Source organism: Felis catus, chromosome C1 (assembly GCF_018350175.1).
Source record: "Felis catus isolate Fca126 chromosome C1, F.catus_Fca126_mat1.0, whole genome shotgun sequence".
Lineage (NCBI taxonomy): Eukaryota > Metazoa > Chordata > Mammalia > Carnivora > Felidae > Felis > Felis catus.
The window spans coordinates 43,821,990-44,062,795 of record NC_058375.1 but is presented as its reverse complement, the minus strand read 5'-3'; the positions used below and the strand labels follow the sequence as shown (position 1 = coordinate 44,062,795).

General features: G+C 52.9%; 4 protein-coding genes and 1 long non-coding RNA gene across 19 annotated transcripts; 3 read left to right on the top strand and 2 right to left on the bottom strand.

Annotated features, from left to right (window-relative positions):
• Positions 1-4,066: 4,066 nt before the first annotated feature.
• SSBP3 (single stranded DNA binding protein 3) lies at positions 4,067-168,235 on the top strand. 6 transcript variants are annotated; one of them, XM_019837059.3, is made up of 18 exons: positions 4,067-4,251; positions 5,258-5,330; positions 5,555-5,616; positions 8,219-8,303; positions 121,103-121,192; positions 143,139-143,219; positions 144,137-144,196; positions 148,348-148,414; positions 148,505-148,581; positions 155,810-155,898; positions 156,664-156,712; positions 157,371-157,406; positions 157,926-157,980; positions 159,352-159,422; positions 166,562-166,640; positions 166,900-166,928; positions 167,065-167,166; positions 167,949-168,235. In XM_019837059.3, the coding sequence occupies exons 1-18, from the start codon at positions 4,196-4,198 to the stop codon at positions 167,976-167,978; spliced, it is 1,191 nt and encodes a 396-aa protein (XP_019692618.1). In that variant the 5' UTR covers positions 4,067-4,195; the 3' UTR covers positions 167,979-168,235. The 6 variants fall into 6 exon arrangements, with proteins under 6 accessions (XP_019692618.1, XP_019692619.1, XP_011283278.1 ...); XM_011284976.4 differs by having other exon boundaries at positions 4,074-4,251; positions 155,834-155,898; XM_019837060.3 differs by lacking the exon at positions 143,139-143,219 and having other exon boundaries at positions 4,069-4,251.
• Positions 168,236-173,287: 5,052 nt separating this feature from the next.
• On the bottom strand, positions 173,288-187,687 carry MRPL37 (mitochondrial ribosomal protein L37). Its single transcript, XM_003990128.5, has 7 exons — positions 187,268-187,687; positions 184,304-184,487; positions 184,093-184,208; positions 180,959-181,144; positions 178,485-178,642; positions 175,292-175,495; positions 173,288-173,510 (listed from the first exon to the last, which is right to left on the bottom strand). Exons 1-7 carry the CDS (start codon positions 187,611-187,613, stop codon positions 173,433-173,435), a joined length of 1,272 nt encoding a protein of 423 aa, XP_003990177.3. The 5' UTR covers positions 187,614-187,687; the 3' UTR covers positions 173,288-173,432.
• An 86-nt stretch (positions 187,688-187,773) lies between these two features.
• Positions 187,774-220,494, top strand: LOC101096748 (NADH-cytochrome b5 reductase-like). 10 transcript variants are annotated; one of them, XM_045035877.1, is made up of 10 exons: positions 187,774-187,877; positions 190,791-191,085; positions 191,999-192,147; positions 194,809-194,896; positions 198,349-198,453; positions 201,947-202,150; positions 205,626-205,780; positions 214,307-214,399; positions 215,643-215,734; positions 220,196-220,494. In XM_045035877.1, the coding sequence occupies exons 2-8, from the start codon at positions 190,891-190,893 to the stop codon at positions 214,308-214,310; spliced, it is 900 nt and encodes a 299-aa protein (XP_044891812.1). In that variant the 5' UTR covers positions 187,774-187,877; positions 190,791-190,890; the 3' UTR covers positions 214,311-214,399; positions 215,643-215,734; positions 220,196-220,494. The 10 variants fall into 10 exon arrangements, with proteins under 10 accessions (XP_044891812.1, XP_044891810.1, XP_044891811.1 ...); XM_045035875.1 differs by having other exon boundaries at positions 220,089-220,494; XM_045035876.1 differs by having other exon boundaries at positions 219,614-220,494.
• On the bottom strand, positions 199,035-206,497 carry LOC123379613. Its single transcript, XR_006584287.1, has 3 exons — positions 206,358-206,497; positions 204,761-204,999; positions 199,035-199,379 (listed from the first exon to the last, which is right to left on the bottom strand). It is a non-coding gene; the product is annotated as an uncharacterized LOC123379613 (long non-coding RNA).
• CDCP2 (CUB domain containing protein 2) lies at positions 220,061-238,476 on the top strand. The gene is made up of 7 exons (XM_045035883.1): positions 220,061-220,138; positions 221,479-221,615; positions 224,566-224,913; positions 227,917-228,252; positions 229,148-229,501; positions 232,402-232,580; positions 235,029-238,476. The coding sequence occupies exons 1-7, from the start codon at positions 220,089-220,091 to the stop codon at positions 235,353-235,355; spliced, it is 1,731 nt and encodes a 576-aa protein (XP_044891818.1). The 5' UTR covers positions 220,061-220,088; the 3' UTR covers positions 235,356-238,476.
• The last annotated feature ends 2,330 nt before the right edge of the window (positions 238,477-240,806 follow it).

Genomic DNA, 240,806 nt, shown 5'->3' with positions numbered 1-240,806 from the left:
TCTCCTTCTCCTCTCCCACCTCACCTGGTACTCCCCCTCATTCTGGTCACTCAGTTATTTGGGTATCCTTTTACCACAGTGGCTGGGCACTGGAGGTCCACCGGTGAATGGCCATCATTCCCCGACTAGGAGGACCTTAACGTTCCCGTGAGGAAGGTGCGCTCACATCCACACCTATGCAGTGTAGCTGACTGCAATCAGTCATAGTTTGTGGGAGGTACGGGGGCTGCCAGGGGACACCTGGCCCAGTCTGGGAGCTCAGAGAAGGTTTCCCAGGAAGGCTTCCTGGAGGAGGTGCCACCTGCCCATGCTGGATTTCAGGAAAATTAGTAGGAGTCTGTCTCAGAAAGAGGCTTTTGGATGAAGGATTTCCCAATAGCGTAAGGTCTATAGAGTGAGGATTTGTGTTTGGTTTATTACCCAGTGGCTGAAACAGTGCTTGGTACATAGTAGATGCTCAATAGACATGTACTAAAAGAAAGAAAAAAAGGAAGAGAGGGAAAGAGAGAGAGAGAGGGAGGAAGAAAGAATGAATGAGTCTAGGGTGGATGTGTGCAATGACGTGGTGCATTCTGGGAACACAAAGCACAGTAGTTCCAGGGGGCTGTAGGTAGGTGGGTGGGGCTGGGAGAGGGGCCTTATCTAATCCTATTGTTGGCGGTATCCCTTTCTTATCTCCCCCAGGGACCCAGAGCTACTTTGAGGATAAGACCATTTTTTCCTCTTGTGGTTCCCTAGCCCCTGGTGTGTACATTGAATGTCAATGTGCTCACAGGTATCAAACCTGGGTGGTGGAGACACACAGATGACTCAGTTAGTTCCTCTCCCTGCCAGGTCTGGCACAGGAGACAGACAGTAAACAACTGGCTGCAACAATAGACAGAATGAATGGAGAGCCACCATGGAGGTTGAAGCAAAATGAGACCAAGCCGAGGGATGGATGACTTTTGCTCCAGGAATGAAAAGCAAAGAGGTTTTTGGAGGAGAAGATGGCATAGGAGATGTTGGCCCTAAGGAATGGTCAAAGGGAGGTGTTGGGGTGGGAGGCATTCTAGTTAGACACACCAGGCCCAAAGATGTGGTCTGGGGCCGGAGGAGCTCAGGGATGCAGGGGGGAAAGGTAGGTTGGGGTTCTGAATGCTGTTCTTGGGTATTTGGACTGGCTTCTGATCTGACCACATCTTGGATCATTGTGCCGGCAGCTGCACACCTGGTTGGGGTTTGCTGAGTGGTTCTGCTTCCCAGGGGCTCATCAGCTTCCTTCTCTCCAGCAGGCTGGGGGGCTCTCTGCTCTGTTCAGGTCCTCCCTCCCACTGTTTCTTTTAGCTGCACCACAAACTTACTGATATGGGGCCTCATGCTGTGTCAAGCCCTAGCAAACGGCAGACCACAAGGACAGAGTATCTGGTACAGAACCTGGATGCCACTCCTCTTGCCACATGTGCTTGGGAAGAAGGTGCTAGTCCTTTTTTTCGGGGGGGGGGGGGGAGGGGGAGAAAACTACAGAAGGGAAATTAGCATCATAGAACATGAGATTTAGGATCTCAAGAAACATTAAAGATCTTCTAACCCTCCTCTCCCATTTTAAGATGAGGAAAATGATGCCCCAACAGACAGGTCTGTGCTGCAGCGCTGGGGCTGATCAGGCCTAGCCAACTTGGTAGAGACTGCCATTGTAGAGCCAGAGAAGGGTAGTGTTTTCCTTTAGCCAGGACCTGACCGATGCTCATGATACTCATAATTTGTGGGCCTTGCAGACCCGAGATGAGTCAGGCTTCTTATGAGTCAGTCTGTTGACAAGCCATCCTTGGCCGTTCCTAGCCCATCAAAAATAGAAGTCCAGGGGAAGGGTATGAGCAGGCCAATTTAATTAGTGTGGGCTCTAAGGTACCTTAAGTTAGCCCTATTAAATTAAACCGCCTAGGGGAAAAAATAACTGTAATTATTTCCTTCTCTCCTCTATCGTTGTATATCAACTCCCTCCCAACCTCCATGCTTCTCTCATTCACAAAACAACCTTTAAACTAGGGGCTAGCATGCAACCAACCATAGACTAGGGTTCAGTATTTCCCTTCTTCTGTCCCCTTCCCGGGTGATCTCTAGGTCTCTCTACACAGAGAACACAGTGCGTCCAGAAGCATCCGTAGGGCCTTGGCTGTATTCTAATTTAGGGAGGCAGTTACACTGAGTAGAACATTATTCCAAAAATGCACTGAGTCTCTTTCCTGAACCAATGCAGATCGGTTTGCTGAGGGGCATTTCTTTTAAACGCCCCTTTTCTCTTTTCAAAAGATTAAAATGAGCAAACTTTAATGGCAGGGAATTATTCTTTATTTTGTTGAAATTTAGTTCTGAGTTTTCCTACTTGAAACGTGTTTTCCCCAGGACACTGACCTATCCTTTAATTGTTTGGTGCGAGGCATGTTAGGGGGAGGGGCGTTACTTGTTTATTGGAACAGCGCAGTTAAAAAAAAAAAAAATCAACCTAGGCTAACAGTTTCAAGGCTCCCCTAAAGATGTATCCAAACAGGCAGCCAATCAGCGCTTACACAGCTTTTTCTGCTCGACTCTTTTAAAGAGACAGTGCCGACAGTGTTTTATCGCATTTAAAGAGAACGGCGCTCTAAAAGCAGTCTGAAAATGGGGGAGTCTTCCCCTATTTCGCTGGTTTCTGGTCTAATAAGGGACTCATAGTGTGTACTCGAGGTTCTCAGCGTGGCAAAGAGGAGTCAGCAGCAAATAGCTGGGTCACTCTTCCAGCCCCCCCCCCCATTTCCCATTGTACACCTGGGTCACTGACAATGGAAGCTTCCCCTCCCCCCCAAGCTCATCTCCCCCCCCCCTCCACTCCCCAATTTAGCTCCATTTATTTGAAGTTTGCAGATTTCAGTGGCGCGCATTCCACGTCGCGGGGCGCCCAGGTGATGCCCCCGTCCCCCGGAACGGTACCGTCTCCGGTGGAGAAGCCAAGGGGCTAACTAGCCAGGGCTGGCGGACCTTAGAAATTTAGGAGCACTCTCCCTTTTCTTAGCACAAGTCCCCAGTCCTCTCCCTCAGGCTCCCCAAAGCACGCCAAGGACCTTTTTCGCGCGACTCCACTTTGGGGCTTTCCAAAGTATTTTAATGATGTAGTAAAGGAGCAGCCGCGCGCCTCGGCGCCGGCTCGGGCCGCCCAGCTCTCAGCGTGGAGCCCCGGGCCCGGCGCTCTGAAGGCGGACTGGGCAAGAGGGAGGACCGGGGGCGGGGCGGCTGGGGGGCGGCCTGGAGTCTGGGGTGGGGGTCGGGGTCGGAGCCCAGGGGGAGGGTAGGCAAGGGGGAGGGGGAGATAAGGGCTGGGCCGGCGCGGGCCGGGCGGGGGGGAGGTGAGGGGCAGATAAGGGAGAGGGACGTGGCGGGAGGGAGCCGGCGGCGCTCCGCTTAGGGGTCCGCGCCCCCTCCTCTCGGACGCTGCCGCAGCGCCCCCCACCCCCCAGTGGTCCCCGCACGCGGAGTGGCCCCCGCTGGCCAAACCCCCTCATCGCCGGGACCTGGAGACCAGAGCTCCCCCGGCCCGATTCGAGTCCCCTCCCCACAGCTACAGAAAAGAGAGGCGCGCGCCCCCGGGCACCCCCGGCTCGGCCGCAGGAGCAGGGGCAGCGGCTCGGCAGAGGCGGCCGCAGCGGGGACTGCCGCGGCCGGGCGCTGACAGGGCGTCCCTCCCGGGCAGCCGGGCCCGCCCCCGCGCGCCGATTGGCCAAAGCGGCCATCAATCGCGGGACGTTGACGCCCGCCTCGCTTCCTCGCCCGGGTAGCCACGTTCGGTTGAGCTCCAAGTAGACCAGCGGCAGCGGCGGCGGCAGCGGTGCCGGAGGCGCAGAGGGCGGCGCAGGCGGAGCCGGGCGGGCGCGCGAGCGAGCCAGCGGGCGGCCGGGCCGGCGGGCAAGCGGCGGCGGCGGCGGCAGCGGCACCCCAGGCCGAGCCGGCGCGGGAGGAGTTCCAGGGCGATGGGGCCGCGGCCGGGGCTGACGCTTTGACAGCTGGAAAGAGCGCGGAGCCAGCGCCTGGGGGGGAGGGAGGGGAGCGCGGCGAGGAGAGCGCGAGCGGGCGAGCGAGCGAGGCCGGGGAGGGGGCCGGGAGCGAGGGGACAGCTCGGGAGCAGCCGGAGCGGTAGCGGCGGCGGCGGCGGCGAGGCTCGGCGCCCTCTTCTCTGCAAACCATGTTTGCCAAAGGCAAAGGCTCGGCGGTGCCCTCGGACGGGCAGGCTCGGGAAAAGTAAGCCCTATTTTCCAAGTGGCGGCCGCGCCGTCGCGGGGCTGCGGGAGGGCGGTGGGAGGCAGGTGGGCGGGCGGGGGCTGCTGCGCCCCGGGTCGGGCGCCGCCTGCCTGGCCCCTTCCCCGAGGCCGCGGCGGGCGGCGTGGGAGAGCCCATTGTTGGGAGGCGGCGGAGGCCGGGGCGTCGGGGGGCGCCGCCGGGGGAGGGGGCACCTGGTGGCCGCGGGGCGTGCCGGCCGCGGGGGCCCGCGGAGAGGGGTGGGCGAGGTCCCGAGCGCCGGCTTGGGCGCCCGCCGCGGCGGCCGCACTTTGCCCAGCGGGCGCGGGCAGGGGGCGCGTGGCTTCTGCAGCCCCGAAGGCTCCTTTTGTCCGCCCGCGGCGTGAGGAGTGCGTGCCGGGGGCTTTGTTCGGCCGGGAGCCCTCTCCCTTCCCTGCCCTCTGCCTCGCTGCCCGCCCCGCGCCCTCCCGGGCGCCGCGCTGGGCAGGGACGGCGGCGCCGGCTTGGCCCTGGGCTTGGGGGACAGTTGCTTGGGGGGGAGGTGGTGAGGGTGGCGCTTTGCTGCCCTCTCCAGAGCGCACTGAGCACCCCGGAGTCCGGGACTGAGTCTCCCCGGACCCACAGAGCTAGGGAGAGGGTGGCGGTGGCAACGAGTGGGTCGGGAAAAGGAGGGAGGCTCTGGGGTCGGAAGGCTTTCGAGTTTGAGAGACCTAGGTGGTTTTGGCTCCGATGCCAGTTGGAAGTTCAAGTTTGGGGGCTGCTTTCCAGCCCTCACGGCTCGAGGCAACGCGTCGCCTGGTACCCACCCGATAACTGTTTCCACCCGCGTACCCACCCCCCCCCCCTTCCCCCCCCAAAGGGCATGGCCGAGCTGGCTGCTCACCTCTGGTTGGGGCCACAATGGGACAGCGCAGACAGGGCTGGAAGCCGGCTGGCAAGGTCCAGAAGCGAGCGCCCCGTGTGATCTGACGTCTTCCCTCTCTTTTTGTGCCCCCTGCCCACTTTCCAGGTTAGCTTTATACGTCTACGAATATTTACTGCACGTAGGAGCACAGAAATCTGCACAGACCTTCTTGTCAGAGGTGAGTGGAACTCCCCCCAGCCATCCAATTTCTGGACACCCCCTCTTCCCCACTATTCTTAGAGCCTTTGTTTTCAGGAGCAGCCACTGTGGCCACCATTTTGAATTTTTATCACCTTTTGGCATTTATTGTTAGTTGGTCTTCACAGCCTTTTGGCTCTGGGAAGCCCCCAGCGCACCCTTCCTCTCTGCTCCTCTAAGTGGTCTCTGCTCTCTGCTTTCCAGATTCGATGGGAAAAAAACATCACGTTGGGAGAACCGCCTGGGTTTTTGCACTCGTGGTGGTGGTAAGTTTGCGTGATAGTTTTGTGTGTGTGTTTGTTTTGTTCTGAGCCCAGGATCCTAGTGAACAAAGACGGGAGGCGTGGAACAGACCCCCATGCCTTAGCCCTCAGTCTTGGCACAGAACAGGGCACCTGCGGGCGCTCAGACCGGAACTGGTGAAGGAGGAGAAGGGCAGGAGAGGCTGGTGCCTGAAGTTTTTGCCTTCTCTTTCTCCTCCTATTGAGAACCGACTAAATCGTGCCTGGTGTTCGTACAGAAACTCTTTTACTTTTCTGTCTCTCTCTGGGGTACCAAGCAGGGGCTTGAAAAAACCTTGAAGGATTTTTGTCAGTTCTGCATGCTGCTTTAATTAGAGGGAGTGGGGGAGGGGTGGGGTGGAGAGGATACCAGGTCTGTGTTACAACTGGCCTGTCCCTTCCTTTTTCTTCTGTGAGTTTGAAACCTTGAGAGAGCAAATCTACTGGGGCCTTTCCCAGGCACACTCAGAAAAAGCAAGAAGGGGCTGCCACTTCCTTTAAAGATACTGATTCAGACTGATTGGACCTTCCTCTCCTCTGTGGGCCCTACCCCCAGCATCCCTAAAGCCACAGAGTTTCGTTTTAGGGAGAACCTTAACTGGTTGGTGTTGACCTCTCAGAGTGCATGTAGTTTCCTGGCTCTCCCTTATTTGTGACCCTTTCCTGGGGCTCTTCAGGGTGGGACCTCAGCAGGTGTGATCTCCGTGTCGGTGTTGCGGCAGGCAGGAGGCGGCTTAGGGGTCAGCAGGAGTGAGTTGCTGTGAGTGTAAGACCTGGATGTTTTGCGGGACCGATTGGTGGAGTCTTTGACATCCTTTTGAAAAGGACAAGAAAGCAGAGTGGCTTTTGATATTTTGGTGGGAGTTCAGAAGGGTCCCTGTGCCATGTCTTGGGATCTTAGCGCGTTTACCTGACCACCAGTTCAGGCTACTGTTTCAAGTTTCTTTGAATCGAAATGCGGGGGGATGAAGTGTCTGTTCTAACTTGCACAGAGAAAATGAGTTTTTAATTACTTCTGCCAACCTCGGAACTGCCGTGCTGTGGCGTAAGGGTTCTTTCTACCTGTAGGAGTGGGTGATGGGTTCTCTGTGGTGGTTTTTGGAGAGGACTGTGTGAGCGGGGTTGGTGTGTCTGATCATCGTGAATTTTGCAGAAACTTGGGCTCATAGGTAGAAGTTACTGAGAAGGAGCTGTGGAGTTTTTAGTGTTGGAAGTCTTTGGTGTGTGGGGGAGTTGAACGTGTGCAGTTTCAGGGGACAGAGAGGAATGTTTTTGAGCCTCCTTCTGCAGCTACTAGAAGCCCCCGATTTAATTGTTCCATCCGTAATCCCTCACGCAATCTTCTCCGGCCTTGTCTCAGCCCCAGGAACGTGGAGAGCAGTGGTGGCTCTGAGTGGCTGTGGTCTGGTTAGTTAGAAGTTGCCTTGCGCTACTTGACAAATGAGCCGAGGCTCTCTAGGTGGGAGGAAGCAGTGGCCCTGATTCTAAGAGGGTCAGGCCACGGGATTCACACCCCTTGAATGGTATGGCTCCTCCGATGACACTGGCAGAGCTGGCTGTTTGTGATGGGGACAGGAGCACCAGACCAGGAGTCAGACTTAGGCTCTGGGGCCCGTTTCCTTCAAGTGGGTGCCCAGCCCTGGGCCTTGGGCTCCTAACCCAGAGGCCCTTACTAATACCAAATACTGGGGTTTGTATAAGGTTTTACTGGCTGACAGGTGATTTGTCTATTCTCAGGTGATACAGAGTGTTAGAATGACCATACAAAATCTTGGAGGGGGATGAGGCAGGGAGGTCTAGGCTTCCCCCCTGACCCCACTCCCCTCTTGCTGGATGGGTAGACTGAGGCCTCTCTGAGGAGGGCTATTTCAACATGAAAGGACAAGATACTTGGTTGTCTATAACATACTCTTCTTTGCCTAATTGATATGCATTCTTTAAGTGGGGGAATGGTTCTTGCATAAGAATTCCTTGGGGGAGGGCCTGGATGGGAGTAGGGGTGAGATGGGAGGGGCGGGGGTGTGGGCTCTTGGCTCTGGGATTAAGAACCTGTAGGTTCCCTTTCTTGCCAGTCACCCAGATTGCTACACGTATGAATCATAGTCCTGACTTTGACAGTTTAACCTTTTTATGAAACGTAGCCGTTTAAGTTGGGGAGGGGGTTGGTGAGAGGAATACAGCTGAAAGGGGAGGCGTGGATTCTTATCTACATTCCTACGTGTCCTATCTGGGCACCCCCGTGGACGGCTCGTACTAATCTGTCCAAACTTCAGTTGCCCCGTGTATAAAGTAGGGGTAAAGTCACCCACCTTGTAACACCGTGGTAGTTACGGGTAGTGTCGTGGGTGAGAGGCATCCGGCACATGGTAGGCACCCGATAGAACTGGCCCTCTTACTGCAGATGTCTGGCTTACCAGAAGAAGTCGGTCCATTTTGTTTTCAAGCCCGAGTTTGCTCAATAAAGGCTGGGGGTGTGGGATTGAGCCTCTGGGAGACCTGGTGCTGTTAGCACCGCACGTTGTGCACTTGTCGTTGGGACACAAGTGATAATTAGTAACCTGATCTTATTTTATGTTTCGATTTGCAGCGTATTTTGGGACCTTTACTGTGCAGCTCCTGAAAGGCGAGACACTTGTGAACATTCGAGTGAAGCAAAAGCCTTTCATGATTACGTGAGTAACAAATTTTTAATCCTGGCAATAATTACAGGGTTGGAGAGCTCTAACTTCTCTAGTACCAGAAGCAAATACACAGCCAATTGGCAGTGGTCTTTGTTTTCTCCTTGCCTTTCTTTTTGTTCTGCTCCCCTCCCTGCTGCCCTTGCCCCATTCTAACTTGGTGAACGGTATTTCATAATGTTGTGATTATGCAAAAGAGTGTAGATACCTATCTGGAGAATTAAATGGTGTTGATCAGGGCTCAGCCATGTGAGGGTTATGTTCAGAGTGGACAGTTAGCTGGGAAGAGACCGAGCCTCCTTGGTATTGGTTTAATTCAAAAATGTACCACCACCACAACAGAAAAGCAACTATGAAACTTGTGCTTGGGTGTTTGAGTGAGCATTGGTGAAATGGACTCTTGCATTACTTTCCAGGGAGCAGTCTTTTCAATTACGTTTTGGGTTGTGTGTGGGGTGTGTGTGTGTGTGTATGTATGTGTGTGTGTTGGGGGGGCTCATGCTGTGTCCACTAAGACCATGTATGCTTTCAGGTCCTTGGCTGCTCCATAATCTCGTGTTCAGAACGTTCTTGTGAAGGTAGTTAATTTCATCATATCATAGTGCTTGCTTCGCTATCATTCATCCCCTACCTGGATGAGTTTCTTAAGATTTATGAAACGCTTATAAGAGCGATGTCTACCGCATATCCATCTCCCATGGCAGTGCCCCTCAAAAAAAAATATTGGATTCCAAACATGGGTTGGAGTCAGAATTTATGATCAGATGAAACACGATCTTGGGGAGATGGGAGATGGAAGGGGAAGTGTCTGCAATTCTTCCCAGCCTCTTTCCAGTCTTTGCTTCCCATTGGCCTGGTAGATGGTGTGTGTGTGTGTGTGTGTGTGTGTGTGTGTGTGTGTGTGCGCGCGCGTGCGCCCGCGAACGCATGGCCACGCACACGCAGGCAGAGAAGAGGTGGTTCATTTGATCTTGTACTTTTTTCATGAGGTGGGTAGGAATGGTCTCCAAGCTCTCGAGTATTGAAGTTGGTTTCTTTTAACGTCCTTAAGGCCCACCCACTTGGCCAGGCCATGTGTGTCCCCTGCGTGCAGAGGTTGAAACTGACTTAGGACACCGGAACCTAAGTTGCATTTCACAAGTGGTCAAATCCCATTTCCATGAATATCTTTACAGTGAAGATTTCCCCTGAAATACAGGGAGTTAGAGACTCAGCTGGAGGCTCACTGGTTTTAAGAATATTCAACGTGATGCAATTTTGTTATGACTAAAAAGTTAATGCCCTTGGAACAGAATGCTGAGGAAATTGACCAGTTCATGTACCCTCTCCAGGGTTGCAAAAGAGAAGCTGGTGAATGGTACTTATGGCCTGGTAAACTTTTAGTAGTGCAAGGTGAGGTGACTGGTTCTTTTATGGTGTGGTTCTTATGGGAAAATCTGTGGTGATGATCATAGGGTTTCCTGAGCTGGAGGTTGGCTGAGGAGGCCAGAAGGTACATTAGCCATATAAAAAATAGTGAATTTGACCTTTCTACTTAGGAAAAGTCTTGCTTTTTCTCTGTTTTTTTTGTTTTTTTTTTTTTTTTTGATTTTTTTTGTTTTTTTTTTGAACCTATGGAGAGCTGATTCCTGTGTGGCCAATCTTTGCTGTGCAAATGGTTTCATTTTTAAGAGTTGGGGAGAGAGGTGGACGTGCCTATGTCAAATAAATCTCTTGATATAGGGTGTCTATGCTATCTTTTGCAAGCTGTGAGAAAAGTTAATTTTTTAAAAATATATTTATTTATTTTTGAGAGCGAGTGTGCCAGCCGGCAGTGGGGCGGGTGGGGGTGGGGGGTGGGTGCACGGGGTGTGTGTGCAGAGAACAGAGGATCCGAAGCAGGCTCTGCCTTAACAGCAGTGAGCCTGTTGCAGGGCTCAAACTGGAACCTTGAGATCATGACCTGAGCGGAAGTCTGATGCTCAACTGACTGAGCCACCCAGGCACCCCAGAAGTTAATAATTTCTAACAAAGTTTTGTGCTCTGGTAAAGGGTGGGAGGTTCTGGCCATTTGTGGTTTGGTCTGCCATCTTGAAGCAATATGGATGGCAGCGAAAGCTTGCGTGGGTTTGCTTTCAATAATTTGTTAAGGAATAGTGTCAGAATTATGCTGTGAAGTTGGCATAGACTTGATTGAAGTCACGCTGATCAAGGACCAGAGTTCGCGGATTTTGGGGTCAAAACTCTTTTTCCTAGGTTGGAATCCACTTGGTTTCATTGGTCTGAGAGGCAGGTTGTGATGAATGAGGACGGGGAGGGAACATCTGTATTGTGAAGGCATTAAGGGGTGGTTTGGGGTTGCAGGGGTGACAGAGCAGCAACTGGAAAATTAAGAGAAATTTGAGAAAATTAAGAAAAGGAACTCTCTTTTCTCACTGTCCTTCTCCAATCTTCATGTGTTCTATTTTCATGGCTACCGTCTAGTTAGCCCTCATTCCTGCTTGCTAGAATTATTGCTGTTGTCTCTTTCCAGACTCTTCCTCTAGTTTGGAATGCATGCCTCTCCTATCCATTCAAATCCTGGCCATTTTTTTAAACTTTTTTGTAGACTTTTATGATAACTTTTATGATCGTTTTCTGCACACTTTGATCACTCCATCTCGCTGCCCATGGAAACCATCTATACAGAGCCTTGTTGGCAGCTTTCCATGGGCTGGGGCCTTGTGCTTGCTGAATGCTTTGGTTCAGTCTCATTTCAAGCCGCCAGGGGCCAGGTGAGAGAAGGAATTGTTACCTCCGTTTGCAGAGGAGGAAACTGAGGCACAGCGAGGTTAATTCACAGCCGGTATCTGGTAGAACGAGGGTCCAAACACGGGCCGTAACTGACTCCCGAATCGGTGCTCCTAACGCTGGCTCAGTGCTGCAGGACCATGGCAAGTGCCCTGTTGGCTCCTGTTCCGATTGACTTCTCATTCAGATTTGTCTTTCCAACCACAGCTTATTCATTTTTTCCATGCCAGAGACCTTTCATGTATATACAGAGCTCTTCATCTGTGTAACTCTCCCATAATGCCTTGCACATAGTAGGCATGGGTGCTAATTGAATGAAGGGGTTAAGGAACTATGGGTGACAAAAATAGGTAATTTGGGGTCACTGAGGAACCTGGCCTGGAATAGCCAATGGCACATTGGAAGATGTTCTTTTGGTGACTTCACTTTTGCGGGGTGATCTTGAGCCTGGTGCCTCTAATGTGCATGAGCTAGTTACCTGGCATCTTGTAAAAGAGTGGGCAGCAACTGACTTTCCTTTTTCAATTAAGATGATTCACAGATCACCATAGTTTGTGGGGGAGCCTGTCAGCCCAGGTACCTGCTCAAGCCTTGGTGAGGGGCAGGGTTGAGGAGGGAGTGCCCGACTGCTGCTGGGCTAGAAGGGACCTCGACTGGGAAGATCCTGGTCTCCGCTCGCTTAGGGAAATGACTTTGTGTTCCTGGCAAATTGTCTCCCCTTCTTGGCAACGGGCCCAGGGGTCTTAAAGGCTCCTCTCAACGTCAAGGCCGGACCCTAGGAGCTGGAATGAACCAGGTGATTCGGGGGAGGGGGTTTAAATTTTCTTTGAATTGGTGAGTTTTTATTTGAGTCACAGTCTGTTTCCCCACTGACACACCGGGCACGTTATCTGTAAGCATGAGCCCCTGATGTTGACCGCACGTAACGTGGAGCATTAGGACATTTGGTGCGCGAGTGGACTTTTCTGAGAAATTGGTTTGCCTTAAGTCAGAACAGCCGTGAGGCCCCGGGAGGAGGCTCACGGGGACTCTACTGTGGTTTCCTCTCCCGGCTAGAGCGTTGGGTCTCAGAGTATTGATGAACGCCCTTGGGTGCCATTGGGTCCTCTTAGACGCTGTTGTCTGGGTCCTGGCCTCCTTTTGTGGAGCGGACACTCCGAGTGCTACCTGTGTGTCTTACTTTGGGCCCAGTGGTGTCCTGGCTGCCTTCTCCACTTGGCTCTCCTCCAGGGTCGGTGGGGGTGCTAGAAACAGGTGTCTGTGGTGCCTTCTTGGCTACCAGCAGTCCTTTCCCTCCTTAAGGTAGCTGACTGTATGTTTCTTCTTGGCAGCAAGGAATGAGTGGAGTAGACAGGGCCCGGGGTTGGCTTCAGTGCCGAAGGTGCCAGAGAGCAGTGGTGGCTCCTTGCGCTGCTCACGTGACCGTAGTTCTTAGAACGCTTTTTCAGCACATGCTTGTGGTTTGGCCTCACAGGGGCCTTACTGGCCAGGTTTTATTCTTAGATTTCATCCCCATTTCACAGATAAGAACACTGAGGCCTGGAGTTTAGATAGTTTGTCCAAGGGCATGTAGCCAGGGGGCAGAGCTGGGACTAGATGTTAGCCTTTGACGGCGCTTATTTGATACAGAATTCCTGCTAAACGGAGGGAACGTTTGTGCATTTGACCCCAAGTGTGCCCCTATACAGTCACTGCAGAAACGCATTCAGCAGAGAATTAGACTGAAGCCCCTGAGAGGTAAATTGCAGAGTCACTGGCAGAGGTGGGACTGGAGCTCGGGAAGGGAGTTTGTTATGGTACAGTGGCTCTTTTGGCAGGGAAAATGTGATAAAAGCTATGGCCTTTCCTTCCAGAAAATACATGCGTCCCCACAAAGGAGACTTTGTGCCTGCTTTTGGGAGGTGCACGGATTGCTGCCTCTAACCCCAGCCCCTCTGTGATTCCCGGGGAAGAACTCGGGGAGTGTACTAGACATGGAATCCCATGACCTTGGCTAGTGTTGAGCCTCAGTTTCTCTGCTCTGAAGACCTGAGGTCCCTTTCTGCTCTGCCATTGGGAGCCCCCGACTCAGCAGGGCTGGCTCCCTTACCCCTGTGCCTCTGCAACAGGACTCTGCTGACCCCCTAGCCCCCAGCTGTGAACCTGTCTCCAGGCAGTGGGGGGCAGGTGGGGGGATTAGGAAAGTGCCCCAGAGGCCTAGGCGTGGACGAGAGCTGAGGTATTTGTGGCTCTGTGGCAGGGGTCCAGCGTCCTTGGTGGGTTCGAAATAGCAAAGTGATATTTGAGAGGGCTCTCCTTGGATGTGCTGAGCTGGGGTTCCTGCCAGGCGGGGAGTGTCCACGCCTGCCAGAACCCTTTGGGGGCAGGGGCATGAGAGGACGGCAGTGCGGGCAGAATGGGAGGGGAAGGGCTGAGGCCCGGCCCGAGGAGCTGGGGAGTGCTCTCCCCAGAGATAAGCCAGCCTAGCCATCTGCCCAGAGGTCCTGGCAAGTTCATAGCAGTTGCCTTTGGCTCTGACCCTTGGCGCCCTTGTGTGGCAGATTAAAAAAACAAAACATAACACAGTTATTTTTCCCCACCCCCACCCCCCTTGGAGCTTAGACTTTGTGTTGCATCCTTTCTTGGGGCTCCCACCCCGTTTGCTGCAATTCCTCTAACCCCAGAGGCTGCCAGACTCCTCCATCGGTAGCTAATTAAACACTAAATGAGTAACTGGAATTGCATTTTGCCAGAACCCAGGCTGTGCGGCCACCTTAATGGGTTTCAAGTGGCGGCAAGACCCCAAATTGCAAATCCTTGCCCTTTATTTCAAGGCAGGAGGTGGGGCTGGGGCAGGGGTGGGGGTAGAGTGGCAGGGACCCAAACACAGTTTTTGGCAGTGGTCACTTCATTTGAACTCCAAGACCAGCCGTGTGCACGTCTTTGCATAATGCCATCTTTGTTAGCTAAGCATTTGCAAACTTGGACCAAGAGTTAGTTCTGTGCCAGCCACTGCTCTGAAGGAGCCAGAGACACCCAGCCCTCCTCGAAGTGTCCCTTAGGCTGTCTTAATTTTCCGAGGGAAGCAGGTTCTCTAGTGGAGACCTCAGGCCAGGGCTGCCTTGCCCTCTTCCCTCGACCTTCCTGCCTGTGTGTGTGAGTGTGTGTGTGTTTTAAGCCTTAAGAGGGAGACATGGAAGGGAGGTGTGTGTGCTTGAGGGCCTGTCAGCCAAGATAACAGAAATGTTACACTAGCTGTAGCCTTTATAATAGCGTCTAGGGTTTAGAGTATTTAGAAAAATTAATCTTTTTTAGCTTGGTAATAATTCTGACCACGGCACAAGTGCATTAGATGATTCACATAAACTTCTTTAATACATGTTGCTAGGAGCTTACAGCAAATAGACAATAACGATTGTTTGTTTTTGATTCGCCAGGGTAATGGGGTTTTCTGTAGCCTCGGCGAGATGAGTTTTAGAAATGTTTCTCTCCCGTGTTACGCTTTTCTCTACCCGGGTCTTGAATCCTCTGGGTTTTGAAGGGTTTGGGCTCAGACTGATGACTGGGATGCACACCTAAGTTCCATTCCTCACTGTCATTTCCTGGCAGGGTGGAGTTTCAGATCTCAGTTTCCCAGTCTGTAGAGTGGGCGAGTGGTGGTCCCTTCGCGTGGTGGTTTTGAGAGTTTTGTACCATCATGTATGCGGGATGGTTGTCTCTCTGTGGCTTGTGCTTGGTGAGTTTATCTCCTTTCTCTTTCGCAGCCCTAAGGTTTTTTCCCCCAAAACTTTTATTTATTTTATTTTACTTATTTAATAAAAAAAAATTTTTTTTCAACATTTATTTATTTTTGGGACAGAGAGAGACAGAGCATGAACGGGGGAGGGGCAGAGAGAGAGGGAGACACAGAATCAGGAACAGGCTCCAGGCTCTGAGCCATCAGCCCAGAGCCCGACACGGGGCTCGAACTCACGGACCGCGAGATCGTGACCTGGCTGAAGTCGGACGCTTAACCGACTGCGCCACCCAGGCGCCTCCCAAATTTTTTTTTTTTTAACATTTATTTATTTTTGAGACAGAGAGCATGAACAGGGGCGGGTCAGAGAAAGAGGGAGACACAGAATCTGAAACAGGCTCCAGGCTCTGAGCTGTCAGCACAGAGCCTGACGCGGGGCTCGAACCCACGGACTGTGAGATCATGACCCGAGCCGAAGTCGGACGCTTAACCGACTGAGCCACCCAGGCGCCCCTCCCCCCAAACTTTTAATATGATAGAGACAACAGCATCCTTTTCTGGGAGAGCAAGCTGACTGAGGGACCTGGACACTTGAATTTCCCAGTGATGCTCTCCAGTGCCTGGGCTCCCCGAATGTATCATGGAGTCTTTCCCTCCATACCAGCTGTCTTGTCTCACCCCCACACCGCTGCAAGGGGCAGAGTAGGCAGTACTACCGCAAGCTGGCGCTGATAAATGCTCCCCTAAGATGTCGGCACCCCTTATCTGTGTTGGACAGAGGCGTCCTGTCCCACATAGTGAAATGGTAAGACCCAGAGGGGCTTGCGACTTGGCATCAGCAGAAATCTGGATTCAAATTTTGGCCCACACCCCTTGTTACCCGGGGGAACCTTCACTCCTCAGGGTCCCTTCTCGACTGTGAAGTAGGCACAAGGGTCATCCTTGCTCAGCCCCACCATGGAGTGGTTGAGAGAAAGGCATGGAAACCCGTCTAGCGAGGTCAGTGGTGCTGTGATGTGCTGTGTAGATGCTTATAGGGATGAACGGGATTGAAAGCGCCAAGTTGGGATCTTGTCATCGCCTTTGGTACGTATCCCACCCTTGCCTGCCTCAGGTCTCACTTGACTTTTTGATTGAGCAAGGAGTCCCAGAAGGGAGCCTTAGGACGTGAGCTTGGGAGGGGATGTGTCTCCATGGCAGGTCCTTGGGAAGCCAGTGCTGGTACATTGGCTGCTTTCTCCTCTGACTTCCTGCGGAGCTTGAGTGAGACATTGGTCATTTGGCTCCCGGGCCAGGAGCAGAAGACACTGCTGAGTTTCGCGGGGTTGATCCAGCTGAATTACTGAGTGCTTGCTCTGCTCACTGTCTCGTTGAAGAGACAGATGCAGCCCAGGATGTGATAAGTACTTAGAAAGCCTTGTGCGGAGAGATCTTGGTCTTTCGAGAGATCAGGATGCAGTCAGGACAGATGGTGGGAGAAGGGAAGCGGTCCCACTCTCGGTGGTGGCCAGGAAACGTATTTAATGTATATGTACATGGCGGGATCGCAAGTGATGGAACTGGAGGTCACCTAGGCATCTTACAGATAGGTAAACTGAGGTCCAGAGAGGAAAGATGCCCCACCTGAGGTGACCGGTAGGTCTCAAACCTACCAAGCCAATCAGGATCCGGGACATTTATGTTTGCTTCGTGCTGCCTTGCTGCACCTGTAAGCTGTGCAGACTCGGGCGCTTTAATTAGCCTCTCTGTTTCTCAGTTTCCTCAGGTAGAAAATGGGGTTGATAGAGTATACCCACCTCATAAGGCCGTCGTGGGGATTAAATGAGCTTATGTGCTTGCACACATCCCGTATGTAATAGGGCCTGGCACAGAATAAGCACCATGTCAGCGTGCTAGCATGACCTCACTCACCCTGGGCCCTGTGTGGATCCTGGCTTTCTCATGGCCAAAAGGGAGGCAGCAGCAGAATGGTCTTGGTGTGAGAGGTGTGTGTGTGTGGACATGAACCATCATAGGCTGCCTCACCTGTTGATTAGCGCTCTGGATCTGTGGCTCTGAATCCACCTTCTTCAAGTACCCTTGGACATTTGGAGGGTGAGGGTCGCACCTGCAACCTCCAGACCGGCCCCAGCACTGTGAGGATGTAATGAGATGACATTCATGGGCATTCTGGGCTGGCAGCAGGACTGTGTTGTTCGGTCAGCGTCCGTTTTTCTCCTCTGCTGGCCACTTCTCTTGATCTAGGAGTCTGGAACTTTCCCCTGCCCCCTCTGACCCTTCCTGTGGTCCCTGCTTGGTACCACCGGAGATGGGGTGTTTGCTCCCCTGCCCGCTGGCCCTCTGTAGAGCAGATGCCAGCCTGGAATGTGGCTGTCTCCCCACCAGACCTGCCAGGACCACCCCCACTGGGGACACCCCCTCCTTTTCTTCCTTCTTTTTTTTCTCTCCCCGGGAACTCTTGTGTCCTTATTTGCTACTTGCTGCCCGGCAGGAGGATGATTTGAGTCAAGGTTGTATCTCTTCCCTTCCCAACTGGTAGATTAAAAGCTCTTGAGGGCAGGGGCTCTTACCTTCACCCTGTTTGTGCTACCCCCACTCCCGGGACCTATTGCAGAGTCTTGAATAAATCCCGAGATTGGTGAGCTAGACTCCGGGCCTTGAGAAGTGAGAAAGGTCTGATCCCTGCCCTGGGATCAAGCGTGTTAAATACACGTTTTAATGGAGATGGACAAGTGGCACATGGTAACACATTGTTTTGCAAACTGTGAGTTGTGACCCATTAGTGCCTTGGGAAATCAACTTAGTGGGTCACGACTGGCAATTACAAAAAATGAAACAACTGTATCACACAGAGGAAGCGTAAGTATTGTTTGGGGGAACTTCTATTTTCAGTGATTTATGCGTGCCCGTAAATAAACGTCACGTCCTGGGTTTGCGAGGTAAAATTTGCCTCCTTGTGGGTCTCAGTCCAAACTTTGAAAGCCGCTAGCTCAGAGGGGGCTGAGATGGAATCTTGCGACCCACGGGTGACGTCAGCCAAGCGACAGACGGTTGCTGACCTCAGTTTCCGGATCTGTAATAAGGAGGGAATTATTCCCACCTCTGAGGGTTCTTGGGAGAACTGTTTCCCCACCATGTCTTTCACTTCCAGACTGGTGCCTCAGGGCTCACTTGGTGGTTGCCAGTGCTGTTTGCTGCCCTGTTCTTTGTGCAGAGAACATGAGCAAAGTGCCCGGCAGGTGCTTGCCAAGTGCTGAATGAGCAGTAGCTCCCACCTAAAGTCTGCAGCTTGTCCCTGCCGGCTGGCCACAGGGCAGCTCCCCGTGCCTCCCCTCCTCCGGGTCCTGGCCTTCCATGGAGGGTGCTGTCGGAACACCTGCAGGGCTCAGGCTACAGCAAGGGTCTTGAGAATAGGTCTCCAGGCATCCTGTCTGACCCAGGTTGGCCCAGCTTCCCAAATTCTCTGTCCCCTCCCGGTGACAGCTGTTTGCACAGCTCCCGAGGCAGGCTTTGTGTCTCCCGTTCTTTGTGTGTTTGGGTGAAGCGCCTGACATTTCACTTCTGTTTCACAGTCCTCTGACCTTAAGAAGCACGGCTGCTCCCTGGGGCCCCTGTCTGAGGCTTTCCTCTGATCCTTCCTTCCCCGTCACAAAAGGCTGTTTGAGAGAGCAGGCTCTGGGGTGGCAGACCTCCCCTATGCCCGGGATGCTGGCTGCAGCTTTGAGAGCTCTTGGGATAGACAGAGCGTGGCTTTGCAGACTGGACCGGGAAGGCGGTGGATGGCGGGCAGTTGCTCCCAGGTGTCCACTGCATGCCTGGCTCTGTGCTGGCGGTGGGGATGAGGGCAGGGTCACGGACGGTGCCCGGGATTTGCACTTGGATGACCAGAGTTCAAGTTCTGATTCTTTCAGATAGCCGTGGGTAAGTCCTCTGGCCTCCCTGAGCCTTGGTTCATCTGATCCGAAATGATGTGAGACGAGGCCTGGATTTTTTTTTCTGCCTCTCCAGCATTTTAGAAGTCGGGTGAGAGCGCGTGAAGGTGGTTTTTGTTAGTGGTGGTCGCCTGTTGAGAAGGCTTTTTGGAATGTGAACAGACCATCCGATCACGGACTGTGTATTAAGAAGCTATGTCTCAGTTAACAGATGGGGGACACCGAGGCCCGGAGTAGGACGTTAACACAGCAAGTCTGCGGCTGGACAGATACCCGATTCCCGCGGCAGCCGCCGAGCGTAGAAAACCTTTCCTTCCGAGGCTGGCGCCTGTGTCTGTGCCGCCCGTTAGGAATTTCGCAGCTTTCTTTGGGAGATGCCGTGGGCTTCCTGTGGCTTTGGCCATCCGTGGCCTGTGCCGAGGGGGGCAGACGGCCCGGCGGGCAGGCCTGGTGTCGGGCGTGTGCACGCTGCTGTTCTTTTCTCGCTGTCTTTTAGAAGGCTTCCAGTAGCAAATGTTATCCTCCCTCTGGAGGCCCTTCCTCTTGGCAGCGCCGGCCTCCCGCCGCCCGCCAGCTCCCGCTCGTCGAGCCCACTTGTGTTACACGAGGCCGCCCTGGCCCACGGCTCTGCTCGCGGGTGTCGCTGCGGATCTCCGGGCTGGCGAGCCGCTTCGGAAGGGGATTTTACAGCATGACAGGGAATTTCAGCCACCACGTTATCTCCGAATTGGCCAATTGATGGTTTCAGCAGAGCATTTCAGCATCGGGGAAGCCAATACAATTTGAGTTAGTTGTGATGGCTGCCACTTTAAATACCGCGGTGAATTTCTGTCAGCGAGCTAATGCGTGGAATAGGGAATTGCAGAAAACTTGATCACCAGAGTGCATCAGTCGATTCTGACCCCAAGCTATAGAAAATGAACTGAAATCTAGTTGACTGTCGCCACATACTTTCTTTGGCATTATTTAGCTAGCAGCATCTTTGTCAAAGGGAACTTGAAGAGAAGAGATGAGGTAAAAATCACGGTGTTGGACTCTGGCCGCCGCGATTTTAGGGAGCAGCGATCTTCCATGGGAGGCTGAGCCGTCGGGTTGGGGTGGCGGTTTCTTGCCGAGGGATAAGTAACTAAACTACCTAAACCACGGCGCTGTGGCTTAATAATAATTCCTTATTTGTTTAATGAAGGAAACTGGTATTTATTGAGCACTTACTGTGTGCCAAGACCTTGAGAAAAGTATTCTTATTCAATCCTTGTCCATTGGGGGCAACACAGGGGACAGGATATTTATTCTTCGCATTTCAGGAAGTAAGAACTGTTGAGAACAACGAACAAGTTTGAGTGCTAATTGTGTGTCAGGCACCGTTCTGAGCCCTTTAGGTTTTTTGTTTTTTAAATGTTTATTTTGAGAGAGAGAGAGAGAGAGAGAGAGAGAGAGAGAGAGAGAGAGAGAGAATCCTAAGCAGGCTCCGTGCTGTCTGCGCAGAGCCCGACGCGGCACTCAGTCCCATGAACCGTGATACCATGACCTGAGCTGAGATCAAGAGTTGGACGCCTAGCCGCCTGAGCCACCTAGGTGCCCCTGAGCCCTTTAGGTTTTATCTCTTCTTGTACTCCAAACGGTCCAACGCATTAAGTTTGGTTTTCCTTCCTATTTTGTAGAAGAGGAAACGGAGCAGTAGAGGGATTCAGTAATGTTGAAGGTGGACATAAAATGAAAGTGGTCTTCATTACCATACCATGCTGCCTCCCCGAGAATCAGTACCAGATTCGACATCTTTGTGGCCTGATTAACTGATGACCCATCGCCCAGCCCAGGGTAGTTTGATACTGGCACTGGGAGGAGTAGCTGGAGGGGGTCTTCCGGGAGATGGGCAAGCTGAAGCCTTGCATGTGGGGTCGGGTGGTGCCTTACCCAGCTGGTTTTCAGTGACCTCAACCAGGAGGAAGATCTCTTGCTTTGGGCTTGCCTACCCTAACGAAGAGTTTCCCCTTCTCTTCACGTACACCTGCTTCCATGCCTGAAAATATTTCATTTGCAAATAGATTGCATGCATCGAGTCACCATTTTAATGAAGAAGTAGGAAAGACAAGAACTATAGAGTTGCTGATTAGAGCTTCCTGTCAGCTCAGGGGACCCAGTGTGAGCATACCAGGTTGGTAGAATTCTAGTCAACGCAACACGTTGGGAATTTCGGTTCCATTTCGGTTGAGGTAGACTTGATTTTTGTGGAGCCTAAAAAAATGCCAGCCATGCTTCAGAGTCTGCAGTGGAGTTTTCAAGAGACCGTGACCCTCTGCACTTCCTCCACTCACCTAGCAATGTAAGAGGCTCCTTCTAGGCTTATTCTGGGATGGCCAGGGTTGGGCTTTGTGGAGGGAGGTGCCTCATTTTTTCCCCCTAGGGAGTCAGGAAGGGTCATGATGCCGAGTTTGCTCTGGGTCATTCTTCGAAGTGCAGGCTGCTCAGAGCTTCCCTGTGAGGAGAACCCACCTGCGGGAATGGGTGGCACAAGGAGCGCACGGAGCCTTCTGTGTAGAAGGCTCCCATCGCCAGCAGGTGCTCCCGAGACTCCCCTCCCTCCCAAATAAGAACCGTGCTCCCTACCGTTCTGAGCTGACATCCATTGGTGGCGGGGAGGGGAGATGGATCACTGGACAGAAATCCTCTTGCACAACCAAACCGCCCCCCTTACTAGCCGCGTAACCTTCGATCAACCATTGTCTTCTCTCTGGGCCTCAGTGTCGTAATCCGTAGCATGGGGACAGTGAGGGACACAAAAGTGATTTCTGAAACCGTGGTGACCAGCATTTGTCACACGTTTACCCTGGGCCAGGCACCGTACGTGGGCGTGACGTTTAATCCCTGTAACTCTCTATAAGGCAATGGCTATCTTTATAGCCTTTGGACAGGGAAACTGAGGCTTAACTGGTGATGAAGTCATTAAATAAAGGAATCAGGATTTGAACCCAGGGCCTCCTCCCTCCTTTTGAGCCATGCTGCCAGTTTCACAAACTTTTGGATGACGTTAGGAGTTGGGGACCGTGGGGTAAAAAATGCACTTTGAAAGAAGTGAGGATCATTTCAGTAGAAACCTGTAACCGTACGTCTTTAAACAACCACAGAAAAAAGATGTCAGTGACGGTTTGCTTCCCAGGGAGGTGAACGCAGACAAACCTATTTTGACTGTTAACTTATTTTGTTGCTTAAAAGCCAGTGACATGCAGCGTTGGATTTATTTTTCTTCACAGCGTTTAAGTGTTTGCCACTTCGTGAGTGACGTGTGTGAATGGGGGGATTGCCTGTACTTTGGGGATGCATTTCAGGCTTTTGCCTTAAGAGGGACCTGGGAGAAGGTGTGTGAGGTGCCCCTGGAGCCAGAGCCGAGCAGTGGCTCGAGGGCCTTGTGCGGACCTGTGTCTCAGGGTGTTGCTGGAGCCAGAGCTCGCTCTGGAGTTGGGGTCACGGTGGAGAACCGATCGCAGGAGTCTTTGTGACTGGAAGCCTAAATATTTATTCTGTTCTGTCCCTAATGAAAACAAATTGTCAACAGTTGTTCAGTAACTGACTAAATTAAAATCTGTAATTAGTCAATTAGATTAAAGAGTTGGCACAACCTGATTGTATCATGCTGGTTAGGTTATTAAGAGAAAGGGTGTGATTTTTAATTACTGAATGCTAATTTTGACAGTTTCAAATAGAAACAGACGTGTTTTTCCCCCCTTTCCCTAATTCTGAATGGTTTGGAAAGTAAAGACACTCCATGTGTAAATTATAGTTTTTTGTTTTTGTTGTTGTTGTTTTTTTTTTTTTTTGAAGGAAAATAATCCAAGAAGGCCCTGCCATGGAGTAGGGGGATTTTAGTTAAGGGGCCACATTGGATTTCATTGATCGGGTTAGCTGGAAATCCTTACCGTCTTGAGGGATGGATGGCCTGGCGTTCGGCAGCTCTGTTTTTGCTTTAAATGAGAAGTTGAATTTCAGCTTCAAGCAGTCAAGTCATTGGGTTAGAGTTCTTTTTAGGGTCCCCCCCATGTCTCTCCTCTCAAGGGGCTTTTTTGACCAGCACCCCAGAAGCGACGGGCAGCAGGAGACCGATCCAGTGAGGAAGCAGCTCTGTGTGTGAAGTGTGGTGGGACTCCACGGGACTCAGACACCGGCAGACATGGATAACCGTATCTGACTTTATTTTATAGAGTACTTTCCCGCATACAGGGCAGCCCGGTGAGAGCGACAGCCGGGATGAAAGTTCTTAGTGCTTCTGCTTTATGGCTGAGGAGAGCTGAAGGCCGAGGAAGGAGGAAGCCAGGGGTGGCTGTGCAGGCAGGATGGACAGGTGGGTGGGGACAGGGTTGTGCGCAGGCGGCCAGGAGTTCTGGTAGGGCAGAGAGGAGAGGGGCTTCTTGCTTGGCAGGAAGATGGGATCAGGAGGGAGGGCCGGCTGGTGGATTTAGAGGTGTAGAAAGCCAGCGGAGAGTTTAGGTTGAATGGAGTCCGCTGACTTGAAAATGGAGCAAGTCCTTCTGTTTTGTTTCTCTGGGGGATGCTGTCTCTCTGCCTTCCCTGCAAACACTAGAATACGGAGTGGGGGCAGTCTTGGAACTGGGGATGAGATCTGAGCTGCTTCCAGACCCCGACACAGCCTGGATCCCCTCAACTGCTAGAAGGGCCTTCCTGTCTCCCCGCCCTCCTCCTCAGCTCCTGGGAGGTCACATGTGGTTGGCCCTGGAGGCATAAGGAACATGGTATCTGGAGAGCCTCAAGCCTTAGAAGAGGTCCAGGGGCCACTGCAGGAAGGCCACCCAGCCCTAACCTCTCCTTGCCCCAGTCCTGTGCTTAGTGACTATGGGTTGAGACTCTAAACCCGCGTCCCCAGCCGAGGGGCTGCTGTCTCCTTATGGCCCACTGGGCATCCTCCCTGTCTTGGAAAAACTATCCCAAACCCTGTGCCTCCAGGAACCACACTGGATGCTGGTGTTGATACGGTGCATAAGCTCTACTTTTTGCTGTCTTAAGTTTTCCATGATCCGTTTGGGAAGCACTGGTTAAAATGGTCTTTGGTTTTCAAGATTTAATATTAAAGCTGTTGATGAGCCGGGATGAGTCTTTTTTTAAAAGGCAGCAGTTTAGTTGTTTGCATTTGATAGATGTATGGGATGCTTGGGAACCACAGTGCAGAGAAGAAGGTGAAGCAGTCTGGGCTCTAATCCCATTAGGGCTTTTGCTTGTAGCGTGACCTGTGCTACTTGCTTAACTGAGCCTCAGTGTCCTCATCTGTAAAACCGGTTGCACTCAGCTTGCATTACTGTTTTGAGGCGAGGATGCTGGGCACCTTAGAGGATGCCCAGTAGGTATTTCTGGAATGAAAGAACGGGAGGCTGAAAAGTAGCCAGTGCTCTTGGGAAAGTATCCCTGCTTAGGGAGCTGCACCAGGTATGTTTAGACCCACAAGTAAGTGAGAGGAGCCGAATTAAAAGCAGGAAGTATTTACAAGTGTGTGTTCTGGTGTGATTGGTGTGTGTTCTGAATTTGGAATTGCTCTTTCAGACCCAGGATCCACAGCCAAGGTTAAAGAGGCGGTGTGTGTGTGTGTGTGTGTGTGTGTGTGTGTGTGTGTGTGTGTAGTGGCAAATAGAAGAAAGGAAGTGACATTGCTAGGAGAGAGTTTATTTTAAAGCTTCCCCACTGATAGATTTGTAGTCCTGGGTAAATAGGGAAGCTTGTAAAACTTGATTCATTTTCTTCCTGAAGTCTGTTTTTGCTGGGGAGTGGGGGTGCGAACAGAGCCTCCAAGAGAACCACATGCTTTTAGGTTAGAAGTGTTTGTGTGTCCCCAGCACACCGTGGACAAGGCCAGAGCCGTGATCTTACCTCCATCCTCTGCCCCCAAATCATCTTTCCCTTCCCAGGACAGAGTGCCTGTTGCTGGGCTTTGCTCTGGTCTCATCTAGGGATGAGTGAGGACTTCCTGCACTCGGGATGACTTCCTACTTCCTTCCTGGCCTGTGCTGCCCAGAGCAGATTGGGCTTGCTCTTTTCTTTCGGTTAGGAAACATATTCTCCCTCGTCCCTGCCCAGGCCTGTTCTGGATACATGGACCGGCAGCCTGGGCGACCACTGGCCAGCTAGGAAGCTAGGGTGTGTCCTAAACTGAAGGCCCATGTGAGCTGTTCAGGAATTAGAAGTTACTGCTCCCGGGAAACCAGTGCAGAAATGGAAAGATGGTCAGCAGGGAGAGGTGAGAAGGTGGTTGACCTCGTATGTTCGGGGGAAAAAAAAAATTGAGGGAATTTTGGAAATGTTGACTGTGTATTTTTGTTGTTAGGGTGGAGTGTGAACCTTGAGACTTAGATACCAAACGTTGCCAGGCTGTAGTTAAGGAAGGGCTGGGCTCCCTACCTCAGGGCCTTTGCACAGGCTTTTCCTCCTTGCTTGAAGCACTTTCCTCCATTCTTTTCTCCCTTGGGGATCTCTATTCATTTTTCATATCTCAGTTCGGATGTCTCCGAATTCTAAAGAACGCCTCATGATCATCTTTGAGCCATTGGGCAGGGCCCATAAACTTGGGGGCTTTTGACACCTGATGGATATTCCAGTTCATATTTGTGGACTGAAAGTGATCAGGAAGTACCAGGAGGCTACCCACCTCCCAGGGCCCTGTCTGTGCATTTAAATGGCTTCCTGAAGCCTTAATGTCCTCAGCACATGTCCCAAGTTTTGTTGCCCTGGCCTTGCTGTGCGCCTTTCTTTTCTGAAATAGATCTTGGATGTATTAATGGAGCTTCTAATATGAAATGTCCTCAGAGATGTGTGGAAAAATGCTCAGTGTTCAGTTAGCCCAACCTTTGGCCAACCGTTGAGGCCTCTGAGGCTGAAAGGCCTGTGACTCTTCTGCCTGGGTTTTGCATTTTGTATAGAGGCTTGGGGGGAGGGTGGGCAGGGACCCGGCCTGGAATCCTGAACACCGTCCCTCGGCTGGTGCCTTAGTGTGGTGTTAACCTAGGATCATGGGCAATAGCCTGGTTTTGATTCTTCTAACTCTCCTGCTTATCTGGGCAGGAATATTTCCTGATTTGACCCCCTGTAACTCAGAGTTGGTGACGATTTTATCCGGCCACACAAGCCTACAGTTGGCCTTTGCATTATCTGAGAAGACGGTTTGCTTAGCCCGGAGGACAAACAGGATTTGGGGATGAGGGGTGGTCAGGACTTGGGCCACAGGACTTTGAGCAGTGGAGCTCTTAATCTGCGTGGAGGGCCAGCCACACCCTAGGGAGGGGCTGCTGAGTTCTAAGCCTTCTAAGCCAGCGGTTCAAGCTCTTCCGAAGGCTTGAAATCACTTCCCTTTAAACACCACCTTCTGTTAAGACCGTCCTGATGGTGCCAGTTCGTGAGGACATCTTATCCCAAATCCACTGAGGGGTCAGAGCAGATACTTGTTTTTCTTGGATCCGTACAGTTTAGTCTTTTACTCCTCAGAGAGTTGGTGCCTCTGAGGTGTGGTGACAGACGGGACAGCAGCCAATCATTTACCCTCACAGAACTCACAGACTATTCTTCCCCTTTCTGTGGGGTTTTTGTGTGTTAAGGTGCTAATTGCACGGCTGTGAATGGCAGTTACAACTTGCAGGTTCAGGTGAGCTTGCCCCCCCCCCCCCCCTTCCCCAGGAGAGCACCAGAGAGCCTTCCTGGCCTCCCATGATGGGAAGAGCATTGAGGTCATTTGTGCCCCAGCCCGCCCTAGCCCTCTGGCCCGCCCCAGACTTCTGGACTGGCTCCTTGGAGTTAACTGACTGCTCACTTCTTTCTCTCTGAAGTTTTGGTAAGCGATACCTCCCTGGTCCCAGGCTCGGTCTGCAGCTCTACACAGCTGAGCCCCTTGGGGGCCTTGTCAAGGTAGGGTGAAGAGTTTGGAGAAAGTGATGATTGTGCCTTGGACACAGAAGAGGCGGAACAAAAATGTCCTTGCATGACTGTTACTCTAGAAGTTTTCTTTAAAAATTGGTTATTGGAAACACAAATCCGCAAGAACATAAACTGCGAAAGAAGGAGAGATACGCTGACATAAGGACGCTTTCAGGGGCCTCCGTTCTCTTAGACCTGAGTTAAGTTTTCTAGGCTTTATCAGAAACACAAATCCCCCTCCTCGTGGTTGGGGCGTGGACATTGCAGCCAGGCCCGGGCTACCTCCAAGGCACAGGTGCCTGCCACAGTACCCCCCTTTTCCAGCGAGTCAGTGAGTTTGTTGTGGACTGTCTCGCCCTGGGGAGGGCCGGGGTCATGGGCCAAGGCCACTCTGGGCTGCTGCTTCTCAGGAAGCCAGTGCCTGCCCCATCCAGAGCTGCCTTGACACTTGAGATACACATAGCTTCTTTCTCCCTCCCTTTTTTCTTTATGAAAATGTTTACGAGGAGCGTGTGTTCCCTCCGCATTCTTTTCACGAGGACAGAAGCTGTCACTGACAGCCGAGAGACTAGTTTTGATCCACAGCTGATTGTGGCCCAGTCCTTGACGTAATTATTTGGTGGGCCTATGGGGTCCTGTCCAGAGCATAATCAGGACTCAAGCATTGGGCCTGGAAGGGAGGAGGATCCATGGGATGGGAAGCGATGGAGGTGTGTGTGATCCAGGCCATGGAAGGGGTCACTCCCCATCGCAGTGGCAGCATCGGCTGCTCCAAGGGAGGGTCCACTGCTGACCTGATGCAGGAGGTGTGGCTACAACCAGCTTGGCCGACAGGCTCAGACCACACGGAGGAGGGGCCTGGAGGAGCTCTCCCAACCTCTCTGCGGTTCAGTGGGTCCAGTTCCATTTTCCCTTCTCTGAGTACAGGCTCCTTACCACTCTTGAAGCCCCCGTTGTCCCCACTGCAGGACTAAGAGTGCCCTTTCCCGGGCCCCAACAAATGAATGAGCCCCCAGTGCCTAGCACACAATTGGTGCTCATTAAAAGTCTTGCATTTCTTTTTTTTTTTTTAATTTTTTTTTTTGACGTTTATTTATTTTTGAGACAGAGAGAGGCAGAGCATGAATGGGGGAGGGTCAGAGAGAGGGAGACACAGAGCCCGCCGCGGGGCTCGAACTCACGGACCGCGAGATCATGACCTGAGCCGAAGTCAGCCGCTCAACCGACTGAGCCACCCAGGCGCCCCAAAAGTCTTGCATTTCTTTAAAAAAAATTTTTTTTTTTACATTTATTCATTTTTGAAAGACAGAGAGCACAAGTGGGGGAGGGGCAGAGAGAGAGGGAGACACAGAATCTGAAGCAGGCTCCAGGCTCCGAGCTGTCAGCACAGAGCCCGACGCGGGGCTCGAACTCACAAACTGCAAGATCATGACCTGAGCCAAAGTCGTACCTTTAACTGACTGAGCTACCCAGGCACCACCCCCCCCTTTCTTTAAAAAATTTTTTAATGTTTATTTTTTAAGAGAGAGAGCGCACGCCCGAGCACAAGTGGTAGGGGAGGGGCAGAGAGAGAGGGAGACACAGACTCTGGAGCAGGCTCTGGGCTCTGAGCTGTCAGCACAGAGCCTGATGCAAGAGTTCGAACCCACAAACAAACGGTGAGATCATGACCTGATCAGATGCTCCCTGACTGAGCCACCCATGTAACCCAAAAGTCTTGAGTTTTAAAGCAGTGGGTGGGAGTGGAGGACTTGATGCATCATGCTTGATGCTCTTGTCAGGAGGCCAGGGACCGTACTACCTGTGTTTTGCCTGGCACGTTGGAGGTGCTCAACTGTTTGGGTGAGTGAAGTGGTATCCAGGGGGAGCAGGACTCTGGCCTGGCAAGGGCATGGGTGGCAGCAGGGAGGGGGGGAAGGAGTCTGTTGAAGGGGATACCAGCGGCTCCTGCCTTTCTCGTGCTCTCTGCGGGTGGTGACAGCCGGCCTCCTGGCCTCTCCCCAAAACCGCCCCTTTGTTGTCTTGGGCCTACGGGTGGATGCCAGATTTGCTTCGTTCATGTTAAATGTGATGGCGTCATGTCTCTCCCCTACCCCAAATCAAATCAAAATGGAACAAATCGGGAGCCTCACAGAAGATAGCCCAGAGGTTTCCCTGGCTGTAGGGTAGAGGCTCCAGACGATGAGCTAGACATCCAAGGTCTTTCTGGTCTGACCTCGCCCACATGTCAGATTTTGCCATTTTTATTACAGACCTCATTCTAGCGCTGGACACTCTCTTCTTCGACATAGATTAATTATCACAACCTCCTGGTGAGGTAGGCAGTGGTCTTGAGGGGAAAAAAACCCAAAGGGCCAAGCAGGTAGGATTTGAGAGTGTCTGAAGGTACAGAGGGGTGGCTGGTGTGTGTGTTGCTGGTGAAAGCCCCCCACAGACTAGAAAACCCGGCGCCTCGCTCCTGTCTCCTCGTTCCTGTATAGAAAGTATCATGTCTGTCACTGGCTGACACTTTGAGGGTTTTTCTTTTCTCCAAATAAATAATTCTTTGTCTCTCTTCAGGGTGGCGGATGGGGCTGGAGAGAGGCAGCTGATCAAAGGCAGCCTCCCTGACTTTGAACAAGTGGGCTGAGGAGGGGGCTTGGACAAGCAAGGGGGGTGGGCAAGGAGAACCACCACTGTGTAGCTGGGGCGGGAGGGGTGTCTGTGTCACCTGAAGCCACCTCCCCAAACGTGTCCTTGTGCGCTCCTGGCCTGGGGAGGTATGAGTGAAATATTAGGCTAAATGGAGAGTTCCTTCCTCAGAGGAGAAAGCGGGCTCCCTTTTCCTGTCCCTTTGTCTCTTGTCCCCTTTGTCCCAGCCCTCTAGCTCTGCGGCCTCCCCTCCCCCAGCGGTTCCTTCCTTTGTGCCCCCGCCACTCACTCACCAGCGAAACTTAACTGGAGCCTCCAGTGGCCGCCCAGGCCCCTGCCTTTTCTGCTCCCCCTGAAACAAAAGTAGCTGCTGGGGCCTGGCCTGGCTGTCTGCACAAGGACTAGAAGGAACCAGACAGGGGCCCCAGTCCCTGCAAAGGTGGTGGTTAGTTTTGAAGTTTGGTGTTGGTTGTTGGTAGCCCCTCCAGAAGGAGCAGCATTGTTGGGGGGGGGGGGGCTGCTTCCTCAGAGGGATCTGGGGCTGTAGTGTGGCCGGGGGACCCCCTTCCTTGGACCCCCTTCTCTGGACCCCCTTCCAGGACCCCAGGAAGGGCCCTGGGGCCTCCATCAAAGCTCCTCTTTCTCCTGCCCTGAGTGTTTCTAAAACGGGGCCCTTTTCGTCTCAAATCCTGTGTGTGACACCTAGAAAGAAGGGCGGGCTAATCCCCCTAAAAGAGCCAAACCCACACTTCTGGCTCCCAGAGGCCCACCCTCGTTACAGGATAGTCTTCATTATCTTTAAAACAAGTGTGAGAGCGGTCACTTGGGAGGTAAGCATACATTGGGGGAGGATAACTTGAACGTGGGGGAAAAATCTAGTCATAACCTTGATTTGCTGAGCATATGGAAACGACGGGCTTGATTGAGTTTTTCATGGTGAAAGTAGGAGCTCCAGTGCCTGGTTTCGAACCTGGTTTCTAACCAGGGGTGTGAGGATGTGTGCTTCCTGAGGGCATGGGGCTGGGCGCCTCACATTGGACTTGAGAGACCGGGGCCTGTGGAGGTCAGGTGGGAGCGGGTGTGTGGATTTGCTGAGGCAGAGCAGAACTGGGGCCGGTTGGTGTGGCCTCATTGTCGCCAGAAGTAATTTTCCCTACTTAAAATATTTCAAGTTATTAATTTAACCATATACGTTTAAACGCACGTTAGAAGAGATAACGTGTAAATTTAGAAGTGCTCTACTCTGCTCTCAACTTACATAAAAAAATCGACTCCAGTTCTCCACGTGCATTTTTGGCATCAGTGTCTTAAATGCTGTCACCAAAGCCACTTTTTGTCTTAACCCACTTTTCTAGCACGTTTCACCAGTACTCCCATTTGAGTTGTTTGATACATGTTATTTTTCAGATTTACATACGATTCTGTCTCTAGGAATTTTATCAAAAGCCACAGGGATCCATTAGAACATTAAAACTATTGGATTTGTAAAATTTGTCTCATTGGTATGTATTGCTAAGAAGCAGATTTGAGACCCCCGTTTTGATGCTGGAAAGTGGGGGGAGGCATTGCCCGTTCTGAGTCCCCTGTAACCCTGGTATTTCTCGGAGGCTGTTTCTTTCTCTGTAAAGAACAGATGACAATAGTGCCTAAGGCCCACTTCTCAGGATTAAGTATGTGAAGAATGCAAGGCAGTGCCCTGTATGCAGTAAGCACTCAGCAAATGCACTGTTGGAGGTTGGACTGGTTGGAGCACTCTGGCCCTTCTCCTTTGCAGAGTGACTTTGAGGGTTTACGAGGGGAAGCTGGGAGACAGTCCTTGTAGGGAAAGCCAGGACCACGTTGGGTTTTGGAGTGGGGGGCCATTCCGGGGAAGGGGGTCGCACTTTCAGCTGATGAGAACTCAGTAATAGGAGCGAGATGAGGCCTGAGGCCTCTGGCCCCGGGACCATTTACTCATTGTCCTCTTTAAAAGTAGTCCCTGTGCTTGGGCTCAGGTCATGATCTCACGGTTTGTGGGATCGAGCCCCTCGAGCCCCCACCCCCCCCTCGCTATTGGTGTGGAGCCTACTTGGGATTCTCACACTCACCTCTCTCTCTGACCCTCGCCCACTTGCACTTTTACTCTCTCTCTCAAAATAAATAAACTTAAAAAAAGCAGTCCCTGTGGCCTGCCCTCCGGCGTTCCTAGAGTGTGGCATGTTTTCTCTTCTCTTGGTTTGGAGCCTTGTTGCCCAGGAGGTGAGAAGGCTTGACCAGTGTGTAGATAGGACTCCTAGCGAACATTCAGGCTCTGTTTTTCAACTGTCTTCATTTCAAAGCCAGCAGAAGCTCAACTCGATATAACGATATAACGGGCGCCAGGTCCTGCGCGTGCCCGTAGATCTCTGTCGTCATTGCCATGGTCATTTGCCATCTCAGGATTGGGGGTGACGTGCCGCCCGTGCCCCTGGTGCTTGGTTGGGGTGGAAGTTCCGGGGATGGACAGTAGCCGAGGTGTGTGTTACTTGTGTCCAGCCTCATGGGGCAGATTTGCATCGCCGTTTGTAAATAAGGGCTGCTTTGAATACCCACCTCTGATGCACCTGTGGTATCGGCTCTGCGATTCCCAATTTAGATGGCTGATGGTAATTTGAAACTGAAACCATCAGAAGTATGTATCTCATAAAAAAAGAAGGGCAGGGGAGATAAGAGCCCCCCCCCCCACCGGAAGTTGTCACCTAGCTGGGACCTTCCATGTGGATGGCAAGGGTCCACACCGACCACATGTGGAGGGCCCCGCCTCGCACCAGTTTGTCCCTCAGATACTGTATTTCATTGAGAGAATTAGCAACTCGAAGCGGAGAAGGGTGGTGTGTTCAAGTTACTCTGTGTAGCTTTAAGCCACGCGTCGCTCCTTCCAGCTGTGAACTGTTTCCCTGGATTAGCTTTTTGTGGCCCCAGAACGAGGAAGGATTATGGCAGTGGTAAAATCAGGGTAAAATGAATTCCAAAGACTGAAGACTTTAGATATGTAGGGTTGGGGTGGGGGGCAGGTTTCTTTTCTGAATGGGCAAGGCCTAAGGGCCCCTGCCCCTCGGGTGTGTAGGGGAGGCAGATGGCGCAAAGGAGACACCCAGAGAGGACTGAGACACCCTGAGGGAGTGGGAGGGGGCCCCAGGGGTGGTGGTGGCTCTGGCTTGGGGGAGGGGTCGCTATTTGCATAACTGATCGTTGCTCCCGGGGATTGCTGTGGGGGAAGGGAGGCCAGTACAAAGGCTCCTTCCTCTCCTTCCCAGCCCCTCCTCTCTCCTTCCCTCCTTTGCCCACCCCCTTCCTCCCCTCCAGCGCCAGCTGTTGAGCCTGGTCGGCACCACCTATGCCCCTTGGATGGCTCAGGGTTGGCCTTGCCCCGCTGCCCAGTGGACTGGGTTTTGCTGCCCAGGCTCCAGTAGCAGGGGGAGCTACCGCAGCCGCCTGGGGAGTCAAGATAAAGTCCAAAGGAAGGCCTCTGGCTGCGCGTCTCTCTTTAAAAAGTGGTTCTTTTTAAGACGGTTTTTTGCGTGAGCTCTGGAGTGCTTGCCTTGACCACCTTTGCTACCTAAACGCCTTGGGGGAGACCTTGGCCTGTGTCCCCTTTCATAAGGTGGTTTACCAGGGCCTATGTCTCGTGGCCCACAACCTGACGCTTGGAGATTCACTGGAGTCAAGGGTGGCTGGTGGCGGGGGTGGCCAGTAGCAGCATCAACCATGTCTCAGAATGGGAGTCCCATGGAGGTGCGCTAGAGATGATCTTGCACTGACGCGGGTGCACAACTTAGTATTTTGCTCACCACTGCGTATCCTAGGCAGTAATACCTGCTGGGTCCACCACACATCTTTGTGAAACCAGTAAGTAAAAGGATGCATGCGGGTGGCGTGACCCCCAAACAGGAATGAATACGACCTAGCGGTTTGTCATCCACTCTGTTGGCCACATTTATTGAGTGCCCTTGGGGAGGCCGCTTCCCTGCCCGAGCCTCAGTTTCCCCATCAGTACAATGACGATGACGTTCTTTGATCAGGCTGCCCTGAGACTCCAGGGAGATGTGCTGTGGATCATTGCCATGATGCTGAGCTCGTTGGGCCCTGCAGGCTCTGACCGGAGGGTCCTGCCCAACATCTGGGGAACTGAGGACAGAAGCAGGCCCTAGACTCTTCTGCCCACGAACGGAGAACCACATGGCAGAAAGCTGGCGGGCTGTGTAGGAAGCTGACCTGAAGGGTGGGCTATGTCAGTGTCCTCACGGCCTGCTGGGTGGTCTCTCCTCTCTGCGGCCTTGTTTGTTTTGCCACAGGACAAAGTTAGTTTGCTGTTGGCAGGTGAGACTCCTACCAGTTCACCCAGGGGGTGGGGGTGCCATGCTGCTGTTTACATCTCCCCAGGAGGCCCTTCCCCTTCTCCCTCCCCCACACCAGAGTTCCATCATCGTGCTGAAGCCTAGGCTATTGTCCTTTTAACAAAGTGAGGACGGAAGGCATTTCAAAGCAAATCCATGCCCTAGTGGCCAGTGAGTTCCCCTGACACCCCCGGTTTGGGGTTGGGGGGTGTCGGTATTATAGACAGCGACTGCACCTCCCCCTCAACTCTTGGGGGCCGGGGCTGGGTGCTTAGTATTGTAGGGGATGGGGGTTTGCTTTGGGAAAGGAGGCAGAGAGCCGGCGAAAGCTTGTGCCCCGTGAACGGCTTCGTTGACTGCTTCTTTATCTGACCCACAACTTCTTCAGCTATGAGGCGGGGAGAGCATAAGGCTCCAACCAGAGGATAGTTGAGAGTGGTCTGTGAATCAGTTTCTCTCTGGATAATGTTAGGGATTTGGTACTGATAATCCTGGAAAGGCTTGGACAAGTCAGGAACTTGCACCGGGAGGGGCAGGGCCATGGCTCCTGAAGGGAGTGATGACTGCCCTTTTGTGGCTTGCTGAGGGGGTTCATAACAAGGGTCACGGGGACTGAGACCACTTTCCCAGGGTGTTTGCTCAGAGGGGCTGTATTCCCGGAGCCCGCGCCCACCTTGTGGGTAGCTGTAGGAGTTAGGACTCAGGGCTCCCAGCCACCGGGCCACCCTGGCCACCCCCAGACAGCCTGTGTCTCTTTCCTGTGAACTTCCTGGGTGCCAACTCTAAACATCAAGAATAGCTGGTCTTTCCTGTCCAAGCAGGTTTATAGTCTAGTAGGGATTATGGGATGAAATAATGGTAGCTCTAGCTCCGGTGGTCCCAGATCACACATAGCCTGGAACAGGCTCATCCTGTGGCACTCAGCTCAGACGCTGCTCTTGGGTGTAAATATGTGTGTGTGTGGGGTGGGGGGGGGGGGGTCTGCCGAGCTAGGGTGCTGAGAGGCATTCCTGTGTTTTAAAAACAACACTTGCTGACCCATCCAAATCCAACCAGCACCCCCCCCCCCGCCCCCTGCCCCACAGTCAGAGGCCCAGTTGGCTGGATTCCCATAACTCTTCTCAGTTCTACAACTAGAATCAGGGAAGGTGGCGCCTGCTTTTTATAGAAGAGGAAACTGAGGCCCAGGCAGGGAAGAGGCCGGCTTGATTGATGGAAAGAGGCCCCAGAGGCTCTTGAAAATTTCCCTCCAGCCCTCGGCAGCAGGCTGCTAGGTCTCACCTTGCTCCCAAGGCCGTTGCTATTAGCAACCAACTTCCCCTGTTGGTTCTGGGGGCCCTCGAGGGGAAGAGGGAAGAAGGTGGAAGCCAGGCTGTCAGTCAGTCAGGTGGCATTTGAGTGTCTGTGTCAGTGGGTTAGTGCAGGTGACACTGGGGGGAGGGCCTGGGTGCCTCAGAGCTATCCAGTGAGGAGGCCCGTTGGTTTGCTATTAATTGTTCCCAGTAACGGGGAAATTATATGCAGGGACACCTCACTTTGTGCAAAAAGATGCCACATCGCTGTTAGACCATATACACAAAAGAACAGAAGAGGAAGAAAAGCAAAGACAAAGTAGAGGATGACTAGGCAGTAAGGTCTGCTAGAGTCTATAGACTTTGCTCTTGTCTGGCCCAGCTCGTCTCCAGCTGTGTGGCCTTAACTTAATCACATGGCCCCACTGAGCCTCAGTTTACCCATCCAGAAAACGGGTCAAGGTACAGGTGGACATTAGCAGTGCAGATGTGTGATGCTTAGCACCTTCTCTGACACTCCTGGCCCCTCTGTAAAAGATGACTGGTGTGAGAACTGGAAACCTGTGGAGGGTGGCTTGCCAGTCACTTGGTTACATTTATCGAGTGTCATCTGGGTCCTGCCAAGAGCATGGTGCTCAAGGGGGTACAAAACTGGGTGAGGATCAAGTTGATCTTTGTCCAGAGGGGTGGGCAGACTGATTGACAGTCGAGTAGGTAGGTCCTAGTCCGTGCTGGGAAGGGGATCCAGGCAGAATCTGAAAGGAACCCAGACAGGGGAGTCTCCGGCCGCCTCAGGGGCTTCCGGAGGGGGTATTGCCGCTAGGCTGCAAAGGAGACAGAGGAAGAGAAAGTGGAGGGGAAGCACTTCCCCGGCAGGTGCAGATCTTTGTTTTGGAGGCCTGTGGACAGTGAACATCGACAGCGGTTGACATTTGGGCTCCGAGTCTGTGCCAGGCTCTGGTCTTGTGTGTGCAAAGTGACAGTTCCCATAACCCACCCTGTGAGGTAAGTTTTGTTTTTTTTTTAATGTTTGTTTATTTTTGAGAGAGAGAGAGACAGAGCGTGAGCGAGGGAGGGGCAGAGAGAGAGGAAGACAAAGCATCCGGACCAGGCTCCAGGCTCCAAACTGTCAGCACAGAGCCCGACGTGGGGCTCGAACTCACGGACTGTGAGATCATGACCTGAGCCGAAGTCGGAGGCTTAACTGACTGAGCCGCCCAGGCGCCCCATCTGAAGCAAGTATTATCCCATTTTGGAGTTGAAGACCTGGGCCACGGAGAAATTAAGGGGCTTTTCCAAGCTCACACAGCATGGAAGATCCTGCATTCACACCCCGAGAGCCAAGCTCCAGAGACACATCCCCACCACGGCCACTTCTGAGTTACTGCTTTGCCTGACAGGATCGGATCTATTGCCGAGAGGGAGATGCTCATTAACTAGCGGTACGACCCACTAGTTGGGCGAGCTGGGGAGTCCTCCCCGCCTCAGTTTCTTTATCTGTAAAATGAGAATAACCCGTGTCTCTGAAGTGAGGTTCTCGGATGGAGTCTGCTCTGTGGGGTATGTCCAGAGAGTGCTTTGTGGGCAGGGAGCTGTGGCCCCCCCAGCAACTTCAGGAGGGGTGGTTGCAAGGGAGAAAATATCCAACCATAAGGCAGTCTCTCCCCTCCCCCACAGTCCTTGATTGAGAGGCCAGGAGCCTGTGGGACTTGGGCAGGATTAGATAAAACGTGGGCAGAGTGCCCGGCCCAGCACTGGCACACGCACGGCCCTGGTAAACAGTAGTCATTTTCATTATTGTGTCTTATCTCTCGATATTAGTGATTATTATTGATGGTCCTCTCATCAGTCCTGTGGGGTGATTTTGGCCTCGCTTTATAGAAAAGGAAACAGCTTGGAGGGTGGATAATGCATCCAAAGTCACAATAATTGGCAAGACGCGCTGAGATTCTGAGTCGGGCGTGTCTCCTCCTGTCCCTGCCCTCTTGCGTTACATCACGGGAAGGCTCTGCCGGGCCCTCCTGTGTGTCGTAAGGCAAGGCTTACAGTTTTACCAGGGCTTTCTCAGAGACCGCCTTCCAAACATGCTGGTTGTGTAAGGTGAAGCTTTCTCGTGGACATGTGGTCTCTTGGTCTGTGCCAGACTCTGGTCTTGGATGCGTGAAGTGACTTAATTCCCATAACCAACCCTGTAAGGCAGGCAATATCCCATTTTGCAGTTGAAACCTGGGCCGCAGAGAATTTAAGGGTGTTTTCCAGGCTCTCTCAGCGTGGGAGACCCAGCGTTCAAACCCTGAGAGCCAGACTCCCCCACTTAGATGCTTGAGCTTGTGATGGTGTCTCTACTCCACAGCGATGCAGTTGCCCCTTGTGCTGGTGTATGAACCGCCCCCCCCCCCCGACCAAATCCAGACCCGAACACCTCCGTCCTACAAGAACGTGCGGCCCCTGTGTGGACAGTCCAGCGTCTGCCAGCATGGTGACCCAGTACAGTTATAAAAATAATGCAGTGGAACAAGCGTCCGTAGCTTTGGGGTTGCCTGGAGCCTTTCACCATGGCCCTTTACAAGACCTCCAGACCCCCTTTGAGTGGTCTCCGGGCAGCGGTATCATTCGTTACTTCTCTCCCGCCTCACCCCTGCTGGGATGAGGTAGTTGTCCCTGTCGACTTGCAAACCGGCCCCTGTGGTTCTGAGCCTTTGGGTCTGCAGGCCGTGTGTGGCCACAGCACAGTGCCAGGCAACATCGGGAAGAATCCGTGAGGACGCAGGGATCCCGGGTCTCCTTGTCCTGTGTGACGGCGGCAGAGAACCGTTCCCAACTTCAGAAGTGAGCCGTGCCTCATCAGGACTGCCACCCTCCCAGCCACTGCGCTTGTGCTAATTCTTTGTTGATTTAGAAGCCTCTTCAGGATCGTGTAGTGCCTCAGGGCCACTCTTGTGGAGAGGAACTGTAATCCCTTAAATATAATAATCCCCCGCACTGGATACTTTATAGCACGGTCTCCCGTACGCGAGCTTGTTGGCACCCTCCAGCAGTCCTGGTGGAGTGACGGACAAGGCTTATTATCCTGTTTTGTGGAGGAAAAGGCAGGTAGGTGGCTTTTGTGACTTTCCCAAGTCACACGTCCAGTATACGGTGAAGCTGGGAGTAAAATCCAGTCTAGTCGTGGTACACAGGACAGATGGCAAATGCTTGGTGCACACACCGACACTCTTCCCTTGCTCGCGTCAGACATTGCAAGTTGATCACCGTGACTCTTTCCCTTGCGCCCTGGGTTCCCAATTACTTTTAGTAGCGCATTCTAGCCGGCCGTTGTCAGCTGAACAACATCGGCATGCAAGGGGAGTTCCTTGTCGTTGGTGTCACACACGAGCTGGAAGTGGGCCAGTGACGTTGCCTGCGTTTCCTGGTTGTTTGGATTTCTAGATAAGTGAAAGCCGGATGCGCACTGTAACTGGATTCCAGTTGGAAGCCGTGCACCTTTCTGACAGAGCCAACTACCGGCTTCCAGGAAGGCCCTGGAGAGTGTCAGTGAGATGCGTAGTGGTTGACGGAGGGAGGGCTGCTCGAATTGGAGTGCCAGATGGTGATCCAGAAGGGGATGGAAGGTGGGACAAGCTAATTGCCGAAACGTGATTGAACCCTCCTAGTTGGAGAAAGCATGGAGGAGGCAGCACAAACGCCTTTCTCTTCCAGATACCCCCGAGTTCCACTCCGTGTTTTGCTTTCTCATGGGTCGTCCCAAGGATGACCTTCCACTCCACACAAAGACCCTCACGGGATGTGGGGATCCTGCGTGTTGGAGGGGTGATGACGTCGAGGGGTGTATGTGCCCAGGAGGTCGTTGGGGGTGCCATCCTTGAGAATCCTCTGTTTCGGCCAAAAGACCAGGGTCATGTTCTCAGACTGGTTGGCAAGTCTGAATATCCAGGCCTGTTCTGGGCATCATCAGATACCAGGTTTGAGGTGGAGGTTGAGTTTGAAGTTCTCATTCAAGTTGAACCTTGAATTCTGCATCTGACCTTGGATAGCCAGACCATGAGCACTTCTTCACCTCAGCCTTTCCTCCATGCTGAGCCACAGAAACCGTCCGCCACGGTCACCTAACTAGTGGCTCTCTTGTTTTGATCGCGTAACTCTTCAAACATCAGCCGATTTCTTGCTGTCAGCCTCCACGTGGATATTCTTGACCTTGGTTTCCAAGGTGCCTTTTCATCCGTCCACTTAGTTGCACAGACCCTCTCATCTCCCCCAGCAGTGTCACCCCGCTCCCCGCCTTCCTGCCCACGGGCAGGCTCCCTGGTTCATCCCCAACCCTAAACCCGCGGAGCCTCTTTTGGAGTAAGTTCAGCTCAAACCCTCACCTTTTCCAGAAAGACTGGCCCGGCCCCTCCATTTGAGAGGACTCTCCCACATGAAATACAAATTTAAAGAAAGCCAACTGTAATGGTTAGAAGGTACCTTACAGGGCATAGGCTTCGGTAGTTTTTTTAACTTACTTTTTTTTCTTGGTGGCAAGAGAGCCCTTTCTTTAAATGAAGGCTTCTGTGGAAGACCAAATAATAAAACAGAAAACGGAACTGTCCACTAGTTGAAGGGACGTGGGGTGCTGAGTCCTGCCTGCTGAACCTCCCACCTGTACACCCCCCCTCCTGGCCCCCGTGACCCTCTGATTTAGTTCAGTTCCCAGGCGGAGTGGTTGTGCCCAGGGAAAAGAGATGACTTAGCTGAAGATTCCCTAGTAAGTGAGAGGGATCCCCATGCCTCCCAGCCACATCTGGGGTACTTTCTAGTTTGTCAGCATTCCCCAGCTCTTCAGTGAGATGTTCAAACAGGTTTCAGTGAAGGGTCTGCAGCCAGCTTCTTGTGCAAAACGCAGGGGTAAGCAGTTTCTTTAACTAGGGCTTCTCGAGTTTTTAGTGCATTGGGATGTATTGCAGATCTCAGAAGTCGGGTACGGTAAGGTAGTGGGGTGTGGACAGATAGTATAAAATAACAATGATTCTCAAACGTGTTTGGCCACAGGACCTTATCTGGTTGAGGAATCCTAAAACGGTTTCAGAAATACTACAGGTGGGAAAGTGACTGGGTTGTAGTTGGTGATGAATATATATATATCTATATTTTTTTAACGTTTATTTTATTTTTGAGAGAGAGAGAGAGACCGAACGTGAGTGGGGGAGGGGCAGAGTGAGAGGCACACACACAGAATCCAAAGGAGGCTCCAGGCTCCAAGCTGTCAGCACAAAACCCGACGTGGGGCTTGAACCCACAAACCATGAGATCATTACCTGAGCTGAAGTTGGACACTTAACTGACTGAGCCACCCAGGTGTCCCGGTGATCAGTATTTTCAAATGTTTATTTATATTTTGAGAGAGAGAGAGAGAAAGTGAGAGCACATGTGCATGTAGGGGAGAGAGGCAGAGAAAGATTCCCAAGCAGGCTCTGTGCTGTCAGTGCAGAGCCCAATGTGGGGCTTGAACTCAAGAACTGTGAGATTATGACCTGAGCCGAAATCAAGCAGAGTTGGATGCTTAACCAACTAAGCCACCCAGGGGCCCCTGATTCCCACACCCTCTCCCCCCCGCACCACCACCCCCTCCCCAGGACAGCTGCGGTCTGGTTGTCAGTCCAAGAGCAAGTCCTTTTTCCTGGGCTACGATGTAGTATCTCCATCCTAACAGCTGTCTGTTTCATCACAAAACCTCTGATTTGGTGTCTCGTGAAGGGCTCCCATAAGCCTCTGCCCCCCCATGTCTTTAAACACTTTGTCTTTTCCAGTGATCACCAGGTAATTCACTGGTCCCTCATGATGGAACATTAAGATCGTTGCCGGTTTTCTCGTGTTGTAAACGGCACTGTGATGAACGTCCTCGTGGCTATTTGTGCACGTAGATGGGATGGTATTCTTAGATGCAGAATGGTTGGGTCACATGGTATCCACAGCACGCTTTATAACCACAAGCGCATCAGAATTGCCACCACATCGCTTCATAGCCCCCGAGGTTCACTTCCCAGCGTCGTTCTTGGCAAAGGTACCAGCGGAGTCGGAAGACGCCGGCTGCACAGGCAGCCTTGGCCTAGGTAACCAGCACCTGGGAAGTCAGAGGAGGGCCTCATGTTGTTGGCCATGCTGTCTTATCTGGCCGGTCTGGTACTGGAGGGCCCCTTGCTCTTTCTCCTCTCACCCTGCTGAAGCTCCGCTCCAGCGGCCGGGATTTCATACATATTAACTGACTTAGATTGAGAGGTTTTTCCCCGTGTAAGAGCTTGGTAGTGGAGACCCATTTATATGAATGCTTTTTATGTCCCTGAAACCTTGTGCAAGAGGCACAGATTGGACTACAGAGACAATGGGGTATCAGGGGCCTCGTTTACAAGAAGGTTTCTGTCGCCACTTTTATTGCCTGGATCCTGCCTGGCTCCTCAAGGGTGGTTGGTGTTCTGAGAGGGGGGGTGGGCGAGGGGCAGAGAAAGAGGGAGGGAGAGGATCTTTAAGCAGCCTCCACACCCAGTGCGGAGCCCCTGCGGGGCTCCATATCATGACCCTAAGGTCATGACGTGAACTGAAATCAAGAGTTGGACACTTAGCCAACTGAGCTGCCCGGGAGCACCAGGGGTGGAGGTTTATGGGCAGCAGTGGTTGGTGGCATTCTTTTTTCCCCTCTTCCTTTTGGCTCAAGTAGATCATTTTGGAGGAGGACTGACTCCTGGATATGGACTAGAATGAACCCTTCCAATGAGGGGGAGGCAGCCACACTCTGGCCTTCTGTGTGCAGATGGTGCATCAGAACTTTGTTTGCTGCTTCAGATGAGTCCCGTGAGATCACGTGGTCCCTTTCCTGCTCGAGGGACCTAAGGCGCTGAGAATTTGGGTACCGTGAACAGTGTCACTCAGCTATAAGAGGGACAGTATTGGGACTGGCAGCCTGGTTTGTCTGACTACAAAGCTGGATCGTGCCATGCCTTTTGTCCAGGAATCTCTAACCTTTATTCGAATTAAGTCTGAGTGGTTACAGGTCTTGTAGGAGATGAATATAACTTGATTCTTAATTTTTAATTATGTGGATAGCACCTTTTTTTTAATGTTTATTTTTGAGAGGGAGAGGGAGAGAGAGAGAGAGAGAGACAGAGAGAGAGAGACAGAGAGAGAGAGACAGAGCACGAGCAGGGGAGGGGCATAGAGAGAGAGAGACACAGAATCTGAAGCAGGCTCCAGGCTCTGAGCTGTCAGCACAAAGCCCAGCGCGGAGCTTGAACTCATGAGCTGTGAGGTCATGACCTGAGCCAAAGTCAGATGCCACCCAGGTACCCCGGTACCCAAGTACTTCTTGTGTTAAATACTGCTAAAATGCAGAGGTGTATAAAATAAAAAGTAAAGAGCACCTCCTTGCACCTTGCTGCCCTCTTTCTTCTGACAACCAGACTTAACCTTCTGGTCCCTTTCTTTGCATTTACATGTATTAATATCTGCTCTGGTTCAGCCCTGAAAGCCATTTCAGTTCTGACAGGAGGCCTTAGTGCGTGCCCACTCTATTTCTTTAATTTCAGCAAACCCAAATTAAATAGCAGCATGATAACTCACTGTAACTTTGGGTAAGTCACCCATTCATGAGAGATAAAACATCAAATCTCTCGTCCATATACTTGGGGTAAGAGTCTGGAGCGTCACAGGATTTTTGAGAGAATTATGAGCCAACAATGTAATGGTCTGGTATAAGGCACAAATGAAGGTTCGAGAAAGTTACCTGAGATTGTGCCCCCGCGTTGCAAGATATAGGAATGGACGTAGTTAGTTACTCTGCCTAACTCAGAGTCATGTGGACAACAATTATATAAATAGCCATGCATACAACATAAGCTATAAGTAAGCTATAAATGTCACCAGAGAGGTGTTAGCAGCAGTTGGAGCCCCGGGCTCCAGTGGGGGAGCAGTTAAACCACAGAGGGTATTAGGGAAGGCTTTCTGAAGGCAGTGCTCTCCAAGAAGGAGGGGTGGGGGGGCCTTAATAATGCTAACTTATTCAGCCTTGACTTTGTGTCGGTCAGTGTTCACCACATTTTATGTAACCTAACTCATCTTACCCACACGAATAACCATGAGGCGAGAACTGTAGTTTTATAGGCGAGGAAACAGACACAGAGAGGTTAAGCGGGCTGCCCTAGGTCACACAGTAAGGGTTTGAGCGTAGGCATTCATTGCTCTCACTGGCTGTGCTGCACAGCCCACTGGATTTCAGGGAGAGTCAGTCTGGAGGGGTGTAGCAACCAGCATGAGCAAGGCTGGGGGGTGAGGCCGCTGCTGGCAGAGCTGGGGATGGCCAGGGTGTGCGGGCTGGTGGGAGTGGCAGTTCATGACATGGCTGGATAGGGTGATTGCAAGCACGTCACGGAGCACCTAGAGCCATTAATATCTGTGATAGTTGGGCCTCCTCCCCTCCCTGCTCTGTCACTTGAGTGGGGGAGTAGCTGCCCTTCCTGGCATCTGCCTTGCGAGTGACAACTCCCAACCTGCCTGCCCTGCTCTCGTGCCACTCGGTGGCTCATAGGCAAGCTGCCTGCTGTTCCTCGGTTTGTGTTTGCCCTTCCCTTCAGCTTTTCGAAGAGTAGAGTCGTGTCAGGTTGCTGGTCATTGCTTGTTTTTGAAATTCATTTAAGAAAATCTACTTCCAGGTTTGTCTTATACTAGCCATTACACACACACACACACACACACACACACACACACACACACACACAGGCACGCATACCTTCCTTGAGGGAACCATATTGGTGACACGACAGAGCATGTCCTCACCTCTCGTACCTGTGGCTGCCAAGGGCCTTTCGACATTGTGTGTGATGCCCTTGCACTTTGATTGCTTCACCGTGCGGCACAATGGAGCCTCTGTCAACATGCCAGCTAATTAATTTTCACTTTGTAATATTGCTTCACCCCTATGCACTGTTCACGGTGTCCAGGGTTTTCCCTGGTGCTGGTTTGAGGAAGGCTCTGGAAAGGGAGGATGTGGATGTGAACCCTCCCTCCTGCCCCTTCTGCGGAGGCCTGGGTCTTTCCCATCTGCATTTCCCTCTCAGCCCGATTTCCAGTAGCTGTTTTGGGGGAAGTGCTGGGCGCTCCTTTTGGGAGAGGTCTTAATTATTAGAGTGTTAAAATGAGCACAGACCTCTCTAATTTGGTCTCCTCAAGGGCAGAGTTGTGTGAGAACCAAGAGAAGCTGAAATTGCAGACAACTGGTAAAGACGGGCTGTTTGGGTTCAGCACTGCCAAATTCACTACCACAGTGGCGAGGAGGGGTGGGCCTCTGCCTGGGCAGGGAGAGGGCGGGATTTGTAATTAGCACATGCGCTTTGGGTATGTGGAAGGGGTATTTCTAAAGGGCTTAAAATAGTGTGTCTTTTTGGATATTAATTTGCATAGGCCATTCTATGTCGCCTTCCCCTCCCCAGTTTTTACATTGCTGATGTTAAACTTGGGCCAGGCATTCACGTTTGCAGAATTGAATTTTCTGTTTATATTTTTTCCCCGTCGCTGGTGTTTTATTATGAGAAGCCTCACCTATTGTGTTGTGTTAAAAGGAGTGCTGGGTGGGAAGGCAGGAGGGACCTCTCAGTCTTTCTTGCAGCCTGACCTTGGCAGGTCACCTCCTCCTCTTCGTGCCTCAGTTTCTCCATCTCTGAAGTGGAGGTGCCGAACCACCTATCCTCATTCTTTGAAACCCATCTATTATTACACCCTTTGTAGTGGGTTATGTTTGACTCCAGAGTAAGGTTCAGCAAGCTTTTTCCGTGCAGGGCCACGTAATAAATATTTTAGGCTTTGTGGGTTGCGCGGTCTCTGTCGCAACTACTCAGCCCTGCGTCGTAGCGCAAAAGCAGCCGTATATAATACAGAAATGAAGGGGTGTGTCTGTTCCGGTAAAACTTTATTAACATTTGGCTTGTGGACTTTAGTCTGCCAGCCCTAGCTCTAGAGTGTTCTCTTTGTTTTTGTTTTTTAATGTTTATTGTTAATTTTTGAGAGAGAGCGAGCGAGCGAGTGTGAGCGGGTAAGGGCAGAGAGAGAGCGAGACATAGAATCCCGAAGCAGGATCCAGGCTCTGAGCTGTCAGCACAGAGCCCAGTGCAGGTCTCGAGCCCAGAAACTGTGAGATCAGGACCTGAGCTAAAGTCAGACATTTCAGCTGAAGAATTTCTTCAGGGAAGAATGTCTTACTTGAGTTAGGGACCAACCTGAGCTCTCCTGAGGCCCAACCTTGCCGCGAATCTGGTCTGCCCCCTAGGTTTCCACTCTGGTAACTGGGAGGTAGTCTGTCCAGACTCTTGGAGAGCAGGAGTGTCTAGCTCTATGCAAATTACCCTGTTCGGAAGAGTTGTAAGATTTGGCAAATCCCAGCTTAAGTCTGATTAAGGAAACTCTACCACAAAACAGCATACTTTTTCCCTGTATCCTTTCCTTCTATATTTTCCCTGTGATACATCTTGACAGGGAGAGGAAAAAAAAAAAAACAAACACAAAAAACAAACCCTGCTTGCTTTTTGTCAGCGTATGGCTTTCTTAGGCTTTTATTTCAACATTAAAAAGAACGGTGGTACCTGGGGTTGTTTCAGGGACAGCACTGTTCTCCTTGCTCATACACAACTTCTTGTTTCTTTAAGAAACTACTTTGAGAGGCTCCTTCTTTGAGGGCCTGAGGACACTGTGGTTAGTGGGGGTAAAGGAGTGTAAATAAAGGTTACCCCTCTTCTTTGTAACTGTCAGTGTGGTATCAGATGGCTGATGTGGTAGCAAGATCGTCCCTCATTTCTTTGAATAGTGCTAAATAATGCTTTTCTTCCAGGTGAAGAAATGCTCAGGATTCACATTATTGCTGAGGGCTGTCACGTGTCCTCTGTTGGTCCTTCTCTTGGGAGTTGAGGAGAAGGGAACATTTGTACCCATTTCCCAGACTGGCAAAACAAGGCAGGGTGCCACTGAAGAGCTTTGCAGTCTGGATTGGAAATCTCACGTGGCTACGACAAGCCAATGTCTTTATCGTTTTCCTGTGGAACTGAGATGTGACTCAGCAGACAGTATCTGGGGGTTCAGGGGTGCTGTGCTAGAGTGGGCTTCCTAAGGCCTGGTGCCTCCCTTTACCAAGAATGCCCTCCAGAAAGTGGAGCATCCTTACGGTGGAGGCTGGGAGGGTTATGCCCCTCCCACTCTCCCAGACTCCCCATGGAAGTGTGCAGTCAGAGTGACACAAGAGTGCTGTGCAAACGCACTTTGAGACCCGTCACTCTAGCCCACCACCCCCATCCAGTCAGATTAGTGACTCCCGGGAAGCGCACAGCTCTTATAAATGTGAGGCTCTGCTGTTATCGGGTGGAGTGGGGAGAGAAAGGGGGAAAAAAATCCACCACTAAAAGCAGAACTAACCCCCAGGGCAGCCTAGCATGTGGCTGAGATACTCTGGCAAATGTTTGGACAGCTTAAGAAGATAAACTAGGACTTAAATAAATAAAACCAACTACCTGGTCTATGGAAAAAAAAAAAAAAAAAACAAGGTAGATTTGGGGGCCTGCTATTTCCTGAAGCTTTCAAGGCCGGGAGCACGTGGGGTGGGAAATGTACCATTGGGTGACCCTTCCTGGTGGAATAACTTCCTTCTCCGGGTCGCAGGAGCCCGTGCCTGTGTAGGGCCCTCCTGGAGGAGCCTGGGGTGGGCTGGAGGTTTCAACCTGGTGGAGTCCTCACTCGCCGCCCCCTGTGGCCCTGAGGAGGGCCTCAGCCCAGATGCCCCTCCTCCACTCATTAGCTAATTGGTCTTTCCACAGAGCAAAGCAATCCCTGGTGTCCCCCAACCTCCTTCCTTTGCCAGGCCTATTTTGGGGGACGAGAGGACTGTCAGTGGAGAGCCTGCTCTGTGGACTGACACCACTCAGTGGACATGAGGAGAGTTTTTTTTGTTTTTTGTTTTTTTTTAATTTATTTACTTTGAAAGCGCGACAGAACAGGTTCCGTACTGCCGGCACGGATCCCGATGCGGGGCTTGAACTCAACGAATGGTGAGATCACGACCTGAGCTGAAATCCAAAGTCTGACGTTTCACCGACTGGGCTACTAAAGTAATCGGTACACCCAAGGTGGGGCTCGAATCCATAACCTCGAGATCAGGCGTCGCATGCTCTCCCGACTGAGCCGTCCAGGCGCCCCCTGAGGAAGTTTGCTCTTACTTGAGCAGCTACTTGTGCCGGGGATTGTCCGGGGGTACAGTGTTGGCAGCAGCCCCCAGCATGCTCTTGGGGAGCTCATGGTCCAGAGTGAGGAAGTGAATGACTGGTGAGGAAAGTGGAGTTCTTCCCCTTGCTAGGGTACTTGTGTGGATGTGTTGGTCTGTGGTCTCCTCTGCTTGTCCTAACCGTGGAAATCAAAACCTGGGTGAAGATAATCAAATGCGATGTCAGACTGGGAATGAGAAAAGGGGTACATTCTAAATATTTCCTGAAGCTACCCAACAAATACTTGCTAGGCTGTGAACCCTTCTTTGCTGAGCTCTTTTAATTTTTTTTTTTTTTCAACGTTTATTTATTTTTTGGGACAGAGACAGAGCATGAACGGGGGAGGGGCAGAGAGAGAGGGAGACACAGAATGGGAAACAGGCTCCAGGCTCTGAGCCATCAGCCCAGAGCCCGACGCGGGGCTCGAACTCACGGACCGCGAGATCGTGACCTGGCTGAAGTCGGACACCCAACCGACTGCGCCACCCAGGCGCCCCATGCTGAGCTCTTTTAAATATGTCCCCGGTCTTTTCCCAGGAGAACTTCTGGTTGCCTCCTAATTTTAGCGAGGAGGGAGAGGTGACCCTGGGGTGGGAGGGCAGGAGGCTGGCCACGCCTACCTGTCAGGGAGAGTTAAAAATGAGGTCTTTTACCTTTTAATGATAACGCACATTGCCCGGCAGTATCCTAGTGGTGTGGAGGGCCTGAGTGTGTCCCGTGTGTCCAGTAAGGTCGCTTGTCTTGATTTTGGCTGTCACTTGTGCTGCTCACAGGTATTGTGTTGATACACACCACGGATTACGGCCTTGCTTGTTTTACTGTGGGGAGGAGGGTAAGCAGGCTCCCTACCTCCTGTCTGAGGTCTGGGAGGGCTTGCTCTATTGGGGGCAGCATTTCTCTGCTTATTCCACTCCAGCCATCAGTGTGGGTTGAATCGCAGCTTCAGAAAGGCTTGTCTTCCTTTTAGGGGTGTTCAGTTTTCCAAATATTTCCCCTCTCTCTTCTTCAAACCTTCGTCTGCTCAGTCTTCTGAGAAGGGAGCAAAGAGCTTGAATGAACGGCATAAGATTAAACATTTACATCTTTGTAGTCAGGACAGGCCAAGTTATAGATCGTGAATCTTCAAATAACATTATTTTGGGAATTGGTCTTGACTATACTTTGGTCCCGAATTGGCATCTCCCATTGAGGATAGAAGTTCATTGTAAAGTGTAGAACCTGAAGTGTCAGAGGTCCTTCTGTGAGTGAGGGTTTGTGGAACCTCACTCTGGGCTAACCTTAACCCTTGCAAGGTGCTTTAACGGACGTTATCATATAATCCCGACTGCCATCTGAAGAGGTAGCTTGGTGTGGTTCTCCATCTTGCACATGGGGAAGTTGAGGCTCTAGGAGGTTCAGTGACATCCCTTGAGTCTTGTGTCCTGAGCTTGAGCTGGGATTTAAGTATTTGGGTTCTAAAGCCTGTGCTCTGTCTATGGCACCACACTGCCTCCTAGCTTCCTCCTTTGTGGCAGCTCCTGGGGGGACCCGGACAGGCTTCTGATTAAAGCCATTTGTGTGGCCAGCTCACCTGGATCACAGATGTGGGAACCCGTAAAAACTGGCTGAGGACCCCTGAGCCCCTCTGGCATTATTATTTTATAGCTGAGAAAAGATGCCCCATAGAGAGAAGTGACTTGCCAAGATAGTACAGTGAATGTGTTTGCTGATGCTCTTTAGATGTTCGTTGAGTGCATTCCTGGTGTCAGTGTTGTTATACCACATCGTTGGGGAGGAAGCAGTGAACAAAACGGACCAAAATTCCTACCCTTGTGGAGCTCAAACTGAGGGTTCCATATTCCCATGCCATAACTTCCTACCCTCAGCTTCTAGACCGCTCCTTTATCCCACCATAGATGCGGGGAATGCAAAAATAATTTTCGTGTAATATTTTGAGCCTGAACACAAGGAGAGAGGTGAATCAGCGGGAGAAAAGAAGTTATGCAATTGACTCTAAAACTAAGGGAAAAGATACTTGGTCTGCTCATTTCTTTTAAATACCCATTCTTTCTACAAGTCAGTCTGTCCTTCCTTCCTTCCTTCCTTCCTTCCTTCCTTCCTTCCTTCCTTCCTTCCTTCCTTCCTTCCAAGGAACTTTTAAAAAATGTTTATTTATTTTTGAGAGGGGTGGCCCAAGCAGGGGAGGGGCCCAGAGAGACAGGGAGACACAGAATCTGAAGCAGGCTCCAGGCTCTGAGCTGTCAGCACAGAGCCCGATGTGGGGCTCGAACCTACGAACCACGAGATCATGATCTGAGCCAAAGTCAGGTGCTTAACTGACTGAGCCACCCAGGCGCCCCTCTACGAGTATTTCTTGAGCACATGTTATGTGCTGGGCACTGTTCTAGGTCCTCTGTATTCGGCAAGTGAACAAGGCCCTGAAGGAGTAGCAGTTACGATACACTTAGTTCTCACTGACGCCCAGCAGTGGCAGGAGGTCGAGCTCTGGCTTCATGGTGATTACCGATTTGTGACCTGAACATTTTCCCAGCATGGGTGGTGAATGTTGATCTCTGTGGCCGCCCTCTACCCTCAGCGTGCCAGATTGGGCAATGTTGGTGATCGATTCCAGCATGGCACCCCCCCCCCCCCCAAAACAGAGAATACCTACCTGCCTTGTTTCTTACACGGGGTCTGTTCCCCAACTCATTTTCTGATCGTCTGCTCCACAGAGGCATCCTAAGCATTTGAGTTTTTACATAATGGAGTTTTCCTTACTTACCCAACTTCTCAGTCACCACCTGCAGCTTTGGCCACAAAAACAGTGACCTCTGCAGCGGGGAAGAATTTGACCAAGGATGTCTGGGGAGACTTTCTATTTATAAAACACCCTCTGCAGGTTAGTGAGGGGCAGGAAGAACATGTTCATGTCCCCTTAGGAGTCCTACCCACCCCACCCCCCTTTTTAAGGAAAAGCTATTTTATTATTTCTTTTATTTTTAAGGATATTTTATTTTTTAATGTTTGTTTAATTTTGAGATGGAGAGAGAGAGCATGCTCACACAAGTGGGGAGGGACAGAGAGAGGGAGACACAGAATCTGAAACAGGCTCCAGGCTCTGAGCTGTTAGCACAGAGCCTGACGCGGGGCTCAAACCCACGAACCGTGAGACCATGACCTGAGCCGAAGTCGGACGCCCAACCAACTGAGCCACCCAGGCGCCCCAAGGATATTTTATTTTTTAATGTTTGTTTAATTTTGAGACAGAGAGAGAGAGAGAAAGAGCGATCACACAAGTGGGGAGGGACAGAGAGAGAGGGAGACACAGAATGTGAAGCAGGCTCTGTGCTGTCAGCTCAGAGCCCCACATGGGGCTCAAACCCACGAACCGTGAAATCATGACCTGAATCGAAGTTAGATGTTTAACAGACTGAGCCACCCAGACACCCCTAAAGGGTATTTTATTGAGAGAGACAGACAGAGGAAGAGCGTGAGCAGGGGACGGGCAGAGGCAGAGGGGGTGGGGGGAGAGAGAGAGAATCTCAGGCAGGCTCTATGCCCAGCACAAAGCCCAACTTGGGGCTTGATCCCATGACCTGAGCTAAAATTAAGAGTTGGATGCCCAAGTGACTGAGCCGCCTTGGTGCCCCAGGAAAAGCCATTTTAAAACATGCACAGCCTGAATGCTCCCTTTTGCATTTTCTTCCCATCAGCACCTTACCATTTGATAACCTCTAAAGTCCCTTCTGAACTTGAGACTCGCTGGCCCAAGTTTTCTTTCCAGTGTCTGCTTCCCCTTCAGTGACGGGGAACTCACTACCTGACAGGGCAGCACATTTCAGTTTTAGACAATTAGAATTAGTGTCTGTTCTTGGTATTACCACCACTAAGTAGAAAGACTCCCTCTTCCTTATGACAGCTTTCTTGGGGGGGGGGTAATTATAGCAACTCATTCATGTTCTCTGTTCTTCCCATAAAACTCCCCCACCTGCACCAGTGGGTTTCCATTTAAAATAGCTCCTGTTCTGTTTTGGAAGGCTTCTCTCCTGGCTTCTGGTTTGCCAATGTTCTTCTGAAAATGTGGCTCCCAAAACTGACCTCCAGCCCCACTCTTTGGCCCGGCACCCTCGAAGTGTCTGGAGTTGGCAAGAGGGAGAAGTGTGGCAGGGGCGAAGATGCTCTTGAGTCAGGAGCTGGCCGCGATCCGCTTTGCTCTGTGGTAGGTATTAAGTGCGTTCCCAGGCCTGTTTCCTGCTTCCAAATGCCAACATCCCTGCCTCTTATGTGAGGTTTAGCTTAATCCCCAACCTTACCTAAATGTTACTTCTATTATTATTCAGAGCTGTGGGTAGAATTTCCCTGTGTTGTTGAGAGCGTGGGTGGGGACTCCGTAGCGGGAGGCCCACTCTGCCTGGAATCCTCGCTGGGTTCTTTGTTCAAAACCCCTGTCCAGCCAGGATGGTGCTGCTCTTCTAACGTTGCTTATTCGAATGTCTTCAGAGATTAGACGGGACAACTCCCTTGGTTCGCCAGCAGGGGATACTGGGGTCCAGAGGGTAGAAGTCCGCTTGTCCCCATTCTCCTGTCACACGGCAAGTGAAGTTAGCCTTTGTAGCTGGAAGGCTTCTTGCATCTTTTCTTGGTACTCTCTCCCACCCTGGAGTGAGTCTGGAGCTGCAGCTCCTGAGAAAGGGTCTTTCGTTTGCCGGTTGTAGAATTGAATTGTCTGTGAGGGTTCTGGCTGCTCAGCCCTGGCCAACAGGTACTGGGATTTGCACAGAAACCCTCATACCCTGCCCTTGCTTTCCTCTGTCCCACCTGAGCTGGTGGGCTGGCCAAGCGTTAGGGGCACACCTAATGAGAATCCAAGGATCCGGTGTAGCCATCAGATACCGAGGGCCTGCTGAGCACAAGGCGGGTGGAAAGCCAGCAGAGTACAGGCGATAGTTGCCATGGAAGAGGTGCTCCTTGAGGGGCAGTAGTTTTCACGGTTGTATATGTGGCGCCTGGTGCCTGGCACATAGAAAGTGCTCGACATGGATTTGTTGAGGGAACCAAAGGATTTGGATAGATGAGACCAAATAATGGATAAGCTTGGTGGCAGCCTACCCATCTCGTGGGCTAAAATGGAAAAAAGCCGATCCCTTTTTATCTTCCAAGTGTTCTTGGAGCTCCTGCCCCATCCTGGACCCTGCAGAGGGATATAAAGGTGTGGTCACAGCCCTGCCCTCGAGTAGGTTAGGGAAGGAGACCCCAATATAAGGACCCCATGTCTAGATGGTAGGGGAAGTTAGCACTGGTTGCCCAACTGCCTTGGCTTTGGAGCATCCTCCTTTGAAGGGCCCCTCCCGGCTGCTCCTGGAAGTGTCCCCCAGGTGTCACGGTGGCCAGTGCTTGCTGCCCAGTGATAAAACTCTAGCCGAAGCTAGAGTGCCCTCCCTTCCTCTTCCCGGGGATGTGGCCCACCCTTAGCCGCCCCCACCCCACGGCCGCTCTTCTGCTCCTCTTTAACCTGACTGACCAGCTGCTGTGCGTGCAGAAGGCCTGGGTGACGGGTGAGCATGATAATAAAAATCCTCACTCCTCTCTGGGCGCCGTGCCGTTTGTGGTACGTTTCGTTAATCACTTGGCAAAGAGAACATTAGTGCTTTAATTCACTGGACTGGATTTCCTCCCAGGTGTCCCCCGGCGGGGGTGAGAGGTGGAGGTGGCCAGGCTGGCTGGGCAGTGCTTGAGGCGGGGGTGAGGTGACAGGGTGGGCAGGGTTGCATTTTCTCCTTTTTCTGTCCCGATAGAGCCAGTACAGTGCCTGGGAACCCCCTCCCTGCCCTCCAGAACACACTACTGAAGCACTGCCCACCCCCATGTTGCACATCCTGCCCCCTCCTGCCAGTTCCCCTGCCCAACTTTCTAAGTGAATCCAAAGCCTTCTGTCAGGAGAGGGGCTGTGGTGTGTGCCCAGCACAGTGGCCTCAATTTCCCCTTGCCTGCTTTGGCGGGGTGGCGGGGGTGTTGCGTTAGACACTCTGGGGAGACGTGGGCAGTGCCTCCCACCCCCTGCTGCTGCCCAGCCTGTCCTTTGGGTCCTGGGTACCTGGCTTTCTTCCCTTCCTCTCCTCCCTCCTACCCCCTTCGCTTCTGTCTTTGCTCTCTCGAGGAATCAGCCCCCCTTCCTTGCGTCCTTCTGTCCAGGGACCCCTTCTCAGTCCTCGGGGAAACCACACAGGCCTCCTGTGCTCCCATCGGTGGGCCCTTTTCCCTTTCTCCTCCAAGTCTCCCCCCACGGAAGGTATGGCGTGAGGCGAGGGGGCCTCACCCCCAGTGCCGAAGCCCAGCCCGAGTTTTTCTGCCCCTGCGTGGTTTTATGAAGTTTCTCCTGTCAAATCCAAGAGGCTGAGGAAAGTCATCTTAAAGATTTATTCCTCAGGGACCCCCTGAACTCTGGTCGTTGAGCACAAAGAGGGTTCAGTGTCTGGGGGTGGGTGGGAGACTCTCCCTCTGGAAGGAGGGAGGGAGCGGCGGGCTGGGCGGTTGCGGGAGTGGAGGCCCCTGCCTGTGCATCTCCGATGAGTTGCAGATGTGGGGGGTCAGGGGCGGGAAGAGCCAGCCCCCTGAGCTCTGCCTCCCCTTGGAGCATATGCACCGCAGTTTCCGGGAGCTGTGTGTGTATGGTGGGGGGGGGGGCGGTGCGCCGCGGGGAGGTGGGAGCTTGTTTGGCAGCAGGCGCCCATCAGACAACTGGAAAGTGCCAGTGCTTGCCTGGCCATCTGTCCCCCTCCGCCTGGCTCCTGTCCGCCTTCTGCTTACCACAGAAGGGCCCGGCAATAGTCTGCAGCGCGAGGGCACGGAGCCTGGCCGGGAGGGGCAGGCACGGTCCCATCTTGCCTTTGTTTATTCCCATCTTGTCCCCGGCTCCTGTGCTCCGTGCGAGTTGCCAGGTGCCTGAAAAGTTTGCTGTGCTGCCGCTCGTCGCGGTGGTTTTGTGGCAGGACGGTGGGAAGGGAAGGTGGATGTGTGCTGTTTTGTCTGTTTGCTTAAGTGAGACCTTCGCCCTTCCCCCCGTCCGCTGTTTGCCTCCGTCCTTGCTTTAATTTGTAAAAGCGCCGCCAGAGCCAGAGCCAGAGCCAGAGCCAGAGCCGGCCAACTCTCCGCGGTTTGGGCTCATCTGCACACCACCCTCCTCGAGCTAGTTAAAGGGTTAAAAATTATGGGGAAGTTCAGCCGGCACTTGCAAGATATGGTTGCCGTAGCAACAGGCCTTCTAATCTGGTAGGTGACCTGAGAGACTGGAGAAGATGTAGGGGTTGGTTTGGCATTTCATTATTTCATGAGGCTGCCTCTCCAGCTGGTTTCTCTGCTGAGCTTAAAGCTTGCTGTTCCTGCCACTAGAATTACTGGCACATTCCAAAACAACAGTGTTGATGGCACTAGCAGTGCGTTAATGGGGGTCTGGCCAGGCAGGGTGGGCGGAGGAGAGGGAGCTGGGTTCCAGGAACCCTAGCGTGGGACTTGTCCCCTCGCACAAAGGGGGGGGGGGTGTGTGGATAGAAGGGTGTGCGCTCAGGTTCGCTTTCCTGCATACAATAGCTGCCTTCTTAAAACACCACCGTGTAAACGGAATCCTGTTTTTTAGTGCCCTGAGAGGGACTGGCTTTTTAGAAGGGTTTTCAGGGAACTTGTTCAGTTGGACAAAAATCCTCTTTAAATTTTGGGGCCCCTGTGTAAGGTGGGGGGAGACCCCCCCCCCCCCGGGCAATAGCTACACTTGGTTTTCCCTCCTCTTTTACTTACCTCCGGATGGATGTGGTCCAGAAATTCGGTTCAGTTCAACACGTTCATTGCGCGTCTCCTGTGCTCCCAGCCCCGTGCCCAGAGCAGAGGGAAGCAGGACAGAATACCTAGTTCACGCCACAGTCCTGGCCGGAGAGGCTCCCGGTCTCCCAGTCTGCGAGGGGCCTTCCTTTTAGAGTGACCTTGTATTGAGGACACCTTTCTCAGAGGGGTCTGCTCTGTTTCTCTTTTCGCCTTGGCTGTGATTGCCCAGAAATCCAGGGGCCTGGTAATTGGTATGTGTAGATGCTGTGCTTTTCTAAGCACCGTGTCCTGCGTAGAGTTCTCTGTTAGCTCGGGCCCCGGTTCACAGGGAGTTCCAGTGGGTTGACTTCGTGGGTTTCTTGCTGTCCTCAGTTTCTTCCTTCTAGAGAGGTTGAGCATGCCTGAGATTCGTGAGGGAATTTTAGGTGGTGTCGTCCCTCTCTTTGAAAGAGCGAGGTCTGTGTGTTAAAGGCCTGGCGGGTGGCTGTGGAGGTTCACTGTTCCCATTTCATAGATGGAGAAGCTGAGGACCAGAGACAAGGGCATATCCACTCTTGGGGCTTCTGGATCCCAGACGAGGACTTGCCCCCACTGTGCCAGGTCCTTGATGGCCTGTCCATCCACTGTGTGTATGGCCCGTGTGTGAGAAGGTTGGGCCGGAATGTGTGGTTCTTGGTGGGTGGGAATTTGGGAGATTGGGAAGTGCACTGTAGATGTCAGAGGGACAGGCACCCTTACATGATCAGGAGAGTCCATGGATGGTAGGGTGCACTGGGCACAGGCTTCGGTTTTCTGGTTCAGAGGATCGGGTTGGGCCAGTGGAATGAGAGACTCACCCGTTGCTGGCCAGCATGGCCCGTGTTGGGATGTGGGAGTGTTGTGGGGAGGGCATAGAAGTGCCACCTGCAGCCTGTGTGTGACCAGCTCAACTTCTGGTCCCCGCGTGCTTTGGGTGGTCGGTCCCCTCTGCACCACAGTCTCCCATCTCTAAAACACCGGAATTGACTTCATCATATTCCACCCGTCAGGTCCCTCGGTCCACGTCCGGGGGTAGAAGCAGCATCTTGGCAAAGTTCCCTCTGTACTTCCGGGCCTCAGGTTGGTTTTTCAATAACGTAGAAGGTGGCTTGAGGGTTTTGCCTAGTTTTTATCGGGCTTGGGTGTAATTTTGCCCAATTCAGTGCATTTTAATGCATTTTAAGCCCTTGTCCTTGGGCTGCTGTGTGGGGGAGGCAGGGGTCAGGCCACATCTTGGGCCTCGGAACCCTGCCCACCTCGGTCTGACCTCCACGGACTCTGGAGATGGTAATGAGAATTGGGTTCTGATTCTGCCTGTGGTTCACTTGGATACCCAAGCTCTACTTTTCCTACACAGAGAGATCTTGGCTTGGGGTAGTGGGGGAATTTAGCACGTCCGCAGGGCCTTTGTAAGTGAAGCATCTCAGAACCACCAAAGGAAAAGATCTGCAAGGCTGAAGCAGCTGGGGTTGGGCTGTGTGTCTGTGTAGCTAGATGTGTGTGTGTGTGTGTGTGTGTGTGTGTGTGTGTGTGTGTGTGTGTGTGTATAAGTGGGTAAGTCACTGGGTGGAGTGGGGGCGTGCGGGTTCAGGTGAAGATTTCTGGGACCTCTGGGATATAAAAGTAGAGGTGATTTTGCTCTTTCCCACTTTGGCTTAGATTTTGGCCCAAAGTTCTTTCTCTCACAGTGGGCCTGCCTGATTTCCATGGAAAGAATAGATGTGCCCTGTTCTAATTAGAGAGCCGAAGTCTCACATGCAAAATAAATAAAACTCGGTATTCACTCCAGAGTTGGCCTAGGCCCTCAGAGACCTGCCTTCCCCATGGCAGGGGTATGTGGGGAGCCTTAGTGGTTTCCTTACAGATGAGGGAACCAAGGGCCACACAGGGGATGGAATGACTGCCTGAGGACACATGACCGTCGGGTTCCAGCACTGAAACCCACGGCTCCTGAGGCCCGGCTCCTCCCTCTGACCCACTGCCCCCAGTTTCTCCCGTGTTCTTGGGGTTGCTATTCAGGAGACATGCCCCTCAGAATCTGCTTACGTTCTGCAGGGTTGGGTAGGTTTTGTGCTTGTTATGGGGGATCTTAGTTGAGCCTCATGGATCTTGTTGTGGTTCTTCTATCATTCACCATCCTCTGTTTTACAGTAGGATAAAATAACAAAGAATTTACCCCCATATTGAAATTAAAAAAATTTTTTTAAATGTTTATTTATTTATTTATTTATTTTTTAATGTTTATTTATTTTTGAGACAGAGAGAGAGACAGAGCATGAATGGGGGAGGGTCAGAGAGAGAGGGAGACACAGAATCGGAAGCAGGCTCCAGGCTCTGAGCTGTCAGCACAGCCCGATGCGGGGCTTGTACTCACGGACCGTGAGATCATGACCTGAGCCGAAGTCGGACGCTTAACCGACTGAGCCACCCAGGCGCCCCTTAATGTTTATTTTTGAGTTTATTTTGAGAGAGAGAGAGAAAGCGTGAGCTGGGGAAGAGCAGAGAGAGAGGGAGACACGGAATCTGAAGCAGGCTTCAGCCTCTGAGCTGTCAGCACAGAGCCCAATGCAGGGCTCGAACTCACGAGCTTCGAGATCATGACCTGAGCCGAAGCTAGACGTTTAACTGACTGAGCCACCCAGGTGCTCCAATGTTTCTTTATTTTTGAGAGACAGAGCACAAGCTGGGGAAGGGCAGAGAGAGAGAGGGAGACACAGAATCCGAAGCAGGCTCCAGGCTCCGAGCTGTCAGCACAGAGCCTGAAGCGGGACTTGAACCCACGAACACTGAGATCATCACCGGAGTCGAAGTTGGATGCTCAACCGACTGAGCCACCCAGGTGTCCCCCTCTCCCCCCACTGTCATATTGAAATTTTAAAGCAGTTGCTTGAGTTCTCCAGTTTTGCGTTGTGTATGCATTTCTGTTAAGAGTAATAGTAGTGAGTACAGGGCCAGTCATGGTAGGTCCTTGATGGTCAAAAAGATGACTGAAATGCAGCGGCTTCCTGCTGCAGGGCCTAGCCAGGTGAGACTCCCAGGATAGCCGCCCACATCTTACATTTTCCTTGTTGTGTTAATGTTGCCATAATAAGACACAAAATGGATCACTTCCTTCTCTGGAGGGTGGGAGTGGGAGGTGAGGGGAAGGCAGGTGGGGGTTTGGAGATGAAGCCTCACGGGAAGTGGAGGGGGGTTTCTGACAAAGCTTCCCTCAGGATATCTTGTGGAAAAGTTTGACTCCTTTTCATGATGTCACTTGAGGAAGCCTCAGTACCTGCCAGCCCAAGAAGTTTGGATCCATTTGGCTTCTCTGGAGAATGCCACTTCCTGGAGTAACAAGTTAGTCCTTCCTAGGTGAAGTAGGACTTGAATCCACTTCCTTCAAGCTTCCTAAAGTGTCCCGTGCTAGTTCTGAACTTGTGCGTCTTGATGAGGAAACTAAGGCCTTTGGTCCTTTTATGTACCTTGAGCCCCGTCTGGCCCAAAGCTGTGCAGACTGAGGGTGCTTGATACGTTTTATCTTTCATAATAAGGAGGCCTGTTAGTTTGCCCAGAGTTCCCACTGCTTCTTGGGAGTTCCTTATGGAGAATGAACTTAGAGCCGTTTGGATGGGTGGATGGGTAGGTGGCTGGCTGTCTGCTTGAGTGGGTTGAGAGTGCTGATCCAGCCTCGGGTGAGTCAGGAGTCTTCCCAGAATGCCACGTTACGTTCGAGAACTTCTCTCCAGCTCGGGGTACAGGCAGCAGGCGGGCCCTGAATCTCATGAGGGCCCAGCGAAGTTTCTCACCGTTCCCTTATGGTATCTGCTGGAAGTTCCTCCCTGTTCGGTTGATCTGTTGGGGAACCTTGTCTTAAATGAATATCCCACATGCCAGAGGAATATGGAACAATGAAGGAAGATTGTTTTTAAAGCTTAATTTATATTTGAATTCTCACAGCCTTACCCTTGAGATCTGTGAATTTTTAGCCTTTGTGGCTTCAACGGTTCGCATGTGACAGGAGTCATTTATAACCTCCCTGAGTGTAACTTTGATTTTTGGCCTGAGAGGCGGGTTGGCCTCCTAGTCGCTGAGCGGGTGGGTAAGCCTGGCCCACAGCTCTTGGGCACTGCTGTCCAGTGCCCACCCTGTCCGGTGCCCACAGCTCCTGGGCACTGCTTATTCATACATAATGTAATTTCATCCTTACGGTAACTGGGAATTGGGTGTAATTGCTGTAGCTTTACACCTGAGAAAACCGAAGGAATTATATGTCCTGTACGTGCTCATTTTGAAAAGTAGAAGGAAGAAAAAGTCACCCCATCATTCCACCACCAAAACGAACTTTGTGCTCACTTCTTTTGGTGGTGGTGGTGGTGGTTGGGTGGGGGTGGGGGGAGTATTTCCTTTCAGGCTCCTTTTTTTTTTTTTTTTTTTCCACTTAGCATTTTTGCATTATCACGTTCTAGTCACAAAATCCTCATTACGAAAAATAACAGTTAAGAAGCTGCGTAGGCTCTGTTTCTGTTTCCGTGTAGGTATGGTTTCTGGAGGGCCTCCGTGTGGGACTTCTCTTCACAGTCCCTGGGCAGAGCTAGCCCAGGAGCGGGAGTGGTCCATTCAGCCAGCATCCCTGGCTCAGGCTTTCAGACCCAAGCAGGGCCCTTTGTGTCTAAAGTAGTAGTTGATTGGAGTGCTAATGAATCAATTAGAAAATTACTTGCTGCTGAGATCCTCAGCCAAACGAGGATGTGCAGTCTTAGAAAACCATCCGAAGGCCATACGCCTATAAATCTCTCTTGGCTGTGGCCCTTGTAAATCGTGCCGCAGCCTTTCTTGGACCTGTTAATCACTTGAGAAAAACGGGACCTCTTCTGCCCTGCGAGGGCTGCCTTGCGCTTGGCCCGCTTTTCGAGCGTGTACTCTGGTCCATTCTTCAGTGGTGAGAAAGGGAAGACCAGAGTACCTAGTGACAGCATTTGTAGCTCCCTCTGAAAGAGAACCAACCATTCGGCAGCATGCCCTTGTTCTTTCTTTTAGCCCTCCCCACAGCCCAGTTGGGAGGTACTGTTATTACCGTGTGCCAGTTTCTGCGGATGGCAGAACTGGAGCTTGGGGAACAGAAACAGCGTGCCCCTCCGGTCACACAGGAACGCAGTGGTTTGGCCTCCGGGTCCCCGCGTCTTCCAACTGTCCCTCTGCTGTCCTACCTTTCCACACGGGTGCCCCGAGTCCTAGATCTTAGTGGGTCTTAATAGTCCTAGGTTGGGAGTGGCAGGTAAGGCTCGGCCCTTAGAGGTTAAATGGTAAAGGCGTCCAGGTCAGTACCCTGGGTTTTGGGTTCGGTGAGGTGTCATCTGGGGCAGGAGAGTTGGAGTGACGGCCAACAGTCATGGCTGGAGGGACCCCGGGTGGGTGATGGACCCCGGGTGGGTGATGGACCAGCAACTTGGGTTGTGAGTTTCAGGACAGTTGCCAGGGTGCTTGAACCTGAAGTGGAAATGGGTAGAAGGGAGGGAGGTTAAAAAAAAAAGGGGACAGTGTTGTAAGTCCTGACCAAAGTGGGAGCCATCTCTTGAAAAAGACAACCGCAAAAACAATGATTGTGATATGTGTTTCTGGCCCTTCCACACCTGTTTCCTCATTGGCTACCCATCTCCTCTGATGACACCCCCCCCAGCCCTCAGTGACAACTAAGGTGTCACTAATCCTTTACCCGTTTGCTCCCAGACAAGCCAGCTTGCTTCTCTGAGGCTGAAACCACAGGCGGCTCCCTGCTGGCTTCCTCTTTTAATTTGGTTTCATTTGCCGGGAGCCTGTGGCCCTTTCATTGCCTGGTGGAGGGGCAGGGGAGGGGGCGGGGGGGGGGGGGCAGGATTGTTTATAACCTCAGATTCTGTCCTTTCGTTTAGTGTGTCAGGACCATTTTGATAGCCCTGCATCCAACATTGGGTGCCTTAGGATGCCTGGCAGTTATTTTGTTCATATGACATTTGAGTGCTAACCGTGTGCCCAGCACACGTGTGCTGAGGTGCTAACCGTGTGCCCAGGTGCTGGGAGGGAATAAATAGCACAGATGATAACTGTGCCTGTCCTTTAACGCTGACATACTATGGGATGGCATTGCTGTAGACCTTGGGTCTCAAGCTCTGATTTGGAAAATAGGACCCTAATAAATAAGAACTCTGATCTCTTCTTTCACCGTGGCTCTTTTTAATATGCCCAACACTGTGCCAGGCATTCTATATTTGTCGTCATGCTCTGTCCTCAGAAGAGCTTCATTAAGGCAGGTATTGTCACTCTAAATTTGCAAGTGAGGCCACTGAGAGCACATAGCAGGTGCTCAGTAAATCTTTTTGGCTGGATGTGTGGCATACAGCTTGCAGGCAGGGGAGCTGGGTCTCTAGCCCAGCCGAGGTTCTCAACAAGATAATGTCTCAGGCTGCTTGTCCAGAGCCGTACCTGTCACTTGAGGCCGGCTTCCTTCTGTGGATTTGCTTCAAGTGTGAGCACCAGAGCTTAGGAAGATTATGTTACAAGGTCCTGGTGTGGTCTGTAACCAGCTAGATGTGTATCACCATCATCACTGCCCCTGCCGGAGGATTCCTTTGTTTCTGGTGGTTTCATAGAGGTGCAAGTGAGATTGAGCGGCTACTCAACTTTCCCGGCTACCTCTGTCCGTCCCCTGGCTTGCTGCTTGAGGCGCATTGGTGCTGCCATCTGAGCTGTGACTGTAGGAGGGGAGTGAGACTGGGATCCACCTGCCCTTATGCCCCAGGACTCTAGGTGATCCTGCTCCTTAAAGTTAGCAAAGGTGAGGCAACATGTGCAACCTTTAACCCCATTTGGTCTGCCTGGCCAGCATTTGGCCATCCTATGTTGACTTGGCCACACCAAGTTCTAGGTATTGAAAATCCCAAACAAATAAAGCCCAGCCCCTGGATGGGAGTGGGCTGGCTTTCTCTTTGCAGAAGCTCAAAGTGCAACAGCTGTGTGGGTAGTCAGCAATCTGGGTGTTAACCTGCTTGGCAGGCGGTTGAAGTAAAGTTCCAGGCAGGCGTCAAGTTGGTGGAGGAGGGAGTTACAAGCACGTGGCTGGCCATGGCAGGCAGGGCAGATGAGGTCTACTTTCTTTGCCTCTTGTTTGTGCCCTGGACCTTCAGAATCCTTTTTGAACTTTCTCCTTTTCTCTACCTCTCTCGGCCAACTCTCTTAATTTCCAGCCACCTTCCACCTGCTTCCCTACATCTCTGTATTTCCCAACACCTTGTGCATTGCCTCAGACTCTACTTGGCTGTGCTCAGTTGGCAGGCCAAGGGGTACAGTCCACCACCCAGTAGAGATGACCTTGTGTCACTGTGACCCAGCTGGGGATGGGGACTCTGACCTGTGCCAGAGGATGGTAGAAAGTCAAGAGTGCTTGCACGGATGTCAAGGTGGGTCACGCGACACTGCATGGGCAACGGTGCAGAGGAGGAGGAATGGGGTGGGTGAGAGTGTAGTTGGTGACTGGAGGGTTGGAAAGATTCAGGATGGATTAGTTTCCCGGACTGCAGTGATAGACTACCACAAGCGGGTTGCCTTTAAACAACAGAAATTTATTATTTCTCAGTTCTGGAGACTTGAAGTTTGAAATCAAGGTGTCGGCAGGGCCGTGTTCCCCCTGAAGGCCCCAGAAGAGGATCTGTTCTGTCTGTGCCTTTCTCTTACCTTCTGGCATTGCTGGCAGCCCTTGGCATTCCTTGGCTTGAATGAGGCTCTGCCTCTGTCGTCACATGGCAGTCTCCCTGTGTGTCCTTTGTGCTGAAATTGCTCTTATTTTATGACGCCAGTCGTAGGTTAGGTCCCACCCGAATCCACCATGACCTCATCTTACCTTTATTGCATCTTCAAAAGACCTGTTTCCAGATAAGGTCACGTTTACAGGTACTGGAGTTAGGACTTGTAGAGGGACACCGTTCAACCCACAACACAGGGTGACGGTGCTGACCCTAAATGCAGAGTGTGTTCAACTTCTTGTTTTAAGGGGCCTCAAAGATCCTAATCAGTTCTGTAATTTCAGTCAGGTACATTTATGTTAGGAATCTTGTGTGTGCTGTGTTCTGGGCTTGCCCCCCCTTGCACAGGGGTGAGACACTGCCTGGCCTTTACAGTGAGAAGCTTCTATGGAGACCAGGGTTTTTAAAAGAAACTTGGAGGAAAGGTACTTGCAAGTACTTCAGTGATGACCTTAGAAATACAGACGGGCTTTTTCTTCCTGCCCTATTAATTTTGAGGCCACCTGGATCGAGCCAGAATTTACTCTCCCTGCCCTCTGGATGAAGGTGATGGGGAAGGTGGTTGGGAACCTCTGGATATGGAGGTTCTTTAAGTGCCTTAGTTTCTTCCTTGCAAGTGAGAAATGTGCTTCTTGGTGTCTGTTCCAGGCAGGCTTGGTAGCTAGGAGCTGTGTTACTGGAAGGGCAAACACTGTAATGTCATTAGAGATTTTTTTTAAAAAATAGGGGCTTCTGTATTCTGTTGTGGATAAACATGAAGCCAGGTGGGTAGTGTCTAATGGATTGGGCCAGCCCCTTTTCATCCTTCCCAGAAGTTTCCTGTAGGAGCAGAGAGACCTGAGATCAGTCTGCTCGCCACGCATGAGAATTCTTCCCACGACTTTACAGTCTCCCTGTCTGAGAAGGATTTCCACACAGATGACAAGAGTGGAGCAAAAAGCATTTGTAGCTATTGTGTTGGTGAAAACCAATGTAATGTAAATAGGAAGTCAGGATTATATGTATCCTCAAAATGCTGCGACTGAAAACCACACACGCCAGATGAAATTTACAACCACGCGCCTGTAGGCTTCAGAGCGCTGTCTGCAGGCGGCAAGGGCTTACGCAGCGGGCGGACTTTGTTCTCTCTGCCATCCCTCCTCTCTGTCGCCCCCCCCCCCAAAAAAAAGAAAAGAAAATTAATTAGGCATTTCCTCCAATGATTTCACCTCTTACAAGGCCTTCACCCCTCTGAAGATACAGAACATGTTGAGTCCAGAAGATTCACCACCCTTTCTGTCAGTCGTTACAGAGAGGACAGTGGTACATCCCTAAATGACCAAACCACAAGGGAATCCAAGGAAGTATTGTGGACATACTTTAATCTCCTCACTCTGTCTCCAGAATGATAGCTTTCCTGGGAGTGGCTTGGATCACCCATTCCCAGAGGGGGCCTTCAAGAGTCTACTTCTGCAGAAGTACAAATATTCATTATGCTGAGACTGATCATGTGCTTTACACAGGTAGCTTTGTGAGTAGATTAGTTTCATGTCTTATTTCCAAGCAGTGTCGTGGATGAGAGAGACAGAACTCTGGCACTTCCGCTATCCAAAAAATTAATATTGTTAATACCCTGATTTCTATTTTGTTGGTATGACGTAGTTTCTAAACATGTCCCTTGCCCATAGGAGGTCAAGGGCAGTGGGATAATAGCAGTCCACATTGCTGATTGAGCCCAGCCATCCAGCCGTAGGCGCCTCCTGGCTACCGCACCCTCCTCACCTGTGCTTCCCCAGCTGCCTGGTGCCTGGCTCTGTGCTGCCGTCTCCCTTCTTCCCCTCTGGTTTTCTCAGAGCCTTTGGGAACCCAGACCACCTGCCTCGGTGTGCCAAGTTGCACGTCCTCTTAGATTCTAGAACCCGTGTAGCGTGTGGTTTCCCTTCCAGGAGGCTTGCCCACACAGTTAACTGCCTGTGGCGCTCCTTCCTCCAGCGAGAGCTCTTTGAAACTGATGTTCCCAAGAACCCATTTCTTCTTGGGGAGAGGGGAATGGGGCATGATCCTTGCTCCAAATCCTACTGGTGTCCAGAACTGCTCTGCCAGGGAGAACCTTGTGTATGTCCAGTATGGAGCACGGCTTTAACCTTCACGGGCCCACAGATCCCCGCGAGGCTGAGGAGATCGCTGTCCTATCCAGACACTGCACATTCACACGTACAAATAACTATGCGTAATAAGTCCAGGGGTTTGTAGGCCCTTTGTGTAGCCCTTCAGAGAGAGACCTGCCCCTCTGCCACTGAGTGTCCCCAGTGGCCTTGTGGTATCCATTTTGTCTCCTGTAGGGTGGGAGCAGTGATAGCTACCTGATGGTCCTGCTGTGGTGATGGTGACTTCAGTTGTCACCCACTCCTCACCATGACCCAGTGAGGGCAGCGTGCTGCCAGCTGCATTCACAGATGAGAAAACTTAAGCTCAGACAGGTGAAATGATGAGCCCAGGGTCATGGAGTTTAGGAAGGGTCAGGATTGCAACCCAGGCAGTGTGGCTTTAGAGCCCCTGCCAAACACCTGATCTGCAGCAAAGGAATGCAGTAGGTGCTCAATAAACGGTAATAACAATATTAAAAGCCACAGGGGGGTAGGGCACAGCTAACCTGTTGGTTGTGGGGCTTCCCCTCCCCTACAGGTCTCCACCTGTCCTAAGTATCTCCTTGTGCAGGAGCGGGGCTCCAGACCTTGCGGGTGGGTGGAGGCGAGCACAGATCCGCCACTCCTGGGAAATGTGTAAAATCCTGTTCCTGAAAACCGGCCGGGTTCTCAAAGTGTCCCGGCTGGCGTGTTTTGCTAGTCACGAAACATGATCCATACGCTGTATTTTAGGACTTCCCATCTGTCGGCAGGCAGGCATCATCGGGAGGGTTTTCACTTGAGGGAGCTCCAAGCAGCTCACCAGTGGGGGAGGGGAGGTGGGCTAGGACGGTCTGTGACAGCAGGGAGGCACAGCCTGCCTGCTTGGGGGACCTGAGAGACAGGATGGGGGGGTCCTTGGAGTGTCCTGCTCAGCCGCATCCCGCATCCCTTTCCCCATTACTTCCCTCAGTTTTTAGGTGGATTCCCACGTTTTAGTTCAGCAAAACGGAGAGAGAAGAAGGTGAAGTCGCCAGGATTTCAAGGCAGCGCTGACATTGGAACTTAGAAGTCTTTATAGACTGTTGTCCTCTCCCTTCCTTGAGTCTCTGTTTCCTGGGTCGTAGCTGTGCGGGTGGTGCAGGAGCAGGGTGTGGGAGACCTGGCTTGGAAGCTGGAGGAGTGAGGGCAGGGAGGGGAGGCCTGGCGCCCCCACCCTGCCGGTGGAGGCGGAGCGCGGAGAGGGCTGAGAGGGCTATCGATCCACCCATCTCCTCTGAGGGAGGGCCGCAGCACATTCGAGGCTTTCTTTTTAAAAATGCATTAACTTGACCGTAAGCAGGCCCCAGTTTCAAAATAAATAAATAAAAATAAGGCAAGCAAAACAAGTGGGAGTGGGAGGCAGGGAACCTTAGAAAAACTAAAAGTGTGCTTGAGGAGGGTCCTTCTTGACGGAGGTGTGCCGGCTACAGGCCAGGATGCGGGGCCTGGATTCTGAACCAACATTGTCCTGCTGTACTGTGCCCAGGTTATCTGCATTTCCCTGGCTCAGCTGTGCAGGGAAACTTTACCTAAAACCAGAGGTTCCAGAAAACCCCTCTGGGGGTGGGGGAGGGTGGAGGGGACCTCACATGGAGTGTGGTGGTAATCCATATATGAAAACCTGCCTTGCCAGCCCCAGTTTGGGGCAGCTTGGTCTCTTTTTTTCCTCCCTCAAGCCGCACTGGTTTTCTCTTCGTTTCCCCCCAAGTGCCTTTGCACAGGCCCTTCTCTGCCTAGAAGGTGTGTCCCTCCCTTGCTTTAACCCCCCCCCCCCTTCTCCAGGTTAGCACCTGCCCCAAGGGCACTTCCTGATTCTCTGTGGGTCAGGCCTCCTGGTATAGACCCCCAAGGCTCTCAGTACTTCTCTTTTGTAGTTCTGACCACAAGCATAATAAAAGAATTAACTTTTACAGCATTTAGCAATTAAGCTTGGGGAAGGCGGGGACTGGTCTGTCCTGTTTGCTAAATATTCATTGTCCAGCACAGCACTCTAAAAGGAGTAGTAAATCCTTGGGGAATGGATAGAGGGTAGCTCAGGGTCTATTCTGTTCGGCCCATGGATGCATTTTGGGTGAGGGTGGAGGGAATAAACATTTGAGATCAGAATTCACTGCGAGTTCCTAATGTTTCTAGAGGCATGGGCCCACTTTGAGGTCAGGATATGGTTTCAGAGTGGAGCTCCTAACACTTGAAACAGGGAGGCTTCTGCCTGCAGCCCTGTAGGCCAAGGTACACAGCATCCAGATCTGGCCTGTTTGGAAGGTTGTCCCAGTGAACCCGTTTCCTTAGTGGGTGGAAAGACACGGAGCCCAGAGAACAGAAAGGACTTGGCCAAGACCACAGGGCAGAGCCTTTGAACACCTTAGTTTAATAGTTAAAACACAGTTAATCAGGTGCCAAGTGCCTAGTGTGCAGGCATTGTTTCCTTTGCTCCCTGTAGTGGCTCTGTTGGGGAGGCACCACGTGTGGAGGAGGAAGTGGAGACTCCGTGAACCTGGTTGCTTGTTTCAGAACACAGCAGAGGTGGCACCAGAACTCTGGTCTTTCTGATTGCGCATCCCCTTGCCTCCCAGCAAGGGGAGGGGGACTGGTGACGGCCCAGTTCTCAGATTGGCTCCGGTGCAGACCCTGCCTGCTGCCATAGCCAGTGGAGGCTTAGCGACTTACAGGAGCCTCCATTGCTTCCAGCCATCTGTGCTGGGGGGACTGGTGGCTCACAGGGACCACCTTTCTCCCCCACCGGGTGTCACCTGTGTCTGTGTTCTCCCTCTCCACCTCTGCAAGAGCTGCAGAAATTTCTCTCCCCCGGGCCTCCCGGAGAGAGGGACGGAGGGTGATGAGGCAGAATTTGCACCATTCTGGGAGTAACTTTCCATCATTTGTGGCTAAAAATAAAACGTGCGCTTGCTCCTCTCTGCCTGTGGGCTTTCTTTTGGGGTTTCAGTGGGAGCCGCTTGCCCCTCTGTTTCCCCCTCCTAGCTGCCCCTCAGCAGGCGTGGGGCCGCCCACAGTTTTGGGGACGGGTGGGGAGGATGGGTGAGGGGGACTTGAGGCTGCTCACCCTCCCTGAGAACAGAGCCCACAGGGCCTCTGTGAGGAAGTGCCTCTGCTTCTCTGCAGCAGCAAACAGCCCTGCTGGTGGGCTGGTGCCCCGGCATGCATGGGGACGCCAACTCCCTTTGCAAATATTACTGCAGCTGAAAAGAGACAAGCCCCTTTAGAGGGCTTTCTTTGTGCAGCCTGCTTCTTTCCGATAATCTGGAATGCACAGAGGCAGGAGAAGAGATAAATTAATTTGTTCAATTAATTTTGTAAATATTGACTGAGCAGAAGTTTTACACCAGTCACATGTTAGGGACCCGAGGGCTAACCAAAACACAACAGGACACAGTTCCTTCCGTGAAGGTGCTTATCCTCTAGGTAGGGGGAGAAAGAGGGAAGCCTTAAGATAGACCTGGAGCAGGTGAGCCATGGGGGTCCTGCTGCGCACAGCACCCTCCCTTCCAGAATTCAGTTGCAGTGTCTGCCTGAACCGGGAGCTAAATGCCAAACCGGACATTTTGCCTTTCCCTCTTTTTAAGGCACTTTAATTCCTCTCTCCCCCAGCAACACGTACGTACGTACATACGAACATACATAAAATCGAGTACTTACTATGTGCTAGGGCTGGGCACTCTGCTAAGTACCTTACTTGGCATTTATGTCCCTGGACTCATAGTGACCCTGGGAAGTGATTTTTGCTCTCATCCTTATTTTGCAGTTGATGAAATGGAGGCCCAGAAAGGTTAATTAACTTTCCCGAGATCCCACAGCGAAAATGTTGCAAAGCTTGGATTCAGCTGTGGGCAGATTAATTCCAGAGCTCACTCTCTGCACTGCTAGCTGTATAGACATGTCTACACTGGGCATGTGGCTGTTAAGCACCCACTATTGGCCCAGCATGAATTATCCTAACGGTGCTTTCTCTTTAAAAAAAATCTCCACTGTGCTTTCCATTTGATCTTTAATGTTCTTGTAGCAACCCTGTGGGAGAAGAATCGCACCCCCAGTCCCCAATTCCCCTTTAAAAAAACCCAAAAAACAACAAGGTCTCCGTAGAGGGTACCATACTTTAGAGACTGGTATTAAACCCTCTAGAGCCTGTGGGAGAGTGAAAGTCTCTGGAAGCATTCTGCAAACTGTAAAGTGCCCCATGAAATGAAGGGCATGGGAGAAAAGGTGCCTCCACGCAGAAGACTCACTGGTACCCCAGACCTTACGCATCACAATAGGGGAGTTCTCGCACTGTTGTCACGGTGTGGTTTCAGGTACCTGTGAAAAATTATGGTAATTAAAATGTAATTTGGAATCCCCTATTGGCTCACAGCAGCTGGTCCAGATGTAGGAGGCTGGGGCTGTCCGTGCTGGAACAAGCTAAGGCTTGTTAGGGGTGTCACTTTGTCCTGCCCTTTGTGTTGCTGAGGAGAAGGGTGGGGGCAAGAGATACAGCAGCTATTTTTATATCGTTCACGTCATGTTCAGCATTACTGGATGTTTGTGGTTGGGTCCCTGTTTAGCCTCAGCCGGGAAGAGAGAACTCCCTTTGCTGCCTTGGTCTATATGGAAATTCAAGCTCATACCCCTTGGGTTTATATATTTGTCTAAAGCAGAGGGACCTAAAGTGACCGTGCAGTTCCCCTGGATAGGTCAGAGTTGTCTTATTATCAGGGCTTAGATTTTCCAGGGCTCTTCAGACGCAAGGGTCCACGTCCCCATCCACTCCCTCATCCACTCCCTTATTGTATTCAACAGATGGGTTTTCAGTTTGAGATACATGCCAGATCTTTTCCCAGGTGCTTGCAAAGTGACGTTGACCCTTGAGCAGCGCAGGGGTTAAAGGCGCAGGGCAGCCCCTACCCAATGGAAAATCCATGGGTAACTTTTGACTCCCCCCAAACTTAACTACTCATAGCTTACTGTTGACTGGAAGCCTAATAGGTAGCATGAACAGTTGATTAATGTGTGTTTTGTATGTTATGTGTATATACTGTACTTTATAATAAAGTGAGCTAAGAAAAGGAAATGTTACTAAGAAAAACCATAAGGAAGAGAAAATATATTTATGGTCTTGTGCTGTAAGAAATCTATGTAATAAGTGGACCTGTGCAGTTCAAACCCGTGCTGTTGAAGGGTCAGCTGTATTACCCCTCAAGGATTTCATGGTCTAGTTGGGGAAATGGAAAGGAAACCCTGAATTTGGCCTATGCAAGCCACACATATATGTTGGGCTTTATTGTAGGTACTGCACTGTCTTAGAAGGGGCCCAGGTGTGGGAACATGGAAGAGGGGCACTGGGATCAGGGGATGTTGGAGGCAGCTTCCTGGAGGATGCATTTGAGTTGTAGGAGTTGACTTAATGAATCGGGGGACAAGAGGTTCCAAGTATGTATTTTGGTTTTATTTGCCACAGGGCTTCATTTGTATACCTACATGATATTATGAGTAGTTATAGTCGTTGTATCTTATTTTATTACCCAGTTGAGGTCCTGGGATTTTATTCTTATACCCAAAGGGCGCGCGGTCTTTGAAAAGTTTGAGAAAAAAATGCCGTGTGTCAGCCAAGCCCTTGTTGCTTCAGAGGTCAGAGATGGGAGGTCAGCCACACAAAGCCTGCCCTTGAAGTCTCTGCCTCTCCGGGCCTCTTGGCACTTCCGGCACCTCTTCCTGCTAAAAGGGCAGACCAGAGTGGGTTATTGCATAGAAGGGGTTAAAACAAACGGTTCCCCAAAGCCTGTGCCCTGGCGTGTGCACCAAGCCCGAGCGTGTGTCATGGGACCGGGCATCTGGTCTACCTGCGTATCCTGCTGATTGAGGCACATGGCCTGGGGGTGACAAGGCTGCTGGTGATCCCTCCGTGAAGACCGACTGTGGGATCTGTTGGAGAATGGAAGTATACAGAGCAGAGCACTTAGCTGGAGGCAGCCCGGCATGTCAGGGCTACTTCAGAGCAGGGGCTCACATCTAGACCTTGCAAGAGTACTGGTTCCTTGTCCTTTCCGCTTCCACTGTTTATATGCGTTCAAGTATGTGACGTAGTTTCTGCCAACCGAGCATCCAGCAGAGCCTCTCTCTACCACCACGCCCTGGGAGGGGTGTTGAGGAGGCCAGTGAATACAGTACAGTCCTGCCCCTGGGGTAGCTGACAGTTCTGCGTGGTCCTCCTGCAGATGGCCAAGGGGCCTGACACGACATGTGCCTTCTGGGGACCCTCTGCAGATAGCTGGAGTGTCTCGGAGTGTCCCCACCATCCTTGCGAACCACATGCTGACACTGCAGCATGCCAGCCCTGTCCTTGGTGTGGGATTATTTGCAGTTAGTATTCCAAATGTCAAGTTCCCCTTGACTTGATCTGAGCAGACGAAACAAAATGGCAGACAGATTAGAAGGGGCTTGAGAAGCCTTTTCGGATTTGAAAACCTTCCTTTGTTGACTTTGAGAAGCTGCTGAACCAGGCCAGTCTGCAGAGGCAGGGACATCTGCCAGGTGCCCATGGGCTCTCTCGGCTTGGGAGGCTCTGGCTGGTGCTGGCTTTTTTCCTCCAGGTGCCTGGCAGCTGGGGTGCCCACTGAGCTTGGGCAGGAGTTGAATCCAGTTCCTTCTTGTTAGTGCCCCCAGAGCAGGAGGGCAGGTGAGGAGCTGGGGCCTCTGAGGGCTTTAGGGCAGGTTTGGGTGGGTCCCCGAAGACAGGGGGCCATGTCAGGCAATATCTGTTTAATCTAGACTTGTATTTGCCTGCCTGCTGCGAAGACCCAGTAGGTAAAAGGGAACTCGATGGCTTACTGTATTGCAGTTCCTCTGAATGTCTGGGGAAAGGTTTAAATAGTGCTCACCAAAGACGCGGACGTTCCTGGCTAGAACCCGGGTATCATTGCTAGAAGAACCTTAGGGATGGTCCCCTTCATTCCCTCCCTTCTGCAGTTGTGGTAGCTGAAGCTCAGAAAGGTTGAGTAATCTGCACAAAGCCACACAGGAAGCAGTGGGGCTGGAATTTGAGTAGTCTGTCCGGCTCTAGCGCTCGTACTTGTCCCATGATGTCACATTGGCTCTTGCTCCCAGTCCTCCCTTCTCTGAGACTCATTTGTCCTGCCCTTCCCCCAACTGCTTCCTTTTCCTGCCTGCATTCCCCAGGAATCCCTCTGCGGGTGCTGCTTCATCCAGCTTGGGAGAAGTACGAAGAACCGGAGGGCTGAGGGAGAACCCAGCCCCCAGCTGCTTCCCTACCACCTTCCAGGGTACAGAGTGCTTGTCCTACAGGATTGTGCGTGTATTCTTGTCTGCTGAGGACAGGCCAGGATGAGTTTCCCTCCTCGTTGGGCCATTCAGCGTACCAGAAAGGGTTTGTGGAATTGCTATGTCTGACCTCAGGGGAGATAGACTTTAAATGGCGCGAGGCTCTGCAGACTGTGGCCGGGCAAGTTTTAAGTCTGGCCGGACACCTGATCTTAAACCCTATCCTTAAATCTGCCTCAGTGCCCTGCAGCCACTGCAGGACAGATTGCATAAAGTTTCTCTTGCCTAAAGGCTTTTGACAATGGCCTGCAGTCTCTGGACCCAGAGACCGAGAGGTAGTTTTCGCTTTTCTCTCCTTTTCTTTGCACACTTACGCACAAATGCCTTTTGTCCCCAGGAAATGCAGCTTTCTCAATCCCCATCCTGGAAATATCAGCGGAATGTAATAAATCTGATTTGTGTTTATGTTGAAGAAATGAAACACATTTCTGGGGAGGAATGCGGTGGAGGCCTTGAGAAGGGGCTGTGTGAAAGCGTGGTACTCCCCCTCCTTCCTGATAAGACTCTGGTAATAAGAGCTGTCTCCTGTGTTCTGCTGTTGGGCAAACAGAAGGCAGAGCTGGCCAGGGCCCCTCACAGCTGCGGCTGTCACCTTCTCAGTTCCGAGAGTCCGGCTTCTCTGGACCCTGTACCTTCTCGGGGATTGCAGTTCTTCTGGGGACAGCGCCCCCGTGCTGGTTGAGTCAGAGCTGATTAGCGAATCCTCCCCGTTCTCATTCCAGGTTGAAAACAACAGGATGAAATTTAATAGGCATAAATGTAAAGTCCTGTATGTGGGTTCAAAAAAAAAAAAAAATCAACTTCACAGGCACAGGACAGGGAAGCTTCATGTGAACAAGCGAGCGAGAAAGTGACCCTCGGCTGTACCTGACAGTTGGTTCTGCGGGCCAGTGGTTGGCCGTCGATGAAAGAGAGTAACGCAGGCTCGCTGAACAAGGATCACGTCCAAAAGGAGGATGATGATGTTGTTGTTAATGATTTGTAATAGTAGCTAATGCTTCACATGCATTATCATTGCACCCTTAAAGTCATCCTTTGAGGTAGGGCAGAGGATCCCCTGTTTTGGGAAGAGGCAACCCAGGCTTGGGAGATAAAGTTACTTGCCCAGCGTCACACTGCAAGGAGGTGGAACCCAGAGCCTGTGCTACCTGGAGCGAACTAGAGGGTCAGCAGATGGCAGAGATTCTGAATGAAGAAATGCCGAAGGAGGGGCGCCTCGGTGGCTTAGTCGGTTGTGTGTCAGACCTCAGCTCAGGTCATGATGTCATGGTTTGTGAGTTCAAGCCTCGCATCTGTGCTGACAGCACAGAGCCCGCTTTGGATCCTCTGTCTCTCTCCCTCTCTGCCCCGCACCCACTAGTTCTCTCCCCACCCCCCCACCCCCAAAAGTAAAGGGTAATAAAAAATATATATGTTATATATATTATATACGTTATATGTTTTATACATTACATATGTTATATATTACATATATATTTTATATATATATATGTTATATACATATGAGAAAGAAATACCAAAGGAAATACTAGTGGTTAGCTTGAAGGCAGTTTTAATGATGCTTGACTTTTGTTCAGTCCCCACTGTGTGCCAGGCACCGCGCTAAAGAATTTATATGTATCAACTCCGTTACTGCTCTGTTTTATAGATCAGGAAACTGAGGCACGGAGAGGTTAAGTAAGTTGCCCAAAATGACGTAGCTTGTGAGTGGCAGATACAGAATTCAAACCCTGATGATCTGGCTTGGAGGTGTTGCTGTCTAGGCCTCGCAGCCTTGGAGAGAACCAGACTGGCCAGCGTGGGGGCGGTGGGTGGGGAAGGAGCCGGCTGTGCTCTTTGTTCTTTGAGGCAGCCTGTCTGCAGGACGCCCTTGTGTTTGGATCCAGGGCAGAACCACAGCCTGCGGGTGGATGTATAAATAGGCGAGGCTTCTGCTCTCCTGAATCTGGACACCAGGTGGTCACGGAATAGGCCCCTTGAGGGAGGTAGTGAGCTCCCCACTGCCGGGTGACTGCCCACCCCTCAGGGATGCCCAAAGAGGCGGGAGGGCTGAGGGGACCACCTGTGCGGGCCACGAGAGTTCCCCGGGGCCCCTCCGTGTAGCTGGCTGGCTCCCAGTCCTTTGTTGAGGACAAGCCCAGCTTTCCTGGCACATCCCCCACCCCCAGGCAGTGGCATGTCCCCGTGGACCAGTAGAGGGGAAGTGACCGGGTGTCCGCCGGGTCCAGCCTGCCCTATTAGGAAGCCCGGGCTGTCAAGCCGGGCAGAACTGCTGACGGAGGCACTGGGAACAATGCTGCGTGGGAGGAGGCGTGTGCGTGTGTTTGCTCGCCTCCTGACCCGAGTGCCAGCAGTGACACATTTTATTTGTCCCCTCTGGTCCCCTGTGGGCATTCAGCCTGACTCTCTGATAGATCTGACTCCCACTTGGGCCCCCTGTCCTGCTGTAGCTTTGGCTATAGGGCAGGGGAGCCAGTCAGCAGGCTCTGGTCCCTCCTGATGCCAGGGCTTACCTGGCCTCCTCAGAGTTCTTACCAAGGAACCCCGGGAGCCCGTCACCTCCTTGTCTCAGGCACGGAGAGGCGAAGTGACTTATTGGAGGCCATGTAACCAGCACGCGTGGCAGAAGGCACAGTCAGGCCCTGGAAACTGGAAATGGGGGTGAAGGGGCCTTCGAGATCGTCTTGTCCAGCCCTTTCATTTTACGAATGAGGAAACGGCCCACAGCTGCACCTTGACCTGGCCGAGGCACGGCTGGTTGTCAGTGGCAGAGCCGGGACTAGAACCCAGGTCTCCTGGCTCCAAATTCTCGGTCCTCTCCCTTCTGCAGCCCCCTCCTCCACTTTGGGTTTCCTCACATCTCAGTTCTGCTGCTGCTTCCCCTGCAGGGCTGACTGATGCAGTGGTTGTGGCTCCCACCCAGGCTTCCCTTCCCATACTGCCGCTGTCGCCTTCCTTGGCCGCCAGTGTCTGATTATCCCCGTTGTCACTTCCTTTGCCTCCCAGGACTGGTAGCAGCAGCTGGTTTACAAGAACTTAGCTGAGTGGAAGGAGCGCGGGCTTAGCTAGGCAGCTTTGGGATCCAGTCACAGCTCTTCTTCCACTTGTGAGATGTGTGACCTTGGGCAAGTTGCTTAACCTTTCTGAGCCCTGGTTTCTCATCTGGGAGATCAGATGATTTGGACCTTCCAGCCCTGCAGGTCTGTGAAAAATGATTTCCAAGAGAGTGAGTGAGACCCACGTGGACCTGTGGTTGGAGGCTCTTGGGAAGGGCAAGGTGGCGTGGGCTGGTGGGAAAGGCCTGTGTTGGGGGGTATAGGGCATGCATGTGTTTAGAGTTCTGGCTTCATCAGAGGTCTGGTGCCCTGGTTGGGTGCTGGTGGGCACTTGGGGCAAGGGACCCCACCGTCCTTGGCCCCTTCTCTGCCAGTTCTTCCTCTTTCTTTGCACCCATGCTGTGGGTGACACTGCTTGTCCTTGGTGGCGGCTGCCCAGGGTAGAGAGGTTCCTGGTGGAGGGTTGGCCAGCTGATTGGCATGGCCTTGGGGCAGGCATGACAGCCAGGCACAGGTAGGAGCCAGATCTTGTGACCTCTCCCCTGCATTGGATGCCACCGGATTTTGTCGTGGGAGGAATGCCAGCCCTCTTATTAGGCCCGAGGGACCCTCTACTCCATGTGAGACCACATGTGTGAGATGGAGGGAGGGGAGTTAGAGTTAAACCAGGAGCCCCTGGCCTCTTCTGACTGCTCAGTCCTATAGTCCTGTCAGCTGTTTACATGATTTTCGTTTTTCGGCTTTTGCCTTGGCTGTGAAATTGCACTGTTTTCTGAACTAATCCTGTTTCGTGTAACCCAAATCCAAGTATCTGGATGTGAAGGGCAAGCTTTTTTCCCCCTCCTCCTTAACAAAGGCTGTCCTAGGCGGTAGCATCTGGAAATGATTCAGCATCTGGTCTAAGTATTGTGTACATGCATGGACACACTTCCATGGTATAGTGTGCCCTCACCCAGATAATATGCCTTTGTCTGTCCAGCCAGGCACATACCTGTGCTTCTTTCTATACAGGTGACTTTACGTACAGAGGTCATCTTATTGGGACGTGTGCTTAGGTGCGAACACACGTATGAAGGTTTATTTCTACTTAGAATGAGGAAATATTCAAAGGCTTGATGTATAGAAAAGCATTTGCACTGATGGATGTTGATGTATTTTTCTTCGCAAAGTTTAATAAACCATTTAACAGTGCCTTCAGTGACTGTAATTAGCTGATTCTTCATTGTTCCCAAGCTCTGCCTTAGCAGGCATCCCAGGACCCCGTCCCCACTGCTAGTATGGCGATTCCCCACACAGAGTTGGGTGCTCTGGAGAGGCGGCACAGTTCAAGGTGAGGTGCGTTGGCCCTCTGTTAATGGTGTGCCTTTGCCCTCTCGTATTGCTATGGGTGGGAGCCTGTCCTGGGGGATTTCTGAGCTGGTTGTGTCCTTCACATTTAGGCTTGGGGGGTGGAATGCTTTGATGGCACAAGGTTGGGGCCTTCGGTTATGTTGACATCTGATCTGTGTCAGCAGATAGAACTTGTATCCTCACCATGGGCGTGACGGGCAGAGGGCATTGAGTACCTCTGTTCACTCTAGTGGACGATGACCAGGGAGCGGTGAGATGACCTGTAATGGTGGAGAGGATGTTCCTTGGGAAAAAGGAAGGGGTCAGCCTTGCTCTCCCTCTTCACCTCAAGAGACTGCTGGTAGGCTGATGGCTGGTAACATCTTAGACTCAATTCTGGGAAGAATTGGGTAACCACCAGGGTCAATGACACAGGGACAGATGGGTGGTCTGGGAGGAGGCATGTGGAGAGCTGTGCTGGATGACCCCCCCGGGGGGGTGCATTATTAACTCCCCTTTGAACTGCAGGGGAAGGTGGGGCTGTAAAGTAAGGTGGGGTTGGTAACCTCTCCCTCGCGGTCACCACCAATCCTCACTCGCCTGGCACCATTGCTTGGGGCAACCCTCCCTCCGTGGTGGCCGCAGTTTATTGATTGTTGTTCTTTTCCGTTGACAGTGGAGTTTGGCCCAGGTCTCCCTCTGGCTCAGGTGTGATGGAGAGCCCACCAATGACAACCCTTGAGAGCAGTTTCCTGTAGGTCGTCACGTCTGCCCTCTTTACTTTGGGGGCTGCCTGCAGCGAGGGATTGATGCAGGTCTCTTTTCTCCTTTGGTTCAGAGTTCTGGTATGTGTGCATTAGGGACCATATGATATCTGAACTGGGATACTTTTATAACCAGGCCGTGCTGTGTCTGCATCAGTGTGCTGGCAGCGGGTGTAAACCCGGTCGTTTGGGAAGTTCCTTAGTGTATGTTGAAGGCTCTCCCCTAGCTTATGCGACATTTGACCAAAATCCACCCAAAAAGTAATGCAGGCGTCCTCTCCCTTGCCTGCCCAGCCCTACAGCCTCATGTGAACGGTGGGGTGAGGAGGACAGCCACCAAGGCCATCGCCTTCCCTGGTCCTGAGGGAGGTGAAGCTGGGGCAGCTGTTTGGTGTAGCACATTGCTGCCATGGCATCCAGATTCCTAAGAAGCAGGGTCGGGGCGGTGGGGATGAGGGGCTCCCTGCTTGGGACTGTGCCTTGGAACAGTTGACGGGGAGCTGGATCATTGAATTCAGTCTGGAAAAATGTTTCTGGTGAGCCCTCGCAGTGCCTGTGGCCTGCTGGAGGTGAGTTCGGCTCCCCTGCATGGGGCCTGGGCTAAGCCCGGGGGCCCGGGTCGGAGGCAGGGGCTCTGACAATGGACCGAGCGTGGTTGTGAGCTCCAGCCTGGCCGGCTGTCTGGCTGCCTCCGAAACATAACTCAATATCGATTGTGCAGGAGGCCCAGCCTCTGTCACATGCAGTCATCCTTGCTCCACAGCAGGCATGCTCCTTGAAGGGAGAAAGGAAGCGGTTTTGTCCCTGGTACAACACGTCTTTAAAAATGCACCTTGATTTAAGATTCTGCTTTCTATAGCATATTTTAAAATGTCAGAAAGATAAATATGCAGCCTTTTTAATGTGTCTGCCTTGAACCGAATCATTCACTCTCGGGGTCACAGGCACATTCAGACTCCCCGCCACCCTCCTGCCTTCGATGGTGTGTCCATCTCTCTTCCAAGAGCAGAGTTTTGGTGGGGCCTGAGGACTAGGCTCTCGAAGTCCCTTTCTTCCGGAAGTCCGGGAGATACATTTGTTTCCCCAGCTTTGAGTCTGCTAAAGCTGTACAGAGAGTTTCCAGAATATTTTTTGGAACTTTACTGTTGGACTTGTGAAACAGGCACTGGCTTCTAGCTGCTTCCATATGGGGACCCTTCTCACTTCCCGTGAAAACCCACCAGCCAGAGGATCTAGGGAGGGAAAATGTACGTTCCAGCCCTGGGCTTCCAAGACAGGCAAACACTGGCTCCCTGTTCCAGTAGAACTTGGAGGAAGTTAGGCCTGGTGGGGTCAGGGGAGCCCCCCATTCTTGTGGTGGTACGGGGCATCGCAATTCCAAGGTTGGGTAATGGCACCTTCGAAGCTCAGTGAAGATTCTGGAGGGGGATTGAACTATAGGTGAGGGAGATGCCATCAGCTCAGTCTGTGGGGTTTATATCCTTTTGTCATTGTGTGTGGCTTTTTATAAAGATACCTTGGCAATCCAGCGGTTGGTTTTCTCCCTCTCAGAAGGAGCTGGAGGAACCCAAGGGGTTTTCAAGATGGTGAGTGAGGACGTCAAGACATTGATTGTTACATTGGTTGAAGAACTTAGAAACCCCAGGGGGCAAAGCTGCCTTCTGCCTGAGGGAGAGCTTCGGGGGGGGGGGGATGGGGGCTATTGGTTTGACAGGTAGTCATGCTCAGTGTGGCCTGAAATGAACCTGGAGGATGCTGTCTACACCAGCCTCCACCATGTATAGAGATGAGGTGCTGTGACTTGGCCAGGGCCATACAGAAGATCAGCAGCTGAGCCAGAAGCTTTTAGTCACCTTGCTCTATGGTCTCAGGTGGGCCTGGCCTGCGACTCAGCCGGTGCTGGTCGTAGCATGTGAACAGAGCTCTGGCAGACACCTGGCTCTTGGCGGGCCCCTGCCCTCTTCTGTCTCGGTGGGTTACATCCCCGAGGACTGTCCCTTTGGCATCGTGGACCTCGCGTGTGCCGATCACCCCCTTGCTGGGCCCCAGTGTGTTGCTCACAGAGCACAGGAGAGAGGAGGGGAGGGCAGGGCCGACCGCCTGGACAGAAGTCCGGATGACCGGACAGCAGAAGGGGAGGCTCCAGGGGAAGAGCTTCCGTTCTCCCGCCCAGTCCCCGAGTCGCTCTTCCTCTTCCCCTACAAACCATTTTGAGGATCATAACATTTATCATGAGCTTTATTATGGGAGACTCTTCTTCATGTTTAAAAATAAACGCTGGCTTACGGAACTATATTTGGTACATGGAAGCCGTTTGCATGTAAATGTGCTTAAAGGACACTGCTTTCTTTAAGATGTAGAGTGAGCCCCAGCTAGAGGGGCGCGCCGGGGTGGGCTGCGGGAGGGACCCCGGGGTCTGCCTCACTCAGGACAGTTGGCTTGTAGCCCTCAGTCCCATTGAATCTGTCCTTCCTTCCCCAGGGACAATTGCAAAACAGGATAACTGGTGCTTAAAAATTCATAGAAAATGTTTCTTATCACAACGTCATAATTGTTATGACTCAGAAAAGTAGAATTGCCATTCCACTCTGCCTGTCTGCCCTCACTTTTGTTGCCTACCGAGTCCCCAGCAGCAGCTGCAGAATCATAAAAGAGAGAGAGAGAGCGAGAGAGAGAGAAAGAAAGAAATCCAGGGCAATGCTTTATTTATGTTAACGGCTACATTTGACTTGAAAATTCCGTCCCCTGAGCCTTGGGGTCAGCACATTACAGGGTGATTGATGGCTGTCAGGAGCCGGCAGGGCGGCAGATTGCAAAGGGGGAAGCGGACATCATCGGACAGATGATGCCGTGGCTTTCGGGGGCTTAGCAGAACCCAGACCTTGAAAGGAATGCAATGGAAAACAAAAGCAGTTGGAGAACTCTGCTTTGGGCCCGGCCTTTTCCTCTTCTCTTTCTTTTCCTTTTCCCTGTCTTTTCTGCTGAACACTAGGAACAGGGCGGGGGCACCCCACCATACCAACACACCCCAGAATGTATCGCTGTTGGGGTGATGCTGTGATAAGACCCTAGAGAGGCCAGGCCCAAGATGGTGTGCCCTCACCTCCACGTGTCTGAGTCGTGTTTACAAACCAGGGGCTCTTCCCCCAGGTCACCTCTTGGTGAGAGCCCCATAGACATCTTCTTGTCCCCCACCTTCCCCTTGGCCCCATTTCCGAGGTCCAAAAACCAAACACAGGAGGACCACCTCTTCTGGCAAGTTGTTCCCACCCTACGATCCAGGCTACTTCGGATTATGTTTCCAGAGGGCTTTCTGGCTAATCCTTGTGTATTTTCGCCAGTGGAAACAAATGGTATTGGACCCACAGGCCTGTTTACAGATGGGGAGACACGGGAATGATGGAGGAGCTTTGAATTTTAAACATTAGCTAATGAAATTGCAGACGGGGGCACTGGGTGGAACAGCCTGGGTATTCCCATGAAACAGTTTGTAGTCAGTTGTGAGGAAGAGAAGCAGGCCGGCCTGCTCGCTCGCTCGCTCGCTCACTCGCTCCACGGATATTTCTGGAGCCCCTACTGGGTGCCAGGAGCCACATACAGAAAGAGCTCTGCGTGCTGCCCTGGGGTGTCCCAGCCCGAGTAAATAGAGAGTGTGCACGAAACTTTGCAGGGAAGAGGGTGGAGGAGGGCGAGTCTGATACTTCCCTGAGTAGGAGGGTTAGGAACCCGGCCCTGCTGGAAAAGGGAAGGCACTTGGGGAGGGCCCTCTGGGCAGATGCTGGTGGGATGGGCGTGCGGAGGAGATGGAGGTGAGGCTGGGGCAGCGTGTGGCTGCTTTAGAATTGGACCGCCTGTCCCCAGGCGCGGGCAGGATGGCGGGTGGCTGCAGTTCGTCATTTCCCCTGCCTCTGCCTCCCCCGCCTTGCTGCTCTTGTGCAGTTGTGTTGGAGACAGAACTGGCTGTTCATTCATCCGCTAATTGTTTTGATAAGAGGCTCTAATTATCCACTGCGATCATCAGATTACCGTGAGCTCCAGGAGGGAGATTGGAGAGTTTGAGCCCACTGCTGCAGCCACAGCAGCACCCTCTCCCAGAAAGGGACCCAGCGTCTGTGCCCTCTGTGCCCCTAGCCCTCTGTGCCCAGTTCCCAGTCAGTGCCCGCCGAGCCATCGCGTGGAGGTGTCCCGGATGGCTGGGGTAGGCCCTGGAAATCCACTGGAAAGCACAGCCCTGATGTCAAGCAGGACTTTCCCTTGGATTATCTTTGCCACTGTGTTAAGTCCACAGATAAGGGTTTGGTTCTAGGGATTTCAGAGTAAGGTGAGGAGTGTGGAGAAAATCAGAGGAGAAGCAGTAATGCCTGTAATGAATTGACATCAGCGGTAGAGACATTCAAACACCTTTTTGGACCGTTTGATTAAGTTCTATTACGTGTGATTTTGGTATAAAGAGAGCAATAGGCAAAAAACAACCAGGAAGTCAGATTATAAATTAATCCAGTAATCGAATCCCCCAGCAAAGGTAATGGGGAATGATGGTGTTGTAATTGATCTGATACGGACTTTCACATTAGTGGGAGCTACAGAGTGAGGGAGCATCTCGCCTTGGGACGATGATCACGGTCGTGCTCGGGTATGTCCTACGGAGAGATCTGGCGTGGCCCCAAGGGATTGTTGGAGAGGAGGAGGGTTCCACTGTCAGTGACTCTGTCTGCCTTCATTCAGGCAATGTCTGTAGCTCCCAAATGAGCCAGAGAAGCATGATGCCATCCTGTCTTCTCCCTGTGAGACCAGAGGCGTTTTGAGAAAAGGGCAGGCCTGGGCTGTGGGGATCTGGCTGGGGTTTGGAGGGGTGGGCAGGGATGGTTGCCCACATAGAGTCACATCCTGGTTCAAGACACTGGGCTGCCTTGTATGCCAGTATCTGAGGCTCTGTCTTCCCATTGATAAGACGGTGCCACAGCAGGTGATGTCTGAGTTCCCTCTCGCCTCTACTCTCTGTAGTCCTTTTGTTCTCGAACCCCCAACTCTCCCTGCCCTGACCAGGAAGCCAGAGAAGTTAAGTTCAGCTTTCCTTAGTTCCCCAGCATCGGCTGCTCCCATTTTTTCCCACCTCCTAGAAGAGGGGGGCCGACTCTGTGCCCGGGCTCTCCCGTTGTCTTCACATTTGGGGCTCAGCTAGCTGGGAAGTTTGGCAACACGTCAGGCCATATATCTTGTAAACCGCCCTCCAGAAACGACCTCGTTTAGCAGATTTACAGATGTAGTGGGCCTGCCTGTTCTCGGGGGCTGCCATACTAAATCACGGCAGGTCCACTGGACTTGGACGCCTCAACACAGAACTTTTCAAAAAATTTCAGGCAGGATATATCACTGCCCCATTAACTCCTTGCCATTAATCTACCTCTCCTAAAAACCTGGAGTTTTCCCCAAAGCACTGGGACTTGGTGAAAAACGGGCCTATTTGGTAAATTCTATAAATCAGGCCGGTTTTCTCCTCGGCTCGCTCCCCAGCGGGCCTGCCTCGATTGCCTCGGGGATGGAATGCCAGGTGGGCGAGTGAAGCTGCAGCCTGGCAGGGTTTTTAGGGAGTGTCCTGGGGACGGACACTGGCCTTGAGGGTTGGGGCTGCTGCTCTTTCTCCGTCTGACCCGCGAGATCCCGGAGTGAGCACTGTTCCTAGGGCAGGGACTAGGGCTGTCATCAGTGGGGGTTGCCAGAAACCGCAGCGGCCCCTGTGGTGGCACAGAGGCTGGCAAGGGAATGGGGCCCTGCCAGGGGACTGTCTGGAAGGGGCAGACCCCTTCCCTCATCCTTCCCTGATTGCCGAAGACAGGTTTTGTTCAGACGGGGCTCTGTCCACGGCTTGAAGACTGTTGAGAGTCTGTCCCCATGTCTGGGCTCCGTGAGCTGGCTGGGGCTTTGGAGCCGTAGACCTGAGCGTGAATGCTAGCTTTCTTGGTCACTAACCACAGGAATTCAGGGGTATTTGAAAAGAAAAGCTGTGACTTGGAAGAGTGGGACCTAGGATGAGTAAAAGGAAGAACAAGAAGGGACAGCTGTGATCTCCAAGAAACAAGTTCCGGTATCCCACCTCCCCCCTTCCTTATCCCAGCTCCTCATTGTGGGGAGAGCACATTCGGCAAGCATGCTTGAGGATTAAATGAGATGGTTCTTGTAAAACGCTTAGCATGATACCTTTCAATAAGCGATAGTAAGTCTTATGGGGGAGCACAGAGGCATACCTGCCGCACCCCACGTGTTTATCCTGCTGAGGTGGGCCCATGCTAGCCTGAAGGGGGGTGACTCGTTTTTGCCAGTTCCCTCCCCTCAGTCTTTGCAGCCTTCTTATGGGTAGAACTAGGGTTAGACGGTTTCTGTAGGCCTTGCAGGGTCAGTACATTTCACCTCTAGAACTGGATGAATTCACTTCAAGGCTCAGCTGTCACTGGAATCCAGGCTTCTGGAATCCAAGATGGAGCCTCTCCCCCAACCACCCACCGCCTCTGCAGGCCTTCTCCCTGCCCTCAGCTTGCCTGAAGGCAGGTAGTACAGCAGGTGAGGCCAGGATCAGTCCTCTCCTGCCTGTTGGGACAGGGTCTGGCAAGCAGGCTGGGACAGGAGGCTGGAGCACCACCTTATCCAGGGAAGATGGGGAACCTCATTCCAACAGGATGCCTTGGCATCCTGCCCTGCTGGAGGAACTGGTTTCCAGGGCCTGGCTCCCAGCCCCACCTGCTGGAGGGGTCCTGGAGGCTGGGGACATGGATCTTGTCTGTTTCTCCTTTTTTGGCAAAAGTACCTGTTATCTGTGCATCTCTTGACCTTTTACAGAGCTAATTAAGCCCTAGAGGCAGAGTTTTGGGGGCCTATTTTTTTTTTTCCTTTGTCAACTAAAGGGTAATTTTAGATCCTCTGGGAGCTTAATTGACTTGCTCCAGGGCTGACCATTGGTTCCCTGTGCTGGGATGGGGTGGGGGAGGTTTAAGGACCCTGGACCTCTCTTCTCTGCCCTCCCTGTTATTTTATTCTAATAATTCAGATGCCTTGCCTTTTCCTTGTCCTGGAAGCCTGGAGTCTCCGCCTGAGTCCCTTGAAAATCGTAGGCTAGGGTTCAGTGAACAGACCTGTGGAGTGTAAGTCATTATTTATCAGTATTATCCCAGAAGGCAGGGAATCTGTCTGTTTTTATTCCCAGCCCCCTGGAAGGTGCCGGGTGTAATTTTGGAGGAAACCAGTGATTGTATGGGGTGTTTGCCTATGACACACGCTGTGTTGGTCTTTGAAAGCCACGGGGTGATGCTGGTTGACTTAACACTTGAGGCAAAGTGGGTTGTTGTTTTTTTCTGAATCTGGCTTAATTGATTGGGTAGGGTAGACAGACGACTTATTTCTTGGAGACCACAGCTGTTCCTTCTTGTTCTTTCCTTTGCCCATCCTAGGAAAAAGGGTCTTGCCTTCTACATCTCTTTAGTACACACCCTGTGTTCCCGCTTGATTGGGCCTAGCCATTATCTTTTGGTATTTGGCAGGTGCCATCTAGAATTTATGTCCCAAATACATTAGTAGGTGGTATTGATAAGAACGAACCGTGTTGTGGGTCCTTGAGGGACTGGCCTGCTGGCCCAGATCCAAGAAGGCTGGCCATTGTCATTGCTGGTGGCTACTGGCCATGGCTGCTCATGTGCATATGCCTCAACCCACCGAAGCCTTCCAGTTCCCCCAGCCACAAAACTTTACTGGTTGTGCAGTAGCACACCTCCTAAGACCCCAAGTCCATACGGTTCTTCAGTCCACATTAACACTGTCCATGACCCCCTTACTGCCCGAGACTGTGTATTACTCTCTTGCACCTGGCCTGCCTGTCCCCAGCCAGCCACAGGAGAGATAGCAGATCCTTGTGACCAGACCAGAACCTTCCTGAACAGTGATCTCATAAACTGTGCCTTGGGAAGGCTGGAACCAGGGCCGAAGCTGTGTCCCATCTCCAGGCACGGATGTCAGGTAGACCTAATTTGTCAGTCCCAGAGCTTTGGAGGGTAGAGCAGTTTGCATTCCATTTTCCCAACCCCTTTCCCGACCGGCTTTCTGGTTTTATCTCCAGGCAGCCGAACACTGCATAAAACATCATGGCTTTAATCTCTTCCTTGCTTACCCAACCCCTTCCCTTTGTAGGCCAAAGGCCTCAGACCCCGTCACTGTCCACTGTGGGGAACACTCTGTCCATTTTTGTCGTGGTGGTCTTCAGCTCCCTCTCCTTCATTCTGCTCTTTCTAAGCAGAGCGGCACATTGTAGACACTCCAGTATGTTTGAATGAGTGAATAATAACTAGTCTGCCATCCTTGGAGGGCTTACGGGCCGCGGGTAGCGCGCCAAAGTTATACACATCTTCATTTGATTTGCGCAGCAGCTGTCTGGGTTTAGCATCCATTCCCCCATCTTTCACAGGAGGAAGAAGCTGGGGCTCAGGCAGGTGAAGGCCCTCCCAGGCCCCAGAGCTGCACCATTGTTTGTGCAGATCCATCCAGAAGAGCCTCCGCCGCATCTGGGGAGTATTTAGGTAACGGAATGAGAGCTCTCAGGACAGGAGCAGGGTGTGATGAAAGGGGCTGTGGGATAGAAGCCAGGGATGGACATCATGCAGCCACTGGACCTCAGGCAAGTGTGGAACCTACTTAAGTCCTCAGTTTCTTCACCTGGAAACTGGAAGCACTGGGATGTGAATCAAAACTGCTGCCGGAGTTCTTGTTCTGAAATGTGAGTTGGCCCTCCTGCACCAGTGCCTGGACATCCCTGCTCTCTCCTCGGCTTCAGGATGCAGCTCATGCTCCCCAGCTGGGCCCAGGGCCCTGTGGGCTTAGCGCCTTTGCGCATGGCACCCCTTTTCCCTCAAGCATGACCAGAGGAGCTTCCCAGAGTTCCCTGGATATGCCATGTTCCCTTGCATCATTGTGCCTTTGCACACGCAGCGTCTTCCACCCAGGGTGCCCGACGCTCCTTTGCTTGCTCGGAGGGCAAGTTTCCCTTTATGACTGGGCTCTGGGTTCTTTTCCCAGCACATCTTTTCTGCCTTCTCAAGGCCCTGCCATTCTTCATTCATCCACAAATTCCTTGGTTGCATGTCTCCCTTTGCCAGGCGCTGTACTAGTTGCTGGGCTGAGACAGCCTCTAGAGCTCTGCTCTGTGGATTGAAGTTCGGTGTGATTCCGCCTAGTTTCCTTGAAGTTAGGGCCTGTCTCTGTGGCTCTGCCCCAGGTTCTTAGCACCTGGGTGATGCTCGGGATCCTGCCTGCCCGGTAACTGGGTGTCTTCGGTGGCTTTGAAGCCAGGCCTCTCCTCTCCTTGGTCCTTTTTTCTTTTTCTTTTTTTGAGAATGGGGCCAGAGCCCAGAGCTAGCATTTCTCATCTTAGTAATTGGCTTTCCTTCTACATAATTTTTATTTGCTGCTATTCCCCACCCCCCCAGCCCCCCCGGAAGTCACTAGTGATGGTGGTGAATGTCTCTCCCACTGGACTGGAAGCCTCTGGAGGCCAGGGCCACATCTGATTCACCTCCGCTTTGCCTGGTGTGAAGCAGGTACCCAAGTGTCTGTGACGGTGGGAAGGGCAGCAGGCAGCCTCTGGTTGTTGTATTTCGGGTGGGGGGGTGGTGGGGGTCTGTGAGCTGAGAGAGCCCCCCCTCTCCTGTCAAAACCTGAGAAATTGTGAAAAGTGTGTCCAGACAGTGGGTTTGAAACCAGTCTCCTGAGCACTAGTCTTTGTGGTTGGCTCATTCCTTAGGCTTTTCCTGTACCACCTGCCTCCTTGAAAGAGAAGGGGCCAACCAAAGGACAATAAAAGTACCGGAAACACCATGTCTTGGCTGCCCTTTTTTTTTTTTTTTTTTTCTTCACAACCCTTGTTTACAACCTAATCAATTGATACAGGACCTGCTTTTGGCCATTTTTCCTGGGGGTGGTCATTGTCCCTTGGGAAGGCTGACGCCTGCCTGGAGGGTTGATCATTAACAGATTCAGAGAGGGTCTGGGTGGTAAAGCAGTAGGTAACAGAGGGGTTTGCACTGGGAGTGGGGGCTAGTAAGCCCCTTAGTAAGGATCTTCCTAATTGTTGGGCTAAAGGTGGGTTCAGTGGGTTATGAGGTCCAGCAAGAAGCCGCTGAACTGTGAGGCAGCACACTCCTCCCAGGAGAAGCCCTGTTCCATGCTGCTACGGTTTCTTCTGTGTTTGGAAATTTCCTCCATTAGACGTAAATCCTCAGGACTTTCCGTTACCCCGGTTTATGCCTTCCTTGTCGCCAGCAAAAGCACAGGTCCTGAGTACCTACACACTGCTACGTGTAGACCTGTAGCCACACAGATGGGTTACAGTCTGGTTCCTGGAGGAACTTTGGACTGTTGAACAGTTGCCGTGGGGGCGGGAGGGGAGACGGGCCTTAGTTCTGTGACCTGGGCTCAAGTCCAACTCATCACGTAGGTGAGAAGAAAGTCAGCTCCCCTCTGAACCCCACTTTTCTCATCTGGAGCCTGGGGGTGAGAATATAGTTCCTTTTCTCCAGGTTGTTGTAAGGATTATAGAGAATATATGTGGGAGCATCAGGCACATACTCAGTGCTCAGTAGTGGTTGGTTCCCTCGTGGTCCTCAACAGCCAGTGTGGTGCAGAAAGCCCAGAACAAGAAGGATTCAGCCACAGACTTGCAGCATCTCCAAGATTCAGTTTGCTCATTTATAAAACCGAGTGGCCCCTGGTCAGGTTGCTGAGGGGAGATCACGGAAAAAGGTGCCTGGTATATCCTGGGACACACAGCAGCCTTCTCCCTCCTGTCACTCTCTAAATAAGTTTTAAGGCTATGCTAAGTGGTGGAGGTCAGGCTGGTGCAAGCAGTGTTCTAGTCTAGAAGATCTTTGCAGCTGCAGAGCAGAGGAGGGGAAGACCCGAAGAAGCTGGGGGTCCGAGAGGCCCCTGGGAGGCAGTGCCACCTCCTTCCTCTAAAGGGACCCTGGAGGGGGTGGGCAGGAGGCTGGGGATGTGGCCCTTTCCCAGCATCCTGTTCCTTTAAGCCTGAGCTTCCAGCTTCCCCACCGGGAGGGGAGGGAGGGGAGACGCCAGAGAGCTGCTTGGAAAGCTTGATCCTCCCCTCCCCCAAGCGCTGGGGGTGTGAAGATGAACTGGTGTAACTACAGCTTGGTGTTTTGGTGTCTGTGAGAAAAGCAGAATTGGCTCAAGCTGCTTTCTCAGTTAAGGGGATTTAAGAAAGGAAAAAAAGAATTAATCCAACCCTGGTGATCAATCTGACACCTTCCCTTTGAGCCCCAGATGGCTGATTGGGGCAGAAAGTTGGCCACCGCGGCTGTTGGGGAATGGAGCGGTGTATATTGAGAACTGTGGCTCTCTCTGTGCGCACGCACGCTGTATGTAAAGCCTGCCTGCCTGCTTTGGTTTTTTTATTTTTTATTTTTTCATTTTTTGAGGGTATTTGAATATTCCCAGAAGGTTCCTTTTGGTTAAATGTCCTTCTCAGAGGTGTCATGTTAACAGAGCTTGCAACCAGGTTCGGCTGCCATGGTTCAGAGTCTTCCTGCCACGTCCTGTCCCCTTGCTGAAGTCCCAGGCCCGGGCATGAGGTGGATGGGTTGGAGGATGCGTGGCTCTTCCCGCGCCTTGAGTAGGGTGCCCTGTCTTTAGAGTCAACTTCAGGGACGGTTTGGAAAGTGAAAGGAAAACATTCACGCTACCATTATCTTATCACAACTTCTAGACTTGGACAGAATGCTGTCCGGGTCTGTACATGGGTTTGTGGTCTGCTTTCCCTTTTGATAAGCCTGTTTCTAATTATTCCTAATTATCCTTTAATGGCTGCATCGGTTTTATTTAACTCTTCCTCTCTTACTGGATATTCCTTCCTGTCCTCCCCCTTCCTCCCCACCATTGTACATAACACTGCAGTGAACATCTTAGCCTTTCATTTTGGATGATTTCCTTGGAATAAATTCCCAGAAGTGAAATTACTGGGTCAGAAAGTATGGGCCTCTCCTTTCAAGATCCTTGAGTCTTTTTGCCAAATTATTTTCAAAAGGATTGTCTTGATTTATACTGATGCTAGAATAGATAAATGGGTATTCTAACTGCATTTTTGCTTGCACTGGGGATTATAAAACACGTTTTTTAAGGAAGCTCTTTTTTTTTTTCGCTCTAGATGAAAAATGTTATAACCCTGACTTTCCTACTTTTTGTACCAACCACCACGTCCGACTGCTGTGTGCTTCTTATAGTGCAAGTGGAGTGTGGTGAGTCCTCTCTGTTCCCAGACTGCCAGGGACTCACAGCTGCCCAAGAGAGAGGAGAGGGCGGCTGGTGGGAACAAAGGTAGACCAGGTGTGATCTCGTGCTATATGAGCCACATGTGCTCTCCACGGTAAGGGGAGAGGAAGTTGCAGGCTTAGGGAGCCTTAGCCTTGAGGAATGGGCGTGGTCAGCGCTCCCTGCTTAGGAGCAGGCTCTTGGTGGTGCCCCGGCTCATCATTTTGTTCGACAATGTTTAAGGGGCCTCCTGGGCACCACGCTCAGTGGGGATAGGGAGATGGATAGGAGCCAGCAGTCTTTCCAGGCAGACAGAATCACACACAGGGAATTTCTATATGATGTGACAGATGGCTGGAGAGGGTGCCATGGATGATCAGGGCCAGAGTGACAAGCTCTGCCGTTCTTTTGTTCTTAGATTTTCAACTCCCTTCTCCCTTCCCTGTTCGTCAGGGGCTCCCCTTACCAGTAATGAAGGCTGAGCAAATCAACAAGTATTCCTCCTTGTCCAGTATTCATACCCAGGTGGCTTTTGACTTCATGGAATTTCCATGCTGGGAAGGGACGTTGGAAGCCAGCGCCCCAGTCCCTGTTGGGTGTAGTCAGTGACCGGGTGCTTACTGCCTAACTAGTCTGCTCACTCCGCACGCTCTTCCTCCAGCACCCTCTCAGGTCCTTTCTAAGAAGAATCTAAGGAAATATTTAAGGCCGTAGCATATTTGTCCTGGGAAGCAGTATTAGAGGTGTCAGGCCCAACTTTCCATCCATTTAACAGTATGTAACAAATCAGTTTTGCTTCGTGAGGGCTTCCCGTATGTGCCAGGCAGGGAGTCACTGTTGCCCCGCCGACGTTGGTGAGACTTCATAAGCCATGTCTGGGCACAACTTAGATGCCACAGCTCTCGGTCACATTGTGTCATATAGAGGGGTTCTCATGCCTGTCTTCTTGTGGGCCTGAGAGCTCTGTGAAGTAGCGGGGGGTGGGGGGGGGGGCGGCGGGCTCTTTATTCTTTCTGCTTCTCCACGGAGTTTGTGCCTGCATGCTTCAAATCTGCTTTTTGGGGTGTGTCCCACAGGCTTGGTTGGTGTGGTTTGTCACTGTGTGGTCACACCCCGCCGCTTCCCCCGCCCCCCCCCCCCCCCCCCACCAGGCAGAGAACCAAGTAATTCTGTCTCCCTTTGGGAACTGGGTCTAGGGTTACATGTTGGGGGCCAGTGCCATTTGGGCGCATCGCAAGAGCCTTGGATAGGAAGGGAAGTCTGGTGCTGGTCCCAACTCTTGGCTAGGCCCTGCCAGGCCCCCATTCTCATCTCAACCACCCGATACCTTCTAGGTCGGCAAAGTAAAAATCCCAGGGTTCCTGTTTCTTAGCTGCCCTGAGGTGTGGGAAAGCTTATTTTGGGGAAAGCTTGGCCATCTTGACCCTAAGTAGCATCAGCCTGGGACCTCTGCACGGAGGTGATGGACGGCCTTCAGCCATCCGGCAGGGAAGGTACTCCACTCTCCAGCACCTTTGTGTGAGACCCTGGGCACTGACCCCAGCGGACTCGGCTGTTGGTTTCAGAAAACACAGGCACACAGTTGGCTTTGGTATGGTCATCTCCCCTTCCCCTCAAGCTCCTGGTTGGGGAGCAGGAAAGCCCCGAAGCAGAAGAGAACACAGAACCCCCAGATTGTGCCGGGGAGGGGTGGCTCACAGGACTGGCTCCCAGCTGCCTTCCATTGTCTGCTGTGGCAGTGGCCTTAGCCCCCTCCCCCAGGTCCTCCTTTTGAGAATAAACATATCAACAGGATTGATTACCCGATTGGTCCCCAGGCAGCTGGCTCTGGCCTGCATCTGGAGCTGATTTCTCCGCTGTCACACACCCATTGTCTTGGATTATTCACTTCCACAAATCAGAGGTTGGCTTCACCGCCCTAACCCTACCACGACCCCCAGATGCTTGTTTGTCAGTCGAATGAACACTTCCTGCTTGGGGGGGGGCGGGGGGGGGGGAGAAACAACCCTGAAGCACACGTGGGCAGCCTTTGAGCCCCACCCCCCTGCCCTGATGCAGACAGGATGTTCCCATCCCAGCTCCTCCCCAGCCTCCACCGGGCCTGCCTTTCTGAAGTGGATTCAAAGTGGAAGAGACATTTCCAGGAAGCTGGATCAATCCCCCCATCTGGAGGGAGAACTTGGTGGGGAAGAGACACCCAGGGGCTTCTTGGGCGCTGTCCTGTGGTCTCTGCCTCCCAAGTGGGGGCAGTGGATCTTGAGCCTTGGCAGCTCCTGGCATGAGGGTTGGTCTGGTCTGCCCACTGGACTCAGGAGCTGTGACAAGATGGGACAGCCTTAAAGGCACTGAACAGGTCATGGCTTTGCTTTGAACCCAGAGTGGAGGCTGTAAAGGAGTAAACGGGAGCATATTCTCTGGTCCTCTGTGAAATGCTGCCTGTTCTTCAAGGCTTGTCGTGAGCTACACCCTCCTTGTGAAAGGAAGCTCTCTTTGACCACTTGCCCCAAACAATCCCTTTCCTTTGAAATACTACAAAGCTCAGAGTTGGTGCTGTGGGCTGGAGCCCTTTTCCTGCGGGCTGCTGCTTTGTTGCACAAGAATGAGAGAAGGGCAAATAGACCGGTGAATGCTAGGGAGAGGCAGTTGGGTGTAGTCTGAGACGGCTGTGTAGGGGAGCGTCCACTAGCTGTATGCTGCGCTGGGCAGGTGTGCCATTGGGACCTCAGCACCATGGACCTGGGGACACAACACAGAGCTCATTTGGGGTGGAATAATTCAAGGACTTTTTCTACGTGCTGCCTTCTTGCTTTTGAATGGTGATAATAATTTGGCTGGTTCTCTAGCTGAAGACCTTAGAAATCGGATCCTCTGCTACACACAGGGCTTGAGGTGGAGGGGGCCGGTGGGGCCAGAAGGCTGCTTGCTCAGTGTAGTTGGGCTGTTTTCCTGAACCTGCTGGCTTGCAGCTCCCTCCCTGCATGACAGCGGCGATGGCCATGGTCACAGGGCCACCCTTTGGGGGTGCATGTCCTTGCTTATTTGCTCCAGATGAGGCCGACTTGATTTGGAGGCCTTGCTGGTGTGGTCCTTTGTAGTTCTCCAAGCCCTGCACCTCCAGTGCCCTCTGTGAGCCCTGCAAGCAGTCTCTTGAATTAGTGGGGTTGCTTGTCTTCTCTTCGCCCCAGAAGCCCCGCAGGGCCTCGTGATCTGGTAGGGGTTGGAACCAGCTTTGACGTCCAGGTTGTCCACACTGCCTCTCTGTCTTCTGGCTTTTGTTCCAAAGCACGGAGTGCTTGTGGCTCAGCCCTTCCCGTGGGTGTTTTCAGCCTGTGAGGACCATCCTCCTCACTCCCAGGCCGTTGGTGGGTTTCTACCTGGAGCCCAGGCTGCCCAAGGCCAGACCGTAACTCTGCTGCCCCCTTCTGGGGTGGCCCGTTCTCTCCCTGTGCCCACCTCGCTTTCCTATCTAAGACGAGGAAGTCTGTCGCTGGTTGGTGTCAGTGAAGCGTGTGTGGCTTTAAAGACCTCAAACTGCAGAGTCCTTCTTGCTCAAGTCTCCGGGGAGATGAGGGTGGGGACCTGTGTTCCTTCCAGGGCCGTTAGCTCCCGGTGCAGAGAGCACTAGATCGGGCCCCGCCTGGACCCAGACTCCCAGGCACGCAGGCTCGCCGTCACCTTCCGTTCGCTTTGTCCTGTGCCAGTGGGGTTGTTGTCCTGTGCACACCTGGTGCAGGCATTTCAGTTGTTGGCAGACCAGCCAGTGAAAAGACTTTACAGGGGAACTCTTCTCTTCCCAGGAGCAGAAGAGGTGGAGTGGGAACGCTTGGCCTCCCCATGCCCATCCCGGGCTTCTGTCCACCCCAGCCCTGCTTTTCCACTTAGCTCTTGCTCTCCCCATGGTCTCGGACTAGTACTTTGCAGATTGCATCAGGGAACCACTTACCCCAATTAAAACAGCCAGGGTGGGGGCAGGAGGAAATGGGCTGAGGTGTTGGGAATGTTTCAGCTAATGCGGGGAGTGCTTTTTAAAAGGCAGGTAGAAAACTTTTTTCTCTTAGTAGATCAATTAAAGACCTTTCTGAAAATTAACCCCTGGGAGGTATGTCGGTGGGCTCTGTTTTCCTATGTATACCCAACTCTGTGCAACCCGCCCCCCCCTCCCCAGTCCTGCCTAAACATACTCTCCATGCCTTTAGAAATTTCTGTGAAAGGTGACCAAGTGTTTTTCAAAAGAGCTCCCCTTCTGTGATAAATGCCAGGTAGTGACTGAGCCTGCAGCCCCTGGGGAGAGAGAAGAAAGCCTGGCTGAGCATTGAAGAACCATTTCTGAGAGGGTGGGAGCCTGGCTGTGCCTCCCTGAGGTCTACACGGCCTGCTGGCAGCAGCAGGCACGAAGACGGGCATCTTGTCAGAGCCAGGCAGATGGCGTTCACCTGCTCGGGACACGCTCCCTGGTGCTGGGGCCCTTGGAGTTGCCGGGATAATAACAGACAGCTGCCATCTCCGGGCCGGAGATCTGCGGGCATTCAAACACTTGGGAAGTGTGCAGGGGAGAAGGAGCCGGCTCCAGGCCTCCTGTCCCCGGCACGGCCTGTCTTTTGTTTTGAGATTTGTGGCGCGCCCCCCCCCCCCCCCCCCATCAACATCCGAGCAACAAGAGTGTTTTAATAGAGGACAGTTCTGTTTTGGAAACGACAAGAAAGCGCCTTGTCGAGTGTGACCTGGCCTGTCCTTTGTCCAGCCTTCTCCTGCTTTGTGTATGCTTGCAATGGGTTTTGTTCTAAGGGGCAAAGGAGTTGGACATGGATTTGGTGTGTTCCTGGGGTTTTCTTTCTCCCCCCCCCCCTTTTTTTTTTGGCAGCGACAAAGGCTTTTGGTTATTTCTGAGTACAGGGCAATCGGGGAGTTAGGGATTTTCGGGACCACTCCAGCGCCTTTGAGTTTTACCGGGTGGTGTCAGGAGTGGTTGAGAAGCCAACTTTCTGACCGCCTGGTGTTTTCTCGGCCCATTGAATACATGTGTCAGGGACAAATTGTGTCTCACCGTGCCGTCAGCCTCAACTCCTAATAGGGACGTTTCCCCAAATATCAGTAGGACGCAAGGCTGACTGTTTTGAGACCCAGCTTTGTTTTCCTTCTCTTGCTCTGCGGAGGAGGGATGCTGATGCCTCCCTTCATTATCCGCTTCCTGTATCGTGGCTGGAGCTCAAGTCTGGGTTGACTTGATCTGGCTTGTTGTGGAAACTTCGGCTCTCGGTAGGCTACTTGCAAAATTATGCATTGTTTGGAGGTAGCTCAGTTTGATGGGGTCTGATAGAGATTTTATAACCACCCTCAAGGCAGAGCTCATGCCTCACTCCTTCAGGCCAAGACGGGAAGACAGGTTTGCCAAGCAAACGAGTGGTGTCCTAAGATGCAGGAAGATTACAAAACCCGCTCGATAATCTACACTGCTCGAAATCAGCGTGCTCTGTTTGCTTACACGCTCTGGTTGCGCCGTTGACAAATGGGCCCTGCTCAGTCGCTAAAGCCATATTCTGTGTATGCCTCACTCAGGTGCATTATAACTTCTTACAGTGGTAGGTCACACCAGCTTTGCGTCTTCTATCCCTAATTATTCCAAGTCGGTGAGATTGTTCCTGTATAAGACAGTGGCAGAGATTACCTTTTAGTTAGGTACTCTTCATTTTCAGAACTGGCCTAGGAATGAATCCCTGCCCCTCTGGATTGGTGCCCTATCCTAATCTTCTTGGTTATTTCCATACTGCTCTGTTGAGAGGCTTAGGAGTTGTTTGTTTGACAGGGGAGGTATGCTTTAAAACATTAATTTATTCTACAGCGCCAGGGATTCAAAGATAAGATGGGATCTTTGCCCTCTGGGAACCCACCATCAAGTAAAGTCAGACAAAGCGTTGAACACAGGACACTGTGTAGTTCTGTGCAGGGCCCGGGCCAGGGTAAGCTGGGTATAGAAGAGAGAGAACGGGGTGGTTCTCCGGGGCCAGGGGAAATGTGGGGTGGGTATAAAGATCGGGGCGCCTGGGTGGCTCAGGTGGACAGGTGGCCAACTGCGGCTCAGGTCATGATCTCGTGGTTCGTGAGTTCGAGCCCCGCACCAGACGCCCTGCTGTCAGCACAGAGCCCGCTTCAGATCCTCTGTCCTCTCCGCCCCCCTCTGCCCCTCCTCTTCCTGTTCTCTCTCTCTCTCTCAAAAATAAACTTAAAAAAAAAAAATAAGATTGGTAAAGAAGGTGGTGCTCGAGGGGCGCCTGGGGGAACAGCTGGAACCCTGTTTCACCGTTAGTATCTCAAGGTTGAGTGAGCGTCAAGGTAAGTAATGGCGCTGGGCCCCCGTGGGAAAGGCTGCCGTGGTCATTGAAGGATCCCGCTGTCAGGTAGGTGCCAACTCTGCCAGCTACAACTGTGTGGCCTCAGTAATCTAATCCTCAGTTGCCTGCTCTGTGGAATGGATCTGATAAAGTATTTACGTCTTGAGGTTGGCGTGAAGGTGGATAAAGGGAAGTGAGCGGAGTAAGCACTCCACACCAGATAAACACGTACCGTTATTATCATCTTTATAGTGACGTTACCCGGAACGGCTCCTAAGACATGTCAGATGTCAGGGTGCTGGTCCCCCTCCACCCAGCCACCATCTTTCCCATTCTTGCCAGGGATAAGCCAGGTAAGGGGCGGACGTGGCGTCTGGTGAGGCTGTGCTGTGGCCGTGCCTGTTTACCTCTGTGACGCGGCCTGGTTTCGGATAACTTGATGTTTGCTGATAATGCGCCTGGTGTCCTGGCCTGAAACTCTACGCCTGTTTGGACTTGTAGCATTTCCCCTGTCCTCCGGTGGATGCGCTCTGTGACACATGGCTGACACCGGCCTGAGGCTTATCGCCCCAAGGTGTGCGTTATCGTAGCCCTCCCACTCTTTCCCCTGGCAAGCGTGTGATCTCTACTCAGAAGGCCCCGTGGATTCTGTGCGGGTTCCCTCCTGGGGGTGCTTCTAGTCTAGGAGGAGGGGTAAGAAAGGAGCCCAGGAGCTGCCAGCCTGGATAGAAGGGTGCCAGGAGTTGGGGACAGAGTGGGAGCAGGGGTGGGGGTAGGGGGTACCCGGTCAGGTAGGGGGGTTCTGGGAAGGGCTACTGAGGAAGGAGGCCCTGGGGCCTCAAAGATTTTGCACAAAGGACGACGAGTGGGAGTGTATCTTGGTGGAAGAGGGGGAGAGGTGGAGGAATAGCTAGCAGGTCAGGGTGCCCAGGCTTGGGACAAAACTGGGAGGGGGCAGAAAAGTCTGCCAGAGAGAGAGGCAAATAGTAGTGACTCTTCCAGCCCCATGCCCAGCTGAGAGCTTCCTTCTGTTTATGGTGCATCATTCACAAGAAGATCCAGACTGGGGTGCCTGGGTGGCTCAGTCGGTTAAGTGTCTGACTTCAGCTCAGGTCATGATCTCACGGTTTGTGAGTTCGAGCCCCATGTCAGACTCTGTGCTTATAGCCCAGAGCCTGGAGCCTGCTTCAAATTCTGGGTTTCCCTCTCTCTCTGCTCCTTCCCCACTCATGCTCTCTCTTGCTCTCTCTCAAAAATAAATAAACATTAAAAAAAAAAAAAAAAAAGAAGATCCAGACTTGAGTATCTTGGGGCTTTGCCATGGCTCTGAATTACCGAGCCTGGCAAAGGAAGGCAGTGACCTCCAGCTTGAAGCTTTCTTCCATTTTTAAAAACGTTCCCTGGCCCTGTGATTGCTTGCTGAGGTAACTTTCTGCTCTCCTAACTGGATCTAATTTGCTGTTCCTCAGCTGTGACATCTGATAATAGAAAATGTAGTATTTATTGAACCCCTATCATGTGCTGCCCACTGTGCTAGGCAGGTACTGTGTACTCATGGACCATGGAATGAGGGTATTTGGGGACCGGTGACAGTGGGAAGGGAAGGGAAGGGCCGGGGTCTGTGCTGGGTAATTCACATCTATTGAATCTCTTGGTTTCTCACAAGGACCCTGGGGAATAAGACAGTGGTTCCCCTCTTACTCAGTTAACAAGCGGCTGGAGGCTCTCAGCGTGCAGATGTCCGAGCTAGGATTTGTTACCCCTAGCCATACTCTTCATGGGATCCCTCAGAGGGATCGAGAAGGAGAGGGGGGGCATTAACAGAGATGGAAATATGTTTGTTATTTAACGTTTGTAGGCATTGGAATCGTCACCCTTTATTTTTTAATTTTTTTACATTTATTTTATTTTTGAGAGGCAGAGAGACACTCCCTCCAGATGCACTCTGCGCTGGTCTCTGCCTGGCTTTCCTCCCGTCACGGTAAATGTCAGCCGCGTGTGTTGGAGCGACAGTGCTCCAGTAAGGGAGGCATTGGTCCCCTGCATCCTCGCCCCTCGGTGGTGGTGGTGGTGGTGGTGGTGGCGATGGGGGATGTTACCGGGTTTTTCTGGGATCGCCTTCTCAGCACCTGCCAAGGTGCACCACAGGTCATCTCAGCAAAAGAGAGCTAAGAGTATCTGCTGATATTCCTTATCAGCAGAAGATCCTGGGATCTAGCTCCAGCGCCCCCTCTCGATTATGCTCTTCTGCTTCTGCCTCTGGCTGCCCCCTGTGCGTACGGCTTTTGCACGCACCGGACCTTCTTCCTAGAATGACCTGTTCTTCCAGCATTCCACCTGCTGTGTCCTTTGCCTGCCCCTACTTCCCAAACCCCCATTCAGCCTTACTTCCCCGAGCAGCTCCTCATCCCCTGAAAGGCCTCCTCAGTGCCCCCATGTGAGACTAACCCTGTGCCCACAGTTCACTGGGTGCCAAGTTGGCACGGGTGTTTCCTGGCTCGGGGCGGGGCGGGGGCGGGGGGGGGGGGCGGCGGGGACCCATCCCAGTGCTCTGTAATGCAGGAAATTGAGGACTTGGCTGCTGTGTTCTGCAAGGCACCTGGGTAGGTGACTGGTTCTAGGCCACTAGTCCCACTTAGTCATTGTACCCACTCTCTTCTCTGCATGGTAAATAGCTTGGCCACCTGTGTTTACCAAAACCCCCAGGTCAGAGTCCTGGCCTGCTCCCCATGCCTTCTGTCATTTGGGGCCAGTGTACCTGACCAAGCCCTCCCCTAGTTCTAGGCAGACCTCACCCCATCCATCCTGTCTGCAGGGCTCAGGGCTACTGCACCCCCTACTCCCTGGCCCCATGCTTGTTCTCACCTGAAATGTCGCCTGGGCCGTTCTCCCATCCTCTTGTCCGCGTCCTGCTCATCGTTCATTCACATACGTCACGGAGGCAGTGCTGGCCTCTGCGGACAGAATGTTAGACACACCTGTCCTCCTACGGTCTCACACAGTCACATAAAAAAAGTGAAATGGATGAAATTCATTTCATTAGTCTCTTCTATTTCCTCGTAAATGAATATGCCCCAAACACTATCCTTTTCAGATGTAATCAGTGTAGAAATGATGGACGAGTTATTTTACATACTCTTCATACCAAGTCTTTGGGATCTGGTCTGCATTTTAACATCTCAGTTTGAACTGCCCACATCTCGAAGGACTCAGTAGCCCCCTTGGAGCTGGGGTTTCTGTGCTGGACCGCGTGGGTGTGGAGATTAGGAGCATGAGATTTGTCTGTCGAGCAGTGGACCCGTCTTAGGTTGTCTCTTGACTCTGCCATTTATTGGCACTGTGGCCCAGGAGGGTGACTTCCCCTCACTGAGCTTATGATCTGCAGAAGCACATGCGCCCTTACCTCACTGCATTGTTGGAAGGCTTGAACGAGCTGATGTTCGCAGAGGCTCAGGTCAGTCCCGAGCACGTAGTACTGGTGACGGTGCATGTTGAAATCACGAACGCTGACTGATGACCAGGGGCTGGCTCGGTGCCAGGACCTGCCCCCTGCCCCCTAGGCTGACCATCCAGGTGATCGATAGCAGACCGCTTGAACGAGGGCCGTGAGTGACAGAGGGATCGGCTGGCTCAGGGCAGGAGCTAGCAAGAGCACTGAGGAGGGAGTGGTCATCTGGAGAGGCTTCCTGGCGGAGGCGCCCCACCCCAAACTCACCTTGGGTTCCTTGGTCTCCAGAGTCCTCTGTGACAACTCCAGCGCCCTGGTGGCTCCGTTTGCTCACTCTTTGTCCTGTGTAATTAGTGCCGTGTGCTTCACTCTTGTCTCTAATTGTGTCGTACAGCGTGTACTTTATTATATCCGGGTATAATACCGTCAGGCTGGCGGTTATCTTGTTCACTAATTGTTTCACGTGTCTATCTTGTCTGCCCCGCCAGATCACCCGCTTCTTCAGAGCAGCAGGCACATCCTCGGTGCCTTTTGTCCTCTCCTGCCATGGCAGGCGGGGCCTCAGGACCCAGATTCGAGTCCTGCATCTGGCACACTGGCCACAAACAAGGCACTCCCTCTCCTTTTACAAATGAGCAGGGTGACACCAATGATATTTAAACTCCCTCCATCGGTGGGTCTTCAGTGTTCTCAAAGTGATGAATGGTCATTCCTTTGCATAGGAAGTATTTGTATATTTTTTCAATGTTTATTTTTTGAGAGAGAGAGAATGCACGCACATGCGTGCGTGAGTGGGGAAGGGGCAGAGAGAGAGAGGGAGACAGAGGATCCAAAGCGGGCTGCACGCTGACAGCAGAGAACCCGATGCCAGGCTCGAACTCACAAACCGTGAGATCATGACCTGAGCCAAAGTTGGAAGCTTGGCCGACTGAGCCACCCAGGTGCCCCAACACAACAAGTATGTATTTATTGAGCACCCCCCGAAGTGCCAGTCATTGGGGAGGTAATGAACAAGACAGGATTTCTGCCCTCAGAGTGCTGCAGGTTTAGAGAAAGGGACAACTATAAAGGAATAAAAATATCTGTAGAATTAATTGGAGTTGTGATTTACGTTCATTCAGCAAATTTTTTTTTTTAATTTAAAAAAATTTTTATTTTTGAGAGAGGCAGAGATAGAGCGTGAGTGGGGGAGGGGCAGGGAGAGAGGGAGACACGGAATCCGACGTGGGTGCCGTCAGCACAGAGCCCAATGCGGGGCTTGAGCTCACAAACCGTGAGATCATGACCTGAGCCGAAGTTGGACGTTTAACCGCCCGAACCACCCAGGTGCCCCCATTCGGCAAATCTTTGAATATGTCTTGCACAGCTTTGCCCTGTGTTAAGCAGTGGGGGTGTTACAGTGAGCGACACCGGTCGTTTCTGACCTCTTGTTTACTGGGTGGAAGGGAACACACGAAGGACGATGTCGTTGTGCACATGGGTAGGTGCTCAGCGAGAGTGGGGGACACTGGGCTGGGAAGAAGGGGGGTGGGAGCCCTTCTGAGGGTGTTTTGCCCCTCCCGCCCAGAGTGCAGAGAGGGGACTGGGTGAAGTCGGCACCTTCCTCCTTCCCCTGGAAGCGTGTCCCAAGGCTGGCACGTTTGTGCTCCTGCCCTTGCACATATGATTTGGGGGAGGCTCAGGAAGGGCTCTAAACACAAACCAGATGAAGGCGGTGCCCGCGGGTGCCTGGGAGCAGGGGCGGCCCCGAGAGCATGTGGCTGGGTCACCCTTTATAATTATAACACTGTGGTGAAGGCCCCGGAACCCAGGGTGGCGGCGGGCGGGGGAATGCCGGCTTCCCATCTGCTCAGCCTCTTTGGGCTCTGAATGGATTAGTTCTGTTTGGGTTGCAGCTTACTGTTGTGTGTGTTTTTCATCCCCTCCCGTTTGTTCTCTCTCCCTGGCCTGAACGCCTGCTCACAGGAGCAGCGAGGGTCCTGGTGTGGGAGGGAGAATTGTGAAGTGGCCATTATCCAAACAAGAAAGGGAATCATTGGAGTTTGCATTCTTCTGGGCCTCTATGGAAACTCGGATGTGGCTGGGGGTAGGGTGGGGTGTCGAGGCCTCGGGAAAGTGAGAAGATGGGGTGCAGCTGTAGAAACCGGGGTGTGGTGTGGTCTGTGTGAGTGACCCCACACGGAACAGTTGTGCCCCTTCGGTAGGTTAATTGGTGCTGGAAGACCAAAGTTGGTGTGCTGGTGGTGGTGTTTCTTGCAGGCGGGAGGTCTGGACCGGCACTAACTCATTCCTTCCAAACGGCTTTGGTGATGCCTCTGTTGCAGGAAACTGTTGGCAGCAAAGTAATATTACGGGCAGTGTGATGTGGTCAAAGACCCACGTGAGCCTGCACTGACCTGGCCCCATGACCTGTCTACAAGCCTCAGTTTTCCCAGTGTGTCAAGTGAGGGTATTGATTCCTATCTCGCAGGGTTGTTGAGAGGGGGAAGCAGGTGAGGTGTGGAAGAGACTCGGTGCCACCCGTTGGACCCAGGACATGTTCAGCAGAGCCTGAGTGCCCATCTCTTAATGCCACACCAGAGGCACAGGGCATTTGGGATGTTGGGAGTGCCCTGGGCACTGCTGGCTTTCTTCATGGGCTTCAGGGAGCTTCTGCAGGTAAAGCAGACTTGTGGGAAGCCAGCATTACTTTTACCTCCTCTTTGGAATAGAAGGGCGTGGCCTTTCACTCCTGTTGGCATTCCTCAGTGTCTACGAGGAGCCCCACTGTCGAATGGATGCTTTGGAGAGAAGGGTTGGGGAAGGCAGGGAGAGCAGCCACAGCCTCAGCCTCTTAAGAGGCCACATTCTAGCTTAGAATCAAAATTTCACACATGTGGAACAATTAGAGAAAAATAACAGATGGCGTCTGATCAGATGTCACTGCTCTGTGAAGCTGTCCCAGACTGCCCCACCCTCTGGCAGAAAATAATCCTTCCTTTCTTTGAGATCCTGGAGCCCCGTGCAGGCCTGTGCGATGCTGTGCATTGCATTGGTTTATAATTGGTCGTTTGTGCCGTTAATTGTGCAACAGCAAATGTTTGTTGAGTGCGTCCACGTGCCAGGTCCCGTCCTTGGTCCTTCCTCCTGTCCTTGTCGAGCACCTGCTCAGGATAGTTCTAGCCGATAATCTCCACTTGGGGTTTCCAGGTTGGCATGTGTATTTCCTTATGCTGGGCTCCTGAGCCCCCAAGGCAGCACCTCCGGGGCTGCCTCTAGACCTTTCGAATGCCCCTCTTTCTTGGATGTTCGGTCCCAATGGCACTCTCTTGAGTTGGGTCTTCCTGTGAGCCTTTTGGCTGATCTGGAGGAGTCTGTGAAGACGCGGGCTAGCCACCAGTTTGGCGCTGCTAATGAGCTACGTGATACTAACACTCTCATCCTCCCTGGGCCTTTGTTTTTTTTTTTTTTTTTTTTTTTTTTTAAAAACAAAAACAATAACAGCAACTGGGATTGGATTGAACGATGTCTCTGGTATTGGTTCTGAGACTTGAAACTTCTTTTGCAAATTATGTGGGCCTGGAAATGCCTTTGGTGCGCTGGACCCTTAGCTGAGCTGGGCCAGGTGTCTTCTGGGAGTTTGCCTTCTGGGATCTCACAGTTTAATGGGAAAGAGGGACATAGGCATAAGCAGATGCTTCCGATGCTGCAAGGGACCCAACCCCGTTGCTGGGTCCCAAGAGAGGGCTCTACCCAGAGGGCTTCCTGGATGCAGTGACATTTTCTGTGGATCCCACAATGAAAAAAGGCGTAGAAATTGGTGACTGAAAGGGAAGTGTGAAGAGAGCATTGCAGGGAAAAGAAGAGTCTGTAAGCCCTTGGAAGCGTATGTGGGTGGAGCTGGAACTGAGAAGGGCCTGCCCAGCCAAGCTGGTGTGCAGCCGGTAGCCACCAGGCCACTGAGCTTGTCAGTGGCTGGTTAGGTCGGTTTGGGGAGAGGAGTAGGGACAAGAGGAGGGCTAGAGCAAGTGCTTCAGGCCCTTGGACCGAGTCTAGATGGAGAGTGGGGTGGATGGGACTGGGGCATTGTATGGCAGCTGAGAAGTCGGCCTGGCCCATGAGAGCCGGCATGATTGGAGGGTTGCCCACACGCCCTTGACCGTCAGACATTTTCCTAATAATATGCTGCCTTCGTGCCCTGGAGGGTGGGTTTAGGGGTGATTGTAAGCAGCTTAGATTTGCTGAGGGCATTTAAAAAAAAAAAGCCACCTCTATCCAGATTATCCAAAGAATGAAAGCGCGGTGGAATAAGAGGCACCCTGGCCAGGTTCTGGGCATGTCTGTCTCCTACTGTGGGCCTTTGTTCCCCCTTTGGTGAAAAGGCAGGGGGCGGGGGAGACACCGGACCAATGCCTGAGGTGCGCTAGCCCACCCCCGTGACTGCCGCCTTTGTTTCCAGGGGGTTGAGGATCACACGGGGCAGGGTGGCTTCATTCTTGGCAGGTGGAGTGGAAAATGCCAGTGTCTTAAAGCGAGTCCCAAAGGGGGTGGGGATGGGTGTGTATTTGTACTTGGCTGGGCGTGTCCCCAAACATCTCCCTTGGACAGGGTATCTGTTCTAGCCTGGCTTGGAACCTGCACAGAGTCCCTTCCCTTCTAAAATGTTATCTTCCCTATTAAATATTAATAATCAACCGCTTTCAGTGGGATTAAACCCCCAGCATATTCTGGGTGGTTGTTGCCGGTGTGCGTGTCTCCATGCCTGTCCTTGACCCAGCGTGGCACCTTGAGCAGAGCAGAGAAGGAGAGCGGGAGGGAGAGTTTGTTTTTGCTACTTTGGAGCCATGGCAGAATTTCTTATACTGCCAAGTTATTTTCTTGGTGTGTATTTAGATAGAGGAGATGATCCAGAAGTGGATGACGTATATTTGCACAGGGATGTTTGTACACGTTGACCATGGCGTTGTCGGGGCCAATGTCCAGGAGCTGGCTACTGCCTCAGCCCTCCTCACACACTTGTCAAGGAAGGACTTTCGGTACCTTCTCTCAAAGGGCTGGGGGAAAGGGTGGGTGGCAGGACAGATCTTCTCTTCCAAAGGCACAGAGCATAGCTGCTTGGACCCCAAACCAGCCCCCTCTTCCCATTGTGAATGGGAGGGGAGGCAGCTGTGAGTCCTGCACTCTGCACTCTGTCCGTCTCGGGCCAGGGGCCTTGGTCCGGAGTGGTCCTCTCGGGTCTCCCCAGACCTAATCAGCTTACCGTGGGCAGGGCAGTGCTCTTCTGTTATTAAATGCAGAGCTGTGGTCTGCATGATGTGGGCAGCTTTAATGAGATTAGAAAGCTTAACCGAGAGGCCAATTACATCTGGGCCTGTACCTGTTTGGGCGGCTGTCTAAGCCCCGACCTGCATCCGGAAGCTTCCTGCAGGCCTCCTGGGAGCCTGGCTGGGGAGGGTGAGGGGCAGAAGAGGCCTGCCCATCTGTCTAGTCATCGCTGGACCTGGGGTCTATTTACCCTGGTCAGGGCAGAGGCAGAGCCCGGGAGGAATCTGCTGGAACATCTGATCCAGGAGCTCCTGAAAGCTGGATGCCTGCTGCCTGGAGGGAGGGTGGGCAGCTGGGTGGTTGCAGAGCCCCCAGAGGCTTTTGATGTGCAGCCAGGTTTGGGGACCAGGAGTGGAATTTGTCCCCTTTGTTTTTATAGGTGAGGGGAAGGGACTCGGAGCCGGGGCCTGACTCCTGGTACAGGCCCTTTGTTACTGTAGCTTCCTCCTTTCTTCCCACCGCTTTGATTGTCTGGGAGCAGGGGTGCTGTTGCCTTTCTGGTCACACCAGGTTTTGCGTTTGTTTCTTCATTTGTGCTTCACATTTTGCGTGAGGTAGGCCAGGCTGGCAGTGGCAACTTCTCGGCGTATAGATGGTCAAGTTAAGGTCGAAGAGACCCACCTCACGCAGGTGCCAGAACCTGAGGGGCTGGTTGCAGGGTTAGTGTCTTTTCTTGCCATGACTGAGGTCTTCTGTCTGGTTCCCACTGGGGCGCGCTCGGGTGGGGAGTGTAGGTCTGTGATGACTGGACCCAGCCAGGAAGAATTGTGACCTTGTGAAGACACTTCACCATCGTGATCTTCACTGGCAAAAGGGTCAGGTGTGAAGCACAGGAGTGGGGTTAGCATCTCCAGGTTGTTGGGAGGATTGGCCTTCCCCATGCCTACCTCCAATGGTGGCTTGTTCCCTTTGCTGGGACACACAGGCTGGCAAGTGTCAGTTCCCTTTCCTGGGACACTTGGGTCGGCAGGTGTCAGGGGATGGGATTGGGACCGCTCTGAGGCTGTACAGGTGAGGACTGCCGGCTGGTCCCTCTGGGCGAGGCCTTCCTCCGTGGAGAGTGGAGAAAAGGCAGAGCGGAGGGTTTAGGAGTATCCATTCAACAGTTACGTACTTCGTAGCTGAAAGATACAGGCCAGGTGGAGTTCTAGGGGAGGCAGCGGAAACTTCACTTTCGCAGACTCTGTGAAGCAAGGCTTATTATCCTACTTTTCCACATGAGACTGCCAAGGTACAGCCATCTTGGGAGACCCAGGTCCCAGACCGATTCCTGCCCTTGACCAAGGTCTGTGAGCTGGAGGCCGCATCTACAACAGAGGGACCGCAGGATCCCCTCCTCTTCTGAGGTTCTAGATTCAAAGTTTCTGAAGCCCTGTGGATTACCCAAATCTAATTAAAAACTTCTATCTTCAGTGGAGAAGACCCAGGCCAGGGACTTAAATGAAATTAGACAAAATAGAAGAAAAACAGACAGCTTTAGACACATTTGCAGCAGAGAAGGGTGCTTGGTCATCCATCGAAGATAGTTTTGCCATGTCTCTGTGACTCACGAGTTTCAAGGTAGGATAGAACCAAGATTCAAATTCAAGCCTTCTTCAAGGTTTCCATGTTTCTCTCCTGCAGTGATTGCTTGAGGAGAAAAACAGAGAAACACTGGAAGATAAGGCCCCTCTTTGTCCTTTTTGATACTTGGGTTTATGAAAGTTTGTTCTGTTCTTTAAAGTTTCATCTTTATAAAGGAGAAAAATAAGAAAGAAATTACCCAGAAGAGCCAAGGCCTAGCTTTGTCCAAAAAGCTCTTTCATAGTCCTCAGTCGTGCAATAGTTATTGATTATTAATCATAGTAAATATGTGGATTCTGTTCTTTGGAACCAACAGTCCTGAAGGGAGATAGCTTTTGTCCTTACGATAAGGCCATGTAGAAGATACTGGAAGAGTCACAGGTAGAGTTTCACATGGGCTTGGAAGACAGGAAAAATCCTGCCCAGTGCCCAGGGTGGCCCAAGGGGCAGGTGGAGGGAGTGACATGGTGGCAGGGAGTTGTGGGCATTCTGGGTGGAGGGGATGGTCTGTGCAAAGGCTGGGGACCAGAGAGGCTGAAGCTTGGGCACAAGAAAAGAGGGAGGTTGGAGTGGGGGGAAGAGAGGGGGACTAACATGAGATCATGGCCCTTTATTATCTCCTTATTTGCTGTAAGTCTCATGCCAACCCCAGCAGACGTATTGTCTTGTATTGGGGGAACTTCTTGAGTCAGGGGGGAAGTGCCTGCCGCTCTGAGTGAGCCGGGGAGCTGGGGAGCTGGAGCCCTCATGCCACTGCTCTCTGTACTTTACCACAGCAGTCCTTGGTTAGGAGTTCATTGTCATTGAACCTTCCATTGGATGCCTTGCGAGACAGTTGCAGGTGGAAACTGGTATCTTCCAATACTGAGTTCTAGCTCATGAACCTACTCTACCTATAGGTAGATAAATGGAAGGTGATAGGGAGCTTGTCTGGGAGAGAAAGCGTCTCTAGGAGTGGAGGACCTGAGATCTGGTTGGTAAGCGGCTGGAGCCATTCCCAGGGCATGGTAAGCACAGGGAGGGAGCAGAACAAGGGTACAACCAGAGGTCCCTGTGGGCTCAGAGAGCCTGGCGTCTGCCCTCGTTCTCCTCTCTGCCCTTCTCAAGTTCTCATTTCATGTTAAGTGAGGGACTGAATCAGGGAGGAGGAGGACGCATTCCTCCTGAGTGAGCTCAGGGCTTGCTCTGTGGCTCGTCTCTGATGGCGGGAACCGTGTCTTTTAGAAACCTGTGGTTTGGAGGGTTCGGCTGCGACGGGCATCCTCAGATTGGCAGGGGATTCCTGTCTGTGGGACACGGAGAACGATGTCTCAGGTTGGGACCTCTGCCTTGCTGTCCTCCTTAGTCTCCGGACTAGGCCCAGGAGGGGCTCTTCCCACCTTTGCTGTCCCTACGCTCCAAAGGCAGGTTCTCTCAACCCTGTCAAGAAGCCTGTGGAAAAAGTGGCTTCTTGGTCAGTGGCGCAGACATCTGTCTTCAGTGAGGTGGAGGACCAGGGCATCCAGCCTATCTGAGAATAACCAATAGGCTTTGCTTTGGAGGTGCAAGGGAGGCTGGGCTGAGAGGGCTGATAGAAGCAGCCAGATCTTAGCAACTCATTAAGACTACTCGAATCCACTCGCTGCACCCAGCCTACTGGGCCCAGTCTCCACTTCTTCCAAATTAGGAACGCAATGGGAATTTAGCTCCCTGAGGCAACCCTGCTCTCTGTCATTGCCCCACAACTACCAGTGCTTTGCCCAGATGTTAGCTTTAGCTAATTCATAGCTGTCTTGGGAGGGAGAGGTATAAAGACGATTCCATTTTACTGACCTGACCAGTACCTCTATGAGAAGTGGCCTGCCCGAGTCGTTTGCCAGCAAGGACCAAGCAACACCAGCACCCAGGTTTTCTGAATACGCAAAGCTTGGGTTTTACAGCCAGAGGGAACAGTGTGTCCTAAAACTAGCCTGGGTGTGGTGGTGGTGGTGGTGGTGGTGGTGGTGGTGGTGTATGTGTTGTTACGTTGTTGTTTAGAGGGGACAGAATAGTTGTATGGATGTAGCCAAATGGTAAGTACGTGACTGAGTTAGCTAGTCCTAGAATTTTACTTGTAGACATGGTGACTATTCTTGAAAAGCAGGATTTCTACAAGGACTTTATCCATCCAAAAAATATTTACTGAGCCAGCACCTTCTCTGTGCTATGTACACCCTTCCTGCCCCTGTCCCTGGGAAGACAGCTGGCTCCTTGAATAAGGAATTAACAGTCCAATGTGACAAGTGCTGCGATGAAGAACACATAGAGGGCGAAGAGGTATCACCCACGGAGAGAGCGCGGAGGAGTGTTCCAGAGGGGTGGACCGGCCTGTGTAGAGGATGCTTGGGCATGTTCATCAAGTAAACATGGGTGAAAGGAAGGCTTTTGTTAGCTGGAGTACTAAATATGTGCATGTAATAATAGGTTATTCTTTCTCCATGGGACTAAAAGCATCTCATTTGTTGGACCCGGATGAACGTCTCTATAAAGACCTTCCTTTGTGCTTCAATGCCGTATGGAGTAGGGGATGGACCACCTCTATGGGAAATCCTGGGTCTGTTTCAGAAGCCACGTTTGGGTCAGAGTTCTCAGTAGATAAACTCTCCCTATCCCCCAGAAGCCTTTGACCAGTTAGGTCATCACTGGTCCTTCCAGGCCAGGCTCCTGGCCCCACCCCATTAGTAGGTTTCCCCACTAGGATCCCAAAGGATACGTGTTCTGGGATGCTCTGGGTGGGGCGATACTAGCAAGAAAGCCCTGTCTTGTACCCCTGCTAGACACCCAAGAAATATCTGTAGATGTCTTTGTGGGGGAGCTCCGAAGAGGCCGCCCTGCCTTGCGCCATAACACTCCCTGGTCCTCGGCAGGCCACAGACCTAGGTGTGGGGGCTGGGGCTGTGTCAGGGACTGAAGCAGGTCAGCTCTTGGTATACACCTGATCTAGCTCTTCGGCCCCTCTGCATCACTCTTGAAGCAAAGTAAACAGTCCCCCCTGGGGGCCTCTGAAGGCTTGCTGGGGCGGGCTCTGTCTCGCAGTGCCACTGAGCAGGGTGGGGGTGTGATGTGGCTTTGAGGGGCTGATTCCTGTAATCACAGAGCTCGAGTCAACCAGACTGGCTGTGTTTGGTTCCTTGGGGACACAGGATATCAGAGCTATTACCTTTCCTGCTTTAGGGACAGAGACACACACACAGAATCTGTGAACCGGTGACCCTATAAACCCTCCTGTTGGAAGTGTTAACATTTCTGTAAAATGACCATTCTAGTTTCCTCACCTCAACACCGCTGTCTCATGTTTGCTCACAACCCCAGGAATTGGGAGCAAGGCAGGATGAGAGTTCCTTCTCTCTGGGCTGATCTAGTGCAGCAACATTCATTGCATACCACTGGATACCTGGCCTGGTCCTAGGAAGCCTTCCTGGGCCTGCTGCATTTAGGCCGGGGCTTGAGGGGCAGGTGGGGTGGCAGGGGAAGCCAGGGGACAGCTGGCTCCCAGCATGAGGACCGTTCTACAGCAGAAAGGGGGCGCTGGGCCGTGTGGCCTCTGTTGCCAGCGTGGCCGAGCCATCAGCATCTCACAGGCTGGCACCGCCGGGGCGGTAGAAGGACCTGAGTCCTGCAGTTTCCCTCTCCTCTTTGGGTCCTCCGGACTCTCCCACCTTAACTTTGTCGGTTTATAAATGAGACACCTGGGGCTCCGAGACAGGGCTGCCCTGCCTCTTGTTCACCCAGCTAGTTTTTGTCGAGGTCATTGTTGAGGTTGAGCTGTATCAGCCAAAGAGTGTGGTAGAGGGGAGGAAAGGTGGACTTTGAAGTCAGGTGGACCTGGGTTCGAATCCCAGGACTCGAACTGCTCCCTGGCCTGCTGTGTAAGTACAGCAGGTCAGCTCTCTGAACTTGTTTTCTCCTCCAGCACAGGGACAGTAATGCCACCTACCTCCTAGAACTGTCGAGAGGGTCAGAGATAATCCTGAAGGGCCAGGCATCGGGAGGCACCTGTTACCGTCAGCTGTTGCTGTTCCCTCAGTCTTGTGGGCACTGCAGGGAGGGAGGAAATGTGGCTGGAGCATGTCACCTCCAGAGGAGTAGAGCCCTGGCTTCCCCTGTGCCCTGGAGGGCTGAGACGTAGGCCCAGCCGTTGCCAGCCAGCACCCACTGGTTAGGGGCCAGTGTAGGATTCTCTCCCCCTTGTACTCAGTTGCCGGTGATCGTGCCTGGCAGGCTTCTGGGAGCCAGCTGCCAGGGGCCTCTGGACAAGGTTCTCGGCCTTCTACGTCTTTGGCATCACCGGCGCCTGAGCAGGAGGCAGCCTGGCACCTGGATTTCAGGCAGGAGAGCCAGCTGTGCTGTCCCCCCTCCGACAGCTGTGTGTGGAGGGGTGCCCGAGTGGACAGTGGCAGACTCTCTAAGTGCCCAGCTTCTCGTGGTGGTGTTTGGTCCAATTTCCTTTGAGTTGTGACCTACATCATTCTTTATTTGCTAAACCCTCTGAGCAGGCAGCAGTAATAAATCAATTAATGACTCCGATGAATCGTTTAATGGCTGACAAAATAACACTAAAGCCAACAGCTTGCATCTCTCCAGCAGCAGCAGAGGATGCTGGTTGACTGGGGTGGGGGACGGGACAGAGACTGTTAGCTAAATTAGCGCAATTAGTGCATGCTTTAAAGGCTTAGGTGGCATCTGCTCAGCTCTGAGCCCGTGCGCCAGCCGTGCAAACCACAGTGGTGGGCTACTCAGTGGCTTCCCTCCTGGCCCCTTCCTGTATACACCCTTCCCAGCCAAGTGTCAGCTTCTCTGGACTTGATACAGGGGACCCCGGTGAACTTTGCAGATTGCACAGTCCTCCTGTCACAGCAGAGGAGGAGCCGAGGGCAAGTGACTCTGTCCCCACTAAATTCGGTGCCAGCCGAACAAAGTGTGGGCTCCGGTTTCCGAGAGGTGTGTTCTGAGGGTCATGCCTTTAATGGTTTCTTTTAAACCTAAAAGTTTCTAGAAGCAGGCGATTTTTTTTTTTTTTGTTCCCTGCACACCTCAGTCCTGGCAGGATTAAGTTGTCATTGGAACTGAGCGTGTGTGTGGGTCCACGCCAGGGAATTTTCCGCTTTGCAGAGGCAACTGCCAGTGTTCTTGTTAAGGAGCTGTCACTGGCCTACTATGACATGTTTGCGGTTGTAAGTAGCTCCTTTAAGACTGTGTGTGTGGAGGGGGGGGAGGGGGTGGGGCACGGCTAATGGTGTAAACTGGGGCCGCGAAGCTCATCTCTCTTTAAGAAGAAAATCGGCGCTGTGCAAATAGCGTGCTGTTGATCCACTCTGTGCTGTTCATTTGCGGGGGCACCTCTAGCCCTTAATCTCCCTTGTCTTGCGTGTACACGCCTAGGCACCCGTGCCCTGTGCCGTGCGGCCCAGCCGGGGAGGTGTTTGCACATGGAGGAGGGTGCCCTGGCTGGTCTCCACGGTGTAACCAGGTATTAATTATGTGGGGCTCCACCTCATACACAAACGGTACCCTTTGATCCAATTCCCAGAAGAAGCTGGGTGCTCCCTGGGATGCATGGGCAAGGCCCAGTGGGATGGTGGCCGTGGCCTTCTCAGCACAGGGAAGGAAGCCAGTTCTCCTTTTGGAAACGTTCTGACTGGCGTGCCTTTGTTTCGTTCTTAAAAAATGAAATCGGATTTTTCTAACGTGGGGTAGGGCGAGGCCACTCTCCAGAAGAGTGGCTTCTGTTGAGTGGCAGACGTTGTCTCCCGACACTCCTGACTCCCTTTCCTTCCGTGTGCTCTGCGTTCATGGACTCATGGAAACTAAACATGTCTGTTGTCTGCCTGGTGCTGTGTCTCCGGCTCAGGGGCTTCTGTTTGCGGAGCACCTGTCTCAGGCTGAACCCGCTGCCTGAGAGTCGTGTTTAAAGTTCCCCACACCTCTGCAGAGGATGGAGGGCTCCTTCCTTTACAGATGACTGGGCTCTGAAAGGTAAAGCAGGGTGCCCAGTACCTCGACTCCTGGAGAGTGGAAGGGCTGGGCCTCGAACCCGGACCTCTCTGTTCCCGGGGGGGCCGTCTTGAAGCATCCGCTGTGACGTGGCTGAGAACAGGCCCTGGTTTTAGCACATCTGGCTTGACTTCCAGTTCTGCCCATCCGAGCTGTGTGACCCTGGTCAGATCCCTTGACGTCCTCATCTGGAGTCCCTACTGGGTTGTTGGGGGCCCCCGGGGGAGAAACTGGTAAGCTGTGCCCAGCGTAGCCCGGTGAGCTCAGCCAGCAGGTGAGCTCAGCCAGCAGGTGAGCTCAGCCAGCAGCCGCAGCCTTCTCAGCCCTGGTGGGCGGCTGACTTCCCTCCTGCGGAAGAGCCCCCTGTTGAGGAGGGGAAGTGAGTAAGCCCCAGGCCCCCCTCCCCCCCACCCCACCCCAGAAACCAGGCTGGCGTGGAGCTCTGAGAAGGTGGAGGCCTGGCAGGCTCTGCACTCTGAAGGAGAGGCTGTCAGAGGCCTGCCTCCCCGGGAGGCTTGAGATGACAGCACTAATCTCTCACCCCGTATCACCACCCGCATCTTCGAGTCCTGCCGTCCTTTAAGGCCCTGGCTTGAGTGCCACCTCTTCCATAAAGCCTCCCTGATCCCCCTAATCCCTGCCTCGCAGCGCCCGCCCGGAGCACCTTCCCACACCCCTCAGTTCTCTGTCACCGCGGCTCATTTCATCCTCCAGACCTTGAGGGCAGGGCCGCGCGCTGTCATCTGCCGCCCTGGCGGGCACGGCGCGTCCCAACGGCCCCAGGAGCCAGTGTTTGCTGAGTGCGTCTGACGTGTGTAAAGCACTCGTAACCTGTTTAAGCTCCCACCTACCTTGTTTCTCCTTCTCTTCTCAGGGTAATTTGCCAGTCACATCCAGCAGAGTCTTCAGCGAGTTCGTGCAATCCTGCACAGACACACACACACGTACCACCACCACACCCCTTGCTGCTGAAGGCCAGGCTAGTCACCTGTTCGCTGGAAGGAGCAGGGTTAAGTCCGTTTGCTTAGGGAGAAGAGCAGAACATATGGATGATCCCAAACGCAGAGAACTGCACTGTGCTGCCCTCACGTTTGTGATGATCTGTCTCTTGTTTCTTTCCACAAGCGTCAAAGAGCACACAGAACTCTCCCTGGGAATTGCAGGGTTGGTGGGGAGACCCAGTTTCTGGGTTTCTGGACCCAAGACTGGAGAGTGGAGGGACAGAGAGACTAAAGTTAGAGCCACTCATGATAATGTGCTTCTCTGCGCCTCCGTTTCCTTACTGGTAAACAGAAACGACCTCTTCCGCAGGGATGTGAGGAGTCAGGCCCACCCCTCCCCTCTCCTGATCTCTGGGGTCAGGATGAAAGGCAACTGCTTCTTTCCATACCCCCCTCTCTGCATCCCTGCATTTGCTCCCTCCCCCAGGGGACTTGGGAAGAAGCGCTGGCCTCAAGACGGCCCTCACTTGGGCCCGATGGCCTGGCTGTGGCAAGTTGGGGCTTTTTCTGCCTACACATGACCTTGTTTTTCAGTTTGCTCTGCTGAGAGCTCGGTGTGATGCCCACCGTATCGTTGAAACCACAGGACCTCAGCCGCCTCATTTGGAGCTGAGCAGAGAGAGGCCAGGGGCAGGAAGGCTTGCCCAAGGCATACAGCAGGTGATTTGCAGCCAGAGCGGGAACGCTGGTCCCGAGACGCTCACCCCAGGGCTCTTCTGTCATAATAATGCCCAGGACACACCGGGCAGTGGTAGTTAATAGGGTTCTTCCCTTTCACAGAGGGGAAACTGAGGTTGAGACCATCAGCATGGCTCTGAGTTGGCAGAGCAGAGATCGAGCCCACATATTTGGATCCGTGGTGCACTCTTGCTGTGTCCCAACTGTGAGCCACCCCAAGTTAACAGAGGCCACCACTTCCTGAGACAGCTCACTCTGATGCTCGGATCTGGAGAAGCTTTTTGTAGCTCAGAGCATCTACTGCTGGGCCCAGAGCCATCCCGCGGCACCAAGAGAGCACGTCCACTCCTGCTTCCACGTGACAGCCCACTGGCTATTTGGAGGCAGGGATCCTGTGTCACTCACTCCCGTGTGTCATCTGAACCTATTTTTAATGCCAGCTGCTTCTGTCTCTTCACGTAGCAACAGCTCTGCGTTTCCTCCAAGCTGCAGACTTCAAGCCCCTGTCCTCCAGGACGGATTCTTTTCTCTGGTCTGTGCATAAGGCGAAGAGGCCCTCTTCCTGGACTTCTCCCTCTTTTGACCCCACTTCTCGCTGTCTCGGCCTTTCTGCCTGGGTTATGACACTGTCTCTACTCCCTCATCTACATCTTCGGTTTCTGTCCTGCTAAGATGAACATCCCCTGGAGGAAACTCAGCCCAGAGGGACCCAGGTCGCTCCAGTATGTTGTGCAGATTGCTGAAGCCTCTGTCTTGATGGTACCCGCTCAGGCATCCCTCCCTCTCCTGGACACAAGCATCCCACAGAGACCTCCGTTTCTCACTTGCCCTTCTCACGTAGGCAGCGCATGGGTGCCTTCACTCCTCTGAGTGAGCTCTGTTTCCCGGCCGCGTTCACACAGCCGCATGCCACACACCCTGTGGCATCCTGGGTGCTTGGCCACATGGCCTGTGTTGAGTTTCAGTGGAGAAGGGCTGTGCTCGGTGGTTTCGCATGTGGGCCCTGTGCTGCTACACGCCTGAGTATTGGGGTGGGGCGAGGAGGGAGGGCATTTGCAGAACAAAGTTCCGTTTTGCAGCCCTGTAAATCGGGAGGCGTGGCCACGCTGGCAGGAGTCCCGTGGTTCATTCCGAGCATTTGTTTTTATCCAGTTTTCCAGGAGCTTCATGTGTAGAAGATCATTTTTAAAAAAGAGTGAACAATGGCTGGGGGTCGAGATGGTCCTAGGCTAGTTTGTGGAGTGAGGATAACTAGGGTTCTCGGGGTGCGGTCGGAAGATAATACCTAGTAGGGAACACCCCTGCCCAGACCCACGCTTCTGGAAAGGAAGCATGAGTGCTTGTCACCTACCACAAGATGCTTTGAGCTAAGAGGTGGCAGGCTCCTGGGAGCTTGTCCCTCGGTTCCTCTGCAATGACCCTGCTGTTCCTGGAGCCACAGGGGACTTCTTGCAACAGAGCGAGGAAAGGGCCTAGCACCACATCTGGGACTTGCCACGTCTGTTTGTACTCCAGGGTTGTTGAGTGGGTTAGTTGAAGGTGCACTGGGGATGCCCAGCACTGGCAAAGGTGGTCACTATTGGAAACCAGATTTGACAGTGAGGGATGCCTGTAGTCAGAATGGCATGTGTGAGACCAGCTGGCGTGCGTCTGGAGCACATGGGCGGGCTGAGACGCTGCAGTGAACCCCCGAGCGAGCCCTGGCGGCTGTGTAACCACCACGGGATCATAAAGAAACCCTATTCTTCAGGGGAGAGGGCTGTGGGATCAGTCCTCCCTGGAAAACTCCCAGGCCGTGAGCAAAAGTACGCTACTTTGCAGGGGAGCTGCAGGGGCCTCGGTCACTTGTCCGAAGGCACCTTGAGCTTTCCAAGTTGACTCTACCCCTGAGCCTCAGAGGAGGCAGCTGGCTGGAGTGGGCCACGGCACCCAGCGCAAGGCCTGTTTTCTATTTAGAAAAGAATTTTAAGTTAGTTTTATAAAAAATGCATGAGTTACCAAACTGCATGCCTGATTTGATTCTGCTTTTTTTAGTCCATGTATGTATGCATATATGGATAAATGTTGGTGAGGAGGGCCTGGCGGGGGGAGCTCAAATGTCATCGGCTGTTATCTGCAGGCTCTGATAACAAAGAGGTTTCTGGGTGGTTTTTAATCTTTGATCTCTTAAGTGTTCTGTAGTGAACAGAGAGGAGTTAAAATTCGCAGTCTCTGGAAAGAGAACTGTCCCCCTGCAGCAGGAGCTGCTGTTTCCAGTCCCTGCCCTCTGGGTGTGTGGACCAGGCTGGGAAGAACAGCCTGGAAGAAGGGCCTCGGAGATCGTCGTGTCTAGCCCTTCCATTGGACACGTGGGGAAACTGAGGCTCCTGGCAAGGAGCCGAGCCCGCCGGGAGGTCTCTGGCTCCAGAATGCAGTGCTCTTTACTCTCCTGCTCCGGTGGGAGGGCTCCATCCCCTGTACCCACCACAGCCCTGGCAGCTGTAGGCCTCCGTGAATGTCAGGGGCTTTCGGTTTGGGTTCTGTGTTTTTAGAGAAAACTCACATGAGACGCTTTGCTGAGTGCCTTAATGGAGCTCTAACTCAAAGCTGGAAACCACAGGGAGAGGCCGATTCCTAGCAATCCGGAAAGGCCTGGCTCCAGATGGCCAGGTTTGAGCAGGTCTTTGAATAATAAAAGTCATAATCATTTATTGAACACCTGCTGTATGCCTCACATCTTCGAGATGGGTAAAACAGCCCCTGCTGCCAGGTGTGGGGGTGGGAGGAAGGGTCCACTGGGGTTGGTTGTGTGAGTAGCCGTTACTTCTTAACCCCCTGGTCGCCCTCCAACACAGGTTGCTGCTTTTCATTCGCTGCTTCGTGCTTTTCTGCCCTTTTGGAGGTTTTCCGTTAGGAGCACGTGTTTGTGTCATAATCAAAGGATAGCAATAGCTGTCATAATTCAGGTTAATTATTTTGTTTAGTTTTGCTGCTGAACGAGGCTTTGAATGATAAAAGTTGTCTCCTCAGCGTCCTGCCACCTTAATCATTGTTCACATGGCCTTCCTTTCATTGGAGGAGAGCAAAAAATCTGTCTTCCCCCCAGATGTCAGAGAATTGCACCATCCACGTTCTGGAACCATGGTTATCCCAGCCCTGACATTCAAAGGACCACGGACCACCCACCCCCCAGTTCCTAGAACCATTGACTCACTTCTGATTTTTGTAGGGAAATGAGATCTCCCAGTGAGGGAACCTTTGGAAGTCGTGCTCCCAGGTTCAAATTTTCATTTTAAAAAGTTGTGTGTTTTTTTTTTTAAATTATAAAATATCCTTATATCTTTAAAAAAAAAAAAGAGCTCTTCTGTATCATTAAGGAAAAACCTAATACACAGAAAGCAAAGAAGGTGAACATTTTACCATAAAAGTAGATCTACAGACCATTTCAAAAGATAGTGATCCAAAAAAATAAGGCAGAATACCAGGGATCCCGTTTTGTAACTACCAAGGTAGCAAACCCCAGTGTAATGCTTGTTAATTAAATTGGTTAAATGATGATGCCTCTATATAACATTAGACTCGTTAAAAACTTGTGCTTTCTTTGGCTGTGTAATGAGAGCGGGAAGTGCTCTTGACATTCTTCCGCAAAAAAACGGTGGCTAATTTTCTTTTTCCTTGGCCGTGTGCTATAATAAGCAAGTGTTGGGTACTAAATGATAAATGCTAATTTAAAGAAATCAAGTTGGTGAGGCTTTCCAGATCTTTCTGTAAAAGCGAAACCTTGTTCTGGGCTGACAGCTGGAGAAGAGTAGGTCTGGACCGAGAAGGACGGATGGGAGAGGGTTGTCCCGAGCCTGCTTTCTTTCCATGCAGATATTTGTGTCTCCGGGGTGCTTGTGTCTACCTCAGAGGCCACCTGGGGGTTCAGGGAGAGACGGGGAGGGGGGGGAAGCACCCAGCCGGTCTCTAGCATCGGGCCCAATGGCTCCTGCCATGCGCACCACCAAGCACTTGCCAGTTAGGAACTCTGTTATTCCTGTCCTCATCCTACAAACAAGACAGTGCCACATTTGTTGAATCAAACGTTTAGTTGGCTTTAGCAAGGCAGGGTTTTGGTTTTTCCCAGTGTGTCACCTACTCCCACCTGCCTGCTGATTATTGTCATTGTGCACCCCACCCCCCTCTGCCCCCACCTGGTTAACTGCTGGACTTGTACCAAGATGCGAGTAATTGGAGAAAGACCGTGTCCTGGGAGGGTGCCTCTGAGGAACAGGTCATTTCTTCAGATTTGTACGTGTATATATACGTGTAGATTTGTGTATTTGTGTGCATGTGTACATATATGAACTTTTTTTTTTAAGTGTTTTATTTTTCAGAGGGGGAGAGAGAGCAGGAGAGGGGCTAGGAGAGAGGGAGACAGAGGATCTGAAGTGGGCTCTGTGCTGACAGCAGAGAGCCTGATGCGGGGCTCGAACTCACGAACTGCGAGATCATGACCTGAGTTGAAGTTGCTACCCAGGCACCCCATATGAACTTTTTTGGTTTGGTAGGAGGGTGACTTTTATAAATGATCTGTGTTTGGAGGGATAGCTAGGTGAAAATAAGCCAGAAAACTTACGTTGAAGAATTGAAGGACAAAGTAAAATACACCCTGAAACTCCCAGCTATTACAATGAAGTGTTAAAGATGTAGGACAGAATTGGGGCGCCTGGGTGGCTCAGTTGGTTGAGCATCCGATTTCAGCTCAGGTCATGATCCCGTTGTTCGTGGGTTCGAGCCCCGTGTCGGGCTCTGTCTCTGCTGACAGCTCAGAACCTGGAGCGTGCTTCGGATTCTGTCTCCCTCTCTTTCTGCCCCCGCCCCTCTCTTTCTCTAAAAATAAAAATAAACAAAAAATATTTTTAAAAAAGATGTAGGACAGAATTAAAATGCAGAAACAGACCCAAGCCTTTGTAAGAATTTTGCCTCCTGATTTCGAATGAGTGGGGTGAAATTGTACCGAGGCAGCTGCCTGAGGAGTAAAATCTATATTCTGTATCAAAATAAGTTCCTGAAGGAGTAAAGAGTTAAATGTAAAGCTGGTCTCTGAAAGAACCTGAAGCAAACGTAGGTGCCTGTTTACCTTGTTTCAGGGTTTTTTTTTTTTTTTTCCCCTGTTTTGAACTTTTCTGCTCCTGCTTCCGAGGAATGATTGTTGGCTGTAAATCTTGAAAAGTTGCATTTTCACAGAACCACCAACCACAAACAAACAGTGCAGCTAATGGATAGCCTGGCATACTCCCCCAGGTGGCCCTCACCCAGATAATACTGGGGTGGGGGCTAGGCAGAGGCAGCCTGGTCTCTCCTCTGTCTGAGTGGGGCTCACACCTGGAAAGTGGGAAGACCAAATGTGTGATGTTGGGGGCTGCTTGGAACACACGACAGGATGGTTGGCAGAACCTGTAATTATGGAGAGGGTTGCTTTTCGGTGGGCAGAATGATTTTGAAATGTTGGGCCGGGACAGCCAGCCCATCCGTTACCCCCCAGTCTCTTTACCCCGGTCTGTTAAGACACCCAGTGAATGCCCATACTCAGCCCTCCTTGCTTCCAGATTACCAGGCTTTCCCGGTTTACAGAACACGGCCCGTCCTGTCACATAATCCTCCACGCCCGCGATGAGCAGGCAGGACAACAGTGATCCCCACTTTTTTTTTTTTTTTTAACGTTTATTTATTTTTGAGACAGAGAGAGACACAGCATGAACGGGGGAGGGGCAGAGAGAGAGGGAGACACAGAATCGGAAGCAGGCTCCAGGCTCTGAGCCATCAGCCCAGAGCCCGACGCGGGGCTCGAACTCAGACCGTGAGATCGTGACCTGGCTGAAGTCGGACGCTTAACTGACTGTGCCACCCAGGCGCCCCAATCCCCACTTTTTATAGGAAACTAGTGCGGGAAGGCCAAGTGACTTGGCCACGGCCATCCGTTGCTTGTAGAGGTAACAGCGCTCCGACCCACACGTTCTCAGGGGTGTCTGTTCATCTTGCTGCCATGTAGTGTGTTCATGGGATTCGCACGTTACCTCATTTCCTTCTATCATCCTTGGAAGTTAGGCGCTCTGGTTCCTGTTTCCTGGCTGAGGAAAGGCAAGAAGTGAATTCTGCATTTGTAGGAGAGAAAGAGGTGGTCCGTTTCCTGACCCCAGGGGCTCACTCTTGTCCCAGAGAACCAGTCAGACCTCTGGGAGACAGTCAGTGATTCAGTCTCGAATTCTCAGTCCCGGGCAGGGAGGGTGGGGTGTGGCAACACTGAGGTAGGAGGTGGGCATCCTGTGGGGGTGGGGGGAAGTGCCTGGGAGGTTTAGAGTCGGTCAGGGCGGGGGCCGGTGGGGGAGTATGCAGGGCACCAGCCCAGGTGGGGTGCTAGGCCCGTGACTTGCCCTGGGCGCGTGCGGGCCCAGGCTCAGACATGCTGACCACGTGGCAGGTGGGACACAGATTGTCTGGAAGGAGGCCAGGCTGGGGAGAACGACGTCTGTTCACCCCCAGGAGGCATTTGTTGAGGCAGATGTACCAGGTAAATGCCCGAATAGCAGCATTTAAGAAGAAAAGTGCCTCCAGTCCCTGCATTGGGCGGACCCACCTCCTCTCCGGTGGCACCCAGGACCCTGACCAGGCCCAAAACACCCCTGCCCTCCTTCGACCTTTCGAGGGACATTTCCCAGCAGGGATTTGTGTTTATGCATTAAGTTGTTGGTCTACTCTGTACAGCATGCAGCCTCTTGGAGAGGGCACAAACATTTGTAAAGCACCTCAGCCGCCCTGTGGGAGCTTCGTAAAACCGCCGAGTGGGTGAGGCAGGGCACCCCTCCATTCACAACGGCTGCTGTATGTTGGCCACCCACTACTGTTCTGCAGTGCATGCACGAAGCGGGAGACCTTGTTCTCCCATTTTAGAGATGAGGAAACAGAGGCTCGGAGAGTTCGTCACTTGCCCAGTAAGACGTGCCTGGGAAGGTGGTATTTGAGGAGGGTCTGTGGAGGACGTGGGCAGACCGGGAGAACCCGGTGGGACAAGGCTCAGAGCTCCAGGTCTCTTGCGGTGGGTACAGCCTCCTAACTCTCCACCTCCTTGTCTCCGCAGAGCGCAGCAGCCGCCCCGAGCCCCGTGCTTGGCAACATTCCCCCCAACGACGGGATGCCGGGAGGCCCCATCCCGCCAGGTTTCTTTCAGGTACGTGCTGGGCCCCCTCGGCCCTGTGCTCCTTCCACTCCTGGCCAGGCCCCGGGCGGGCGGGCGGGAGGGAGAGAGAAGTAAGTAGTAGCTCAGTTTGCCATGGTCTAAATACAGTTGCTGTGTGCTGGTTCAGACCCTTCCCATCCCTTTCTCCACCCCCTGCAAACCCTGAGGAGGGGAGAAAAGAGATGAAGAGCCGACCCCCTCTGCACGCGCTGTGTCACTTCTGCTCCAGCTTGTTTTCTTCACAACGGCTTCGCAGTCACGACACAGCCCGCCCCTGGTCGGGGAGGCGGGGGTGGGCCCCCCCCCCTTCCAAGTCCTCAGAGAGCTGTCTTTTATAACAAAAGCCTTTTTTTAAAAAAAAACAACAACAAGTAAACTGTTCTTTGTTTCTGTTTTGTTGCTGCTGTCATTGTCATTGTTTACTTTGCCTGTCCAAACTACAAACCTTAGGCATAATCTAAAAAAAAACAAAAAACCCACCATCCTGGCAGGTCTCGGAATCCTTTCCCTCTGGTTAACCACTTGATTTTTTCCGAGTGCGATCACAGGCGGCATCCCACGAGCATCTGGGCCCGCACTCCGCCCGCCAGAGGCAGGGGCAGGTCCCACGTGGAGTGAGAGCCAGGCCTTCCCCCGAATACACCTTGTGGGCCTCTGGGGGCTCCATCTTCTGTTGGGGCTGAGTGTGGCTGCCGTCCCCTCTCTGCCTCCTCCTCCTTCTATCTCTGCAGGCCTCTAGGAAGTGGGGGGTTGGTGGGAGACTCATCCCATTTTAACCAGGCTGAGGCTGGGGAATGCTGATTTGGAGAGGTACTGGCGTGCAGGGCTGGAAGGAACTGCTTTAAGCTCTTTTTTTGTTTGTTCATTTATTTATTTTGAGAGAGAGCAAATGGGGGAGGGGCAGAGAGAGAATCCCAAGCAGGCGTCGCACTGCCAGCGCAGACCCCAGTGCTGGGCTCGAACCCACCAACCGTGAGATCGTGACCTGAGAGCTAAAACCAAGCGTCGGACGCTTAACCGACTGAGCCACCCAGGCGCCCCTTTGATGAAGCTCTTGAGTGGAACATTTCATTCTTTGAAACCTGTCTGTGGCTGGATTTGAGAATCTGCCTTTGTCCCCCACCCCTTTGAAAGGCTAGCGCTTTCAGAGAAGAATATGGAAGGAGCTGTCATATAGAAAAGAAGGCCGAGATCTCTCCGTGAAGCCCAAGAATTCAAAGCTGGGAGCCCTGAGGCAAAGTCCAAGGAGACTTTTGCTTGGTGTAAGCCAGAATCTCACACCTTGTGCATCTAGCGATGAGACGCAGGCTGCTCCAAGTGGAGCCTCCTGCTATGAAGGCATCTGAGCAAAAGGGGGGACAAACCCCTCTTAGAGATGTTAAGGGGACTTTCTCCCTGGGTGGGAGACGACCTGGACAAACCACTTCTGCTTTGTAAGATTTCACATTTCGGTTGCTCTTGACCCCCGGGAGAGAAGAAGGGTTTGGACGCACTGCTCACCAGCCAGGACGGGAATCAGTGAATTTGGGTGTTGCCCATAAAACGGCAAGAGTGGGTTGTCCACCAAGATGGCGGTGAGGGAGGTGCGAGGGATGTCGGGATGGCGGTTGAGGGCTTTGGATGGTCACACATGCATCTATATACATTCCTAGCATGTTGCCCAAACTGGAGCCTTGCCCTGGGGTGGAAATGGGTACAGCCTCAGAAATGGGTGTGCAGACTCCAGGTTAGCCCAGACCAGGCATCGCCTGGGGCTTGGCTGGGGGTAAGGCATCAGGAAGAGGGGCCAGACTTTGGAATGAGACGTTCAAATGCTTAGAAACCTGCGGACCCAAGAAAGAAAGAAGCCAGGTGGGCTGCTGCCCTTTCTCCAGAGGGGAAACCCAAGGGACTACTGTCTGGGACAGTCATCCATGCCAAAGGACAGTCCTCTTCCTGGTCACTGCAGGCAGATGTTCTCTTCCTAGTTGGAGGTCTTTCTTACAGGTGTTCTGTTCTGCTTAGGGACCTCTTTTCCCAGGCTTACACATCCTCCCACATGATACCCTTGATACAGTGCACTTGTGACTTTCCTGTCTGGTGGACGGAGCCCCAGGCGCCAGGCTCCACCTGTGTGCATGCCTGTTGAGGCTGCCTGCTGGCATCTGAGTGCCCAGTGCAGGCCACTGTGGTGGGAAGAAGTGGACAATAGCCAGCTGTAGTTTTTAAATAGGCCATTGGCTTCTATTTTGGCCTGAGTCTGGGGCAAGGCAAAGTTTGCCTGATATGTGGGCAGCTCTTAACTTCCTGCTTTGGTATAATTGTCCATGGTTAAAGCCTAATTCCAGACATACTTCTTGGGCCCTCCCCTGTGACGTTCAGGGGTGTGTGGTCAGAAAGTCCAGACTGATTCCTGTCCTTATTTGGCCACTTCCAGGCACCATCAAACAGAGGTCGCTTTTGGATCCTCTCGACCGGAGGTCTTTTCTGATCCCTAATCAGGATGAGTTGGCAAGGGCTGAGGCGGGTGGGGGGACAGCATTGAGCAGGGACCCGTGTGCCCCGGACTGTCTGCTTCTGGGGTGGCTCTGGCCGGCTTTGTTCTCCCCGCCCTCAGGTGAGGGCATCATGTTTAATCGGGCAGAGGAAGATGAAGCAGACGGGCGCTTCCTGGTTGTGATGCTGAAGTACTCAGGCTAGGTCACTGCTGAGGGGAAAGGGTATCTCTCTGGAAGGCGGTGGTGACTGCCCATTTCCGGAGTAGGCCAGGACGCAATGCGAATATTAGCTATTGATTGCTGGCCCTGCCCCCTTGCTCATCTTGCAGGCAGCCACTCTGATATTAGAAGGGAAATCGAGATGGTATCGGGTTTTATCTGCTGCCAACAATTTGCACTTCTTCCCCTGCTTTGCCCACAGTCTGGGCAGGCAGCTCTGATGCAGGGGGGCTTTGTCCCAAGGAGCCAGCCTGGGTTGGCTGATCCAGCTTTGACCAGATCCTGTCCCAAGGTGGCCAGCCCAGTTTTCAGATCAGGACTCTGCCCCTAGTTGATGCTAAATATAGAAGCCCGTGGGGCCTCCCGGTAGGTGGGAGGGAGCAGCTGTCCACCCCTGTCCCAGCCCCTCCGAACACAGGGGGGCTTTCTTAGGTTGCCAGGCTGCAAGGCTACTCCAGGGGTCAGAAGGCTTGGCCATCCGCATACTAGGTTCCATCTGTTTGCTTTTTCTTATTTGGTGTTGAGGTTTCTCAGGTGGACGGTGCGCTGGTCCTGTGGCATGAGATGTCTATGGTAGCAAGTTCAGGGCTGGCAGAGAGGTGGTCTGGGACCCAGCCTGACCATACCTCACAGTATTGGGGACTGTTTTGGTTTTCTTCGGGTTATGGAAGAACTTACCAAGGGTGTTCTGGTTCTGTGCTTTCCTTGTAAAAAGACGGCCTTGATCTTGGTATCGCGAGCGTCTGGCATGCGCTAGGGACCCGGGAGATGTTTGAACTGAGTTTATTTCTGTTGCTCATGTTACCAGCAGTGGAGCCCAGCCAGCCCTAAAGGTCTAGATCCTCATTCTGACCAGGCTTGGAGTGTCCAGAGGTGGTATTCTGCAGTGGGGAAGGATACAAAGGACTGTTGTCTCAGGACACCTGTTCTGGTCCCCCACTTGTCCACATACTTGCTGAGTGACGTTGGGCGAGGTGCTCCCCGTCTCTGGGCCCCAGTTTCCTCACTAGTAGATGAAGCTGGGTGGACCAGATGGTCTCTGAGGGCCTTTCCAACTTGGATTTTCTGCTTTGGATCCAGATGGATTTTACATAATCAAGCAGTGGCATTTTTTTTTTTTTTTTTTTTTTCCATGCAGCTTAAGTCAGTTGGTCTTCACATCTGGCAGACTCGGCTTGGTTTGGCCAGGCCTGCTGGTCTGGGTGGGCCCCCAGCTCCTTGGCCCTAAGGTGGTTCTAAGGGAGGTACCATCCAATGAGGATTTCTAGGTCCAGAGCTGGGGAGTTGCAGGAGGGCAGGGGTCATGAAGACGGGAGCATTGAGTACAGGCTGTTTTTGTTCTTGTTTTGTTTTAAATTCCAGTGATTGTTTTCAGTTATGTAGTGTTTTTAGACATCCAGCTTACTTTCATTTTGATCGTAGCCTTTCTGCAGAGGGGGCAGGGCTAATTGGGAAAGTGAGACTCGGAAAGGTGAATGACTTCCCCAGAGTTCTCAGCTGTGGGCTACAATCAGGGTCTAAACCTGGGCTTGCTGCTTCCAGATCCTGGTGTTCTTCCACGGCAGTCAGATACATGTCTGATTGCCTACAGGAAGAAGAGACAATAGAGACCAAGGAAAAGGAGGGAAATGATGGAGGGAGAAAGAGAAACTCTAGCCATCTTGTCTCAAAAGCAGGCAATGTTTCTATTCAGACAGCAGCTCTGACTGGTTAGTGGTGTCTTGCTAGAACACGGTGCTGGGAATGATGCAGAAGCCACGTCCAGGCTCAGCAGATACCGACTGGCAATGTCTGCCATGAACATGGGGATGTAAGTGGTAGTACATGACCCGTGTATTTGCCATCCGTGATCTAGTCCAGGCTTCACTTCATAGATACAGGATGGAGGCTCAGAGGCAGGCGGGACTGTGGTTAGCGATAGTGGTCAGCCACCTCTGAGGGCAGGGGGCTGGACTCTAGGCCAGAACTGACCAGTCATAGTCTGCCCCCAGAAGCACCCAACCTACCAGAGAGACTGACAGGTAAACCCATGCCCTATAGCAAGAAATGGAGAGACCAGCCTGCTCAAGAGCTTCCTGGAGGCAGTACGGTCTGGGACGGTGTGTAGAGTGAGGTGGATGATAGGTAGGTCCTCACTAGGAGAGGGGGACTGGAGAGTTTTCTGGCAGTGTTTGATGGACCTTTTTAGGGACTGTGGGCTCCATCTGGGGGTAGTGGGAGCCACTGGAGCAACCCTGGTCTGGATAATACCTTGGCCAGGTCTGTGTTCTAGAACAGTTAACTCTGTACTGCTCTGTCAGCTCTGTAGGGGCAGGAACTTGGGGGTTGACCACATTAATGATGGAGACTGGTATTGCAGAGACCCAACAGAGGTCAAAGGGCTAAAGACCGAGCCTTCTCTGGACAAGGCAGTCCTGGGGGAGCCAGTTCCCTTTGCCAAAAGCACAGCCTGTTCTGTTCTGAGCATCCCCAGATACTTGCCATTGTAGTGGGGGCACAGTAGGGGTTGACATGTCCCCCCCCCCCCCCCCCCCCGCCCATTCTAAGGAGTTCTTAATTCCTGCCAGCCAGCTGAGTCCACTCACCTCTGAGGTCTACCTCCAGAGAACCCTCCCCATCAGTTGTGGGTGGGGGTAGGGGAGGAGAAGGAGCATATCATGTGTATAGCTCAGAAGCCTAAGAAATGATCCAAAAATAAGAGGAAGAAACAGATACACGTGACCTTGGACCTTTCCTGTTGAGACTATAGGAGCGCTTCTCTCCTCATTTCCTGCAGAAGTAGCTGGGGTTTCTCTGGGAGAGAAGCAGCCTCAGGAGGGCTCTGGCAAGTGACTCCAAGTATCTGAAGTTTAGCCATATAGAAGATTCTCAGACCTGGGGCACCTGGCTGGCTCAGTTGGAAGAGCATGCAACTCTTGATCTCGAGGTTGTGAGTTCGAGTCCCACATTGGATGTAGAGATTACTTAAATGAGTAAATCTTAGAACAAGAAGAAGATGCTCAGATCTGCCTCTGCCACGCTTCAGCCCTTAGATCTCAGGTCCTTCAGAGGAAAGAAGAGGGAGGCCAATTTGAATCTTTGTGTGGAAGATCGTTCTACCACCTGCCAATTTAACAAAGTAGTGAGCTCCTTGGCACTGGTGGTAACCAAGTGGAGACTCAGTGCTCAGTAGAGAGCCCTGGGGACTGAACGCCTTGGGCTGGGCTGGTGTGTTTCCAGGGAGGATCAAAGCCCAGTAAATGAGAGCAGGCTGGCAGCAGGAGCTCAGGCAGTTCCCAAGAGCTGGGCCGAGTGCTGTCCATTTCCTGCCTTCCTCTCCGGCGGGAAGCAGGCAGCAGCACAGTGAGCTGACACTCCTTGCCAGAAAGCTGCAGCAGCAGGAAAGACCTCTCTGCTGACTAGGGCCAGGGCGGGACTAGGGGAGGCTTGGAAAGAAAGAAACCACCCTGTTTGTGTGGTTTTCAAAGCTTGCTGCACAGGAGGGCTCGATGAGTGGGGGGTTTAGATCGCCATTTGATGGATGGTGAATCTGAGGCCGGGACCTAACCCATGCAAGTCTTGGCAGACTTGCTGATCATCCTTTAGCCCATTGGCCAGACGTGGTCTCTAAGGGCACAGTGACCTCGCAGTCACCCACCCTTGGTGAGCATTGCGGACGAGGGAGGCAGCCGTGGACCTGCCCTCAAGGGGCTCGCAGTCTGGTGGAGGCAGGGAGTGATTACACTGAGGCTTCAGTGCCACGAGGGCAGGTGAAGGAGCAGCTGGCCTAGCCTGGGGTCCACCTGGGAAATTTCCCCTGAGGGGCTGACATAGGAGGCCTGAGCAGGAGGCAGTTGCCAGTGAGGGGGTGGGGCAGTGTGCCAGGACATGAGTATGAAAGGGCAAGTTTGGAAAGGCAGGAGACCTGGATAGACGCTCAAAGGACTGTTAACTTAAAGACAGAGGAGCCATGGAAGATTCCTAAGAAGGGGAGTGGCCCGGTTCCAGGAAGACCCCTCAGTGGCCTGGAGGGGCTGTGCTTGTGGCAAGCTGGCCATTGTGGAAGTGTGGAGTCCAGGCAGTGGTCCCCTGGGGGTTGGCCAGGGCCTGGGCCGGAGTGGTGACTGAGTGCAGTGCCGAGCACCTCCCTGGCCTGAACCAACAGCCCCTTGGATATGGGTGTGGGGAGGAAGCAGAGCTGGGAGGATGCCGCAGGTCCTGGCCTACCTTGGCCAGAGGTAGCTAGAGGCTGTCAGCCAGCCGCCTCCTATCAGACCCTTCACTTTAGAAGGCAGGGGCCCCACACATGGTCCTGTGGCTGCCCCTTTGCCCCTTGAGGCTCCCAGCCAGTGTTTTCAGGTCCTAAAATGGAACTATCTTGACCCCCTCTTGTAGTTGTCGGTAGAAGCTCTCTAGATGAGAAAAGTGGTCCCCTTATGTGATTCCATTTGACCCTTTGAGGTAGGCCTGACAGCTAACAGCATTCCCACTCTGGATGAAGAAACCAAGGCTCACGTTGGCCAGAGTTGCTCAGGGAAGACAGGCCTGGACCAGGTGGTAGGCTCTATAGAGTTTTGAATGAGCACTCCGTCCACTGGGGGGCAAATCCCCTCCCTTTCTGGACCCCATTCTCTGGCCTCGGCCCTTGCCACGTCTGCATTGCTGTGGGCCAGAGGGGGTCTGATAGATGCGCTGGTCTGTGGGAGAGGAGGACAGAGATGCTGTGTCAGGGGTGAGTGAACCAGTTCCTGCCGGGGACAGAAGCACCCCCTCCGCCCCGCCCCTCACCCTGTTGTCTGCCTCCAGACTGACAGAAGGCAGGGTCACTCCCGCTGAGAAGGATTAGAGAGGAGGCGGGGCACCCCAACTGCTGGGCCCTGAGCTGCTCCCACCCCAGCCCCACCTGTTCCAAGCCAACTTGGTGCGCTATGCAGCAAGAGCACCACTCCTCTGACTCCTGTGAAGAAGCTAGAAGCTAGCTTTAAGCCTGAAGACCCCTGCCCTGGCTGTTGGACGTCCTGATTTGAGTCCGACCGTGTTGCCAAACGGCTGTGTGGCCTTGGGGAACCATGCTCCCCTCTCTGGGCCATACGTGCTTTAGAGGACTTCATAAACCCCTGGCCCTCAGAAACTCTGTCACCTGGGCTGTCCCCCTTTCCCCACCGTGGACCCACACACAGGCCTCCCTGCATAATTGCCTGGCCTGGGTGGAAAGGCCAGGGCAGGAGAGGAGGAAAAAAACCTTTTCTTGCCAACACCACCTCCACAAAGGTCAGGCTGTGCTCCCGCCCCGCCCGGCAGCCAGCTTGGTGCCTAACGTCTGCCCGGCGGCAGATGACCGCGCCGGGGCTCCTAGCAACCGCGGACAAAAGGTTACTCCTGACGTGCCAGGCTGCCGGCCCCCTCGCCCTCCCTTCGGAAAGGGAAAACAAAGTTGCGGCCTTGACTGGCGCGTGTGCCTCTGTGCACGCGGGCGGGCATGTTTGTGTCTGCACACTCGAGCCGCCTCTCCGCCCCTCCGAAAAACGTGAACTCCGCATGTCGCGCCGTAACTCTCGCTGATGAAATGGAAAGTTGAACATAAATCAATGTCTGCCGCCCTGTTAGCTATGCATCAGCAGTCAGTGCCTGGGAGATTTGCTCAGTAACAAAGCACCCAGCCGCTCCGCAGGCCTCGACCGCCCCCTAACGCGGAGCCGGCCCCACGCCGCCGCCGGGGAGCTCAGCTGCTGGCCGCCTCTGCCTCCCCACCAGGGACCGCCCCCAGCCCCAGGTCTCTGCTCCCTTTCTGGGGAGAGGAGGGGGCGCGTCTTCCGGAAGGACCCTTGGACCTAGGAGACCCGGGCTAGTTCTTGCTGCTGCTCCTTACGCTTCCCCCAGGAGACCCCAGCGTGTCCCCTCCCTCTGGGCCTCTCCTGAGTTGTAAGCCTACTCGCATCTCTGACTTTTGTGGATTCCCATCCTCAAGGATTGGTGTTCCAGTAGCCTCCTTCACCTCTCGTGTATTAAAAAGCTTGGGCTGGTTTATCCTTTTTTGCCTTTCTGCCTGGGTTTTTACTTTGGGTTTCTTTTAGAACTGGCTTTCTCCCTCCTGGGTTTGAGAGCTGCCGTGCCATGTTGTCCCCTGTCCCAGCACCAGGGTCGCGTCTGTTCCCTCCCTCCCCCTGTCACCCCTGCCAAGATCCTCCCGCCTGTCATGGGGGTGGAGGAGCCCCCTGTGTTTCTGTTTTGTTTCTTCATAGTTGGCTGAGGGGGTAGACCCTCCCGTGTTTCTGCTTCCACCTTCCTCCTGTGCAAATCGTGCTGAGGTTTTTTCCCTTAAAAAAAAAAAAAGGTCAAATTCCTCAGCCCTTGTAGCAGAAAAGGTTGGAGGAAGAGAATTCCAGTGGAATCCAAGGAATAACACGCCTTGGCATTATGTGGCTCAGGATAGACCCCCCCCCCCCCCCCCGAATGAGATCATACCACTCTGAAAGGAAACTGCCCAATGGGGAGTCTGGGCTGGGCCAGCGGGCTGGACTGGAGTCTGAGGACTTTCTCGCATCTCCCTGAGTGTTCCAAGAGCCGGGATATAGCAGGAGATCCACAGTGTGGGTTTTGAGTTCATGTCCTGTTTTCTGCGTAAATGAACTCCGCAGCCGACCTCTCGCAGACAAGTGCCCTCCCCCAGATGAAGGCCTTGGGATAAACAAAACCCCTGGGCCAGGCCCACCTGTCATTCAGCAAGCCCCCTATCTCTTGCTGATACCAAAATGGTGGCGTCACACCTGGTAAGAGTATGGTTAGGAAGCTGCAGCTTTTCCATGAAGTGTCAGCGTCACAGTGTGCAGTGGCTGTGACCAGGGGCTTTGGAACAAGACAGCCCCCTGTCACTTCCTGACCACGTCTTCTGGGGAGCTTACCTGACCTCTCCGGGCACTGGTGTCCTCAGCTGTGCTGAGGAGCAGTCATTCAGCAAATCACAAGGCCTCCTTTTTGGAGCTCTGGTAAGGATTGGCTATACGGAGAAATGTGTCCGTGCTCAGTGATGGTTTCCCACTGCCATTGAAACATTACCCATTGGCATTAGGATCTGGCTTGACCAGTAGTCAGAAGCCTAGCACCTGGGCCCCTGGAAGCTCATCTGTCATCCCTCCCTCACCCTCTCTGAAGGTGTTCCATCCTTCCTGGAGGCCCTGAGGTCACGCAGCCTGGGTTGCCTTGAGAAAGTCCACTAACCTGTCTGAACCTCATTGCTTCGTCTGCCAGTTGGGGGTGAAGATAGCCCCAGACTCTCGGGCACTTGTGAGCATGGCGTGAAATGAACCTGTGGAGCCCTGCCTGGTGCCTGGTGTGGGTAAATACTCAGGAATCTTCCTTGTGGATATGCGTAGGTCTGTCCTGGGGCTGTTCTTTTCTCAGAGGTAAGGGTCAGGGTAGGGCTAGGGCCACCGTGAGTGTTCTTCCAAGAAGGGAGTGTTAGGGGCTCAGCACGGCCTTGGGGGCAATGATGTGTGGGAGAGGCTCTGGGTGTTTTCGAGATTGATTGGCTTTTTAGTACTTAACCCTTCAGTTAGACTGATGTACCTGTTACCTACTAAGCACCAGGCCCTGCTTGGCCCTTTAATGTGCTACCTTACTTAGTTCTGCCCACCTGGCCTAACTCCTTGTTCCCTGGTCTACCCGCTGGGAGTTTACAGGGGAGGTAGAGGCAAGGAAGCAGGTTGTATGTTCAGGAGCTTCTGATTCTGTTCCTGCTAGGCTCAGCAATATGAACTCCTTTTACCGTGAGTTAATGTCAGCTCTCCCGCCCGGGAGGCTGGGTCTTTGCCGGTTATCCTGAGTTCTGTTACTAGTGGACCTCACCTGGGTAAATTTGAGTTTCCGCTCCCCGCCGATAAAACAGGAACAGCTTCCACCCGCTTTACCAGCTATGCGTTTGGAAATGTGGCCGGAATGAAAGGCAGATCAGAAATCCGCACAAGGCCTCCTTCCTAGGGGCTGGCATTCAATCATCTGTTCCTTCAGTACACATTGAGTGACAGGTTTCTGCCTGGCCCTGCAGAACCTGACTGCAGATGTTCATAGTATGGGGCCGACCCCAGCCTGGGCTAACTGCAGGCCAGTGGGCGGCTCTCCTTCAGCAAGTGCACTTCCTGTCTATGGTGTCCTTACATTGAGGAAATCAAGTCCAGGTTCTGGGTATGCCATTCACAGGTCTTTGTGATCTGACCCCTGCTACCTTCACACCATTATTAGACCAGCTGTTGATCCCCAGGGCAAGGGCCAGAGCTCTTGCTCTCACACACGACTTTGTCCCTCCAGCATGTCTCTGTGGCCTCTTCTACAGACTGCAGAATCCTCCCCTCCCCTTGTTGCATGAAGGCTCTTCAATTTTGGGTCATTTCATTCAAGAAGACTTTGACAGAGTCTTGCCCTGTCCTTGTCCCAAGGTCAAAAAAGATATGCCCAAAATGTGGATCTGATTAAGTGCCTCTTCCTCAGAATAATTATAGCGTCTGGTCCCAGGAAACTTACTCTGAAGTTGTGGAAAAGGCGCCAAGTGTTTGGAGACTTGCAGTTTGTTCTGGGGCAATGGCTTTACCTTTCTCGGTCTCCATCTGCCCACCTGTGATACGCACCAATGTTAGAAGGGGCGGACGTGGGAGGTGTGGTGGAAAGCAGAAGAAATAAGGGACCACTTCAAGGGCCACACGACTTCTGCAGAGTATGCTGAAGAGCTCTCAACATCAGGCAGAGGGAGTGCATGAGGGTCATGCCTCTAGCCTGAAACTGTTAGAACACAAGGGGGCCGCTCCCTGGGTTTGGGGTAATAGGAAAGCTTAGTCAAAGAAAGAGGGGAGCTCCTGAAGCATTCCTGGAGGTGGGGAAGATCCTGACAGCTTTTTGTTACCAGCGGCCTCCCTTTGGTGAGGGCCAGTTCCTGGCACCAGACTAAGTACTTGACTCTCAGTATCTCAGTCCTGCAGCTCTCTGGGAGGAGGTGGGGTGTCCCATTTTACAGGTGAGGTTACGCAAGTAGTCGGGTGGGGGAGACTGCAGACGGTGCTCCTGGCCCATGAACCTGGGGTTCTTCCAACAGCGCTTAGCCCCCTCCCTCCCCAGCTGCCCCTGTGCTTTTGCTGAGGTGAGCCAGTTGCATAACCCACTGCCCGGGTGACCGCGGGCAGGCTTCCTAAACCCATTTCTCCCCAGAGTCCTGGTTCTTCCCCTGCCCCATCTGTTGCTTCTCCTTGGCTGAGGAAGGAAGATGAAATCTTGGGCCATTCCCCAAGCTGTTCCCTTCCCTCCCAGTCATCCAGGGAGCTGCAAACCAAAGGGAGAACCTTGGCCAACTTCTTTTTCCTCTTGTGGTCAGTGGACAATAGGGGTTGAATTCTGGCATTCTGGATTTGTGCCTTCCAGAGCCCTGTGCCTCCTCTTCCTAGTTGGATATGATGAAATCTTTACTTTTTGGATTGTCTGTCAGGGCGTGAAGGGGTAGGAGAGGAAGGCTGTATCCATGCATGTGTCTGGAGAGCTTAAAGTAGAGCAGGAATTCTCCGGGTGGATGAGGCAGTGCCTTTTTAATATGCACCTCGCCTTCAGTGTGCCGTTGTGATTAACAGCGGAGCCTGAGCGCTGGTGAGAGGCGGTGTGGAGGCTGGCGGGCAGGAGTAGGATGTGTCTCTGCAGCACTATCCATTCTCAGAGCAAAAGGCAATCTTTTGATGGGGTGGGGGGGGGGGGGATTTTGTTCTCTTGGCAAGGTAGGTGTTCCTAGGGATTGGTGTGGTTCTGGATCCTGAGTCAGTCTCTTACCCATTTACGCAGAGAGTCGGTCTCTACGGCAGTGAGTATATGTCAGGGAGGGAGAGGTTTGCTGTCTGGATCCTGACCAGAAACCCACATGGCTGGGACTGGGTATTGGAAGCCTTCCCCTGGGCCCTAGCTCCTTTTGCCAGCACTAAAGAGGGCTAGCTGTTCAGGACTGGAGTATGGCTTAGTGGGAGAGCAGGTGCATACTCCATGTGTGGTCAGAGAGAGATGGGAATCAGCACCCCAGACAGCTATGGACTTGGTGTCCCGAGAAGTCTTAATTTCTAAGTTGAGAGACACCATAGAAACATCTCTGGAAAGGAAAGGAAAGGAAAGGGTGTATAATTTCCAACACTTAGGCACGAGCTGCTAAAGGTTAATGACCCCACTTCTCAGCCTGGAGCACCCAGCCCCAGGTCTCCCCATCTTGTGCATAAGGCCCTCTAGCACCGTGCCCACACGACCTGTAGAGCACAGGTGCCAGTCTCTCAGCCCAGAAGCCCCTCTGTGCCTTTTCTGCCAGAGGACACCTGATCATCTTTCCAGGTCTTGCCTAAATGTGATTATTTCTGTAATTGCTGCCCTCTTGCTCTCTAGCGTGCCTGGTACCTTGTCTCTGTTGGGGTGCTGCTGTGATAATAGTTAAACTCTGGTCTCTCCAACAGCCTGGGACTCTTTTGGGGAGGCCTGAAGTACTATTCAAGCGTCTCTGGTGCTTAGTGCCTCCTTGGCCCAGGGTGCTGGAACCCAGTGGCTGGATCATTGCCAAGGTGGACTGGGTTTTGCACATACGTTCTGGGCATCATTGCTTTTCCCTGTGTCCCTATAAAGGGTGCCTGGTTATATGGACACAGGCACGTACAAAGAATCTCTAGCAGGGAGACCGCAAACGTTTAGCAGCCGGAGGCAAAGTCACCTCTCTTAAACCTACCCCATCCCAACCATAGCCATTCAAGGTAGAGCCCTTCCTCGAGATGACCCTAGAGAACTTCACGGCCCAGGAGAGAGTCAAACAGTGCGGACCTGCTGAAAGAAGTCAGGGCTGGAATGGAGCCCCCAGGATGGTCTGTGCTGGCATTCGAGGGATGAATTTGTTCCCCAGCATTGTGGCGAGAAGGAAACTGGGGAGATGATCAGCAAGGAGGTACTCTAGGACCAGCCAGCTGGATGTGAATGCTGGTTAATTGTGTTACAATGATGAAAGATCAAGAAAACCAGGGCTCAGAGATTGGCCACGTGGCATTTTGATGGGAGAACCAGAACTCGGGTTCACTGACCCGTGGTCTAGTGCTCATTCTGTTCATCCTCAGTGGGAAAAACTGTGGCTGTGATAAATAATACTGTAATGTCATTGGACTTCACTTTCCTTACTGTAAATGGGGTTGACTTTTGCTTCACTTATTTTCTTAGAGAAATATAAGGTTAAAAAATTAGAAAGTAGATACAGTACTATTTTATTTCACCTTGAGAATTTCAAAAAGACCCCAGTTTTTTCCCTCTTCAGCCTTGAAAACCATTACCTATCGCAGGGGTCAGCAAGCATTTTCTCTAAAGGACCAGACAGTACATCTTTTAGGCTCTGTGGGCCATCTGGTCTCTGTCACAACTCTGCCATCGAAACATGACAGCAGCTCTGGACAGTAGACAAGTGGGCATGGCTGTGTTCCGATAAAACTTTATTTACACAAACAGGCAGCAGGCCCTATTTGGCCCCGAGCCATAGTTTGCCAGCGCCTACTCTAGCTGAACATGGCGGCCGTGCTCTTGGGGTCCTGGCACTCCAGCCTCCGCTTTGGGCATGCAGCGTGGTGCAGGGCACCCAGCCTGGACCTGGGACCAGTGAGATGGGGCTCAGTCTTCCTGTCTATGCATAGGGCTGGGGGAAGAGCCTGGTGGGGGGCCGTATGTGCCGGAACTCTGCGTTAGGTCGTGGACCCGCCTCTACTTTCATTTGCCACGTTTCCTCCTTTTGTTTTGAAAACCGTCGCCTGCTGATTCTGCGTCTCTGTCTCTGTGAGGCAAGCGTGTGTGCCTCATGCCTCTTGAGAAGAACATACGCTGAGCACCTCCTGTGAGCGTCTTGGCACCAGATTCACAAGTGTGTGGACCTCTCGCCCTTGCCGTCTGCCCAGCACTGTCTCGGTTCCTCGGAAAGAGGGGGGAGAAGGGGAGGTCAGCTGGGGCCTTTGCTCAGACAGAAATCAATGAGTCTTCCGCTGATCTCTGCACAGAATGGACCTCGGTGGCCGTGTAGATTGCTGATGGTATGCAGAGGTGACCCCAAGGGGGAAACAACGCTGTGTACTGTCTTGCTCCTTCTGACTGGTAACTTCCCCACCATCCTGGGAAGATGGGCTGTTGTCACTCGACCTCTCTGGCAAAACCCATTCTCCTTGTCAGGTGCCCATGGAGAGTCACGACTGTTGCAGGCTTATCTCCTAGGTGGCCGTGGCCAGCAGCCCCTGACTTGGAGCTCTCCTGGGGTCATGCCATTGGGTATGGCCCAGCTCAGCTCCCGGAGGACCTGCTGTGTGTGTCCCAGGCTTGCGTCCCAGGCTCGTGTTGGGTGGGCGTACGGATGGCCCAGGCTTCCTCCGCCCTCGGAGAGTTGGTAATTTCAGCTCCAACTCTGGCCTATACCTCCCACATACACACACATAGAGAAGCCCTGGAGAGGACAGATAGAAGCAAGGATAGGAAAGCCACTGTGTGAGCCATTGCCAACTTTGTTCCCATGGGTCAAGATAAAGAAATAACTTTTCCTCCAAGGAGGCGCATGTTAAAGGGGGGGGGGGGGGGCGCGGTGGTGGTTAAAGCTCTCCCTCCTTCACCTAGCCAGGTGGTCAACTTCGCGCTCCAGGGACCAGGCAGACCACGTTGACGGATGTCGGGTGTCAGTGGCACTCGGGCACACCTTGGCCCTCTCCCCAGAATGGGCTAACAGCGTTTTCCGTCAGCATTTGTGTCCAAGGAGCAAATTGGATTGTCTGCCGCATGCCTTTTACCATGTGTATAATTAATGTAATTTTATATTCACTCAATTAAAGTGACACACCCAACAGGCAGATTACACAGGCCCCTAGTAATGCCGGTCGTCTGTCTCTGCTGCCAGTAGATGAAAGCCATCCCCTCAGCCTTGCCAACCCAGGGGCCAGTGGCCCCATGAGTCAGGGAAGGTGTGCAGTGTTTTGTCTCTGAGCCACCTAAAACGTCAAGTCCCCTTCCCCAAAGGCCTTCTGTTGAGACAGAGAGCAAATTTAGCCAGTGGTAACCACGTAGCATTATTCTGCAGCTTGCAGGGTACTTGTATGGCTTCGGTATGAGGAACGTGTCACCTGAAACCCTCCCCCTTACAGATGAGCAGCCCAGGGCTCAGGGATACGAGGCACGGCTCCAGCCCGAGTGCCCTGGGCTCTGGGGGCCGACACTCTGGCCACTGGCCACAGCCCGGCTTCATTCGCGCTCTCTCCCAGGCTCCCCTCTGCACCCAGAAAGCCTGGGGCTAAGTCTCAGCTCTGTTTCTCAGCAGGTCCATGATTGCTAGACAGGGAAAGGCAGCTTTGCAGAGTGTGAGGTGGCACTGGGTGAAGGAGCGGTGAGTTTTGGAAACATTAAAGTTAGCACATGGTTTTTATTACTTTGTTCCTTTAAAGACATCAGTGCAGTGTTTGTTTGCTTATTTGCCTTTTAATTTTAAAGAGCTATCCTCTCTTACCTGCAAGAGTCTTTAGCTCAGAGGGCCAGCTTGGTCACCCTCTTGGTACTAACTTTTCCTCCTGGTTCCTTGAACTCAAAGGTGTTAGTTATACCCCCCGCCCCCCCCCCCCCGGGGGCTGGCTGCCTGTGGCTGTGGGGTCCGCCTGCTGGCCCAGCCTCGCTGCCCCGTTTGGGCCTTGCCCAGGATGTCCACGTGGGGTGGCTTGAGCAGCCTACGCAGCGTCTGCAGAAAAGACAGGGTCTGAAGAGGATGGAGCCGTGTTTCGGGGGTGCACCTTGACAGGGCTGAGGAGGGTGCTCCCGGCAGAGAGGGTCTAGCTTGCACTTTCCCCGGACACGGGCAGCGAGTGGCCACCGGAGCATGTGGTGCGGGACCACAGAAGACTGAGGACCTTGTGCCTGCCTGGTGCTGTCCGCTGCACCACCCCACTGCAATTCCCCTTGTCGTCCTCGTGAGGAAACTGGACTCACAGCGTGCCCTGCGGGGGCTGGGATCAGATGCCAGGTCCATGCAACCTGAAGCTTTCCTCCATCGTGCGACAAGCCCTTCGATCTCTCGTGGATGACTTCAGGTGAAGTCCAGGGACTCCACCCGGAAGTGACCGGGAGGCATAGGTGGCTCCTGCTGATGCTTCTGAAATGCCTTTCTGCAGAGACCTTGGGTCGGCTGTGCTGTGGGAATGTTCTGCTCCCCACGACGTCCGTGATGGCAAAGGCTCTTCCACGGAACTGACGGCATCCAGAGTTTAAGTGAAATGGCCCAGCGTTTGCTTCGATCACACCTGCGGCAGAGCCTCCCCACGCCCTCCCCGCAGTGGCTCTTAGAGGCTGCTGTGCGTGCCACCACCCAACGCTGGCATTGCAGGAAGAATGGAAAGGAAGTGCAAGAGTTCTGTGTCTCCGGTCAGAGATCCCGGGAACGTCTGAGACACAGTGGCAAGTCCATTAATAGGGTCTGGGGCAGGATGAAGGCCCAGGCAGGAAGTGGGTACGTTTGCCGCTTCCTTTTCCCAGATTCAGTTGCAGGGTTTCCCGAGTTGGGGTCTCTCCCAGGTGCAGACCTCCTTGCTGTCCCCCCATGGTAGGGGCAGAGCACTGCAGTGGAAAGAGCTCTGACCAGTCAGGGGGCCCCAGTTCTCATACCAGCTGCCTGTTGGCCCACGTTCTACGGCCACTCTGGGCCTCAGTTTACTTGCCCCCTTCTCTTGGAGCCCAAGGCATTTTAACTGACACTCGAGCCCATTTGTCACTATGTCCTCATAACTTCTTGCCAGCTAGCGTGGGAGCTTCTAGGGCCAGATGAGTCTGATGCATCTCCGTGACCCACCCCCAGGAAATGGGGCTGGCCAGACGCCTGAGGTCAGCATCCAGAATACGTGTGTGTGGGTGAACGTGACTGCATGCGCCGACACATCCTTCAGCCTCGAGGATTTGTTCTTCCCTGGTGGTTTTTTTTTTTTTTTTTTGCTCCACGTGTGACACGGAGGCACCACTTCCGAGCTCCTTAGGATGGTGGGCAAGCTCAGACCCCCTGGAGCTCTGGAATCAGCCTCTGCTGCTGGTTCCACCGCTGAACAGCTTTGCAAGTGGCTTCACCCTTTTGAGGTGTAAGTGGAGCCACTGATGGCCTTTCCTGTGAGGGGTCCAGGGTTACCTGAGCTAATACAGGTGAAGGCCAGCTCCCCCACGTGGCCTTGTGTGGCTTCGATTATTCCCATTTCACCGATGAGAGAAGTGCAGTCAGTGGCAGAGTCATGATTTGAACCGGGTTCTTTCAAACCCTGTTTGTTTACCTCCAGCGGACAGGAACATGATCACCGTGAAGAGAGCCCTGGGCTGGGGTTAGATGTGGTTTAGCCACCAGCGTGGTCTTGGGCAGGTCCTGCGTCTGTGCTGGACCTCTCTTTTCTCCCCTGTAAATGTAGGACGTTGGAAGAAGTGTTGATCTGTTAGGGCCACCCAACAAACAAGTGACTGCCAGCAAGTGCGGTTCTCGCCAAGTTTCCAGTGGGACCCCCCCCCCCAACTCCAGTTTAGCCCAGTACTTTGTGCACCTCAGATGTCTGCTCCTACCCACCGGCTCTGTGGCATGCTGGGCAAGGGGGTTAGGCACTTCCCGAGACAGAAAGCCTCCAAGGCCTAAGTAGAGCTGCACTCGGAGGCTCTTTCTGGCTAAACAGGCTTCCAAACACCCCTGTTTTCGGTTCTTCTAAAGCTTTCAGCAAGTAGAGGCCAGGAAGGCCCCTGGAGCTGTCCTATATGGGAAAACTCATCAGTATAATCAGCGTTAGGACTCCCTCCCACCTTGATCCTTTCCACCTGCCTGCCAGATCTGTTCAGAATTTGGGGAAGAGAAAAGCCAACATCTCAACAAAGATCAAGATCCTTTTTTTGGTCTGCCTTCTCTGTAGCCTTTTGACCAAGTGAGTAATGAGCTGAAAAGACCATAAGGTCCATTTTCTCTATACCTATCTGTTAGTCTCTTTTTGAGCATGCAGGATGCGAGAGAAACACCTTTTATTGGCCCACTAAACCAAAAGGCAGCAAATTCCGTACCTCCTTGTGGAGATGGGAACACGTCTGTCGTCCTCTTAACAGAAGCAAACATTTCAAACGCAGGACCTGTTCTCTGCTCCTAAGAACGTGCCAAGTGTGCGGGGTCCCTCCCTGTGCCGTTACATGCCGTCTTGAGGACAGAGTCCAGACGCAGATGTAGTGGCAGACAGCTGCAGGCCGAGTGGAGGTAGCAGAGACACAGAGGATGGAGCTTTGGGTAGACATAGCGGACCACTGGGAATTGGTAGACTTCTGGCTCCATGGAAGAAAAGCTTTCTGGCTCGTAGAGCTCCCAGTAGTGCTGGGGGCCATGCAGTGCTGGGAAATACACAAGCAGAGCCTGGTCAACACCCCCCCTGGGGTGGGAGAGGAGCTCCGTGCCCTGGGGACGTGAACGCTGAGCATCTGTGTCCGTCTTGAGATCATGGTGGGGTTTTCTGTTTGGGTAACTGGCTGGCCTGGGTGAGGGTTCTCTTGTCCTCGGTATTCCAGAGCCTGGCTCCAGGTCACAGGGGAGACTTCTGAGATGCTGCTCCCTCCCTAGCTTAACAGCCTACTACTCCCCGCCTCTCCCCGCTGGCCAGAGAAGTTGCTGGGGCCTCACTGACCAGCCACATTCCCAGCTCTTAATACTCACTGGCCGTTTGTCTTGAGGCACCTGCTTTGAGGCAAACCTATGCCACATCCGCTCATTCAGGGACCAGTCACCAGAGTCCATCCAGAAGCTTCTGAGGGAGGTAGGGAGGTGAAGCACACATACCAGCCTGCCCTGTGAACCTCCGGGGGCCCGAGCAGCCATAATCCATGGCCAAGAGATGGCTTAGAATGGCCCTCCAAGAGCCAGTTTCAAGAATTGGCCCTCAGCAAGGACTGCCATCGATTGAGGCCCCCTGTGGGTGTCACACACTCTTCGGTGCTTTGCATACATTTTCGGCAACCTGTCATCGAGTCAGCCTGCTTGCCTCCCCTGGCTAACGGGGGCACAGGTGTGGGGGACCTGCCCAGAGACACACTGCTCTCTCTGAAGGACTGTATGTTACCCGTGAGGGCCATGAGGGTTGGAGGGAGGAGGCGCTCCCTTCTTGCCAAGAGCTGGGAACTGACAGAAGGCCTTTTGCCCCCTCTTGGCAACTGGACCTCACCCTTGAACCCTTCTCTTCCGTTCTTTTTATTTTTCTTTTTTTGGGGGGTTGGCTTTGAATTATCTTATTTTGTTTACATTGCACCCAAGTTTCATGGTACAAAAGACTTGCAGGTGCAAATATGTCCCGCCTTCATTAACTTCCCCTCCCTTTTTAATTTATGTGATTTCAATTTTCCTTCCCTGTACTGTTAATTAGGGGACCCTCTAATCAGTGCCATTATCACAGTGGTATTCATGTTTAGGAAAGCCGCTAAACAAATGCTTGCAAAATTGCTAAATGGCTAATTAATGTCTGTTAATTAAGAAAATTGCTCATGGTAACAAACCATGCCGTTGCTGGCAGCCGCTAGAAAGACACACACTTGTTGAAATTAGTAGCGTGGCAGGTAGGGGAACATCTGCTCCGCGGAGCTCTCCGGAAGTGAGCAGCCCCTCGCTTGGCCAGGAAACTCCAGGCCTGTCCTCGGTGGCGCCCCCGGGTTCCTGTATGCCTCCTGCAGTCTTTTTCTGCACACCTCTTCTCTGCGGCCCCTGGCCCTGCTGGCTGGTACCAGCCCCTCCACCCCTCCCCAGCCCCAGCCTGGTTTCCTGAGCGGGTGGGAGGCTGGGCAGCCTGGCTTTGAGGGAAGAGACTGTTGAAGAAAATCCTACCTGCATCTCAGAGATTCTCTCTCCCTCTCTTCTTTAATGTAACCCCCCCCCCATTCCCCCTGCCGGTGTTGAATTTTTCTCAAAATATTCCGAGAGTATTGGGTGGAGAAGAGACAAGTAGGGTATGCTTCTCATCACCAGCACCAGAGTCCAGCTCTGAATGTTCTGAGCAGGCAGGAAGGAGCCTCCAAGATGAGTTTTTTGTACTTTGTGACGGACCCGCAGGAGGAGATACATTGGACATTTATACACACACGTGTGTATAAATGTAAAAAGCAGTTCGTGAAAAATACTTGACTTTGTATACACAGAGTTGTTCGATATTTTCTATTATTTTATTCTGTTCTAGATATTTAGGAAACAATGGTTGTAACCCACTAAATTGATTTCACCACTCACCTAATGGGTTGCAGCCCACAGTTTGACCAACCCCGTGGTTTAAGTGAACTCATCTCCTCATCTCTTCTGGGGGGAGTCGAGGTCAGCATAGCCCAAGGCTTCCGGGGTCAGCTTGGAACCATAGGTGGCTCACTGGCCTCTAGGCCGGAAAGCCCAGCCCCTCCACCCATCCGGGACCTCCAGCCCCATCCCGCTGCTCCTCTGCCCATGTCTGCTTCAGCTCAGGGCTGCAGTGGTCAGGGTGAGCCTTGGGCCCATCAGGCTTCACATCCTGGCTCTGCTACCTACCAGTTGTGTGGCTGTGGCCAAATCCCTTCGTCCCTTGAGACCCAGTTTTCTCGTTGGTAAAAAGAAGAATGAAAGCCCCGACCTCATGGGGCCATTTCCAAGTGAAGGTGAATCAACAGTGCCCTGGTCCGTCCTGTCGTTCCCTCGTCTGTTCGGGCTCTGACTTCTCTATCTATTCTCGTGCATCCATCAGGCCCCCTTCCCTCTGTAGACTGGCCTAGGAACCTACACTCTGTCTCTGTGCCCCCCTTCCCCCCGGACCGGGAGCTCCCCCAGGGCAGGGCCTCACCGGTTCGTCCCCACTCCCTTGCACGCTTTGCAGAGGGGTCTGCTCGCTGCGCATCACTGCGCTCTCTGAGCCCGTCACAACCAGCGTATTTAACATGGCAAACTCCGCTCCATCCGTAGCCTGCGTCCGGGCCCCTGCTCCTGCGTGCTTTGACAAAGGAGCTGGGTTTTATCTTCCACCCCTGGAACCCCCCCCCTCCCCCACCGTGAGTGTGTTCATCGGCTTCTCTCCCTCCCGCTCGCCGCGTACACCGTGGGGCCTGCGACCTAAGCAGCCGCTCGCACCTCCCCGCCAACCAGAGCCCGCCGCCCGCACGCCCGCCGCCTGCCCTTCGTTTTGGTTTAATTTTTGTTCTTTTAAGCTTCTGCGCTTCTCCATGTGCTGTGATCTATAACCTGCCTCTGCTGTCTGGCCTCACAGGGTCCTCCGGGGTCACAGCCCTCGCCGCACGCACAGCCTCCACCTCACAATCCCAGCAGCATGATGGGACCCCACAGTCAGGTAAAAGCGCTGTGGCTCGCCCGCCCGCCGGGGGGCGCGGGGCACAAGGAGGACAGAGCCAGCAGAGGAAAAACAAAAATCAAAATGTGCTCTAGCCATTGCTTTCGAGTCTTGACTGACGAACGAAATTTTAAAAACAATAATAATAAAAAAATAAAAATCTCCCCCCCCCCAAAAGATAGTCTTCGTTCCTTGGACATCACACCCAGCTTGGATATGAAACCAAAAGAAAATCTATTTCTGTGACCTTGTCAGCGGCCTTTGCGTTTTTGTTTTTTCCTCTCTCACTTTTGATTTGGTTTTTGAGTTTGGTTAACCATTTGTTTGTAACCGAAGCTGCATCCCTAGCCTTTTCTGTGTGCACTCTCGCTGCTGAGAAAGCTTTCCTGCCCATTGCCCTGCACAAGTTAGGGAGCCCGCTGTCCCCTGACCGTTCTCATTGTGTCCCCCCGCCTGAAATCCTCGCTCCCCTTCCCCACCCCCTTTGTCAGTGGTTTCTGTGTGTGTGTGTGTGTGTGCGCGTGTGTGTCCAGCTTTGTCTGCACACCCTGGGAATTTTGCGTATAAGTCCCTTTCTGATTTCATTTGCCCTTACCGAGAGCGGCGGTTTCCTCCTTTGCCCCGCACTGATGTACCTGCTCTTCCGCGTCCTGTGCAAAGCCCCAGCCACGCTATCCTGCCACCCAGAGTAGATCTCTGTGAGAGGATGCGGAGTCAGGAGGCCCCTATGCCATGCACGTCGTTTGTTCCCTCTGCCCAAAGGAAGTTTTGCCCAGAGGGAAGAGGCCACCGGGGAGAAAGAGAGTTTAAAAGATCACTAGTTGTAACAAAACTGGACTTTGTGGAGTGGAGCGCATTTGTGTTTGGCCCTGTGCGGTAGTGCAGGCTGTCATTGAACTAATTCCCTGTAATTGCAGCCTTTTATGTCACCGCGATACGCAGGCGGCCCCAGGCCCCCGATCAGAATGGGAAACCAGGTACTGTATCTTTTCATGTTCTCTCTCCCCTCACTCAGCCACCCTTGACCTCAGTTGGACTTTGACCCAAATCAGAATTTGGGGGAAGGGTCGGGAGATGGAGGGACAAGTTTCAATGCAGGAGGTAGCTTCCAAGCAGGTCCCCAGAGAGGGCCCTGTGTCCACTTTGTGTCCGTGGTACAGCTCCCCACTCGCAGCATTTCATTTGCCTCTCCTGGTGGGCTTTGGGCAGCCGGTTCTGGAGCTCAGGGGGCAGCCCCAGAAGCAGCCATGTTTGGGAATGCAGGGTGTCAGCTATTCTAGAGAAGGTGGTAATGCCCCTGCCCCTCCCTTCCAGCCCCTTCTTGGAAAAGGGTCTTCCTCCTTAATGAAGTTAATTGACAACGTGCATTTTTTCCTGGAAGCTTTTGAGAATTGCCAAGGCTGGTAAATATAATCCTGCTATTAAGGGGAGAAATGGCCCGTAGGAATGCTTAGATCAGGAGCCTGGATGCAGCGGAGCAGGACATTTGTGAGGTTTTAAGCAATGTCTGCCTGTTTCCCAGACCCAACTCAAAACAAGAAAGGATTTGTTCGTGTAATTAGAAAAGTGGTCTGCTTATGGGAGGGCTTCTCAGCCTGGGGTTGTGTGCCTTATGCTGGGCCATTAGGGTTGTTAGTTCTAGGTGGTCTGGAGAAATCGGCCCCCGTGCCACCCTCCCTAGTTCAGCTCATCCAGGGGTGGGAGGGGAGCTGGAGAGGTAGAGATAAAATACCTTTTGAGGACTGACAGATTTAAAAGAAACATCAGTGGGATTTCTTTTCATGCCGAAATATTTTTACGTATGACTCTTAGAGTGCCCTTACAAATGCCCTTCAAAAGATTTGACCACATCACCAGCACATCCAGCCCCTACAGCCTTTGGAACTTGGGAGTTCAGTTACCCACTGGAGGGGCGCTATTTTTACTGTTACTCAAGGCTCTGCAAGAAAGCCCCTGAGTGCGGTGGTGGAGGCTGAGGAGAGATGCTTGTAATCAGGGGCCTCCAGTTTTAGGGCTGAATTGCTTCTCAGGTTTCCAATTATTTTTTTCCCCTCCAAACATCTTTTGTTTCCTCTTTCTCTGACATGAAGGGGAGATGTAGACAGGAATTAGAGACCCAACTTTTTGAGCAAGGTGGGACACTTGGGTGTATCTCAGATGAGGAAACAGGTCAGAGTGAAGAAGTGACTTCCCAGAGTCTTCCAGTAAGCTGGGATTAAGTTGGTCTGCAGCTCCTTCCTAGCCCAGTGCTGTTTCCTCTGCACCTCGCCCAATTCATTTAGCTTTCAGGGGTGTAAAAGTGCTGCCCCGGTCACCAAGTGGGCCTCTTCTGCCATCATGTGCGTGGGCCCGAGCAGCACCATACCGCCTCATCCCCACCCCCACCCCAGCACATCCAGAGGAGGCTCTCCTTGGCCAGAACTGGCCTCCGCCCCATGGAGAGAACAGATGCTTCCTTATCATAATTGTGGCCTTTCCTCCAGCAATTAAGGGACACGAGAGGAAACATGTATGTTTCTATTTATCAATTAAGCATGAGCAAGTACCCAAGAGAGCAAATGGAGGATAAATCCGTCATCTGCACCTCGCATTACAAACCAATTGTCCCAACCTTCCCGCCACCCCCATCGGAAATCTACCCTGATTTTCCGGTTTCCTGTGGGCTCAAGAAGGGTTTGCCCTCCGAGGAGGGACGTGCCCCTGTCACAGGTGTTGCACCTGGGTTTCGTGGAGAGTGCCTCGCTTGGGGCTGCAGGTTGAACAGGAGCCTCTGTGCCACCCCAGTGAGCCCTCCCCTGTGGCAGGTGGAGGAAGCAGAGGCAGCGGGGCTTGGTCAGGTACATGTGACCTCCTATGTTAGGGCAATGAGAAGGGCACGCAAGGGGACAAGAAGCCAAGGATTGATGACCTGTCCTTACAAGCCCACTCTCCTAGCTGCCTTCCTGGCTACAGGTTCGGGGTTGTGTATAGAGAGAGCACTGGTGTTTTTCAAGCGAGAGTGGGTGGGTGGGTGGTGGTCATTGGGGTTCAGCTGGGCTTAGGAAGACTGAGATCGGATGTGTCAGGCAGCCCTCCCATACATGTCCCAGAGGAGTCCCCGCTGGCCCAGTGGCCGACTGGAGCAGGCCAGCTGAGTGACCGTGCACACGCTGCTGGGATTTGTGTATTCCCCGGGCAGACACTTGCTTCCTGTCCCTGCCCCGCGGTGCTCTACGAGAGGCACTGGCCTACTTCTAGGAGCCCGGATGACAGCCCCGGAGCGGCACTTTCCCTAGCAGGCTCCGAGAGTGTGTGCTCAGCATGTGCTTACAGTCCCATATATGAGCTGTTACTTTTCTTCCTTCTTACGTTTGAAGGCTTCGGCCTTCTTGTGTGAGACCCTTTTATTTCAGTCATTGCACATCACCCTTCTCTTGGAGAGGAGGCTAGACTGCCCTGTCTTCAGTTCAGGGTCCACCCCAGTGAGAGGAGGAGGAGGGAAATGACGCCCAGGCTCCCGTCGAGCCTCAGGGGAGCCCAAGGAGAAACTTCCTTTGAGAATTGCTGGTGTTGACACTGGGCTACCTGGTGAGGGAGCGATTGCCCAGCCCCCATGGCTGCTCCATCAAGGTTAGGTGGGGACCTGGAGGGTGCCCCGTCTACCTCAGCATCCTGGGGTCCCCCAAACCAGACAGCCTCAGAGGCAAGCAGGTCTCTGTCCTCTCAGAGTCCTGTAACTGGGGTCTAGAAATAGCCCAAACCCCAAAGTGGGGCAGACACAAAACCAGTCAAATGATTGCGAGCTTGGGAACCGGGGGAAAGGAAGTAGGGCTGGGAGAGAATGAGAGGTCGGAAGAGCTGAAATCCCAGGGGTAGAGAGACAGGCAGTGGAGACAGCAGGCAATCCCAGGTTTGTATGGCCTCCCGCAAGCACCCCCACCCACTAGACAGACAGACACACACACACACACACACACACACACACACACACACACACCCCTTTCTGAAGCTTGGGAAAACACCGAGAGCTTGCCCCTTTGTTTACCACCACCTCACCCACAACTGGTTTAGAGCTTGTTCTTGGGCCAAAGGCACCCAGTTCCCCACTCAGACATCCCCTGGCAGTGGTGAGGGCTGAGGCTGGAGGGGACAGGTGTCCCTATCCCAGATGCTAACCCAGAGAAGCATTGGCACGTGCAGATGGGAAAAGGTGGTCAGCGTTCACAGAGGCTTTCCTCTCAAAGGCAAGGGCCTGCGTTTAGTCCTGAGGCAGAGGCTTCTAGAAGCAGACTTTTCCTTCCAGCTCTGCTTCCCTTTTTATTTTTTTCCCAATTGCAGCTGAAATAACTCCGGTCCCAAGTAAATCACTTGTAACAGGTTTTCACAGCAAGCATGCCAAGCATTCGCTTGGGAAACCCGTGGCACCCTGTCCTCACCTTCTTAACAGTAATCACACCGGCACCTGCCACTTGCACCAGGCTTTGGGGAGCAGGCTCTCATTCAGCATCCTGCTCGCCCCTCTCTGGGAGGCCTCCTCTAGCCCCCCTGGGGTCGGAAGGGGACATTTCACGTGCTGGGTAAAGACAGGGAGTTGGGAGCCTGAGTGCTCCTGCTGGCTCTGCCAGTTGATGACTGGGGGCAGTTGGGCCTGTGGACCTCAGTTTCCCCTTCCAAATCTCAAAGGCTGCCTCTGCCTTTGCTCCCTTCTTAGTGTTAGGATTTTTAGCTGGTGGCTCTCTCAGTCCCCACACTTTGGGGGAGGGGGTGGGTGAGTTACATCTCCATGGGGTGAAAGAAAGACAGGGTTTGGCTTAAACCATGGTGGCTGGGGTTCGGGAGGTGAGGACGGGAGGCATGTGGCCGTGGAGGGGTGTATGGCAGGCGGTGCGGCCAGGGTGAGGCTGAGCTCCGGCAGGAACACAGACACGTGGAGACAGCAGGGTGTGATGGTTCCTGTCCCACCCACGCTGCACCTTCTACTGACGCCAGCTCCAGCCACCTGCTGCTCCTGGAGATCCCCCCGCCCAGCCCCAGCCAGCAGGTCAAGGAGGCCGTGGGTAGCCCCAGACGGGCAGTGGAGAACTGGGGCAGGCTGGCACATCTCCCTCCATCCCCCAGCCGCTCAGCACGGGCCTCACATCTCTTTCAGCCTCCAGGAGGAGTTCCTGGGACCCAGCCACTGCTGCCCAATTCCATGGATCCCACCCGACAACAAGGTAGAGAGAGCCGGGCGGGGCGGCCCACGGCCTGGGGAATCTGTGCTGTCTGCCCTTGCCACCTCACGGTTTATCTCCTCTCTCGTGCAGGGCACCCCAACATGGGAGGATCAATGCAGAGAATGAACCCTCCCCGAGGCATGGGACCCATGGGGCCCGGCCCACAGGTAACCACCTGTCTGTCTGTCCATCTCCCTGGCCATCTGTGTGCACCCGCCTACTCTCCTCTTTCCACAGTCTGTCAGTCCTTCCACGTCCCTCAGCTCACAGGGGTGAGGGGAGAGGACATGGCCAGGTTCCCAGCTGCCCTCTCTGTCCACGGCTGGGCTGGCCCCACACGCAGACAGGAGCAACCCCTCCTTGGCAGGCGGCAGGCCGAGTTGAGGGGCCCCCAGGGAGCTGCGGGAGAGGGGCACCCGGGAGCCTTCTGGTTGGCAGATCCTCCCTTAGGGGAGGGAGTTGAGGAATTTGGAAGGTGGAGGGTCTGGTCCCTGAGCAGCGGTGTGGGTCCTCCGGGAATCCCAAAGCCTCCTACCCTGGGTAGGTGAACTTGAGCTAGCTCAGGGTCATGGTTGGTTATGACCCAGAAGTGGGACAAACGAGTGGCAGTCTTAGCTCTGCCTGCAACTCACCATTTGTCCATGGGTGAATCATGGACCTCGGTGGGCCCCGGCAGGCCTCAGTTCCCGACCGGTGCAGTACGAGAGGAGGAATGTATCTATACCCATGGCTCTCAGCGATGCTATCCCAGCTGAGAGGAGGCCAGGCCGGCCAGGGCCCCTAAGACCCACTTCAACCCAGAGCTTCTACTGGTTTCATGGACTAGGCTCATAGGTAAGATTTCTTCTGACCAGAGGGGTTCCATTGTCATGAAGGACACCTCAGAAACCTCTGGAAGAACTTCTGTCAAGTGCCCGGTCTACTTTACAATTACAGCCCAGTGGTCTCTCCTTGTGACCCAGTTCCCTGTTCCCCAGGACCATCGGGCAGAGGTCTGACAGGCCATTCCTGGTCTAGAACCTCATCACAGTTGGTTCCCATTCTTCTGACCATTTGAATGTGGCTCTGTCCCCTGTAGTAGCTGTGGCAGAGAGTGTGCTGATCTGTCTCAAAGAAGCTGGGAGTCTGAATAAGAAGGGAGTTTGATTTAGTGAGGTGGGGACGGTTTTGTCGTAGGGCGTTGCTTCCCTTTTCTGCCCGGCCTAGAAGCCCGCTTGTCTCTTCCCTGCTCCCTGCCTGCAGATGTTTGCATTTTCTGGGCCCCTCCCAGGTTTCCGGTTCCCTGGAGGAGGAGGAGGAGGAGGAGGAGGAGGAGGAGGAGGAGGAGGAGGAGTGCTCCCGCTCACAGACACGTGCCCCGCTTTTGTAGCGAGAGGTGCCTGCCCACACCCACAGTCCTCCGCTCCGTCTGGAGTTGTATTTACAGCACACCCAGCCCACTGCTTTCTTCTCGGGGATGGCTGCAACCTCTGTGGTGCTGAAAAATGTTAGGGAGGTCCTTGGCTTCTCTTGGCCCCACAAGCTCACACCAGTTGCGCCTCTGGTTTTCTCGTTTGTTTGTTTGTTTGTTTTTTCTTTCCTCAAATCCTTCAAAGCTTGTGTTTTCCCCAGTTCCTCTTAAGCCCCCAGAGAGTGGCCCCTTCCTGCCATGTGGCTGTCTCCAGCTGACCTCTGCAGGGCGGGTGGGAGGGGCAGCAGGGTCTGAAAGCAGAGCGTTCCATCCCCGGAGTCAGGAACCTTTGGGTCCTTCTGCGGCACATGAGAGTTACTCTTGGGGTAGATAAGCAGTGACCTTGGACTTCCAGAACATCCTGGGGGACCTGGGGACACAAGAGGATGGAGTGGGAGGCAGGAAAACTCCATTCCTATGCCCCCACGCGCCCCTCTGGGTCCTTGGAGGCTTAGCCGCTGCGTCCATCAAATGGGAAAGAGACCAGTATCTGCCGTACAGAACTGTTCAAATGGGGAGGCTCGGGTTCTCAGTGTGATGCTTGGCATGAGGTACTCTTAATAAGAAGTGTGTGTTTTCCAACTTAGGGGCTTAAAATCAGTGTTTAGGATTCTAATTGTGCGGGTTTGATGACTGCTTTGAGCTGTTTGTGTTTTGTTTAATTTTTTTTCTGGCCAAGGCCATTAGCAGTTTGTTAAGCCTGTAGTAATATTGAGATTCTGGAAGCTGGGAATGGATGTCAGCAGACTGAGAACAGAATATTCTGTAAGTTTAGGACTTCCTCCTGGCTTAGCGGGCGTCTCGTCATGTCAGAGTCTCTGACCAGCAGTCTGGCTTACTGTTGTGGCATGCTTTAAAGAGGTGAGAGTGCTAAAGACTGGGGTCTTACCAGAAAAGGCCTCTCGGGTCCATTGTGGCTCTCCTGGCTTCACCAAAGGGTGTGCAAGGGCAGAGCCCTCCCATAGGCCCTGACAGGCACGCCCACAGCCGAGGGAGACACTAGCCCAGGGCAGCTGACCCACCCCCCTCCCCACCAACCACAGGGACTCTGGAAATGTCTCTCTTGTTCTTTATTTGACTTTATTGTATCAATAGAGAGACCCCCAAAGTGCTTTGCCCAAGTCTCCTGTACCCCTCTGGGTAGAGTGCAGTCTGAAATTCCAGAGCCAGAGCTCCCTTAGAGCAACCCAGAACGTCTGCACCAGATGGAGGTAGAAGGGCTGGCCTGGTGTGGGACAGGTTTGGGGGTCATCCAGGGAGCAGGCACTGCAGAGCCTAGAAGCTTTGGACCCCAAGGCTGAGGGCAGGACCGCTATACCTCCTGACCCCAGCCCTTTCTGTGTGTCCCCTGAGGGTCCTGTCTTGTCCACTCCCAATGGACAGGAGAGACATGAACTCAGAACCTAGTGCTGGAAAACACGGTTCCAGCCACAGCTCAGCCTGGTTGGGCCTCTAGTCCCTCATCTGCAAAATGGACAGCCTGGTGATCACCTCGTGAGGTCCACTGTAGGTTTGGTAGAAACAGCATGAGGTACCTGCAGGGTGTCTCTTCCTAGAACAGGGGCTCAGGGAGGGGGTCCTGCTTCTGCCACAGCCTGGGATCTTAGAAAACAAGGCCAGCCCCTCAGGCAGCCTTTAGTAAGTACCACTGCATGCACAGTGCCGTACTGAGACCAAACACAGAGGTGGGAAACCATCAGCCTGTTATTCCAAGTGGAGAATAAGAGTGCTAATAGCCAGTGACCACTCCAGAACTTTCTGAACAAAGAATAGGTACAGTGTAGTCTTGGGGCTACTTTATAGATTTCAAAGCTGGACGGAGTGACATTTGTTCTTTTTGAGCCTGTGTTACATTTTAGCCTGAACGTCACAAAGGAACCAGCACACCAGGCATCGGCCTGCCCTGTTCCCTGAGCGTGTCAGACAGATTTTACTCTGATTTTGTGAAAGGGCCAGTGCCGAAAAGGAGGTAATATATCCGCTTAGTTATAGTCTTTCTTTAAAGAACTGTGTCAGTATCAGATGGGAACGTTCTGGCTAAGTTCTTCAGGAGTGACTTCTGTTGATGTGAGGCTAAATCTGCAAGGGCTGCCGGCCGGGCTCCCGTGGACAGAACGCAAGGCCCCCTCAGAGGTGCTGTGGCTCATACACCCCGTGGGTACCAATTACCTTCGTTGCTGGTATTCAGGCTGGGGGGTGGAGCCAGCACAGGCTAGCATCAGATCGCCGTCCTAGCTTGTCTGCATTTGAGAAGGTTCAGATGAAGGATAGCCCATGATCTCAGGGACAGTTCTGTGCCACCCAGAAGAAACCGCATCTCCCTGCCGATCCAGGATAGCCCGGCTCTTTGTGGCTACTGCCTGGGGCCCCGGCAAGAGGTGGAAGGATCATAAACCAGGCTAGAGGTTTGAGGGACTGCGTGAGGAGAAAGTGGGGCCACTCGACACTTCCCAGCGGGGGGCCCGTACAGGCCCCTGCTGCCCAGGAAACTACCCCATCAACCTGTCCTAAAGACTGGAATGTTCTTCCCCTACTTTAAGGTGAAGGTGGCGCTGGGCGGGCTACGGGCAGCACCGAGGAAGAGCCCCTCTGGGAGTTGCAGGAAGAAGGAGCAGGTCCCAGCTCTGCCAGCTGCCCCGTGCTTTCCTGTGTCCAGAGCTTGATGCCTGACCCAAGGTCCCCAGCAGGGAGGCCCTTCCTTGTTCCTGCAGGGCCTTCTGCCCAGCATCCAAGGTTCCTGAGTGGGGATGAGAGTGAGGGTACAGGAGGAAGGGGACCACCCCCGTGGATGTAGCCAGCCCCATGCTGCCCCGAGGATCCCTCCCAGGCCTCCAGCTGTCCCTGCAGAGCCATGCGGATGGCAGAGAGGGAGGGAGCATCTGGCTGGTGGTCACACTTTGCAGTCCAGTGCTGTGGGCAGGCGGACATTGAGGGAAGAGAACCATTTCTGTGGAGTGTCTGAAACCATGCTTCCAAGCCCTCTGTGAAAAGGCTGATGTTTTCCCCAAAGTTGACAGTCAGCCCTGCTTTCACCCCTGAGTTACTGTGCACCTTTGAGCAAGTCTTTGGCCACTCTGGGCCTCTAGCTTGTCATCTTTGAAATGGGAAGGTGTAAGTGGCCCTCCAGGGTCTGGGCCTGTAGGAGGGAGGATCTGGTGGGCAACCCTCCCTTCTCGGGAAGCGCCGGGCTGGCTATTGGGGAGGCTCTGGAAGGTGGGGTAGACGGAGGAACAGCAGCTGGCACACCAGCGCCTCCCCCGAGGGGCCACACGCCGCATGTGCGGGCGTGTTTTGGGAGTGAGCGCCTGGCTTGTCCTCTCCCCTCGCCCACTCTGTGCCGCAGCGTCCCAGGCTCCTCCAGCACCCAGGCCAGCCTCTACTGGCCCTGCAGCACCAACCGCTCTCCTGGGTGGGATGCCTCAGGATGCAGTGGTAGCCCCTGGAAAGGATCTCTGGCTGGAAGTTGGCCAGGCCGTATACCATGGGAGCGTGGACTGCCTGGGGAGGGGGCAGGCTTCCTGCAGCGGTGGAGGCGAGGCCGAGACTCGTGTAGGGGCTTAGGAAGGGCCCTTTAAGACCTGAGGTTCCGTGACGCTTAAGGCGGCATTAAGGGCTTTGGTGTTCGTTCTGCCGCTGAGATCCCAAATCAGCACACGCCTCCGAGAGCCGACAGAGAGCGCTTCAAAGCCGCCATTTCATTTGATCCTCCCAGACCTGTAAGGTTGGGAGCCCTCTGTCCCCGTGGTACAGGCGAGGGAGCACAGCGGAGGGTGGCAGCCGTGAAGCTGGGGCCAGGCCACGGGCCTTCAGCCACAGGGTTGCCTTGCACGTAGCCGCGCGAGGGGCCGTCACTTTGCTTGTGCACCGCAGTGTTTTAATCTTTAAAGCGGACTCGTGATGGGGCCGTTGTCATGACTGAGCCCACTGTGCGGCCTGGCCCGGAGTGAGCACTGGGGTCACTTGTGTGGTTTGCCCAAAGTCACACACGTGTGCCCAGCCTGGGGCTGGCTCTCCTGTGCTCTGACCTCAGATCTGGCTCCACCTGCCAGCCTGTGCCATTGTCTTTAAAGAGAGCCTGGCTCCTGCACGTTTCCGGAGCTGACTCTGGGGATGCGGGACTGCCTGAGGACCCCTCTGTGGCCACCCTTGTCTCCCTCCTCGATTCTCTGCCACTTGGCCTGGTGCCGCCCCTGTCACCGTCTACACCCCATCTGCGTATTCTCTTAGACTGCAATCCCCTGTCAGGGTGACCAGGCAGAGGAGATGGCCCCACAGCTGGTCCTTGGCTGGAGGACCTGCCACCAGCATGATGTTGGCTCTGAGTTTGTCAGCTCTGGCTCTTGGGCCTCCTGTGCCGTTCCTCTCCCCACCCGCCTTTCACCAGACGTGTGGGGAGAGTGTGGACCTAGAGGGTTTTTTTTGGCTTTTTGTAAATGTTTATTTATTTTTGAGAGAGACAGAGCACAAGCGGGAGAGGGGCAGAGAGAGAGGGAGACACAGAATCTGAGGCAGGCTCCAGGCTCCGAGTTGTCAGCATGGAGCCCAATGCGGGGATCGAACTCACAAACTGTGAGAGCATGACCTGAGCCAAAGTCGGACGCTTAACCGACTGAGCCACCCAGGTGCCCTTGTAGATCCAGGTTTAAACCCCAGCTGGGTCATTGGCTTCCTGACTTTGGGTGGATCTTTCTCCCCTCAGACCTTCAGTCTCCTGTAAAGTGGGAATAACGCTAGTTTCGTGGCAGTGTTAAAAGGACAAGCCAGAGACTGTATGTAAAATGTGTTATGTGCTCAGGTAACACTGGCTGTCCCTTTGCCGTCAAATTTTCACCGACCTTACTTCTTTCAGATTCTACAAAGGCAGAGTTTAACCAGCCCAACCAGCCCACTTTTACTTCCTGTTCATTTACTCGTTCACTCCTTCATTGATTCAGCACCCAGTCTGTGGCGGCTGGTACGTGGAGTGATGCATGCACGAAAATCATTGAGATATGGTCCCCACCTTCCAAAGGTACTCGCAGCCTAGTGGGAGAGATGGACACGTGGCCACGATCATAGCCCAGTGTGGTACGGGCTGTGGCAGGAGTAGGAGGATTACAAGGCATTTGGGTAGTGGCAATTAACCCTAAGAGGTGGGCAGGGAAGGCTTCGCAGAGGAGGTGCTCTTTGAGCTGGGTTTGGAGGATGTGTAGGCGCCCAAGTGGAGAAGGGAGGCAAGGTATCTTATTTCTTCTGCAAGGAAAATAACACTCAAAGAGGGGTCAGGCGTAGCCCCCGTAGGAGGTTCCTGATCCAGGCATTCCTGTGACTCACCGCACTCTGCCTTGGGGGGTTGTACTGAGCCGAGGTGGGACTCTTCCCTCAGAATTGGTGATTCCCCCTGAGTTTTCTTCCTGCTTCTCCAGCACTGTGCTTGGTGAGGGCCCCACATGCTGACACCTGAGTCAGGTGACCTGGGTTGGGGGACAACCCAGGCGTGGGGCAAGGTAGGGGATCTGTACATGCTGGGCCTTGGGGACAGCCACCAGCCAGGCCTTTGCGGGTCCTCTCCCCTTCCACGTTCAGACCCAGCCCCAGCCCCCAGGCTGCTGGCAGTTTCTTCTCCCTCGGAGTTCCTAAAGTGGGCAGGTGTTCGCCAGTCGGACCTGTTACGAGTCCGCTCTTTTCCACCCACCTGAAACCCAAGATGAGAGGGCTTACTGGACCTCCACATGCTTTTGAGAGAAACCATCCCGAGGCCCCTGAAGATGTGTTTCAAGTTGTGACTGTCCCTCTGTGCTGGCTTGTCATTGTGGCCCCATCCCTCGGCTCCCACCCCCCTCACCTTTTTTAACGAACGTGTTTTTTTTCTCATCGAATCCTTTCCACAGACTAATCCTCTTGCTTCTATTCTGTTTGTCTTTCTTCCCCCCTTCCCTCTCCGGTGCCCCTTCTCCTTCTCATAGACTGACCCTTGGTTATCGTTGCAGAATTACGGCAGCGGCATGAGACCACCACCCAACTCCCTCGGCCCCGCCATGCCCGGGATTAACATGTAAGGCAAAAAGGACCTTGCTGGCAGCTCAGAGCCCGTGGCTCCCCGACCCTCTGCTGGTCCCCCCAAAGACTCGTGAACAGAGTCATTCTTGGCACCTCTCTGGACCTCAGGCCTCTCATCAGTGGAGCCGGGGATGCTGGCGATAGATACTTGGATAAGAGCTCATATGGTCCCGTATGGGGCTCATCCGTCCTGGGTGTGTTTCTGAGCCTGCTGTGTGGATTAGCCCACCTGCTCCTCATAGCCTGGTGAGGTGGTTATTGCCCCCCATTTACAGATGAGGTAACTGAGGCACAGAGAGGTGAAGTAACTTGCCCCTGTTCACAGGGCTCTTAAGTGACAGGGCCAGGATTTGAACCCCGGTACAACTGGCTGCTGTTGTAGTGCTTGAGTGGTTCTTAACCCCCTTTCGGGGATAGATCCCCATGAGGATCTGTGGGTTCCCTTCCTGGGAAGATGCACATGCAGAGGCAGTTTTATATACTTGACACTTTTTTCACGTACTTTAGAGGAGCTTGTAGATTTCTAGCCGTGGAGCTGCCCATTACTGCCCGAGAACCAGGTGTGTAAGGCCCTAGGGCCGCATGAAGGATTTCCTGTTAGTGATGTCAGCCCTCTCGTTCTGGCGCTTCCGGCACCGCCCCCTTGGGGTCAACGACACCTTTTTCATTGTTGCCATCTCTCTCCTCTCTCTCTCTGTCTCTCTCTGTCTCTCTCTCTCTCCCCCCCCCCCCCCCCCGTCTCTCTCCCTCCCTCTCCCAGGGGCCCGGGAGCTGGCAGACCCTGGCCAAATCCTAACAGTGCTAACTCAGTGAGTACCCACATCGAGTGGGAGGGGTTTCTAGGCTATGGGGTGGTCCTGTCCCCAGGTTGGGGGTATCATGAGAGGCAGGGATGCAGCAAGAGTCCACCTGACGCTTGCCAGCGGGAGCCCCACCTGTAAGTGGAGGCTTGGGAGTAACATTCCCGGGGCCTTCAGGGTTTGGGCCCCGGCCCAGCCCGCTGATGGGCAGAAAGCCTGTGTGAGCTGAGCTGAGAGCTTGCTCAGAGAGCCTTGTCCACACAGAAGCGTCTGGCGATCCACCCCCCTCCCCGCGCCCCCCCCCCCCCCCCCCCCCCCCCCCCCGGCAGGGCTGGGTTCTGGTGCTCAGGGGAAGGAGCTGGAAAGGGGCTCAGCACAGACAGTCTGGGGAAGAAGGCCAGAGGGGTGGGGAGAAGCTATCGCTCTCCTGTCCTCTCACACTGGAGGGTCTCCCCTGCCCATGCCCCCTCAGAGCTCCCTGCCAAGGCTCTCGGGATCAGTTCAGTGTAGGCACTGGGCTTTGCTCACACCCCTGGCCCCCTCCTGGGGTGTCCCACAGCCTTTCCTAGCAAGAGGGGGTGGGTCCCCAAGTGGATTTGGAAGCCCAAGGGTACTGAGTATCAGAGGAAGGGATTCTGACACGTGGCTGCCCACCTCTTGTTTTTAGATTCCATACTCCTCCTCATCACCTGGTACCTACGTGGTAAGTGTGTGTGGGTTCGGGGCATTGGGTGTCCAGCCACATGTGACTGAATGTGCAAGAGAACTTCTCCAGGGTCCCTGTCTCTTTCCCTTTCAAAACACACTCCGAGCACAAGTTCTAAACTCTGCTAGAACCTGCTGTCATTGTTCAGGTACCTTCTGGGGGCCCGGAAGTCCCCAAACAAGACCTAGACTTGGGTCCCATCTTGGGGGCTGACCAGTGGCCTAGCTGGTTTCCCCCACAGGCCTCTGGTTCCACCAGTCGGCGTGTGAACACATACACGCACACCCACAGCTGCCTCTGGGTTTGAAGAAAGGCATGGGGGGTGGGGGGGAATCCAAGTCCAGCTCCCTTGGGGCTTAAACACTTGGGCTCTGCTTGAGCTTTAACGAGAGCGGGATGTCAGTCAGGCTGGGCCCTGGAGGAACACTTGACTTTGGTGTGGCCGGAGCTCGGGGGTTTCTCCCGACCTGGGTCACGGCCATGGGTTCCTCACGTCAGTTTTTATCTCGTCTCCAGGGACCTCCTGGCGGTGGTGGCCCCCCAGGAACACCCATCATGCCTAGTCCTGCAGGTAAGAAGCCTTGGGGAGAGGGTGCCATCGAGAGAGTTAGGGGGTCCTGGAGGGGTCCCAGTGCAGGGCCAAAACTTACCAACCACCCTTCCTGAGCAGCGTGTCCCCCACCAGGCATGTCAGCATCAGGTGTTTAGGAGGAAGGAGGTCCTCGGTGCCCCTGACCTTCCCTGTGGCCTTAGCAAGGTCACTCCTCCTCTCTGGTTAGAGGGAGAGGCAGGGCGGAGAGCTCCAGGAACGAGGGGGTCTCACTGTCCTCAGCTCGCACTGGTTGGCAAGCACCCTTTCCCGGCTGTGGATTTCTCTAGATGACTGAAAAGGGGCTTTGGGCTTCTGGCATCCTGGAACCAGGACTCTTAACACCATGTCTCTTGAGTTCCCAGAGCTCTTGGCTTCTGGTCCTCTATACGGGAGATGTCTTCTCCCTCTTTCTCTGATCAGAAGAGGGCGTGCGTGCACACATGTGGGCATGTGCACACATGCACACACACACACACACACACAGCTTCACAGTTGCGTTTCTTTCCCAGCTGAGAATAACACACCACCATCTAGAAGGAATCCCACGGACAATCTACCCACCCAGAAAATAAAAAGTGAGACGTGGTTGGATTTCTGCCCTAGAAAGAAGATGCCTGCTCCTGATAGAAACATGTTAGCTGGTTTTCTTAGGAGACTTTCCTAGCTAATTGGGGAGACGGAGGGGTCCCTCTCTCCCCAGACTCCTCGGCTCCCAGTGGCAGGGAAGCTGCTTACCCATAGTCTGGAGCTAGCGGCGGCTGTGATGTTCCGGCCCCCACTCCCGCTCCCTCTTTCTGCTGCTGCATTTTTATGAGCCGCATGACCTACATTCAGACTGGGTCACATTAAACCACTGCATATGTTAATGTGTCTCCAGCCCCATGCTTCCCTCTCCCTCCTGCCCCATCAGCTTGGCAAGGTGGCCCCTGGGTAATTTGTGGCGTTTCTCGTTCCCCAATTTGATTAAAACCCCTGGGTGGGATTGGGGGAGAGTGCAGCTAGCTGGTGGTCTGGCCGTCCCTGCGTGGTCCCTGGCAGGGTCTGGGGACCAGGTTGTTTTCGGGTAGGGAGATGAGAATTTGAACCTGCCACCCCTGCTTTGCCACGTCCACACTGCTGTCCACACACCCTGGACTTCTTTGTTCCAGGGTTGAGCAGTTTTCACAGTTGAATTTTCTGTGATTAAAAACTTTGTGAATCTTCATTAAATACAAATTAGCCAGAAAATGGTGGTACTTAGAGGAGATTTTAGGTGATAAAATACAAAAGAATGAGTTCAAGTGCCACGAGTTTGTTTTAATTAAGAAATGAATTAATCACCCCGACTTGTGGGTTTCCACTGTTCTACAGATTCAACAAATTCCAGTGACAACATCTACACAATGATTAATCCGGTGCCGCCTGGAGGCAGCCGGTCCAACGTAAGTCCGCTTTCTAATAATTTACATATCAGATACCATAACAAATCATAATTAACTTCATCAGCTGAGGGGAAAGCAAGTTTAATTGATTTCAGCCATTTGTTACCAAAGACGAATAAAATAAACCGTCAGAAAAGCGATTAACTCTTGGGCAAATCGGTTCCCATTCCGCAGCTGGCCGGGGGTGGAGAGGTGCCCTCCCCTCTGGCCAGAGCGGCGCACCCAGCCTCACTGTGGGGATCCCTGCCACCCTGAGTGGGGTGTCAGGGAGGGAGAGCACTAGGCTGCGGGTGGACCCGGGTCACTCCCCGCTCCGCCGACCGGCTGTGCCCCCCCAGGCAGTCAATCACCCTCTCAGGTCTGGAGCTGTGGGTCCCTGAAGCCCATCTGGGGACCTGCCTGCCCTGTGCCTCCAGCCCCTTTGGGAGCCCTGTGACTGCAGCTTCCTGGTCTCTCTTTGGGTCATTGCCTGCCTCCCACCCCCTCCCTTCTTGGCTTCTCCAAGTTCCAGCCCCTCGTCATGTAGGAGCTCCAGTTCACCTTGTCTGACCCCTGCCCATCCACTCCCTCCCATGGCCTGTGTCCCCTGCTGGATGGCACTTGACTGTGCAGCCATAGCCCGTCCCCTTCTCCCAGCTGGGAGCTCCCCGAGGAGAGGGCCGGTCAGACTCACCTCTGGAGACAGCCCTTCTGCACCAGCTGGGGAGGGGACTCGGACTGGCCTTGCGCTTGGGGAGCCCAGTGTCTGGAAGGGAGGCTGCTATGTGACCAAATCAACAGTCTGGACTGCAGAGCCAGGGGCTCTGGGTGTTGGGGCCCCAGTGGTGTTCTGGCCTTTTGGGGTGCTTCGTTTGGTTCTATTAGTTTGGTTCCTGATGTGACCCCTGAACCACCCACTGTGCTAAATGCTGATTGGGAGCTGCCCCATGTTGGACCCTGCACATATTTAATCCTCTGGCAGCCTCTGAAGGGGGGAGGGTCTTTGGATCCTCCTGGGTTAGGGAGAGGGACCTAGAGAGGGGTCCCCTAGAGAGGTGTCACGTGACTGAGAAGCGTGGGAACCGCACTCCTTAACCATTGCTCCGCTGTCCCTGTCCCTCTCCTGGGCAGCCAGCACCCCTCCCACCCCAGCCCCATCACCCCTGCTACCCGTTAGGGTGACTGGCCATCAGGTTTTAGCATTAAAAGCTCTGTGTCTCAGGAGACGACTTCCCAGGACACACTGTCCTTGGTTTGGGCAGTGGATGCCAAAGGGTGGGTGGAAAAGTGTAAGGCTCTTCCAGCAGCCCAAAAGCCAGGGACTGAGCTCACTGTGTTCAGTGTCCACTGGAAAGGGCATAGGTGACCTTCCTGCCACGGCCGCCGCCGCCACCTCTCCCAACCGTGGACGCCAGCGGTCCCGGCCTGTGGCTCCCAATGAACCATCCACGTCACGGCTCCAAGGGCCGGGCTCCAGTGCGCTGGGGTCAGGGGCCCTGATGGGTCCGCCTGGGCTCTGTCCGCAGATGAACCGCTGTGTTCTGTGTTGAGGTTGCGAGGGTCTCCTCTTCCACATTGTGAGTCGGGGGCCGTGTGTTCTGGGAGTTGAGAGGATGACAGGTCTGCCACGAGCATGGCCCAGACAGAAGAGAAGGGGAGGGGCGGGGAGGCGGAGAAGGGGAGAGCACACAGGGGGCCCCGTTGCACGGGGCTGGGGTGAGACAGCACAGCCTTCTAACCCAGCCCCGGCCGCCTCTGCCACCGCGTCATTCCCTGTCTGGCTCCGTGAACGGAGGACAGTACGTTTTCTGAGGCTGCACCCAAGTCCTGAGCGGCAACACAAGGGGATTTGAAGCTGCAGAAAGCAAATGAAAGATGGTTGTTCTCTTGTCCAAATACAAGTTAGACTTTGCTCATCTCTGCCTGTTTGGCAGTCAGCACCCAGTTGATTTGGCAGATTTCATTTGGGGTGTGAACTTCTTACCTGCTGAATGTCCCACACACCTTGTGCCCGGCACTGCTACGAAAGGGGACAGGGTGCTTACTTAGGATGCCAGGCTTTCATAACGAAAGATTCTGGTCACTCCCCAGTCAGATCTCCTCAGAACACGCAGATGCGCTTAACGAGACCTTGGACTCTGTAGAAGCAGAGAGAGGCTCAGGTGCACGCCCGCACGGTGGCTGGCATCACTGCTGGCCGGAGAAAAGATGGTACGAGGTCGGCCCGCTGTGACGTCTTCTCTCGTTGGAGATCCGTTGAGCTGAGCACGCAGAGCAGGAATTACAGTAAGAGAGAAGCGTATGTGCTGTTTCTCTAGAACTGCTCAGGGATCTTTCAGGGGGCCGCCAGGAGCCTAGAAGAGAATGAGCAGACCTCACCTGGGTCGCTTGGGGTGGTTGGGGGGGTTGCGACAAAACCTCATCGGCCAAAGTAGCGACTTTTGTTCTGGAAATGAGATGGCCTGAGAGCATGTCACCGGCAAAGGGCAGCCGCGTCATATAGGACTTTCTCAACTTCTTTATTGAAAGTGTAACTTACTTGGAGTCCAGCTTGGACCTCACAGGTTCATCTCACCTCTGTGCTTTAAAACCATTTTCCCCGAGCGAGGACTCCGTGATGACGACGTCCAGTGTGCTTGGGAATGCTTAGAAATCACAGACTTCAGAGACGGGACAGCCCACCTGATGAACTTCCGGATGCAGAGGACCCGACTGGCAAGCGCTGGTCTCCCTAAACCAGCCTGTCGATACAAAGGGGATGGACGTGTTTGGAGAGCTGGAAGGGAATTCCTACAGGTCCAGAAACGTACGCAAGTCCGCGAAGTCCTAAGTACTCCACGCGCAGACGTTGTCGTGGAGAGCGTATGTGGGTGTTGCCGTGTTGGACCGACACCAGGGCTTGATGGGAGCACGGCAGCAAGTCAGAGTGAATCGTACGTTTGCCCCTGTGTTCCTTTAGCACTACATAAAAAAACAAAAAGGCTGGCCTGGAGGCTGCAGGGAAATCAGAGAGGGATTAGAGGAAAAGCAAGCACCTTTTACCCCATTGCAGGCTCGAGGGCAAGATGGGTCGCCAGCAGCTCCACGGCCCGGGTTTGCTGCCCTGCTGTGTCTTCTCAATCTGGCGGGGCCCACCCAGGAACGTGTTCCCAAAGGGATGCTCAGGGTATAGGCTTCGTCAGGTCGGACTGATGACCTCGCTTGAATGGATTATCTGAGACATCTACCTGACAAACCATGCTGGCTACCTCTTTGTACAAAACTTTTTTCTAATCTTAAAAAAAAAAAAATGCAGGGGCGCCTGGGTGGCGCAGTCGGTTAAGCGTCCGACTTCAGCCAGGTCACGATCTCGCGGTCCATGAGTTCGAGCCCCGCGTCAGGCTCTGTCTGGGCTGATGGCTCGGAGCCTGGAGCCTGCTTCCGATTCTGTGTCTCCCTCTCTCTCTGCCCCTCCCCCGTTCATGCTCTGTCTCTCTCTGTCCCAAAAATAAATAAAAAACGTTGAAAAAAAAATTAAAAAAAAAAAAATCCAAACTCTTAAAAAAAAAAAAACGCAGAGCAAAAATACCCTATTATAATACAGGACGGAAAGAAACATGATTTTTAAATTGCTTTTTAGTGTTTTATTTATTTTTGAGAGAGAGACAAAGAGCGTGAGCAGGGGAGGGGCAGAGAGAGAGGGAGACACAGAATCGGAAGCAGGCTCCAGGCTCTGAGCTGTCAGCACAGAGCCTGATGTGCAGTTCGAACTCATGAACTGTGATATCATGACCTGAGCTGAAGTCCGATGCTTAACCTACTGAGCCACCCAGGCGCCCCAAGAACATTTTTAAATCAAATATAAGTAATAGGTGTTTAGTCAGTCCATTGCATTTAGTTTTTAAAAAAAAAATTAAATTTGTGTGTGTGTGTGTATATTAATGTTTTATTTATTCTTGAGACGATGAGCATGAGCTCATGCATGAGCGAGGGAAGGGCAGAGAGAGAGCGGGACATAGAATCCGAAGCAGGCTCCAGGCTCCGAGCTGTCAGCACAGAGCCCAACGCAGGGCCCAAACCCAACAACAGGGAGATCATGACCTGAGCTGAAGTCGGACACTCAACAGGCGCCCCAAATTTGTATATTTTAAGAATACATAGTAATATAGCCTGGAAAATTGAAGTAATCCAATAAAGAGTCCAGATAAATTGTTGTTTTTCTCACACAAACCGTTTATTTAACTAGTCCTCTACCAACTGCTGCTGTTAACTAGCCTGACTGTGGTTTTATTGAAATAATAGCACTTACGTAACAAAATAACGAACACAGAATAAACAGGTGGTGTAGAGACAGCTGTATGTCCCCTGGCAAGTGCATGAAGTTGGACCGCTGCTCCACAGTCAAACCCAGAATCTCTCCAGAGCACTCAACCCTCGACATGCACATCCGCGCTGAAACGATAAAACGTTCCGAAGAAAATATAGGCATAAATCTTTGTGGCCCAGGTAAAAGCAAAGCCTTCCCAATGACACCAAAAGCACGGGTGACAAAAGAAAAAAGTAGATAAATTGGACTTCATCAAGATTTAAAACTTGCATGCTTCGAAGGAGCGCCATCAAGGAGGTGAAAAACACAGCCCGCGGAGCGGAGAAGATATTTGCAAATCACGAATCTGATACCGGACTTGAATCCAAAATACGCAAAGACCTCTTCGAACTCAGGCACGAAAAACCAGCCCAATTTAAAAAGTGGGCCGACGATCCAAAAGAGACATTCCTGCCAACATGTACCCGTAGCCAGTAAGCACACAAAGGTGCTCCGCTTCGTGGCCATCAGAGGGATGCACGTGGAAAGCACGAGACAGTGCTGCACACTCACTGGGCTGGCTGTCACCAAGAAACCGTGCCGGCGCGGGCGAGGCCGGGAAGACCCTGGAGCCCTCACACGTGGCTGCGGGGAACGTGAAATGACGCGGCTGCTTTGGAAAACAGCGTGGCGGTTCCTCGAAAGCTTAAACAGAATGACCACGGGACCCTGCGATTCCACTGTGGGGTAGGTATCTACCCAAGAGAAATAAAAACCTGTGTCCACATAGTAATCGTCCACCAGCATTCACAGCGGTGTTATTCATAATAGCTAAAAAGTGGGAGCGACGCGTCCGCCGACTGAACGGGTAAATAGAACGCAGCCTCTCCGTGTAATGGAACATGATTTGGCCGGAAGAAGGAAAGAAGTACTAACTGATGCCCCAACCCGGACGAACCTCGAAGACCTGCTGAGCGAAGGAAGCCAGCCGCAGAAGAAGGTCATATGTGTCCGGAATAGGCAAATCCATAGACAACAGAGAACAAATTAATGGTTGTCTGGGGCTGGGGGTTGGAGGGGGATGGGGAGTGACCGAACGGGTACAAGGTTTCTTTACGGGGTGATGAGAGAGTTCTAAAGTCGATCGTGGTGGTGACGGCCGCACACCTGCAGACATGCTAAAAACCACCGAACTGTGTGCTGGCACTGGGCCAGTTGTACGGTGTGCGAATTCCAGCCCGGTCAAGCGGTTAGAAATAATAATACACGAGAAAACACAAAGTTTTAAAAAGATGCTTATGTTGAAGGCAGAACATGCCGTTGTTTATGACATTAATCGCGTTTGGGGGGGCTGTTTTGTCTGATACGACTGTGTCCTGAGTTGGCTCCTTAAAAAGTCCATCACCTCCTCTCGCTTGGATGAGTAAGTGTGAAATTTGTTGCCAGGTGTCAAAACTGTGCCTCGGTGCCTGTGAGTGGCCCTGGGGAGGCGAGAGGCGGGAGGCAAGGGGGCCGCCTCTGTGGTACATGTGAGTGGGCGGTGGGCGCGAGGGAGCGGCTGGTACGCTAGCCACACCCCTGCAATGCGGGCTCCGGCACCCTGTGCTGCCCCCTGCCTCTCTGCTCACGCAGGACCCCTACCTAGAATGACTTCTGTGGCCTGTCTCCCCCTGCCCAAATTCTGTCCTCTGCCTCCTCCTCCATGCAGGGGTTCAGATTTCTCTGCCCTTTCCCCAGTGCCTCTTCCTGAAGCCTTGGCCATGCCTTGTCTGCAGCTCCCTTTGGAACTCAGCACCTCTGCCCTGTGGGGTGGTTGGGTGTCCATAACCGTGGACTCCCCTTCCGGGCTGAGGCTCGGCTGTGACTCAACTCTGTGTCCCTCGCCCCTGGCATAGGCCAGATGCCAAACAGTCCTCCTTTCTGCCGTGTCCACCCCTGTGCATCCTGACGTCTGGTCTGCATCACAGGGCCTAGGCTCACCAGACTGGGCTCAGCCATCCCTTCTCAACCATGGGATATGATCTCTGGCCTTTGGTTGCTACTTTTCTGAGATCGTTCATTCTACCGCCCCCTCCAGGTCCAAGGCTAGGGGTAGAGCAGATTCCGCCTCCGGCCTCTTGAGCCGCCTGCCCTGCCACCACTTCTGCCTGGGGGACTCATCAGTGGCCTTCCTCTACATTGTCCCCAGGAGAGAACTCTAGTCCCCCGCCCAGCTTCTCCCCTGACCCCCCAGTCACTCAGTAGACCCGATCTCCTCACCTCGCCCATGAAACTCCATTTCTGAGGAATCGCTCAGAGGAGGCTGGTGGGACTCAGGCTCAGGCTGCCCGCGCCCCAGTCCCCGCTCCTCCCGTCTCCCGGGGGGGGGGGGGGGGAACCTCTGGCAAAGAATTTCCCACTCTCTGTGCTTCACATTCCTTACCTGTAAAATGGGGATGAGAGACATTAATACCTTTGGCCCCTGGCTGCGCACAGTCACCCATTTGTGTGTCTGTGTGAGGTTCTGACTGGTGAGTCACACGCTCCGTCCCAGGGATAGAGCCTTATTACGGGGTCCGTGACACTTGGTTAGAGAGCTGTCCCAGAACCACACTGTGTAGCCTTGGGCCGGTGTCTTTCCCTCTCTGGGCTTGTTTCTTCATTTGGAGCGTAGGGAGGACACCCCTGCCCTGCCCAATTCCGAGAGCCAAGGGGAGGAACCAGCTCCGGCCTCCTGGCGGCATCAGATAGCCACGCGGTGTGCCCGACGGAGGAGCCCAACCAGATGGAAGCTCCCTGAGGGCACAGCTCCTTTGTAGCTGGGTGTGGGAGCCCGTGAGGGGGTGCCGAGGGCCTGGGGCCCACTCAGCCACCACGCCCTGTGCTTCTCCCCCAGTTCCCGATGGGTCCAGGCTCGGACGGCCCGATGGGAGGCATGGGCGGCATGGAACCACACCACATGAACGGATCGTTAGGTAAGCGGGCGCCAGCCCCGTGGTCATGCTGCACCCCACGTGCCCCTGCCCGAGCAGCCTTCTTTGGCTCAGCCGGGCCTGGTCTACCCCACTGACCTTGGCTGGGCACGTAGGAAGATCCCCAGAGATACAGCCAGGACAGAAGATCGTCTGCACAGAAATAGTGTGGGATTTGGGTGGCTTTGGAGACCTAGCCACGGAAGAACAAACAAGAAACTGAATCCAGATTTTCCTTCCTTCCTTCCTTCCTTCCTTCCAGGGTCAGGTGACATAGATGGACTTCCAAAAGTGAGTGTGTGTTCTGTGTGTTCCTCCCTGATCACATCCACCTTGCCCCAGCCCTGAGGCCCCAGAAAGCTTTTCTCCCCATTGGGTGGGCAGGGCTCTGGGGCTCTGGGGCTCACCTCGTCTCTCCTCTCCCCAGAATTCTCCTAACAACATAAGTGGCATTAGCAATCCTCCAGGCACCCCTCGAGACGATGGTGAGCTAGGAGGGAACTTCCTCCACTCCTTCCAGAATGACAATGTAAGTGCTGCATGTATCCCTCCCCCCAGTTTCGTCCCTGGATCATCGTCTTACCTCTGGGGCCGGGGACTAAATTACTTAAGTTGTGGTGCCTGCTGGCCAGGACCAGCCTGGCAGGCTGGTGTCCCAACAGCTGTGCCTCTGGCTTTCACCTTGGTCCTTTTTCTGTACAAAGTGCAGGGCCCTCTCTTCCCCGCCGCATGGCCTCCAACCGCTGCCACCCCGACCACTGGCAGGACCTTCTGGAAGCCTCTACAGGGAGGCACATCACCTCCCAACACTGATAAAGCTGACCGGGCTGGGAAAGCCCTGGGTTGGGACTCAGGAGGCCTGGGCTCTGGCCCGCTGGGCCTCTGAGGGGGTCCACTTCTGTCTGTCCCGGGGAGGAAGGTTCGTACCACCAGAGATTTCCTGGGATCCCCACACAGAGGGCCTGGCTTCTATTTACATTCTCGTATGAAGAAACAACGTCATGATTCTGAGAACCCCAGACTAGCTCCCCCCAGGACACCCTGGGCGAGCTGCAGGAAAGCAGCTGTGTGGGGAGGGCAGTGTCGGCTGCTTCCTCGGCTGGGAAGAGGGGATTTGAGAAGGGAGAGGTGTGGGATGGGGGGGCGAGTTGTGATAGCAGCCCCCAGAGCTCCCACGATGCGGGGGTGGGCACAGTCTAGTGCTGAGCGGGCAGAGCCCTCGCAGGCTTCCCCACCCAGGCACGCTCCCAGACTGGCCCAATCTAGCCCACACTGGCCCTCATGGCCCTGTCTCTGCTTCTCCCCTTCCAGTATTCTCCAAGCATGACGATGAGCGTGTGATCCCCTCCTCTTCTCCGAGACGCTGAGAGAGCCGGCATTGCAGGCGGGAAGATGCCAGAAATTATGCAAGAAGAAGTGAGGTGTCATTACCCACGAGCTGGGGGAGGGGCGTCTCCCTGCTCCCCCTCAGCCCCCACCCTCCTCCTCCAGTCCCCCCCACCTGTCCCAATTTTAGTTTCATGCAATAAAAAGGCCGAACTTTTTATTCCATAAAACATGAAGGACAAAACTCAAAATAAAAATATATTTCAAGTCAATGACCAGAAAAATCCCACCCCTTGCCCTTTCCCAAAAGGACCTTTTATGTACATGACACTTTTTTGTTGTTTTTTTTGTTTGTTTGTTTGGGGTTTTACCGTTACTGGGATTTTTTAATTTGTTTTCAGGGGGGTTTTTTTGGGGGAAAAATTTTTAAAAATGGAAGCTTCTAGCAAGTCCCCCACCCACCCCACCCCAATCAACCTCTTTGCTTTCTTCTTTAAAAAAAAAAAGAAAAAATAGAAAAAAAGAAAAAAGGACCAAAAAAAAAAAAAAAAAAAAAAAGCCCTGCTGTCTGTCTGTACCCAAGCCCTTCCACCAGGAAAGCTAGTCTAGGTGTGAGATCTCACGCTGTCTTTGTAGCCATCTAAAAATAATAATAATAATAATAAACTGGGCAGTTTACAATCGGTGGTTTCTTTCAAAAGGCCTTTTTTGGAAAGAGACAAGAAAGTCCCCTTTCTCCACTTGGGGTTTTCGGTTTGTGCGGATGGGCAAGCAAGGGGTGGGAACCTGTTTTGTTTTCACTTGGTTTCTCCCGGCGAGGTGGCCTCAGCAGCTGCACAACTGGGACCCCAGAACCATCCCCTCCCGTATGTGGCCCGAGGGGCCAGACCACCTGACCGCTTTCAGGACTCCGCCACAGCGGAGACTCGCTGTGACCCGGTGGCATGCACTGTGTTCCCAGGACTGCTTCCTCCTCTCTCTCTTCTGGACCTTCCCCTGCCCGGCCTCCCTGCCGCTCCAGCCCTCTCCTCAGCCCCCACCCCAGTCTTCCCAGCGAGAATCCTGCCAGCTGGGTGGTGGCCTGGACGGAGCGCAGTGGGGGAGGCCGCCCCCAACAGGATGGCTATGACCTGGGACATGGCAACCGTGACCCCCGCGTTCTCGCCCCGTGGCCCTGGCTCGCATCGTCCTCGTCGTGTGTGCTCGTGTGTGCGGGCACTGTAGGGCTGGAGTTTGGGTTTCCTTTTGGGTTTTTTTTTTTTTTTTTCTCTTGATTCTTGCTTCTTTTTCAAAGATGGGAATTGACCAGAATTGCTCTGTATACGCTTGGAACTGGATGGAAAGACTTTGGAATAGCTGTTGGGGGGGCGGGGGACACCAACAACCAAACAGACGTGCTGTTTCCGGTCCTGTTTTTATTTTCAAAAACCGACAAATGCGACAGTGGAGCCTGTCCCCTCCCAGGAGGGGTGACTCATGGCCTCCCTCACCTCACTACCCCCATTGAACCTCTGTGTCTTGCCCTGAAGACACCCGAATTCTTTGTACATTTACAGCCCCTCCTCCCTGCTCCCCTGTAGCTGCTGTTTGTTTTCCTCCCTCCCCTTCCTGATCCATGTATATCATACTATGTGAGATACCATCTGCCTGAAAAAAGACCTTGTGCGGATTATTGGGAACATTGTAGCTGTTTCTGTGTTTTTTCTTACCTTGTAGTCTGGTTCTGAATTAAGAGAGGAAAAAAAAAGTAATTATGATACATTGTAGTTTGTGTACGATATATGTTGATAACGTTTTATTAAAGGGACATCTTTTTTCCGCAGCCCTTCCTGACATGTTTGGGGGCAAACGTGGGTGGGAGTTTATTATACTGATTACAAAATGCGAGGTGGACAGCTTGGGCACAGTTTCTGTTCCTGGTGCATGACAAGATTTTGTTTTGTGTTCAGGTTGTCCTCCCTGTTTTCCTGGGCATGTGAATTCTGCATTTTCTGTGCAGAGTTGCAGTGGCCTTTGGGGAAGGTGGGTTGGGAAGGGAGACATCAGTGTCACGTCAAATATTTGGGGGCACTGCCAGAATGTATTTTTCAGGGAGTAGAAAAGTTTCCCGGTGTTTTCCAAGGAGAATCAGCACTGGCCAGTGCCAGTTGTGGCCCTGAGGGTGGCAGGCAGCCACACCTGGCTTTCCCACTCAGGTGGAGTGATTCACTGGTCCTAGGCTGGGGGCCCCACGGAGCTTCAGTCTTGTGTTTTTGTTGTTTTCCCTCCAAGGCAAGGGGGAGCCCTTGGAGGATTTTCACAAATGCTTTCCCAAATGCTGCATCCTGGAAGGTAGTTGGGTGGGGCAAGGTAAGCAGCGGGACAGGGACATTTGAACATTTAGAAAGTAGGACTTTCTGCTTCCCTTGAGCTCTGGGGACCTTGCTCCAGGCCCGCAGAAGGGGAGGGAAAGTGTCGTAGGCTCAGTACATCTCTACATGGTCTGACCCTTCCAGACACACATTGCCAATTTCCGATCCTGTCTTTACTGCTACTTACTGTGACCGTGGGCGAGTTAGTTTCTACCTGTGCCCTGCTTACCTCATTTATAAACGGGGATAATGGTTTACCTACCTCATGGGGTTGTTGGGAGGATGAGGTGGCTCTTGTGAAGGGTTTAGACCATGCCTGGCACGTAGTACGAACAGCAGTGTTAGCTATTAGTGGTACTGTTCCTCCTATGGGGCAGGTGCCGAGTCCAAATGGGTGTGATGGGAGATCTAGAAGCTTGCATTTTGCCCTTCCCTCAGCTTGGAATCAGGTTTCTAGGCTCTTCCTCAGCACAGACACCTTTGAACAACTGGGCAGCCCTCACCGTTGGAAGAGGATACTCAGGCTGGGACTGACCTGCACTCAGAGCTCTGAAGAAGTTTCTGTTCCACCAGCAGGGAGCCTCTGCCACGTGCCAACCCAGTGCTGGGCAAAGGAGGTGGTGATGAGCAAGCAGCCACCCGTTACCCTTGCCGCCACCTGGGATTCCCAGGCAGGACTCGGGCAGGTGGGAGCCACGGTATGGGGGTGCCAAGCTGGAAGCGAACCCAGGTCATGGGTGCCCCGGTAGGGAGGAAAGGGCCCAGCCTGCAGTGGGATCCTGCTTTGCACCTCCCTGCACACCCCTGCTTATAGGGTAAGAACACCAAGCACCTTCCCACGCCACCCCTCAGCCTGTGGCCCCCAGCAGCTAGGCTCCTCAAAGCTGGAGCCGACATCCAAGTGTTCCGTGTCCCCAGAATCGCCAAGCAGGCACTGTTTCTCATGGAGTAACCGGATGTTTGTTGAGTAGTCACCCCTGCACCTTCCCCTGCATGCTGTCTGTCACCTATGGGCCCAGGTGGGTGGCCTTCACAACTTCCTGTTTCTGTGGATCCAGAGGCCAACTGCTGTCAGTGTCTGCCAGCAAACTGGGAGCTCCCGGAGAACAGAGACCAGGGCTCATTCTGTGTCTCTGGTTCCCAGCACGAGGCCAGGCACACAGCAGGTATTTATAAAATGGGCTGGATTGCCCCCGGAAGAGGTCTGTAGTGGGGAACCTTAGGGCTCAGTCTCCAGTCCTGACCTGGTCTTCCATGGTGGCCCAGCTGGGGATGAGGAAACCCATGGACGCACACGTGTGTTTCGGGGGGAGGGTGACAGCTAGAAGGGGCTGCGCTGCTGTTGACAGGCTGGCTCTTAACTCTGGGCAGCAAGCCCACCCTGGATGCAGGTGGTGAGGCCGAGGGAAGCAGGCATTTGAGGTTTGGAGAAGTGGATACATCTCTGTGGAAAGGACAGCTGTCCTCACATAGGAGCTTTCTAGCTCCTCACACTGTACATACTCTGAGCCTCAGTTTCCCCATTTGTAGAGGGAGGATAAAACCCACCAAGTCCCGCCTGCCTTACCTTGCACATGAGGTGCGTGGGACTTGAGAGCGCAGTGGGCGCCCAGGGCTTAGCTCTGAGCTCCACGGGGGACACACCAAGGCCAGCCGCTAGGACTGCTCACTCAAGGTGGGTTGTGAGGAGGGCCCGCCACCCAGCCCAGCCTGCAGCACCGGCTTCTCCCAGGGCAGTCCTTGAGCTGCAAGGTCATCTACTGGCGGCCTCGCCTCTGCTGACTCACAGCCTCCTTCCCACGCCCGAGTTGGCTGGCTTTGCCCCCACCCCCGCCTCCCACCGGACTCCAGGGGCTTCGGCCCACCCAGCCTGGCTTCAAAGCAGTCGCCACCATCCCACCAAGCCGAGGAGGCAAGTTGCGAAGCGGACAGAGTACGAGCCTGAGGGCCAGACACACAGGGCTGGCGTCCCGCTTTGCCATTTACCAGCTCTGGTGGCGGTGACGCTGCTCCAGCTCGCTCCCCAGAGGCCCTCTGGCAGGCAGCAGGGAAGGCCCACCTGCTTCCGTGGCGAACGGCTCTCAGCCCAGTCCCTCTGGGAACTGCACTCTGCCCAAGGAGGCTACCCAACCCGTCTCTCCCACGCAGGGGGGCGGTGTATAGCCAGCCAATGATGGTGACAGACTGGTGGCATCTGAAGAAAGGCTCACCTCCTTGCCACCCACGGAACTGGGAGCCGGCCGAGACCTCAGGTGCAGTCACCGGGCTCAGACCCCTCTGCACGGCGATGCCGCCACCACTCCCCAAAGGTGCTAGTCCTTGAGGCCCTCCCCAAACTCACCTGCAGATTGTCTCGAGTTTCCCGGTGACCTACACCACCAGCTGTGTGACCTAGGTGACCTTATGCTATCTGAGGTCCCTTATTTTGAGGGCCCAGAACACTGCCCAGCACACGGTAGGCACCCAGCATCTTTCGTGAATACAGAAACACTGACCTTGCAAGAGCTGTGTGAGGAGTAAATAGGATGCGGTGTGTAAGGTGCCGGGCCCAGAGCAGGACCTGGAGGCTATGTGAATGGAGGCCAGCTGAACCACAGATGTATTCCATTAACCCGGATGCTAAGGAGAAACCTACAATGAATACTCTCTTCAGATTTCCCGCAGTCATTACGGAATGAGCCCACAATTCAAGGAGTCCCGTAAGATCGCCCAAGTGTCAGAGAGCCCCTATTACGTGGCAGATGCTAGGTGCACACCATCTACAGTCTTCAGAACAAGGAGGTCACGTTATCCTCAAGTTTCAGGTGAAGAAGGTGAAACTCAAAGAGACAAAGGCTCTTCTCTAAAGTCAAAATGGACCACGGCAGAGCTGAGCTTAAGGTCAGGCAGTCAGGCTGCCAGGACAGCACCTGCTCAGGACGCCACCTACACGCAGCCACAGGCGACCCTTCTGACAGCACCCCACACCGGGCACAGGCTCCAGTGCCTCTCAAGGGCTCTTTATTGGCATCCAGACCAGGGGACAAGGGAGCACTCAGGCTCCGGGCAGTCACCGCCCTGGATGCAGGATCTTCCACGGGAGGGGCAAGGGGGCTTCAGACTCAGAGCGGTCCTCGGCTCACACGGCACCATGCAAATACAGAGCTAAAAACTTCCTGAATGTCTCTGGCTGGAAACCAGTCGGCCCAACAGGTTCCTGGAAAAAACACAGCCCATTAGGATCCTGCTACTAGGTTTAATGAAAACAAAGGTCGGTTTTACGTAAACCCTCAGACCTGGATAATCCCAGTCTCTTCCTCTCGTGGACCAAGAAGCGGCACCAGGGAGCTGGTACAAAGAGAGGACGGAGGGGCTGGGTTGGTGGACGTGATGCGCTCATAGTGCTTTCAGCCAGTTCGTCAGTGGGCACCGCCCTCACGCCTCATCCCTCTCACCTCAACCACGGTGAACAAATGGTCTGCTGACCCTTTCCGTTCCAGGGGATGATAATCCCTCACTAATCCACACACACAGATCAGGCCCCTTCTCCTGTACTGGGCCTATGCCCAGTGTTAGAAACCCAACGGAGGCTTGAATCTGGCTCTGCCCTCAAGGAGCTTGCAGCTGGGTGTTCGAACAGGGACAATAAACGGTGACAGGCCTCACAGCAGTAGGGAAATGATGCTCAGAAGCAGGGGAGATGACTCACTGACTCCCATACATGGAAGAGACCAGGTATGAATGAGTATTACAGGGCAAGGAGAGTGGGCCAGAAAGGCAGAACAAAAGGCAGGCGGCTTCACAGAGAGTACATGTGCCAGTGCAGAGGAGGGAAGAGAAGGGTGAGGCTGGAGCCCAGGGTCTGTGCTAGGGGGCGGGGTTGGGTTAGGAGCTGAGCTAGACAGGCACCGAGGAGCCATCTGAGCAACCAGGATGTGTCTGGCACTAAGTCAGTGTTCTAGAAGGGAGGACCCAGAGACGAGAAGGAGAGCAGGGTTAAGGGCAGAGAGTGCAGGGGTAGCGGGTGTGGCTGCAGGTGACAGATAACGGTGTCTGGGGCCAAAGAGAAGGGCCCAGACGGGGGAGGGGTTTACAGGGCAGAAGCTGCACCGACAGGTACAAGAGACATAACTATGCGGCTGCCGCACCGATGCTATTCGAGGGGCCGATACCAGCTCCGCACAGCACGTCTGCTCAGGCCCATGCGGGACCCCCAGCCGCAGACCCAGCAGCACCCCTACTCTGCTCTCTCGCAGCCCCCGATGTGCTCTTGTCTCTTCAGAGTGCTTATCACTGCCTGACATTGCAGCATTAATTTTAGACTCCGCCGCCGCCCACTGCACAGGAAGCAGGCCTACACTCTGCCAGTGGAGCACTGAGGTGAGGTAGTGATGAGCCACCGGAAGAATCCCGTGTCCTTGGAATGAAATGAAGGAATGAATGCCTCGTCCACAGGCCCTGCCTCCGAAGAGCTTAGAGCTCAGTTTGATGGAGGAGAAAAACCTACAACAGCTGACTGCAGAACAGCAGCAGGACTGTGCTATGATGGGGGAAACACGGGGGCTATGGGACCCACCCGAGACACTTAAGTGAGGCTGGCAGTGGGGTGCTGGGTCCTTATGCTAAACCTGGAAGGACAAGGAGGGGATGGCCAGATTAAAGAAATGGGGGCGGGGGGAGAAGCCTCCTTTACAAAAGCAGCAGCTCCTACTAAGACCCCAGGCTAGCAGCTGGGCACACAGGGTGCCGTGAGGAGCCGGGTGTGGAGGGGGGCAGGGGGAAGCGGGAGGGGAGAGCCAGGGAGGGCCCAGGGTGGAAGGTGCCATTTTAGGTGACAGGCAGGGCTAAAGTAGCCCTCCAGGTAGAGATCCTGGGCAGGAAGTTCCTAAAGCCAGGGTCCCACTCGCAAGCATCCCTTCAACTCTACCCCTGGCTCACTCTGGGGAAACTGAGTCACAGCCCCGATCCAATCACAAGACTGGAGATGGCTGGACTTACCACCACCACCTTCTTTTTGATCACTGGGCGACACCAAAAATGCTGATAGAGGAGCTGGTCTGAGTCCACCCAGACCAGATTCTTGACGCCCTCGTTAGAGGCCAGGTCTGTGGTGTTCAGCTGTAACACCAGGAACTGGAAGACACGTCCATCGGTGCCCACGCTCTGCACAACTACCGGCTGCTCCAAAACTTTAGTGTCACTCTGAGAGGAAAAGGGGACAAGTAAATCAAACCAGAAACGCTGGGGTGTGAAGAACAGCACAGAACAGGCGGCTTCTAGTTCCGGCCTTTACAACAAACGTCTGCTCCCATTTAAGGGTTCCACCACGGGGCCATGAAAACAGAGTAAGTTGAGGGCACCATCCAGAACGAGGCCAGCCCTCCCTCCCCCAGACTGGCTCTGCTGACGTGGCATCTCATGGTTAAGCACACGGAATAATCCCTGCCGCTGGGAGGTGATGACCGGGCAAGCGGCAAGAGTACAGGAAGGTGAGCTGGGAAGTTAACAAGAAATCCCTCAAACCCATGGTGTTACGTGATGGTAACGGCAGTGACATCAGTTCCATCGAACGTTAACCTGGAGGGTCAGTGAACATATATAACCTCACTCAGTTCTCACTCTACTTGACAGATGAGGAAACCGAGACTCAGCAAGGCAAGTGACTTATCTGAAGTCACACAAACGTGTGGCGCCGAACGGACTGGCCCACGCTCTGGCATGCTCAGTTTCCACTTCTGCCTTGCTCCTGAGGGCCTGGCACCCTGGAATGCTCTAAGCCTGCATTTAGTTGCCTTATTTGGGCTTCGTGCTCCCGACGCAACTCCAGAACGTGTCAGATTCCTGGAGTGTCCACAGCACTGTGTCAGCACCAGGTTTTCCCCAGTCAACACATTTGCTAATGCTCCTCAATTAGTGCCCCTTGGTAATAATAAGAACAGCAGCAACCAGTTACTGAAAGCCTCTCGTGTGCCTGGCATTATATCAGTTTTACATAGAGTCACCTGTAATCTCATGATTCTAGCAGTCTATTCCCACTTCACAGATGAGGGTCAGAGAGGTGGTATAATCTGTTCCAGGTTGCCCACGAGACGTGAGCCAGGATCAGACCCCAAGCTACGAAATCACTTACAACCCCATCGTGACTGACACCTAGCGCCCCGCTGTATCTGACACTAGTACCTCTCTGCACCCCTGGTAGTGTCCCAGCATGGATGACAAATTCTATGTTCACACCACTGAGACTTTGCGCAGAGTCCAGTTTGGTGACGACTACCCACGGGACAGAGATCCAACGGGCAAGCCCCATGAAGCAGAGCATCCTGGATTCAAAAATGCTGCCTACGTTCACCCCTCCGGGCTGAATGCGACATTAGGAATAGCTAATGTCAGACCTCAGTGTGGGCCACACCGGGACTGCTGGCCTTAGAAATACCTGTTCTTAGCTGCACGAGAAATAAATAAAAAGAAAAGTACCTCTAAGTGTTAGCTGAGAATTCTGTATTGACTCTTATCTCCCTCTACAGATCAATAAAACTGCAGGTAGTACATAAATTTCTCAGCAATTTTACCCTTTACATGGAGGCTCTTCCCATAATTGCTCAACTTCACATCCCCAGGAATAATTTGTACCTGGAGGGGGTGGGGAGGTCCCCTCTCCTACCCAACTGGGTGGCAATTAGCGTCAGCCTTGCTACCCGGGCTCTGCTGGCAACAGCTGGCACAGACGCTATGACGAGCTTGCAGACCTGGTACCTGGCATGTGACTGTCTGCTTCCTTCCCCGGCCCCAGAGTCGAGAGGCAGCATGTCCTCTGAAGCTGGAGGGATCAGGGCTCCAATGCCAGCTTCCTCACTCGACAGCTGTGGGATCTTGGGCAAGTCACCTAACCGTCCAGAGCCTTCATGAGTATGCAGTCAGAGAATGGGAATAAAGACAACAACCCTCAAGGATTGGAAAGTCACATGAAGATGTGACAGTGGCTAATCTCTTAGCTGTGTGACACTGGCAAAGTTACCTAGCCTCCCTGAGCTTCAGTTTCTTCATCTGTAACATGAAGCTGACGGTATCTGCCCAGGGGGTTGCTACAGGGATCTGACAATGCAGTGGTTTTCAACCTTGAGTTTAAACCAGCATCACCCAGAGAGCTTCTCACAGCACTGGTTACTTGGGTTCCATCCCCAGTTTCTGATGCAGTTTTGCATTTCCACCAAGTTCCCAGATGATGCTCATGCAGCTAATCCACGACCACACTTTGAGAAACACTGACACAAAGAATCCTAACTAAACATCTGGCACGTGGCAAATGTTCAATCTAGGCAAGGTCCATTCCACTCCCTATCTCATTTGGCTAACCACACCTCCACAAACCCACCTAGTTCCTAGACCAAGAAGGATGGGAAACAGAACACTGTGAGTTTCACTCCTCCGGGGGGGCCTCGGACCTGGGAGCTGGCAGCAACTCTCAGCACTCCTCCTAATACACACCCATCCCACCCCCTCCCCGACTCCCCAGGATCCAGTGTCCTGGGCCTGCTCAGGGAATCCCCTACTGCCATTCCCTACTCCCTCCCGGGAGGCCTTTGGTCCCAGCCAGGCTCTCACCAATGTGGGGGCTAGCTCTGTGGGACAACTACTCAGCCTGCACGCTACACCATCCAGGTCTGAGACACTCTCTCAGAATCAAGGGGCTATCACCAAATGGCATCTGGGTCCCCAGAACCCGCCCTCACTTGGCAGGCAGGTCTGCACCACCTCTACTGCTCTCCTTCCTCCTGCCCAAAGGAGCCTTGTGCTCCAGGTCTGGTATCAGAGAACCAAGGCGGCGTCCCAGAGCACAAGTAACTGAAGCTGTAGGCGCTGGGTGCACCTAGTTCCGGTCCTCTCTCCCCCACTCACTGTGTGTAATGCTGGACAAGCTGTATTTGGTGGCATCACTTGGGAAACGGGGATGACGAAGAAACCTTGTGGGCTATTTTGATCAACAAATGAGGTATCTTATGTAAAAACACAGGCACACCGTAGGCCCCCGACAGATGTCAGTTTACCCCTGTGGGGTGAGTGGAAGTGCCTCTCCCTGAAACTCCTCAGTCAAGCAAGGAATCCCCCCTGTGCCTCCCTTCTTTCCGTGAGCAGCGTAAGCAGGAGGCCAACAACACGTCAAGTACCTTGGAGGTCTTCTCCACATACATACCCCATAGAGGCGCCGGGCCTGAGCCAGGGCATTGCCAAAGGCAAACAGGATCATCTTGGCCCGCAGGTGATCTGGTTGAAGGCGGTGTGGTCGTAAACTGGCTGTCTCCAGGAAATATAAGGTGTGGGGATAGGGGTAAGGATAGCCCTCCTGGAATCCTGCAAGGTACATAATCATGTGGAAGGGTGGAAAGGATGATCAGCCTGTCCCAAAGCCTGAGGAATGTCACCCGACCTTAGCTCCATGCCAGGCACTACAGACTCAGTAAAGGCAGATGTTATCCCTACAGCTCGGGGGATGACAAACTACAGCCTGCCAGCCACATCTGCCCCCCCCCCCATTTGTGAAAATAAAGTTTATACTGGGACGTAGCCATGTCCACTCATTTACACAGTGTCTACGGAGTAGCTGTCACAGAGACCATCTGTGGCCTGCTAAACCTGAACTATTTACTATCTCTTTACTGAAAATGTTGCCAACCTGTGCCAGGTGATTCCTGCATGCTAGCTCTAACGACACCCCTTTCTCGCTCATTCAAGCACATAGGTGACAATGATGTCAGTAGAAGGAAACCTGAAATCTACACTAATTATATTTTTAAAAGCAAATCGTTTACGAAATTCCACACTTTATCATTAGCAATAAATAACTCACTTCACACCTCACAAGTGAGCTGCAAACACTGGCACTGAGAATCAAGGCTTAGCCCTTGTTATCCCAGCCACACAACCCTGCCAGGCCATCATTCTCATCCCCTGCACTGCTAGGAGTAAACCCTGGGTAGGCTGGCAGCTTCCAGAACAAGTAATCTGGCTCAGTGAAAGCAGGTATGAAAAGGAGGAAGAAAGAGGCCAGGAAGACACTGGCTATGAAAATCCCAGAGGTGGGTGCCTGGGTGGCTCAGTAGGTTAAGCATCTTACTTGGGCTCATAGGTCATGATCTCAGGGTTCATAAGTTCGAGTCCTGCATCAGGTGAGCACAAGTCCTGCTTCGGGTGAGCCCTACTTCTCTCTCTCACCGCCCCCTCTTGCTCTCTGCCCCTCCTGGGATTCTCTCTCTGCCCCTTGCTCCCTTGTGCCCTCTCTGAAAAGAAAAGAGAAGAGAAGAGAAAAGAAAAGAAAAGAAAAGAAAAGAAAAGAAAAGAAAAGAAAAGAAAAGAAAAGAAAAGAAAAGAAAAGAAAAGAAAGAAAAAAGAAAACCCCAGAGGCAAGCGCTGCTTCAGACAGACAAGACTTCCCGTGGGCACTTCGGTGGGCCCTCCCCGTGCGCCCAGCCTGAGACATGCACCAGGAACAGCAGCCAAGTGCAGCCTGCCACTACTTTTGAGAGGCTCAGTCTAGAGGGGAAGCAGACGGAAAAAGTGGCCATCTCCACACGGAGGACATGTGAAGATATGGGGTGAGCCAGGGGTGGGGGGAGGACAGATGAAAGGCCTCTGACGATGCTGGAAGACCTCACAGCATTTCTGGGAAGAAGAGATCCCGAAGATGAACTGTGACAGATGAACTACTGAGGTGAAGGCAAAAAGAGGTGGACGGTCACAAATCCCAGGGAGAGGACGTGCCGGAGCCTCTGGTGAGAAGGGCTCCACGTGTTACACGTAGCTGGAATAACGGAGGGTCTGCGGGGTACGGGGGAGACAAAAGTAAGGTTTGTGGCTGGAGAGAGGGGCCGAGGCCGGGCCTGGAGGCCCTCATGTGATAAGCTGAGGAGTTCCAACTTTACCCAACAGGCAACGGGGAGGTGGGCATGGAGGGAAGGATGGAATCTGCTTCAGAAGGGTGCCTCTGGAACCGGGAACCAGAGGGACTGACAGAAAACAGCCTAGGTCAGACCGGCCAGCTGGGAGGCTGTGGCAACAGGCTGGCCGAGAGTGGGTGGGGCTGCTGGAGGTTGTCACTGTGGAGATGACGGGAGGCTGGGAGGAAGACACTACACCTCACAGGGACGGACTGGATGGCACGAACAGCGGGCCTGCCCAGCCTGACACCCTCATTTCTGTCTTGGCTGCCTAGGGAGATGGTGGTGCCTTATTCGACGGAGCTTAGATGAACAGCCCCATTTGAGGCCTGTGGGGCTTCCTCAGTCCTAGCAGAATGTTGGCCAGAGTTTACAGGGTGCATGGAGAGAAGGGTGTCTCTCAAGGAACGTGTGAATAAAGGAAACACCTGGTGCCTGGCCAAAAGGCCCCCCAAAGATACCCATTCCAACTCTGATGCAACAGTTACCTCTCAGAGGTCAAAAGCAAAGTCAGCCTTTGAACCGAACCCCTTAACCTCCCTGAGTCTCGTTTCCTTGCCTACAAAATGGGGACAACAGTACCTGGCACAAAGGCTGCTACATGGCTCTTAGGAGAAAACGCGCACGAGGCACCCAGCGCAGACTTAGTAAGCATTCAATATATCCCTTCCCTTCAGAAAAAGCACGACCCTCATCTCCATGCTTCCTGGAAATGCAAGGCTTTGACATTTACCTGTGTTGTCTTTCACATCATAAACATTGCATTCCTGAAGATCAATAGTGGGTGATATGGGATAGAAAGTCTCAAGAACATGATTCTTAGTAGCTTCAACCTCCTCCTTGGAGGCGATGGCGGGCAGCGGATCCTTGGTATTCAGTCGGGCTCCGCTAGAACCACGGACCTGAAGGAGAAAAGACTCTAAAAGGGGAGAAAGACAATTAGTCTACCCTGGTCTAAAGCCTTACCTCAGCTCAGCCAAGTCTAGAGCCTTCACCCTGCCATGCTCAAGTCTTACCGCTGTCCTAGCTGATCAGCCTAATTGCAGAAAACAAAACTTTGGTTAAATGTTAACCCGGGGATTCTTGAGAAGGGGATCGATCGATGCACTCTTCTTCCTGTGTTCCCTGGCCAACGAGCCCTGAGGCCCGGCAGGCTCTCTAGGTTAGGGCTGCCCCACACAGATGTTCCCAAGCACCTGCTCTACACTGGAGACCCAGAAATGAATGACAGTTACCCTCTGCTCTCGAGAAGCTCACCAGGTAAGGTGCATACAAAAGTATGAGCCATATTCAGAGACAGTAGAGGTGGGGAAAGCCGGCCTCCTCTCAGAGGTCTGAGAATCCTTCTGAAAGTGGCGTGCCTTCAAACTAGCTTCCGACGGATGGATAAGAGCAGAACTTCTCAACTGTGGCACTATTCTCATTTTGGACCAGATAATTCTTGGGTGAGGGAAACTGTCCTGTGCAGCATCCCTCACCCTTACCCCCTAGATGCCAGCAGACCTCCCCGCTCTTCAAGTCATGACAATCAAAAATGTCTCCAGACCTTGCCACGTCTCCCTTAGAGGGCAAAACTGCCCTTGGTTAGTTAACAGTTGGCCCAGGCAAAGAAAGGGAAGGAAAAACATTTTGGTTAAGGAAGAATAACCTGTGCAAAGGCACAGAAGTGTGCTCCTCCACGGCAGAGTTTAAGGAGACAAATCCAGGTGACTAGAGCGTGCTGTGGCAGGGAGGGTGGGAGGGAGGGAGGGAGAGGGACTGATACCAGAGGCTGAGGAGAAAGGCTTTATTAAACTCCGGAAAAGGGCCAAGTTGTCTTCAACAGCTGACAGTGAAAAAACTGTGCCAGTCAGAAAGCCTCACCTAGGTCGGATCAGCGTATTTGCTACATGGAGACACAAGTTTATGAGGAAACAAACTCGCATCGGACTAATCAGCAAACCTGCCACCGTGAACATGTGCGGATGCCCTTCACGGAGGTCCCCACGGGAAGCTGCGTTGCCACCAGGCAAAATGTGCCTGAATGCCTCCCTGAGAATGGCCTCCTGAAGATTCTCCACGGAGGCAAATCTTCCTCTGCTTTGGGTTTTTAGAAACAGTCAAATCATAATGTGATGGTAACAGATCAAGGGTAATGATCTTCTATGTCTAAAAGCTGGTTTGGCCAAGAGCGCTGTCATATAATTAGCGTGTGGTCTCCCTCACTGGGTATGTAAAATAGGGATACTACATCTGTGGATGGATAAACTCTGATCTGCTTGTTAAAGTACATCATACCCACACCTCAAGAAGAGTTTCCTAAAGTATTTCCTGTTTCCTCACATATAATCTGCAAGGAAGATAAATGTGCCCGGACCTCTCCTAACCTTGGGTTTTAGATTCTCCCCACAGACCACTCTAGTGTGGTTTCCAATTCAATTCCCTCCGCATCCCTCCTCCAGTGACAGCTCCAAATGGGGCAGTTTAATTAGAGGTAATACTTGATGATGGGCCAACAAGTACTCCTCTATTAATGAGGATCACTAATTTCCTTAGTGGTGCCATTACCTCTGCAAAGCTGACTCTGTGCCAGAAAGTCCAGACTCAAAGGGGCAAGCTGGAGAAACCAGACCAAGTAGATGTCCTGAAAATCCCAAAATCATTCTAGAGCTAGTTTCCCTGCTCCAGAATTCCACCAATCACCAAACACTGGTGTGCTTTGAACATCCCTGAAACCCCTCAGCGTGGTAATCATTTGCCCATCCCTTCAGTCAGCACCTATCATGTGCCATGAACTGTTAAGACACAGCAGACAAAAATGAATAAGGCAAGGTCCCTGCCATCAGAAGTTCAGTCTAGTGGGGCAGATATTAGATATTAGAGAATTCCAATACAGTGTAATACATGCTCTAATAAAAATAGGCATGACTGGCATAAGAAGCACAGAAGAGAACTAGCTAATCTCTGCATTCACATAGGAAGGGGGCTGGGGCCTTGCAGACAAGTAGAATTTAACCAAAGGAGGAAAGTAGAAAAGAACATTCCACACAGAATGTACAGCACAGTGCAAAAGCTGTCAAAGTTTCATGCCAAAAAGCTCCAGGTGGCTGAAGTGTAAATTTGGCCCGGGGATAGGGGCGCCTGGGTGGCTCAGTCGGTTAAGCGGCTGACTTCGGCTCAGGTCACGATCTCGCGGTCCGTGAGTTCGAGCCCCACGTCGGGCTCTGTGCTGACAGCTCAGAGCCTGAGGCCTGTTTCAGATTCTGTGTCTCCCTCTCTCTGACCCTCCCCTGTTCATGCTCTGTCTCTCTGTCTCAAAAATAAATAAAAAACGTTAAAAAAAAAAATTTTAAAAAAAATTTGGCCCGGGGATGGGGCTGAAGGTGGGGGTAGCAGAGAAGGAGGTAAGACTAGAAAGACTAGGTGGTGGCCACATCACAGCGGCTCTGGATCCTATGATAAATGGTTCAAGCTCCTGGGAGACACTTAAGGATCTGAAACAGGGGAGGGAAGTGCGCTTTAGAAAGATCACTCAGGCAGCTACGTGGAAAATGGATTTGGAAAAGGAAGAAAGCATGAATGGGGTAAGAAGGCTCTTGCAATCCAGTATGAGCTTTGTGAAGGCAGAGATGGACTGTGCTTCATCACTTCTTATCTTCAACATTTAGGCACTCATGGGCACTCAATAGATAGATATGGTTGAATTAAGTCTTGGGAAAAAGTGACTAAAACCAAAAAGACTGGCCTGTGGCTAACGATAGGAGGAGGTGTCTGAGCCTACAAATTGGTCTGTGAAGGACGGAAATGAGCACAGGTATGGAGGCGGTGGTGGTGAGCTGGTAGTCAGGCTAAAAGTAGAAAGATAAAATACAGACCAAGATGACTAACCTCGATTCCAGGTGGTGGATAACGTGTAGTTTTTGGCACAGATCCGCCTGGCCAGAGAGGGATGCTTGAGAATCTGGGATTTACACAGCTGTATCAGACTGTCCACAATGACTGGGCTTGGAGGAAAGAAGAAACATTTGGAGATGTAAAGCAACAGGTTGACTCCCAAGATCCATTGACTGGAAATCTTATTGACTTGGGGGAAACTCACCAGTAGGTCTCTCTCTTGGGGGTGTCTTCAGTGGAGTGCCAAAGACGGGCGTGAAAGATCACATTCAGAATGCGTTCATCTTGGTTCTCTATGTGGTTCTTTGGATCATCAACAAGGCTGAGCACTTTCTTGGGAAGGCCTTCTATTAATTTGGCCTTGGTTAGCCACAGGGCCTGCTTTACACCTTTGGGGTAATCAGTTACAAAAACCAAAAAAACAAAAAAGGTGATTCAATAAGAATTGCTTAAGTCTGCCAATAGCATCTTAGGGAAACGTCTGTCTTGAGAGAGACAGGATTTGTACTGTGACATCTGAGGAGTCAGAACTAAAATAAGAGTGAACGCCAGGACCACCAAATTTCAACTCAACTTCAGGAATGACTGCCTACCTAAGGATGGTCAACAGTTGACTGAGGCAGTCGATGCCTGCACAGGAGGAATTCAAACAGCAGCTAAGATGGCTGGGGTCGTAAGGCTAAATCTTGCAGGAAAGTGTCTGTCTGTTGCCTGCAAGATTCAGACTCTAGACTCTGGGACTAGATCGACGGATGCCAACATTTCAAATCCTAGATCCCTTCTATTAACCCACACCAAAATCCCTGATTGGAAAAGCCCTGACAGTGGGCTGGTGACTGCTTTGGGTAGCAGGCTACTCATCCCAGATGGGAAAACACCACTGTTTCAGAGATAGATCTTCATTTAAAAGCTATGTCTGGGATTAAATGGAGCCTAGGGTACTTTGGGGGAGACACCTTCAGGCAATTTCCTTTGTGCTAATAAATGAAATGCTATAAGGGCAATGGGACTTTTCACTTTCAGCCTTGCAGGCCTTGAGAAATACAAACATTTAAAAATGTAACTTCTGGATTTTGTGGTGCACCAGAAAAAGCCCTGAGTGGGAGTCAGGTAACCTGAATTTTAGTTCTGATACTGACACTGTTTCTTAAACTTGAAAAAATTAAAAAAAAAGATTTTTTTTTTTAATTAAAAAAATTGAGATTTGGGGGCACCTGGGTGGCTCAGTTGATTGAACATCCAACTCTTGTCAGGTCATGATCTTAAGCTCATGATATCAAGTCCCAGGATGGGCTCGCTGCACTCTCCAGTGGGCATGGAGGCTGCTTAAGATTCTCTCTCCTCTCTGCCTCTGTCCCTCCCCAACTCGCTCTCTCTCTCAAAAAAAAAAATAAAAAATAAAATTGAAATTTTTATGGTTCACTAGAATACGAACAATATGTAATAATTACAGATGCCATTTACTGAGCATCACCGTTTACCTGTGCCAGGTACTTTATCTACAAGTTGGATGTGATTTGATGGAATGGAGGAGATCCATCTGGAATCCATTATAGGATGGATTTTATGAAACTCAGAGACTAAGGAATTTACTTCAAGTTACACACCCCGAAAGTGATGGTGGGGAGGACAACGTGAGTCTGTCTACCCTAAAGCCTGGTAATGTTCCCGGGGTCCCTCAAGGGTACCAAGTCTTGTGAGGTCCATCATAACACCTTGGTAGGGCAATGGAAGTGTTTAGATGCTGTAAAGTCAGTTTTCAGGAATGGGTCTGATGGGCTTAAGAGACTGGCTGGTTGACTTAAGTTTTTGTCAAATCAAGGATTTATTCTCTGGCTTAGTCCAAAAATCCTGCCAGGTCTTTGTTTTTTAACTACTCCTTGGAAAATACTGCTCCCACTGAACCTGACCATTCTGTGTTTTTAGAACCAGAATCTGCACAGTAATTTGGGGACTAAGGACGAACAGGCAAGAATACAGAAAGGGGGGACACCTGGGTGGCTCAGTCAGTTAAGCATCCAACTCTTGATATCAGCTCAGGTCGTGATCTCCCAGTTCGTGAATTCAAGCCTTGAGTCTGGCTCTACGCGGACAGTGAGAAGACTGGTTGGGATATTCTCTCTCTCTCTCTCTCTCTCTCTCTCTCTCTCGATCTCTCTGCTGCCCACCCCCCTGCCCACTGCTTCTCCACCTCCCCCCACCACGCGCTGGCACTCTGTCTCAAAATAAACTAAAAAAAAAAAAAAAAAAAAATATATATATATATATATATATACACACACACGTATATATATATATATATACACACACACACACATATATATATATACACACACGTACGTGTGTGTATATATATATATATGTGTGTGTGTGTGCATATATATATATGGAAAGTGACTCAATAAAAGAAGCCCTCCCACCCCCCACGGACCCTGTAAAATAATTTCTGGTACTGCTCTAGACACACAGACTGGTTTCATTCAGCTCAGTCATTCTGACCTGCTCTTAGTGAGAATGAGGTGGGGAGGTGCGGGAAATAGGCTAGATGGCTTTTAGGTCCAAATCCCTTCCTTGAGAACACCTCAGCTCTGACCTTTGACAAAGGACACTGATCTAGGAAACCAGATACGTAGCCCTGGCTTCACTATTAACCCACAGGGCATCTCTGGGCAAATCACATCCCTCTCTGTTACATTCACCAAGCCTGGGAAATGAGGCCATAGGCCAGGCGATTAAGCACGCTTTCAGCTACGACTTTCCACTATAAACTCCCTCCACCTATTTCTTCAATGTAGTTATGTGTCCAGGGTGTTAAGAGCTGCAAGGGTCAATGTGGTCCAACTAGTCAAAACCACTCAGTTCACAGAAAAGAGAGGCTCTGGAAGGTTCAGCCACTTGCCCCAAATGACTGAGATTTAGATAGAGGCACGGCTAGGGCAGAAACCAGGTCTTTTCACCTCGCCACTCAACCTAATATTCGCTCACACAAGCACAGCACTTCACATCCCACTTAACCCTGAAACCCTCAGAAAACGTAATCACTACCGGCCCCATTTCGCAAAAGAAACCGAGCCCCGCAAAGTTTCAAGGTCTTGACTAAGGCCACAGAGGGTCGGGGTCGGTGCTGGGCGGAGGAACAAGGTCCCTCCTGCTGGTCCTAGGGTCTCACCCTCGAGGAGGCGGCAACGGTGGTGGAAGACGTAGCAGGCCCGATCCTTGTACAGCGGCTGCTCGTGAACCGGGGTTGGGCGGCGGAACTTTGGGTGCGTCCAACCAGGGTCCCAGGGTGGGAAGACCGGCCGCGCCAGCCCGGGCATGAAGTGCATCTTCCCAGCGTAGGTGATGGGCTCCAGTCCAGGGATCTCGTACACCCTGTCCAGGGGAGGAGGCTCGGGCTTCCGCGTGGAGCGCACGCCCCACTCGTACGCCCCGCGTGTCGGGGTCCCGCAGCCCCCAAGACCGAGCGGCCCAGGGCGAGCCAGTGCACGCCTCGCGGGCCCCGACGCCAACGCCATCCCGACTTGGTTTCCTCAAGACCTCCACCTGGACGCCGCCATATTCCCGCGCGCAAAGCCTGCTGGAAGCGAAAGGGGCGGGATGCCAAGGCTCGTTTTATGATTGGCATCCACTTCAACCAATAATGTTCAAGATGTCCCTGCCTTGCCCCACCCCTCAGACCACTTTTATTTTCTCATAGGTGAGACCCGCTAGGCACTTCCCGCCTCCCGGGAGAGGGCGGAACCTGGAGTAACCTCTCGAGGAGGGGCGCGGGTGTGTAGGTGAGTGGTTTTGGTAGAGGCTGGCATAGGACTAGGGGTAGAACACCAGCACTTCAAACCTGAATTTAAGGTAACCTTGACCGCTTACGGGCAGCTGACGCTTGGCAGGGCACTTTCCTCTGAGCCCCAATGTCCCTTACTGTAAAAATAGGGATCGAAATGCCTAAGGGCGCCCGCACAGCTCCCGCCCCTAGTGGGTGCGCTGGAAGTTTCCTTGCCTCACCACCCACTTCTCACAGCTGCTGCGCCTTCACCGGGGCCACCCGCTGAGCCTGAGAGTGGCCCTGTCCACTACACCAGCGCCGCATCCGACTGCACGCCCCTTCCCCGGCGTCAAGAGGGAGTTAGTTTCCTCCCATTTCCTTGGGGTTTCCCCATCTGCCTCCTAGAAGCTAGCCCAGAGCTATGGAGATGTTCTTTGCTCCTTGCACCGACACCAATTTATCAAATGCTTGCGGTGTTGGTCAAGCACTGTGGTGAGCGTTGGGTTTGCGTTGGTGAATAAAACAGCTATGGAATGAAGAGTTTATGGGCAGAAAGCAAGTAAAGTAAATAAGCGATTGCAACACGCATGTATATTTCCTATATCTTTTCCCCCGTTATTTTTCTTTTTAGCATTTAACACTAAATACTGTGTTTTCCATTTGGGTCTTGTCTGGTGACCTTCTCTTCCACTAGAATGTAAACTCCATGAGTGCAGCGGGTTTTGTTTCCTCGCTGCTCTATCCCGTGCACCTAGAACAGCAGTAAATATGTGGTAAATGAATCAATACATAGTAGCAACAAATAGGGTATGTGACAGGCATGAGAAAGGGGAGGTTCAGGATGGGCCTCTGAGAGGAGGTGACCTTTAAGGAAGACCCAAAGGTCATCTCGCCAGAGGCAACAACAGGTGTCAAGGCCTGGCTTAAAGTTAATGCTTCTTAGACTGGAAAGGTAGAGGCTAGGAGCAGGCAGGAACCAGATCTTTAAAGTTCACAGTGGACTTGGCCAACTTCTCTGCCGATTTCCAAAACATCAAAGAAGGTAGGGTAATTAAGACGCAGAGAAGGTAAGTTTAAGGCAAATACTGATAGGAATAACCCTCATGCTGTATTGCAGTTTACAGTTAACAGAGCTTTTACTTATCTCAGTTATCTTGCAAAAACTTCGGGAGTTAAAAAAAAAAAAAAAAGCATAAAGAGGGCGCCAGACTTCATTCACTCACAATACCAACCTGGTCCATAGCACAAAATAAAAATGAGTTGAATTGACGTAACACCTTGCTAGACTGCAAGCTTTATCTCTTTATGTAGAGAGCCCATGTCCTATTTATATCTGTTGTATCTCAGCACCTAGCACTGTGCCTGGCTCCCAGACCTTATTTATAAACTGAATGAGCACTCACCATTCACTGGAGCCTTGCATATGCCAGGCTTGTGCTTGGTGGCAGAATACAGGAAGAATAAGACACCATCCTTGCCCTCAAGGGGGTTGCAGCCTGCTCAACCCTCCTGAAATCATAGAGCTCACGAACAGTAGAATCAAATTTTCTGAAACCCAAATCTCAGAGAAATTAGGGGAAAGATGTATTGCACACAGAGGGACTGCCCTTCTAAAACCAAGCGGTAAGAGAATGTGGACAAGTTCTGATCAGAAGAAGCATGGAGCACCAGGCAAGAAGATTGGATTCGAGCCAGTAGGCAATGGGGAGCCATTAAAGCTCGCTTAAGTGGGAGACTGGTGTGATAAGAGCTAGTGGCAGGTGTGAGGATGGGTGGTGTAGGGAGAGGCTGGAAGCACATCCTCTGGGACCATGGGAAGCCCCTGTGTAAATGGACATGGGAAGCAGGAAAAGTAGAAAAGGTTTTAAAGGTTAGGAATTGTGGGAGGTGATTGGTAACCAAGAAACGGGACATCCCTGTCTTTTAGGAGCTATGTGACCTTGGTAAGTTATTAAACAAAACCCGCCCCCCACCTCGCCTCCAGTTTTTCCGCCTATAAAATGACATCTCTAGTACTAGCCTCATTATAAAGATGAAATGAAACGCAGCAATTTGGTGGATGACTTGCCTGAGTGAAGACAGAAACTGAGTGAAGACAGAAAAGAATATGTTGGTATAATTCCGTTTACGTAAAGGTAAAAACCGGGCAAAGCTGAACTGCAGTGGTTAAGTTTGCACACAAAAGTGGCAAAACTACTTTTGAAAAGCAAGGGAATGATTATGCCAAAAGTCAGGATGATGGTTACCTTGTGGGGGATGGGAGGTCACCAGGAAGGGACACATGATTGGCTTCTGGGTTGCTAGCAAGGCTCTTTGTACTTGAACATGTTGTAGTTACATAGGTGTTCTTTTCTAAACATTTTAATTTCCTTTTTAATAATTTCTATAATTACTAAATTATACATAAGTACTGTGTTTTATCATTGAATATCATTTACTTATTTAATGTTTATTTTTGAGAGAGAGAGAGAGAGAGAGAGAGAGAGAGGGAGACAGAGTGGGAGTGGGGAGGGGCAAAGAGAGAGAGGGAGACACAGAATTCAAAGCAGGCTCCAGGCTCGGAGCTGTCACCACAGAGCCTGATGCGGGGCTTCAACCCACAAACCATGAAATCATGACCTGAGCTGAAGTCAGAAGGTTAACCGACTGAGCCACCCAGACACCCTATCACTTAAAATATTTTTTAAATTCAATGAGGTTTTCTGTGAAAAGTGCTTAATCCAGCACTGAAAGCACAGGAAAAGTCAGGAAACCTTGGTTGCCAGTTCTGATTGTTGTGTCCCGTCTGCCTCCCCTGCCAGGCAGCAGATCTCAGGGTTGACTCATCCCTGTCCCGATGCTCACACAGAGTTTGGCACTTGCAGGCCTCAGGGAGAATAGGAGGAATAGAGATGACCAGAGTATAACCCATATGTTTTCCCTCTCTCAGGCTGACGGAGGAGCAGGGCCTGGGCCTTTGGCCTCACAGAGTCAAACCTGCTCTGGGAAGAGCACCCAGTTGTCCCTCCCAGGCCACCCAAGCCCCACGGATGATGGACGAGACAGGGGAGGAGGAGGAGGAGGAAGCCTGGCTGCAGCTTCGGCCCGTGGAGCCCTTGCCCTCCCAGTGCTGTGGCAGTGGCTGCTCACCTTGTGTGTTTGATCTCTATCACCGAGAGCTGGCGAGGTGGGAGGCAGCGAGAGCCAGCAAAGACAGGAGCCTGCTGAGTGGAGAGGAGTCACAGGTGAGGGAGGGCTGCTCCTCAGATAAGAGGGCCAGAGTGGCAGCGTCTGCCTGGCCTCTGCCCTGCACGGTGGACCTGTGTGGAGATGCTTTCCCTGACTCTGCACAGCAGAGAGAAAAGAGTGTGCTCACTGGAAGCAGACAGATCCAAGTTCAAAGCCTGACCCTGAGCTGGGGCATGGGGTAGTCCCAGGAGTGAATGGGGCTTGGGCATTTTACAGGCGAGAGATCTGTGAGTCATGACATTCATAGAAAGCTTCTGAGAGGAGGTACAGGTAGATGGAGTGTTAAAGGCAGGGAACTGAAACGTAAGACGTGAATTTGAATTCCTGCTCAGGGTGTGACCTTGGACAAGTAAGCCACTACCATTCGGGCCTCAGTTTCCCCACATGGATAATAACCATATTGGATTGAATCATCTTAAGATCCCATCAGTTTCTAAATTCTGCAAACCTGAATTTTAGCAGGTTTGAAGGATGAATAGGTATTTCATACGTTGGAGATGAGTGTTCTGGATAAAGGGCACAGCTTGAGCAAATGAAGACTCCTAGATAGGAAGCAGCAGGGTATTCTTGGGAGAATAGAGAAAGGTTTGCCATTTGATGCAGGGGAGAGAAAATGAGGCTTGACGTTCATCCACAGGGCCCTGGAGTGCCCAGCTGAGGAGGCTGCGCTTTATATCCTGGGGCTGAAGGAGCCATGGAAGGCTTCAGAGCAGGGTGAGCTCAGTGTGAAATGTTCGGGCCTTCTTAGATCAGAGCATGAAAGGGCAGTGAGGTGGGACTACTCTCTATTGTACAGAAAACTTACCGGCAGAAATAGCCTGTCCTTGCGGAGAGTGAGGAGGGTGCTTGTGGATGCTTGTGTGTCTGTTGAGTCCCAGGTCCTAGCTGTTGTATATTTTCCTGTTGCAGAGCTGCCCTTCCAAGCTGAACCCAGAGACCTTCCTGGCCTTCCGCATCAGTGCCGTGGACAGACTCACCAAGGACACTTACCGTGTTCGGTTTGCACTACCCAGGAACAGCCAGCTCGGCCTGCGGCCTGGACAGCACCTCATCCTACGGTACACTCAGATGGTGGGAGGGCCAAAGCTTTGAGGCCCTGCTTTGCCATTTGCTAGCTGTGTGGCCTAGAGCAACTTGCTTAACCTCCCTCATGCCTCCATTTATCCCTTTTAAAATAAACATAGTGGTACCTGACTCAAAGGGTTCTGGGATTGTGTTTTCATATTAACTAGTAGCAACAACAGCAACAGTGAACACCTTCATAGTATTTACTCTCCAAGGCGCAATTCTGTGTGCTCATACCTAGGGAACTCATTTAATCTTCACAAAACCCTGTGCAGTAGGTACCATTGTCATTCTCAGGAGGAAACTGAAGTCAGAGAGGTTCAGTAACTTGCCCAAGGTCACACAGTTAGGAAGTGTTGGGGCCAGGATTTTGAAGGCGAGCAGTCTGGCTCTAGAACCTGTGGTATTAACCTAACATTAGTGCCAGTTGATAGAAAGGACACTTGTCCTTGAGAATAAGGGATTTACCCAGGATCACACAGCTGGGATTCAAATCCAGACAGCCTGGCTCCCCAGCTACACTCTACCACTCCTCTGAAGTTCCTTCCTCCTCCCAGCCTACTTCTGCCCTCTCCCCCCGTCTTGATCCCCACCCCATGCTCCACCTGACCTGACCTGCCCAGGGACAAGGCCCTTTTGGGACCTCCAGGTGGAGGCATTTGCTAGACAGTTGACTATATGGGTCTGAGGCTCAGCAGAGAGATCTGAGCTATGGATGTGGGTGTGGAAATCATCGGCCTGCACCTGGATGACACTTGGGAGTGTGTGTGACATGGAAAGACAGAAGGACAGAGGACCAAACCCTGGCAATTCCAGCACCCGTGGTATTGGCAGGAGGGGAAGGAGCCGGCAAAGCAGACAGAAGGTATAGCCAGGAAACGAGGAGAGCATGTCTTACTGCTGGTCACACTCCAGCCACTTGCCTCATGCTGACCCCTGGTGTTTGTGTCCAGTGCATCTGGCCTGTGCCCTGGCTGCCTGTGGTTAAAGCTCACTGTCCCAGTGGTTCTGGGGCAAGTCGCAGCCCCATGCAGCCCTCCATCCATAAATAGGGATGCCCAGAACTCCTGCCCCTAGCTTGGCCCCTCTCCTCCACTCTCTCTGCCGCTCCAGTGACATTCCTAACACGTGTAGCTGACCTTGTCGCTCCCATTCAGATACCTGCTGGGTTCCAGGGAAGCTCCCTGAAGCTTCAGCTTCTTTCCCCACCAAGTTCTCCCCACTCCTCCATCACACTTGTGCCTTGCCCCAGCCTCATGATCCACTCACCACTTCCTGGCTTGCTCTGCATTTCCTACCTCTGAGCTTTTGCCCAGGCTATTCCTTCTGCCTGGAATTACTTCCTTCCTATTCCCACTTTCACCTATCAGTGGCCTGTTCCTCTTTCATACCCAGGAGGGTATCAAAAGCTCCAGGAGGCCTCCTGAGTTCCCCGGATGAGAGTGGTCCCTTCATCTGTAGCATGTCAGTGTGTACCTCTGTGGTAGCAGATGTCACAGTGCTCTCTGTGTCCATGCCACGCCGTATGTTCTGTTTATTATTTCCTTGTTTGTTCCCTAAGCACTTATTGAATATTTCTATCTATCTTCCTGCTTTTGATGCAGTTCAATGGGGCCTTTTTAATCCATGCATATCTCTGAGAAGAGAGTTTTGCACGCAGTAGGACTCAAAAGAGGAGTGCTTGGGTGCTTCTGGAAAGCTCTGAGTTATCATGTGAGGAACCCAGCTCTGGAGTCAGGCAGAGCTAAGGATGAATTCTAGCTGTGTGACCTCAGGCAAGTGACATCCTTAGCCATGGTTTCCTCCTGTGGGTTATTGTTTGTTAAATGAGATAATGCATACTATATGGCTGGTGCACAGTTGGCATTTAATGCAGTATGGCTGCTATTATTACTCATGATATCATCCCAGCACCCTTTTTGATAACGTCATAGGTCGGGCCTTGGACTAGGGCACCTTCGAGCATCCTTCTGATTCTGATGCTCCTGGTACATAGTAGTAAGCATTCCATAAGTGTTAGCCTTTATCTTTCTCATTCTATGGTCAAGAAGAGGTCAGGAAGGGGTGCCTGGGTGGCTCAGTCAGTTAAGCGTCCAACTCTTGATTTTGGCCCAGGTCATGATCTCCTGGGTTGTGAGTTCAAGCGCCATGTGAGGCTCTGCGCTGACAGTGTGGAGCCTGTTTGGCATTCTCTGTCTCCCTCTCTCTCTCTCTCTCTCTCTCTCTTTGCCCCTCCCCCACTCGCTTTCTCTCTCATAGATAAATAAATAAACATTAAATTAATTTAATTTAATTAAAAAAGAAGAGGTCAGGAAAAAGCACAGTAATGTCCTCAAAGCAGTTCACATCATTAGTGGACTATTTGAAGACTTTCCCATCTGTAACCCTGGTAGAACCACACAACAGGGACACAAATGGTTGTCTCCACCTTACGGAAGGGACCACTAAGGGATCAGGGACCTGATTCTGGCTGGGTCTCACAGCCAGCATGTGGCAGCAGGGGAGCCCAGTGTTCCTTTTTTCTGCTCCACCTTCAGTGAGGACCACTGGGGATGACTGGACCCTGGCTTTCACCAGCTGGACACAGAGTAGGTACCTACAAGGGTTTGTTGAATGACGGTCTGACTGCCTGACCATATACTTCCCTTTCTCAGAGGGAAAGTGGATGACTTAGAAATTCAGAGAGCCTATACGCCCATCAGCCCTGCCAACGCGGAAGGATACTTTGAAGTTTTAATCAAGGTGAGTTGACCCACACAGATGTTCTTAAGATGGTATGGACTGGATCTCCATTTGTCAGCTTGGTTGAGATGGGGCAGATCCAACCCATGTGGGAAAAGCCAGTGTTCACATGGGAGGAGGCTGGCTTGAGGAAAGGGCAGGGACAGTGAAGGAAGCCTTCTCCTATCTTCTTTTCTGGAGAAGAGGGGCTGCTGGACCACCAACAGAGACAGATTTTATGAAAAGGACATTCAGACTGAGAAAGGGAACACTGTTCCTTCTCACCTACTCACGGAGAATGAGCCCTGAACCCAGGGGAAGGGGGAACCAAGCCATTTGGTACTGACTGTGTGCTTGTAGCTGGGATCCAAAGATGAGTCAGACACTATGCCCACCTTTGACAAGGGGCCAGGACACTACGATATGATAGATGGCATGACAGAAGGCCCCAATCCAATTCAGGGCAGCTGGGGCTGCAGGGAAGGGAGCTGGGCTTCCTAGCAGAAGCTGTGAGTTTGAGCTGTGTGTTGAAGTTAAGGAGGGGAGGACTGAGAGGGATATGTGGAAAGGAAACTCAGTGCTGGGAACAACACATACAGTGGCAAAGGAGGCACAGTTTGGGGAACTGTCAGTCACTTGTCCTGGAATTGCAGGAGGCAAGCAGGAGAAGGTGGGACATGGAGCACCTTGTGAACTGAACTAACTGAGACCACCTCTCAGGGAGGTAGACAGGGGCTGGGGCATTTGAGTTGGGCCTTGAAGACCAAATACATTTTGGCGGTGGTAGGGAGTGGCATTCCAGGCTGAGGGGACAGCTAACCGAAGGCAGGGAGGTGTGAAACAGAGCATGGTCTAGTGGGAACTGTACCCAGTCTGATTGGCAGGAGGAGGGGTGCTCGTGGGAGCAGCCAAGGTGGGTGGGGCACTTGGCAGAGATGAGCTGAACAAAATGGGCTGGGTACAAATCCCCCCTTCCCCGCAAGACCCAAGGCCTGAGTGCCAGATGTATATAAGAGGGCTTGAAGGTCCAATTATGTGGAAAAAATAATTAGGTTGAACTGTGTGAAATTGCTGATACTCTAACATTTTTGATTTAACAGAAGTGGTAGTTTTATACAAGTCAACCTGATCATCTACATGGTCATTTCCCAAACAGAGTCCCAGGGAACACTGATATTTAAGAATTGCTTTCACGTCCTTTATCTCCCTGGTAGGACGGGAATTATTATTTCCCTTTCATTGACAAGCACGCTGAGACCCCAGGGGGACCCAAGCCTCCACAGGTAGTAAGCAGTGTGGCTGGTGAGTGAGCCTCCTGACTTCAGGACCCCAGCACTGTCTTGGCTCCTGTCTTCCCTGACTTCAGTCAAAGCCCGAGTGTTTATTCCCTCACACATAAGCTTGGATGGGATCCCTTCTCCACGCAACTGTTTGTCTGGGAGATTCCACAAATCCTCTCCAAATGGCCTGCTTCCCCAAGCTGCTTGTCTGGGTGTGTTTCTGTTGAAAGGATAAGCCTGGAGACCGTTCTTCAGGGCAGCTGGATCTGTCCCAGCTGTAAGGCTGATTTTCTCCTTCGTTTACCGGAAAGCCTCTCTTTAGAGAGATGCTTAATTATCCCTAAGCCGCTGGCTGGGAAGAGCTGAAAATGTCTTTGCAAATTGGGAAGGCAGGCGGGTTTTTTAGGTTTACCTCCCATGTGGATGGGAAGGAGGAACTCTCATTTCTCAGGCACCTTCTGGGCACCAGGCACTGCTTCTAGCTCTTTATATTCCTCATCTCCTTTCAACCTCATAACCATCCTGCAGAGCAGATCTTATTATCCCACTTTGCGGATAAAGAAACGGATGCTCAGAGTGATGATGTCACTGTCCCAAGGCCCCTTGGGTAATAGGATCCCAAGTGGAAGAACAGAAGTTCGGTGTCAGTTCTGTTTAACAGGTATGTGTCGAGCAGGCTTTGGGTGGGTGCTGGAGACACAGAAGAATCCTTCCTTTCTCCTTGAGTGCTGTCTGTGCGGTAGGGCTGTGAAAGCCCCAGCTGGGGCCGTGCCTCCGCCAAGACCGGGGCCAGAAAACAGGTGTGCTGGAGACAGGTCTCCAGCAAGTTAGGTGGAGAACTGTAGCCTCCCTCCCAGGCCTCTTGCAGGAGAGCTGAAGACTTTGCTTGCTTTATGCGTATGGTGCCCGAGGAAGTCAGGGATGCTCCCACGGGTAGTTGTGGGCCCTTCAAAGCGTGTCTGGTGACCAAGCTTCCATCTCCTTCCAGCTTGGTTATAATCTCACTCGAGACACCCTTTCAGTCCTGTCTACCAGAGCTTCCCCCTCCTCCTCACACTTGTGTCTTGGACTGTCCTTCCCTTGACCACACCACACCTGGTGCCCAGAATCCTCTCTGCCTTCCTGCTTCTATCCCCAGGGAATGCAGTCTTGCCTAGCCTGCAAGCTTCAGCTCAAATGCCTCCTCCTCCAGGAAGCCATTCCTGATCCTACTCCATTGGAAGTGACTGCACCTCCTCAGGGCTCTCTCAGCACTCTGTCCTTTTCATGGAGTTTTAGGTAGTCTCTATCTTGTGTATGTGTGAGACTTCGGTCCCTCCTAGTTTGTGAGCTCCTTAAGGGGTGGGCCCGGATCTGGATTGATTAATTCATTCATTGAGATATTTATTAAGTCTTTCCCATGGTTCAGACTCTGGCTGCCTTCATGGAACTTACGGTCTAGCTGCCTTCCCTGCAGCCCCAGCGTGGTGCCAGACCCAGAGTGGGCATGCCCCCAGGAAATGTGGGCTGCCCACCCCCGTGAAGGAGTCCCCTCTACAACCTTCACTTTTCTCGTCCAGCCAGGACACAGTAACAGGCAATGAAGAGGTTGCAAATGAGCGGCCTACAAACTGGCATATAATTATCTTTGGTTTGGGCCTGCACAGTGTTTAAAAAATTAGAATTGATTTCTGACATTTCAAAACAAGGTGATTTTACATAAAAATTTGTATCTCCTGCCCCTCTTGGAAAATCAGAACATGTGACAAACTGTATCCTGGAGTCTGCAAAGTATCTTCCTCCTTTAGAAGGAGCATTCATTCACTCACCAGTTTACTACAGTCCCCACCTCCCTGTGTTGTCTCCCTGATACTGAGAGTGAGTGTCAGTCGCCATTAATCATCTCATACCTAGTTCTTTACTCAGTGATGCTATGTATACGGTCCCTGTAGTCGTGTGGGTTTGAGACCTCTGAAGGTAAGGCTGTTGGTCCTGTGGTTCTTATCCCAGCCTCACCATTTCCCTTCTGGATAAGCTTCTGGGCCTCATCTGAAAATACGGAATGACTACCAACCCTGGGGTGACTAGGAGGATTAAGTGAGATAACACACATACGGCACTTGGCCTGCTGGAAGGGCGCACATTAGTGGCTGATGTGGTTTATATTGGGTGTATGTGCCTGTCTCAGTGAGGTCTCCATGTGTTTGCTCCCAGTGCTACCAGACTGGGCTGATGTCCCGGTACGTCGAGTCCTGGAGCGCAGGAGACACCGCTTTCTGGCGAGGTCCATTTGGAGACTTCTTCTATAAACCAAACCAGGTTGGTGCCAGCACACTGAATCTTCAGGAGACCCCTCCTGGCTTAGCCCCAGGACCACGGTTTTCCTGTTTCAGGCTGCAGAATTGCACTGTGCCATTCTTCCTGAGCCCAAATTCAACTCCAAGAGTATCTTTGGGGTTGGACATGGGAGGAGATGGAATAGGCACTAAGAAACAAAATTGCCTGCATATGCTCTAGAACTGTCCATGGCTGCCCATTGCTTGGAAAATCCACACTCACGTACTTGGTACTCAGGACTCCTAACCGTCAGATCTTCAGGTATCTTTCCACTCTCACATTCCAGCTACAAAACTATGGAGACTACTCCTTTTACACCCCATGGCTCTCCACTTGGGAGCCCATTGCTTCCCAGCCTGAAGGCTCTTCCCCTCATCTTCCTGGCATATTTATATCCTTCCCTGATGTGCCCAGGACGAATTAATAATTTCTCATCAGTTGGTGTATATCTGGAAAGCAGCTGGGCAGTGTGTACCACATCTTAAGAATCTTCAAATCCTTAGACCCAGCAATTCCACTTCTGGAAGCCTGTCCTATGGAAAGAATCCAAACGTTGTCTGTTGTGCACATGTACACGGAAGCTTTATTACAGCACGAAACTGGAGGAAACAGAATATCCAACAACGGGGCAACTGTTAGGTACACTGGGTTACAGGAACTTGATAAACTATTATCCTGGATTTTTAAATTATGTTTATAAATGATGGTCTGTGCTTACGCTGTAAGATCTGGTGACAAACACTGTGTATAAAACCAAATGTACAACAGGTTGGGCAACTAAGTTTAAATGCACAGAAAAAATATAAAAAAATGCAATGAAATGTTAGTGGCTCTGGGTGGTAGAATTATGGGTGATTTTTGTTTTCTTCATTATACCTTCCAAGTTATCCACGGTGAGCATCTATTACCTTTATGATCAGGAAACAAAGCAAAACAAAAACAAGTGAAAAGAACGAATCCTTTCTTTCTCTCCATTATTTTTGTTTAATATAAAAATAGTTTTTTATTGTGTATTAGAAATATGGTCCTTGTACATTACCAAAAACCAACCAACCAACCAACCAACCAACCATTTAGCAAAGCAAAAAGAAGAAAGAACCCCTGGAGGCCATCTACCGAGACACACCAGCCTTACTATCTTGGCAGATGACCTTCTAATTCCTTTTCCACACACAGGTGTGTACACAAGTGCACATGCACACACGTATTGGTGTATAATGATACTGTGAAACACCTGTGTGGCACTGCGTGTGTGTCAGGCTCCGATTTTAGCCCTTGCCGTGCTAAAATTTTACTTTATCCTCACAACAGCTCTTAGGTACTGCTACCCCTACTTTATGGATGCATGGTGTATATGTGGTAATGCTGTTGTGTAGTGCACTTCTAGTACAAACCATGCTCAGCCTTTCATTTTAGCTGAGGGTGTCTCTGTGTCCCCCAAGGTCTTGAGAGCAGAAACAAGGATTGTCCCTGTTTCCTCCTGACCTCGAGGGGACCCCTGATGAACATTGTCTTTTTTTGTTTAAGTTTCTTTAGGGGCTCCTGGGTGGCTCAGTTGCTTAAGCATCTGACTTCAGCTCAGGTCATGATCTCATGGTTCATGGCTTTGAGCCCCGCGTCGGTCTCCATGCTGACAGTGCGGAGTCTGCTTGGGATTCTCTAGAGAGAAAGCATGTGTGCATGCAAATCGGGGAAGGGTAGAGAGAGAGGGAGAAAAAGAGAATCCCAGGCAGGCTCCGCACTGTCAGCACAGAGCCTAATGCGGTGCTCAAACCCACAAATTGTGAGATCATGACCTGAGCAGAAATCAACAACTGGACGCTTAACCAACTGAGCCACCCAGGTGCCCCGCAATGAACATTGTCTTGCCCACCATTTCTGGGTGGAGCCTCTCAGGCACCCCTGCAAAGCCCCTGCACTTCCTGTCCAGGGAGGTTGTAGAGCCAGGCAGTGAGGAAGACGAGTTGTCATCTCACACAAACGTTTCGCTGCTGAAACTGGCTAAGGCTTGGTTCTGCTCCCCTGGGGGACGTGGGGCTGTTCTGGCCCTCCTCCTGGCCCTGCTGTGCTGCTCTGCAGGGGTCTTCATGGTAGACGGCGACCACAGCAGCCGTGACACTGGTACGTGAGCATCTGCCTGTGTGTTCCTTGCAGACGTTTGCAGGTCTCCACCCTGGGCCACAGGTGGGTCAGGCAAGGCCCTGTCTTCCAGAAGCTCACAGTGTGATGGGGGGGCAGACACACACAAATGGTGACAATACGGTGTGACCAGTGTCATGAGGAGGGTGCACAGAGAGCTGTGGGGATGCAAAGAAAGGATCCCTCATACGCTACTGGCTTGGGGAAAGCTTTCCAGAAGAGACCCTGAGCAGTGATGGGAGAAAGAGGGGGAACACGGCAGGCCCAGGACCGGGGGGCTGAACAGGGTGGGGCAGCCGGCAGCAGGGCTCAGTGAGCGACAGGATGGAACTGTGTTGAGTGCCAGGGTCCACACCAGGCACCTGATGACATCTTGTCTAATCCTCACAACCATCCTGAGACACGTGCTACTGTGGGGAGGTGCTGTTATTTTATTTACTTATTCATTCATTCATTCATTCATTCATTTATTTCACTGGTGAAGAAACCAGGGCCCAGAGAACTGAAAGCATTTGTCCAGATCATATGGCTGGAGATTTATACCCAGGTCTGCATGACTGATACTCGAGGAAGTGTGATAATGCATTGGCTGTCGATAAAGCTAGTGAAAACCTGGACTGCATTCTCAGAGGCCTGATCTCTAGAATGAAGGAGACAAACCACCTTGCTGTATAGGTCAGGCACTAACCTTTAAAGCCCTGATCTTAAAGAAGATCACCCTTACTTTAGAAATCTAGAGCCAGGAGATGGAGTCAGTGATTGGGTCAATGAAACTGGGGCCTCTTGGAGAAGAAACTCACATGTTGCGTGGGACTTCTGTGCCAGCACTATGCTGGGTGCTTATGTATAGTCAGTATCTCAGTCTAGAGAAGAGGAGGCATCCATGCCGGGGCCCTCAGATCTCTACAGGGTTGCCCTGGGGCCGGGAAGGCAGCCCAGAGAGCAGAGCTGGGATAGGGGTGGTAGACAAGGCTTTGGTGGGAGCAGGTTTCTGTTCAGGGTGAGGCGGAAAGACCTCACCAGCAAGGGGAGTCACCCGATAATAGAACAGACTGCTTTGGGAGGTAGTGGGCTACCTGTCAAGAGAAATGTGCAAACAAAGTCCTGTGGAGTTGGCTTAGGAAAGCAACAAAGCCACTTAGAGCCTCCCGATTGCATGATTTCTCTTCCACAGACCTCGCAAGCAAGGATGGCTTCTTGGAGGATGTTGAGAGGGGAGCTCAGATGGGTGGGACCCCCAGGAAGGGCAGGGCTGTGCAGTTGAAGCAAGCCCAAGAAAAGTCCCTAGAGCAGGTGGGTGGGCTGACATCTGTCATATACCCATTCTGTCCCCCAGTACGGTGAGCTCCTCATGCTGGCTTCGGGCACTGGCCTGGCCCCCATGGTGCCTGTCCTGCAGAGCATAACAGACAATGCAGAGGATGAGACCTTTGTCACCCTGGTCGGCTGCTTCAAGACCTTTGAGGGCATCTACCTGAAAACCTTCCTCCAGGAGCAAGCTCGTTTCTGGAATGTCCGTACCTTCTTTGTACTCAGCCAGGTGAGCCCAGCGTGGTGACTTCCTTCCCTGATGGACACTGTGGTTTCCCCTTGCAGCTGTCCTGAGGATCCCCTGGGGCCTCCCTGCCCCCTGCCACCAGTGGGAATCCCCACCTGCCTGGCAAGGAAGGTTATGTTTGTTGAGTAGATGAGGAAACTGACGCTCAGAGATGTGAAGGTGCTAGTGCATCCATGCTGCTGGATGGGCGAAGTCAGGGCTGAGCTCCAGCCCTCCCCGCCATGCTTTGCTGCCTACCGTCTGCCCTCTGGCATCACCAGGTTTATGTGCTGAGGGCCTGATTATGGAGTCAGTGGGCCAGACCACAGATGTCCCCTAGGCGGTGATAAGCTCCTTTGGGTAAGGCTCATGTGTCTGGATCACCGTGCTCTCCTCGGTGCCTAGCAGAGTGCCAGGCACGCACTCCATCAACAGTTGGTGGAGTGAGTTGGATCTGGGTTTACCGCATTTATTAGGGCCCCTACCACACCACTTTGCCCTGCATGGCAGGAAGGCTGCTTCCAAACTCTCCAAGCTTCAGATACTTGAACTGGAAGCAACTCTGCCTCCTGACCTCTTCTTCTCTGATTCCTTCTCCCCTCCATGGCCACCCTGCCCGGGCCCTCCCCGGGCCCTCCCCTCTGGCCCATTGTGGGAGGGGGCCATCTTGTTCCTTATTCCAAGCCAGGCCCTGAGTTGTTCTGGTCTTCTGCCTTTGGTCATCTGCCTTCCCCTGGGTCTATAGCTTTATTTCTCTTTCTCACCCCAGGGTTGGGGTTCCCTGCTGGGGCCTCCCCTCTGTTCTGTGTTGCTCAGGGTCAGCCTTACTGCCCAGTAGTTTGGAGCACCCTTCCCATCAGTTTCCTACTTGAGGCAGTTTTGGAGCGTTCCTAAAGACTGAGCCAATCTTCAGCATCATGATTGAGTGGCGGGGGTGGTGTCAGGAAATTGGGTTTCCCTTCCCAATACCAGGAGTCCTGGGATCCTCAGTGGCCAGGCTCTGTGGGCCTGTCCATGGGACAGAATGCTCAGTGGCATGAACATCAAGAGTGTGGTACTTGGTGAACGTTAGCAGCCGCAGGAGGTGCTGGAGGCAGGAGAATGAAGCAAAGGCTGGCGTGCAACCCTGCTCAAGTGCCAGGTCAAGGAAGCGGGCAGGAGCGGCAGGAAGGCAGGCACCTGGCAGAGTCACTGGCTGTTGCCCAGCCTTCCGTTCCCCCGACCACAGAATTTAGAAATGAAGACAGCCTGCCCCCTGCCCTCCAGGCGCTGACCTGTATATGGGGAGATAGCCACAGGGATAGCTTCACTGAGTGTTTTCTCTGTGCCTGACACTGTGCTAAGCTCTCTATGTGTGTTACGTCATTTAATCCCAGCATAATCTTGGGGGGCTTGCACTGCTATTGTGCCCATTTTATAGATGTGGAAACTAAGGCACAGAGATTAAGAACCTTGATCAAAGTAACACAGTGAATTGATGGAGAATTAAGTGTGAGCTGGCAGCAAGCAGGGAGGGCTTCACAGAGGAGCTGGCATTGAGCCTGGGCTTGAGGGCAGAGTTAAAGTTGACCAGCAATAAAGGGTCTTCAGCCCTGGGCCAGGGCTTTGATGATACCACTGGCCTGGGGCTGGGCAGGCGAGGGGGCTGGCTGTCAATGACAGGGACTGGTGAGGGGCAGTGGAGTGGGAGGTGCCGCCTGCCCTTCCATGCCTCCTTGACCTAGGCTGCTCCCTGTCCTGCCCAGGCTGCAGCCACAGCTTTCTCAACAGTCTCCCTCTCCAGCCATGCCCTGCCAGTGTGTCCTTCATCGTGCAGCCAGGAGGGGGGCACAGACCACACCACCACCATGCTTTCAGCCCTTCTGTGGCTCCCCACTGCTCCCCGGATGACAGCCAAGCCCACGTGGTTGCACCAGCCTCCGTGGCCTCGTTTCCTGGCTCACCTGCCCTGTGTGTCCTGGCGTCACTGGTCTGCACGTGGCTGTGAGCGCACCGTGCTTTTCTGGCTGCCAGGTCTGCCTTTGCTGGCGCTGTTCCCCCTTCCAGGAGCACTTTTCCCTTCTTCCTTGCCTAACGCCTACTCCCCGCTCACATCTCCCTGCTGCGGTGTGACTCCATCCCGGAAGCCTTTCTAGAGTCCCAAGACTGGCGTGGGCGTTTCTGCTATCATAGCCTGGGCTCTCTTCCTTGATGGTACCTACCCTGCTCACCATCATTGATTACAGGCCCCGCAGCCCACCTGAGCAACACCAGACCCACCACATCTTTGGGTGTGCGGTTGGAGGAAGGATGCTGTGCCAAACCTAACTAGCTGGGGGGGGATTGGGCAGTGGCAGGGAGGTGTGAGGCCGGTGGGCCCTGTGGCCCCGTGAGCCCGTGAGGATCACCCCGTGAGCACCACAGTGCTGTCCTAGGAAAGGCCCATGGGGTCAGGTGAGCTCTGTGGCGCCGGGCTCCAGGGCCCTGTGAGTACCTCTGAGAGCAGAGGCCTGTGCTCATCATGGTAGCTCACAGAGGTCATAGTCATTCTGCTAGAACATGGTGGCAGAGCTTGGACTCCAACCCCCTCTCTCCATGCTGTCTCTTTGCTTTCCCCAGAAACTAGAAGCTCACCTTAATAGGGTCTGCAGAGGTGATGGTCCTGTTCTGGTTTTGGGTGTTTCGCTTCTGGTTACATGGTTTCTTCCCTCTGTTAGAGTTCTTCAGACTACGTACACTTACTGATTTGTGCGCTTTTCTGTAGGTATGGTGTATCTCGACAAAATGTTCATTTAGAAAAGAGAAGTTCCTCCACATAAGCTGAGGGTGGAGCTTTTCTTTCGTGATCCTGAGGATGTAAGCCACAGGTGGAGCTAGAGGGGCAGAAAGAGCAGCCTGGGTCACTCGGGCACACTACGCCCTGGAATACTCCTTCTGGCCTTTCTGTGTGAGAAGTAGCCCCCTCTGGGTTAAGGCCCTGCTGCCTCGGATCCCTCATTCACACAACCAGAGTGAGGCCAGGAAGCTTGTCTGTTTAGAGCAGCTGCCACATCCCAGGCCCTACCACAGTGCCAGGCGCAGAGTGACCGCCCAGTTAAGTGTTTGCTCGCTCAGTAAGATCACTGAAACTTCATGAGACAGGTGAACACGTGTTGTACTCCCTGGGTGACGGTGGCAGACAACCTTAAAAAGACCCACAATCTTGGGGAGAAGACGTCCCCCTGGAGTGACAGGTGCAGTGGCCCCTGGGAAGCAGTGAGAATTGGTGGGGCCTGCCTCGTGTGCCCTGGGTGTGCCTCCTCCCTGTATCTCACCTGTGGGGAGAGGATAACCGTCCCCCCCCCACGCTTGTTATGAGGGTGATCAGAGTGCCAGTGCCAGGAAGTGCCTGGCCTGTGATAGGGCCTCTGCCTCAGTTGCCTGGTTTGGTAGGCCATACTGGCTGCGTGAACTCTGAAGACCTCCCAGTAGTCGCCTGCACTATTTCTCATTGTCTCAGGAGAACTCTCCGGAGCAGCTTCCCTGGAGTTACCGGGAGAAGACCCGCTTTGGCCGCCTGGCCCAGGACCTGATTGAAGAGCTGGTTGGCTCCTGTCGGAGAAAGCCGTTTGCATTGGTCTGTGGCTCAGCGGAGTTTACCAAGGACATGGCCAGGTACCTGCTGTGCGCAGGCCTGGCCGAGGACTCCTGCTTCCTCTTCTAGCCCTCGCCAGGGTCCTGCCACTGGGACACTGGAGGAAGCACGGCCTTGAGTCAGAAAACATGAAGAGCAGGCCTGGCCCTGCCACTAACTGGCCAGGTGACCTAGGTGAAGGTCTTTGCCTCTGCGCACCTCCGCCTCCCATCTACCCCACGGGGTGGCCAACTCCCTCGGGCAGACATATTGCTGTGTAGAAGGAGGATGGGGCCGCAGGAGCTCTTCGGAGGAGAGCCACCAGCCTGGGAGTCAAGGGCTCCCTGGAGAAAGTCAGGTCCATGCTAAGCCGTGGGATGGATAGGAGTTGGCAGGAGAAGGTGCAGGAGGAGCTTCCCAGGTTCCTTAGATTAGGGGGCTTGGGGACCCCCATCTGCCCCTGCCCTGTAAAAGTCTGTTCAAAAGTCTGCTCTCCCTGGAAGATGTGTCTCCCTGCTGTGGCCTCAGGGCTGGCTCGGATATGTTGCTTGCAAATGCCTAGGGAATGAGCGTAGGGATAGCTAAGAGCTCTTTGGAGGAGGAACCTGCCTTATGTACCTCCAGTGCCTCAAGCCTGACACAGCGGTCTCAGCTTCTGTGACCTGATCACATTCTCCGAGCAAGGTGGGCCCTGGATTACTTTTATTTCGTATCGGGCCCAGGCCTTTCCTGCTGCAAACGGCTTCACTCTCTGTCTCCCTTCCCCTGTCTCAAGAACAAGAGTCCTTTCCTGAGCAAAAGAGATACGGAAACAAACACCCCTCCCTCCCGCAGGCAGCCAGCTCAGCCCGCCTTCAGCTCCTCCGGAGTCCTGGTGACGGTTGCTATGGAGATCTAAAGATAGAGCAGGAGTCAGGAGACCTGGGTCCTTCTCTCTGCTCTGCCCACTGAGCAGCTGCTGATTCCGCTCCACCCCCGCTGCCCTCCCCACCCCGCCCCCCTCCCCACCCCACCCTTCCATCTTGCATGGGGCAAGCCCTCCCCAGGGACCCGGCACTCCCGGGCAGCGCCCTGCAGGTCATGAATTCTGGTTTCCACAGCCTGGACCCCACTGTGCCGAAGCAGCCCTGGCTGGCTGGGGGCACTTCCAGAATCGGAATATTAAGCCATGAAATCTCAGAATCTGAGAAGCGTGGAATCATAGAATTAGAACTTTATAGTCACAGAATCACAGTCCTCCTCACACCAGAGATTAAAGTTCAGGACTCCAGAAAGCATCCCGTCCGATAGACTCATTGTGTAAATGGGGAAACCAAGGCCCAGTGAGGCTAAGAGATTTGCCCAGGGTAAAACAGTTCATGGCAGAGATGGCACTAGAAGCCAGGTCTCCCGACGTCACCTGTACTGAGAACTGTGTAACCAGTGATTTTCAAACTGGGCTCTGAAGGACCCTAGGGTTCTTGGCATGGCAGCAGAGAAGGGACAGCCAGGTGGGATCTCCAGGCTCCGTTCAACCTTCAACCCGAGCAGTTCTGTTTTCGTCCCATTTATATATTGGGGTTTGCAGTTATTTCCATTTGTGAGATCGGGTTTTCTTGCGCTGCCCAAAAAGTTGCAGCAAATCTCCGTGCTGTGCCATGTTCACTAAACAACCATGGCGAGCAGATGGGGGATGGTGCCAAAGGTCTCAAACTACATTTCCCAGGCACAATTCCTGGGTCACTTAGATGCGGGAACACTGCCTGTGACCTTCGCCAAGACTCCCATGCACATTAGCATATCAAAGGCTCTGAAAAGTCCAATGGCAAAGAAAAATTTTTTTTCATTTTGTTTAACTCAGTTTGCCACGCTTATTTAACTACAGAACAGTTTGATCCACTAGAATCTTTTGAGACCAGCATTCCATGGACTGTCTTTGGGGCATGCCAGTCTGTTGTGCAGCCTCTTTTCAGCTCGGTGTAGTGAGTGGGAAGGCCTGCACTGAGCCTCAGAGGTCCCGAGTGGGAGCCTTGACCTCTTACCGCCTCTCCTGTGACCTGGGCACGACACTTCTTCTGTCTCCAGGCCTCTGAAATCTGAGTGTCTTCCATCCGCTTCCCCTCCCCCAGTGCATCCTGTTGACGCTACTCACAGATAGTCCTGGAGGGCCTGTTTTGAGTCAGACTGTGTGCTCGCACTAGGGAAACTACAGTGAACAAGGCAGATGCGGTTCTGGTCGCTCTGTCCCAGAGCTTAGAGCCCAACAAGGAGTACGAAAACTAAACTTGTAAATCTAAAAGGGAGGAGTGTGCTAGAAAGGGAAGGACTGATGCTAGGAGAGCGGATGGCAAGGGCTTTTAGCCTAGCTCTTGGGCAACCGAGGACAATGCCACTGCCCGGAGGGTAGAGGCTTCCAAGGCAGTACTGTCATTCAGAGTTAGGGTTGGTAGGGAGTCCCCCCCTTAAGAGATAGTGGTCTGGGGCAGTTCTTTTGTGTCTTTGTCCCATTTTATATACTACATGTTTAAATGTTAGACACGGCCATGCAGTGTTAACCAGCGGCCCCTCTTGTCCTCCCCTTCCCGTCACCCCACGTGGCATCCATGCCGTCTGGATACTGGCCCCCATCATGGGACAATGGTGAGGACCCTTGGCCATGCCTTTGGTACTGAGATGCCAAAAGGGCTTCTGTCATCCAGAGACTCGAGAGCTCGTGCCTTGCAAGATGATAAGTGACCCCAAGAAGGGGACTGGTTGGGGTGTATGAGGACACGCTGTTTGAATTGGAGGTGAGGCTCTGTCAGCTGGCCCGTCCTATCTGTCCCTCCTGATGAAGCCCCCTGCTGCGTGTCGTCAGTGGAGGGGGGGCACACAGTTGGGGTGATGGCCTCAGAAGGACCACTGCCTGCGTTCACCGGCACCGTGTCTCACCTGCACGGCTTCCCAGGGCCCCCTCACTGGTCTCCCAGCCCCTCCCCTCATGCCCTCCATGCTACAGCCAGACCTGGTCTTTCAGTTGTGGTAAGAACACTTAACATGAGAGCTACCCCCCTAACAAATTTTGGTGCACGGTACACTATTGTTGACTGAAGGTATGGTGTTGAATGGCAGATCTCCAGAGCTTATTCAGACCGCTTTTTTTTTTTTTAACATGCAGATCTGAGCCTGTCACTCCCTTGCTTCAAATCCTTCAGCTGCTCCCTGTTGACCTAGGATGCGGCATCTCAGCTCTGCCTGCCTCTCCAGACTCTGTCCTGGCCTCACCCCTCGCCCCAACATCGTAGGTTGTGCGCGGATACACTTGCTCTCGCGCCAGCGCGTCCCTTCACGTTTGCTGCTCTCTGTGTCTGGGCCATCCTTCCACCCTTCCCACTTCCACTTGCCTTTGTCTCCTGGTCCCTTGAGGACTTAGCTCGGTACCCCTCCCTCTCTGAAGCTGTGCCTGCTCCCACCACTCCGGGCTCCGTTAACGAGCAGGTTCTATGTGTCCTGCTCCTGCTGCACCTCTCAGACCGTCCGGTCTGCACGTGAGCACACCATGGGCCTGTGCACGGTATCCCAGCGTGGAGGGCGTGCAGTACATCCTGAGTGCCAAATATCTGCATAACAAACCACAGATATTCATGGGTACCTTACGGGTTGCAAAATGCATCTCATCTCTGCCAAAGCACCTAATGGTCACCAAAATGCATACTATTTTATTACCCCAATCTACTGATGAGGAAAACCAAGCTTCCACGACATTAAGCAATTCTACAAGGTCACGTAGGGGTGCATAAATTCCAACACGCTGCAGTTGTTATAAAGGTTATATGTGACACATGAGTACACCAGGAGATGTGTGTAAAGGGTTTCATTGCTGCACTGTATGAAACAGCAAAGAATCAAAACTACCCATGTGTCCATCAGTAAGAGACTAGACAAATAAACTTCTATATCACACAGTAAAATAACATATAGCAGCTAAAATGAATGAACTAGACCTACATGTGTCAGCATAGACTCAAAAAATAAAAACCCATAATAACGGAGTGGAAGTCAAGTTGTAGAAGGAAGGGTACAGTGAGATACCAACACTCTGAAAGTTAAAAAATGCAAAACAATGCCAAATGCTCAGGAAGGGGGTAACCAACTTTAAGGATGGTGGTGACCTCTAGGGATAGCGTGGGGTGAGGGCTTTTCTTTTGATGTCTGCATCACTTCAATATAAAACCATTTGAACTGAGTATGGCAAAATATGAACATCCGGTGAATCTGGGTGATGGGGTCACTGATGTCTGCTTTTTCTGTGTTTGAAATGGTTCCATAATTAAAGCTTTAACAAGGAAGACTAAATATGCCTGGTCAGTGTGCTTCAGAAACTAGAGGCTTAAAGACATTCATTCCCACCCCCCTCAGGATTGGCTGTGCCCTTTTACGCCTCCAGGCCTGTCTTTCATTTGAAACTGTTAGGAGCACCTGCTGTGTGCCCTGGTCCGGGGCCACCACTTAGATAGGAAGAGCAGCATTGGCAGTCCTTGCTGTCCTGCTTCTCCTTCCTTTTTTCCTTCCTCTTTCTTGTTTTTGGCTTTTGGGTTTTGTTTTGTTTTCCTTTTTAAATGAGGCAGATCTTGTTTCAATATAACTTGGCAGAGCAAATAACTTGGCCTCTCGGAGCCTCAGTTTACTCATCTACAACATGGGGGGCAGTTGTGCTGTTTCCAGGGTTGTGTAAAGATGAAGGAAGCGTGGGTGGTGCCCAAGCACAGCACCGAGCACAGAGCCGTGTGAGAACCCGGTCCCTTCCTTCTTTCCCGTGTCTCCCTGGTGGCCCCGGCCGTGCCTGCCTCATGGCTGGCCTCTGAGAACAGCACTCGTTCTGAAACTTTTGCTATCAGGAACTCCCCTTTTTATTATTTTCCCCATGCTTTGGAAGATTTTGATCCCAAATTGCATGTATTAAGTCATTATTAATTTATCTCCCATTTTTTATTAATCAAAGACATAGATAGCTGCCCCTCAGAGCTTCTGATCTGTACAGCCAGCTGGGAGCTGCATGTGGCTGATATAACTCCAGCCAGAGGCACAGGAACGCAACAGCATGTGTGGTCTGGGTGGCCTGAGGAGGGGTAGTGTAGACCCGTCCTATTCATTTTCTTGTTTTCGTGGACGGTGGGTTGTGGGGACTGCTGCCTCGCCTGGGTGGGTACTGTTTGCACAGGTCACTGACTGGTGAGCTAAGGGCAGAGTTTTCCATGCCAGGATCCAGCACAGGGCCCCACACGGGTTCGGGACCCCTCATGCCACACTAAACAGATGGCGTAGGCCAGTGCCACACAGAAGAGCGTGGGATTCACATAGTGTTACGTGGCAAAGCTGTCTCCATGTGGATCCCACAGTCATCCTGCCCCTTGCTCCGGATGCTTGACGGAGCATGCTAGCTTGTGACGGGGCGGGGCGGCAGCCTTAACCAGGTCCTGGGTTTCAGCACTCAGCTCGGCAGCCAGCCAGGCACACGGGGCTGGGCGGTAGGCCATCCCAGCCAGCTGCAGGGGCAAGTGAGCCTGCATCAGGAACTCTACCCGGACGCGGGGAAACTTCGCCCCTGGCCTGGCCGACCACAGAGGCACCTGGGAGGAAGTGGGGAGTGAGGTGTTGGGTGCTTGCAACAAGAACATGGAATTTGGGCTGGCTTGAAGCCGATTATGTTGAACATAGAACCCCACGTTGGAGCATATACTTTGGAACAGTGGAATGAAAACTAGAACGTAGAATCAGGGACACAGAAAATGACTTTATAACTGGAAGGTGCAGATTCACCGGGCTTCTAAGTGGCTCAGCCTACAGTGAATGCCCCGGGGCCCATGACCCCTACCCTCCTCCCTGTCCTTGCGCCCCACTGGCCCACACCTGCTCCTGGATGATGCTGATGGGCCAGAGGTGGTTGGGCTGGAGCCACGACCGTGTTCTCGAAGACGTCTGATTCTGTAAAAGTGAAAATGAGCGTGGAGGCAAACAGCATTTGCTGAACATCTACTGGATGCCAGGTTTTAGTCATCTGTTCCAGGCTGGCCGTGCCCCAGAGCAGGCTCTGAGCAAGGATTTGAGTGCAAGTTTACTGTGGAGGTGATTCGAGGGAGTGGGGGAGGAAAGCCAGTAAAGAGTGTGTTGATGGGCAGGTGACCCTGGGGGGCAGCTGGAGCTCGTCCACTAGGGTCCACCCATAAGACTGTAGAGTGCACCTCAGAACTGTCACAGCAGGGCGACACCCGTTGTCCAACAGGAAAGGGAGGGGTGAGGCTTGCTCCGCCTCCCAGGGCTGGGCTCAGTGTCTGGCAGCCTGAGGAGCCTTCAGGCAGAGAGACACAGGAGCCCGGTGCTTGTAGGGACTTTCTGCAGGTTCCTCCAGCTGGGAGGGTGCTACAGGTGGCACATGAACAGTGTCCCCGAAGGCATCTCACTTAATTCTCACAGTCGTTAGAGAGAAGTAGCTTCCCTATTTTGTAGGCAAAGAACCAGACAGATGCTCAAGAGGTAAAGCACCTGGTGGAGAGTGTGGTGTTCTCGCATGAGGGCAGGAGCCCATAGCTTGCCTGCTCCCTCCCCAACCACCCCGTCTAGCACTATGTGCAGTGAATGTTGATGCGGCATCTGTTGAATGAATAAATGAGCTGGTGGGAGTCGCATGACCGCGGGTTGGGGTTGAGGCTGTGTAAGAAAAGTGCTCGGCGCTGTGCCTGACCCACCCTGGGGTCTCAGTGAGCAGTGATTCTCCTTCTCTGCACCCTGTAAGGGCAGCAGGGCTCTCTGCCAAGAAGTGAACCTCCATGCCCGGCTCAATGACCACCTTCAGAAAACTGCCCCCCGAACCTGCAGATAGAGAGCCCCAGGGAGTCTCCAGCACGTCTCTACTGGCCCCATCCAGTGAGCCCTGAAGCCTGTCCAGGTTTCCCCCATGTTAACTCAACAAAGGAGAGCAATAGCTTGCCTGACTCCCTGTTACTCCAGAGCAGAGTGCCCTCTCTCAGTCTCTCTATCTCCCTGCACTCTCTCTCTCCCCCATATTTTCATCCCCTCCTTGAAGGACTGCCTGCAACTTGCACGGCTTCCTTTCTCACCTCCCTTCACTCCTCAACCCGCTGCCATCTGGTGCCCACCCCACATGTGTCCCTGGTGTCCAGAGATCATTTTCCAGCGGCATGTGATGCTGTTGTCAGTTCCCTCCTTTCTGAGCATGTTTCCGCAATGGCATAATAATTCCCACCTCACCAGATTATTCTGGGGACTAAATAAATCCTCCTCCGTGCATGTATTCAGCAAACATTTCTGAACACCTGCTGGTATGCAGGCTTTCTGCTGCGTTCATGAAGACCCTGACTTTGGAGGGCTCTGCAATCTCCCAGGGTCACAGAAGTGATTATAATAAATATGAAAGAGCCTGGCACTCTGCCTGTACATGGTGGGCACTTGTGAAGGTGGGCTCTGTCTTATCTTTCTGCCTTCCCTGGGCCTCAGTTTCCACAGCCAGAAAATAGGTTGGAAGAGGGGGTTGGACTTGCTCTCCGAAGTCTCCTTCCCCCACAGAAGGCCCAAGGCCCTGGCCGATCCTCCTCAGGCTGCCCCACCCCTCCTCCACTCTGCCTCTTCCCTCTCACCTTGAGCTCCTGGGTAAGGCTCTGAGCAGTGATGAGGCCCCCTGGAGGCTGTGTGTGGCAACTTCTGCATTTGGAATTTCTGAAGCTTTGGCTGGCCTCCCTTCTTGATGGGGGACCTAATGAGGGAGTGCTGCTTCCCGAACCAGGATGGCCAGTGTGGCCTGAGGGGAAAGCCAGGTGGTCAGGTTGGAGACAGGAGGGACCAGGGCTCTCAATGAAAAAGGATAGAGGGGTCTTGGCCCCCATCTGTACCACTCCAGGCATCTACAGCCCTGTGCTCCAAGTCTACACCCCAGCTCAGACCTTGTCTTGCCTCCATGTGGGTAGAATTGCTGTCATGGTAAGAACATGAGCTTTCGAGCTGGTCATACTTAGGTTCAAGTCCCAACTCTGCCACTGATCATTTGTGTGATCTTGGGCAAATCACTTCATTTCTCTGAACTTCACTTTGCTCATCTATAAAGTAGGGATACTTTTCTTCCATCTCTTAACAGGTATTTATTGAGCACTTACTCTGTGCCATGACAAAATACAGTTCTCTGCCCTCCCTGTGATCAGGTGCTGGGTGCAGACAGGAAGCAGCCAGGAGTCTCGACCAGGGTGGTCCTGCCTCCCAGGGGGTGTTTGGACACCTTGGGGGATACTAACACCTCCTCACAGAGCTGTGAGGGCTAAGTGGGATCAAGTGCCCAAAATATTGAGCATTGGCCTGGCACACAGTAGGTGCTCAATAAATGCTTGTTGAATAGATGAACTAATAAAAGCAGTCCTGCCTGAGCTCTGATTGCCAAACTATAAAATGGAGCTCGGCAATCCTTGCCTTGCAAAGTTCTGTTAAGATTTTTAAATGTATTTAAATTAATGAGTTTACATTAATAAATAGAATGTGCTATGTGCCAGGTACTCTTCTTCTAAACCCTTTGCAAATATTAACTCCTTCTTCTCATTTCACAGATAAGGAAGCTGAGGCACAGAAGGGGAAGTTAAGGAACCTGCCCAAGGTGGCATAGCTTGGTTGTGGCTGGATATGCTTGTGCCTGGCAAACAGTGAGTTCAACAGTTGCTTTCCATTGGGGCAGGAAGGTTTTAGGCTTGGTATCCGGTGCAAGGCAGGAGGCTCTGGAAGGCTCCCATGTGCCCGAGCTCTGGGCAAGGAGGGGCAGCTGAGGGAGCTGGTAAGAGGTGGACTGTGGTGTGAGAGTGAGAAGGGGAAAGGACAGGAGGGCCCAGAGGAGCAAGAGGAGGCAGTCAGACACTCCGGACACCTCTCTGGAGGCTGTAATCCTGGGACAGCCATTCCAGCAGCCTCTCCTGAGGCAGGGAAGCTCACCAGGGCAGTTTCCCCTTATGTAAGTAACCATGAACTTCCTGGACCGTGCCTTGGTGTGTTAAAGGTCCTGCCCACCAAAGCAGCAGGACTAATTGGCTATCAAAGGGAGGTGACAGGAGAAGCTGGGCCAGCAGGAGGCTCCCTTCCAGAGCCTCCCCGACCCCTCTGCTCCAGGCCCTGCCTCTTCAAGGACCCCCAGTGGTCAGACTTCCCTGGAACCTACCCAGTACTCAGCACCAGCCCTGCAGCTCTGCAGTCCTGGGCTAGAATCCCAGTCCTGCCATTTACGGAAGACAGTGATCCTGGGTATTTATTGTGCCCCGGCCTGTGCACTGGGCGATGGTGGGGCCTCCTCGGAGGGGACGTGTGGATTACAGGGGGCGACCTACACAAAGGGCTTAGCACAACGCCCAGCTCACTATAGTGGTTACTCCAGTTGTTGCTGTAGCCCCCTCCAGACACCAACCGTGCACAGCTCTTCATGGTTCGCAAAGCCCTTTTGCTCTCAGATCTTGCATTTGGTCCTCACGGCAGCCCAGGGAGCCCAGATAGAGAGCTGCATTAGTAACCCCCTTCACACATGAGGAAACTGAGGCTCCGGGGCAAGTGAGTGACTTGCCCGAAGTTACACAGCCTGTCAGATGGGGAAGACGGGTCCAAACCCAGGAAGATTTGAACCCAGACCCGTCACCCTTTCCACTAAACTGTGGGCTACTGGCAGTGCCCTCACATAGCTGATGGTGAGCAGGTCCCATGAGGGGCCCATTCTCTGCTGGCCCCTGGTTCTCGCTCTGCCCCGGGACCAAGTGCACCCACCCTGGCTGTGCTATAGGGGCGGTAGCCTCCCCTTGCATGGTTGGAAGGTTCGGTGAGATCCGATGTGGAAGGACCCCGAGCCGGGCAGGCCCCACAAATGGTGGCGATCCTGGCCCCCTCCTCACTTTCTTCTCATTGGCCCAGGAGCCGGAGGCTGTGAAGGTCACGCCCTTGTCCAGGGCCTCTCAGGGAAACCTGGTCCTTGGCCCATCTGTTCTTCTGGGACATCATTCCAGGTATGTGGCCTTTGCAATGTAGCCTTGGGAAAGGACAGGGTAGGGCGACTGAGAGAAAAACAAGAGACTTAGAGAGAGGAGAGACAGGGGAGGGAGGCCTCCTCTCCACAGAGTTCCAGCCCTGGAGCCAGGTTGTGGCTCCTAGAGCTGTGAGGGACAGCCCCCTCCTCCTGTCCCCTGGGACTCTACCCCAACCCACCAACAGCCTTGTCTTGGTCAGGACCTGCCTCCCCTGCTTTTGGCTTTCCCCCTTGCTCTTTGACCCTTCCCTTCACTGGCTTTCCTGGTTGCTGGCTGTCTGTATTCCCTCCATCACACACTCGCCCACTCACCCTGTGCCACCCCGTGGCTTTCTATCAGGCCCTGGCAGAGAAAGTCTGGGATATGACGTGCCCATCTCGCACCCTGCTGATATTAAGTGGGTGTTCCCCGGGTGCTCCTGGCCTCTGCCACTGGGCCCATACTCATGGGAAGCCCCCCTAAGTCCCCAGGGCCCTGGTTAATGGAGAGATGTGGCTCCCTGGGGCACAGCCAAGGAATCCCCTGGGTTGGCATGGCATCCCTGCTCCCAGCCCTCTGTCACACCCCCTTTTGTCAGCTCAGACCTCTGTGGGAAAGGGACGCTTTAGGCAGCACCCTTGCTGTCCCATGGGCACCAAACCCTGTCCCCAGGTGGAGTGACAGAATGCAGATAGGAAAAGAAGGGGAGAGGGGCCCCAGGCACAGATGTATATCCACAGAGGTGATACAGCTGTGCACCCGTGGAAATAGACATGAGCTTATAAAGATAAATGTATGTGTGGAGAGGTGCATAGCCCCTGACACGGTCATGCATGCACACAGCTTGACATTTGCACTCAGACACAGATACACAGCCGGGGAGGGACATTCCCTCAGAAATGTTTGTACAGATCCAGAGAGAAAGCTGGGCACATGCAGTCGTAGCTGCATATCCGTGTAGGTAGAGACACGTGGATACACAGAGGCAGAAGTAGGTGTGGTCCATGTGCATGCACAGAGATGGGCGTGTGTGCAAAGAAAAGGATATGAATGCAGTGTTGGGTGCAGCAGCAAAGGGCATATTCACACTCAGAAGTGGACAGTCACCCACAGAGAGATTAATGTACCTGGCGCCTGATGCACAGACACTAAGATGGGCTCGTGTGCCCGGGGAAACGGCATGACCAGATGATGACGCAGGGGCACCCAGAGACGGACAGTCTGTATGGTGTCTGTACAGTGGCTGAAACAGACAGGTACGGCAGCAGGCCCTCCACCCCGGACATACTCACAGTGCCTCTCAGAGACAGCTCTTGTGTCCGCTAGGCGTCTGAGATGCAGCAGAGCCAGTCATGGAGAGGGGAGGCATCTCTGTGCCAAGACACCCTCTAGAAGTTTGAAAGTGTGTCCTCAGGGCTCGGCTGTGGGAGTCTGCACAGCCAGGCTCTGGCAGGGCCCCAGGAGCCCGGGGTTGCCTGTCCCGTGGGCGGCTCAGGCACTAATGACCCTCCTGGGCAGGCAGCGGGCAGCCTTTGTTCCTTCTCCACCACCCCCCCGGGGACCGGGAGAGAGGCCGAAGCCAGGCTGCTGATTGGAGGGAGGGCAGCCGGGCAGGGGAGGCCCCACCCACTGGAGACTTCCAGGAGAGTTGAAAAGTACTAGCAGACCTGAGGTCTGTGTAGCCTTTGGGGTCCGCGCAAACGGAAGGCAGGATAAGGGAGAGCATGTACCCGAGCTTAGTGGGACTGGCACTCTTCCTCACACTCCACATGCCTTAGCCATCTAGCTCTCACAATGCCTGACAGGTAGCCACTCTCATCTCACAGCTGAGGAAACGGAGGCCTGGAGAGGCGAAGTGACTTGCCCAAGATCACACAGCTAGTAGCTGCCAGAGTTGCAATCTGAACCCACATGGTCTTGGTTCTGGGAGTTGCCAGGCAAAACCACACCAGACCCTTGCCATTCCCCCTGGGGCAGAGGGGGGATTTAAAAGGACACGCTTTGGGCACGGATGAACATGGGCTCAAATTGATAGGGATGCTTCCTAGCTGTGTGTTCCTGAGCAGTTCAATCTGTCAATGGCTGCTGAGCACTTAGGATGTGCTAGGGGCAGGGGTGCAGTGGGGACGGAGACAATGAGATGATGTGCCCTGGGCCAAGCCCCGTGGGAGGCACTGGAGCGAAAAGCCCAAAAAGACAGAGGATGTTCGTAGAAGAGTCAGGTGGCCCTCGCTGTGCTAGGGGAGCACCCAGAGAGGGAGCACTCTCCCAGCTTGGGGTGGGGACAGGGCAACTCCCTGGAGGAGATGACAACATCCATCAAGGGACGATGGAGCAGAAAGAGGGGCAGTTCAGGCTCAAGGAACAGAGCATGAAGAGTGAGAGAGATGCCGGTGGCTGGGGTGTGGAACTCAAGACGGGAAGAAAGTCTGACATGTCCTGAAGAAGCATGAATGCCAAGCAGAGGACTTGGGATTTTATCCTGAGCAGAGGGGTGATGCAGTCAGACCTGCGTTTTGGAGAGATCGGGGCAGAGAGCAGTTTGGAGGGGAAGAGAGCAGACAAGAGCAGGGGCACGCAGGCCAGGGAGGAGTTTGCCGTCGTCAGGCAGGGGCGAGGTGGTAAGCGTGGCCAGCGGTGGCTTCAGAAGTTGCCTCAGAGCCTAAAGTGGTCACGAAGCTCGAGCACGGACCGTGTACGTGGGGATGAGGGGCAGGGAAGCCGAGGCAGCCGCTACATTTCTGGCTCGTGGGTTGGTGGTGCCACCACCTTGAATAGGGAATCCCAGGGGAGAAGCAAGTTTGGGGGCAGCAGGGGTGGAGGGTGACAATGAGTCCACTGTGGATTCTGAGGGGCACTCTGGTGGTTACTGCCGGTTGCCAGCACAACAGCCTTCTGTGCCTTGCCCTTTGCTAACCAAATCCTGGTTTTGTTGTGGTAGCACTATGCCGGCAGCCCTGTAGACCCTAGAGGAGGGAGGGGAGGGGAGAAAGTGAAGATAAGAAGTGTAGACATTGCTCTCAAGAAGCCTGGCTCTGACAGCCAGCAGATGGGTAGGGTGGGAGCTGGAGGGAAACACAGGTTTGTGAAAGTGTTTGTATCCCCCCCCACCCCCATGATGGGGAGGCATCCGTGTGCCTAAATGTGGATGACAGAAGGAAAGCCAGGCAGGAGAGGCTGGGGACCCAGAGAGAGGGGAGCTAATGGAGGGTTAGGTCCCAGAGTCAGTGAGAGGGGTAGGTGCTGGGCATAGGAGGTGGAATTGGCCTCGGACAGGATGTGGAACCATCCTGCAGCTGGAGGGAAGGGACAGATGAGCACTTGGAGACAGGGTGGGAGATGACGGGGTGTCTGCTTTCCATCTCTTTGTTTCTGCTGGAGGGGCTGGGGTTGTCTGCAAGGGGAGACTAGTGACCATCTGGGATGATGTCCGTGGAGGGTCAGAGAGAGAGCCACCTAGGGAAACACGGAGAGGCTTAGGGTGGAACTGAGACCCGAGAAGAGGCTGGAGACGCTGACCAGGCACAAGTGCTGACCGCTCGGTGACGGAGCGCTGCCCAGCAGTGCTCGGGGGTCCACGGCAGGTGAGAATACAGCCAGCTGGGCTTGTCCCGCAGATGTCACACCCTGGAATCTAAGCCCAAGATGAGGCAAAGGGTATGCCAGGTGTGGGACAAGCACAGGGAAAAGAGACTAGAGGTTGCATGGAGTGTGGAAAGAGACGGCTGTTTCAAAGGTAGGATGAACATTTCAGAGGTGAGTGATCCAAGGGATAGCAGGTCGAGGGTGTAGTCGTGATGACGGTGACAGTCTTCCATTCTGCGTGGCTCAGCCGATGCCATCACAGCCCTGCCTGCATCTTGGTGTTCACCGTTCCAGGCATGCAGACAGCTTCTGCCTGCAACCCCTGTGCTTTGGAGCCATTCCTTGCCCCTCACTGGTACAACTTGAGGCCATAGTCTACACCATCTGCCGGAAGTGTGCATGCGGGTTGCCCACCATGGTAGCTGCTCATCAACATACCCTCAACTGGCTTCTTCTCAACCCTGTCTCACTTCCCCACGCCCCTGCCTGTGCTTCCTGGATCACCTCCCAAATAAGCTGCTTGCCCTTAAACCCTTGTCACAGAGACCTCCTGCAGAGCAACTCAACCCAAGACAGCAGGCTCAAACCCTCTGGGTATTAGTTACCTCCTCTGTAAGACAGGGAGTCTAATGTGTGCCTGTGAAATTAGAAGGGCGCAAGCACACGGACGTGAGGCTTCTGGCACCAGGCCCAGCACCCAGCAGGCACTAGGTCAGCGCTCTCTCTCATACACACAGTGGGTGTTTAATAAAAGCTCCTGTCCCCTCAGATGGCCCAGGACGGCGGAACCTTTCTGTCGCTGCCAATCAAGTCCCACAGGTAAGCCAGTCTCTCAGGCCTGACCAATCCCGATGCTCTCTGCTGAACACCTTCCAGGTGGCTTCTCATGCTGCCAGCAAAGGGCTCCCCGGGGACCTCCTGACACAAGGATGGGCCAGAGGCAACATGTGGTCTGGCAGATGGCCGTCTGAGTTCCTCTGAGGTAAATAAAAATCGTGCTTCCTCCCATGCGCGGAGCCAGGCGCCAGCTAAGACTTCCCGTGCACCATCTCATTGTATCCTCTCAGCGAGTGACAAGCTACTGTCTTTTCCTCTTCACGCTCTGGAGGCTGGGCCTCAGAGAGATTGGGCGACTTTTCCAGGCTGCTCCCACCCTGCAGGAGAGGCAGAGTCAGGATTCAGATCTCGTCAGCAGAGCCCAGCCTCCTCATTGGGAGGCGGGAACATGCCGTGTTACCCTCAGATGCCCTGTCCTGGTGTATGCTCTGCACAGAGAAGGAGCTTCGCGAACGAGCCCTGGGCTGAACTGAACCAAAAGGGGCTCCTAGAGGAAGTAGAAAGATCCTGTTTCCTGTCGGACGCAGAGCCCTTGAGGGCATTTCTGCAGCCTGACTCCTAGCACACAGCCTGACGCAGAGTGATGTTCAGGCAGGGTTTGTGGATCAGATGAGGGAATATCTAAGATTCTTGGCCAGAATTTCCACCGTGGCCAGATCTGTGATCGCGTTAGGAGGTGCGCACTACTATCTTCCCATTCTGTTTTTCCAGCTGCCTTCTTCCGTGAAAAAGACTTTTCCCTCATCAGCTGTCCACTACCACCTCCTTCACTCTCCCTCTGAGCTAATCTGAGTATGTCCGAGGGATGCTCGTCCCACCGGTCCCACTAATCAGAGCCTCCCGTCAGCACCCCCCACGGGCGGGGTTGGGAAAGCCCGTAGCAAACACCCACGACCTGGCTGCAAGACACATCACCCCGTCCCATTTCTGTGACAGCCCTGTAGGCAGGGCTGAATGGCCCCACTGGACAGATGAGTAAGACTGAGACCCAGAGGAGCTAGATGACTTGTTCAAGGCCACCTGGCCACCTGGCAAGCTAGAGGCTGAGCTGGAGCGGACGCCAGATCTGCCGAGCCCCCAAACTCATGCCCTTTCTCCACCACCAAATTCCTTTCCCTCCCGAAGTTGCTTTTCTTCCCGATGTGGTGTGGCCAGTGCAGATCTCAGAATGTGTAAACCTGGTGACACTAGATCCGTCACCTTAGAGTGGAATGAAGGAAGCACCTGGGGATCAGCTTACTAATTCGAGGGGCTGATGAATTATTCAGGTCGCCATTAACTTAGAGGCCTTTTCAGCCTCACCTGTCTTTCCCCTGCTGCAGACCCTCAGATCCTGGCCTGCCCCGAGCTCTACGGACCTGTGGGGGCCCTGGCGAGGAGATGCTGGCAGAGCTGGGGTCCTGTCTGCTGCTGGCAGTGGCTCTGCTGGGCCCAGGCCCCGGGGCCCAAGCCATGACAGGTAGGAGCTCCTGAGGACAGGCGGGCTCTGGGAGGGGGTAGACGAGTGGCCAGGTGGCTGCCAGGGCCTCAGGAGGCTTCCATGTGGGAGGACAGAAAGCAGGAGGCCATATGGAGGGAGTTGGCTGAGTTGAGGATGTATTTGTTTCTGAGATGGTGGAAGACGGTATTTACGGGGTGCCTGCCATGTGCTGGGTGCTTCACAAATATGACTGCATTTCATCTTCACGGCAAACTTCAAGGTGGGCATGAGTTCTCCATTTCACAGGTGAAGAAACTGAGGCAGAGAGAGAGGTTAAGTAACCTGTCCAAGGAGGTATAGTTACCAAGGGCTAAGGGAATGGCTCAGAGAACAACTGAAGGTTTAATGCCAGAGGGAGCCTTTACTCTCCTCCTGACAGCCTGCTGTACTTCCCCACTGCCAGCGGGTGAAATCACAGTCCCTCCTGATGGCATTCAGTGTCTCTCAGGTTTGGCCCTAATCTCCGTAATATCCAGCCTCGGTTCCCTGTGTCCCTTGGGCATCCCATGTCCTGGCAGAGGATATACCCCCCTTCTGGAAATGCTTCCCCCTCAGAGCTTTCACCCCACTGTGCCCTCTGTCTGGAAGGTCCCTTTTCTCTTTTTCCATCTGAGAACCTCTGGGTCATCTATCAAACTCAGGTCAAACACCACCTCCTCCAGGAAGACTTCCACACGCTTTCGTCGGCCTCAGATGCTCCCTTCTTGGAGCTCGCAGAGCCCTCTGCCTGCACCCCGGTCCCGGGTGGCTTTGTGCTGCTCCAGCCCTGTAAGCGTTGTGTGTCTGTGAAGCCAGGGGCGGGGGGTGGGGTGGGGTATCACCTCACTGGTCTTCAAGGGGCGTGCATGTTACAGGGGCTCAGCAAACAGCCCTCGGTGCCTGGTTTTCCTGCAGGTTCAGGTGGGCCTCCAAGAAGGAAAGGTGACAGTGCCACTCACCTAGTTGGTGGCAGAGGTGGGCTGGGTATGCAGGCGTCTCACTCCTTCCTGTAGGGGGAGAAGCTAGCTGTTCCCATTTTCCAGCCTCTGGGGCTTCAGTGGCTCTGGGGTGACCCTGGGGTGACCCTGGGGTGACCCTGGGGTGACCCTGGGGTCCCGGGTGGCTGGCTGATTGCTGGAGGACACGGCCTCCCCTTGTGCTGGCGCCTGAGGCCTCCTTGGCCACAGGAATTCTGCTCCAACACTCCCAGGGCTTTTCCTGTCCCGTGGGCAGGGCCAGGGGAAGTACAAGGACAGGCACTGGACAGAATGTCCCTCTGTCCTCCTACCATAAAGGATGAATCAGACACGGTTCCTGCCCCAGCCTGCTGCGGGGGCCAGCAGGGAGCTGACAACCTGAGCCGGGTGTGCTTCTGCAGCCCTTTCTCCCCGGTGCTCACAGCCACCCCATTTCCCAGATGCGTGACTGAGGCTGGGGGAGGCTAAGTGACCGTGAGAGCTTTGTTCACGTCATTTCCTCCCTCCGAATTGTCCCCAACTAACAACCTTCTTGTTCCTCCTGGTCAGACTCAAGTATCACCTTCCCCGTGAATCTTGTCCCTCCCCTAACAGTGCTGGCCCAGCAAGATTGGCCTCCCTCCCTGCGGCCCCCAGAGCCCCTGTGTGGCTGCAGTCACACTGCTTGGCTTTGTCTCATTTGCCTAACTCCCAGCCCCTGACCAACCCCCCCCTCCTCCCCGTTCCACAGTACTCTCCCCAGGGAGACACCCATTCTGAGTCAGCACAGGCCTGGCTACATGCTTTTTGACCTTTTCAGTGAACAGAGCTAGGAAACTAATTTTTTTAGAAATAAAAATAAATCTTAATTTCAATTCAAATCGAGGACCACAAGTGTTCTATTTAATTTTTTAACTTTATGGTTGTATTGCTCTCCTCTTGCACTGAACGTCTTAGCTTCTATTGACATTAACATACATGCTTTATTCCGATTTATAAAATACTATAAAATAGCACTACTGACTGTTAGTCAAATAGTAAGTCTACTGAGTAATATTTCAGATTACTTCGTGGTTCATTTTGTGCTGGGGATATATCCCACTAGGAACATACAGTCAAAAAAAAGTGTATTTCCACGTCATTTGGAATCCTTTTTCCCCATGTGAATGTGCCTCCAACCTGATATATGGCTAAGTTTATTTGTTTCAGCTTGGAATATTTAGGGATTACTTAAAAATGTCTTCTTTTTTTTTTTTTTTGCCAAGTTAAAAATTATATTAAAAGTTATTCATGATTATAAAGTCAAAATCATAAAACAGGTCGCACTGAAAGAGGTCTAGACGGCATGCCTTTTCTTCCCCTCTGTTTACTCCATCCCCTGACAGAGAATCACTTTTATTAGTTTCCTTCCATTGTTTTCTTTTTTTAAATATAAGCAAATATGTGCCTATGAGAATGTACTTTTAACCGCAACAAGCTGTGCGCATTTTCACTCAGGGCGGGGGTATTATCATTTGTAATGTTTAAAGTCCTCCCTGCACACGTGTAGGGTCTGGCACAGAGTTCTATTTTATCTAAAATTATAGGTCCACCCTGACATTTCCTATCTCCTTTCCCTGCTTAATTTTTCTCCACAGCACTAATCACTATTCAATACGCTCTATATTTTACTTACTGTGTTTATCATCCACGTTCCCCACCAGAATGTAAATTCCACGAAGGCAAGGATTTTTGTCAGCTCTGCTCCTGCTGTAACCGCAGCACCTAGAACATTGCCTGGCACTCAGATGACGTTTGTTGAATAAATAAAAGAACGCTTGATAAGTATTTGAGGAATAAGCAAATGAATGAGCACACATAGGCATAAATGAATTGATTTAGGGTCGTGGCCTCATGCTCCCTCAGCCCAGCCCAGCCCAAAGACCCAGCTTTGTAGCTGGGCCCATCCCCCAGGACCTCAGCGCTGACTGAGCCATTCTTCCCTCTTGTCCCAGGTGTTAAATGTGGGGGTGTGCTCTCAGCACCTTCCGGAAACTTCTCCAGCCCCAACTTCCCCAGGCTCTACCCCTACAACACAGAGTGCAGCTGGCTGATTGTGGTGGCCGAGGGTTCCTCTGTGCTGCTCACCTTCCACGCCTTCGACCTGGAGTACCATGACGCCTGCGGCTTCGACTACCTGGAGGTCTACAACGGCGCCTCAGGAGACAAGGGCAACCTGCTGGGGAGGTTCTGTGGCCGGGTGCCCCCGCCGCCCTTCACCTCCTCCTGGCATGTCATGTCTGTCGTCTTCCACTCAGACAAGCACGTGGCCAGCCGCGGCTTTTCTGCTGGCTACCAGAAAGGCAAGGGGGTCCTGGCAGGGGAGAGGGTGGCCCTGCAGGGGCAGGGGGGAGGAAGAGAAGTGGGCTAAGGCGAGACTTGCAGGCTGCTCCAGAGCCTGGGTGACCCTGCTGTCGCAGTTCGGGGGCAAAGGCAGCCTCTGGCTGTGGTCATGGTGGTTGTGGGTTCCCACCTTCACGGCAATAGTCCTGGGAGTCCCCAGGAGGGTCTCGCTGTCCTCTTGCATTTGCCATCATCCTTCTTATCCCATGCCATGGCATCAGGACAAAAGAGAGGACGCCATGCTCTGGGGATGGGCAAGAGACCCCTCCCATCCCAACCCAAGTCCTCCAGAGTATAAGATATGCATGGGTCTGTGTGGGGCTGGTGACACTCTCCCTCCCTAAGTCTTTCTTAATGCCTCTTATATTGCAGGTCCCTAACCCTCCCTCCCTCAACCAGGCTGGAAAACTGCACCATAGTCTAGTGAGGGGGGCAGAGGCCTCCTCCTTGCCTTCCTCCTTGACTTATTCCTCCTGTCTCCAGGCCTCTCTGCATACACTCAAACCTCCTCCCTTCTCCCAAGGCCCAAACCAAGGGCCTAAATCATGTTAGCTCAAGCAGTAGACAACCACAGAGGCTCCTGGCACACAGGGTCTACCAACAGCAGTTAGGGGCTCAGGTGGGACTGCTCCCCAAGCTGGCTTTAGAGGCACAGAATTGTGGGATGAGAAAGCACAAGAATCACACACTGATCTCATCATAGTTTTGGATGCTTAGGTTTAAAAAAAAATTTTTTTTTAATGTTTATTTATTCTTGAGAGAGAGAGAGAGAAGGAGACAGAGCCCGAGCAGGGGTGAGGCAGAGAGAGACACAGAATTGGAAGCAGGCTCCAGGCTCTGAGCTGTCAGCACAGAGCCCAGTGTGACTATGAGATCATGACCTGAACCGAAGTTGGACACCTTACTGACTGAACCACCCAGGTGCCCCTAGACCCTTAGGTTTTTTTAAAAAAAAAAATAAATAAATAAAATTTTTAAATAAATAAAATTTTTTAAAATTTTATTTATTTTGAGACAGAGAGAGACAGAGCATGAATGGGGGAGGGTCAGAGAGAGAGGGAGACACAGAATCCGAAACAGGCTCCAGGCTCTGAGCTGTCAGCATAGAGCCCGACGCGGGGCTCGAACTCACGGACCGCAAGATCATGACCTGAGCTGAAGTCGGATGCTTAACCAACTGAGCCACCCAGGCGCCCCGACCCTTAGGTTTTTTAAATGTTAGGATATCAAAATCATAATACCACGAGCAATGTTTTCCAACATTTTTAAAACCAGGAGTACCTGTATAGCAAATGGAACCTTATGTTAATCCCCTATACGTAAAAGAGAGGAAAGCAATATTTTATTGGTATGCCTTTACTGTATTTTGTAAGTTCATGTCTTTAGCATTTACTTATTATATGTCAATCACTGAAACCATAAGTCAATATTGATGGCCTCCAACGAGTGAAGTGTTTATATATGACCTGTGACTGTGGACGCTGTCTTTCAGTGCATTAAAGATAGTCTGAATACAGCATAAGAGTGAAACTTGCCCCACATGCCAGCAGACAGATGCCCCAGGTGGCTCCTGTGAACCCCCAGAGCATGGTTTGAAAGCCTCAACTAAGGGTGTTAGTGTTGAAAAGGGTCTCGCGACTGTCAAAACCTGCTCTCTCATTTCACAAACAATAAATTTGAGAGCAGAGAGGGAGTGTGGCTTCCCAAGGTTACACGGCTGTGGGAGGGGGAAATGCTGAGACAAGAAGTCAAGCCCTTAGCCGCCCAGCCCAGTGTAGTTAGTGCCCGGTTCACAAAGCCGTGCCCTGGGGCGAGATTCTGGAGTCTTGGGAAATACCAGCGTGCCCCTCCCTGCCGGTGGCCTCCAGCTGGTCGGGTCATTCGTCATCACCCACCTCCTAACTGTACTGGCTGCTCTGGCTTCCAGAGGGCTTTCGCCAGCATCTTAGACTCTTGCATGAGCCTGAGCCTGATGGATCGGGCCGGGCAGGTCTTCTGACCTCTCCTACTCCCACGAGGCTCAGGGGTCACTTGCCCGGGGCCACACCCCTAAGAGAAGACAGAGCTGAGAGGACATCTCAAGCCTCAGACCACAAGCCCATTTCAAGTCCATCTCTACTTCATCAGATCCTCTCTCCAAGCCTCAGCTTGCGCATCTGTCACAGAGGTCTGAGAACACTCCTGAACTCACAAACCTCAGGCTCTGTGCCCCACGGGCCTCACAGGAGGGGACAGTGAGAATCGGCAGGTCAAGGGCCCGGGCTCTGCAATCAGGCAATTCCGGCTCTTCCTGTTACCAGCTGGGTGACCCGCTGTCAGAGCCCTGCCCGTGTTCCTGGGGCCTCGCCACGTCAGCGGCTCCTGCCAACCTCCGTGTCTCTATTTGAAGGCTTCCTCTGAAGTCTCGGTTGGTCACCTGTATCCCCAGCAGCCTCAGCCTGGACTCTCAGGGGTTGGTGTACAAACGCCCCAGCTCCTTTCTCTCGGGTGACAGAACTCTGAGGCGTGTGCCTGACACCCTTCCCCAGAGTTCCCCAGCAGGGGTCAGCAGCTGGCCTAAGAATACCCTTTAGTGACCCTGGCTCCCTCATTCCTCACATGGGGCCCCCCGTGTCTCCCAAATAAACTCCTTGTGCTCGGACCCTCATCTCGGGGGCTATCTGGGTGAACTCCAACTCCCCCAGGTAAGTTACTTACCTTCTCTGTGCCTCCATTTTCTCAACCATAAAGTGGGGAGAACCACTGAGCATTCCTCTAGGGTGATGGTAATGGTGTCAGAAGAGTGTGTAGGTGCTAAGTGCCGGGCCCGTGCCTGACGTTTAGCAAGTGCACAGGGGATGGTGACGAGGTTCCCATGACATACCTGTGGGAGCGGCACGTTGGGGGGTGTCCGGTTCCCAAGGGAAGGGGTCCAGGGGATCACGGGGAGGAAGAAAGGTCAGTTAAGAAGGGCTTCCTTGCAGATGTGTGTGGCGGCGTCCTGACGGGCCTTTCGGGGGTCCTCACCAGCCCCGAGTACCCCGACAGCTACCCCAACAACGTGGAGTGCCGCTGGGTGATCCGGGCCGCCGGCCCCGCCACTGTCAAGCTGGTGTTCGCGGACTTCCAGATGGAGGGCAATGAGGAGTGCACCTATGACTACGTGGTCGTCCTTGGGGGGCCCGGCCCTGCCCACGGGCATCACTACTGTGGCAGCACCAGGCCCCCCACCCTCGTGTCGCTGGGCCACGAGCTACAGGTGGTTTTCAAGTCCGACTTTAACATTGGAGGTCGGGGCTTCAAGGCCTACTACTTCTCAGGTAGAAGGGGCTGGGGCTACACCTTGAGTCCCCCGTGCATGCTGTGTCTGTCCCTGCCTGGCCAGTACCAAGGCATAAGCATGTCTCCACCTCTCTGAAGTCTTCCTGATTGAGTCAGAGTTAGTCCCTTCTTTCAACTCCTTTAGCAATGATCTAACACTCTCATTTATGTTTGTGCTCTGCACATTGATCTCCCCTGACTGTGAGTTCCTACGGGTTTGTCTTTGTACCTGCCGCATAGAAGGGATTCAATTAATGTTTGTACAAATGAATGAATGAACTCTTGACAGTGAAGTGAACTAGACAGTGGAGGAGACAGAGAAGGAAACAGACAATGAAAACCCACTGGGATCGGTGCTAACAGTAAGGATCATGGATGACTTCCTGGAGGAGGAGAGAATCCGGTAGTGTTTTGAAGGAGTTAGCCAGAGGCTGAAGGAAGGGAAGGGTATTCCAGGTAGAGAGGTCAGCATGTGCAAAAGCACAGAGGACAGAGAGGGCTTAGTGTGCTTGTATGCTGGATGTTCGGTGAGGCTGGGAGGTAGGGCTGGGTGAGGGGCAGTGAGAAAATGAGCAAGGTCAGGTCATGAGCCACCTTGTCTGTCAAGTCCAAGTTTGGACTCCACTCTGAGGACACGTATTAGGTCCTGTTACTGAATTCCTGACGGGGCCAGCCCTCGTGGACTGCCAACTGGAATGAGAGTCCCAGCTCCCAGCCAGTTTCAGTGTAAAGCAGGCTTTGGGATCAATTGTCTGGTTTACTGGCCATGGTGCCCATCCCCTGCCAGGGTGGTTTTAGGACCTTTATGGCGCCCACTGCCCCAGCTGTACTGCAGAGGGTGACAGTCTCCACCCTTCTCATCATTGCTCCTCTGTCCCTCTCTCCCCAATCCAGGAGAATGCCAGGAAGTGTACACGGCTGTGCGAGGCAACTTCTCCAGTCCACAGTACCCCAGCTCCTACCCTAACAACATCCACTGCCACTGGACCATCCGCCTGCCTCCTGGCTACCGGGTCAAGGTGTTCTTTCTGGACCTGGATCTGGAGGGTCCCAGCAGCCTGACCAGGACCTGCGACTTTGACCATCTGGCGGCCTTTGATGGGGCCAGTGAGGAGGCGCCCCTCCTGGGGAATTGGTGTGGCCACCACCTGCCAGCACCAGTCACCTCAAGTCACAACCAGCTTCTGCTTCTGCTGCACACAGACCGCAGCACCACCCGAAGGGGCTTCTCTGTGGCCTACATTGGAGGTCAGCTGGCGTCGAGGGTGTGGGTGTGCTGATGGGGGAGGGCAAGGCTGGGGTCCCAGGTCTTTGTAGCTTCCTCTCTCCAACCCACCAGCTGGTGTCCTCAGCCTCTTCCCGTGTGGCTACAGCATGGCCACCTGCTTCTCTGGGACCTCTGAGACCTGCCACTGTGGCCCTTGCTTATTTCTACTACCACAGGGCCCTGCCTTTCCAGTTTCCAACTCCATGATCCCTAATCACCCTGACCCCATCTGTCTCTTTCTCCCTGGGGCCCCTGGCCTCTCTTGAGCTGTGGCTTATCCTATGTATCCAGGGGCAGTCCCCAAAATATGGCCACGTTACTTATGATAAGCAATTGGCATAACCATGGAGATGCCAACAAGCTTTGCTTGTATCGGTCATAAATCCTGACTGACAGTGGCTTGCACAAATGGCCTTTTTTCCCCTCACATAAAAAGAAGTCTCCAGCTAGGCAGCTGCTTTGTTGGTTCAGGGACTGTCTCAGCCGGTATCTCTGGGATTCTCTTGGCCTTCTGACTGCAAGATGGCTGCTACGACTCCAGACATCATGTCCGTGTTCCAGGCTGGAAGAGGGTAGGGGAGATGCCAGCTACAAGTGTCCCCTTATCAGGAAAGCAAAAGCATTTTCAGAAGCCCCAAAAAGACTTCTTGGTCTCATGAGTTTGAACTTGGTCAGATAGTCATGCCTAGCTTCAGAGGCAGCTGAGGAAGCTGGTACTGGGCTTTTCCAGCTTCCATCGTGCCCATTAGAGTTGCCAGCCAGCAGCGTCCACCATCTCTGCTGTCTTCTCATCCCCTTCCCTGGGCCATGGGCCCAGAAATGCCTGTGCTCTGGACCCATTTTTCCCTCTGTCTGAGCAGAGCGAAGCTCCTCATTGTGCAGATGTGGGAAGGGAGGTCCGGAGAGAGGAAAGACCACCACAGTCACACAGGCAGTGGGGACACAGCCAAGACCAGAACTCATGCCTGCCTCCTTTGTGGCTGAGCGGGGCCCGAGGGGAGGGAGTCAGGGCTGAGCTCAGACAGACCAGGGCCACATCCAAATGCTGCCATTTACCAGCCATCCAATGGCCTCATCTGTACAAGGGGTTGGTAAGTGCCCTAGGTAGGTGGTCATTCAGGTGAAATGAGGCAGACAGGTCCCAGTGCCGGACTCCGAGGACATGCTTGCTGAGGGTGGATTTTTTTCCCTCCTGTGTCTCAGGCCTGGTCTGCATTCAAAACATCTCCCCTCCATCCTTACCCCCAACACAAGTGGTGATGGGGAGGGAAACAGCAGAGCCTCAGCAATCTAGTGGCAGCAGAGTGACCTGGGCAGACCCACCCTCCAGGGCCTCAGTTGTTTCCATCCATAAACTGGGGGAGGAGAGCTGTCCCTTTTTAGAGCAACCCCTTCTAGAGTTTCACTCCAGAGAGCCAGGTGCCATGGGATCTGCCACAGCCAGCTGGTAAGTTGTCTTTTCTCTGCGGGTCTCAGTTTTTCCATCTGCAAAATGAGGACACTGGCTGAAGGATCTTTAAAATCCCCTTTGGCTCTAATAGTCTTGTTTCTGGGCATGGGTCCTCTCCCAGCTCTGTGGGATCTTGGACAAGCCCCTTTTCCTTTTGGTTCCTCCAGAGACTGAGGGTGGGGCAGCTCAAATCCTGGCTCTGCTCCAGGGCCAGGAGCCCCACTCCCACCCACCCCACCACCCTCCCCAGATCCCCATGGGAGCCCAGGGTCAGACAGGGGCACTCACACTGGGCCAGGCTCCAGATGTGGCCCAGGCTGCAGGCGGCCTCCCGGCTGGAGGACAAGCTCGGCATCAATCAGGGGTGACACACAGTTCAGCGCCACCGAGATCATCGTGGGAGACGGCGGGCCCATAAATCCCCGACTGCCCAGACACCAGAGGCTGAAATATGTCTGAGGCATTTCCCGGAGAGGGGCTGAGAGTTCCAGGCCTCTGCCTGCCAGCTCTTCCCTTTCCCTCCCACCAGCCACCCCTTCCTCCCCTTCCACTGCCCCCACCCCAGCCAGCACGCCCCCCCCCCAATACACATGCTCAAATACAAAATACACCCAGACACAAAACATCACACCATCTTGTGCGTATAGGGTGGGGAGATACCCAAAGACTCGATTCTATAGACTCAATAACGGTTAAAATCCTAACTCAACCACCGCAAACAGCCTCACCTCTCAGAGCTTCAGTTTCCGGAACTGTAAAATGGGTTTAGTTGTGTCCACCTCATGGAGTCATCGTGGGGAGAGAGTGAGGCTTCCTTCACTACCCTCTGCAAAACTACCGTTCTGCTCCCCCCACCTCCCCACGTAACTCCTGCTTTCCCTGTTTCTTTTTTGCTTGATTTTCTTTCAGCCCACTCTGATATGTATTTTACATACGTATTGCCGCCTCGCCCAACTAGAATGTAAGCTCCAAGAAGGCAGGGAGTTTGGGCTCTTTTCTTCCGTTTCTGTTTCCATGGTGCCTGTTAGAATTGTGCCTGCACATAGCGGGCCATCAATAAATATGTGTTAAATGATTGAATGAATTGCCTGGCACATGGCAAAGAGATCAGCAAATAGTAGCTCTTCTTATGGTTAAGAATATTCACTTATTCATTCATTCATTCATTCATTCAGCACCCCACGGCACCTGCCAAGTTCTGTGCCAGGCTGCAAGGACACGAGAGGGCCTGGTGTGTGCCCTGGGGAGCTCATAGTCTGATGGAGTTAAGTGGAGTAACACGTGTAAAACATCCCCATAGGGCTGCATAGGAGTCTCCCCTCTCCGAGCCTTGGTTTTCCCACACACCACCCTTTGGGTGGGGTCTGGGGGTGCTGGGGGCAGACCACCTGCCCCTTAAGGCCTCCAGCCCCTCCTTCCCTCCATCCCCAGTCGTGCCCGTGAACGTGAGCTGCTCCCGCACGGATTTCCAGATCCTGATCTCCGCACAGGCACTGGCACCGCTGGAGCGGACCAAGGTCTACCTGGGCAGCCGGAGCTGTGCCGCCCAGGAAGTCGGCAGCACCTTCCGGATCCAGGCCCGCTTTGACACCTGTGGCACCGAGTCTCAGGTAGGAGCAGGGGCGGGTGGGGGCGGGGGGGGGGAGGGCAGGCGTGAGGGAGAGGGTCTGACCCCTGCTGAGAGGCACCTGCAATTCCTGAGAATTCTGGCTCCAGTGACCCCACAAGCCTGGGTGCAGAACTCAGCCCCTCTTGGCTTTACCCCAACAAACTTGCTCAGTGTAGACATGACAAAATACTCAAACAGGGAAGACAGAGCAGGGGCCCCACTGCACAGCGCAGTGACGGCCAAAAGCCCCTACTGAAGGCTCCTCCTGCAAGGCCCTGACCCTGACCATCCTCGGAGGCCTTCCTGCCGTTCCTTGCCTCCTCCTGGGCACTCCTCGCCACCCAGTCCCCACCCCTTTAACATGCAGCCCTTGCTGCCCCCTGCTACCCCTTCCCCAACCCGTGATCCAAATCGTCCCTGGGCTCCACACAACAAAAGGGCCTTTCAAGTAACAGGAACCACTTCCCTCCAAAGGCAGTGAGGCTTACAAATAAATGAGTTTTTTCTACTATCCTTATATTTTTGAGGCTTTGACTCCAGGTTTGGGGCCCTCAGAGTCACTGGCAGCAGCCCAAGCACCTGGGATGTTTGTATTCTTAGGACAGATTGGAGGGGAAAGGAGAGACATCCCCCCCCGCCCCGCCCACCCCCAGAAGGAGCTCCTATCCCCAGCCTTGGTATCCAGGGATGTGCCAGACTGGCTTGGCAGAAATCACACACTTTCCAGCAAACCCTACTGCCTCCAACATTAGCTGAATATATGCCTCTGGCCCCTCCAGCCCGCCCCTCTGCTTCCCCAGCCTCCTGGAAATCTCTGTCCTTTAGACCTGAGGAAAAAGAGAAGTGGGGGCAGAGTCTTGGCTGCCAAGATGACCTGCCCTCCCCCCTACTCCATGCCCTGAGTCCTCATTCTGCAGAGCCATGGAATGATGGCGACAGAGAATCCCAGAGGCAGGGAACCATGAAGTCGAGAATGAGGGATCAGACACTCGGAGTCTCCAAGTCATGGAACCACCACCCTAACTTGGAACCAAAAAATCATGGAATCTTGGAGCCAATATCATGGGAAACATAAAAGCTGAGAACCATAGACTCCTGGATGCCTAGTGTCACCCTTATAAGTCCTAGACCCACGAGGACCAGTCTCTGCATCGGGTCACTTCCAAAGATGCGCAGCTCAAACAGCCAAAGGCAATGACAACCTTTCTGTGCATCTCTGAAAAAACACTGGAGACTTGATTTCATAACCAGAATACCAACCACGTCTTGTGTGGCTTTTTCCCCTCAAGTCTCTCACTCATCGAAAACCCCTAAAACTTCCCCTCACCCCCATTTTATGTGATTTTTTTTCTCCCTTCTTTACTATGTGGATTCACTTGACCCTTTCACTGGGTCCCCTGCCACTCACAGGTCCTGTCTTTCTTCATCCAGTAGCCCAATTCTGTATTACAAAAATCTAGGACATCAGTCTTCCCCAGAGGGTGTGGTGGCAGACAGGTTGAGGGTGCACATGCAGAAGCCTCTTTTGGGGACATGGAACCCGAGCCTTTTGGAAGCCCCTCTGTGACTCCCTTCCACACCCTTCCCCAGAGGGGTCGCCCAGTGTCCAGTGACAACAGCTTCCGACTGCCCCTGCTTTGCTCGCGTTGCGTTAGGCAGCTTCGCTGTTACGAAGCATCAGCTCAGAAGTGCCACCACTGGACATGGGTGGTTGGGCAGCCTGAGGGGTGTAACAGCTGCTGCAGATTTGGGGTTGGTGGGGAGACTAGCCCCTGTGCCACTGCAGCCCCACTCCAGGCCATGCCAGACTGCCCACTAAAACACTGCCCCTCAGTTCTGGACCCAAACACCCCACCATCTTCAGGGCAACCTGCCTCCTGCCTCCCTCATCTGTAGGGGTAGGGAGGGCAGCAAGTGTGCCAGGCCCCCCACATTTCACTCCTCGGTGGCTCTGCCTAAAGCTGGGTGGTGCCACTGGGATGGCCAGGGACTCCAGTTCCATGTCACTTGTGTGTCGTGTGACCTCAGACAAGGGATTTAACTTCTGGGCTTCGGTTTCCTAATCTATAAAATGGGGGTATTAATGGTGCCAATAAGAGAGGGTCACTGTGAGAATTAAATGAGATAATGCACTTGAAACAGAGGCTGGATCATGGCAAATGTCCCTGTTACTGCTGCTACTCTCTCTCATAGACCCCGCCTCCTTGAAGCCAGAGCAAGCACTGACCCATCAAAACTGATATTGTCCTTCCAGACATCCCCATGGTGTCCCTTTTACAGGTGGGGACACTGAGGCTCCAAGCAGAAAGGGAGTCAGTGGCCCAGCTGGGACTAGAACCCAGGCTCCTAGGGTTCTGCCCCCTTGGCACTGAGTCCCGACATATCTAGAGGGACAGGGTCAGCCCTTGGCCCCTTCAGGTGCGAGTGAGTGCCCTGTGACCCCCCACAGAGGAGGAACAACACGTCGGTGATCGTCAGCGTGCTGTACATTGACTTCTCGGCTGGTGGGCAGGAGGACATCCATGAGTACGAGGTCCGCTGTGAGCCACGGCGCAAGGAGGCTTCTATCCACCTGCTGTCTGGCTCCGACTGGCTGGGGCCCTATGCCGCCACAGCCGAGCATCTTCAGGAAGCGCCACCCAGGGATGAGGTGGAGGCCCTGGAGGGCCCTGTGGCCATGGTGACCCAAGACACCAGTGACATTGTCTTCCTGGGCCTTTGCATCCTGGCTGGAGTCCTCATGGTCATTGCCATCGTGGTCCTGATGCTGCTGTGAGCAGGCAAGGGACCTGGGTTCTGGCTTCCCTGGGAAGCAGCTTGCGGTCCCCAAAACAGGAGCAGACCAGGCTTTATCGACTTGTTGGCGACCATGGACAAGTCACTGTCCCTCTCCGAGACTCAGTTTCCTAGGCTCACAGAGCTGGCATGAGGCTCAGAGAAGAGCACGAATGGATATGAGCTTTGTAAACTATGTCATGTTGTGTGTGTGTGCAATTGTTACTAATTTGAAAGATGGCCTGCAGTAGAAAAGAAGACTCCTGTGTGTGTTACTTGGCATCACGGATAGCTGTGGTCACTGGTCACTTGTTCTGTAACTTGCACAAGTGCTTTACCCACTCAGGATAAAAACAAGGGCATCTTTTATTTTTCCAACTAATGGCTCATCACAAGCCTTCATTGGCAGGAAATTTAGTAACTGTCTAGGGGCCTCCACTCTCTTGAACTGACTCAGGAACCTTGAGGACTTCATCCACAGCAGGCCAGTCCTGCCTCCAAACTCCAGAAACAGAGAGAAATGGAGCCGAAACCCCACCTAGTGCTGTCATCCTAGCCTCCGCCATGTGGTGTCGCTGTTGGAGGCTGGTTGTGCGCATCCCAGTGGATCCTGTCTGAAGAGGTGGCGATGCCCTGCGAGGTCAGATCCCTGCATAAAACACAGGCGGGCCCACACTGTGCTCAGCAGTGAGGCTGGAAGCTGAGGACTGGTGTCTCTTTCATGCTGGCGTTTTTCCTTAAATAGATCGTGATCCTTGACTGCAAAGCTGACTGAAGTTCCTGTGTCTTTGTCCTCACCCCTGATGTTGAGTCCATTGTTTCCCTTCAGATGAGTTCTCTTTGGAGCCTGTGGACCTTCTCCTGCCATTGGACTTCACTCAGAGCTACTCCAGCATCCCCGTGTTTCTCTAAGTTCACACTACGGGGAGCATGGGTTGGGTTCCCGGTGCTTTCTGGCATCCTCAAGCAAATTGGTCCAGTCCCCCCAGAGCTCCAAGTGGAACAGCCTTGTTAATGAAAAATAAACAAAGAAATACAGTTATAATACACCACCTTCCCCTGCTCACCTGTATGTTTGTGTAATGAATCACTCACAATCAACAGAAATCTCCACCTTGACCATGCTGACCACGGTGCTCAAGTAAGTGAATTGGAGCCTGATTACAGCTCTTTCAACAACCCAACCAACATCCACTTGTTTCCAGCTTTGTCCCCATTGTTGTGACCGGCTCCAAGCACCCAGCAGCGAAGAAGTCAAATGAGATTTCCTGCCTCTGAGATGTCTATACCCAGGTGTAGCAGCTTCGGGGAGAGGGAGGCAGACAGTAACTTGCAGAGAAAACAAGAGTGAGAAAAGCCAACAAAGTAAAAAATTAAGCAAGGGAGAAAGAGTTGCCTGGACATTAGGAGAACTGGTTCAAGTCCAAGTTCTTCTCATTAATTGTGCAAACCTGGGCAAGTCACTTTGAGTCTGTGAGCCTCGATATCTCCATCTGCAAAATGGGACCACTGTTCATAGCTTGCTGTAAGATCGTAGCAACACGATGAACTAGGGAGGTCTGCCAGGATAATGTGCCAGCAGGCGAGTTTTGACTGACACCCCGGGGTGTTGGGAGCAGAGACCCCGTCCTCTTTGTCTCTCACCCACCTTCTCCCTCTCAGATTCCTCTAGCCACTGAGCTACATTTGCCAGCCTACAAACCATCTGGGTCTCAGTTTCTCTGGACAAGACTGATTACACCCCCCTGCCCCCAAGGCCAGCCTTCCTGCCTGCAAAGCAGGGGTGATGATAAATAACACCCGCTGCACTGGTTCTGTGTGGGGCCTGAGATCATGCATGACAGTGGCCAGTACCTGAGAAGGATTCAACAAACCTGTTATGACCTTGACCTATGAGTTCATACAAAAGCTCCAGCCTAGAAACCCAAGTTCTCGGCCCAACTTTGCCACTGGCTTGCTGTGTGGCCTTCAGGAACCCATTCCCTTCTCTGGCCACAGTTCCTGTGTTTAAAATATAACAAGCATCATTATCACCTCTGGCACCATCGCTGTTGTAGCGACGACTCATAAGCACCAGCTACATGGCAAGTGTTTGAGCTGTGTCAGCTGACGTAAGCCACCTTGTGAGGCAGACATAATTGCCCCCATTTCACAGATGAGGAAACTGAGGTCTGGGGAAGGAAGTGCCTTGCGCCAGGTCACAGGTGATGAAATGCTGAAGCGAGGCCGAGAGGAGGCAGTTCTTTCCTGAGCTGGGGCCTCTTGGGCCCCCAGGCCAAGCTCTCAAACCCAAGGGCCGTGTCTGGTTGGGAAAGGACTGGAATGGCCGACAGGGAGAGGATGGTTTTACCCACGGACGTGCCCAGATACTGCCATTCCCAGCCCTCTGGGCAGCCGGCATGTTGATTATCCTGCCTGAGCCATGGGAAATGACAGTCTTTCTGACGGCACAGTGTCTATTAGAAATGAAAGGGCTGAAATGATACCCATTAGCCAACACGCCCTGGCCCAGGAAGAGTGTCTGATGGTGTGTGTACGTGTACCAGTTTCCCCTTGGTGGAGAGCGGAGGCCTTAACCCCAGCTCCCCCCGCACTGGTTATATGGTCTCGGGCCTGCCTACCCCGAACCGAGAGCTTTGGGTCCTCCAGCCTGCCTGTCCCGGTAGAGCCAACGTTACAGATGAGGAAATCCTTGGCAAATGGAAGTGCCGGCCCTGGGAAGATGCCTTCTGGCCTCCGGGTCAGGCAGACCTGCGTTCATTTCCATTCTCGCCCTGATTCTGTGTGACCTCGGGCAAGTTGGTTAACCTCTCTCAGCCTCAGTTTCCTCACACGCAGAATAGGGACACAAAGATGCTCCTCCCGAGGTCATCGTGAGGCTTGAGAGAACACAGGGAGAGCGCCCACATGGGGCTTCCACCTGTACGATTCTGGAAGCTGGCAGGCCCCGGCCAGGCGAGGGCCTCTTCCCCGAGGGGTCCTCAAATCTCAGAGTTGGAAGGGTCTCCCAGGACTCCTAGCTCCCCTGCTGATCTTCAAGAGACCATGATCGTTCCCACCCCCAGCCTGTCACTTTGTACCCCTTTGCCTTCCTTCGTAAGACATATCGCCGTCTGCAATGATGCGAGGTGTGTGTGTGCTTTCCTTGTCCCCGTCACTATGACGCCAGCTCCACGAAGGCAGTCTTTATCCCACCCGCCCCTGCCAGAGCCGGGCACGCGTGCCCTTCAGTAAGTATCTGTGATCGGCTGAGTGAATGAACGGAGGAGCTCCACGTGACTCCATCCACCGAATCCCACGTGTGTGGCAGTCTCGGAACTTCGGTGCAGTCTGAGTCATGGACATTTCCCAAGTATCTTCTCTGGGCCACCCTCTGCATGGACACGCAGACTGGCTCAGACACGGCCCTCCCTCAGGAGCTCAGCGTCCTGGGGGGCAGGGAGTGGGGAGAACCAGGCATCTCACGGTGAGAAGTAGTACTTCCTGGAGGAACACAGCCAGCCAGGGGACCCCTCACTCTCCCCCTGCCCTCCAGTCTCCCGGGGGGCTCCTCAGGCCGGGCCCAGAGGTATGCAGTCCGTGTGGCCAGTCTCCCTAGGACACAGAGCAGGGTGGAGAAGAGTGACAGTGGATCTGGACGGGCAAAGGGAGACCAGCACAGAAACGAACAAAGTGCTTTCCTCTCAAAGACTTTTGGGAACAAGACAAGGTTTAAATGGCTGCCTCAGCTCGGGTAAGTGCAAGAGGAGCCCAGAGGGATGATTCATGCTTCCAGGAAGGCGCATCAGGTAGAAGACAGGGAATGGCATCCAAAGAGTGGGGAACAGCAGATGCTAATGCAAGAAGGTGCGGAAGGGTATGTCGTGATGGGGATGGGAAGGAGGGCTGGGGAGGGGGCTGGGAGGTATGTTGGGGCGATGCTGGAAAGGTGGGATGGGAAGTTACTAGTCAGGACACCTGGATGGCACTAGCAGCTTCTCTCAGAACAACAATGGAAGGAGCCCTCTGTGTCCTTGGGCTCCGAACGAAGACACCCATTGGACCAACAGGGCCTGCCATCGATGTCTTCTCCTGGGACATCCGCCCATACAGAAAGGCTCTTAATCTGTTGGCACCAGGTGTGCTGTCTGGGCACACACTGGCACAGTGAGCCAAGCCCTGGGCTCATGGCTGTCTCTGCCACCTCCTGGCCCAGTAGTGTTGGTCGGCTAATCCCACCATCTCCAGCCCTCCTTCAAAAGGGATCCCCCCAACCCCGGCACCCACCAGGACCCAGGACCTGGCTCTGGCTCTGCCACTAGCTTTCCATAACCTCTCCCAAGCTGGTCTTCTCATCTGTCAAGTGGGAATAATAGCTGGAACATTTATTGAAATGTACTCTATGCCAGGCATTGTTCAAAAAGGGTTTTACATTTATGTTCTCATTTAATTCTATTGGGGCACCTGGGTGACTCAATCAGTTGGGTGGCCGACCGGTTCAGGTCATGATCTCATGGCTCGTGAGTTCGAGCCCCACATCGGGCTCTATACTGACAGCTCAGAGCCTGGAGCCTGCTTCGGATTCTGGGTCTCCCTCTCTCTCGGCCCCTCCCCCACTCACACTCTGTCTCTCCCTGTCTCAAAGGTAAATAAACATTTAAACTATACATATATATAAATTCTCTAAATAGTAACTGTAATAATTCCCTCTAAGAAATAGTCCAGGTGGGATTCAAATCCAGGCAGCAGATCTGCCTGCAAAGCCCAGGTCTTTTACTAGAGCAGGTGGAGGAGCCAATAGAAACAGGTCACAACCGTAACTCGCATTTGTAGCTGTAACAAGATACATGTTAGACGTTACTATTGAGCACTTTGCGCTTGGTGTTATTCTCAGGATCTAAGCACGTTCCATAAATTAAATTCATTTAATTCCTTGCACTAATGCTATGAGGGGAGTACTGTTATGCGTCCCATTTCACAGATGAGGAAACTGAGGCACTGAGAAGTCAAGTAACTTGCTTGAGGTCTCACACCTAATAGCTCCCGTCGGGTGAAGACTAATGCTGAGAGCCAGGAATCACTCTAGACACTTCCTATGCGCTAGCTTGTCTAGTCCTCACGACAGAGGAGCTGAGGCACAGAGGCTGTGTATCTCATCCATGGTCACGTGGCTGGTGAGTGGTGCCATCAGGCCTCAAAACAGGTGGTCTGACTTCAGAGTCCCCGCTCCTAACCAGTGGCCCTAACACTTCTTGGCACGATGCTTGGTGCAGGGCCTGAGCTTGGGAAGTGTTGCCCAGTCTCAGCGTGAGGCTGTAAAATGGGTTCTGGGCTCCTGAGGTCTCGGAGAGGCCCTGACAAACTGCTGCCCATCACGGGTGCCTTGTCAGAACCCAAGGCTGCTCCCAGGGGAGCCTTCTGGGACCCGTGGCGTCCCCGGCCACCGGTTCTGCCCACGCAGTCGCCAGAGCAC

Coding starts and splice junctions, on each gene's coding strand:
- CDCP2 (XM_045035883.1), top strand. CDS start 220,089: ATGGCCCAGGACGGCGGAACCTTTCTGTCGCTGCCAATCAAGTCCCAC. Junction 220,139..221,478: donor CTGCCAATCAAGTCCCACAG/GTAAGCCAGTCT, acceptor CCCCTGCTGCAG/ACCCTCAGATCCTGGCCTGC. Junction 232,581..235,028: donor CCTGTGGCACCGAGTCTCAG/GTAGGAGCAGGG, acceptor GACCCCCCACAG/AGGAGGAACAACACGTCGGT.
- SSBP3 (XM_019837059.3), top strand. CDS start 4,196: ATGTTTGCCAAAGGCAAAGGCTCGGCGGTGCCCTCGGACGGGCAGGCT. Junction 148,582..155,809: donor CCATGGGGCCCGGCCCACAG/GTAACCACCTGT, acceptor TCCTTCTCATAG/ACTGACCCTTGGTTATCGTT. Junction 157,407..157,925: donor CATCACCTGGTACCTACGTG/GTAAGTGTGTGT, acceptor TCTCGTCTCCAG/GGACCTCCTGGCGGTGGTGG.
- MRPL37 (XM_003990128.5), bottom strand. CDS start 187,613: ATGGCGTTGGCGTCGGGGCCCGCGAGGCGTGCACTGGCTCGCCCTGGG. Junction 181,145..184,092: donor ATCCACCACCTGGAATCGAG/GTTAGTCATCTT, acceptor CTCCCCTTTTAG/AGTCTTTTCTCCTTCAGGTC. Junction 178,643..180,958: donor TGATGTGAAAGACAACACAG/GTAAATGTCAAA, acceptor TGTACCTTGCAG/GATTCCAGGAGGGCTATCCT.
- LOC101096748 (XM_045035872.1), top strand. CDS start 190,891: ATGATGGACGAGACAGGGGAGGAGGAGGAGGAGGAAGCCTGGCTGCAG. Junction 194,897..198,348: donor ACTTTGAAGTTTTAATCAAG/GTGAGTTGACCC, acceptor GTTTGCTCCCAG/TGCTACCAGACTGGGCTGAT. Junction 202,151..205,625: donor CCTTCTTTGTACTCAGCCAG/GTGAGCCCAGCG, acceptor TCATTGTCTCAG/GAGAACTCTCCGGAGCAGCT.